Here is a 214,586-nt window from a genome sequence, read left to right on the forward strand (position 1 = left end):
CACAACATATATATGGCAAACATTCAATACTGGGACATAAAACCATAAATATAGACAAACATTAAAATCACTTATATCGACATTAAAAGTTGCTTAAAAACCATCTCAGGACACAATTTTGCCTCATTGCACTGTCCCAAAGGCTTGGTCTTCGCCGTCCTTCTGAAAGACAGGAGGGAGGGGACTGATATTGCCAGGAAGAGAGTTCCATAAGCAGGGGGCCATCACTGAGAAGGTCCTGACTCTCATCCTCGCCAAACGTGCCTGTGATGGTGGTGGGACCAAGAGCTGGGCCTCCCCAGAAGATCTTAGTTTCTGCAGTGGTTCATAAAGGGAGATGCGTTCGGACAGGTAAACTTGGCCGGGGCCGTTTAGGACTTTATAAGCCAAAGCCAGCACTTTGTATTGTGCCTAGTTGCAAACAGGCTGCCAGTGCAGCTGACATAACGTGGGATTGTGTGCTCCCTGTCTGCTGTCCCCATTAGTAACCCGGCTGCCTCTTGTTGGACTATTTGAAGCTTCCGGACCATCTTCAAAGGCAACTCCACATAAGTGAACAACTCCTATAAATCTCTCCAAAGACGCCTAGTATTTCTTGTTGGTCATGGGGATCCTGTGTGCCAAATTAGTTGGGTCCAGATCTATCGGTGTTTGGGTTCACAATGCCCTCTGGATATAGGTGAACTACAACTCCCCTAAATCAAGGTGAATTTTCTCCAAAGACCTCCAGTATTTTTTGCTGGTCATGGGAGCTCTATGTGCCAAGTTAGTTCCAGGTCCATTGTTGGTGGAGTTCAGAGTGCTCTTTGATTGCAGGTGAACTATACATCCCAGTACCTACAACTTCTATAAATCATGAATTCTCCCCAAACCTAGTATGTTCAGTTGCTGATCAATTCCTGTTTGCTGTGTGTCATAGAAAAGAATAGGAAAGGGTTAAGGGAGAGGCAGTGGACAGGGTCATGCAAATTCCATGCAAATTGAGAGAGTAAGGAACACTGAGATGTCTGTGGTGGAGGAAACACAAAATCTAGGATGAAATTGTCCCCTTATGAAAGCCTTCACTTGGGTGGTGGGCAGGATGGCGTTGGTAGAGGACATTGGCAAGGCTCTTGTACATATTTAGGGCACTCAGGATAATCTCCAATGTCGTTGGAGGGCCATTGGTGTTTCCCGAGTGATGGGAGGTATAGCTATTTGTGGAAGGGGGAGCCTGTCTGTGTAAGTGGACACCCCAGACACGCATGTTTTCACTTATATTATGTGTGTATAGATTTTGAGAGCTCTTTAGGAGCCTGACATAATGTGGTTTCCATAGTTCAGACAGTGGTCACCTATTAGTATTCATTCTCCTATTGAAATGTAGGCCTTAACTGAAAGAGACAGACAGCATTCTGACATTCTTTTATAGATAGGTGATTCTCAACCTTTGATCATCCAGGTTGGAGCCCCAGGAGACGCAATGGGTTAAACCTTTGTGCCAGCAGGACTAAAGACTGGTAGGCTGGAAGTTCGAATACAGGGAGAACACAGATGAGCTCCCTCTGTCAGCTCCAGCTCCCCATGCAGGGACATGAGAGAAGCCTCCCACAAGGATGGTAAAACATCAAAACATCTGGGCAACCCCTGGGCAACATCCTTGCAGATGGCTAATTCTCTCACACTAGAAGCGACTTGCAGTTTCTCAAGTTGGTCCTTACCTGGAAAAAAATAATCCAGGTGTTTTGGAGATCATGGAGTAACTTTGAGTCAATGGGTAACTTGAGCACATGCATACACAATACCAAAGACAGCCCCATAGTCACAAAAAGTCTGTACTAAAAGCAAAACAATGCTTAAGAGCATACTATGCAGTCAAACCTTTGACAGTGTGTATGTGGAGGCAGGTAATTTGGGATTTGAGCAGTATTCCCCAAAGATCTTGATAATCTAAAAAGAAAAGACGCAAGGCACTGACAAAAACCTGGAGAGGATGTGTGTAGTTACTTTGTTTACTTGTAGTTTGGCATTCTTATATCAAGGCTTTGGTTGTTCCGCATGGTTTGTCTTTAAATAAGAACATAAACCCCCCTTTCAGTTCATAACACTTGATTTAAAGCCTCATTGAACATAATAGTTCTTCCATTAGGGTCCCAGTGGGATGTGCTTGCATCCAGTAAAATGACAGCTTTAAACATCAACATCAAATTAATTGGAATCTGCTTTTAAATTAAAAGTAGGAAAAGTACAACTTTGTGGAGGAAAACTAATAATGGAGGCCTCTGCTTATATGTGGCACAAATGGAAGCTTGGTCAGCAAAATGGATAGGTTCTGATTAGACTGGAGTGAGAGTAGGGATGTGCCTCCAACTTGTGGGTCAGACTCCAACCTATGGAAGCTACATCGCCAAATCTTGAGCCCAAAGGACCGCTCTCTTCTTACAGAGAGCGGTCAACCCTCCTGTTCAAGGAGCTCCATTGGCTGCCGTTCCTTTTCCGGTCCCAATTCAAGGTGCAGGTTCTTACCTACAAAGTCCTCAACAGTTTGGGACCTGCCTACCTGTGTGACCGCATTTCTGTGTACAAACCCACACGATCTCTTTGATCATCTGGAGGGGCCCTGCTTGTGCTCCCACATCCTTTGCAGGCGCGATTGGTGGAGACGAGGGAGAGGGCCTTTTCGGTGGTGGCCCCCCGACTCTGGAACTCACTTCCCAAGGACATCAGACATGCCCCAACGCTGGCAGTCATTAGGAGGAGCCTGAAAACGTGGTTGTTCCAGTGTGCCTTCCCAGAATAAGGAAAACTCTTAGCAATATGTCCTCAAATGCACTTTAACATTGATTTAGGATTGCCTGCGCACCCTCATCTTTCTTTGAAAACCCTATCCTAGTTATACCCTACCTTGTTCATGCCCAGCATTATTTTTTAAATTTTTTAAATTATTGCATTTGGCCCAGCCGTAGGTTTTTAAATGCTTGTATGTTATTGTTTATTGTTTATTTTTGTTTTGAGATTTATTTTACTGTTTTGTAAGCCGCACCGAGTCCCTTGGGGAGATGGTAGCGGGGTACAAATAAAGTATTATTATTATTATTATTATTATTATTATTATTAAAGGATCAGAAATTTGCAGACAGAAGATGAATTGTGAAGAGCTATGGCCCTAAAATTATCCAGTATGTCACTCCCAGACTAGAGAATATTACTCAATGTTCCCTAAACAATTATCACTTCTTGTTGCACAGAATTCAGTAATCATACAGTCTTAGAGGGCTAGTCTTCAATGTGAATGTCTGATTGTCAGGAAATGAATTCACTCTCAATTTAAATCCAAATTGTAGATCTCGCTAATGCTCTGAATTTTGGAAATAAGAGTCCAGTACCTTGGATAGCGTCTTTCCAGACTGGACTGAAACCCATAGCTGATTTATTATGTTGTCATGAAAATCAGCAGCTACCATAGGACTGATGTTGTCATTATGGAGGCAAATGGCACTCATTATGAAGGCCCTCTAAGACCACCAGCCAACTAATCAAGGGAATAGCTGCTCTGAATCTAAGAATGGAAACTCCCAATTGTGGATTCTAAGTGAATGCATGAAGAAAAGCAATGACTGCAATCACTGTTATTATCACTCTTTGTGCATAAAATATTATCAAGAACATCACATATCTCTTCGTTTACCATAAGTGCCAACTTCAACATGGTATCTGTTTGAGTCAGTTGACCACCAGAGGTGGCCTCAGATTTTAAGTTCAGGACTAGATTGCTAAAACAGGACATTTAGCTGCCATGAAAGTCAGCAACTACCACTAGGACTGATGTTGTCATTATGGAGGCAAATGGCACTCATTATGGAGGCCCTCTAGGACCACCAGCCAACTAATCAAGGGAATAGCTGCTCCGATCCTAAGAATGGAAACACCTACTTGTGGAATCTATGTGAATGTATGTAGAAAAGCAGTGACTGCGATTACTGTTATTATCATTCTATGTACATAAAATATGATCATGAACATGTCTCTTTGTTTACTATGGGTGCGTGCTTCAACATGGTATCTGTTTGATTCAGTTGACCACCAGAGGTGGCCCTCTCAGTTTTTAAAATCAGGACTAGACTATGTATTGTCGAAGGCTTTCATGGCTGGAATCACTAGGTTCTTGTGGGTTTTTTCGGGCTATAGAGCCATGTTCTAGAGGCATTTCTCCTGACGTTTCCCTGCATCTATGGCAAGCATGACATAGATGCAGGCGAAACGTCAGGAGAAATGCCTCTAGAACATGGCTCTATAGCCCGAAAAAACCCACAAAAACCAGGACCAGACTGCTAAAACAGGACAATTAGCAACTATCCCAGTGAAGTATCAGGGGCCTTCCACACAGCCCTATATCCCAGAATATCACAATATCTGCTTTGAACTGGGTTATCTGAGTCCACACTGCTATATATTCCAATTCAAAGCAGATACTGTGGGATTGTATTCAGCTGTGTGGAAGAGGCCTAAGTCATTACGAGCTCCTTATCAGACATTTGCCTGTTCATTTCCTTGTACAAATGAGCTCATACAACATTATAGCATCCAAATTCTTACAGTTAAAGAGCAGAAAAATTTTATTTTTAACAGATTACACACAAATTACACACACCTATCAAAATGTACATTGTGTTGTGTAGGGGTTTGTTGGTGTTTGTTTTCTTGTCAGACATATGTTTCCTGTTAAGCGTTTACACTGCCATCTGGTCTAATTAATGCCTTGTGAAAGTTGTCGTTTCTAAATATAGACACTACACTACCCAGAAAGGAACATTGGAGATGTGCTTTTAGTGAGACACAGCAACATGTTGTTGGATGATTTAAGGTTCCAAGTTGGATGTTCTAGCCCTAAAATATAGGAAATCTCCCAGGGTGATCCCATAAGGACAGGAGAAGGATAGTTTGGTTGAACGCTTAATATGTTCTTCAATTCTTCTTAGTTAGTCACCTAGGATTTGAGCCCCAAAACAGAACATTTTACAAGAGAAGAATGCAAGATACGGAGACAGAGTTCCTTGCTCTGAGAGTAGGCTTGGATTCCAATTTTTACTAGAATGAACCCAAATTATATTGTTGTTTGGATCCTTACCAGCGAATAAGCATAAAACACTAAAACAGCTCAATTATTTTGGCACCTCAGGACAACTAATTTCAAATCCCTTTCCCCATCTTTGACTGTAAAAGAACCATAATAACATGCAAAATAATTAAGAATTTGCTTCCCTTTTATAACGTTCCAAAGCTAGAGTCCGTGGTGATTCCCTAATGGTAAGGCTGGCCAGGACTTTTATTGGGGGAAGATGATAACTGCTTTTGAGAACCTTTAGGTGTGGAACTGGGTTTTGAGGCTAACTGCTGTCCAAAAGAAAGAGCATTTTCAACAATGATCATCCTGAACAGAGAGCCATACGCAAGGTCTGCTAGTAGTACAAGATGGCTAAATCACAAGGTGAAATACGCATATTTTCCCTTCCGAATTTATTCTATAGCTACAGCAACTTTGGGGGCTGGCTGCATGAGATCATATCTGTTGGGTTGAGCAATTTTAGCATTGCTTCATCAAATTTAACTGGTGAAAGTTCTGATCTAAATTGATACAAAAATACCACTCTTCCAAGGGCCCCTTGAGGTCATTCTTTCCCCCCAACTGCCAAGTAGTTTAATCATATTTCACATCAACAAGAAAAAAATGTAGAAGTTTGAACGTTGCCTTTGAGGAAGGGAGAAGGCCGTTGTGTCAGTAATTTTTTAAAGGAGGATAAGTTTAGCTGTTAGTTTTAGTTGGAAAGGATGAAGGAAGAAATGGGATGGGAATATGTTGTTGTTGTTTATTCGTTCAGTCACTTCCAACTCTTCATGACCTCATGGACCAGCCCACGCCAGAGCTCCCTGTCGGCCATCCCCACCCCCAGCACCTTCAAGGTCAAGCCAATCACTTCAAGGATACCATTCATCCATCTTCTCTAAGCTTTCCTGTCTTTTCACTATGTGGCCAAAGTAAAGGACCGTTGCCTTGTCGTGATGCTGGAGCTTGAGCACCTCGATGATGCCACAAGCCAAACCATGAAGAGACACCCAAGATGGGAAAGTCATGGCAGAGAGGTCAGACTAAATACAATCCTTGGGGAAGGTAATGGCAACCCCTCCCAGTATTCTTGCCATGAAAATGAATGGATTAGTACAACCAGAGCTATGTTGATATACCATCGGAAGATAACACTCCCAAGTGGGAAGATGGTCAAAATGCTACTGGGGAGAAATGGAAGATAAGTTCAACTAGCCCCAGATATGATAATGCAGCTAGCTCAAAGCCAAAAGGAAGGCTAGTGGCCAATGGTGCTGGAGGTGAATGACTAAAGATATACGCCGTAGGAAACTGGAATGTAAGATTTATGAGCCAGGGCAAATTGAACGTGGTTATTGGTGAAATGTCAAGATTAAAGATAGACATTCTGGGTGTCAGTGAACAGAAATGGACTGGAATGGACCACTTCACAACAGACCACCAGATCTACTACTGTGGACAAGAGGAACACCAAAGAAATGGAGTAGCCTTCATAATTAATAATAAAGTTGCTAAAGTGGTGCTTGGATACAATCCAAAAATGACAGAATGATCTCAGTTTGAGTTCAAGGCAAGCCATTTAACATCACAGTGATTCAAATATATGCCCCAGCCACAGCTGCTGAAGAAGCAGATCAGTTATATGAGGATCTGCAGCATCTACTGGATAATACACCAAAAAGAGACATTATTTTCATCATAGGAGACTGGAATGCTAAGGTGGGAAGTCAAATGACAGATGGCATTACAGGCAAGCATGGGCTAGGACAACAAAACAAAGCGGGATGGGAATATAATGGGGTTCTTTTTGTATTAGATTCTTTTGTTTTGTTTGTTTATTTTATCCTTTGTGTTTGTTTGTTTTTAATTTATTGTACATCTAATCAAAATTAATGTGTGTGTTTTAATCTACTCTAATGTTGACCTTTCCCTTGTCTGCAAGATCTAGTGGGGTTTATGCAGTGAAGAATGGAAAGACTACAAGAATGCTTCATCCAGAACAGACTTTGCACATGCGGTGTAGCCACTGCACACATCCTAGGGGATTTGGAGAATTATAGACCAAAACAGCAACCTCCTCAAGATGAGATGTAAATTACTATGATCTGGGCAACGTCTGTGTACTCATAAATGAGCATTTTTCCTGTTGCAGCACTGCCAGTCTCCTTCATTCTCTTGTGGCCAATCTGAAGCAATTGCAGCCAATCACAAGCTTTAGTTCTGGTCTGCCATGTTTGAGAAGAAATTAGTGGTAATAGCATCCTGAGGGCAGAGAAGAAAGCAACGGGTGGCATTCTTTAATCCCAGCAAGTCTCCTTCCAGAAGAAAAGAAAAATAAATATCAAAGGATATATCAGAGACTGCCAGCAGCTTCCAAAGACAGCTTGGGGTCCATAATTTGTCAGTGTTCAGTTTGTATCATGATATATTCATGAATTACTAGATAAATTGGATAAAGTGTTTCTCCTCACCATTCCGCTATTGGTTGCTTAGGTTTGATGTTCCACTCCTGTCCTGATTGTGACTTTTCTACAGGCCTTTGATTGATGAATTTGGAAAGAGAATAATTGATGAGGTTGGCTATTACTCTGATCCTTTTTGTAAAAATACTGATTTCCTTATATTCTTAGGTCTGACACCGTATAGTCTGATATTTCTTATATTCTTCGGTCACAGAATGTGAACTGCTCTGAATGAAAAGAGCCAGAAAGAAAATGGCAACAACATACAATGATTATAGACCAGTGGTTCCCAACCTTTAAGAGATCATGAACCACTGAAGCAAATATTGGATACATCATAGACCAGGTATGGGCAAACCCAGGACCGGGCCCAGAAGCAGCCCCTTGGGGTCTTTTCCAAGGCCCTACCCTCTCTCACCATCCTATCCTATCCTTCCTTCCTTCCTTCCTTCCTTCCTTCCTTCCTTCCTTCCTTCCTTCCTTCTTTCTCTCTTTCCATCCTCTTTCTCTTCCTCCCTTCCTTACCTCCATCTTTCTCCTTCTCTCTGTCAGTTCTTCCTTTTGGGACCCACTCTTTTGGCTTTCTAAATAGTGGGGAGCCTCCTTCCAGGTCTCCTTCCATCTCATCTAGAACAGAAGCCATCCTTCCTTCTCTTCCACCATTTCATCCTTCCCTTTTTCCTACCTCCTTCCCTCTCTCCCTTTCTCTTTCCTTCCTTTCATTTTGTCTTCCCTTCCTTCTCCCATCCCTTCCCTTCCACTCTTCTTTCCTTCTTTTTTGCCCTTCCTCCAGGGGGATGTTTAGCTAGGAGAAAAGAAGGTAGAGAGGGAACATGAGATTTTAAAGGGTGTCCCATTGAGGGGTGTGTGTGTGTGGTGACTTTCTGTTGCTCTAGAGACCAGGGCACAGGGAGCAATGGCAGGGAAAGAGATTCAATTGAAGAACTTCCTGGAGACTGGTATAGACTTCCTGGGACTGTTGGAATCTCCTTCTCTGGAGGCTTTTCTGCAGAAGCTGTCTATCAGGAGTGCTTTGATTGTGCCTTCTTGCATGACAGGGGGTTAGACTGGATGGCCCTTGGGGGTCTCTTCCAGCTCTAGGATTTTATATCAGGAGTAGGCAATATGGAGTCTAATGGATACACTTTTTCTCTACTGTCCACATCGTCCTGATCGAGGCCAACCCTTTTGGGACCCAAACGTTTCCTGTCTTTCCTTCACTTTCTGTCTCCGAAAAAGAAGAGGAAGGGGAGGAAAGGGCAGGCCACAGAGGGGACTTGGGGAGAACTCCCTTCCTTCCACCCCACCCACCCTGCTCCTGCCCGCCATGTGGCCCCCAGTGTTTGCCCATGCCTGTCGTAGACCATCGGGATCAATCAATCCCTCTTCCCACCAAGCATCCACGTGCTCCCTTCCCTTCCTTCCTCATGATGAGCCAGGAACTAAGCTTTTCTTGCCCCACTCCTTCACTGACATGTTCTCTTTGGCTACCTCCTCCTCCTTGCAATCCAGCCTGCAAATGGGACTTCGTCCTTAGCCCAGGTGGCAGAGGGCTGGATTGACACAAGGAGACTGCAAATGGGGCTCTAGCAGCACCAGAAGCCTCCTCAAAAGCAGGTAAGGATGGAAGAATCCAACTTTGGGCAAAGGGATGGGCTGAGAAGGGACACATTAGATCCTTCATGCCTTGCCTGGAATTGAGGAGGCTGCTTCTGGAAGAGCCCCATTTGCAGGCCCAGTTGCTGGCTGGGTTGAAAGGATGATTGTGATCGGCATTTTTATGATGTCGTAAAATACCTGCCGATGATCAAAGAGCAAGGAAGAAATAGCTCAGTATCATAGTGGATGAAGCAACAGCACCTCCCTGTGGCTGGATTTGAGCATAACCTCCAGGCGTTGAAGTTGGAAAATGCCAAAATACCTCTATCTGTCTGTCTGTCTTGTATAGCATTGAATATTTGCTGTGTATGCGTGCATTGTGATCTGCCCCAAGTCCCCTTCCGGGTGAGAAGGGCAGAATATAAATACTGCAAATAAAATAAATAAATAAATAAATACATAGGTCTACCACACTTATGGATTTCCCATAACATATTGAATGTGTAAAGAGCCTTTGTGTAGAATATACCCTGTGACTATGTATTAAGATATCCCATTTTGCCTTGCCTTCCCTCCATGTTTCAACGGCAATTTTTCTGGTCTCTGAGGGAGAGAAGAGCATCCAGCATCTGCTAGGCTTAATCCCTCCTCTCTCACCGTTCTCCTCTGCTTGTATGTCATTTTTTACATAGACTGCAAGCTTGAGGCAGGGAACTGTCAAGTTAATGCTCTGTAAGCTGCCTTGGGAACCTTTTTGGCTGAAAAGGAGGATATAAACACACTAAATAAAATACACAGAGTCTACCCACACGCAGCTATGAAAAACACAACACATCTACTTGGGCACAGGGAGCAATCTGACAGTTCTGACGTCAAGAGCATCTAGCCATTGAAATGTAGTACCTTTCAGGATATCTTTATCAGTCATATGATCCATCAACTGACCAATGCTAATGTATTCAGGTAATCAATATCTGCTGGGAAATCTACCACAGATTTCACATCTTGAATATTATGTGGCGAAGAAGGGGAGGATAGATGGGCAGTTTCATAGCAAGTGGATTTCAAAGCTTAGATTTTCCTTGGAGTGGAAGAGGTTAACTCTAAGGATCCAAGATTTATTTTATTTTAATCTCACTGTTCTCCTAACATGAGACCCAAAATGGCTTATGATACATTGAAACAGTAGTTCTCATCCTGTGGGTCCCCAAATGTTTTGGCCCACAGCTCTCAGAAATCCCAGCCAGTCAGCAGTCTGGCTTTAGGATTTTGGACCTGCTGCAGTTTCCAAACAGTTTCCAAAGACAGGCCTATCTAGAGCGTATTAAAGCAATCCAAACAGGATATAAACAAAGCGAGTGGCTTGATCCAGTATCTCCAAAGATGGGTTCATTTTCAAAGCCAAAATGGGAAAAACCAAAGCAGCTAGTTGTTATGAACAGCCATGAAGTCGTTTTAACTTGCACCAACAAGAAAAATAAGTTTACTTAAAAAAATAACTTTCCAAGCTTTGAACCAAAAAAGGAGCAAGAGAAGGGTCAATACAGTGGGAGACTACAAACCTCGTGTGAATTGCTTCTGAGACTGCATTGACCTGTTGCAAATAAATGCAAAATTAATTGGATCCTGTGAAAAATTAACTCATGAACTTTTCTCTCGCCGTCTCTGACTTTCCACCGTCACTATTGCTGCTTTTCCCTTCAAAGCACAATGAGGAGTTCAAAGTGGCTCTTGTGGATCAAAGGCATTAAACAGGAAAATGGGAGAGATGGATTGGAATACTCCACAAATTCTAACCTATCGAAAGAAGTTTGAAAAGTGATGATGTTCTTTTGCCATACTACATATGTACTAGGCCTGCTTATTACATGAACTCATTGACCACGCTTTCATTTAGGTGTGAAGAGCTTTGAATATCATAGAGGACCTAGAGCAGTGGTTCTCAACCTGTGGGTCCCCAGGTATTTTGGCCTACAACTCCCAGAAATCCCATCCAGTTTACCAGCTGTTAGGATTTCTGGGAGTTGAAGGCCAAAAGATCTGGGGACCAACATGTTGAGACTCATTGACCTAGAGGAACTGTTCTGTCTAGGTATCACCCAGAGAAAATTGTCATAATCCAGTTTCCTTTATCTAGCTATTCATGGGTGCTTTCAATATATCACTTCATTCACTAGGACTGTAGAAACATTCATTGTGCATTCTCCAAGAGAAGAAGAAGCAAGTCCAGTAGAGGTTCCTAATGTTGATATTTGTAGGTGAAGTGGCACAACCACCATATAACTTTATGAATGTAGATTTCCACCCTGTAAGCACGATGTAGGAACTTATGCTGATTTTCGGGGACCATAAGATGAATCTATCATGGGAGTTTCTTGACATTGCCTTCTCTAAGGCTAAGAGATTCTTCACCAAGGATAAATGGGTTTCTATAGTCAAGTGGGAATTTGAACCCTGATCACCAGAGTCCTAATCTTTACTTACTTAGGTGATCCTTTGTTGTTCAAGTATGATGGCCTTCCAAGGGCAGTGTCATGGTGCTGGATACATAGATGACTGTGGAGCACTATTCTTGACCCACATGTTCTTCCACAGTGAGGACATCAATCTCCAGGTGGTAGGTAGTGCTGATCAGGGTTGGCTTGATGCACCTTCCTCTTGACATATTTCTTCCTTTCGTCCTCCATTTGTGCCTCTTCAAATTATGCAGCACTTCTGGTCACAGCTGACCTTCAGTTAGAGTGCTCAAAGGCAAGGCTTCCCAGTTTTTCAGTGTCTATGCCACAGTTTTAAAATTAACTTTGAGCCCATCTTTAAATCTCTTTTCCTGTCCACCAACATTCTGTTGGGAGTATAGTAACTGCTTTGGGAGACGGTGATCGGGCGTTCGGACAATATGACCAGTCCAGCAGAGTTGATGGCAGAGGAGCATTGCTTCAATGCTGGTGGTCTTTGCTTCTTCCAGCACACTGACTGTCCGCCTGTCTTCCCAAGAGTTTTGCAGAATTTTTCAGAGACAACACTGATGGAATTGTTCCAGTAGTTAAGTGTGACGTCTGTAGACAGTCCACGTTTTGCAGACATATAGCTTTATAAACAAATACCTTGGTATCCCTATGGTTGTCCCAATCCTCAAACACTCTCTGCTTCATTCGGAAAAATGCTGCACTCGCAGAGCTCAGGCGGTGTTGTATTTCAGTGTCAATGTTGAATTTTGTGGAGAGTTGGCTGCCAAGGGAGAGGAAATGGTCAACATTTTGTAATGTTAAAGCATTGAGCTGTATTTCTGAGACTGCCCGGAAGTTTCAATTAGTCCAACGTGCGGCAGCCAGGTTACTAACGGGAGCGGGGTACAGGGATTATGCGCCAGCTCCACTGGCTGCCAGTCAGCTTCCAAGCACAATTCAAAGTGCTGGTCTTAACCTATAAAGCCCTAAATGACTCCAGCCCAATTTACCTGTCCGAACGTATCATCCCCTAGATTACTAGATTACATCAAGATTACTAAGATCGTCTGGAGGGACCCTGCTCTTGATCCCACCGGCCTCACAGGCACGGCTGGTGGGGATGAGAGACAGGGCCTTCTCGGTGGTGGCCCCTCAACTCTGGAACTCCCTTCCACTGGAGATCAGAACTGCCCCTTCAATCTTAACATTCAGGAAACAGGTGAAAACCTGGCTTTGGGGATTGGCATTCAACGAATGAGCCATGATCCTGTGATATGGATGGATGACGATGAATAATGACTTTGATGGCGACTGACCACTGTAATCATATGATTGTATTTTTGCTATTTTAATTGTTTCAATGTTTTTGCATGATTTAGAAATATGATGTTTTAATGACGGTCTGTAATATTGATGTTGGAAACCGGCCCGAGTCCCTCGAGTGGAGGTGAGAAGACCGGTATACAAAACTACCAAATAAATAAATAAATAAATAAATAAATAATTGACTGGTGACTGATGGAAGAATACTTTGGTTTTCTCGATGTTCAATGAGAGGTCAAGCTTCTTGTATGCTTTTGTAAAGATGTTTAAAGTAGCTTTTAGGTCTTCTTCTGAATGTTCACAGACTACATTATCATCAACATATTGGAGTTCTATAACAGATGTTGTTCTGACCTTGGTTTTGGCTTTCAGTCTGATGAGGTTAAATAGCTTTCCATCTATCTGATAGATGATTTCCACTCAGGTGGGAAGCTTCCCATCAACAAGATGAAGTATCATACCAAGGAAGATGGAAAATAAGGTTGTGCCAATAGTCCTAATCCAACATCCAGACTGCTACAGCATCCTGGCTATCTTGAAAATGTTGTTGTTCATTCATTCAGTCGCCTCCGACTCTTCGTGACCTCATGGACCAGCCCACGCCAGAGCTCCCTGTCGGCCTTCACCACCCCCAGCTCCTTCAAGGTCAGTCCAGTCACTTCAAGGATGCCATCCATCCATCTTGTCCTTGGTCGGCCCCTCTTCCTTTTGCCTTCCACTTTCCCCAGCATAATTGTCTTCTCTAGGCTTTGCTGTCTCCTCATGATGTGGCCAAAGTACTTCAACTTTGTCTCTAGTATCCTTCCCTCCAATGAGCAGCCGGGCTTTATTTCCTGGAGGATGGACTGGTTGGATCTTCTCACAGTCCAAGGCACTCTCAGAAAATATAACTGTATGTGAATATTGCACTCTTTCACTCAATCATGGGAAGTGGATTGTAATCTTTGAAAGCTCGTAGTAAAATAAACCAGGTAAAGATGCCCCTGGCTCTTTTTTCCCTTCCCTTCTTTTTTATGATGAGACAGAACCCGTAGAAATATGGCTTTCTATAGAAAGACAACCACATTCTTCATGCAAAAATTGGTCACCAGGGTGTGCCCAAGAGCAAGGCAAGCATGGCAGAGACACCACTCTCTTTTGTTATTACCTGTATCCAGGCATTTGTTTGAAACTGGGAAAAGCTCTCAGTGTCGCAGCCTAGCACAATGCCTGTGTTTTTGCTTAATCAATATCAACCAGTTGCCTTAAAAACGCCACTAAATAGTTGATAAATAGGCAAATGCCGAGTGGCTTCTATTTATTTTAGGTGATGTTGGAAATGTTTTGTTTGTCCTATCCCACCTTTGGAAAAATCCTTTGGATCTCCTGACTCTTATTATTATTTTGTACTATTTCAGGATTCCAACCACTCTAAAAAAAATGATGGAGCACAATATACAATCGATACACATAATAAAAGTGAAAATGTGTGTGTGTGGCTGGGTTGTCCACTTTCATACACAAGCTCCCACTTCCACAAATAGCTATAGCTCCCACTACTCAGGAGACTCCAATGACATTGCAGGTTATAATAAGTGCCATGAACATGTACAAGAGCCCTGCTAATGTGCTTCACAAACACCATACTACCCACCACCCCAGGTTTTTTTTTTTTTTTTTTTTTGTCATGTCAGTAGCGACCTGAGAAACTGCAAGTTGCTTCTGGTGTGAGAGAATTGGCTGTCGCAAGGACGTTGTACAGAGGACACCCAGATGATTTGATGTTTTATCATCCTTGTGGGAGGCTTCTCTCATGTCCCGCATGAGGAGCTGGAGCTGATAGAGGGAGCTCATCCGCCTCTCCCCAGATTCGAACCTGCGACCTGTTGGTCTTCAGTCCTGCCGGCACAGGGGTTTAACCCACTGCACTACCGGGGGCTCCTACCACCCCAGTGAAGGTTGTCATATGGGGCCAATTTCATCCTGGATTTTCTGTTTTTCCTCCACCAAAGACATCCCAGTGTTTCCAACTCTCTCCACTGGTGTGGAATTTGCATGATCCCCACCCACTGCCTCTCCCATAACTCTTCCCTATTATTTTCTATGGCGCACAGCAACCAGAGGAATTGATCAGCAACCAAACATACTAGAGAGATTTGGAGAGAATTCAACATGATTCATAGAAGTTGTAGGAACTGGGATGTATAGTTCATTTGCAATCTAAGAGCACTCTTAATACCACCAACGTTGGACCTGGAACTAGCTTGCCTTACAGAGCCCCCATGACCAGCAAAAAATACTGGATGTCTTTGGGGGGAATTCACCTTGATTTGGGGGAGTTGTAGTTCACCTACATCCAGAGAGCACTGTGAACCCAAATACTGATGGATCTGGACCCAACATGGCACACATACCTGATATGCCAAAATTTGATTACTGGAAGAAGTTTTGAGGGAAATGACCTTCCTTTCTGGGAGTTGTAGTTCACCCACAATCAGAGAAACTGTGACCTCCACTGAAGATGGACCTGGACCAAACTTGGCACGTAGAACCCCCATGACTAACTCAATCTACTGAAGGGATTTGAGGGGACTGATTCACCATAGTGGGAGTTATAGTTTAGATTACAGCCAGAGAGTACACTGAACCCCACCAATGATGCAGCCAGAGAAGACTTGCAATGCTCATCATAACAAACTTTAAGTACTGATGGAGTTTCTCAGGGTCAACCTGACATTATGCTAGTTGTAGTCAATTCACAACCTTATGCGTTTTGTACAATTAAAAAAAATACTTTTTTTAAAAAAAAATCTGCGCAACACTGGATACCCAAGCTAGTTAGATATAAAAATGCTCAACAACTTACCACACTGCAAATACCATGGACAGCTAAAAGGCCTGACCCAAGATGACTAAAGTTTGTATTTTGGGCATATCATGAGAAGATGTGACTCACTAAAGGGACATGATGCTTTCTTCTCTTTGGACACAACCCTACTGAATTCATGCCCACCCCTCATCTGGCTGTTGCAAACAGAAAAAAAATCTCACCAAAGCTGACATCTGCACATGTCCATTCATTCATTCGTGAGTCACCCAAGCACCAGGAGGGAAAACAGCTGCAGTTTGCCCTTCTTCTTGTCAATGAAGCCCTGTTGAGATGAGCTGGAGCAGAAAAACAATCTTGCCAAATGAAGGACCTTCCTCTGTGCGTGGATCAAGTGGGCAATCTGGTTTTGCAAGATTATGGCAGAAAGCCAGCAGTCGGGATGAAGACAGAGATTTCTGTGCGTAGGAATATTCCATAGTGATGATAATAGGCTACTAACTGGCTGGCTGATATGATCAGATTGTCAAGGCTTTGAAATACACACTGGCTTCCACTCTGTTTCTGAACTTGTTTCCACATGTTTTAACCTTTAAAGGTCTAAATCAGCTTTCCAAACCTGGGGGTCAGGAAGATCTGTGATATATATAGAAGATAGAAGACAGTGGGTTGCAATGAGTTTTCTGGGCTGTATGACCATGATCCAGAAGCAATCTCTCCTGATGTTTTGCCCACATCTATGGCAGGCATCTTCAGAGGTATATTGTGAGGTATACTGGAAACTAGGTAAGAGAGGTTTATATATCTGTGGAAGGTCCAGAGTGGGAGAAATAACTCATCTGTTGGAGGCAGGTGTGAATGTTGCAATTAATCACCTTGATTATCACTGAAAAGCCTTGCATCTTCAAGGCCTGGCTGATTCCTGCCAGAATGAATCCTTTGTTGGGAGGTGTAAGCAGGGGCGGCTCAACCCATTACGCAAAGTAAGCATTTGTAGCATAGTTGATTTTTCCAAGGGGAGCTCTTGAGGCACTCTTGGGGTAAACAGACCTTGACATATGCGAGTTGTAGTTACTGGGATGTATAGTTCACCTACAATCAAAGAGCATTCTGAACTCCACCAATGATGGAATTGAACCAAATATGGCACACTGAACTCTCACGACGAACAGAAAATATATACCAGTGATTGGCTGGGGTGGGGGGTGCCAAAATACCCTGGGTGTAAGCTGGCTCTGAGTGTTTCCTGTCTGAAATTCCCTGGTTTTCAGAGTGTTGTTCTTTATCTACTGCTCTGATTTTAGAGTTTTTAAATACTGGTAGCCAGACAAGGGAGGTTTCTATATCTGTGGAAGGTCCAGGGTGGAAGAAAGTACAGACAAGTTCTTTCTCCCACCCTGGACCTCCCTTGTCTAGTTTCCAATATACCTCACAACCTCTGAGGTATAGCTGTGGGTGAAACGCTAGGAGAGAATGCTTCTGGAACATGGTCCTACAATCAGTGGCGGCTCAACCCATTACGCAAAGTAAGCATTTGCAGTATAGTTGATTTTGCCCAGGGGCACTCTTGAAGCACTCTTGGGGGAAAATAGACCTCGACATATGTGAGTTGTAGTTACTGGGATGTATAGTTCACCGACAATCAAAGAGCATTCTGAACTCCACCAATGATGGAATTGAACCAAATATGGCACACAGAACTCCCACGATGAACAGAAAAAATATATCAGTGATTGGTTGGGGGGAGGGAGGGGGGGTACCAAAATACTGTTTGCTTACCGTTGAAAATTACCTAGGGCCGCCTCTGCATACAACCCGGAAAATCCACCGCAACCCACTGAAACTGGCCATGAAAGCTTTCAACAATAGATAGAAGACAAGTTGTGCAAACATATTACTTGATTACTTGACAGGTTGGAGGTTCGAATCTTGGGAGAGCATGGATGAGCTCCCTCTGTCAGCTCCAGCTCACCATGCAAGGACATGAGAGAAGCCTCCGACAAGGATGGTAAAACATCATTACATCAGGGTGTCTCCTGGGAACGTCCTTGCAGACAGCCAATGCTCTCACACCAGAAGCAGCTTGGGAAGGCTGGAGGTCATGGTTGGGACAAGACGTCAGGGCTGTAGCTAGAAAAAAATTTCGGGAGGGGTTGAAAATTTGGGGGGGGGGTTGAAAATTTCGCAGGGGGGGTGTTGAACCCTACCTCCTAGCTCACACTGAAGCAAAGAGCACAGCAGGGGGCAGAGCAGCCTTCAATAGCTTGCAGCTCCGTCCCTGTCAACCACCTCCACCAAGTCTGGCCTCCTTAATGAGAGCATTCAACACCCCCCCCCCCCCCCCGCCCAACTTGGTTGCTTCACTACATCGGCTATTGCTGCAAGTAATGACAGTGTGGATAAATTGTCAATATTTGAGATAGTGCTTGCAGTTCTGGAGGGACTCTTAATTTTTTGCATCTCATAGAATTACCTTGGGGATTTGGTTAACCATGAGCAAATCAGTTTTTTTTTACCTGAAAAATTTCGGGGGGGGGGGGGTTGAACCTCTAACCCCCCCCCCCCCCCCTGGCTACAGGCCTGCAAGACTTCCCAAAGAATAGAAGGGGAGGAAGGCCTGCATCAATAGGAGCATAGTGTCTAGATCTAGGGAAGTAATCCTACTGCTCTATCCTGCTTTGGTTAGACCACACCTGGAATATTGTGTCCAATTCTGGGCACTGCAATTCAAGAGAGATATTGACAAGCTGGAATGTGTCCAGAGGAGGGCGACTAAAATGATAAAGCGTCTGGAGAACAAGCCCTATGAGGAGCGGCTTAAGGAGCTGTGGTTGGGAATTGGGGACAAAACACATATAACTCCAGTGATATAGCATGATGAGTTTCTGGAGAACAAGCCCTATGAGGAGAGGTTTAAGGAGCTGTGCCTGAAGAAGAGAAGGCTGAGAGGAGATATGATAGCTATGCATAAATATGAGAGAGGAAGCCACAGGGAGGAGGGAACAAGCTTGTTTTCTGCTTCCTTGGAGACTAGGATGTGGAATAATGGCTTCAAACTACAAGAAAGAAGATTCAATCTGAACATAAGGAAGAACTTCCTGACTGTGAGAGCCGTTCAGCAGTGGAACTCTCTGCCCCGGAGTGTGGTGGAGGCTCCTTCTTTGGAAGCTTTTAAACAGAGGCTGGATGGCCATCTGTCAGGGGTGATTTGAATGCAATATTCCTGCTTCTTGGCAGGGGGTTGGACTGGATGGCCCATGAGGTCTCTTCCAACTCTTTGATTCTATGATTCTATGATTCTAAGGGGGGAATGAGGGGAAGAGGGGAAGCGGGGGGGGGGGGGGGAGGAGGGGGAAGGGTAGGGGATTACAAGGGACAAGGGTTCACAATGAATCAAGCCACAAAAAAGTTTTTTAATGGAAATGATGTCCAATAAATTAAGAATATCAACACTGAACATGAGAGGTTTAGGAACAGAAGCGGCTTGCAGTTTCTCGAGTCGCTCCTGACACACACAAAAAACCCAAAATAAACATAATTCTAATAATAATGCTGGAAGCCTCAATCATTGCCTCTACATGCATTTAATACTGTACATCTCCAATATTTTTTACAGTCAATCAAATCTTTTAGAAAAGGTTGGGACGGAGAAAGATTTCTCTAATCTCCCTGAGTGGCAATCAGTCACCGGCAATGAGATGAAGTTGCTAATTGCATCTTTGAAATCTAAGAAAGCGCTTGGAGAAGCGAGGCTACTTCCAGAACTCTTGAAAGAGCATGTTGAATAGTAGAGCCCCATTATTGCTGGCCTATTTACCACGATAAACAGTACTGGACAAATGCCTTGCGGGTGAAAAACGAGTGTCGTGTTTCCTATTTACAAGGGAGAGAGGAAAGATCCACCAAGTTATCGGTCAGTCATCTTGCTCGACATCAAACTTGAAATGCTCAACACCTGTTTCATAAGGTAACAACAAGAAAAGCAATTCTTACATGAAGATAAGGCAGAAGTAGATATAGAAAGATAGATCCATGCTTGACATAAAGCCATCGCAAAGGAAACATATTAAGGAAAATAAGAAACACGTCTATGCTGTTTTCATCGGCCTTCATGCTGCTTTTGATTCTATTAATAGAAATACATTATGGGGGAAATTACAGAATTCTGATAGACTTTTAAGACTAATGCAAGAAGTATAGAAATGAGGATTAGAGTTGGATTAAGTGGTTCTGTGACAGAAGCTTTCCTATCAACTTTGGGAGTGAATCAGGGGTTCAAAAGAGATAGGAAAGAGAGACCTACATAAAATGTCCCCAAAGGCTCAGAGTATTAACTTGATTTTTGTGTTGGCAAAATTAGAAAATTATCTATAATTCGAAATATTCGAAATACCCTTATGGCTTGGTAATAAGTTTGGTCACAGATTTGTTTTGTACTTTTGATCTTGAACCTGTTAAGTGATTTCAGCTCCACTAAATCGTGGGTTCAATAACAACCCTTCTGTATATTTTAAACCATATCCTTTGCCTAAAAAAGAAATTAATATAAGTGGACAGTAAGAACTGTTGGGGCATGCAAGGAATTAGTAATTGTGTATGTGTCAACTGTAAAATAAGATGCATGAAACTGGGTGGTTGTAGGTTTTTTCGGGCTATATGGCCATGGTCGAGAGGCATTCTCTCCTGACGTTTCGCCTGCACAGAAATGCTGGACCACTCTCATAACCACCATGTCAGACTACACAGAGAAGCCATTGAAATCCACAAGCATGTGGACAATTTCAACAGAAAAGAGAAAACCATGAAAATGAACAAAATCTGGCTACCAGTATTAAAAAAATTGCAACAGCACAACAACAGAGAGGAAACAAACAAGGACATCTAATCACCTCTCAACAAAAGTTTGCTCCAGGCACAGTCAGGCCATTGTATGCTAATCAAGGTGGTTAGTTGAAATATTCACACCTAGCTCCAGCAAACAAGAGTCCTTGGTCTCACCCAGGTCATTCCACAGATATATAAACCCTTTTTCCCAGTTCCAACAGACCTCACTACCTCTGCGGATGCTTGCCATAGATGCAGGCGAAACGTCAGGAGAGAATGCCTCTAGACCATGGCCATATAGCCCGAAAAAACCTACAACAACCCAGTGATTCCGGCTATGAAAGCCTTCAACAATACATGCATGAAATTGATTGGTTGGGCTATGCCCAGGGAGCAGGCTGAGGCTGGGATTTTGGTTACTGCTACGTTTTTGTTCAGGCTTGAGCTATGCAGGTGCTCAGAGAGATGAAGAAAGAAGCAGAGAGTTGGGAGTGTGCTTTTGCTTCATGAGCTGCTGAAGGAGTTTATCCAATTGGACAAAGAAAGACTATTTAAAACCACTCATAAAAGGGCAGGAGCTCCTGGTAGCGCAGTGGGTTAAACCCCTGTGCCGGCAGGACAGGTCGCAGGTTCAAATCCGGGGAGAGCGTGGATGAGCTCCCTCTATCAGCTCCAGCTCTTCATGCGGGGACATGAGAGAAGCCTCCCACAAGGATGATAAAACATCAAAACATCCGGGTGTCCTCTGGGCAACGTCCTTGCAGACGGCTAATTCTCTCACACCAGAAGCGACTTGCGGTTTCTCAAGTCGCTCTTGACATGACAAAAAATAATAATAATTTAAAAAATAAAAGGGTATTTTGTGAGTTGAGGCAACTGATTACATTGTAATATGTTTTTCTGAATTGAGTAAACTACTTTTCTTTGGGCTGTATGGCCATCTTCCAGAAGCATTCTCTCCTGATGTTTGGCATGCATCTATGGCAGGCATCCTCAAAGGTTGTGAGGTCTTTTCTTTATTGTTCAACTGAATGGCATATTTTCTTTCTCTGGCAAGGCAGTGTGTGTACTGCACAACATGAACAACACGTGGTTTATTTTACATTATGCCACAAGAACCATTTTCCAGTCCCTATAACTGTGCCTGCATTTTTGAAAACGCACAGAGCACACGTTATTGATCCAACTGTATCCAAAGGGTGTACGGAAAAGTAGTAGAATCGTAAAATCATAGAATCATAGAATCAAAGAGTTGGAAGAGACCTCATGGGCCATCCAGTCCAACCCCCTGCTGAGAAGCAGGAATATTGCATTCAAATCATCCCTGACAGATGGCCATCCAGCCTCTGTTTAAAAGCTTCCAAAGAAGGAGCCTCCACCACACTCCGGGGCAGAGAGTTCCACTGCTGAACGGCTCTCACAGTCAGGAAGTTCTTCCTCATGTTCAGATGGAATCTCCTCTCTTGTAGTTTGAAGCCATTGTTCCGCATCCTAGTCTCCAAGGAAGCAGAAAACAAGCTTGCTCCCTCCTCCCTGTGGCTTCTTCTCACATATTTATACATGGCTATCATATCTCCTCTCAGCCTTCTCTTCTTCAGGCTAAACATGCCCAGCTCCTTAAGCCGCTCCTCATAGGGCTTGTTCTCCAGAAGCTCATCATGCTATATCACTGGAGTTGTATGTGTTTTGTCCCCAATTCCCAACCACAAAAATGAATCTACACTATAGAATTAGTGCAGTTTTATTCCATATTAACTGCCATGGCTCAATGCTATGGAATCCTGGGAGCTGTAGTTTTACAAAGTCTTTAGCATGGTTCATCAGCAAACTACAGTTCCCAGGATTCCATAGCACTGAGCCATGGCAGTTCTAGTGATGTCAAACTGCATTATTTCTACAGTGTAGGTTCACTCCAAGAATTTATGAACTCTATGAAAAAAAGCTCCTCAGTAGATTTTGGAATGGGGTCTGAATAGAGTGAATAATATGCATATGGGATGAATGTATTGAGGGTAATATAAACTGCCCGGTGCTGTGCCTGATGGTAATTTTCTGTTCTCCCAGCAGAGGAAAAAAAAGTGGTGTCTCAGCAAAGTGTAATTACGGGTTGTACTAAGTGCTATCTGATAGCAAAGCTGGAAAGCAGGAAAATGAAAAGACAGGCATGTTTAGTAAGCACAAATTTATAAAAAGGGCCGGAGTCCATTTGGGGAAAAGCTCGTACCCAAGTTCAATGAGACTAGATTAAAAACAATGAGCATATTGGTAGTTTCCCTATCAGCCCAGATAAACCCGTTTGTCTAGCTATATGGTTCACGAGAGATTAATGCCAAAAGTAACAGAGGGTTAGTTTATGTGTATTTGATAAACTTTTGTATTGACAGCCACACCTTTAATTGGCCAAGATTTGTTCCAAGAGCCCTGCAGCTTTGTTTTCTGAAGCTCCTATCTTTGTTTGGCACAGAACTGGACATTTCAGCTCATAAGAGACTCATCAACATATCTTTACCATTTGTTTTCCCTGTACTGTGCCCTCCCAAGGAACATCTCTGCAGCTGACTGGTCCTTCACACTAACTAATTCGTAGCTGCCACCTCCCCCCCCCCCCCCACCAACAAATCCCGGCATGGATCCTAGCCAGATTCTTTTCTGGCCAATCAGGGGAGTTAGTGGGAAGTCTGAATAGCTGTCAAAACTGTATAAGATGTCTTGTATTTCTCTGCATGTTTATGCTTGTGCATTTTAAGGCAAAATTGGTGTGCTTGCATCTTTTTTGCCAAACTATAATAAACCTCTGTGAGATGCCTTCAACCTAGTGATTTAGTTTCTCTGACTGGCCTATCTGGTTTAGGATACAATTGCCAGGCATGGGTCCTCTTATCTGTGGTCCTAGTCATCCACTACAGAATGAATGCAGTTTGATACCACTTTAACAGCCATGGCTCCTTGCTATGGAATCCTTCAGCTTGTCGTTTCATGAGCATTTTGGCAGAGAAGGCTAAAGACCTTGTTACACTACAGCTCCCAGGATTCTATAGCATTGTACCATGAGAGTTAAAGTGGTGATGAAATTTGTTCATTCTACAGTGGTAGATGAACCCCAGGATCTCTTTTAAGAAACTTCTCAACTCGGGGGGTAAACCTCTGAATTGTACAAGACTTACATGAAATCTCAACGTAGCTCACAAAGACTCTCAACCTCAGACTGAAGATGGATAAATGAGAGAAAAAGAGCTTCCAGAGTAACGAAGATACACAGAGAGAAGTGACTAACGATCCATAATAGCATTGAGATAGAGATGGAAGACCACGATACAGGGAAGATGATGGTGGAAGTCAACACATTTTTCTTGTATATAATAATTTTATTTTCCCCTTTCTTTTATTGTATTTCTCTTTTCTCTTCTTCCTCTTCTTCTTTCCTTTTCAGCTTCTGCTCCCCATCCTACTTTCCCTTGACCATCCCCCCTCATTTTACCCACCCTCCTATTTTTTCTTTCCTTTTTCCTCTCTCCTCCTCTTTTCTTTCTTTTCTTTTTTGCTTTTCCTCTATCTTCTTCTTTTGCCCCCTCTTTCCTCCTTTTAATGTATGTAAAATTTCAATAAAGATATTAAAAAAAAGAAACTTCCTAACTCTGAATTAGACATTGTTTTGAAGGCTGACACATAAGTGCAAGATGGATACATCTCACCAGGCATGTAGCCAGGGGGGGGGGGGGCTCGGGGGGCTTCAGCCCCCCCCCCCCGAAATTTTCATGGTGGTTCGCGAAAAGGCCTTATTGGTGCATTATTTAAACTTATGTTTATTCATATCATGATCTGATCACCATACTCAATATATCCCATATGCATGGGGGTATTGGGGTAATGATACAAAAGGTTTGCTAGGCTAGACCCTCTTTCACTCAGACTCAGCCCCCCCCCCCGAAACTCAGGCCCCCCCGAAACCCCCCCTGAAAAAAAATTTAGCCCCCCCTGAAACAAAATCCTGGCTACGGGCCTGCATCTCACCATTCTAAAATTATAGATACTAGGTATCTATTTATTATTTACTCTTTTTGTATCCCACCTACCTGTATCCCAAAGGGGACTTGAGGCAGCTTTACTTATGGCGACTATTCAGTGCCTTTGGACAACAAATAGTTAGAAGACACTTAAGTTAAAATTAAAATTAAATGCACACTAAAACATATAAAACATTGAAATCACTATTAAAATGTATACCAAATCATGTCAATTATGTGAGAATGCATATCTCGAAAACAAATAAATACACAACACAGCTTGTCTGGTCAATGGGAAAATGGGATGAAAGATGAGGCATGCCATGCATAAGAGCTGATGAAGCCATTCTTATAGAATGAAACACTGGTGGGGTGAGGATAATGGATCTGCAATGGGATTAAAGCACATCACAGTTGATAGTGTTGTTCAGAAATTTGCACCCCTCTTCTAAGAATAACTATTTTATAACATATCATCTGCAGCCCAACCCCAAACATTCCTGGGAGGATTAATCTGATCAACTCTCTTGTTGTGATTCCGAGGAAACCGCTGGAATCCATATTAAGCTATGACTCCCAACACCTCAAGACTGACCTTTCCCTCACCTCCTGAGCTGCACCTTCTCAGCTTTGAGACAAATAAAAATAGAGAGATAAAATTGACCCTGTTGCCCCAAGGGGAAAAAACCACACACACAAAGTCATAAATTTATTTAATTAACAAAACAGACTCAACTCTTTTCAACTGGGTCTCCCTTTCATTTTTTCCTAACTTCTTCACTATTGCAAAATTTTAGATAATCAAACTGCTTGCTCCAATACATTGCCATTCTGCCATACAGTGGGCCAGCAACCCAAGAATATCAAATATCACAACTTATATTATATAGTGCTTGTATGATTTTGGACAATGGGCTGTCTTGAAAAACAACACAGATTCTTCCACTTGATTGACTTTCTGGTTTCCCAAATCTCACTCCTTTTGCTTATTAGCGATCTTAGTCTCTGGCTCTCCCTTTGTCTAAGGCTGGATCTACACTGAATCTGCGTTATATGGTTAGTGTAGATCCACCCATGTTTTGTTTCTAAGGAGAGTGGGCTATACAGGAAGTTGAACAGGATTTAAAGGACAGCTCCAAAGGAAACTCAGACAGAAGAAATTAATCAGCTGGCTGGCGTAAAAAGTTCAATGTTAGAATTTGTGTGTGGAACCCCTCCCCACACACACTTTTTCTTGCACGAAAGATTCCACTTAAGTATTTAAGTAGTATTATTATATCTCTGTAGTGTAACTACACTGCAGACATATACAGGGAACCATCACCTCAGATTATTTTGTTGCAGGTGTGAGAAAGGAGGGATGACAAAATTATTAATCATAACAACAACAGCAACAACAACATTTTTTGCCCTTCATTGGCCAATTTTACATAATCACCATCAATTAAGTGTGGATACACTGCAAAGATATACAGGGAACCATGGCTTCAGCAGTATATAAAGAAAGATTGTTTTGTTGCAGGTGTGAGAAAGGATGGATGGCAACATTATTATTGAGTTGCTGTGAGTTTTCCTGGCTCTATGGACATGTCCCAGAAGCATTCTCTCCTGACATTTCCCCCACACAGATGGCAGGCATCCTCAGAGGTTGTGGGTGAAATGTCAGGAGAGAACGCTTCAGGAACATGGCCATACAGCCTGGAAAACTCACAGCAAGCCAGTGATTCCAGCCATGAAAGCCTTCAACAACACATTGAACATTATTATTATTGGTACTTTTTATTGTTTATTCCTGGAGTCCATACTTCAGGAAATAAAGCTCAACTGCTCATTGGAGGGAAGGATATTAGAAGCAAAGATGAAATAATTTGGCCACATAATGAGAAGACAGGAAAGCTCAGAGAAGACAATGATGCTGGGGAAAAAGGAAGGAAAAAGGAAGAGGGGCCGAGCAAGGGCAAGGTGGATGGATGGTATCCTAGAAGTGGATACCATCCATCCACCTTAGGATACACATCCAACCTTAGGATACATAGTTTCAAGAGTAAAAATCCAAAAGGCTTCATGTTGTAGTAGTCTAGTAGATAAATCTAAATGTATGGAGGATGTAACCACCTCTAGAACTAGGGCCCTAAGTGATTCAGGACTATGTTTCATGTCATAGAAATGTTTATATAGGCTTGAATCAACAGCCTGTTTTCTAATTTTGCTCTTGTGTTCAATTATACAGAGTTTAATTTGTCTGCTGGTTTGCCCAACACACATCAAGAAGCAGGGATAAAGGATGACATTAATGACACCCGTAGTTGTACATGTGACAAAATGACACAATTGAAAAATATGTTTAGTTTGAACATTTTGAAAAACTTTGGTTTGAATACCCAATTTAGTAGGAAATTTTCCTTGTCATCATTGTGCCATATGTCCACAATTTATTCAAAACAGCTGTACAAACTGCTGTAAGAATTGTTGTGTAATATATATTATACTAGATGCCAATACATTGAATGTTGTAATACTCAAGCAAAGATATAATATATAGAATCATAGAATCAAAAAGTTGAAGAGACCTCATGGGCCATCCAGTCCAACCCCATTCTTCCAAGAAGCAGGAATGTTGCATTCAAATCACCCCTGACAGATGGCCATCCAGCCTCTGTTTCAAAGCTTCCAAAGAAGGAGCCTCCACCACACTCCGGGGCAGAGAGTTCCACTGCTGAACGGCTCTCACAGTCAGGAAGTTCTTCCTCGTGTTCAGATGGAATCTCCTCTCTTGTAGTTTGAAGCCATTGTTCCGCGTCCTAGTCTCCAGGGAAGCAGAAAACAAGCTTGCTCCCTCCTCCCTGTGGCTTCCTCTCACATATTTATACATGGCTATCATATCTCCTTTCAGCCTTCGCTTCTTCAGGCTAAACATGCCCAGCTCCTTAAGTCGCTCCTCATGTATATAATATAATATAATATAATATATATTATTGCAATTATATAACTGGTTTATTTTTGTTCTTAGGGACCTTTTGCCTTTTGGATTGCAGGGAACCCTTCTTCTCTATTTGTTGTTGTAACCCGGTCCTGTTCAACATCTTTATTAATGACTTTGATGAAGGGTTAGCAGGCATGATCATCAAGTTTGCAGACAGGACCAAATTGGGAGGGAGAGCCAATACTCCAGAAGACAGGAGCAGAATTCAAAACGATCTTAACAGATTAGAGAGACGATTCGCCAAAACTAACAAAATGAAGTTCAACAGAGACGAATGCAAGATACTCCACTTAGACAGAAAAAAAATGAAATGCAAAGATACAGAATGGGGGATGCTTGGCTCGAGAGCAGTACGTGTGAAGGAGATCTTGGGGTTCTCGTGGGGAACAAGTTAAACATGTGCCAACATGATGCAGTGGCAAAAAAAGCCAATGGGATTTTGACCTGCATCAATAGGAGTACAGTGTCTAGATCCAGGGAAGTCATGCTACCCCTCTATTCTGCCTTGGTTAGACCACATCTGGAATATTGTGTCCAATTCTGGGCACCACAATTCAAGAGAGATATTGACAAGCTGGAATGTGTCCAGAAGAGGGTGACTAAAATAATCAAGGGTCTGGAGAACAAGCCCTATGAAGAGTGGCTTAAAGAGCTGGGCATGTTTAGGTTGAAGAAGAGATGGCTGAGTGGAGACACAATGAGGGCCATGTATAAATATGTGAGAAGTCATGAGTTGGAGGGAGCAAGCTTGTTTTCTGCTGCCCTGGAGTCTAGGATGCGGAACAATGGCTACAGGAAAGGAGACTCCATATGAACATGAGGAAGAACTTCCTGACTGTGAGAGCCGTTCAGCAGTGGAACTCTCTGCCCCGGAGTGTGGTGGAGGCTCATTCTTTGGAAGCTTTTAAACAGAGGCTGGATGGCCATCTGTCAGGGGTGATTTGAATGCAATATTCCTGCTTCTTGGCAGAATGGGGTTGGACTGGATGTTCCATAAGGTCTCTTCCAACTCTTTGATTCTATGAGGAAGAACTTCCTGAATGTGAGAGCTGTTCAGCAGTGGAACTCTCTGCCCTGGAGTGTGGTGGAGGCTCCTTCTTTGGAAGCTTTTAAACAGAGGCTGGATGGCCATCTTTCAGGGGCAATTTAATGCAATTTTCGTTCTTCTTGGCAGAATGGGGTTGGACTGGATGGCCCATGAGGTCTCTTCCAACTCTTTGAATCTATGATTCTAACACTGTATACAACGTCCTACTAAAATGGTGTCTTGCTTTGGGGGGCGACTTTTGGAGGACTCTATTTCCAAGCCGTGGATGTTGGGATCCGTGGGGGCAGAAACTGTGGATGGAGGGAAGGAAGCCCTCCTTCTTTCCCTCCTCCCTTCCCTCCCCCCCTCTTTCCCTCCTCCTGCCTGGCTTTGGAAGGAAGGAAGGAAGGAAGGAAGGAAGGAAGGAAGGAAGGAAGGGAGGGAGGGAGGGAGGGAGGGAGGGAGGGAGGGAGGAAGGAGAGACCCAGGGCGAATCGTGGGGATCCCCCGACCCAGCGGCTCCTCCTCCTGCTGCTCTTCCCTCTCTTCTCCTCCTTCCTCCCCCTCCTCTTCCTCGCCGGCGCCGTTTTCAAGGAAGGAAGGAAGGAAGGCAGAGAGAGAGAGAGAGTGCAGAGGAGAGGAAGAAGGCGCTTGCATGGGGTGCCCGGGCCAGTGCTGGAGGAGGAGAAGGAAAGGGAGATGAGGCTGCCGGCCTCCTCCTCATCCTCCTCTTCTCCTCCCTCTCCTTCCTCCTCCTCCTCCTCGGTGGGGAGCCGAAGGCGTCGGATGGCGGCGGCGGCGGCCTCGGCGGGCTGCGGCTTCTTGCTCTGCTGCAGAGGGCCCCGCACTCGCTTGCCGGCGGGCGCCGGCGCCTTGGGCTTCTTCTTTGTCCTCTGCTGGCTCTACGTCTTCCCCGTCTACCGCCTGCCCGGAGAGAAGGAGATCGTGCGCGGAGTCAAGCTCCAGCAGAAGGGCCGAGCCTGGCGGAGGGACCCCCACGCCGCCATCGCCTTCAGGTCAGGCCCCCAGGCCCCCCCAAGGCTCTCCCCACCTTCAGGTCTCCCCTCTTCTCCTTTAACCTCTCCTATCCTCCCCCATTTCTTTCTTTCTTTCCTTCACCTCAGGTCTTTTCCTCTCCCCTTTCTCCCGCTTCTCCTTTTACCTCTGCTTTCCTCCCTCCCTCCTTCCTTCCTTCCTTCCTTCCTTCCTTCCTTCCTTCCTTTCTTTCCTCTCCCATTTCTCCAGCTTCTCGTTTAACCTCTGTTTTCCTTCCTTCTTCCTTCCTTCCTTTCCCTCCTTTCTTCTTCTTTTCCTCTCCCATTTCTCCAGCTTCTCCTTTAACCTCTGCTTTCCTCCCTCCCTCCTTCCTTCTTTCCTTCCTTTCTTCCTTTCCTCTCCTATTTCTCCAGCAGTTTAACCTCTGTTTTCTTTCTTTCTTTCTTTCTTTCTTTCTTCTCCCCCCTTTCTTCTTCTTTTACCCCTCAGATTTTTTCCTCTTCCATTTCTCCGGCTTCTCCATTAACCTCTGTTTTCCTTCCTTCCTTCTTTCTTTCTCCTCCTCCATTCTTCTTCTTTCACCCCTCATGTCTTTTCCTCTCCCAATTCTCTGGCTTCTCTTTTAACCTCTGCTTTCCTTCTTTCTTTCTTTCTTTCTTTCTTTCTTTCTTCTCTCCATTTCTTCTTTCATCCCATTTCTCTTTCTTGCCTAACCCCATTTCTCTCCTTTAACCTCTGCTTTCCTCCCTCCCTCCTTCCTTCCTTCCTTCCTTCCTTCCTTCCTTCCTTCCTTCCTTCCTTCCTTCCTTTCCTCTCCCATTTCTCCAGCTTCTCCTTTAATCTCTGCTTCCTTCCTTCCTTCTTTCTTTGCTTCTCCTTTAACCTCTGCTTGCTTGCTTCCTTCCTTCTTTCTTCTCCCCCTTTCTTCTTCTTTTACCCCTCAGGTCTTTTCCTCTTCCATTTCTCCAGCTTCTCCTTTAACCTCTGTTTTCTTTCTTTCTTTCTTTCTTTCTTTCTTTCTTTCTTCTCCCTTCTTCTTTTACCTCTCAGATTTTTTCCTCTCCTATTTCTTCAGCTTCTCCTTTAACCTCTGTTTTCCTTCCTTCCTTCCTTCCTTCCTTCCTTCTTTCCCTCCTTTCTTCTTCTTTTCCTCTCCCATTTCTCCAGCTTCTCCTTTTACCTCTGCTCCCTTCTTTCCTTCCTTCCTTCCTTGCTTCTCCTTTAACCTCTGCTTCCTTCCTTCTTTCCTTCCTTTCTTCTTCCTTCCTTTCTTCTCCCCTCTTTCTTCTTCTTTTACCCCTCAGATTTTTTCCTCTCCCATTTCTCCAGCTTCTCCTTTAACCTCCGTTTTCCTTCCTTCCTTCCTTCCTTCCTTCCTTCCTTTCTTCTTCTTTTCCTCTCCCATTTCTCCAGCTTTTCCTTTAACGTCTGTTTTCCTTCCTTCTTCCTTCTTTCCTTCCTTTCTTTCCCTCCTTTCTTCTTCTTTTCATCTCCCATTTCTCCAGCTTCTCCTTTAACCTCTGCTTTCTTCTTTCTTTCTTTCTTTCTTTCTTTCTTTCTTCCTTCTCCCCCTTTCTTCTTCTTTTACCCCTCAGGTCTTTTCCTCTTCCATTTCTCTGGCTTCTCCTTTAACCTCTGTTTTCTTTCTTTCTTTCTTCTCCCCCCTTTCTTCTTCTTTTACCCCTCAGATTTTTTCCTCTTCCATTTCTCCGGCTTCTCCATTAACCTCTGTTTTCCTTCCTTCCTTCTTTCTTTCTCCTCCTCCATTCTTCTTCTTTCACCCCTCATGTCTTTTCCTCTCCCAATTCTCTGGCTTCTCTTTTAACCTCTGCTTTCTTTCTTTCTTTCTTTCTTTCTTTCTTCTCTCCATTTCTTCTTTCATCCCATTTCTCTTTCTTGCCTAACCCCATTTCTTTCCTCTTTGCCTCCTCCTCTGTTTCTTCCTCTTTCCTCCTATCTCTCATGCCCATTACTTTTTAAATTTTCTCTCCTTTTCTCCCCTTCTAATTTTCCTGCATCTCTTCATTCCTCCTGTTTTTCCCCTTTTTCCTCTGCCCCATTTCTCCTCCTCCTCCCCATTTCTCTTATTCCTTTCCACCAATTTCTCCTTCCCTTCTCCCAGCCTCTCTCTACTTCTCACCTTTCTTCTTCCAACCTATTTATCTTTCTTTTCTTCCCTCCTTCTCTCCATCCTCCACTTCTTCTTTCCTCCTCATGTCTTTTCCTCTCCCACTTCTCCCTTTTCTTCTTCTAACTGATTTATCTTTCTTTCTTTTCTTCCCCCTTTTCCTCTTCCCCTTTCTCTTCCAACCTTCCCTTTCTCCTTTCCCTCTTCCCCCTTTTCTCCTTCCCCCACTTTTCCTTTCCCCCTCATGTCTTTTCCTCTCCCATTTCTTTCTTCTCCCCCTCTCCCTTTCTACTTCTTTCAACCCAGTTTTTTCTTCTCCTCTTCCATTTCTTTCTTTTTCTTCTCATTTCTCTTTCTTTCTGTCTCCCATTCCTCCTTCTCCCCATTTATCCTCTTCCCAGTTTTCTTTTTTCTCTTTCTTTTTTCTTCCTGCTCCCTATCCTTTTCCCCATTTCTTCTCCTCCCCAATTTCTCTTATTCCATTTAACCATTTCTCTTTCCCCTCTCCCACATCTCTCTCTACATCTCCCTTTCTTCTTCTTCCCACCTCTTTCTCTTTCTCCCCTTTTACCCTTTCTCCCTTTCCCCATATCTCCCACTTCTCCCTTTCTTCTTCTTCCCACCTCTTTCTCCTCTTTCCCCCTCTCTTCCAACCCTTCTTTCTCCTTTGTGTTCTCTCCTTTGTGTATCCCTCTTTCTCTCCTTAGTCTGCCTCCTTTTCTGCTCTTTCCCCGTTCTCTTCCAACCACCCTCCTTCTCTTTCTCTTTCCCTCCTTCTCTCCTTATTCTGACTCCCTTTCTCCTCTTTCCCCCTTTCTCTTCCAACCCTTCTTTCTCCTTCCTGTTCTCTTTCCCTTCCTCTCTCCTAATTCTGTCTCCCTTTCTCCTCTTTCCCCCTTTCTCTTCCAACTACCCCCTTTCTCCTTCTCTTTCTCTTTCCTTCCTTCTCTCCTTATTCTGTATCCCTTTCTCCTCTTTCCTCCTTTCTCTTCCAAGCATCCCCTTTCTAACCCTTCCTTCTCTCCTTATTCTGTCTCCCTTTCTCTTTTCCCCCTTTCTCTTCCAACCTCTTTTTTCCTTCTTGTTCTCTTTCCCTTCTTCTCTCCTAATTCTCTCCCCCTTTCTCCCCCCCCCCCCCCACCTTTCTCTGACTTCTTCCCCCTTCTTCTCCTGCACTTCTGGATTCATTTCTGGATCCTCCACATGCTCAGGCTGCGCTATTGGGGCGGGGGGGGGGGGGAGCAGCCAAGGACACGCTAGGATTCACACTCCCACATAACACAAAGAGTCGCACACAGCAGCAGCCGTTCTGGACACCACTGCAGTGCAAAGTCAAACAAAACATCAAGGATAAGCAGCTTCTAGGAAGCCGGACTTTACACATGAGTGCCAAAGAGAAAGCCGGGGAGCCTAGAGTTATTGTCCGCAGTCGAGGACCTGGACATTATACAGCAAATCACAGAAGAAGGGAGGAGGGGGGATATATAAAGAGAAGCACTGGATCTGACAAAGAAATGGAGTCACAGGTGCACAAGGCAGGGATTGGAATGGTCCTCACAAGAAAGAAAGCTAGGCCGTCACAAACGCGAAGCAGCCAAATGGGCCGACATGGTACTCCACACACACCTTAGTCATCCACCCCTCTGTATGCTTTTTCTTGCAACCAGATCATGCTTCTGCTCCCCTGCATGCGGCCTCTGTGTGTTTATGTCTATCTTCTTTGTCTTTTCAAACCTGGTTTTGCATAGGATGCTTTCCCTCCCCAGGCCTTTCTTTCTCTGCTTATCTTTTGGTTTTGGGTAACATATTGAGAGACCTGCATTCCCTAAAGATCTTGTAAGCGAAACAGGGTCATCCTTGGTTAGGATTTGAATTGCAGACAGCCAATGAAGGTGCCGTAGGCTATGTTTCAGAGGAATCGTATTCCTTGTCTTCCTTTCTTATGAAATTCATGGAGTTGCCATAAGTTGACAGGTGAATTAAAGGCACATACACACACAACATTTTGGGGCGGAGAGAAAGAGATTTGCTGAAAGTCTCCAAGGCTTTCCACCCATTGCCTTTTTGTTTGCGGGCCCTTGTGAACCTTGTGAACGTTTTCCTGAACAAGTAACACAGCATTGACTTTGGGAGGGGTTTAATTGTTTCTCTCTTTTGCATCCACTTTGGCTCTTTTCCCACCTGCAAAGTTCTTTCTCAAGCCTTCAAGGGATTCCCAAATGAAGCGGGTCCCATCAAAGTGTTGAGCTACAGCTTTTACCTCTTTTAACTATCCCTGCGGATACATCTCTTCTTAGTATTAAGAATACAAATATCTCCAAGGCTTTGCACCCAAGGTATCCAAGGCTTTCCATCCATGGCTTTTTTGTTTGTTGGCCCTTGTGAAAGGTTGCCTGAACCAGCAACACAGCATTGACTTTGGGAGGGGTTTATTTGTTTCTCTCTTTTGCATCCACTTTGGCTCTTTTCCCATCTGCAAAGTTCTTTCTCAAGCCTTCTAGGGATTCCCAAATGAAGCAGGTCCCATCAAAGTGTTGAGCTACTGCTTTTACTTCTTTTAATCATCCCTGTGGATACATCTCCTCTTCCTATTAAGAATACAAATATAAATATATTACACTAGCTACCCCCTGCCAGGTGTTGCTGTGGCCCAGTCTGGTGATCTGGAAAATAAAGTAATAAGAAAGTGTTGGTTTCTAATATATGTAATTGCTTTATGCTTGTGAGTAAAAGGTATTTCTTTTTGCATCTTAGTCAGTGTTGATGTAGAGATTATCTAGTTTGCCTACTCTGGAGCATGCAACATATAATTGTCCTCGTTTAGGGGTCCCTTTCAAATCTATGATACTATATCTGTCATATGCACTTATATATGAGTATGTGTATGAATCATATCTATCCATCCATCTATCTATCTATCTATCTATCTATCTATCTATCTATCTATAGCTGTGGCTGGATGGCTCTTTGTCAGGAGGACTTTGATTATGTTTCCTTGCCCTGGTGAAAGGAGTTGGACTGGATGGCCTTAAGGCAGCATTTCTCAACCTGGGGAGGGGGGGGGTGTCAGGACCCCTGTGGAGTCATGAGAGGGTGTCAGAAGGGTCACCAAAGACCTCCAGAATACAACAGAATTTTCTGTTGGCCGTGGGGGTTCTGTGTGGGAAGTTTGGCCCAATTCTATCGTTGGTAGGGTTCAGAATGCTCTTTGATTGTAAACAAACTATAAATCCTAGTAACTACAATTCCCAAATGTCAAGGTCTATTTTCCCCAAACTCCATCTGTGTTCATATTTGGGCATATGGAGTATTTGTGCCAAGTTTGGTCCAGATCCATCATTGTTTGAGTCTACAGTGCTCTCTGGATGTAGGTGAACTACAAAACTCAAGGTCAATACCCACCAAACTCTTCTAGTGTTTTTTGTTGGTCATGGGAGTCCTGTGTGCCAAGTTTGGTTCAATTCCATCGTTGGCGGAGTTCGGATTTGATTGTAGGTTAACTATAAATCCCCGCAACTGCAACTCCCAAATGACAAAATCATTTTTTTGTGTGATGGTCACTCTTTGGGTTAGTAGGTGTCTTATGGCCAAATTTGGTGGCAATTCATCCAGCGGATTTTGAGTTATGATGTTACTCAAAATGAACAGAGCATACACACACACACACACACACACTAGCTGTACCTGACACACACACACTGACTGTTCCCCCATGCATTGCTGTGGCCAACCTTCCCTCCCTCTTTCTCTCCTCCTTTCTTTCTCTCCTTCCTTCCCTCCCTCTTTCCTTCTTTCCTTCCTTTTATTCTTTCATTCTCCCCTTGCTTACTTTTCTTTCTTTTCCCTTCCTTCCCCCCTTTTCTTTCTACTCTTTCTTCCTTCTCTACCTGTTCTTGGATTGCAACTCCTAGCAGTCCTCCTGATCGATCTATCCAACTACCTATCTATATCTAATCTATCTATCTGGACAATTGCTGGGAGTTGCAGTCCAGGAATAGGAATCTGGAAATATGCAGATGCTCTTAAAGAGATCCAAGGAAAAGAAAGCTTGCATCTTGGAAGCAGTGCATTTGGATCACCCTCCTCTCCTTAAGGGCCTGGTCTAGAGGAGGCTGGGAGCTGTAGTCCAGAAGAGAGTGTGGATATGCTATTGTGTGTTTTGTTTGCTGGGGGAGTCGTTTTTGCAAATGTGCTGTAGTCTTTTTGCTTTTTAAGTCCATTCTGCTGTGTTTTTCAGTGTTTTTATGAGTGATGGTCACTTGTTGGTCTGTTAGGAGTGTAGTGTCCAAATTTGGTGTCCGTTCGTCCAGTGGTTTTTGAGTTAGGTTAATCCCACAAATGAACATTACACACACACATACACACACATACATACATACTAGCTGTCCCCTGCCACGTGTTGCTGTGGTCCACTCTGTGTATATATATTTTGTGTGTGTATTTATGTGTATATGTGGTTTTGAACATGCATTGTAATTTTTTTGGCTTTTAAAGTCTCTTCTGCTGTGTTTTTCATTGTTTTTATGAGTGACTAGCCGTCCCCTGCCACGCGTTGTTGTGGCCCACATGGGGGTTCTGTGTGGGAGGTTTGGCCCAATTCTATCGTTGGTGGGTTTCAGAATGCTCTTTGATTGTAGGTGAACTATAAATCCCAGCAACTACAACTCCCAAATGTCAAGATTCTATTTTCCCCAAACCCCACCAGTGTTCACATTTGGGCATGTTGCGTATTCGTGTAGAGTTTGGTCCAGATTCATCACTGTTTGAGTCCACAGTGATCTCTGGATGTAGGTAAACAACAACTCCAAAACCAAAGGACACTCCCCTCCAAACCCATCCAGTATTTTCTGTTGGTCATGGGAGAACTGTGTGCCAAGTTTGGTTCAATTCTATCGTTGGTGGGGTTCAGAATGCTCTTTGATTGTAGGCGAACTATAAATCCCAGCAACTACAACTCCCAAATGACAAAATCATTTTTTTAGTGAAGGATATACATTGGGTTGTTACGTGTCTTGTGTCCAAATTTGATGTCAATTCGTCCAGTGGTTTTTGAGTTGTGTTAATCCCACAAACAAACATCACGCACACACGCACACACATAGAGAGAGAGAGAGAGAGAGAAAGAAGGAAGATTGGCCTATTAAAATTAGATACTCTTAAGTTGTGTATGTCAGTGCACCTGATAGGAGGGACTAGCAATTCCCTATCCCTCATGCATTATATTTTTGTCCACTGACTAACATTTCTCTTTCTTGGAAAATTTCCAGAAATCAATGGCTGATGGTATGTGGACATTGCATAGCACACAGTATGTCACTCTTCCTGGGTTTATGACTTGATGTGTTTATATTCCTGATGTCCAGTCACGTTTAATCTCTTAGGACTGCAGTCTGAGCAGATGGACCGCACTTTAATTGCTATTACCTCATTCTCTAGGATTTGTAGTCTCAGGAGGTACTTATACTTCTCTCAGTCTACACAAAAACAGCCTAAGCACTTTAACAAACTCCTAGTCTTTATAGAATGATGCCACGAGAATTAAAGTGGTAGCAAACTGTTATAAATGTGTATGTTGAAATACAACGTGGGGGTATGTGCAAAGTGTCAGATCAGATAGAAAGCCCTGAATCCTGTTGCTTTACCCCAATATATCAATTGAATCACCATTGGCGCAATGGGTTAAACCTTTGTGCTGGCAGGACTGAAGACTGACAGGTCAGAGGTTCGAATCCAGAGTGAGCGTGGATGAGCTCCCTCTGTCAGCTCCAGCTCCCACAAGGATGGTAAAACATCAGAACATCCTGGCGTCCCCGGGCAACATCCTTGTAGACGGCCAATTCTCTCACACCAGAAGTGACTTGCAGTTTCTCAAGTTGCTCCTGACACGAAAAAAAAAATCAATTAAATCAATGATTGAAAGGTGAGTTGATACACTCAGAGATATCCCGTTGATACAATCTGTAAGGTTGAGTAAAGGTTTGAGACTAATCAACATAATCCAATATTTATAACCTCACTTATATTGTCTATCATCCAGTAGACCAGTGATTCCCAACTTTTTTTTGGACCAGGGACCACTTTGACCAGGGACCACTCTCTAACATTAGTACCAAAAGGGTTATAGACTCAAAGAATCATAGAATCAAAGAGTTGGAAGAGACCTCATGGGCCATCTAGTCCAACCCCCTGCCAAGAAGCAGGAATATTGCATTCAAATCACCCCTGACAGATGACTATCCAGCCTCTGTTTAAAAGCTTCCAAAGAAGGAGCCTCCACCACACTCCGGGGCAGAGAGTTCCACTGCTGAATGGCTCTCACAGTCAGGAAGTTCTTCCTCATGTTCAGATGGAATCTCCTTTCTTGTAGTTTGAAGTCATTGTTCCGTGTCCTAGTCTCCAAGGAAGATTTTGGACTGGATGGCCCACAAGGTCCCTTCCAACTTGCAGTTTCTCAAGTCACTCCTGACATGGAAGCAAACAAACAAATAAACAAATCTTGCCAAGAAAACCCTGTGACATAAGCATAAGTTGGAAGAGACTTGAGGGCACACTGAAACAACTACCGTACATATCAAAACAGACAACCACAATTGTAGAATATACAATTGCATTTAGAACTTAAGTTGCCTTATAGTTGGTCAGATCTAGCTTGATATTCGGTAAATACAGCAGCAGTTTGAAGTTTCAGGCAAGACCTAGTTAGAGATCCCTATTCATTCATTCATTCATTCATTCATTCCCTCATTTATTATATTTATGTATGGCTTCTCAGCCCAGCAGGCCCCTCAGGGCAAAACACAGCAGATAAAATGTTTAAAAATTGAAATGGTTGCGTATTTGCCTTCAAGCTGCCTATCAATTTATGGCAACCTTATGCATTTCATAGGGTTTTCTGAGGCAAGGGATCCTCAGAGGTGGCTTTGCCAATTTTACTCTGAAATATAGCTTTTTTTGTGTCAGGAGCGACTTGAGAAACTGCAAGTTGCTTCTGGTGTGAGAGAGTTGGCCACCTGTAAGGATGTTGCCCAGGGGACGCCCAGATGTTTTAACATCCTTGTGGGAGGTTTCTCTCATGTCCCCGCATGAGGAGCTGGAGCTGATAGAGGGAGCTCATCCGCCTCTCCCCAGATTCGAACCTGTGACCTGTCAGTCTTCAGTCCTGCTGGCACAAGGGTTTAACCCACTGCACCACAGGATTGTTGTTGTTGTGTGCTTTCAAGTCATTTCAGACTTAGGTTGACCCTGAGCAGTGTTCCTTCAACTAGGGCTCACCCTGCTTAGCATCCGAGGTCAGGTGAGACTTGGCGCCTTTAGGGTGAAAACAAAACCCTTTAAATAAATCAAAATGCTCTTTCAAATAATGTAAAGTTTACATGTAATGATCAGTGAGCATGCACACAGCAAAATCAATGTTCATTGTTTATTATTCAATAGCCTTAAGTGAGATGATACTGCACTTTATGTGGAAAAGTGTAGTATAAGTTGATATATGGAAACCAGGTTTCCATACAAGTGTTTTTTGTATTTATAATATTAATAATAACTAATAATAACTTTATTTTTAACCCGCCCTCTCTCCTGAAGGCACTCAGGGCGGCTTCCAAGGACAAAAATGGCAAACAATCAATGCCATATGGTATGACAAAAAATTAAATAAATTGGAACCCAACAAACAGTTAACAACTAATGGGTTGTTGGTAGTTTTCTGGGCTGTAGGCTATGCTCTAGAAGCATTCTCTCCTGATGTTTTGCCTGTATCTATGGCAGGCATCCACAGAAATTGTGAGGTCTGTTGGAAACTAGTCAAGTGAGGTTTATTTATCTGTGGAATGTCCAGGTTGGGAGAAATTTCCCCAGGGCAATAAGAAGCCAGACCTTGAAACTGCAAGGCCATTAAATGCTAATCAAGGTGGCCAATTGTAACATTCACACTTACTTCAAACCGACAAGAGTTCTTTATCCCACCCTGGACATCCCACAGATATTTAAACCCCACTTTCTTTGTTTCCAACAGATCTCACAACCTCTGAGGATGCCTGCCATAGATGCAGGCAAAACGTCAGGAGATAATGCTTATGGAACATGACCATACAGCTTGGAAAACTCACAACAACCTAATGAACTGTATGTTTCCCACTCGTGTTTAAAGACCATCAAGATAAACTGAAAGTTAACAATAAAAATAATCTCTATATGTACATAGTACATAGATGTACTATGTTATGTAAACCTATTTTTCTAAACTTACATAAGAGCGCAGAGTCTACAAGTGGTTATAATCACTATTAGCTTAGTTGTACACAATAAAACAATAAAAAGCTAACTTTCTTCCTCTGCAAAGGCCAGAGTGCAAAGTTATGTTTTTAATTGCTTTTTAAAGGGAAGGAGTGAAGAGGCTGTCCAAAATTCCATAGGGAGGGAGTTCCCCTCACTATTTATCCTGAGCAAGGGAGGTTAATTTTTCTGAAACTGCATTATATGGTCAGTGTAGACCAGGCATAATAATAATAATAATAATAATAATAATAATAATAATAATAATAATTTAATAATAATTAATTAGTAATTATTAATTAATTTTATTTATTTAAATAATTAAATAATTAATAATATGCCATTAAGGCCAGGATTGAAAAATCAGCTGATGACCCAAAATGCAGACGGTGCAAGGAAGTTGATGTAACCATGGATCATATTCTCAGATGTTGCAAGAAAATCACACAGACGGACTACAAACAAAGGCACAACTCTGTGGCCCAAATTATTCATTGGAACTTGTGTCACAAATACCACCTACCAGCAGTAAACAATTGGTGGGATCATAAACCTGCAAAGGTAGTGGAAAATGAACACGCAAAAATACTGTGGGACTTTCAAATCCAGACTGACAACGTTTTGGAACACAAAACACCAGACATCACGATGGTGGAAAAGAAAAAAGTTTGGATTATTGATGTCGCCATACCGGGTGACAATCGCATTGAGGAGAAACAACAGGAAAAACTCAGCCGTTACCAGGACCTCAAAATCGAATTGCAAAGGCTCTGGCATAAACCAGTACAGGTGGTCCTGGTGGTGATCAGCACACTGGGTGCCATGCCAAAAGATCTCAGCCGGCATTTGGAAACAATAAACATTGACAAAAATCACAATCTGTCAATTGCAAAAGGCCACCTGACTTGGATCTGCACACATCATTCGAAAATACATCACATAGCCCTAGATGCTTGGGAAGTGTTTGACTTGTGATTTTGTGATACGAAATTCAGCATATAGATCTCGTTTGCTGTGACGTGCTATGTTTTTGTGTCAGTAAAATAATAATCATCATCATCATAATCATCAGACGAAACGATAGATGCTTATGCGGCTGAGCGGGAAAAGGAAAGGGCCTGAGGCTGTTAGGAATTGTGGGAGTTGAAGTCCAAAACACCTGGAGGGACAAAGTTTTCCCATGCCTGGACTATACCAACCTAACCTTACCATGTGCTGGAACATGCAACAGACCTTCTTTGTGGACCTCCCAACTTCAGGCAGGCTCATATAGGAGGATATGTCCTTTCTAATACCCAGTTCCCAAGCCATTTGTGGCTTTGTAGGTCAAACCCAGCACTTTGAATTGATCATGGATACAGCTTGGAAGCCAACAAAAATATTTTAATTGTGTATAATGTGGTGTCTAATATGTGTCTCTTTCAATAGTCTGGCTGCTTCCAATGTTGGAGCTTCCAAAGTACAGTTGTCCCTGCATATCTATGGTTTGGGCTTTTGTGGATTCAGTTTACAATGTTATCTCTAGGTTTCAATGTTATCTCAAGTCTTGGGCTAAAGCTCCTATAATCTCCAACCACTGTTACCATTTCTGGATGGAGATTGTGGGACTTGAAGTCCTGTCCATTTGGATTGTCCACATATGAAAGCCTTCACTTGGGTGAAGGTGGGCAGTATGACATTTGTGGAGGACATTGGCAGTGCTCTTGTATATGTTCATGGTGCTCACTATAACTTGCAATGTCATTAGAGAGAAGGTGATTTGTGTCTCCTGAGTAGTGGGAGCTATAGAATCATATAATAGAATCATAGAGTTGGAAGAAACCTCATGGGTCATCCAGTCCAACCCCCTGCCAAGAAGCAGGAATATTGCATTCAAAGCACCCCTGACAGATGGCCATCTAGCCTCTGTTTAAAAGCTTCCAAAGAAGGAGCCTCCATCACACTCTGGGGCAGAAAGTTCCACTGCTGAACAGCTCTCACAGTCAGGAAGTTCTTCCTAATGTTCAGATGGAATCTCCTTTCTTGTAGTTTGAAGCCATTGCTCTGCGTCCTAGTCTCAAAGGCAGCAGAAAACAAGTTTGCTCCATCCTCCCTATGACTTCCTCTCACATATTTATACATGGCTATCATATCTCCTCTCAGTCTTCTCTTCTTCAGACTAAACATACCCAGCTCTTTAAGCCGCTCCTCATAGGGTTTGTTCTCCAGACCCTTGATCATTTTAGTCACCCTCCCCTGAACACATTCCAGCTTGTCAATATCTCTCTTCAATTGTGTTGCCCAGAATTAGAAACAATTTTCCAGCTGTGGTCTGACCAAGGCAGAATACAGGGGGAGCATGACTTCCCTGGATCTAGACACTAGACTCCTATTGATGCAGGCCAAAATCCCATTTTTTTTTGTTGCTGTCGCATCACATTGTTGGCTCATGTTTAACTGTTTGTGGAGGCAAGCATGTCTGTGTAAGTTGACACTCCAGCAACACATCCACATATATATTTTCACTTTTATTATGTGTATAGATAATTAACCAAAAGAGCTTGGAATAGTTACATTTTTGGAGTATAGCCTTTTTGAGTATAGCTTCTCGCATCCTTCCCCAAATCAGTCCACAGTAGCTGCAAGGTTCTGGCAGTTGCAATAAGAGAAATTAAGTATTTTAAAAATTTTAGTTTTAGTAGAAAGAAAACTATGGATAATAGCAGATCCTATTCTTTGACTATACTTGGTCCAGAAACATGGTACAGACTCTCACCAAACAACTTAGTGTGTGCCTACTACACTGTTGGGCGCCACTTTAACTGCCATGGTTCAGTGCTATGGGATTCTAGGAGTTGTAGTTTATAAGGCATCTAGACTTCTCTGCCAAATAGTGCTGGTGCCTGCAACTCCTAGGATTCCATAGCATTGAACCATGGCAGTTAAAACAATGCCAAACTGCATTAATTCTCCAGTGTAGATGTTCCTCTAGAGGGCTCACAAACATTTCCAGGGAGGGGGATATTTTTTGGATACTTAGTAAGTGAAACTGTGGATACTGAATTTGTGGATGAGTGGGGTGCACTGTCTTAACTGCAGCAATCTTTGCGTTACTCTTTAAGAGGAATATTTCCAGCTCTGGAAAAATTCAGCTGAGGTCTAACTATTCACCTTCCCCTCTTTTTCCCCTCATTATTCCTCAACCTTTCTCCCAATCTCTTCAACTTGAGTGGCATCTTAATTTGGTTTGGTTTGGTGCCTGAATGATAAAAAGCTGCAATGCAGTGTGAGATTGGAGATGTTGGTACTACATCCTTCCCATTTCTGGCTCATTCCTCGCTTTGCCCCCATTCTCCAACTGGCTGAATCTGAATCAGAGGGTGGATGCTGCAAATGGCCTATACCTTTCAATTAGATGGCACTATGAAGACAGGATGTCCTCAGATGACCCAATGCAGGCAAAACTTTAAAATATACGCTCTCAGAGCAGGATCACTGCACTCTCTGAACACAAGATAAATGCCTGGCTCTTGGGATCTATATTTATCATAAATCAGGAAAAGTGGGATACAGCTTCCCAAATTCCTGAGCCAGCGTATCATGTGGCTTGCTGGCTAGAGGATTCAAATCCAAAACGGCAACAGTCTCTATCAAAAGGGTGCTGGTTATCCTTCAGGTTTTACTATAGTGTTTGGAAAACATCCAGAGCAAAAATTGTTTAGTCACAAACTTCCTTGTGACCTTGGTCCAGTAGTCGTAGGCCCCATGTGCAGTTTTATACTAAGCATAGTCATATAATGTATTGTGGATGCAGTCTAAGGCTCTTTCTACACTGCCATATAAAATCCAGATTGCTTTGAACTGGATTATATGTCAGTGTAGACTCATAGAGTGTGTCCCTGGTCTGCTGGACCTCTCAGCAGCCTTTGATATCGTAGACTACAATGTCCTTATGGGTTGCCTCATGAGGATGGGTCTTGGAGTTACTGTTCTGCAGAGGCTCCAGTCCTTCCGGGAGGACCATATCCAGAAGGTGTTGTTGGGGGACACATGCTTGGCCCTGCAGCCATTTTACTGTGGTGTTCCACAAGCTCAGTACTGTCCCCCATGTTGTTTAACATCAACATGAAGCCGTTGGGTGACATCATCCAGAGGTTTGGAGTTTGATGCCATCTGTACGCAGATGACATCCAACTCAATTGCTCCTTTCCACCAGATGTTAAGGAGGCTGTCCAGTTTGTGAGTCAGTGCTTGGCCGCTCTGACGATCCGGATGAGTTGAATCCAGACAAGACAGAGGTCCTCCGGGTCAGTCTCAAGGCGAAACAGGGTACAGATTACAGCCTGTGCTGGATGGGGTTACACTCCCCTTGAAGGTGCAGGTTCACAGCTTGGGAGTCCTCTTGGACTCATCGCTGAGCCTAGAACCTCAGGTTGCGGGGGTGGCTAGGTGGGCTTTCGCACAATTAAAAGTTGTGCGTCAGTTGCGCCCATTCCTTGGGAAGTCACACTTGGCCATGGTAGTCCATGCTCTCGTTACATTCAGGATAGATTACTGCAATATGGTCTGTGTGGGGTTGCCTTTGAAGACTATTCGTAAGCTTCAAATAGTCCAACGAGAGGCAGCCAGATTAATAACTGGGACGGCATAAAGGAGCACACAACTCCCATATTACGTTAGCTCCACTGGCTGCCTGTTTGCTAGTAGGCACAATTCAAAGCACAGGCGTTGGCCTATAAAGCCCTAAACCAGTGGTTCTCAACCTGTGGGTCCCCAGATGTTTTGACCTTCAACTCCCAGAAAGCCTAACAGCTGGTAAACTGGCTGGGATTTCTGGGAGTTGTAGGCCAAAACATCTGGGGACCCAGAGGTTGAGAACCACTGCCCTAAACGGTCCCACCCCAGTTTACCTGTCTGAACGCATCTCCCTTTACCACGAAGACTAAGATCTTCTGGGGAGGCCCTGCTCTCAATCTCACCACTGTCACAGGAGTGTCTGGTGGGGACGAGAGAGAGAGGTCCTTCTCAGCAATTGCTCCTTGGGTATGGAACTTCCTTCCTGGCGAGATTAGATTAGTCCCGTCCCTGGCTGTGGGACTAAGCTGTTGGGACAGTGCAATAAGACAACAACAACAACAGCAACTCCTGTTATTTATTTAACAGATGTGGGTCCATGGACAGTAATAAAGTTTTGTTGTTGCAATAAGACAATAATAGGAAACTCACTCCACTGACTTGGGCCAGCATGGTGTTTTGAGATGGTTTTAAACAAGTGATTTTAAAGTAGATATAACTGATTTTAGTGTTTGTATATATTTATAGTTATTTTATGTCCTGGCATGGAATGCTTGCTGTATATATGCTATGCTCTGCCCTGAGTCCCCTGTGGGGTGAGAAGGGCAGAATATAAATGTTTCAAATAAAACAAACAAACAAACAAACAAATACAATCCCATTCAGAGTGGATACTGTGGACTATATGCTTTGATAATCTGGATTATATGGCTGTGGATTCAGCTTTAGCCAGAACTAAGGCAGTTTTTTTGTAACTAATTCCAAAGTTTGGACAACTAAGTTGCCTTTTTTTGGAGTGTCTATTTTAGTTGAAAGATTTGGGGAGTCGTAGCCCTAAGATAAGTTTACTCAGCTTTCTTCTTAGCTTCAGTCCTCTCCCTTCCCTCTGCTAGTTTCTTAAGAAACTATGCAAGAAAACACATGGTTCAAACCAAAGCCAAAGGAAATCATATGCTGGCCCTTTCTCATTTGGTTTAATTTTAGTGGGAGGGTGGCATGTGAAAGAAGGGCTAGATGCATAATGTCTGTATTATGAGAGAAGAAGCCAGAAATAAAGAGGCCATTGTCCAGACAAAGAAGAACTGAGCAAATTAATTGCTGTTTTGGGAGAAGTAGACCAGAAAGTATCCATAATCCCAGAGAGGAGAGCCTTTGTGTGTATCCTTCCCTTCTTTTTCACGGTTCAGGGTGGACTTTAAAGCGGCTGTTTAAGGAACATCTTACAACAGAATTATTTTTGTGTGTATAGAATGCTTTTCTATTGCCGTGTTTCCAGGATATTCACATAGCCCTCATAGGGCAAAATGTCATCTTGATTCCATCCCTTGTCAGGAGAAGATCCTTTTGAAATCATTTTCAATTCTTGCCAAGAAAACCTTGCTTAGGGTCACCATAGAACGGAAATGGCTTGAAGACTCATAAACAACAACAGCAAAACTACATTAGACTATTGTAGCAAAATAACAAGATGTGTGTGACATCTTTAAGAGATATATAACAGCAGGAACCTTTATGGATTTTGGAGCATCATCATAAAAGTCTTATGTATTTATTTATGTGCAGAGTCAAAGTGGACAGGGATGAAGAATGCGGTGTTAGTAACAATTATATCATCAACATTGATCATTGGAAAAAAACTGGAGATTTTTTTTCTAAGTCAGGAGCGACTTGAGAAACTGCAAGTCGCTTCTGTTGTGAGATAATTGGCCATCTGCAAGGACATTGCCCAGGGGACATCTGGATGTTTTGATGTTTTACCATCTTTGTGGGAGGCTTCTCTCATGTCCCCGCATGGAGAGCTGGAGCTGACAAAGGGAGCTCATCCACTCTCTCCCTGTATTCGAACCTGCAACCTGTCGGTCTTCAGTTCTGCTAGCACAAGTCAGGAGCAACTTGAGAAACTGCAAGTCGCTTCTGTTGTGAGATAACCCATTGTGCCACTGGGATTTGATAAGAGGAACACGCTGATAATTAGAGTTGTGCGGGGAATTCATTTTTCCCATTTCATCCATTCTTTCGTTCCTTTCATTCCCTTTGGGAGCACGTAATGGGAAGCCCCCTCCCCGCACAAAAAGTGAATAGCGATTCTACATAAATGCACAAACCTGCAGGTAACCAGTTGAAAAAGGATTTTGACTAACTCAAACAAGTCGTTCGGTGGGGATGTAGATACAAGATATTTAAAGACCTGTGAGATAAAAGAGGAAGCTGGATATGGTTCACCAAAGGAAGTGAAGATTGAAGGGAAACTTGATAGCCAACTTCAGATATCTGAATGCATGCTGTATAGAAGATGAAGCAAGCTTGAATACAGCTGCTCAAGAATTTAGGGGACTGTCTGCGTCATGTATTGAAAATATTGTACTCGCCTCGTAAACACCATGATTGCGGCACATGACATCTGCAACAATTTAACTTGCAATTCCTTTTTTTGGACTGTAAGCATCTTGCCTTTTACCCTGAGGTTTTACAGAAAATCTGAACTTTTAGACACGTGGCTGTCCCTGCAGATTTTATCCCTTTGCTGTGTTGTTGGTGGGAAGAGTTTGTGATGGGCGGAACTGGCTGGAAGATGAAAATTCCTGCCAGGAAGTGATTATTTTTGGGGTTGAATTTATTTGTTCGTTTTTTTAAAGATTACAGTTGCTCCTCCACATATGTAGTTTTGATTTTGGTGGATGTGATTCTTCATGAATTTAATGACAATGTTTTCTCTAGGAATGTCTCGGCCCTCCAGTGTGATGCTAGGGCCAGTTTCCTCCAGGTATGCTCCAGGACCTAGAGATTTCTCAACCCTCCTCATGTCACGACCCCTTAATACAGTTCCTCATGTTGTGATGACCCCCAAACATAACATTATTTTCGTTGCTACTTCATAACTCTAAATTTGTAAATATCCAATATGCAGGATGTATTTTCATTCACTGGACCACATTTGGCACAAATACTGTATACTGGTGAGGTTGGGGGAGGAGGTTGATTTTCTCATTTGGGAGTTGTAGTTGCTGGGATTTATAGTTCACCTACAATCAAAGAGCATTCTGAACTCCACCAATGATGGAATTGAACCAAACTTGGCACACCAAAAAAACCCATGACCAATAGAAAATACTGGAAGGGTTTGATGAGCATTGACCTTGAGTTTTGGAGTTGTAGTTCACCTACCTCCAGAGAGCACGGTGGACTCAAACAATGATGGATCTGGACCAAACTTGGCACAGATACTCAATATGCCCAAATGTGAACACGGGTGGAGTTTGGGGAAAATAGACCTTGACATTTGGGAGTTGTAGTTGCTAGGATTTATAGTTTACCTACAATCAAATCTGAACCCCACCAATGATAGAATTAAGCCAAACTTCCCCCATAGAACCCCCATGACCAACAGAAAATACTGTGTTTTCTGATCATCTTTGGAGACCCCTCTGACACTCCCTCACGACCCCCCCCCAGGGGTCCTGACCCCCAGGTTGAGAAATACTGTTCTAGAGAGGACACAGTTGTCTAGGTCCTCCAATGTTTAATGTGCAGTGGAAGTTGACTATAGTCTTCTGGAAGAGATATACATTCCTAGAGATTAAAAAAAACCCACAGAATTCCTTTATTTCTGCATTATTTCACTTTCAGGAAAGGTTTTGTGTTCCTAACGCTAATGAATTTGGAGGACTGACTGTATTGCATGAATATACTCATATATCAGTATTAACACATGTTTATTATATACTACCTTGGGTACCCGGGATTGCCTGGGTTATTTGAAAGTCATTTTTTTATTTTACAAAATGCATAAGGTTGTGGGTGAACTGCAACTCACATCATGTCCAGAAACTGCATCAGTAATTAAAGTTTGTCATGTTGGGAAAGTTTGCTCTAGATGCATCATTGGTGGTGTTCAGTGTGATCTCAGACTGCAGGATAAACTACAGCTCCCAACATGGTGGGTCTGTCCCCTCAAATCAGTTGGTCATAAGGGTTCTGTGTGCCAAATTTGGTCCAGATCCATCATTTGTGGTGGTCACTGTGTCACTGGATTAGAGAAGAGGCAGTGGGCGGGATCATGCAAATTTCACACCAGTGAAGAGAGTAAGAAACACTGGGATGTCTGTGGTGGAGGAAATACATAAAAATCTTGGAATGAAAGCATTCCTTGGGTGGTAGGCGGTATGGTGTTTGGGGAGGACATTGACAGGGGTTGGGCTACATGTTCATGGCACTCGCTATAACCTGAAATGTCATTGGAGGGAGAGCCATTGGAGGCTCCTCAGCACTGTGGGTTAAAGCTGTTGTTGTGCTGTTGTAATTTTAGAGTTTTTTTAATACAGGTAGCCAGATTTTGTTCATTTTCATGGTCTCCTCCTTTCTGCTGAAATTGTCGACATGCTTGTGTATTTCAATGGCTTCTCTGTGTGGTCTGACATGGTGGTTGTGAGAGTGGTTCAGCATTTCTGTGTTCTCAAATAAAATGCTGTGTCCAGGTTGGCTCATCAGGTGCTCTGCTATGGCTGATTTCAACAACAGAGAGGAAACAAACAAGGACATCTAATCACCTCTCAACAAAAGTTTGCTCCAGGTACTGTCAGGCCATTATATGCTAATCAAGGTGGTTCGTTGAAACATTCACACCTAACTCCAGCAGACAAGAGTCATTTGTCCCACCCTGGTCATTACACAGATATATAAACCCCTTTTCCTAGTTCCAACAGACTTCACTACCTCTGAGGATGCTTGCCATAGATGTAGGCGAAACGTCAGGAGGGAATGCCTCTAGACCATGGCCATATAGCCCGAAAAAACCTACAACAACCCAGCATCAACATGGTCTGCACAGACACATTTTAATGCGGGAGAAGACTTCATTAAGGCGAATGAGCCCCCTGCATCATGTAGACATCACAGAGTCTGTTCATCCCCAAACCAATCCATTTGGCCTGTATAGATGGATTTGAGTTAGTGGCACAGAAGAGCAACCTGCTTGTCCCTTTCTTTCTTCCTTCCTTTCGTTGGCATGAAGGAGTCCTTTCTTTTACCTGCCTGACAGTTTGGCAGACAAACCTGGGTTTCCTTGCACGATGAAAGAAGGATGAAAGCTTCTCTCTTTTATTTTGCCCATGCTTGCATAACTTTATATAGCTGGCAACACAGTTGTTTTCAGGTCATGAGAATTTGATGAAAGCTGTAAGTTTCCCTCATTAGACAAGTTAAAACACATTTTTCAAAGTTATAGAAGGCAAATTAAAGATAATTATAAAAAAATTCATCTAATTGAGAGGCTTCCTGGAAGCCATCCATGGACCACATCTCTCCAGGAGTTACTTGCATTTTTTAACAAAGCTAAACAACCTCCAATGTTGTAACCTCTCCTAATAGGATACTTGCTTTAGCTCAGTGTTTCTCAGCCTTCCTAATGCCGCAACCCCTTAACAGAGTTCCTCATGTTGTGGTGACCCCCAACCATAAAATTGTTTTCATTGCTACTTCATAACCGTAATTTTGCTACTGTTATGATTGTAATGTAAATATCTGATATGCAGGATGTTTTTTCATTCACTGGACCAAATTTGGCACAAGTACCCAATACGCCCACATTTGATTACTGGTGGGGTTGGGGGGGGGGGGTGTTATTGATTTTCCCATTTGGAAGTTGTAGTTGCTGGTATTTATAGTTCATCTATGATCAAAGAGCACTCTGAACTTCACCAACAATGGAACTGAACCAAGCTTGGCACACAGAACTCCCATGACCAGCAGAAAGTACTGGAAGGGCTTGGTGGGCATTGACCTTAAGTTTTGGAGTTGTAGTTCGCCTACATCCAGAGAGCACTGTGGACTCAAACAATGATGGATCTGGAACAAACCTGGCATGAATACTCAGTATGCCCAAATGTGAACACTGGTGGAGTTTGGGGGAAATAGACCTTACCATTTGGGAGTCACAGTTGCTTGGATTTATAGTTCACCTACAATCGAGCATTCTGAACCCCACCAATGATAGAATTGGGTCAAACTTCCCACACAGAACCCCCATGCCTTGAAGAGACTTGCTGGCATGAGCCTCCCTCCAGCCTCATATGCTCTTCCTCACCCGCACATGTGCTCCATGCTCCATGTCTGTTTCCAAAAAGGAAGAGAAGGACAGGCAGAGAGATCTTCAGCCTTCTCTGCCAAAGGGGTTCCTAATACCATCAGAAATATATGCTTTCTGATGGTCTTTGGCGACCCCTCTGAAACCCCCTTATGACCCCCTAGAGGTCCCAACCCCCAGGTTGAGAAACACTGCTCTAGCTTATAGGTGGTCATCATTTTTTTCCTTGAACCACATGAGCACTCCCAATCTGTTGTTGTTGTTGTTGTCGTTGTTGTTGTTATTCTGACACAAAAACACAGTATGACACAGCATACAAGATATATATGCTGGATTTCGTATCACAAAAATCACAAGTTGAACACCTCCCAAGTGTCTAGGATTGTGTGATGTATTTTCGAATGATGCGTGCAGATCCAAGTAAGGTGGCCTTTTGCAGTTGACAGATCGTGATTTTGTCAATATGTATTGTTTCCAAATGCTGGCTAAGATCTTTTGGCACAGGACCCAGTGTGCCAATGGCCACTGGGACCACCAGTACTGGTTTATGCCAGAGCCTTGTTGTTGTTGTTGTTGTTGTTGTTGTTGTTGTTGTTGTTGTTATATCTGATTCCTGGAACTGGAAGTGATCTGGTAAGTCTATATAAGAGAGGAAAAGCAGCATATAGATACTTGCAAATATAACATTTTTGTGCTTTGGTACATAACAGGGAGTGAGAGTAGCTAAAATGCCACATTTTTATTGTTATTTTAGTATTTTAAAAAAGTTGTTTTTAGCTGAATTATACTGGAGGCATTGTACACACAGTCTCTCAGTACTTCATAGGGTTGTTATGAGGAGAGCCATAAGCACTGCCATGAATGCAAGATGCAAGTGTAACCAATTAATAATTAATAAAGTAATGTATGCAAAATATGCGCTCTGCCTTTCAGCTACAACCCTTCCACCAAATCTTCGCTCTCTTGTAAAATGGAAAGCATTTGTGTTAGTTCTGCAAACCAAACATATCATACAGATTTTGGAAACACTTTTGTTTGCACCTGCACCTTCAAAGACACCTTTTCTGGGGACAGGCGAGAACAACCCAAAGCCAGAGATCTGCCTGAGGTCTGCCTCACTCCAATAATCCACAGCATGACCCCAGATTTCCCTTGAAACGCATCGCCAGAGCGGTCCTTCATTATGTAACTGTCAGTGACAGCATCAGACCAAAGAGAAACTGACAGATGGAGGCTGGAGAAATCTTTCTGGCTCAGACTTGCTGCTGACAGTAGTACTGCAATATCTACAGAGAGGACGGCTGCTTGCTATTTTATTCTTATTGTCACGGGCCTTCAAGTTGTTTCCAACTTACGGCAACCCTAAATCAAATCTGTCACAGACTTTTCTGGGGCTGAGAGACTGTGATTCATCTAAGGCAACGTTTCTCAACCTGGAGGTCAGGACCTCTGGGGGGGGGGGGTCATGAGGGGTTTCAGAGGGGTTGCCAAAGACCATCTGAAAACATATTTCTGATGGTCTTAGGAACTGCTTTGGCAGAGAAGGTGAAGATCTCTCCACCTGTCCTTCTCTTCCTTTTTGGAAACAGACGATGAATCCTCCTACCAAAAGCCCTCCTCTGCTGTGATTGGCTAGCCTCTAAGCCAAAAGGAGGGCTGTTTCTGAGACTCTAAGCAGGAAGGGGAGAGCAAATGTGGTCAGTGCATGGCAGCGTGGTGCGCATATCCGGCAAGGAAGAGTGCAGGAGCCTGAAGGGAGGCTTATGCCAGTGAGTCCCTTCAAGGCAGGGGTTTCTCTGTGGGGTGTTCTTTCATTGCTGGGGTTCTGGATGTAAACATGGGCACAGACAACAAAACAAACACCACAGGACTGTTAACTCATCCCTATGCTATCTCTCACATATATTTATTTATTTATCGTGTCATCAGCAACCAGACATTTGTATTACATTTTTACCAAAAACAAACAAACAAACAGACAGACAAAACACAGAATTTGCAAGCTTGGTAGTTGATTAAATGTTCGTTGACCAGTATCTGGCCACTTGGAGTGCCTCTGGTGTTGCCACAAGAAGGTCCTCCATTGTGCATGTGGCAGGGCTCAGGGTGCATTGCAGCAGGTGGTCAGTGGTTTGCTCTTCTCCACACTCGCATGTCATGGATTCTACTTTGTAGCCCCATTTCTGAAGGTTGGCTCTGCATCTCGTGGTGCCAGAGCGCAGTCTGTTCAGCGCCTTCCAAGTCGCCTAGTTTTCTGTGTGCCCAGGGGGGAGTCTCTCATGGTATCTGCCATTGATTGAGATTCTGGGTTTGAGCCTGCCACTTTTGGACTCTTGCTTGCTGGGGTGTTCCAGCGAGTGTCTCTGTAGATCTTAGAAAACTATTTCTTGATTTAAGTCGTTGACGTGCTGGCTGATACCCAAAGAAGGGATGATCTGGAGATGTCACTGCCTTGGTCCTTTCACTATTGGCTGCTACTTCCCGGCGGATGTCAGGTGGTGCGATACTGGCTAGACAGTGTAATTTCTCCAGTGGGGTAGGGCGCAGACACCCCGTGATAATGCGGCATGTCTCATTAAGAACCACATCCACTGTTTTAGCATGGTGAGATGTGTTCCACACCGGGCATGCATAGTCAGCAGCAGAGTAGCATAGTGCAAGGGCAGATATGTGACATGTGAAGTGAAAACATCTCACATATATATCTATATAAATAAAAATGTAATGTTTGTTTGTGGGATTAACATAACTCAAAAACCACTGGATGAATTTACACCAAATTTGGACACGATATATCTATCATGCCAATGAGTGGCCATCACTCATAAAAACACTGAAAAACATAGCCGGAGAGACTTAAAAAGCTAAAAAAACAAAAACTACATTACAACGCATGCACAAAACTATCTATCTATCTATATATACACACGCAAACACATATATACACAAATATATACACACACAAAGCACATATACACAGACTGGGCCACAGCAACGCATGGCAGGGGACGGCTAGTGTGTGTGTGTATGTATATGTATATGTATATATATATAGAATCATAGAATCATAGAGTTGGAAGAGACCTCATGGGCCAACCCCCTGCCAAGAAGCAGGAATATTGCATTCCAAACACCCCTGACAGATGGCCATCCAGCCTCTGTTTAAAAGCCTCCAAAGAAGGAGCCTCCACCACACTCCGGGGCAGAGAGTTCCACTGCTGAACAGCTCTCACAGTCAGGAAGTTCTTCCTCATGTTCAGATGGAATCTCCTATCTTGTAGCTTGACTATATATATATATATATATATATATATATATATATATATATAATCAAGCAAGAGATTCCACATGAATATTTGAAAGAACCTCCAGATGGTAAGAGCTGTTTGATGGTAGAATACCCTGCCTCAGTGTAGCAGGGCTTCCTTCTCTGGAGGTTTTTATAAACCGATGCTGGATGGCCATCTGTCAAGAATGCTTTCATTTCTGTACTCCTGTATTGCATGAAGTTGGACTGGATGGGACCTTGTGGTCTCCTGATTCTATGATCCTCAGTATACGCTGTTCTCTTTATGCAACTCATCATCGTCATAGGCTATCTCAGGACAGATTTTGATTGCCTTCCAAGTGTAGGGACTTGGCGGTTGGTCCGTAGGTGACCGTAGAGATATATTCTGGATCTGCACGTTCTTTTGCAGAGGGGACATCAGGTACCAGATGGAAGGCGGTGCCAACAAGGCTTGCCGTGCCTTCCTGTGGGCACGTTTCTCTCTTTCACCCTCAATTCATGCTCTTTGAATGCCACAGCACTATTGGGAACAGCTGACCTCCAGTTGGAATGCTCAAGGACTTCCCAGTTCTTGGTGTCTATGCCACAATTTTTATGGTTAGCTTTAAGCCCATCTTTAAATCTCTTTTGCTGTCCACTAACATTTTTTTCTGCTCTTGAGTTGAGAGTATATTAACTGCTACAGATAACCCAGAATAATGATTTCCATGTAAAGTTTTGAGTGTGTTTGAACAACATTTAAGTGCTGTGGATTTAGCCTTGAATACATTGTAATCAGTCTTTACGGATTGTAACTGTTTGCTGTTCAATACCATTAATATTTAATTATATTGTAATGTTTGCATATTTTTAGATTTTAAATTGTATTTCATTTGGTTTTACTGTAAGCTGCTTTGAGTCTCTTTTGTAGAGAAAGAAAGCGGGGCATAAATCAGTGCTTCCCAACCTTTTTTTGTCCAGGGATCACTTTGACCAGGGACCACTCTCCAACATTAGTACCCAATTAGATTGGGTTTGGTTATTTGGGGTGCTGAGTCAGAAAATTGAATTGGATAAACCACATCAGCTCTATTTTCTGATACAGAACATATGCCATCCAGTAATCGCCATCTGTTCTCTCACAGAAAAGCATATTTAATAAGCTTCGGCACAACAAGAGGGTTTTGTGAGACCAGTCGCTCTTGTTGCAACGGTGTAGTAACGGTGAGGCCGTAGACCATATTTTAGTTCTTGTGAACCACTGGTGGTTCACGGACCACAGGTTGGGAGCCACTGGTATATAATAATAATAATAATAATAATAATAATAATAATAATAATACTTTATTTGTACCCCGCACCAAGGGACTCGGTGTGGCTTACATGAGGCCAAGCCCACAGTACATCAATAAACAAAAACAATAACCAAACAATAAATACAATACAATTAATATAAATCATATAACAAAAATAAACAATCAACAATCAACAGTAACACACAAGCATAATAATAATAAATATAATACTACTACTAATAGAATCATAGAATCAAAGAGTTGGAAGAGACCTCATGGGCCATCCAGTCCAACCCCCTGCCAAGAAGCAGGAATATTGCATTCAGATCACCCCTGACAAATGGCCATCCAGCCTCTGTTTAAAAGCTTCCAAAGAAGGAGCCTCCACCACACTCTGGGGCAGAGAGTTCCACTGCTGAACGGCTCTCACAGTCAGGAAGTTCTTCCTCCTGTTCAGATGGAATCTCCTCTCTTGTAGTTTGAAGCCATTGTTCCACGTCCTAGTCTCCATGGAAGCAGAAAACAAGCTTGCTCCCTCCTCCCTGTGGCTTCCTCTCACATATTTATACATGGCTATCATATCCCCTCTCAGCCTTCTCTTCTTCAGGCTAAACATGCCCAGCTCCTTTAGCCGCTCCTCATAGGGCTTGTTCTCCAGACCCTTGATCATTTTAGTCGCCCTCCTCTGGACACATTCCATATCTCTCTTGAATTGTGGTGCCCAGAATTGGACACAATATTCCAGGTGTGGCCTAACCAAAGCAGAATAGAGGGGTAGCATGTCTTCCCTAGATCTAGACACTATGCTCCTATTGATGCAGGCCAAAATCCCATTGGCTACTACTAGTAGTAATAATAATGCCACACATGCTAAACCAAATAACATTATTTAGACACACTATGTCTGCACAATCCACATTACTAAAAATTTGGTGGACTTGTTGCATTTGAAAAAGGCACGCTTCCAAGGATAATGAGGAATATGAGTAGGAAGAGATGTGACTGGCAGAAGGGCAATATAGCTTTAGGAATGATTCTTTCCTGGTTCAACCAGAGATCCCTGATCTTCTATGTCCTGACCAGTCATGACCTTGATTAAATTTCAAAATTAAATGAGTTCAGGAGTGTTCACCGTGTTAAGGTGATATCTCTGTGGCATTCACAGCTGAACTCCAATAAGTGTTGGTTATGTAATGGCATATATTAGCAATACACTTTGGTGGAGTAAGGAACAGCATGTACCTCATCCTGAAAATAGAGAAAATACTGCATCCTAACAAAATTTAATTAATGGAATTGGCTTGGTTTGCATACTTTGGAATTTTCACAAAGCTGAGATTTCTTTTTCTGTTGGCATCTTCACTCAGGCGATTGTTTGGGATGACCTTATTAGTTCCCTGCAGAGAAAGCATGGGTAGCATTATTTAACATTTCATCACATAATGTCTTTTAGAGCCCTGGCAAATTTCTACTGGGAAATTTTGCAATTCTGCTATTTTTTTAAAAAACCCACACCCCTACAAAGGAAAAAATGGTGGTGGACTTTCTGTATTATTGTTGTTGTCGTTTCTGACTCTTCAAGACCTCATGGACCAGCTTTCTGCATATGACAATGATATACTTCTGTGGATAATGAGTAAAGTGTCCAGAAACAAAGGAAGTTGTCTTAAACAAAGTCAGACCACTAGTATTCTTCTTGCTCAGTATAATAAACTTTGGCCCTTCTTGGATAGGGGCTTGGCAGTATCACATGTGATAGAGATGTTTAGGAGGGGAAAGTGCATCTTAGAATTGAAGAAATACCATAGTATTCCACCTATATGGTGCACCTGTCAGATCTCGTCTTGTGTAGAGATAGATGAAAACATACAAAAGGTAGGGGAAATTAGAGATTGCCAGATTCACCTGCCAAGCCTAGCAGCTAGCCAATTTATGTTGTGTTCTGACATGAAGAGTGGAGCAAACAAGATCCAGGGGTTCCCTGGTGGCACAGTGGTTGAACCGCTGAGCTGCTGAACTTGCTGACCAAAAGGTTGGTGGTTCAAATCTGGGGAGTGGACTGAGTTCCAACTTCTGCCAACCTAGCAGTTCGAAAACATGCAAATGTGATTAAATCAATAGGTACCGCTTCTGTGAGAAGGTAATGGCGCTTCAGTCATTCTGGCCACATGACTTTGGAAGTGTCCATGGACAATGCTGGCTCTTTGGCTTAGAAATGGAGATGTGCACCATTCCTCAAAATTGGATGCAACTGAACTTAACGTCAGGGGAAACCTTTATTTTTACCTTATAGAAGATCCCGTGAAATTTGCTTCAAATTCATAAGATTGTCATTAGGGAAAGTGAGTCTGTGTAGGACCATTTGTCTTAGAATTGTCCAGTCAACAGCAGATAAAATGCAGAATAATCAATAAGTGACCAATTACGCAATTGATCAATTTGAGTGAGATGGCTAAAAGCAGTGACAAAGTCTGAAGATTAAGAGAGATTGACTGAGTAATTATGTGAACAGATACATTAATCGGTAAAAAATCAGATTGATACTCTGATCGTTTATTTAACACTGACAATTGGAGTCAGATTCCTGGCACTGCAAGTGTATGTGTACCGATGAAGAGAAATTGCACCAGCAGAGAGATGTGGTCAATAAATGGAAAGTAGGTTCAGAGAGAGCCAGAGTGGTCTGGTGGGTCAAATGTTGAACTAAGACACTGGTGACCAGGGGTTGAATCACCGCTCGGCTATTGAAACCCATTGGGTGACCTTGGACAAGTCTTACTCTCTCTCAGTTTCAGACGAAGGCAAAACCAAGACCGCCTCTCAATATATCCTCCCAAGAAAATTCCATAAGTTGGAAATGACTTGAAGGCACACAAGAAAAACACAACAGTTCTGGCTTTTGACAATTGCTACTTCTACATAAACCCTGTTTGTTTATCTTAAGCAGTACAGCCCTATTTTGGTATATTTAGGTTTACCTATCTTAGGGATCCAGTGGCCTTCCAAGATATGGTTCAGGTCTAGTTCCCATCTAGCATTATGATAGTTTGTAATAGTTCAACATCTGTAAGTCTGAAGGTTCACCACTTCTGCATAAAGCTTGGGAAAATTCATTTTATGGACTCCAGGTCCTTTCTTGAGCTGGAGGGTGGTGTATTATATTTTGGGGGCTTTAAGAGCAAGAATAACTACCTGTAGATTCAAGATGAAGTAAACTGATTGATATTATCACACTAGAGTTGAAAGTGTAGGCCAAGAGTATGCATCCTATCTGAAATCCTGGGGCTGCCTAGGGGGCGAGCGTAGGCCCCTTCTACACTGCCATACAATTCAGATTATCAAAGCAAATAATCCACATTATCTGCTTTGAATTATTTTGGTCCCTTCTACACTGCCATATAAAACCCATATTATCTGCTTTGAACTGGGTCATATGGCAGCACAAACTCATATAATCCAGTTCAAAGCAGATAATGTGGATTATCTGTTTAGATAATTTGGATTATATGGTAATGTAGTTGGAGCCTAAACCCTATATCTTAGAATTTCAACACGGAAAATCCCACGATATCTACTTTGAGGTGGAATATATGGCAGTGTGGACTCAGGGCCCTTCCACACAGCCCTATATCCCAGAATATTAAGGCAGAAAATCCCACATTATCTGAGTGTGGACTCAGATAACCCAGTTCAAAGCAGATATTGTGGGATATTCTGCCGTGATATTCTGAGATATAGGGCTGTGTGGAAGGGTTCTCAGATAACCCAGTTCAAAGCAGATATTGTGGGATTTTCTGCCTGTATATTCTGGGATATAGGGCTGTGTGGAAGAGTCCTCAGATAACCCAGTTCAAAGCAGATATTGTTGGATTTTCTGCCTTGATATTCTGGATTTTATGGAAGGGGCCTTTGTCTACACTGCCAGATAATCCAGTTCAAAGCAGATAATCTGGATTTTATATGGCAGTGTAGAAGGGCCCCATGATGAATACAGATCAGGGCAAGGTAATTCATGGTAAGGGATTTCACTGTTGTAGTCTAGCAGATCCATGTGAATTACAGTCAGGACCTTGGATAGTTCCCAGTGTTTTTTAGCTGAGCCATGCAACTATTTATTCATTCAAGCATGTCAGTAAGGCCTCTGTTTCAAGGGCTCAGTCCCATCCTATCTCAGAAGAACTGCCCTTAAAGAGGCCCTGGAGATCTTCATGCAACTATGTGACTTTAGAGTTGAAGAGGCCACAGTGTTGGTGGTGATCCTCTGAGAGAGAGACAAGAACACAATTACGGAACATCAGCTAGCTTTCCTTACCTCCAAATCTTGGACTTCCTATGTATGAGCAGTCCCAATGCAAGGGCTGATTTTATATATCAATAAGAAACATCGAAGACACTTTTTTCTGCTTAACCAAAAGACTGATAGACCCCACCAAAATTTGGAGGGATAGGAAGATAGTTCACAGAATGTGAATAGATTGTATGGGCTAGGATTTGGTGTGCCAAAGATGATTTGTGTATGGCTGTAATAGGGGAGTTCAACAGATTTGGGGAGTTCTGGGGAAAGACTAGAGGGAGGAATTCATGCAAGGCCCCCACTTGTAATAGAGACAAAAGACAAAGGAGAACTCTCTGATGGGAAAGACTACAAAGCATGTAGTCTGTCACTCAGCTGGCAGACTACATGCTTTATATGCAAAAGGTTTCATGTGCAATTCCTAAAATCTCCAGTTGCAAGGATGAGGTGGCAAGTGTTCAGTGAAAGCCAGCCACCAATCTTTGACTGTGGCTTTTTTGCATTTTCTAGAAATGAGAAGTGATGAAAAAAACATATTTTCTGGAAAAAAAAACTTCCCTCTTGATACACTAAAGCAGAACCCTGCAGTTTGCTTGAGGGCAAAATGGCAACTCCTGAGGATTTCCAGGAGCAGCAAATCTCCATATTTGGCTGGAATTGTTTGTTTGTTTTACTAGAAATGATCCGAGGACTTTGTGACCACTGTCTGTGTCAGAAACTGATTAGAATTGTTACAGAATTTGTCGGTAGTTTGTAAAACTATCTGTGCACAGCATTTGTTGGAGATTTTAATCCATAGGGTCTTCGTAAACTTGGAGATCTCAAGTTTACAAGATCTCCATATGGTCTCCATGAATTGAAGTCAACTTGATGGCAAAAATGGTTCATGTAAACCATTTCCAGCTACTATGATGTGTGTAGATAAGCTAAGAGTCAAAGGGAAAATCTTAAGGAGTTTATTTTATTTATTTATTGTGTCAGAATCGAACTGAAGGTGCAGTTATAATGTATAGAAAAACCACAAAGTTAAAAAAACTGGGCATTATGCTAAATTTCCTTTGACTAGAAGCTGGCACCTTGGAGTGCCTCCGGTGTCGCTGTAAGAAGGTCCTCCATTGTCCATGTGAGAAGGTCCTCCATTGTCCATGCTCAGACTGCATTGTAGTAGGTGGTCTGTAGTTTGTACTTCCCCACACTCACCTGTTGTGGACTCCACTTTGTAGCCCCATTTCTTAGGGTTGACTCTGCATCTCGTGGTGTCAGAGCACATTCTGTTCAGCACCTTCCAAGTCGCCCAGTCTTCTGTGTGTCCAGGGGGAAGTCTCTCATCCAGTCTCAGCCACTGATTGAGGTTCCGGGTTTTAGCCTGCCACTTTTGGACTCTCACTTGCTGATGTGTTCCTGTTAGTATCTCTGTAGATCTTAGGAAGCTATTTCTTGATTTAAGCCATTGGTTTGCTGGCTGATATCCAAACAGAGGATGGGCTGGAGATGTCAATGCCTTGGTCCTTTCATTGCTGGCTGTTACTTCCCAACAGATGTCAGGTGGTGCAATACTATCTAAACAGTATAATTTCTCCAATGGTGTAGGGCAGGGGTCCTCAAACTAAGGCCTGAGGGCCAGATGCAGCCCTCCAAGGTCATTTACCCAGCCCTCGCTCAGGGTCAATCTAAGTCTGAAATGACTTAAAACCACATGACAACAACAACAATCCTATCTCATCAGCCAAAAGCAGGCCCACACTTCCCATTGAAATACTATTATGTTTATATTTGTTAAAATTGTTCTTCATTTTAATTATTGTATTGTTTTTAAAGTGCTATTTGCACTACAAATAAGATATGTGCAGTGTGCATAGGAATCCATTCTTTTTTTTTTTCAAATTATAATCCTGTCCTCCAACAGTTTGAGGGACTGTGACCTGGCCCTCTGTATAAAAAGTTTGAGGACCCCTGGTGTAGGGTTTAGATATCCTATGATAATGCGGTATATCTAATTAAGAGCCACATCTACTGCTTTAACATGGTGAGATGTGTCCCACACTGGGCATGCGTACTCAGCAGCAGAGTAGCAAAGTGCAAGAGGAGATGTCTTCACTGTGTCTGGTTGTGATCCCCAGGTTGTGCCAGTCAGCTTTCATACTATGTTATTTCTACCCACTTTTTGCTTGATATTCAAGCAGTGCTTCTTGTAAGAGGGTTAGGAGGTGATAGCATTGTCCCTGTGAATGAAAGAGCCTGAGGGTGCATCTACACTGTAAAATTAATGCAGTTTGGCATCAATTTAACCACCAAGGCTCAGTGTTGTGAAATCATGAGATCTATCATTTTAAGACACGACTCACCTTCACCGCCAAAAAGCACTAGCGCTTTACCAAATTACAAATCCCAGAATTCCATAGCAATCAGCCATGGCATTAAAGTGGTGTCAAACTGCATTAATCCTCAGTGTCGATGCAGCCTTGATGAAGCTGGTATCAATGTGCTACAATTACAGTTTGATACTTGGTTGGAGAAACAATATGTTTCAACATTCCTGTTCCCACTTACCTAGAGTAAACTGCATTAACTTTCTAAACTGATCCTTATAGAACTGAGCAATATAAAACCTTATTGTATAAAGCTCAGCAACACTATGAAGTGCAATTTTGCACTGATCTCATTCTTTCCTGGAATCGAATAAGTGAAAATCACATTTTTTGTACTGCTATGTTACCTACTACAGTGTTTTTCCCTTCTCCAAATGCTTTAAATCAAATCAGATTTCATCAAATATTGAAGCTGACCACCACCAGAGCAGGAGGAAGCCTAGAAGCATGAACAGAAAGGAAAGGAAGACGATCCCTCCTGGACAAATTTCCGGCGTGATGAAATAAACCCAGTAGCTCCAGGAGGGTGAGGAATGATGACAAAAAAAAGGCATGGAGGGAGCTTCAGGGCAGAAGGATGAAGGAAAGAGATGATATAGCAAGACTAGCAGCAGATGGCAGGAAATGGAAAAGTTCAGTGGGCACTGAGCTTCTCAGCAAGGCGGCTTAGAATCACTACCTTCTTTCTATTATAGTCCCATTTTAGACCAGAACACTTTAAACCATTTCAAATGAATGCAAATAACCCCTTGTAACAAGGCATTTTTAAAAAGCATCTGTTGTGTATCCAAATGGACACTTTGTCTTGGCTTTCAGACATCCAGCAGAGCCACACGGACACATTAAATTCAATTAAGCAATGAACTGTATGTATTGTCAAATGCGTTCATGGCTGGAATCACTGGTTTGTTGTGAGTTTTTCGGGCTGTATGGCCATGTTCTAGAAGCATTCTCTCCTGACGTTTCACCTGCATCTATGGCAGGCATCCTCAGAGATTGTGAGGTCTGTTGGAAGTAGGAAAATGGGTTTATATATCTGTGGAAAGACCAGGGTGGGACAAAGAACTCTTGTCTGCTGGAGCTAGGTGTGAATGAAGCTAGGTATGTATTGTCGAAGGTTTCCATGGCTGGTATCACTGGGTTGTTGTGAGTTTTTCGGGTTGTATGGCCATGTTCCGGAACCATTCTCTCCTGACGTTTCACCTGCATCTATGGCAGGCATCCTCAGAGATTGTCGGGTCTGTTGGAAACTGGGGTTTCTATATCTGTGGAATTGTCCAGGGTGGGAGAAAGAACTATTGTCTGTTTGAGATAGGTGTGATTGTTACAATTGGCCACCTTGATATAATGGCAGAGGGCTGGACTGGATGGCCCACGAGGTCTCTTCCAACTCAATGATTCTATGATTCATGAAGAAGAATATGAGGAAGAACTTCCTGACTGTGAGAGCTGTTCAGCAGTGGACCTCTCTGCTCCAGAGTGTGGTGGAGGCTCTTTCTTTGGAAGCTTTTAAACAGAGGCTGGATGGTCATCTGTCAGGGGTGATTTGAATGCAATGTTCCTGTTTCTTGGCAGTGGGTTGGACTGGATGGCCCATGAGGTCTCTTCCAATGCTTTGATTCTATGATTCTATGATTCCATATCACAAATAATATGCTGTGTCCAGGTTGGTTCATCAGGTGCTCCTTTCTGTTGAAATTGTCCACTTGCTTGTGGATTTCAATGGCTTCTCTGTGTAGTCTGACATGGTGATTGTGAGAGTGGTCCAGCATTTCTGTGTTCTCAAATAATAGGCTGTGTCCAGGTTGGTTCATCGGGTGCTCTGCTATGGCTGACCTCTCTGGCTGAATTAGTCTGCAGTGCCTTTCATGTTCTGTGATTCATGTTTGGGCAACTCTGCATTTGGTGGCCCCTATGTTAGCCATAGCAGAGCACCTATTCTGCCCTTCTCACCCCGCAGGGGACTCAGGGCGGATTACAATGTACACATATATGGCAAACATTCAACGCCAATTTGGCATACAACGTATACAGACATACACAGAGGCTATTTAACTTTTTTCTGGATGCCAGGGGAGCTGTCGCTTTCATTGTCCATCTGCGACACTGATGAAGTACTTCCGCATTCCCCGCTGGAATGCTTTGCTGGAGTCTTTTTTATGGCCTCATAAATTAGTTGATTTAGCCTCCCCACACAAGGTGGTACCTAATTTTCCTACTTGACAGATGCAACTGTCTTTTGGGTTGCAAAGGTCGACAACAGGCTACACAATTGGTTGGAAGCCCACTCCAACCCGGGCTGGCTTCGAACTCATGACCTTTTGGTCAGAGTGATCTTAATGCAGTTGACACTCAGCCAGCTGTGCCACAATCCCCTAATCAAAGTGGCCAGTTGAAACATTCACACATACCTTGACCAGACAAGAGTTCTTTCTCCCACCCAAGACATCCCACAGATATATAAACCCCATTTCCTAGTTTCCAGCAAACCACACAACCTCTGAGAATGCCTGCCATAGATGCGGGTGAAATGTCAGGAGAGAACGCTTCTGGAACATGGCCATACAGCACCGAAAAATCACAACAATCTAATGAACTGTATGTTTCCCACTCCTGTTTAAAGACCATCAAGATGAACCAAAAGCTAACAATAAAAATAATGCCTATATGTACATAGTACATAAATGTACTATGTTAGGTAAACCTATTTTTCTAAGCTTTGATAAGAGCTCAGAGTCTACAAGCGGTTACTAGGATCCAATGCATTTAGATATATTGACACAACTCTATACAAGACAATGGGCATCAAGCAACCATTTGTTTAAAAATGACCTGCCCTTGAATGCGGGAGATGATTGATGAGGTTCTACCAATACATAGCTTTAGACGTTTTGTACAGTTGGCGTACACAATTCTTGTTACTATTGATAAATAAGAAGAACAGTATTTACTCAACTGTTCAGCCGCAAACGCTCTCAGAGTGGCTAATATAAGATTAAAAAAAATCATAAACCCTTGCTTAAAAGAAAACCAGCAAAAGTATGGACAGACCTCTACATATGTGAATTTAACTTTTGAGGGTTATATTATTCATGGATTTAATTAATATAGTACCCCTAAGAAACTCAAATAAATAAATGAATATTTTTTATTTATTTGGTAACGATATTTCTACCCCACCTTTCTTGAACCCGAAGGTGACTCAAGGCCGCTTTACAACATAGGCAACTATTCGATGTTGTTAAAACAATGTAAAAAATACAGTAAACATTTAAAACGGAATTATAAAATATGTACATTAAAACCTTTAAAAACATATATTGTGTCCAATTCTGGGCACCACAATTCAAGAGAGATATTGAAAAGCTGGAATGTGCCCAGAGGAGGGCGACTAAAATGATCAAGAGTCTGGAGAACAAGCCCTATGAGGAGCGGCTTAAGGAGCTGGGCATGTTTAGCCTGAAGAAGAGAAGGCTGAGAGGAGATATGATAGCCATGTATAAATATGTGAGAGGAAGTCATAGGGAGGAGGGAGGAAGCTTGTTTTCTGCTTCCTTGGAGACTAGGATGCGAAACAATGGATTCAAACTACAAGAAAGGAGATTCCATCTGAACATGAGGAAGAACTTCCTGACTGTGAGAGCCGTTCAGCAGTGGAACTCTCTGCCCCGGAGTGTGGTGGAGGCTCCTTCTTTGGAAGCTTTTAAACAGAGGCTGGATGGCCATCTGTCAGGTGTGATTTAAATGCAATATTCCTGCTTCTTGTCAGGGAGTTGGACTGGATGGCTCATGAGGTCTCTTCCAACTCTTTGATTCTATGATATAAAACCACTACCTTCACTATTAGCCTCATCTTCCAAAAACCTCATCTAAGCCATTTCAGTATTCGATATCACATAGTTCCATGTTTATCTATTGCACTAGGTTCCCAAAGGCTTGGTCATGTCAGGAAGGAAGGAGCAGATCTACTATCCCTAGTGAGGGAGTTCCACAGCCAAGGGGCCACCACTGAGAAGGCCCTGTCTCTCGTTCCCACCAGTCGCGCCCCATTTGAATTGACGATGCCAGTTCTTGGCTCCATCATATGTTGGGGAACCATCACCATAAACCTCTTTCATCTCATCGAACGTCTCTTTTGGTGTGCGACCTTTCAACTTGAGGACTGCTCTGTACTCCACTGGATCCATTCTCAAACCTCACACCACTTCAGCACCTCTAAAATCAAGACCGTTATCAGTTCTGAGTTGTAAATTGGCACGTAACCTATAGATACTTATATCATTACGCGTGTGCAGTTTCAGCATCCTGTGATAAATAGAAGTGGGTCAGGAGAAACCTTTAATGAATCTCCCTTGTAGCTATTCTGATGTCCAGTTAAAATCTTAAAGATGGAGTTCAACCCTTAGCTGAACTGATGGGGTGAACTTTTAACCTTCCTTTCCCTCTTCCATGTTCTGGTGGATTTTTTTTTATTTAGTCACAGATAGGAAACAGATGGTGATGATGATCATATTTATTTATACTCTGGTTTCCTCTCTTCAACAAGACTCAAAGGTGGCCTCTTAGCAGAACCAACAAGGTCCCTCTTCTTCTTCCCTCCTGATAGAATAGCCATTGCGGGGTGACAGCTGCAGAGAGGAAAAAACAAATCAAGCAAACTTCCCTAAAGAATGACTGAGTAGCATTGCTTCCTTTTTCTCCCTCTGCTACTTTTGCCTGATGGAGCCACATCGGTCACTGATTTAATTTATTTAATGTCAGCCTGTTACAAATCTAGCTGGTGTTATGTGCAAAGAGAATTGCTTGGCTCTGCACCCAAAACTTTGGATGATATGGTTCTGGAGAACAAGCCCTATGAAGAGTGGCTTAAAGAGCTGGGCATGTTTAGCCTGAAGATAAGAAGGCTGAGAGGAGACATGATAGCCATGTATAAATATGTGAGAGGAAGCCACAGGGAGGAGGGAGCAAGCGTGTTTTCTATTTCCCTGGAGACTAGGACATGAAACAATGGCTTCAAACTACAAGAAAGGAGATTCCATCTGAACATGAGGAAGAACTTCCTGACCGTGAGAGCCGTTCAGCAGTGGAACTCTCTGCCCCAGAGTGTGGTGGAGGCTCCTTCTTTGGAGGCTTTTAAACAGAGGCCGGATGGTCATCTGTCAGGAGTGCTTTGAATGCAATATTCCTGCTTCTTGACAGGGGGTTGGACTGGATGGCCCATGAGGTCTCTTCCAACTCTATGATTCTATGATTCTAAGTAGACTAGATTGCCATCTCCTCCACTTTCAGGAAAAGGAAAATATCAATCCACAAAGTGCTTTGTCAGACAGTACAGTCGCCAGATTATATTTCCTTAGAGTCATAACCCTTGGGTTCAGTTTAATCATAGAAAACAAAACCAAGAAGGCATTACAGAAAAAAAAATCTTAAGGTATAAAAACCCAAACTGGAATAAAGCCATAATCTTATTGCTATACATAGGAATGGTCCTACTTCTAAGTCCCTTGGGTCAGGGGTGGCCTTGCGTCAGCTGAGAAAGGTTCCTTCAGGAGTTTCATCTCCATCAAGAGAAGCAATAACGTTAGAACCATTTTAATAGTCCCCCTGGACTTCTGATTGGTCAGTCTCAGTAACAAGAAGCACTGCCTGAATATCAAGCAAAAAGTGGGTGCTATAAACAATTTCATACAAAAGCTGACTGGCACAACCTGGGGATCACAACCAGACTCAGTGAAGACATCTGCCCTTGTGCTATGCTACTCTGCTGCTGAGTATGCATGCCCAGTGTGGAACACATCTCACCACACTAAAACAGTAGATGTGGCTCTTAATGAGACATGCCGCATTATCATGGGGTGTCTGCACCCTCCACCACTGGAGAAATTACACTGTTTAGCCAGTATTGCACCACCTGACATCTGCCGGGAAGTAGCAGCCAATAGTGAAAGGACCAAGGCAGTGACATCTCCAGCTCATACCTTGTTTGGGTATCAGCCAGCACATCAACGACTTAAATCAAGAAATAGTTTTCTAAGATCTACAGAGACACTCGCTGGAACACCTCAGCAAGCGAGAGTCCAAAAGTGGCAGACTCAAATCCAGAACTTCAATCAATGGCTGATACCAAATGAGAGACTCCCCCCTGGGCACATAGAAGATTGGGCGACTTGGAAGGCGCTGAACAGACTGTGCTCTGGCACCACAAGATGCTGAACAGACTGCGCTCTGGTACCACGAGATGCAGAGCCAACCTCAAGAAATGGGGCTACAAAGTGGAATCCACGACATGCGAGTGTGGAGAAGAGCAAACTACAGACCACCTGCTGCAATGTAACCTGAGCCCTGCCACATGCACAATGGAGGACCTCCTTGCGGCAACACGAGAGGCACTCCAAGTGGCCAGATACTGGTCAAAGGACATTTAATCAACAACCAAGCTTGCAAATTTTGTGTTTTGTCTGTTTGTCTGTTTTGTTCTGTTAGAAATGTAATACAGTTGTCTGGTTGCCTCTGACATGTTAAATAAATAAATATCTCCAACTCTCCCACAACTTCCACAGTAGCCCACAATTATTCAGAAGTCTTTTAATAATTATACCATAATTAGGCAATTGTGTTGCTCTCCCATTATTACTTCATCCCTCAAAAGATACAGTTTTCTTTCATCATTTTTGGTATCCAGAGATAGGCTTTAAAACAGAGGCTGGATGGCCATCTGTTAGGAGTGCTCTGGTTTTGTGTTCCTGCATGGATGTGTGGTGTAATTAAAATCATTCATAGTTCACATTTTATCAATCCACACACTGTCTTGCCAGAGAAAGAAAATAGGCCACACAGAAGATCAATAAAGAACAAGAAGTTTACTCTTTTTAATGCAGAGCAACATATATAAAATATTGTGATCAGCTGCATTGACTCATACGATGTCCTTTTTGAGAGATTCAGAATGGTTTTTAGGTGTCCATGTGGAAAATCTTCTTCCAGCAGCTCATGAAGCATGAACTCTCTCTCTCTCTCTGCAATCTCCTGCACAGCACAAGACTAAAAATGTAACTGTTGCCCAAACTCCCAGGCTCAGCTAGCTCCCCAGGTGTGGCTTCATGCTTTGCATTTTCAGTTACCACACTCACCAACTTACATGCTCCAAAAGGATAGACCTTTGACTCGCTTCCAATTCTGTGATTCTTTTGACACCATGAAGCCCAAGGGCTGAAAGATTCCCATCCCATTTCCCATATTTCTTGTGCAAAGCTGAAAAATACTTCTCATCGATGTATCCATCTCATATGCCTGTCTTTTCTGTTTTCTTCTCCTAGGAAACTGCTAAAAGAGTGCTGTGACCCTGGTCAGCTCTTTGCAATGACAAAGGAGAACTCTCCGGTGGGAAAGAACCTCTGGTATGACGGTGAATTTCTGTACTCCTTCACCATTGACAACGAAACTTTCTCACTTTTCCCAAAGGTTAGTAACAATCTTGTTTTATTTGGTTGGGTAAACATTCCTGTATTGTAGCTAATTAATATGGTAGCTGTAGCAATTTTTCTGGTTATGTTCTAAGGCACTGTGAAACTGTGCAAGATCTTGGATGATTATGGTGATGATGATGATGATGATGATGATGATGATGATAATAATAATAATAATAGTAAAGTAGTCCCTGTGGTGATCGGCACACTGGGTACAGTCTCTAAAGAACTTGGCCTGCACTTAAAAACAATCAGTGCTGAGAAAATTACCATCTGTCAGCTGCAAAATGCCACCCTCCTTGGATCTGCATGTGTTATTCTCCGATACATCACACAGTCCTAAACACTTGGGAAGTGTCCGTTGTGTGATCAAATACAAAAACCAGCTTTGTGATCTTCTTTGCTGTGTACTAATCTTGCTGTGTATCAAATAATAATAATAATAATAATAATAATAATAATAATAATAATAATAGAATGGCATGAACAAAATCATGTCAAAATGCTTCGAAAAAATGCCTTAAATTCCCTTTTGAAAGTAACATCTAGAAGCAACAATAAGGTATTATTCATTTAAAAACATCACATTTCATAATACATTAACACATTAAAATACCAAAAATACAATCATATAATTACAATGGCCAAGTCGTCACAATAAAATAGTTGTTTATCACCATCCATCCATATAGCCACGAGTTATTGACTCACTTGTCAAATGCCAGTTTCCAGAGCCAGGTTTTCACCTGTTTTCTAAAAGTCAGAAGAGAAGGGGCAGTTCTAATCTCCAGTGGGAGGGAGTTCCAGAGCCGAGGGGCCACCACCGAGAAGGCCCTGTCCCTCGTCCCCACCAGGCATGCTTGCGAGGCTGGTGGGACCGAGAGCAGGGCCCCTCCAGACAATCTTAACAATCTTGATGGTTCATAGGACAAGTAAGCTGGGTTGGAGTCGTTTAGGGATTTATAGTTTAACACCAGCACTTTGAATTGTGCTCGGAAGCTAATTGGCAGCCTCGCAAGTTGCCAATTAGCTTCCGAGCACAAATATTTAGAATATTTATACCCGTCCTTCTCGACCTCCAAGGAAGGACTCAGAATGGCTTCCAATAGGCAAACATTCAGTGCCATTATAATGTAAACACATAATAAAAACAACCATATACATAATAAAATATACATTAAAAAACCAGTTCACCAAGTTAAAAATGTCATCCAGCTCAGTCCAAACTGTGGTCAGATAAAATCTTGTCTTCCTCAGTGCAATCAGTCTATTCTGCGAATGCCTGATCCCAAAGCCGGGATTTCGGTTTCTTCTGGAAGGTCAGGAAGGAGGGGGCAGATCTAACCTCACTAGGGAGAGAGTTGAATAGATGAGGGGCCACCATGGAGAAGGCCCTGTCTCGTTCCCACCAAGTGCGACTGCGATGGTGGTGGGACTTGAGAGCAGGGCCTCCCCGGAAGATCTTAAGGTCTTTGATGCTTCGCAAAGGGAGATACATTCGGATAGATAAAGTATTAGTTATAGGATGTTGTTTAAAAAGTTAGTTTAGGATGTTTTTAAATGAAGACAAACCTGCTGATAAGATAGGTCTAATCGACAACAGAGTTTAGGACAAGACTTCCAATAAATATGTCCTTTTGTTTGCTTGTTTTTTTTTCTGAAACTCAAGGAGGAGTTGTCAATTTCCTGAGATTGCAATCGCTTCATTTTTCAGATTTTCCGAATATGAATTGTTCATCTTTCCCAACTATTACCCCTTTTAGAGAAACATCTGCACCTCCCAATCAGGCCAATGCTTCTCCTATGAAAATGCTTATTTACTATTTGTACTGAATTCTCATGTGAGTCTCATTCTTGCAGATTAATATCGTGCCTGGGAGAGCATGAGAAAATCTAATCCTTGCAAAAAATAAATAAATGATTTCAGACTTTGGGATTGTGGGTTTTGACACGTTTCCTCAGTTAATCATCACCAACAGTGTTCGTTCAAACAAAGCAAGCTAGAACAACAACAATAGTGGCTCCCTGTGAAATTGCACGTAAGAAACAAGTGGCACAAGGTTCAGTAACGGAGGCTTTGTTGATTTAAAGACAGAGCACATATTATTGTGCGGGAATCTTAAGAATGCCCTTGCTGTTGTGTGTATCGTCCTCGAATTTCAGGAGATAGTTGCCATATCTAAGGCCACCAAGGATGAGATGCCTCTATTATCTTAGAGCCCTTCGACACAGCCCTATATCCCTGAATATCAAGGCAGAAAATTCCAAATTATGGAAAGTGTGGATATCAATATTTCTCTTGAATTGTGGTGCCCAGAATTGGACACAATATTCCAGGTGTGGTCTAACCAAAGCAGAATAACCCAGTTCAAAGCAGATATCACGGAATTTCTCCCTTGATATTCTGGGATATCGAAGGGCCCTAAAGCTTTCAGGGCTCATGTTGGACCAGTTGAGTTAGAATTAAAATTGGTTTACGTTAGTAGGTTGGTACCAATTGAAGGACTCTCATTTACTAAAAGCCATAAGGGAACCTGTGCAAAAGCCTATACAGAAATTTCAGATTTATGGCAACCATACAGTGAATCCATCACAAGGTCTTCTTACTCATTGTTCAGATGAGATTTGCCAATGTCTTTCTCTGAGACCGAGCAAAGCCCCATCACACTGCCATATAATTCGGTTTCAGAGTGCAGTTTAACTGGATTGTATGGCAGTTCAATCCAGTTCAGTGTGGTTCAATCTACATATATATGTCTACACTGACCATTAGAATGTAGTTGAGTCTGAATTATGTAGTAGTGTAGATGAGGCCTAGTGTGACTTTTTTGTGTGTGTCAGAAATGGCTTGAGAAACTGCAAGTCTCTTCTGGTGTGAGAGAATTGACCGTCTGCAAATACATTGCCATGTGACACCCGGATGTTTTACTGTCCTGTGGGAGGCTTCTCTCATGTCCTCACATGGGAAGTTGGAGCTGACAGATGGGGGCTCACCCGTCTTGCGGATTCGAACCGCCGACCTTCAGATCAGCAGTTCAGCTGGCAAAAGGGTTTATTTAAACTATTAGGTTTCCATGGGTGAGCATGGATTCAAACTCTGAACTCTCATAGAGTCATACCCAATGCTCAAACCATGATACCATAATGAAATACAAGAATCTGAACTGTAGTGAATACTGAATTGTAGTTCCTTTTGTTAACTTTTGTTGTGATAGATAGAGCACAAGTGCCAGATAACAAAATTGGGGATAAAGTGCAACTATATCTCTGTGTAGGTGACAGTAGTAAAGTACAGGGGCTGAATTTTGGGTCATAGCCGGAGGCGAAAATTTTCTGGGGAACCATCTCATTAAAAACACAGTGGAACATCCACACTTTTACATCTTTGCAAAAAATGGAGAAGGTGGGACAAGAACAAGGTGTCAGCCTGATCTCCCTTTGGAGAGAATTCCATAGCTGGGGGGCCACCACCAAGAAGGCCCTCTCTCTCATCCCCACCTTTTGACGGAGATGGGAGCAAGAATAGGACCTCCCCAGAAGATCTTAGAGATTGTGCAGGTTCATAGAGGAAGATGTAATCGTGAAGATAGGCAGGTCCCAAAACGTTTAGGGCAATGTAGGAAAGGCTTTGAAGCAAGAGTAAACAAGAGTTCAGTCCCCTTGGTATTGTTTTACGCACTATAGAAGAAGCATTGTATTTCTACATTGCAGTTGCTCCTAACTTTGCATTTTTTTGTTATAAGCCAGCATGTGGAGATGTTATGCAAATAACTATCCTCTTTTGCCCTTTTTCTCTTTTGAATGCATTTCCTTTGGATGCATAAATAGCCACCCTAGACTTACTTCTGGGTAGACATGCCCCGAAGTGCAGTGCCAGCCCTAATAAGATTTATCTGAGAAAATTCCCAGAAAACAGTCTTGCATAATTTATGGCTGAAGAAGGAACAGGCCTCCAGCCTTTCTTCAGCCACTGTCCTGGCAAATTCTGTCGCTTATGTCAGAGCTAAATGCTACAAAATCAATCACGTTTTCTCTGCTGCTCAGACTATGAATAATGCTCAGCAGAAGTCCAGCCCATTATGTAAGAAGAAAAATCTTTAAAAGCATTAGTCTCTTTGCAACTTAATTTAAACTATTACTGGGGTGAAATTTGATTCTATTTGCAAAAAATGTCTTCACAACATAACTTGAAACAGCACCAGAGTAAGATTTGATTCCATTTTGATATAAAATGTAGTTAAAAACAGGCTTAAGTCACATTACTCATATTTTGTCGAAATTGGCTAAACACACTTAGTTTGAACTCTTCCTCCTAATATATATTAAGTTGTGCTGTGTGCTAAATTCTTGTTTGATCCAAAAAAAAAAATGGTTCAAAACCCGTTTCGGATGTCGGGGGCACTGGTGGTTCAATTCCGATTTTCGCAGAAAAAAAGCTTCAAAACTTTTTGAAACTTCAGAGACTTCCGAATCCTTCCTTAATAGTTTGAAAGTGTTATTTTCTGTTTCATTGAGTGGTCTTTACTTTGAAAGTGGTTGTTTTACTCTAGAAAGTGGGAGGGAAGCAAAGGGAGGAAATTCATCCAGTCTGGTTTAAAATGCTTCCCAGCTCCAGACCAGAAGCGAGGGGAGGGGAAAGGCAGGAAATTCATCCAGTCTGGTTTAAAATGCTTCCCAGGCTCTAGACCAAAAGCGAGAGGAGAGGAAAGGCAGGAAATTCATCCAGTCTGGTTTAAAATGCTTCCCAGGCTCTAGACCAAAAGCGAGAGGAGAGGAAAGGCAGGAAATTCATCCAGTCTGCTTTAAAACGCTTCGCAGGCTTTAGACCAGAAGCGAGGGGAGAGGAAAGGCAGGAAATTCATCCAGTCTGATTTCAAATGCTTCCTAGGCTCTAGACCAAAAGCGAAGGGAGAGGAAAGGCAGGAAATTCATCCAGTCTGATTTAAATCGCTTTCCAGGCTTGAGTCCAGAAGTGGGGAAAAGCTGAATCATTTCCAACTCACTTATTGCTTCGTAATAGAAATGGCGGAAAAAGCTTTGGAAGGGCAAAGGGACTTCCGATTTCCTTAAAAATTTCAAAATCGCTTCAAAAAGCAATTCTTTCCAAATTTATTCTGAATTACGAAGATTGCGACCTAACCTAACCGTGCCTACTAGATACATATGACTACCCAATACAAGGCTAATGGAGGAGTAGGTCTCTCCATGCATTAATTTTTCATCGGATACTACCTTTACCTTACCTTAGATCCAGCCCTAAAGAGAGGTGAGATGACCCCAAAACCAGAAAGCTATTACATGGTTTTGATTTTTAATTTACCCTTGTGTATTTTGCCACTGGGAAATGTCATTGCTTTTTTGTTAGATTAAAACCTTGGAAGTATTATTGATTGCGAAGCCATAGTTGATATATATGTTTGTTGGATTGCTTCATATTTAAAACCCTTTTTAAAAGCAGATTTAAGTACATCATTACTTGAAGTGAAAGAATGACACCTCTTAACGCCTCATTTTCTGAGAAATGGTGGATTCCCTTTCAGAATCTGTCAAAAGCTTTCAGTAACTTCTAAAAATAAGTTATACTTTGCAATACTCATGAGATCTATGGCCAAACTGTAAAAAGAGATTATGGCTCCCTTGATATAATCAGAGCAATATGTCTTTCTGGATAAATAATTTTCTATCACTATCTCGCTGAGAAATGCTTGCATTCTGAGCATGAAAATTCGTATTTTTTCCCAGCTCCGTCATCTGATCATTTTACGTTTTTAGTGTGCATTTAGTTGTTTACTATGTTTATCCATCAGCTAATCAGTCAGTTATTTTATTTTACTTACTTACTTAGGTGATCCCTTGTTGTCCAAGTATGATGGCATTCCAAGTGTAGTGTCTTTGTGATGGGTATGTAGGTGATTGTGAAGCCCTATTCTTGATCCGCATGTTCTTCCGCAATGAAGGCATCGCTTTTCAGGTGGAAGGCAGTCCCGGTCAGGGTTAGCTTGATGTGCCTTCCTCTTGGCACATTTATTTCACCCTCTATTTGTGCCTCTTCAAATTCTGCAACACTGCTGGTCACAGCTGACCTCCAGTTAGAATGCTCAAGGGCCAGAGCTTCCCAGTTCTTGGTGTCTATGCCACAGTTTTTAAGGTTAGCTTTAAGCCCATCTTTCAATCTCTTTTTCTGTCCACCAACATTCAATTTCCCATTTTTGAGTTAGGAGTATAGTAGCTGCTTTAGGAGACGGTGATTGGGCATTCAGACAATGTGGCCAGTCCAGCGGAGTTGATGGCTTAGGATAATCACTTCAGTGCTAGTAGTCTTTGCTTCTTCCAGCACGCTGACGTTTGTCTGCCTATCTTCCCAAGAGATTTGCAGGATTTTTCAGAGGCAATGCTGATGGAATCATTTCAGGAGTTGAGTTTGATGTCTTTAGACAGTCCACATTTCACAGGCATATAGCAGGGTTTGGAGGACAATAGTTTTATAAACAATCACGTTGGTCTCCCTATGGATGTCCCGATCCTCAAATGGTATGTGCTTCATTCAGAAAAATGCTGCACTCACAGAGCTCAGACATTGTTGTATTTCAGTGTCAATGTTGACTTTTGTGGAGAGGTGGCTTCCTTCCTTCCTTGGTGATCCCTCATAGCCTGAGGATGATGGTCCTCCTATTGTAGTGTCTTGGCGGTGGGTCCGTATGTGGCTGTGGATTCCTATTCTTGATCCGCATGTTCTCCTGAAGTGAGAACATTGGTTTCCAGGTGAAAGATGGTCCTGGTCAGGGTTGGCTTGATGTGGCTTCCTCTTGGCACATTTCTTCCTTTTGCCCTCCATTCATAGAATCATAGAATCAAATCAAAGAGTTGGAAGAGACCTCATGGGCCATCCAGTCCAACCCCATTCTGCCAAGAAGCAGGAATATTGTATTCAAATCACCCCTGACAGATGGCCATCCAGCCTCTGTTTTAAAGTTTCCAAAGAAGGAGCCTCCACCACACTCCAGGGCAGAGAGTTCCACTGCTGAACGGCTCTCACAGTCAGGAAGTTCTTCTTCATGTTTAGATGGAATCTCCTTTCTTGTAGTTTGAAGCCATTGTTCCTTGACCTAATCTCCATGGAAGCAGTAAACAAGCTTGCTCCCTACTCCCTGTGGCTTCATCTCACATATTTATACATGGCTATCATATCTCCTCTCCAGGCTAACTATGCCCAGCTCCTTAAGCCGCTCCTCATAGGGCTTGTTCTCCAGACCTTTGATCATTTTAGTTGCCCTCCTCTGGACACATTCCAGCTTGTCAATTCGTGTCTCCTCGAATTCCGCAGCACTGCTGGTCACAGCTCACCTCCAGTTAGAGCGCTCAAGGGCCAGGGCAGGATTTGCATGATTTTTCATAGGCAATGCTGATAGAATCATTCCAGGAGTTGAGTTTGATGTCTGTAGACAGTCCACATTTCACAGGTGCATAACATAGTTGGGAAAACAATAGCTTTATAAACAAGCACCTTGGTCTCCCAACGGATGTCCTGATCCTCTCTGCTTCATTCAGAAAGATGCTGCACTCGCAGAGCTCAGGCAGTGTTGTATTTCAGTGTCAATGTTGACTTTTGTGGAGAGGTGGCTGCCAAGGGAGCGGAAATGGTCAACATTTTCTAACGTTACACCATTAAGCTGTATTTCTGCCATTGCAGAGGGATTGGCTGGTGCTTGCTGGAAGAGCACTTTGGTTTTCTTGATGTTCACTTTTATTTATCTATCTCTTTTCTCCAGTGTGAGATTCAAGAAGGCTGCATTTAACGCAAAAGAAACTGAGGACATTTCCTTTCTATCCTCAGCTTCCAGACAGTCACTCAAGGCAGGCTTATATAGAGTATTGACAGTAATCTAGCTTTAAGATGGCAAAGGCTTGAATGACACTTTCTACCTCCAAATATGACATAAATGTGTCAACATAAACCTGTTCAATTATCGTGCATTTTGGGTGATGTTTCTGCGAATTTCTTTCAACCACAATGCGTTTGTTGAGTGACATTTTCCTTTTCTGTTACGTAAATCCTTAAATTGACACTTGGCCTTTTGAAATGTGACTGGGGCAGGGTGACATTAACCGAAAAGTATAAGGGAGGAGAGAAATATGTCTGTTAAGAGACAGCTTTGCTTAAGGGGACAGGAAGATCAACTGGCAGCCTTCATGTGTGCAGATTAGACACCACATCCTGTTTTTGGTTCAGTGACACATTTCTTGCATGTGCCTTTTTGTTTCCATTCAGCAAATTTTTTTGCATACATTCCTAGTTAAGAGAATAAATAAAAGGTAATAAGAAGTTGCAGAACAAGATTGCTCCGTTTCAAAAAATAACATATTCAGTGGGTGCATCTACACTGTAGAATTAATTTAGTTGGACACCACTTTAACTGCCATGGTTCAGTGCTATGGGGTCAGGGGAGTTGTAGTTTAATGAGGTACCAGCACTTTTTAGTAGAGAAGGATTCCATAGCATTCAATATAGCAGTTAAACTGATGTCAAACTGCATTAATTCAACAGTGTAGATCAGGCACGGGCAAACTTTAGCCCTCTAGGTGTTTTGGACTTCAACTCCCACAATTCCCAGAAGCTTAAGCAGCTGAGGGGGGAAAGGAAAGGGCCAGAGGCTGTTAGGGATTGTGGAAGTTCAAAACACCTGGGGGGCCCAAGTTTGCCCATGCCCTGGTGTAGATGCACACTATGTCAGAAGTCTCATGTGACATTCTTTGCAAATCATGTATCCAATCATCACCAGCCCCCAGATTGGCACACGAGGCTGTTTACAATTTAAAAAGAAAACACAAAACAGCTAAAATGGATGGTCCAGATTCTTTTGGGGTGTTTTGCACTATTTTCTTGTTGGCTGCTTGTTTAACTCTCCGGTTCAGAATGGAATCAAAGGTGACAGAACAGTTCCTGTTCTAGAAAATAACCTCCAAACTCAATCATGGTCCATTTGTTGATTAGAGTTTGACCAAGAATGGGGGACAATGCCTGGCTCGAGAGCAGTACGTGTAAAAAGATCTTGGAGTCCTCATGGACAACAAGTTAAACATGAGCCAACAATGTAATGTGGTGGCAAAAAAGGCCAATGGGATTTTGGCCTGCATCAATAGGAGCATAGTGTCTAGGTCCAGGGAAGTAATGCTACCTCTCTATTCCGCTTTGGTTAGACCACACCTGGAATATTGTGTCCAATTCTGGGCACCACCATTCAAGAGAGACATTGACAAGCTGGAATGTGTCCAGAGGAGGGCGACTAAAATGATCAAGGGTCTGGAGAACAAGCCCTATGAGGAGCGGCTTAAGGAGCTGGGCATGGTTAGCCTGAAGAAGAGAAGGCTGAGAGGAGATATGATAGCCATGTATAAATATGTGAGAGGAAGCCACAGGGAGGAGGGAGCAAGCTTGTTTACTGCTTCCATGGAGATTAGGACAAGAAACAATGGCTTCAAACTACAAGAGAGGAGATTCCATCTGAACATGAGGAAGAACTTCCTGACTGTGAGAGCCGTTCAGCAGTAGAACTCTCTGCCCCGGGGTGTGGTGGAGGCTACCTTCTTTGGAAGCTTTTAAACAGAGGCTGGATGGCCATCTGTCAGGGGTGATTTGAATGCAATATTCCTGCTTCTTGGCAGGGGGTTGGACTGGATGGCCCCTGAGGTCTCTTCCAACTCTTTGAATCTATGATTCTATGATTCAAGGGAAGCGTTTTGAGACAAAACTATGGCAATACCATATATGCATTAAAAATCAGACAGATACCATGCAAATTGGAATTAAGCTGTTGTTGCTGTTCAGGATAAGGCATTGTTTATTTTATTTTTATGTTTGCTCAGATAGAAATTTTGCCCAGAGCTGTACTGGTCCTCCTGCAACAAATCTATAGCATGCAACTGAAGTGGCCTTGAATCTGTAAATAAATATTATTGATAATAATATTATAATGTAATACAACATAATAGTACTGTTAATACAATATAAGAATTATATTTTTATATTACATGTAATATTACTAATATAACAGTATAGTGGTATTGTACTATATAGTAATACATAATTCAAATATTATGCTGTAATAATATAATATACTACCCGTCCCCTGCCACACGTTGCTGTGAGCCAGTCTGTGTATATGTGCTTTGTGTGTGTATATATGTGTGTATATATTTGTGTATATGTGTGTTTGCATATATATGTGTGTGTGGTTTTGTGCATGTGTTGTCATTTATTTTTATTTGTTTGCTTTTTAAGTCCTTTCCATTGTGTTTTTTAGTGTTTTTATGAGTGATGGTCACTTGTTGGCCTGAGAGGTGTCTTGTGTCCAAATTTGGTGTCAATTCGTCCAGTGGTTTTGGGTTATGTTAATCCCACAAACGAACATTACAATTTTATTTTTATAGACTAGATGTCCCCTGCCACACGTTGCTGTGGGCCAGTCTGGTGGTCATGGGGGTTCTGTGTGGGAGGTTTGGCCCAATTCTATCGTTGTAGGTGAACTATAAATCCCAGCAACTACAACTCCCAAATGTCAAGATTCTATTTTCCCCAAACTCCACCAGTGTTCACATTTGGGCATATTGATTATTCGTGTAGAGTTTGGCCCAGATCCATCATTGTTTGAGTCCACAGTGATCTCTGGATGTAGGTGAACTACAACTCCAAAACCAAAGGACACTGCCCACCAAACCCTTCCAGTATTTCCTGTTGGTCATGGGAGAACTGTGTGCCAAGTTTGGTTCAATTCCATTGTGGGTGGGGTTCAGAATGCTCTTTAATTGTAGGTGAACTATAAATCCCAGCAACTACAACTCCCAAATGACAAAATCGATCCCCCTAACCCCACCAGTATTCAAATTTGGGCATATCGGGTATTTGTGCCAAATTTGGTCCAGTGAATGAAAATACATCTTGCATATCTGATATTTACTTGACAATTCATAGCAGTAGCAAAATTACTGTTATGAAGTAGCAACGAAAATAATTTTATGGTTAGGGGTCACCCCAACATGAGGAACTGTATTAAGGGGTCGCAGCATTAACATAGTTGAGAACCACTGATGTATAGGATCAGGCTATAAGGATGAATACATAGTACTGCTGTTTTTAGAGCACCTTTCTTTCCCTGAATAGTACTTTAAGTGGTCTTTGTAAAACCCTGATACACTGTCATTTTTTTTTTGTTACCTTCAAAGGAGTGAGTACTAGAAGCAACTTGCTGGGAGATACTTTGGTGTGTAAATATGCTAAAACTGTAAATGAGGAAGAGGGAGTATCCCTGCAAATATTTGATCTGTGCTTCTACTGTTACTCTTTTCAATTGTCAGCATATCAGGAAAGGTTGTTGGGTGGTAGGAAGTGAAGGAGGCTATTGTAACATGAATTTAAGGATTAGATTTCATGGTACAAAGGACGACGATTAGAAAACTATTGTTGGATAATCTTTAAGCTTTGTGCCTTTAATCATTGTGCTGTGATCCATGCCTTAGAAAACATGTATATATTGCAAGATTTTGGTTTGATGATGTAATTGTCTGATGACCACCACATGAGCTTTAGTTATATTGTTTACTTGATGACTTTGGTTATTTTAGTTAACAATTCTATTGTTTTGTGTATTATTATGTTGGGTTGCTGTGAGTTTTCTGAGCTGTATGGCCATGTTCCAGAAGCATTCCCTCCTGACATTTCACCCACATCTATGGTAGGCATCCTCAGAGTTTGTGACGTCTGTTGGAAACTAGGCAAGTGATGTTTATATATCTGTGGAATGTCCAGAGTGGGAGAAAGAACTCTTGTCTGTTTCGGGCAAGTGTGAATGTTGCAACTGATCACTTTGATAAGCATTGAATAGCCTTGCAGCTTCAAAGTTTGGCTGCTTCCTGCTGGGGGAATCCTTTGTTGGGAGGTGTTAGCTGGTCCAGATAGTTTCCTGTCTGGAATTCCCCTGTTTTGAATGTTATTGCTTATATACTGTCCTGATTTTAGAATATTTTAAATGCTGGTAGCCAAATTTTCCTAATTTTCATGGTTTCCTTATTTCTGTTGAAATTGTCCACATGCTTGTAGATTTCAGTGGCATCTCTGTGTAGTCTGATATGGTGGTTGTGAGAGTGGTCCAGCATTTCTGTGTTCTCAAATAATACGCTGTGTCCAGGTGCTCCACTATGGCTGACTTCTCTGGTTGAATTAGTCTGCAACGCCTTTCATGTTCCTGGACATTAGACACACACACACACACACACATATATATGCCTACTTTCCAACAAACCTCACAACCTCTGAGGATGCCTACTATAAATGTGGGTGAAACATCAGGAGAGAATGCTTCTGGAACATGGCCAGAAAACACACAGCAACCCAGTGATTCTGGCCATGAAAGCCTTTGACAACACATATAATTATGTTCATTATATTATTGTATTTCCAGTCATTTGTTCATTCTGTATTATTATCCTACCAGTGTTTCATTGATTATGTAGCATCATAAAAACATCCTTATACTGGACTGGGACCTTGGCCTGTCAAACCCAGTCCTGTCAACTCTAATTGATAGCACTTCTTCAGGATTTAAGACAGAAGTTTATCCTAATCCACTTGAAGATGATTTTGTACAGGGTGAGCCTCTCTTATCTGAAATCCTCCAAAGTTTGAAACTTTTTGCTGTCAGCTACCCAGGTCCATTTTCAAGGCTATTCCTCCACCCTGTGTATTCACAAGGCAGAAGCAAGCATTTGTTGTCATTCCAGAGAGATCCTATACAGCAGTGTTTCTCAACCTGGGGGTTGGGACCCTTGGGGGGGTCGCGAGGGGGTGTCAGAGGGGTCGCCAAACTCCATCAGGATACACAGTATTTTCTGCTGGTCATGGGAGTTCTGTGTGGGAAGTCGGAGTATTTGCGCCAAGTTTAGTCCAGATCTATCATTGTTTGAGTCCACAGTGCTTTCTGGAGATAGGTGAACTACAACTCCCAAACTCAAGGCCAATGCTCACCTAACCCTTTCATTATTTTGTGCTGGTCATGGGCATTCTGTGTGCCAAGTTTGGGTCAATTCCATCTCTGGTGGAGATCAGAATGCTCTTTGATTGTAGGTGAACTATAAATCCCAGCAACTACAACTCCCAATGTCTAGCAACGAAAATAATTTTAGGGTTGGGGGTCACCACAACATGAGGAACTGTATTAAGGGGTCGTGGCGTTAGGAAGGTTGAGAACCACTGCTATACAGTATAAGTACAATTTTGTCCCAGTTTCTCAGTCTCTTTCCAGCCTCACCTGTCATAAATAACACAAGGGATGAACAAATGAGACCTGAGGCTGCAGAGAGATGTGACACTGAAGAGAGATGCGATGATCTGTGAGTTGACAGAAGAAGGCATGGATTTACATTGAGACTTTATTTGGATTCTCAACATCTCACAAATCCTCAGTCTCTTTCCATCCTTATGTCTCACACGCAACACAAGTAGGGAACAGATGAGACTAGAGGCTACAAAGAAATGTGAAGTTGGAGAGAGACATGATGACCTGTAAATTGGCAGAAGGCATGGTTTTACTCTGAAGACTGTGTTTGGTCTCTTCTCATTTCACCGTTCCTTAGTTCTTTTCCACCCTCATGTCTCATGCACAACACAAATGCAACCTGATGCTGCAGAGAGATGTGAGACTGGAGAGAGATGTGATGATCTGTGAATTGGAAGGAGTTTTGGATTTATGTCAACACTGCATTTGAAGTCTTACCATTTCACACATCCCCAGCCTCTTTCCACCATCACATTTTGTTCCTTCAGTGCTTGGTGTGAGGATGGAGAAAGACCAAGGATTGGTGACTTGTTGAGAATCCAAGTCCAGTGCTTGGCATGAATCCATGCTGCATCATGCTTCTCTCTCTCTCTCTCTCTCTCTCTCTCTCTCTCTCCAGCTTTGCAAATACAGTATGTACTATGTGACCTGTATTCTAAAATCTGGGGAAATAATTCCAAGGCAGTCCCGGTCAGGGTTGGCTTGACAGGCCTTCCTCTTGGCACATTTCTCTCTTTTGCCCTCCATTCATGCCTCTTCAAATTCTTCAGCACTGCTGGTCACAGCTGACCTCCAGTGAGAGTGCTCAAGGGCCAGGGCATCCCAGTTCTCGGTGTCTATGCCACAGCTTTTAAGGTTAGCTTTAAGCCCATTTTTCAATCTCTTTTCCTGTCCACCAACATTCAATTTCCTGTATTTGAGCTAGGAGTATAGTACAGTGGTTCTCAACCTGGGGTCCCCAGATGTTTTTGGCCTACAACTCCCAGAAATACCAGCCAGTTTATCAGCTGTTAGGATTTCTGGGAGTTGAAGGCCAAAAACATCTGGGGACCCCAGGTTGAGAACCACTGGTATAGTAGCTGCTTTGGGAGATGGTGATTGGGCATTCGGACAACGTACAAAAAACTTTTGGTCCCAAACATTTTGAATAAGGGAAGGTTAACATTTATTAATCAGTTCTGACTCTATTTTGATTGAGAAATCAGATGAGACCGGATGTATATTCACTTAGTCAGGCAGCATTACACCCACTGTTGATATGTGGGAGTTGAAACTGCAGAGAACTGTGTCTAAAATATCAACACACTCCTTTGTGGGAGCCTGGTTTGGAAAACCATTGGCAACCCCGCAGTGCATTATCGTTCTCTGTCTAGCACCATTTCCAAAGTGTGAGTTGGATTTTGTGTTGCCTCACAGAGCTAGGGAGAATGTTTCTCGCAGCTGCGTTTGATCATTGATTTTTGGCCGGCACTCACTTTGACCTAAGTGGTAACAAGTAGCAAAGTGATTATCGGAAGTTTTCTTAAGCACAGACTCTCTGGCTTCAAGTGTACAGCGATGACTGGTGAGTGATAGCTCAGGGGTCAAATTGAGCTGGGAAGTGTTTGCCGTATGAGTCAAGATCCAGCAATAATGCCATGCCAGACAGTTATGTCATGGAGAAAATATCATATTTGAATGTTCTCCTCATTACAAATTAAAACAGCAGTGCTATAGCAGGTAATCTGAATCAGTAGCAGGGAACAGATACCACATTATAGGTAGAACTGAATGTTATCTACAGCTTTAGTTTCTTCTTGGTTTCTCTGACAACCATGTTGGTTTTAGGAAAGGAGTGGAAAAAAAAGAGTTATTTGTCCCACTCTGGTCATTCCACAGATATATCAACCCATTTTCCTAGTTCCAACAGGCCTCACTACATCTGAGGATGCTTGCCATAGATGCAGGTAAAACGTCAGGAGAGAATGCCTCTAGAACATGGCCATATAGCCCGAAAAAACCTGCAACAACCCAGTGGAAAAAAGCTGCCATGAACATTATTTTGCGTGATAGCTTTTCACTAACCAAAAATTGCAGATAAGAGATTGAATACAAGTGGAATCCATAAGACAGTGTGGATTGTTTTTTGACAACCAGCCAATCAGAAATACTCCTGACCCCCTCCAACAGGTTCCCAATAAGCTTTTCCCAGTTGCAAAATAAGTTTTGTTAAGGGATCCAGACACTACAGTCACAATTATTTGGTAGAGAAGAATAGTATAGGATATAAAGAGTTACTGGTTGCTTCAAACAAAATACAGGTGGCCCTTCACACTTATGGGTTGGACTTTTGCAGATTTGACTGGTGGAAATCCACAACAGTAATTGGTAACTTCAGAACCCAAAATCGCAATGTGCAGTTCATGTCACTTTGAAGTTTAACAATTTGTGACTACTTAAGACTGTGATTCTCAACCTGTGGGTCCCCAGGTGTTTTGGCCCACAATCCCAGAAATCCCAGCCAGTTTAGCAGCTGTTAGGATTTCTGAGAGTTGAAGGCCAAAACATCAGGGGCCTCACAGGTTGAGAACCACTGGCTTAAGAGGTCAGGGGAGCAAGTAAGAAGAACACCTGTAGTCAAGTGGCTGGTATATTTGGGCATTATAGAAATAATAACTATTGGTATTGTTCTTTGTGTGAAAGTGGCCTAAATCAATTCCAATAGTTATTATAGAAATAATAACTATTGGTATTGTTCATTGAATGAAAGTGGCCTAAATCAGTTCCAATGACGTAACCTTTATTCTCAAGGCAACTGAATCCATTTGGGGATAGGGTTCAGCACCTTGGATAGCTCCTTTCGTTCTATCTAAACTCCAATACAGATTCACCACCCAATACAATACGACCCCTATTCCCATAGGACTGGTTCTTACGGTTTCACCTATCTATATCTTTTTTTATCTTTTCAAGGATTTTTGTAGGTCATCTAGGGGATCCTATGGTATGCTTCCGCCAGAAGTTACTATACAGTCGTATTGGGGGACCTAGCAAATTTCTGGAGAGAATAACTTTTTAGCTTCTGGCAAAAGTTGTTTATTTCATAGTTTTTGCTAGTATCCACATTTTTCTGTTTCCACAGTAAGTTCAGAAATATCTTCCCTCACATATATTGGAGTTGTTCAGTACCTGAACATGAGGAAGAACTTCCTGACTGTGAGAGCTGTTCAGCAGTGGAATTCTCTGCCCTGGAGTGTGGTGGAGGCTCCTTCTTTGGAGGCTTTTGAACAGAGGCTGGAAGGCTCTTTCGTGCTTCTTGGAAGGGGGTTGGACTGGATGGCCCACAAGGTCTCTTCCAACTCCGTAATTTTATGATTCTATTATCCCAAGGCACCTAAGTCCAGTGTTGTACTACTGCCAGATCATTAGTTTACTAGGACTTTTACAGGCAGTGAAGGTGTTACCATTCTTCTGAAACAGGGCCAAAGAGACAAAGAAAAATATACAAACCACTTAAACTCATAAACAACTTCCCCTTTAACTTTCCTCTTAATTGTGTAAGACAGTTTTGTCATGGTTAGCATTTTAAGATGCCAGACAATCCATGGAAGTATCACATGTTTTCTGCATGATCAAAAAGGTCTTGTTGCAAGACAACTACTCCTTATGATCTAAATTGGCATGTCACATTTTCAAAAATGGGCGGTCTTCTTGAGGCTGTTTCCTCTCCTCTCTTATTTTTTGTGCTTTTGCAAAACATGGAGTTAGCTTGACCCTTCTTATACCTTAGACTTGTGAATGAATTATGCTATTTTGCTTACTTGAGGAAAATGCATTCACAGTAATAATATAGCAGAACTTGGAAAAGACTTTGGGAGCCATGCTGATTTAAGGATGCTGGACACTGTAATCCAAAAAAGTAAATTTCCCAAAATATACTATGGGTGAACAAGGTTAGCAACTAAACACAGTTAAACATATTTGTACACCTTCACCTTTGCCTGTGCTTGTCTCTGTTACGTGATGATGGAATTGGACTAATTTCAGACATATTGGTTAAATGGATGAACCCAGAGGGTGCTCACCAATGTTTCCTCTTCATCCTGGAAAGAAGTTCCGTCCTGGGCCCGGTCCTGTTCGACATCTTTATTAATGACTTAGATGAAGGGCTAGAAGGCAGGATCATCAAGTTTGCAGACAACACCAAATTGGGAGGGATAGCCAATACTCCAGAGGACAGGAGCAGGATTCAAAACGATCTTGACAAATTAGAGAGGTGGGCCAAAACTAATAAAATGAAGTTCAACAGGGACAAATGCAAGATGCTCCACTTAGGCAGAAAAAACGAAATGCAAAGATACAGAATGGACGCCTGGCTTGAGAGCAGTACGTGTGAAAAAGATCTTGGAGTCCTCGTGGACAACAAGTTAAACATGAGCCAACAATGTGATGTGGCGGCAAAAAAAGCCAATGGGATTTTGGCCTGCATCAATAGGAGCATAGTGTCTAGATCTAAGGAAGTAATGCTACCCCTCTATTCTGCTTTGGTTAGACCAGACCTGGAATATTGTGTCCAATTCTGGGCACCACAATTCAAGAGAGATATTGACAAGCTGGAATGTGTCCAGAGGAGGGCGACTAAAATGATCAAGGGTCTGGAGAACAAGCCCTATGAGGAGTGGCTTAAGAAGCTGGGCATGTTTAGCCTGAAGAAGAGAAGGCTGAGAGGAGATATGATAGCCATGTATAAATATGTGAGAGGAAGCCACAGGGAGGAGGGAGCAAGCTTGTTTTCTGCTTCCATGGAGATTAGGACAAGGAACAATAGCTTCAAACTACAAGAAAGGAGATTCCATCTGAACACGAGGAAGAACTTCCTGACTGTGAGAGCCGTTCAGCAGAGGAACTCTCTGCCCTGGAGTGTGGTGGTGGCTCCTTCTTTGGAAGCTTTTAAACAGAGGCTGTATGGCCATCTGTCAGGTGTGATTTGAATGCAATATTCCTGCTTCTTGGCAGGGGGTTGGACTGGATGGCCCAATGAGGTCTCTTCCAACTCTTTGATTCTATGAATCTATGATTCTACGTGGACACCTCCAAGTTGGCATTATCATGGGAAATCTACATGCAGTGAGATAATCCATGATGTGATTTTTTCTCCGAAAGATTTGAAGGATCTCTTTGAACCCAAGGCCCATTTATTTCCAACAGGGACTACTTCATAAACTCAATGTTACCAATGAAGTCAGAAACCTGGATTTTAATTCATTTTATTTTATCCTGCATTTTCTCCACATCTGGGACACTAGGTAGTTACACAACAAGACTAAAAAGTCCAGCTTCTTTCAACTCATGGCCATTGAGAATAATTCAGGGATAGGAAATGCATTCAGCATCACTAAGTCTGCGGCTTTTTCCAGCAGCTTTCCTTTGGTTATCATCATGTGTAAATAAGCTCTCACTTTAGCTGCGACTTTCACAAATCTTTTGTCAGGGCAAAAATAATTTATTTGAGTAGTTTTAGGCTAGAGATAAAACAAGAGAATCTGTATATGCCACATGATGCATTTTGGGGCATTTAGATAGGACATATTTGGGGTATATAAATCATTTTTATGGATTGGAGAACGAAGAAACACAGAATGGCATCGGCCTCCTCTTTTATTATGATAGAATATCACTCCAACATCATTTCAATTAGTCATAGACTATAGAGTTTGATGGCCAACATCACACACTTGTTTAAAACAGAATCTAAAACATATCCCTACCGTTCAGTCCTACATTTCCATGAATCATATGGTAATAATGTTAAAATATATCTGGAACCCAGGGAATTCATAAATGGATCGGTGTGTGAAGATACAAATCTTTCTTTGACGCTTTTGTGGTATCCAATTCCCAGGATGCTAGCATCTCATAAAGGGTTTATCTTTGCCATAAAAATATAGCATAAGTGATAAGGAAAACTACATATTTATTTATTTAGTTAGTTATTAAGTTGTTTAAACATTTGTATCACATCCTATATCTCAAGATCTGAGGGAAGTATACAACATCTTGATAAATTTAAAACAATAAAAATAATGTTTGGAAGTCTTATTATCATTATTATTTACTTTTTTTATCCCTCCTTTCTCGAAATATAGGGACTTAAGGCTAGTCCTGTTGCCTTTCATTGGCTTAGCAGTGGTTTCCAGTCTTTTTTTTGACCAGGGACCATTTAACCAGGGACCACTTTGACCAGGAACCAATCTCTAACATTAGTACCAAAAGGGTTATGAATCTATTTTTGGTCAGCTTTAGATTCAGTTTGGTTATTTGGGGTGCTGATTTAGAAAATTGCACTGGATAGACCACATCAACTCTATTTTCTGATACAAAACATATGCCATCTAGTGTTTGCCATCTACTCACCCACAGAAAACCATATTTAGTAATCTAGAGTTGATGTGGTCTATCCAATGCAATTTTCTTAATCAGTACCTCAAATAACCCCAAGAACAGGCCTAAAATGAAGACACCAAGGTGCCCCACTTTCAGGCACCACATGGAACGGTTCCATTCAGGAGGAAGAAGGAGGAGGAGAAGCAGCAGTCAGGAGGCTTGTTGTCACGTCTTTTATAGGTAGCCTTCCTCTCCCCTCCCATCATCCCTGTTGCCTCAGCACGATATGAATCCCACCAATGGGAAAAAGTGGGATAGAAATGAATGAAATAATAAATCCAGACTGACAAAGTTTTGGAACACAATACACCAGACACCAGGTTTGTGGAAGAGAAAAAAGCTTGGATTATTGATGTCACCATTCCAGGTGACAGTTGCATTGAGGAAAAACAACAGGATAAACTCAGCTACTATCAGGACCTCAAAATCGAACTGCAAAGGCTCTGGCATAAAGAAGCACAGGTGGTCTCAGTGGTCATCGGCACACTGGGTGCTGTGCCAAAAGATCTCAACCGGAAACAATACACATTGACAAAAATCACAATCTGCCAACTGCAAAAGGCCACCTTCCTTGGATCTGCGTGCATCATTCGAAGATATGTCACAGAGTCCTAGACACTTAGGAAGTGTTCAACCTGTGATTTTGTGATACAAAATCCAGCCTATAGATCTCATTTGCTGTGACATACTGTGTTTTTGTGTCAGTAAAACAACAATAATAAGGTTGCTCTCGTTGCAACAGTGTAGTAACAATGAGGCCATAGACCATATTTTAGTTCTTGGAGACCACTGGTGATCCATGGACCACAGGTTAGGAACTACTGGTTTATCGTCTCAATTTGAAGGTTCAGTGCTGATTTTTTATTAAGCTGATAGGAAAATTGTGCCAATTGTGTATCCTGTCTGATATGGGCGGGATAGAAATAATGTAAATAAATAAATAAATAAATGTTGGCCTACAATTCCCATCAGTTCCATTTAGGGTGGCCAGTAGGAAATAATTATGGGAGCTGTAGTCCAAAATATGTGGGCTTCAACTTTGTTGGACCTATTTTGATTGTTTTTAGATAGAACCCCAAAATTTTTAACCAGAACCCTAGTTGGAGCCAAATGCAAAAGAGTAACTTCAAGCAAAGGGTGGAATGGAGAAGTGGCATCTTAGAATTAAGCATGTGTTTAAACCAGAAATATCTTTCAACCCATTCCTGAGCTCACAGTCTGGCTAACCACACAGAAAATGGCTAGTTTTCTTCCGTCTCACAAGCCTAATTTAGAAAGAGGAAGGAGAACTCTTTTTTTGCTTCACTGCGTCCTATTCTTCCTTAGTAATTGTGAGTAGGGAACTGCAAATAGCACCAGTAGATCCTGTCTCCTTTCCATCCATTCATGGCTGAATGAATGAAAAGTTACAAGACTTTGATTGGCCTTAATGACAACACATGGCCTCAGTAAATTAATAAACACAATGGCTACACTCCAGGGTAGCTTGGTTGAATTATTGGGACTGGCATGGAATCTCTGCGCTTTGCCTAATAAATGGGTACATTGTATGGAAGTGTGCCCAAACTAAGTTTTAGCCCTAATCGTGTTTTCCTTATTACTTCACAAATTGAAGTGTAACTGTACTGTATCCAAAGATGGTAAAGAGAGTGGTTTGAGGCTAATAATTTTCAAAGGCCTGCTGGAACCACCAGGTTTTCAGGTCCCTGTGGAAGGAGGTTAGTGTAGGGGCTTGCCTAATCTCTCTGGGGAGGGCGTTCCAAAGTCAGGGGGCCACCACCGAGAATGCCCTCTCCCTTGTTGCCACCAACTATGCTTGTGACAGAGGTGGGAGTGAGAGGAGGGCCTCCCGGGCAGATCTTAGAGCCTATCTTCTCATAGGAGAAAATTTGATCACAAAGATAGGCATTTAGGGCTTTGTAGATCATAACTTGCACATTGAATTGGGACTGGCAACTTATCGGCAGCCAGTGGTGTTGCTTTAGAAGGGGTGTTGTAGTTAGCTCCAGTTAGAAGCCTCACCCTGTTAGAATATTTGGCTATGATTTACTAGTGCAAAGAGGAGGTATGGCCTTGAAAGCAGTGGTGGGAAAAGTGTGTCCCATGGATCCTCACAGTCCCCCAATTTTTGCACTAAAACCACTCTGAGGTTGCAAAAGAATGTATGCCAACAACGCGACACCTCAAACCCCCAGAGGTCCTCTGAAATACTTTCTCTTTTGGACGAGAAATGATGTAACATAACTTCTAGTTACTGTTTGGAATTGGACTTCTGCAGCCATAAAGATGCCCATCCCTGCATTAAAACGAACTCAATAAAGTGTCAGGTTATGAGTTGTTAGCACTATAAAGGTGATGCACTACAGTGACTCCAGATTGTTATGGAAATAATACAAAGTCCTGTTTGCCTGTTCTGCAGCTACCTTCTTACACACAATAAAAGGTTGCTGCATGAATCTCTTTTGTGCTTGCCTTCCAATATAAGGAACACGGGCGGCCGGGGGGGGGGGGGGGTCAAAGCTGAATTATATGATTAGGTTTTTATCAAAACTGTTGAGCTCTCCTGAGACTATCTGTAGGTGAGCAAAAGGGAAGAGCAGCCAATGAGTTAAGAAGAATGTCTTAGAAGATTTCGTTTCTTCTAAGGATTTCATTTCACATGTACATACTCACAGTTTTAAATAAACAGTTTACTGTACACGTTGGATTACACTATGTAACACAACGTTACGTTCCACCCGCAAAAAGTGAAAATCCATGAAGTAGGGTGTGTTTGTGTGTGTGTGTGTGTGTGTGTGTATCTATATATATAAAAATGCTCTGTGCATAATGAGTACCTTAAAAACAACAGAACCAATGAACGAAATCACACTAAATTTGGCAACGAAACATCTCACAACACAAGGAGTGACCATCACTCAAAAAATTATGATTTTGTCATTTGGGAGTTGTAGTTGCTGGGATTTATAATTCACCTACAATCAGAGAGCATTCTGAACTCGGTCAATGATGGAATTGAACCAAACGTGGCACACAGAACTTCCATGACCAACAGAAAATACTGGAAGGGTTTGGTGGGCATCAACCTTGAGTTTTGGAGTTGCAGTTCACCTCCATCCAGAGAGCACTGTGGACTCAAACAATGATGGATCTGGACCAAACTTGGCACAAGCACTCAATATGCCCAAATATGAACACAGATGGAGTTTGGTGGGAAATACACCTTGACATTTGGGAGTTGTAGTCACTGGGATTCACAGTTCACCTATAATCAAAGAGCATTCTGAACCCCACGAACAACAGAATCGGGGCAAACTTCCCACACAGACCCCCATGACCAACAGAAAATACTTAAGGCCATCCAATCCAACTCCCTTCATCAGGGCAAGAAAACGTAATCAAAGTCCTCCTGACAAAGAGCCATCCAGCCATCGATATAGATATAAATAGATATGATTCACACACAGAGAGATATAATATCATAGATTTGAAAGGGACCCTTAAAGAAGAACAATGATATGTTGCATGTTCCAGGGTTGGCAAACCAGACACTCTCCACATCAACACTGACAAAGAAACAGCAAGAAATACTGTTTACCCACAAGCATAAAGAAATTACGTATATTCGAAACCAACACTTTCTCATTACTTTATTTTTCAGATCAACAGACTGGGCCACAGCAATGCGTGGCAGGGGACAGCTAGTATGTGTGTATGTGTGTGTGTGTGTGTGTGTGTGTGTGTGTGTGTGTGTGTATATATATATATATATATATATATATATATATATAGCATTCCGAGAGTGAGGTAAAAGTGAGGATAGATTTAAAGGCACCACACTTTTTTTGCTAGATATAAGGAAAGGGCTATAAGGCTATGATTTACATACTGCTTTGTATCCCCCCTCTCTTTTATGATTGGCTGCCTCTCTCTTGAGGGGGAGGGTGAAACCCCCTTCCACACAAAAACCCGCAAAACAGCGAGTCCGCGAAAAGTGAACCACGAAGTAGCGAGGGAACACTGCACTGACATAATAAACATATTGATTGACTGAAGAAGAGAGTTCCAGGGTCTTGGAGCTGTCATGGAGAAGACTTTCTATTATGATTCTTCTAAGCCAGTAGTTCTCAACCTGTGGGTCCCCAGATGTTTTGACCTTCAACTCCCAGAAATCCTAACACCTGGTGAACTGGCTGGGATTTCTGGGAGTTGTAGGCCAAAACACCTGGGGACCACAAGTTGATAATCACTGTTTTAAATAGACACATGAGAGTGATAATGCAATAAAAGCCTTGACATCAAGGTATGGCCAGGCAAGGCTGTGAGGGACAAGGGACACACGCACAGGCACACACAAGGCAGGACAATGGGATTGTGCTGTCGCACGCTGGGCCTGTACAAAAGACATAAATTCTGCGTGCCAAATGGGACGCCGGGGCTGCTTCAGATTAAAGGCCTTTGGATTTCCTTAAACAGCGTCTTTAGATTGCTCAAAGGTTTAACAAAGTTTATTATTGAAAACAAACAGGTACTTCAAGGCTTTCTTCATAGTCTATTGGCTCTCTCAATCTTGTCCACTGGGAACAGGCACTATCTTCATAACTGTATTTTAACTAATGGGGAAATCCTAAACTTCTAATCTGGGCAGTCTGTCTTTGCCTCTGTTGGCGTGGAGCCCCTACACCAACTGCTTCTGGCTTCCGCGAGTGACCCTTACCAAGTAGAGCTTTGTAGACTTCCACGGGAAAAAGAAGGAGTTCAGTTTTCAGTGATGGCTGACTGAAGTGCTGTGAGAATGGATTCCCTCAGCAAAGGAGCTGTAAGGCTGTATATCTCCCGGCCAAGCCATGGGGCCTTTTCTCCCCGGCCAAGCTATGGGCTGTATCTCCCCGGCCAAGCTGTAGAAGATGAAGCTTTCTACAGAAGCTCTTGGTTTTATGTCCTAAATGAAAGGCTTCTCTGTGTGGACTGGCCCAAAATGGCTCCTATTCCCTCCAAAACCCAAAAAGGGGGCGGGACCAGGGGACCTAATGATAATTGACAGATGGCTTGCCCTATGATTGCAGCCAAAAGAAGCCACCTATCTGCAGAGTCCCTGAAACTTAGGACTACAACAAACATTCAATGCAAAGCAAACAAAACTGGAGCTCCTGGTACAGCTGTACCTGCACACGGATGCCACCTCTGTATATTAAGTATTTCTTTGCTGCCACTAAATACTTATTATTAAGGTTTCTTTTACTGCCACCTTCTATTGCTTCATAGGCCACCTCCTTGCCAGAATGTTTAAGAAGACACACAAACCCTTCAGGTGAAATGAAACAAGAATATGTTGTTTATTTTGTTCTTGAACAGTAAAGTGTTGTGGTTTCAATAAACCGACAGGCTATACTTTTACAGAGAATGGTCTTATAACTTGAGTTTCTCAAAACAATGTTCCACACACAGGAAGACAAACAGGTAATTTTGAACCTTATGAATCCTCTTTCCACACCAACACTCTAACACTATAGAGGCCTACTAAATTTCTTACGCCTTCTCCCTGAAGTCTCTATTTTCCTCAAAGGGGTATCTTCCTAACAAACAGTTCCCAATACTCTTCCTTCCTTCCTTCCCCTTCAAATTTCCTAACTAACTCTTCAAACACCAAACTCCCAACTGACAATTATGCCTGCCTTAGCTCCTTCCTTTCCCTTTGGCTCTGCCCATCTCCAGTTGCTAAACAACTCCAATGTCATCAGTCAATCAGACCGCACTTCTAGCCATGAAGCTGCCTGAATGGTCCACGCCCGTACTACCCTTAGCTTTTCCAAGCCATGCCTGTCTATTGCCTTCACACCAACCCTGTAAGGTAGACCAGTCCATTACAAATGATATCCAAAGGAACACCTCTCTCAAAGATCTTTTATGGAAAGACTAGCCATCCCCTGCCACGCGTTGCTGTGGCCCAGTCTGGTGATCTGGAAAACAAAGGAATTAAGAAGTGTTGGTTTCTAATATAGATAATGTCTTTATGCTTGTGGGAAAACAGTGTTTCTTGCTGTTTCTTTGTCAGTGTTGATGTGGCAATTGTCTGATTTGCCTGCTCTGGAACATGCAACACATAATTGTCCTTCTTTAGGGGTCCCTTTCAAATCTAGGATACTATATCTCTCCCTGTGTGCGTGAATCATATATATCTATCTATATCTATGGCTGGATGACTCTTTGTCAGGAGGGCTTTGATTACGTTTTCTTGCCCTGGTGAATGGAGTTGGACTGGATGGCTTTAAGTATGTGAGAAGTTTGCCCCAGTTCTGTCATTGGTGGGATTCAGCATGCTCTTTGATTGTAGGTGAACTATAAATCCCAGTAACTACAACTCCCAAATGTCAAGGTCTATTTCCGCCAACTCCATCTGTGTTCATATTTAGGCATATGGAATATTTGGAGCCCCTGGTGGCGCAGTGGGTTAAACCCTTGTGTCGGCAGGACTGAAGACCGACAGGTTGCAGGTTCAAATCCGGGGAGAGGCGGATGAGCTCCCTCTGTCAGCTCCAGCTCCTCATGCGGGGACATGAGAGAAGCCTCCCACAAGGATGATAAAAACATCAAATCATCCAGGCGTCCCCTGGGCAACATCCTTGCAGACGGCCAATTCTCTCACACCAGGAGTCACTCCTGACACGACCAAAAAAAAATGGAATATTTGTGTAAAGTTTGGTCCAGATCCATCATTGTTTGAGTCCACAATGCTCTCTGGACGTAGGTGAACTATAACTCCCAAACTCAAAGTCAATGCCCACCAAACCCTTCTAGTGTTTCCTGCTGGTCACGGGAGTCCTGTGTGCCACGTTTGGTTCAATTCCATCATTGGTGGAGTTCAGAATGCTCTTTGATTGTAAGTAAAATATAAATCTCAGCAACTACAACTCGCAAATGACAAAATCAATTTTTTGAGTAATGGTCAGTCCTTGGGTTAGTAGGTGTCTTGTGGCCAAATTTGGCAGCAATTCGTCTAGTGGTTTTTGAGTTATGTTAATCCCACAAATGAACATTACATTTTTTATTTATATAGATATGGTCCATCAGGTAGCCTGGACCCAAGCTTATCAATTTTTTCTCGGTCCCATGGCATGTATGCAATTGATGCTACCATGTAACTGAATCTACCATTCCACAATGAAAGCACTCAACCAATGGAGGGTTTTCCTCTTAGGAAATATTGCCAGTGCTCATTATCCTGGTAGCTGTTAAAGTGTAATTATATTGTGATGATAGTTTAGCCAGCTATAAACAATACTTGAGATTCTTAGTCACCAAAGTAACCTTTTCCGAGGGAAGCAGGTTGCTAAAGAACCCAGAAGATGTTTATATTCTTGGGTGCCAGAATTAATTTTTAACTGCCTGAAGCAACGAGGCACCTCAAACGTTGCGCTTCCTGGATTAGGAAACTATAAATATTATTTACATTTTCCATACAATATTGCTAGTCTCCATAGGAAATGGGCATAATTAAAAGGCTTGTTACAATTGTAAAATGGTGTAGCCTAATAGATCTAGGTGTGGATTAGGAGATTTTTAAATTCCACAAATTCAAAAGACAATTTCAGGACAATCTCTTTTTCACCTAGCCAAAGCACTTCCCCACTGGTCTATGAGATAGAAATTAAAGTGGCATCATAGTGCTATGCACATGCACTGGGGTTAGGGGCATAGAGCCCCCTTGAAAATGCTATTTTTTTTAACCTGAGAGAACACTGTTCTTGGGATATGTAGATTCTCCAGCATGACTTTACGGTCAACTTTCACCAGACATTGACCATATGGAGCACTAGCAAATGCATAGAGAATTATTTTCCCCTGGCATCTCTGAGTCCTCCATAGAATCATAGAATCAAAGAGTTGGAAGAGACCTCATGGGCCATCCAGTCCAACCCCATTCTGCCAAGAAGCAAGAATATTGCATTCAAATCACCCCTGACAGATGGCCATCCAGCCTCTGTTTAAAAGCTTCCAAAGAAGGAGCCTCCACCACACCCCGGGGCAGAGAGTTCCACTGCTGAACGGCTCTCCCAGTCAGGAAGTTCTTCCTCATGTTCAGATGGAATCTCCTTTCTTGTAGTTTGAAGCCATTGTTCCACGTCCTAGTCTCCAAGGAAGCAGAAAACAAGCTTGCTCCCTCCTCCCTGTGGCTTCCTCTCACATATTTATACATGACTATCATATCTCCTCTCAGCCTTCTTCAGGCTAAACATGCCCAGCTCCTTAAGTTGCTCCTCATTGGGCTTGTTCTCCAGACTCTTGATCATTTTAGTCGCCCTCCTCTGGACACATTCCAGCTTGTCAATATCTCTCTTGAATTGTGGTGCCCAGAATTGGACACAATATTCCAGATGTGGTCTAACCAAAGCGGAATAGAGGAGTAGCATTACTTCCTTAGATCTAGACACTATGCTCCTATTGATGCAGGCCAAAATCCCATTGGCTTTTTTTGCCGCCACATCACATTGTTGGCTCATGTTTAACTTGTTGTCCACGAGGACTCCAAGATCTTTTTCTTCTGTAATTCTATTCCTGTGAAGTTTCCATGGCATGCTTTTAGTGCTACCAACCATTCTCTGTTACGAGTATTTGCTCATGTCTTTAGTTTTATTACTGGTCTGCTGCATTGCTTCCACTTTTTGTTATCATTCTGCCAGTTCTTGGTTTTATGAATGTGTGATTTCACCATATTTGGTTTAGTAAGTTCCGTCTGAAGAAAAAAGAGGAAATATTCTCAATGAAGAAAACTCACATAGGCTGTTAGTATGGCTTCTGAGGAAAATAATGATCTGAACTTGAGCAAGGGACAAGCGATGTCTCCAGTGCCAGCTGAGCTATGAAGCCAATGCAGGTTTTAATATAAACTCTTAATGACCTATCCAAGGTGCAGAATATATTTGAGGAGGAAAAGTTCAGCACATTGGATAACTCCTTTGACATTAAGAATAAGACCTGGAGTGAATTCACCGTGCCGCAGCATGGGGTGCATCTACACCAGTGGTTCTCAACCTGGGGTCCCCAGATGTTTTTGGCCTCCAACTCCCAAAAATCCTAACAGCTGGTAAACTGGGAGTTGTAGGCCAAAAACATCTGGGGACCCCAGGTTGAGAACCACTGATCTACACTGTTGAATTAATGCAGTGTGATACCACTTTAACTGCCTCGGTCTATTAAATCCTAGGAGCTGTATTTTGCCTTCTGTATGAAACAGTGGTGGCCCCTTGGCAAACTACATATCCCAGGAGTTTTTTATTTGTGGCTCTACTTTCATGGAAATCCTGCACTTCTAACCTCCACAAAAGCGGAAGGCCTTGTAATATAACCAATACATACTGAACATAGGAGACAAAAATCCTTACAAAGACTAATACCACTAGTAATAACTAAAGCAATCTTACTTCTAAAATATGGTGCTGGGACAAAAACAGATACAAACAGTATAACCTGAGATCTATTTCAAAGGGATTTCACATTCGGAGTTCATTTTTGAAGTGTGTGTGTATAATTTAAAACTCAAGATTTGACTGTAGCCTTTATGTGAACGTCAGCTGCTTAAGAATTTTCTGTTTGTAATGGGACTATAGAAACAAGATGTTCAAGAAAGACATTGACATGATAACTGACGTATGCCTTGAGTGAGATGGTAAGAAAGGGAGCAATTAATCCTTCTAAGAAAGAACAACACATTATGATGTAGGCAAGAAATTGGATGCTTAATGTTAGGTTCATGTCTTTTAACATATGTGTTTTAATGGTCTTATGTCTTAAAGGTAAAGTTTTTCTATTGACATTAAGTCTAGTCGAGTCTGACTCTGGGTGGTGGTGCTCATCTCTACTTCTAAGCTGAAGAGCTGGCGTTGTCCGTGGATGTCCCCTAGGTCATGTGGCCGGCATCACTGCATGAGCACTGTTACTTTCCCGCTGATGTGATACCTATTGATCTACTCACATTTGAATGTTTTTGAACTGCTATGTTGGCAGAAGCTGGGGCTTACAATTGGAGCTCACCCCATCCTGTGGATTTGAACCACCTACATTCCGGTTAGGAAACTCTGCAGCTTAGCGGTTTAACCTGATGCACCACCACAGCCCCTTTCTTATGTCTTACATATGTATTTTAACTATGTGGTACCCCACCTCAAGCCTTAAGGAGTAGCAATTAACAAATAATAACAACAATAATAAAATAATAATAATAATTACTTGGATCTGCGCGCATCATTCGAAAATACATCACACAGGCCTAGATACTTGGGAAGTGTTCGACTTGTGATTTTGTTATACAAAATCCAGCATATAGATCTCATTTGCTGTGACATACTGTGCTTTTGTATCAATAATCATAATAATAATAATAATAATTATTATTATTATTATTATTTAAAGATTGAACTGCAAAGCCTCTGGCACAAGCCAGTAAAGTGGTCCCAGTGGTGATCCGCACACTGGGTACAGTGCCTAAAGACCTTGGCCTGCACTTAAACACAATCGGTGCTGACAAAATTACCATCTGCCAGCTGCAGAAGGCCACCTTACTGGGATCTGCACGCATTATTTGTCGATACATCACACAGTCCTAGACACTTGGGAAGTGTCCGCCATGTGATCCAATACAACAGCCAGCAGATTGATCTTGTCTGCTGTGGACACATCTTGTTGTGTTTCAAATAATAATAATAATAATAATAATTATTATTATTATTATTATTATTATTATTATTATTATATTTGTCACCTCCCTCTCCTTAAGGCTCAAAGTGTTGTACCCCACCTCGAGCCTTAAGGAGTAGAAATTAACAAATAATAGTAATAGTAATAGTAATAATAATAATAATAATAATAATAATAATTTTATTTGTTACTTGCCACTCCTTAAGGCTCAAGGTGGGGTACAACACATTATTATTATTATTATTATTATTATTATTATTATTATTATTATGCTTCCCCACACCCCACCCCATAATTGAGCTCTCCTCCGCCAATCACCTGCTTCTCTTCTTTACCTCACCCATGTTTTTAATTAGTTTTAATCAGTTTGTCTTTTAATCATTACATGTAACCCGCCCATTATTATTGTGCCTATGCTTATTGTAATTTTTACATTGTTATGTATGCATATGTTTTATGTTAATATGATGCTATTGTTTATTGTTTACGTTTTCGGTTTGTGCTTTGGTTTTTTCTTTATTGTAATTGCTGTTTGGGCTTGGCCTCATGTAAGTCGTTCCGAGTCCCCATGGGGGAGATGGTGGCAGGGTATAAATACATATTATTATTATTATTATTATTTTCCATTTCCATACTAATAAGCCCTTGGGGCCATGGGGGCACTGTGGGTTAAACATCTGATCTACTGAACTTGCTGATTGGAAGGTGGTGGTTTGAATCCGTGGAATTAAGTGAGCTCCCATTGATAGCCCCAGCTTCTGCCAACCTAGCAGTTCAAAAACATGCAAAGGTAGATCAATAAGTACCGCTCCAGTGGGAAGGTAACGGTGCTCCATGCAGTCATGCCGACCACATGACCTAGGAGGTGTGTCTACGGACAACGGCGGCTCTTCAGCTTCAAAATTGAGATGAGCACCAACGCTCAGAGTTGGACTACAAGAGAGGAGATTCCATCTGAACATGAGGAAGAACTTCCTGACTGTGAGAACTGTTCAGCAGTGGAACTCTCTGCCCCGGAGTGTGGTGGAGGGTCCTTCTTTGGAAGCTTTTAAACAGGCTGGATGGCCATCTGTCAGGGGTGATTTGAATGCAATATTCCTGCTTCTTGGCAGGGGGTTGGACTGGATGGCCCATGAGGTCTCTTCCAACTCTTTGATTCTATGATTCTAGACTTAATGTCAAGGAGAAACCTTTACCTTTACTAATAAACTCAGTTCTCTGTTATCAGCCTTCAAGGATTGCCAAAGGGATTGCCAAAGGGAACACCTTCACATGAGTGCAGGAGAAGGCTATCTTGAATTTTGAGTTTGTTCAGTACTACTGTTAAAGAAAACGTGAACCACGTTAGTTCTGCAAAGAAAAAGCCCTACTGTGTTTATATACTTAGTTTCACACCTGTTTTTCCTTTTTTTTGCAAAATTTGTGAAGTGTTGCTGGCTTCCAAAGGAAGTGCCTATGTGATCTTCTCCATTGCAAATGTTTCTATTTCTAGGCAACTCCTTTCCAGCTGCCCCTGAAAAAATGCTCTGTGGTTGGGAACGGTGGGATTTTGAAGAAGAGTAACTGTGGCAGACAAATAGATCAAGCGGACTTTGTCATGCGGTAAGTCTTTGTTTCCCCCCTCCCTTCTTCCACAGCCTTTGAATGCAACCCTGCCTTGTTTGTGGCTATTCAACTGTAACTGTTCCTCCTTTCTGTTCCTCCTGGGGTGATTTATAGGAGTGTGTACAAATCTTGGCAGGCATCCCTCCACTTTTCTTGCAAGGCCTTTTAGAAGGAACAGAGCAAAAGTGCCTTCGTCAAAGCGAAAGAACAAGAAGAGGTCTACTTTGTCTGGTTTCATTATGAAGAACTTGTGACCCAATTTTTCCCAAGAGAGGATAACAGAACTTGTGAACTGTGGTTTAATATTGCACAGTATACATCTATTCCACAGATTTAAAAAAAACTAGAGCGCATATGGATTGTATGGATTTTAACTGTGATTTTTTAAATACTATTGATAGTTAATTCCATTTTAATGTTTGTATATGTATAGATTTTCAATTATATTGAAATGCTTTTAATGCAAGCCAATTTGGGGCTCCTTTGTAGAGAAGAAAAGCAGGGTATAAATAAACATAAACATAAAGACAATAATAAGGCTAGGCTATGTCTAAATATAGTAAACATAGAGAATATCACTAAAGATCTTGTTCTGTTGCGCGCTGGGCCTGTAACAGCTGTACTTTTTTATAGGATGTATACTTTAAGCCCAGCGGGAAGCCAGGGGTGCCTCAAAGAGGTTCTCAGGGATTTTTCTGAAGTGATGGTCTTTAGAGTTTTTGATGATGCAACAAAGTCTTTATTATGGAACAAACAACAAATCTTCAACAAATAGGAATATACACCCACATGTGGTGGGAATGATGCACTCCACTTAGTGGAGTGCCGCAGGGTTCCATCCTGGGCTTGGTCCTGTTCAACATCTTTATTAATGACTTAGATGAAGGGCTAGAAGGCAGGATCATCAAGTTTGCAGACGACACCAAATTGGGAGGGATAGCCAATACTCCAGAGGACAGGAGCAGGATTCAAAACGATCTTGACAGATTAGAGAGATGGGCCAAAACTAACAAAATGAAGTTCAACAGTGACAAATGCAAGATACTCCACTTTGGCAGGAAAAACGAAATGCAAAGATACAAAATGAGGGACGCCTGGCTTGAGAGCAGTACGTGTGAAAAAGATCTTGGAGTCCTCGTGGACAACAAGTTAAACATGAGCCAACAATGTGATGTGGCGGCAAAAAAAGCCAATGGGATTTTGGCCTGCATCAATAGGAGCCTAGTGTCTAGATCTAGGGAAGTCATGCTACCCCTCTATTCCGCTTTGGTTAGACCACACCTGGAATATTGTGTCCAATTCTGGGCACCACAATTGAAGAGAGATATTGACAAGCTGGAATGTGGGCGACTAAAATGATCAAGGGTCTGGAGAACAAGCCCTATGAGGAGCGGCTTAGGGAACTGGGCATGTTTAGCCTGAAGAAGAGAAGGCTGAGAGGAGATATGATAGCCATGTATAAATATGTGAGAGGAAGCCACAGGGAGGAGGGAGCAAGCTTGTTTTCTGCTTCCCTGGAGACTAGGACGCAGTGGAACAATGGCTTCAAACTACAAGAGAGGAGATTCCATCTGAACATGAGGAAGAACTTCCTGACTGTGAGAGCCATTCAGCAGTGGAACTCTCTGCCCTGGAATGTGGTGGAGGCTCCTTCTTTGGAAACTTTTAAACAGAGGCTGGATGGCTATCTGTCAGGGGTGATTTGAATGCAATATTCCTGCTTCTTGGCAGGGGGTTGGACTGGATGGCCCATGAGGTCTCTTCCAACTCTTTGATTCTATGATTCTATGAATGTGAAAAAATCCAAAAGTTCCATGAAATAATCAGGAAGGAAATGGAGGAGCTATTAGGAATAAATATAGAATGGAACAAGACTCAATTTTTCACCCAGAAATTGGAAAGTAAAGGGGAATATAAAGAAAGTGAGGAAATAATAAAACACACGATAGAGGCAATCAAAGCAATCAAATGGAAGGACCACAAGAAATGGGATATAAAAACTTGGTATAAATATCTAGCTAAATGCCTTCTCCAAGATTATATTAGCGAAAGGAAAAGTTACTATACGACGGGTCAAAGCAGAAGGACATAGGAAGCAAAATGGAAGGGTCTCATTTACAGAATAAAGGGGAAAGATAAATATAGAGTGTTAAATAAGACTATTCTCATGATTGAACAATTGTACTTAACAGTATTGTTACTACTAAAAAAAAGAAAAGAAAAGGGGGGGAAAGTAATTGGGTTTGGGTTATCAGAACTCGCAGAGCCAGCCAGCATGCTATCCTTGTTTCATTGTCTGGAAGCCAAGGATTTTGGCTGAACAGCCGGTTTCTTACTGAGTCACCATCTGGAAGCCCAGCCAATTTCTTCTCGCTCTTCAGTGTTGTGTGAAGAAACATCCTGCAGAGAGAAAAAACAAAACATAGCTCCTTTATGACTGCAGGAGTTCCTTAACAAACAGTGCAAGACCAGTCATGAGCTGTAATGTTATTAACTGGGGGGAAGACATTCATTTGAACAATAGATCCGAGCAGGAGTGGGACATATGTTCTCCTGACGTTGCTAGACTACAGCTAGACTCCCATCAGCCATAGGCAATAGTGAGGAATTGTGAGGTTTCCAGTACATCTAAAGAAGCAAACTCCCCCTATCTTGGCACAATTAATAGTTATAGGATACATCTACACTCTAGAATTAATTCAGTTTGAACAAATCTTGCCAAGGAAACACCATGATAAGGTCATCTTAGGGTTCAACTACACAGAATGAATGTAGTTTGATGCCACCTTTAACTGCCCTAGTTCAATGCTATGCAATCATGGAAGCTGTAGTTTTGCAAGGTCTACCAAAGATTGCTGGCCCCTCATCAAACTACAGCACCCAGGACTCCATAGCATTAAGTCATGACAGTTAAAGCGGTGCCAAACTGCATCCATTCTGCAGTGTAGATGCACTCTTGGAGTCATCATAAGTTGACTGAGCCTAATCCTATATCTAGTCTATCTACTCATTGAGCCTGGAGTCTTGATTACACAAGAGACTTGTGCAGTCCAGGGATGAAACCCAACAGAAATACACCCTGCCACTGAACTCATGATGGGTTCCTAACAATTTATTTGGCCATGCCAGTCTTTTGTGCTGGCTGAGTACAATGGAGAGGGAATTTCATTATTTTTTAAAATGGTGCAAAAGAAATATATATAGATACACACATGCATTGTATATCTATATAAATAAAAATGTAATGTTCTGGGTTGTTGTAGGTTTTTTCAGGCTAAATGGCCATGTTCTAAAGTCATTTTCTCCTGACGTTTATGGCAAGCATCCTCAGAGGTAGTGAGATCTGTTGGAACTAAGAAAAAAAGGTTTATATATCTGTGGTGAGACAAAGGAGTCTTGTCTGCTGGAGCCAGATGTGAATGTTTCAACTGATCACCTTGATTGGCATTTGATTGCCTGGCAATGTAATGTTTGTTTGTGAGATTAACATAACTCAAAAACTACTGGACAAATTGACACCAAATTTGGACACAATACACCTATCAGGCCAACAAGTGACCACCACTCATAAAAACACAGCAGAAGGGACTTAAAAAGCCAAAAAGGCAAAAAGATGCTACAGTGCATGTGCAAAATGCCTCCTGCTGGCAAACAAAACACACAATAGCATATCCACACTCTCTTCCAGACTACAGCTCCCATCATCCCCTAGAACAGGCCCTTTAGGAGAGGAGGATGATCCAAATGCATTGCTTCCAAACTGCAAGCTTTCTTCTCCTTGGATTTGTTTGAGAGCATCCCAGTCCCTGCATATTTCCAAGTTCCTATTCCTAGATTCCAACTCCCAGGAATCCTACAGATACATAAGATAGAGATAGATAGGTAGGTAGGTAGATCTAGCAGGAGGACTCCTGGAAGTTGTAGTCCAGGAGTAGGTAGAGAAGGAAGAAAAGGGAAAAAGAGGAAGGGAAAGAAAAGGGGTGGGAGAGGAAGCGAAAAGGAAGAGAAAGGAGGAGAGAATGAAAGAAAAAAGGGAAGGAAGGAAGGAAGGAAGGAAGGAAGGAAGGAAGGAAGGAAGGAGGGAGGGAGGGAGGGAGGGAGGGAGGGAGGGAGGGAGGGAGGGAGAGAAAGAAAGGAGGAGAGAAAGATGGAGGGAAGGTTGGCCACAGCAAAGTGTGACGGGTACAGCTAGTATAAAATAAGAAGAGAAGCTGAAATCCATATTTTTTCTGTTCTTTCCAGATGCAACCTTCCTCCCCTCACCAGTGAGTACAGCAAAGATGTTGGGTCCAAAACTCAGCTGGTAACCGCAAATCCTAGCATCATTAAGAAAAGGTAAGCAGCAGGTTGCTTGTTTCTTCTGGAAGGGACTGGCGTTCTGAGCAAGGGAACAAAGCAGGAGTGTTCATGGCTGAAGTGTCAGAACGGAAATAAATATATTCCTAGCAGGTTTTCATTTGATGGGTTGGTAAATCTTTACACTGCTTTGACGCACTTCAGCTGGCTAACCAAGGTGCATTTGCGGTGCCAAGATATGATGGCCAGGTTTGCACAGTTGGGAATCAAACTTGAAATATTGTTCTGCATACAGTATCCTGCTTTCTTAATCTGGATTTTTCAACATGATTCTAATCCACATGGCTGTGGAGATAGGCCTGACATTTCAGAAATCGTGGGTGGTTAAATAAGATACAGGAATAACAACCTATCTGGCAATTATCCTCTATTTAATTAGAATGCATTTACACCAGGCATGGGCAAACTTTGACCCTCCAGGTGTTTTGGACTTCAACTCCCACAATTCCTAACAGCCTACCGGCTGTTAGGAATTGTGGGAGTTGAAATCCAAAACACATGGAGGGCAAAAGTTTGCCCATGCCTGATCTACACTGAAGAATCAATACAGTTTGAAATCACTTGAACTGCCATGGCCCAATGCTATAGAATCATGGGAGTTGTAGTTTCCCAAGGACTTTAACCTTCTCTGCCAGAGTGGTGATGCATCACCAAATGACAACTCCCAGGATTACATAGCATTGATCCATGGCAGTTCAAGTGGTGATAAACTGCATTAATTCTACAGTGCAGATGCACACCAGGTTTATATAGTCACATGGAGCTGGAAAAAATCCCTTCTTCCCATAGGCATCATTACTCCAGAAAAGCAACATAATTGTACAAATTGGTGACAGTTTGATAATATAAGCAAGAATGCTAATTGCTCAGTACTGGCAAAAATGTTGTTGCTCCATTACTTCAATAATAGGAATTGAGTGGGAGCCCTGAATTAACTATTTGAAGCTTCTGTAATTTTCCCTGAAATAATGAATGTAAATGTATGTGTGTCTTTTAGCAATATGGCTGTAATTGATAAGGTTTTTTCCAACCTTGAATACAAAACATTGAAGTAAAACTCAGTAATTGGATTGCTTTTATGATGGGCATATCATTATGATGTTAAGGGAGGGACGGACATATATATATTTCTATAACTTACTGTTTGTATTGAATTAGTGCTCTTATAGCTTTTACCAATGGATTTCCTTCCCTTTGTTGGATGAGTGGGCTTATTGACAAAAGACTCTCTTCATAAATGTATAGCAGAGTAACGTTACCAGCAACGGCGCCTGTGCGTGAGTTTTTTTTTAATGTGTGGAGGTTGGTACACAGCCAATCAACACACAGTCTTCACAGAGTGAGGTCACAACCAGTGGCATGGTTAACACAATGACGGTGGCTTCTCAATATGTTGCAGTCTTCTTCCACTTTCACAATTGTTGTAACATGTTATTCTCTGCCTGATCCGCCATTGAAGCCTTCAGGTCTTCATCTTGTGCTTGGTATGAAACCTCCCCTGCGGCCACTCCTGGGAGTGTATGACTCCGGTGGTTACGCCTGCAGGTTCATTGGAAGACACAAGCCCCCTTACCACAACAAGGTGACAATCTTGTGTGACCCAGCACCAGTAGCCAAAAGTGATTTAAAAAACACATAGACCAATGTTATATCTTCCTTAGGAGGTTTTTCTTTGTAGTAAAATAATATGGTTGCACTATTTACAAGAACAGGGTTTCCATAACACAAATAAAGTTCTTTATACTTCCTCCTTTGCTTCCACACTGGGCTTCTTTCTCACGCAGATAAACTGCTTCACTCTCACAGAGCCTCCCCTCACAGCTTCACACAGTAGTTTACACACGAGATCTTCAACCTGGGGCTTCACTCACCTAAACTTCGCTCACTAAGCCTTCTCACACTGAGGGCCTGCTAACACTGAGGCCTTCTCATACTCAGACCTACTCATAGTGAGGCCTTCTAACTCTGAGGCCTACCACTGCTGAGGCTTATCTCACACTGAGGCCTCTCTCACAGTGAAGTCTCTCTCAGACTGGGGCCTCCCTCCGACGACGGAAGCCTACTAAGCTACAGGTTCACCTGCTTATATTGAACGGCAGCTTTTGCTGAGTCATTGCATCCATTTAACCCTTTCAATGCTTGACTCACATTTTTGTAATTAAAATACCTAGATAATTTTTTATATTTCAGGCACCCTTACCCCTATAAAAAGTCTCTGGAATAGGCAAATGTTCTCTTGAACTACAGGGAAATAATGGAAATGTTGTGTATGGCTTCACCTACACTGCCATATAATACATATAGTTTGAAACTGGTCAGTTTAGACCAGTGGTTCACAACCTGGGGTCCCCAGATGTTTTTGGCCTTCAACTCCCAGAAATCCTAACAGCTGGTAAACTGGCTGGGATTTCTGGGAGTTGTAGGCCAAAACACCTAGGGTCCCACAGGTTGAGAACCACTGGTTTAGACTCATACGTATAATGCAGTTTAATTGCATTGGACAGCACTATAGGAGTCTATACCAGGCATTGGCGAACTTCAGCCCTCCAGATGTTTTGGACTTCAATTCCCACAATTCTTGCGTCAGAGGGGGAAAAGGAAAGAGCCTGAGGCTGTTAGGAATTATGGGAGTTGAAGTCCTAAACCCCTGGATCGCTGAAGTTTGCCCATGCCTGGTATACACTGACCATATAATGTAATGTGGATTACATTTTACTAACCTCTTAAGAGGAAAGGATCATTTACATAGAATACAGTGTGGTTTTGCTTTTGTTTTCTTAGACTTATTTTAGGGCTCAGCTAAAGATTCTGAAATAGGATATTTCCATTTGAAACTTGGGAGTGAGGCCAAATGGGTGAGTGTTGGGTGCCAACTGGCATGTCTTTGAAAGAAGTACACAAAATGCTCTGGAGAGGGGGAAATGGACAGAGGAATGATGTTCCCGCATAGAAGCATGCTATGGTGCCAGCAGCGCAAACCAAACTTTTTATAGGAAAATTGTACTTCTTTGCAACCTTCACGAAGATGTACTCTACCCTTTTGCCCTGGAAAAAAGTCCAAACGTGATTGCCAGGTTTGCAAAACAGTAGCAAAAAAGAGGAAGGCTCTGGCAGTGCTTTTCTCTGTAGCTCTACATTTTGTATGATAGCAGGCTCTCCCCTCCCCAGCTATTTAATGAAATATTTTGTCATGTGCAAAGGGACAGGTACAGAATAGTTTAGACATAAATGCAAATATTTAGGTGGATACCAAAGGCAAATTGGCAGATAACAGAGTGTGCAGAATTTTAGTGTAATGTTCTGCTTTTCTGTACGTTCCGAAAGCAAATGGATCTTGTTTTGCTTGAACCAAATTTGAGTGAAGATGGCCTTTAAGTTGTGCCTTTTGTCATCATGCATTTGTCTTTTTGTTTCTGCTAAATCTGATCTGGGAACACACACGCGCGCGCACGCAAGCAATAATTTAATTTCTCTAAAAGATAGCATGGTTTCATTTAATCTTGAAAGCAATATGAGAGTTTGTGCTCGGGCTTGCTGCCAAATGGCAAACCGCTTAGATAGGTTGTTTTTCAATTAAATACTGAGAGTTCTTCATGAATAAACAAATACCCTGTTTCTTGGTCTTTTGTCTTTCATGCTTGTCCTTGAACAAAGTATTTTAGGGGCGCCAAACATTAAATGAAGAGTCTCTGGAGTTCTCTTTATGTTGCCCTCTTAATGGCTGAATGTCACATTCATGTGTTAACTGCCCCATGGGAGAAAGAGACTGGTGTTATTGACCACTTCCAAATTATGCACAATTCAAAGTGCTGGCTTTAGCCTATAAAGCCCTTAACGGTTCCAGCCCAGTTTACCTGTCGGAATGTATTTCCCTTTATGAGCCAGCTAGGAGGTTAAGATCATCTGGGGAGGCCCTGCTCTCGGTCCCACCTCCTTCACAGGTGTGGTTGGTGGGGAGGAGAGACAGGGCCTTCTCAGTGGTGATCCTTTGGCAATGGAACTCCCTCCCTAGTGAAATTAGATCAGCCACCTCCCTCCTGACCTTTAGGAAAAGACTAAAGATGTGGATTTGGGATCAAGCATTTGGTTAGTAACCCACCAGAGAATATGGAATAGTGCAATGACAAATTGGAATGGTTATAAGCAATGATTTTGGATAATGTGATTTTCACAAGTGGTTTTGAGGCTTGATATGTTTGTCATGATTGTTTTAATGAATTTGTTTATTTTAATATGTATGTTTGCATGGCATCAAATCACTGCTTATATATATAAGCCACCTAGAGTCCTTCAAGGGGTTGAAAAAGGCGGGGTTTAAATATGGTAAATAATGAAAATAAATAAATGCCAAATTTAAGGGAAGGATGAGTAATTTCTAATTCTAAGGGTTATTTTTTCACCCTTCAAAATCCTCTGATTCATACATCAACGTCTGACAATGGAATATGTTGCCTGAGAATATGATGGAGTCTTATTAATTGGTGGTTTTTAACCATATTCTGGATGGCCATCTATTGTGGGTGATTTAATATTGTGTTCCTGCATAGATGAAGGGAGGTTGGATGCTTTTATGATCCCCTCCCATTACATGCAAGCAAGAATTTAGGTCTATTTCCCTGTGGTCCTGCTAGATCAGATTATGCCTTCTGAAGATGTCCTTTCATAGAATCATAGAATCATAGAATCAAAGAGTTGGAAGAGACCTCATGGGCCATCCAGTCCAACCCCCTGCCAAGAAGCAGGAATATTCCTTTGGTCTACAGGAATAGGAAGGAAGGAGGAGGAAGGAAGTCCTTTCCATTGTGTTCCATCCATAGTAGGAAAGCTATTACAGAGTTGTTGTTGTGCATGTTCAAGTCATTTCTGACTTATGATGATCTTGAAATGGCTGTATCATGATGGGGTGGGGTTTTGTTGGGAAGATTTATTGGGCAGATTTGTTGTGAACAGTTTGCTTTTTACTCTCTCTGAGGATAGGAGAGTGTGTGACTTGTCCAAGGTTACCTAACTGGCATTGGAGAAAGGCACAGGGAAGGAGTAACCATACATCTTGGAATAAGTTGAGTATTAGACAAAAGTAACTAAATGTATTAATAGCCAGGGGCTTTTATGCATGTTAATCTGGAAGTAAGACCCATTGATTACAGTGGTGCTTTTGTTGTTGTCATGTGTCTTCAAATCAACTCCAGCTTGTGGTGAATCTATCATTGAGTTTTCTTGGCAAGATTTATTCAGAGGAGGTTTGCCATGTTGTTGTTTATTTCTTCAGTCGCTTCCGACTCTTTGTGACCTCATGCACCAGCCCATGCCGGAGCTCTCTGTCAACTGTGGCCACCCCCAGCTCTTTAAAGGTCAAGCCAGTCACTTCAAGGATAACATCCATCCATCTTGCCCTTGATCAGCCCCTCCTACTTTTTCTTTCCATTTCCCCCAGCAGCACGATTATCTCCAAGCTTTCCTGTCTTCTCATGACGTGACCGAAGTACTTCATGTCCTTCTCTCCAGTGAGCTGTTGGGCATTATTTCCTGGAGTATGGACTGGTTTGATCTTACAGTCCAAGGAACTCTCCAAATTTTCCTCCAGCACCACATCTTACTTCACTCAGCCTCCCTTATGGTCCAGCTCTTGCATCCATAGGTTACTTCATAGCCTTCTTCAAAGGCTATAAAAAGGATGATTTGCCCACAGTGACCTGGTGGGTTTTCATGGCAAAGTGGACATTAGAACCATGGTTTCCTGTTATCAAGGTGTAACACTCAAACCATTACACTATAAAACCAACTACTTCCCAAGTAAATTTGTGCAGGATAAGCTCGGTTACAGGTGTCTCCAGATCATTGACTCGAAGTTAGAAGCCACTTCATGTCAAACTAGATCTATTGAATCAGTGGAACTTAGAACTAGCAGTTGGATGTAGTTCCACTGTTTTGGAGTGTTAATGTTAATACTCAGAAATATATTTGGCCCCATTACTGGTTAACATGTCATGGAGATATTAGCTCCATGACATGTTATCTAGTGATCTATAAAAGTATAGTGCATATTCATGACCAATAAACTATATTGTCATGAAGACTCACTATACTTTTACAGATCACTTTATTTTCAATACAGACTGGTATATCCAATGTCAATGGGGTGATGAATCCACTCCAGGTTTGATGTTAACTTCAAAGGAGCTATCCAGAGTGCTGAGCCTAATTGGAGAGTGCAGATCAGCACTTTGGACAACTTCTTTCAAATATGTATGAAAACCCAGAACAGATTCACTGTCCCATTGACATTTCACATTTGTAGTTCTTAAAATGTTTCACAACTGTGACAGCGCGAGTGGTGCCACCTATATGTAGAACTGTAAGTTGCAGGATTTGAACTGTTGCATCATGCCTGATTTTGTCTTTTTACCCTGTAAATGTATAGTTGGATTGATTGGTTTTTATAGCTGTCAATCAATGTTGTTTGCATCAGTTGAATTGCTCCTCCTGCTCAATTCTTTGACCCCACCTCTTCCTAGAGAGCAGGAAAGTGTTTCCTTTTCCATTCCACCATCAAACTTTCTATCAGATGGACATGACAGAGAGACTTGGCTCTGAAGCCCTTGATTAAGTTACCTCTCAGCACCAATTCTGAGGTTCCTACCCTTGAGACTTAAGCTTCATGTTCAGATCAACCTGGACGACGTTGAGAAGTCTCAAGCGCCTTCAAACCAGTTCTTTGGCACCAGAGGAAGGCTTTGTGCCTTCAAAATATAGGTCACTGTAATTGGGGTTGTGATTATTCCGATATTCACAGCCATTGAGAAAGAGGGACCTGGAAAAGCTTCTGAGCGGCAAAGCTCCTTGGATCCAAGGCAACCAGAGACTGTAAATGTATATTTTCCTTTACCCTTTTGAAACTTCCAGCTTATTGCTTTAAAGGGATAACTCTTTGTGAACAATTAAACCTATTTGAGTTATCTACAGTGTTTTGGTTCTTGGAAGTTCCAGTTTTTCTAAAGGAGGGCAAGAAGCAATCCCCTGGAGGAAAGATGTCACGTCCATGCCTCTTTCACTAAGAGTTATAGCCTCCAGGTGCGATGGCACAACAACCCATCTTCCAAATCTATTATGCAGAAAGCCACAATGTAAAATTTGGAATATGCATGCATAAATGGAGATGTTGCTGGTAGTCTGTTTTGGCTGCTACTTTGCAGTGAATCGCACAGTGTCGGTTCCAGACTTCCCGCTCCTGAGAGAGGAAGCTAATCTTGGAAAAATTAGTTTTGGGAATAAAACTGCCAGAATCTCTTATCTAGTATTGCAAATAAAATGTCCAAGTTCTGAAATTTAGTGTTTTGTTTTTTTAAAATAACTGTTTAGCATCCAATAACTCTAACATCAGACATATAGCAGATCTTGCAAAGAAACTCCTTCTCTATGCTTCCTTTGATTACCTCATTCTCCATTTTCTATACCACTCTGATAGCACTCACAGCATCTCTCGGTATTTAATTTGGAGGCCCAAGGCACAGGCCAGATGCCCAGTTGAGTTAAGAGAACAAAGTGTAAGCCTGACATAATTTAATTTATTTCTACCCAATTTATTTAATTAGCAGAGGATAATTTTAGGCTGGATGTGGTTGCCTCTTTTGATTTATCACTGTTGGTCAGCTTCTGCACAAAGTCATGGATTTGCCCCTGTCTCTTTGTTAGACTTGTCACTGCAGGGGCGTCGGAGATGAATTCATTCAGCTAATGCTTATAAAGCAGAGGTCCAAATCCCCATGAAATCTACTCAGTCAGCAGTCCCCTTTTTGCATCAAAGATAGATGCAAATATGGACCATGTACCTAAATATGGAGCGGGCCAAAATTATGGTGAAATCAGCACTGGGCAAGCAACTACCTATCCTTTCCCTTTCTTCCAAGAGATCTGTACTAGGTAATTATAGCATTGTGAAATTACTTTAATGGCTATAGTTTTTCATTTCTGAAATTGAAGCAAATAAATACAATTTCTAAACTAGAGCCCTAATACTGTAGTTCAGGAGAATGGACTATTGCTCCCCAGCAAATAATTGTATGCATCTCTTGGAACTGCACATCCCAGGATTCCATAAGCTGAAGGCATAGTAGTTAGCGTGGCATTAAAATGCTGTAATTTTGCAGTGCAGAAACAGGCTAAATGTTACTTCAGCCATGTGCAGATTCTTGACTTTTCCTTCTTTGTTGCATTAATAAGGTAATCCAGTCGAAGAACCATTGTGATGAAGTATAGTCTTTTTTCTGCCTTGGTTAGACCACACCTGGAATATTGTGTCCAATTCTGGGCACCACAATTGAAGAGAAATATTGACAAACTGGAATGTGTCCAGAGGAGGGCAACTAAAATTATCAAGGGTCTGGAGAACAAGTCTTATGAAGAGTGGCTTAAAGAGCTGGGCATGTTTAGCCTGAGAAGAGAAGGCTGAGAGGAGACATGATAGCCATGTATAAATATGTGGGAGGAAGTCACAGGGATGAGGGAGCAAGCTTGTTTTCTGCTTCCCTGGAGACACGGAACAATGGCTTCAAACTACAAGAGAGGAGATTCCATCTGAACATGAGGAAGAACTTCCTGACTGTGAGAGCTGTTAAGCAGTGGAACTCTTTGCCCCGGAGTGTGATGGATGCTCCTTCTTTGGAGGCTTTTAAACAGAGGCTGGATGGCCATCTGTGAAGGGTACTTTGAATGCAATATTCCTGCTTTTTGGCAGGAGGTTGGACTGGATGGCCCATGAGGTCTCTTCCAACTCTATGATTCTATGATTCTAATGCGTAGGACCAAACCATATGCATGCTTATTTGTTAGAAATCAAGGAGCCCCCAGTGGCATAGTAGGTTAAAGTGCTGAGCTGCTGAGCCTGCTAACCGAAAGGTCACAGGTTCGAATCTAAGGAGCGGCATGAGCTCCCACTGTTAGCCCCAGCTTCTGCCAACCTAGCAGTTTAAAAACAAGCAAATGTGAGTAGATCAATAGGTACCGCTCCAGTGGGAAGGTAACAGCGCTCCAAGAAGTCATGCTGGTCACATGACCTTGGAGGTGTCTATGGACAACGCTGTCTCTTTGGCTTAGAAATGGAGATGAGCACCAACCCCCAGAGTCGGACACAACTGGACTTAATGTCGGAGGAAAACCTTTACCTTTACCTTGTTAGAAATCTTTTTCCCCCCTGGAAATTCATTGTGGACTGACAGATGGCTTGTGATTTAGTACTGATACATCATTTTGAGTAGCACTGATAAGAGTTGTTGAAATGCAGACCTGGAAGAGCCAATTTCAGTGAGAGCTTATGGGCCATCATTCATTCATTCATTCATTCACTCTCTCTTTCTGCCCTATGTGAGAAGGTTGTTGTGAATATAACATGAGGATGAAGAATGCTCTTGTGAGCTGCCTTGACCTCATTGAAAGAAGGATGTGATATAAATGCAACTACAATGGGCCCTTGGCGTCTGCTAAGGTTTGGTTCCAGAACCTCCTATTGATGCCAAATCTATGGATGCTCAAGTCCCATTATATACAATGGCATAGTAAAAGAGTGCCTCTTATATAAAACTAGCGGTCCCCTGCCTCACATTGCTGTGGCCCAGTTTGGTGATTTGGAAAATAAAGTAATGAGAAAGTGTTGGTTTCTAATATATGCAATGTCTTTCTGCTTGTGGGTAAACAGTATTTCTTGCTGTTTCTTTGCCAGTGTTGATGTGGAAAGTGTCTGGTTTGCCTACTCTGGAACATGCCATATATCATTGCCCTTCTTTAGGGGTCCCTTTCAAATATTTGATACTGCATCTGTCATATACATATGTGTGTGTGTGTGTGTGTGTGAATGGTTGGATGGCCCTTTGTCAGGAGAGCTTTGATTATGTTTTCTTGCCCTAGTGAAGGGAGTTGGACTGGATGGCCTTAAGGCAACATTTCTCAACCTGGGAAGTCAAGACCTGAGGGCAGGAGTCACTGGAGGGGGGGGGGGGTCAGAAGGCCACCAAAGGCCACCTCATCTGAACATGAGGAAGAACTTCCTGACTGTGAGAGCCGTTCAACAGTGGAACTCTCTGCCCTGGAGTGTGGTGGAGGCTCCTTCTTTGGAAGATTTTAAACAGGGGCTGGATGGCCATCTGTCAGGGGTGATTTGAATGCAATATTCCTGCTTCTTGGCAGGGGGTTGGACTGGATGGCCCATGAGGTCTCTTCCAACTCTTTGATTCTATGATTCTATGAAAGACCACCAGAAAACACTGTATTTTCTGTTGGTCATGAGGGTTCTGTGTGGGAAGTTTGCCCCAATTCTGTCATTGACGGGGTTCAGAATGCTCCTTGATTGTAGGGGAACTATAAATCCCAGTAACTACAACTCCCAATGTCAAGGTCTATTTCCCATCTGTGTTCACATTTGGGCATATTGAGTATTCCTATCAAGTTTCATCCAGATCCATCATTGTTTGAGCCCACAGTGCTCTCTGGATGTAGGTGAACTACAACTCCCAAACTCAAGGTCAACACCCACCAAACCCTTCCAATATTTTCTGTTGGTCCTGGGAGTTCTGTGTGCCAAGTTTGGTTTGATTCAGATTAGAGAGATGGGCCAAAACTAACAAAATGAAGTTCAACAGTGACAAATGCAAGATACTCCACTTTGGCAGGAAAAACGAAATGCAAAGATACAGAATGGGGGACAATGCCTGGCACGAGAGCAGTACGTGTGAAAAAGATCTTGGAGTCCTTGTGGACAACAAGTTAAACATGAGCCAACAATGTGATGTGGCGGCAAAAAAAGCCAATGGGATTTTGGCCTGCATCAATAGGAGCATTGCGTCTAGATCTAAGGAAGTAATGCTACCCCTCTATTCCGCTTTGGTTAGACCACACCTGGAATATTGTGTCCAATTCTGGGCACCACAATTCAAGAGAGATATTGACAAGCTGGAATGTGTCCAGAGGAGAGCGACTAAAATGATAAAAGGTCTGGAGAACAAGCCCTATGAGGAACGGCTTAGGGAGCTAGGCATGTTTAGCCTGAAGAAGAGAAGGCTGAGAGGGGATATGATAGCCATGTATAAATATGTGAGAGGAAGCCACAGGGAGGAGGGAGCAAGCTTGTTTTTCTGCTTCCCTGGAGACTAGGACGCGGAACAATGGCTTCAAAGTACAAGAGAGGAGATTCCATCTGAACATGAGGAAGAACTTCCTGACTGTGAGAGCCGTTCAGCAGTGGAACTCTCTGCCCCAGAGTGTGGTGGAGGCTCCTTCTTTGGAAGCTTTTAAACAGAGGCTGGATGGCCATCTGTTGGGGGTTATTTGAATGCGATGTTCCTGCTTCTTGGCAGAATGGGGTTGGACTGGATGGCCCATGAGGTCTCTTCCAACTCTTAGATTCTATGATTCTATGATTCCATCGTTGATGGAGTTCAGAATGCTCTTGGGTTGTAGGTGAACTATAAATCTCAGCAACTACAACTCCCAAATGACAAAATCATAATTTTTTGAGTGATGGTCACTCCTTGTGTTGTGAGACATTTTGTTGTCAAATTTGGTGTGATTTCGTTCATTGGTTCTTTTGTTTTTAAGGTACTCATTACGCACAGAGCATTTATATATATATAGATAACGAAAGCAAGGCATAGGAAGAGTCTGAAAAGCTGTGAAATGGCGCGAGGCTCCAGCAGGATTGGGAAAGGGAGGTGACTTCAGTATGCCCTTAACGCTGGAATTGCCAGCTCTGGATGCCGACACTGTCACCTGGTTCAATCACTGTCATCTCTAACTACAAAGGTCAGATGATGATAAAGACCTCTTTCTGCCTGAGACTCCAGAGAGCTTTCATGGAGAAGCCAAGCTGACTTCATATAACACTGACTGATACAATTTCGGTTTTGGTTTAGGTTGACATAATTCCTCTTTTCTCATGCCCATAGTGTGTAAATTAATTCGCGGTGTTAAGAGATCGGAGTGCTCCAAAATCCAGAGCCATCAGTCTGCGAGATTATCTGACTCATTCAAGGCCCCCATGAGAGTGATCCATTGAGCAGCTGCAGACAGACATGAAATATTAGTCTATGTCAGACCTTTCAGGCACTACCTCATTGTTATTCCCACAGATACTGCCAGGAATTAGTCATTTGGAAAAACAGGGTTTTATTCCTCACCCCCAGTCACCCAAGGCTATAGAAATAAGGCATCCACTGCAGGGAGATAAACCACATTTATTTATTTATTTGGCATATCTCTACCCCGCCCTTCCCACCCCTAAGGAGACTCAGAGTGGCTTTACACATAGGCAACAATTCAGTGCCATAAAAACAACATACAATTAAAATAAGCACTTACATTAAAACCAAACAATGTGCCATTATGTGCCATTGCGCCTGGGGCTATATGTCTTAGTGAAAGATACATGGACGTGATATCTCTCCCCAGGGGATTGCTTCTTGCCCTCCTTTAGGAAACTGGAACTCCCAAGGACCAAGACACAACAGATAACTCAAAATGATCTTTATTGTTCACAATGAGTTATCTTTCTTAGGCATAAACTTGATGATTCAACAGGAACCAACAATTAAGCAGGGAAGGCAATTCAACAGATGCAAACAACATTGATAGAAAGCAGTAGATAGCCAAACAATTCAACTGTACATTCACATACAAGTGGGGCCTGATGCGCCGTCACTAATTAAAACATTTAAAACATTACACCAGTTATTAAAGTCCATGATTGCAATCCGGAGCCATTCCAGTTGTCATTGCACATATTCCATATCCATTTATTGCACTACAATTACTACCTGAAGCCTTGGTCCCATAGCCACATCTTTCTTTCTGAAGTCAAGGAGGGAGACAGCTGGTCTAATCCCACTGGGGAGGGAGTCCCACAGCTGAGGGGCCACCACTTGGAAGGCCCTGCCTCTCATCTCCACCAACCATGCCTGCGAAGGAGGTGGGACCAAGAGCAGGGACTCCCCAGAAGATCTTAATCTCCGAGATGGTTCATATAGGAAGAACCTTTCAGACAGGTAAGCTGGGCTGGAACCATCTAGGGCTTTATAGGCTAAAGCCAGCACTTTGAATTGTGCTCGGTAGCAGACTGGCAGCCAGTGGAGTTGACAGAACAGGGGGGTGGTATGTCCCTGTATGTTGCTTCAGTGAGGAAGTTGGCTGCTGCTTGTTGGACCACTTGGAGCTTCCAAACAGCCTTCAAAGGCAACCCCACGTAAAGTGTGTTGCAGTAGTCTATTCGGGATATAAACACGGCGTGGACTACCATGGCCAAGTTTAACTTCCCAAGGTACGGGTGCAACTGGCACACAAGTTTTAATTGTGCAAATGCTCCCCTGGGGTTTCACGCTCAGCAATTAATCCAGAAGAACTCCCAAGCTGTGAACCTGTGTCATCAGGGGGAGTGTAACCCCATCCAACACAGGCTGTAACCCTATACTCTGTTCTGCCTTCTGACTGACCAGGAGGACCTCTGTCTTGTCTGGATTCAATTTCAAATTTTTCACCCTCATCCAGATCATCCCAGCTGCCAAGCACCTGTTCAGGACCTCAACGCTTGCCTCCGGTATCCTCATCTACCGAAGTGTTCATTTCCATCCATGTGGTCCTCCACCCTCCTATGCTTACTGTCTCTGTTACTATTATCTGGTGGAAGGGGCAGGGGAGGTAGTGGGCTGGAGCCTGTGGGAAACAATGAGGGGAGGAGGGGGGATGAAGAAGGCCAGCAAAATTGGCCAACATCCCAAACAGCTGGTGAAAATGTGATTAAGACCCTAGCCAGGAATAGCGGCATAGAGGAGGGGAGGTGTTCCACTAGCCGAGGGGCCCCCATAGAGGTCGTGGTGGGAAGGAGGAGATGAGGGAAAAGGAGACCTCAAATTCGGCCAAATTCGGACCATTTATCTATAATCAAAATTCCAAATCGGTCTCCTAAGGTAAATTGGTGTAACCAGGTGAGCGGACCCTCCGGTCTGAAGGTGGTGCTGTTGAACGCCAGATCTGTCAACGGAAAAACGACCTGGATCCAGGACTTAATCCTGGACGAACGGGCAGATCTGGCGTGCATCACGGAGACCTGGTTGGATGAAGCTGGAGGAGTAAATCTGACCCAGCTTTGTCCTCCGGGTTTCTCCGTGCAGCACCAACCTAGATCCGGAGGGCGGGGAGGCGGGGTCGCAGTGGTCTATAGGGATTCCATCCATCTGACCAGGTGCCCCATCCCGCAGACCGCAAATTTCGAAAGCGTCTACCTGAGGGTGGGTGACCGGGACAGTATAGGGATTCTAGTAGTGTACCGTCCACCTCGCTGCACTACAGTCTCCCTACCTGAGCTAGCGGGGGTGGTCTCGAGCCTGGCATTGAAGTCTCAACGGCTTCTTGTGCTGGGAGACTTCAACGTCCATGCCGAGACGACCCTCACAGGCGCGGCTCAGGACTTCATGTCTGCCATGGCAACCATGGGGCTGTCCCAACAAATATCTGGCCCCACCCACTGTGCTGGACACACATTGGATTTGGTTTTCTGCCAGGGATGGGAACAGGGTGGCGGTGTGGAGGAGTTGTCCATCTCTCCGTTGCCATGGACCGACCACTTCCTGATCAGATTTAGGCTCACTGCGCCCCCTAACCTCTGCAAAGGTGGAGGACCCATTAAGATGGTCCGCCCCAGGAGACTGATGGATCCGAATGGCTTCCTGACGGCTCTTGGGGATTTTCCCGCCACCTCGGTAGGTGACCATGTCGAAGCCTTGGTGGCTCTCTGGAATGGGGAGATGACCAGGGCTATTGACATGATTGCTCCGGAACGTCCCCTCTCAAGTAGCCGAGCTAAACCAGCCCCTTGGTTTACTGAGGAGCTGGCAGCTATGAAGCGAAGGAAGAGGGAACTAGAGAGTGTGTGGCGTTCGGAACCGAGCGAGTCAAACCGAGCACGGTTTGTGTCCTTTCTTAGGGCATATGCCGCGGCAATAAAGACCGCAAAGAAAACTTTCTTTGCGGCCACTATTGCGTCTGCAAAGAACAGTCCGGCGGAGCTGTTTCGGATTGTCAGAGGTCTTTTAACTCCCGCCTCTGCAGGTGGGAGCCCTGACAATTCGGTCGCGCGCTGTGAAGCATTTGCTCGGTTCTTCGCAGACAAAGTCGCCTTGATCCGTTCTGGGCTGGACGCCGCGTTAGATGCAGACTCTGTGGATGTAACGAGAGCACCTGCTTGTCCTATTTTGTTGGATTCTTTTCAGTTTGTGAAACCCGAGGATGTGGACAAGATACTTGGAGGAATGAGGCCCACCACGTCCATCCTAGACCCCTGCCCATCCTGGCTTCTGAGAGAGGCCAGAGGGGGATTGGCCGAGTGGGTAACAGTGGTGGTGAATGCCTCCCTTCGGGAAGGCAAGATTCCAGCGAGCCTAAAACAGGCTATTATAAAGCCGCTGTTGAAGAAGGACTGTCCCCCTCGATGGACTGTCACCTTGTCGTGGTGAGGGGGCTTGCGTGTTCCGATGAACCTGTAGGCACAACAACTGGAGTCGTGCACTCCCAGGAGTGGCTGCGGGGGAGGTCCCAGACCAAGCACAGTCCGAAGACCCAAAGACCTCAACGGCGGAGCAGGCGGAGGATAACATGGCACATGTTACAACGGCTGCGAAGGCGGAAGAAGGCTGCAACAGACTGAGAAGCCACGGTCATTGTGTTAAACTACATCACCAGTGGAACCTCACTCTGTGAAGTCTGTGTGCTGATCAGTTGTGCACTGACCTCCACACATTAAAAAAATCCACGCACAGGCGTCTTCCAAAGAAAATAAAAACCAACCAACCAAAGCCCCATGGCGATCAGCGAGTGGCGACGGGGGCAGGACTGTGAAATCTGGAAGCCCCTAGTCACAGACTGGCACATGGGCGGTGGGTACGGACTCAGTCGTTCTACCTCAAGGTCCGAGGCAGTTGAGTAGTTCGGCAGCTGTATCCGCGACTGAGCAGCCCTATTGAGGACCCACTCTGCTCACCCCACATGGGGAGGGGGCTAGAAAAGGTGCCCTAAACATAGTCTGCCTCACTTATCCCTGACTGGACTGCCGCGTCCAGTGGGGTCACCACCCTGCGGCCAAAAAAGGAAAATGAACTTCGGTACGTGGAACGTACGGACTCTGATGGACAACAGTGGCAGTGAACGCCCCGAACGCAGAACTGCCATCATTGCAAGGGAGCTGGGACGCTTCAACATCGACATAGCAGCCCTTCAGGAGACCCGGAGAGCAGGAGAGGGACAGCTGAAGGAAGAAAAAGGAGGCTACACCTTCTTCTGGAAGGGACTGCCCGAAAAAGACCAAAGAATGCACGGAGTTGGCTTCGCCATCAGAAACGATCTGGTGAAACATCTGTCCGAAGCACCCACTGGCATCAACGAACGACTCTCAACCCTCCGAATCGATCTTGCCAAAAACCAACGGGCAACCATCATAAGTGCCTATGCACCAACACTAGATGCTGACGAAGACATCAAGGAGAAATTCTACTGTCAGCTGGACAGCGTCCTATCGGGGATACCTAAGGAGGACAAAATCATCCTCCTGGGGGACTTCAATGCAAGAGTCGGGCGAGACTTCGACCTGTGGCCAGGGACCATCGGAAAAGACGGGGTTGGAAACAGCAACTCAAATGGCATCCTGCTTCTCACCAAATGTGCGGAACACAACCTTGTCATCACCAACACGCTCTTCCGCCAGAAAAACAAGTTCAAGACATCATGGAAGCACCCCCGGTCAAAGCATTGGCACCTCTTAGACTATGTAATCACACGCGCCAGAGACCGCCGTGACGTGCTCCTCACAAGAGCCATGATTGGTGCTGACGACTGCTGGACTGACCACAGGCTAATTCGATCCTCGATGGCTATCAAGATCGCCCCCAAGCGCAGACTCCAAGGAAGGAAGACAAGGCGCAAAATGAACACCCAAGCCCTTCAGGAGCCCTCCAGACGAGCCCATCTCCAAACAGCACTCAAGGACCATCTACCCACAGAACACCCCGAAAATGTTGAGGAACATTGGAACAAACTGAAGACCTCCATCATCCAAGCCTGCGAAGAAACTATTGGATACCAAGCCAAGAAACATCAAGACTGGTTTGATGAAAATGACATCGAGATCCAACAGCTAATTGACAAGAAAAGGAAAGCCTTCCAAGCATGGCAGAGAGACATCAACTGTGCTGCTAAGAAAAAGATCTATGCCAGTGCAAAAGCTGAGGTCCAAAGAAGGACAAGAGAACTCAAGAACATCTGGTGGACAAAGAAGGCCGAAGAAATCCAACACCTGGCAGATACCCATAATGCTCAGGGATTCTTCAAAGCCACAAAGGTCATCTATGGACCAAGAAACCATGGCATACAGCCTCTACGCTCATCAGATGGAACCAAACTCCTGAAGGACCAAAAGTCAATTGCACTACGTTGGAAAGAACACTACCAAAGCCTCCTGAACCGCAGCTCCAATGTGGCCGACGAGGTCCTCTCACAAATCCCACAACAACAAACCAGGGATGAGCTTGCAGCACTGCCTAGTTTGGAAGAAGTCAGCAATGCCATCAGCCAACAGAAGAATAACAAAGCCAGTGGACCAGATGGGATCCCTGCTGAAATCTTTAAAGAGGGAGGACCTGAGCTAACACACCAACTCCACCAGCTCATAGAAAAAGTGTGGGTGACCGAGAAAATCCCAGCAGATTTCAAGGACGCCACCATCATCACCCTCTTCAAAAAAGGGGAAAGAACAGACTGCGGAAACTATCGAGGTATCTCCCTTCTAACCTCCGCTGGGAAAATCCTCGCAAGAATCCTTGCAAACCGCCTTCTGCCCCTCTCAGAAGACACCCTCCCAGAATCCCAGAACGGCTTCCGCCCCTCCAGAGGAACCGTGGACATGATCTTCACTGCACGACAACTCCAAGAAAAATGCAGGGAACAAAACCAACCCCTGTACATGGCATTCATCGACCTTGCAAAGGCATTTGACACAGTGAATCGCAGCGCTCTCTGGACCATCCTCCACAAAATCGGGTGCCCTAACAAATTTGTGAACATCCTGCGGCTCCTCCATGATGACATGATGGCAACAGTTTTGGACAGCAGTGGCTCCCAAAGTGACCCATTTAAGGTGGAATCCGGTGTCAAACAGGGATGTGTTATCGCCCCAACTCTATTCTCCATCTTCATCGCTATGATACTTCACCTTGTTGATGGGAAGCTTCCCACCGGAGTGGAAATAATGTATCGGACAGATGGCAAGCTATTCAACCTCAGCAGACTGAAAGCCAAAACCAAGGTTACAACAACATCTGTTATAGAACTCCAGTATGCTGATGACAATGTCGTCTGTGCGCATTCAGAAGAAGATCTACAAGCCACTCTAAACACCTTCGCAGAAGCATACGAGAAGCTCGGCCTGTCACTGAACATTGAGAAAACCAAGGTGCTGTTCCAGCAGTCACAAGCCAATCCCTCTCCAATGCCAGTAATACAGCTTAATGGTGTAACATTAGAAAATGTGGACCATTTCCGCTACCTTGGCAGCCACCTCTCCACCAAAGTCAACATCGACGCCGAAATACAACACCGCCTGAGCTCTGCAAGTGCAGCATTTTCCAGAATGAAGCAAAGAGTGTTTGAGGACCGGGACATCCGTAGGGAGACCAAGGTGCTTGTCTATAAAGCCATTGTCCTCCCAACCCTGCTATATGCCTGTGAGACGTGGACAGTCTACAGACGTCATATGCAACTCCTGGAACGATTCCATCAGCGCTGCCTCCGGAAAATCCTGCAAATCTCCTGGGAAGACAAGCGGACAAACGTCAGTGTGCTGGAAGAAGCAAAGACCACCAGCATTGAAGCGATGGTCCTCCAACATCAACTCCGCTGGGCCGGCCACGTTGTCCGGATGCCTGACCACCGTCTCCCAAAGCAGTTGCTCTACTCCGAACTTAAGAACGGAAAACGGAACGTTGGTGGACAGGAAAAGAGATTTAAAGATGGGCTGAAAGCCAACCTTAAAAACTCTGGCATAGACACCGAGAACTGGGAAGCCCTGGCCCTTGAGCGCTCCAGCTGGAGGACAGCTGTGACCAGCAGTGCTGCAGAATTCGAGGAGGCACGAGTGGAGGGTGAAAGAGAGAAACGTGCCGGGAGGAAGGCGCGTCAAGCCAACCCCGACCGGGAACGCCTTCCACCTGGAAACCAATGCCCTCACTGCGGAAGAAGATGCAGAGCAAGAATAGGGCTCCACAGCCACCTACGGACCCACAAGGAAATCCATAATGGAAGACCATCTTACTCGTCCAACGAGGGATCGCCTAAGTAAGTAAGTAAGTAAGTAAGTAAGTTGAAGAAGCCATCACTGGACCCCACTAAATTGGACAACTTTCGGCCTGTTTCCAATCTCCCCTTTTTGGGCAAAGTCATGGAAAGCGTGGTGGCCTCACAACTCCAGGTATTCTTGAGAGACACGGATTATCTGGATTCGGCACAATCTGGTTTCAGACCGGGGCATGGTACCGAGACGGTCTTGGTCACCTTAGTGGATGATCTGCGCCGGGAGCTAGACAGGGGGAGTGTGTCCCTGTTGGTGCTCCTGGACCTCTCAGCGGCCTTCGATACCGTCGACCACGGTATCCTTCTGGGGCGCCTTGCGGAAATGGGTCTTGGGGGCATTGCTTTGCAGTGGCTCCGGTCATTTCTGGAGGGTCGCACCCAGAAGGTGTCATTGGGGGACTCCTGTTCCGCACCACAACCGTTGACTTGTGGGGTGCCACAGGGTTCCATACTGTCCCCCATGCTGTTTAACATCTACATGAAGCCGCTGGGTGAGATCATCCGGAGTTTCGGGGTGCGGTGTCATCTGTACGCAGATGATGTCCAACTCTGTCACTCCTTCCCACCTGCTACTAAGGAGGCTGTCGAGGTCCTGAACCGGTGCCTGGCCGCTGTAACGGTCTGGATGAGGGCGAACAAACTGAAACTAAATCCAGACAAGACAGAGGTACTCCTGGTCAGTCGCAAGGCCGAACGGGATATAGGGTTACAGCCTGTGCTGGACGGGGTCGCACTCCCCTTGAAGGCGCAGGTTCGCAGCTTGGGTGTGACCCTGGACTCATCGTTGAGCCTGGACCCCCAGGTTTCAGCGGTGACCAGGGGAGCATTTGCACAGCTTAGGCTCGTGCGCCAGCTGCGCCCGTATCTCGGGAAGTCTGACTTGGCCACGGTAGTACACGCTCTTGTCACATCCCGCCTGGATTACTGCAACGCTCTCTACGTGGGGCTGCCCTTGAAGACGGCCCGGAAGCTTCAGCTGGTCCAGCGTGCGGCAGCCATGTTACTAACTGGAGCGGGTAGCAGGGAGCACACAACGCCCTTGTTGTCCCAGCTCCACTGGCTGCCGATTTGCTACCGGACCCAATTCAAGGTGCTGGTCTTGGCCTACAAAGCCCTAAACGGTTCCGGCCCAAAATACCTTTCGGACCGCATCTTGGCCTACGAGCCCACGAGGACCTTGAGATCGTCTGGGGAGGCCCTTCTCTCGATCCCGCCTGCGTCACAGGCACGGCTGGCGGGGACGAGGGAGAGGGCCTTCTCGGTGGTGGCCCCCCGGCTGTGGAACACTCTCCCGGCACACATCAGACAGGCGCCCTCCCTCATGTCCTTTCGAAAAAGCCTTAAGACCTGGCTGTTCGAGAGGGCATTTAATTAAGTGCTAAGCAACAACATTACGGTAATGAGAACTGGAATGGTATAAGGAAGATGAGACTGGCTATGATTCTACTAAGAGACGAAGCGGATTTTTATGTAGTTTGTATTTGTCGTATAGTTATATGTTGTTGATACTGGTCTTTGTAACTGTCTTTTTATGTGTACTGTACACCGCCATGAGTCGCCCGTAAGGGCTGAGAATGGCGGTTAATAAGTGCATCAAATAAATAAATAAATAAATAAACAAACATCCTCCTTAGTAGCAGGTAGAAAGGGATGATAGAGTTGAACATCATCTGCGTACAGAGGGCATTGAACTCCAAAACTATGGATAATCTCTCCCAGCAACATCACCCTTAATCCAGGGGGACCATCATCCTGGGTTCTAAGTTGTGTCATGTCAGGATACCGTTTTGGAACTATAAGTGTGCTCTCTCGTTCCCTAGGCCGAGTTGGTTGTTTAGGTCTCTCTTTCTCATAACTATTCTATTCTGCCTTGGTTAGACCATACCTGAAATATTGTGTCCAATTCTGAGCACCACAACTGAAGAGAGATATTGACAAGCTGGAAAGTGTCCAGAGGAGGGCGACTGAAATGATCAAGGGTCTGCAGAACAAGCCCTACGAGGAGCAGCTTAAAGAGCTGGGCATGTTTAGCCTGCAGAAGAAAAGACTAAGAGGAGACAGTTATAGATATACATTAAAATATGTGAGAGGAAGTCAATGGGAGGAGGGAGCAAGCTTGTTTTCTGCTCTCCTGGAGAATAGGACATGAAACAATGGCTTCAAACTACAGGAAAGGAGATTCCACCTGAACATTAGGAAGAACTTCCTAAGTGTGAGAGCTGTTCAGCAGGGGAATTCTCTACCCCAAAGTGTGGTGGAGGGTCCTTCTATGGAGGCTTTTAAACAGAGGCTGGATGGCCATCTGTTTGGGGTGCTTTGAATGCAATTGTCCTGCTTCTCGGCTGGGGGTTGGACTGGATGGCCCACGAGGTCTCTTCCAACTCTATGATTCTATGATTCCCCCTCTCCAGTATCTATATATATAAATTTGTTAGGGGCATCCAACGAGGAAACAAAACTCAACCCCCCCCCCCAACGAAACTTAACCAAAATTCCCATGCCCATAACACAACCCACAAGGTACAAACATATCTACTCAAAATGAAAAACAACACAACAACACTCACAAAACGGCAAAACAACAAAACTAAAAAAAAACCCAACAAAACTTAACCAAAATCCCTGTACCGATAACACAACCCACAAGGTACAAACATATCTACTCAAAATGAAAAACAACACAACAACACACTCACAAAACGGCAAAACAACTGAGCATGCGCATTGGCGCCCAGCCGCAAGTTCCCTGGCGCGCGCACATGGCCTTCCGGCCAACGTTCCCTCTGCGGAAACCATGCCCACTCCAAGCCCCGCCGCGCCGCTTCCCGCACACACACACCCCCTGCCACACACACACACACGGAACCCCAGGCTCCATCACTCCCCCCGCCGCATACACACACGCAACCCCACTCCCCCCGCCGCCACACACACACACGCAACCCCACGCTCCATCACTCCCCCCACCGCCGCACACACACGCAACCCCACTCCCCCCGCCGCCGCACACACACACGCAACCCCACTCCCCCCACCACCACACACACACACGCAACCCCACGCTCCATCACTCCCCCCGCTGCACACACACACGCAACCCCACACTCCATCACTCCCCTGCCCCAATCTTACCTCCTTTTACTTCACTCCACCTCCAAACCCCACCCTGCCCCTTCCCACCCTGTCAAAATCTAGGAAAGACAGGAAGGAAGGAAAGAAGGAAGAAAGAGAAAGGGAGGTAAAGAAAAAGGGGGAAGGAAGGAAAGTTAGAGGAAGAAGAAAAGGAAAGAAAAGGAAAGATGGAAGGAAAGAAAAGAGAGACAGCAGAAGAGAAAGAAAAAGGAGGGAACGAAGGAAAGAGATAGAGAAAGAAGAGGAGAAGGAAAGATGGGAAGGAAGGAAGGAAGGAAGGAAGGAAGGAAGGAAGGAAGGAAGGAAGGAGGGGGGGAGGGAGGGAGGGAAAGAAGGAGAGAAAGAGGGAAGATTGGCCACAGCAACACGTGGCGGGTAAAGGTTGTTATTTCTATTATTATTATTATTATGCTATTGTTCCTCTGAGACCCTTTTAGGGGGAATGGGAGAGGTGTCAGGTCCCGGAGGCAATGCATTGCATTATTGTTATTGTTATGATGGTGGTGAAATAAAAGGAAATAAAAAGTGAAAGAAGGAAGCAAACAGGGAGGGAAGAAAGGCAAAGGAAGAAAGGGGGAGGGAATGAAGGAAAGAGAGAAGGATGAAACCAAGTAGTGAAAGAAGGAAAGAAAGAAAGAGGGAGAGAAGGAAGAAAGGAGAGAAAGGGGGAGGAAAAGGGGGAAGGAATAGGTAGGGACCTCTCTTTCATAATAGTCCAGATATCTACCTCAACTTTGATAAGTTTTACTATAGGCCACAGCAACGCGTGGCAGGGCACAGCTAGTTACTTCTATGGGAGCCCCTCACACATTGGAACTCCCCCCTCCCCCAATATGTCCCCCCCCCCAATCCCGTGCACTGATGGCAGTTGCTTGGTTTGGTAGCTACCCATCAATAACTGGCCCTCTTCCCCACACTTTTCCTTCCCCTGCCCTGCAGTCTCCAGTCTCCTCTAGCCTTCCATACCCCCTCCAATTTCACAAAGTGCAAACACAAGAGGGTTAAGGAGCAACATGGGTAAATAAGTCTTAAAAGAGTCTATAAAGTACTAGGCAGGTTGTACAATAGATGAGGTAACTGGCCAGTTAAAGTGCCAGCAGGTAGACCAAATCAAACCATTTTGTAAAGTGTTCCAGTTTTTGTCTTCTATGCACTTTGAACTTTGCCTGTAGCAATAGAAGCCAAAGGGAAGAGGAAAAGGGGGATAGAGATTCGATGAATCTGGTTATATTTTGCCAATTATTTCTGAACTGTTTGAAATATTCTATGCATCTGTCATCATGCATAGTAAAGAACCTTGATTGGTATCCAGATAATTAAGAATTTGAATCAGATTCTATCCACTTTGTTTTGCCCTTGCCCATATTCTCCATATCCTTGATTTAGCATGGATGACCCAAGATGATGATGATGATGATGATGACGATGACTTTACTGCTTATCTGCCTCTCCTAATGGCTCGAGTTAATCCTTTGTTGTCCCACTTTTTCAGCTGCTTTTAAAATGTCCCAGGTTTTCTCTTCTTCACTATTGACTTCAACCAACTTCACTTCTTGCAAATGGAGTTCTAAGCACAAAAATAGTTTGCTTTCAATTAATTCAGGTTTTGGAAGAGTCTTGTTATTAGGTAAAAGCAAACTGTTGCAGCCTCTCTGAACTTGTTTGTTTTTCATCATTAATATCTTGACCAGAATCTGATGTTGTTTGGCTGCACGTATACATTATGGTCTGAAAATTTGGAGTTTCTTCTCTCCATAATTGGTCCTTGACCCACATTCAGATTTGGAATTCTCTCTCTGATTACATCTCTAAAGCCTTTGCATTGTGGATTTCCAGAAAAAAACATTTTTTTTTAAATAATCTGTTTACTCAACTGTGGTGATACTGGACTGTTTTGTGCTCCCTGCCCTTGTCCTTTTCTCCTAAGAGTTGTTTTTCTCTGGAGGTTCTCTTCTTGTCCTTGTGCCTTGAAGGGAGGATTGGATATGTCTTTTGTTCCTTCCTTTGTTGCAAGAAAGTCATATTGTTGTTGCTCACAGCTTTGAGGCTTTTATTGGTATAGAAAAGTGAACTATAAATATACATATTTACAACAAAAAAACATTTCATGTCCTGTGTGTTTGTTCTCACCAGGGCCACATTATCAGTTATTCAACGTGTACAATAACTCCAGGACCTGACCTCTTTCTACCTAGTAACGTCCTGAACTCCAATTCTCCAGATTTGTCAAAAACAGACATGATTCATCTCTTATCATCACATTTTCAGCTGCTTTGAAATTGCCCATTTCTCTTTCCTCTTTCAACTTCTTCTTTTTGTTCCAGCTTATTTCAGCTTCTTCAAACTGAGTTTACATAGAAAAGCATCCTTGGACAAAAGCAAACTGCTGTAGACTCTTTTCATAGAATCATAGAATCTTAGAGTTGGAAGAGACCTCATGGGTGATCCAGTCCAACCTCCTGCCAAGAAGCAGGAAAATCACCTTCAAAGCACCCCCAACAGATGGCCATCCAGCCTCTGTTTAAAAGCCTCCAAAGAAGGAGCCTCCACCACACTTTGAGGCAGAGAGTTCCACTGCTGGACGGCTCTCAGAGTTAGGAAGTACTTCCTCATGTTAAGGTGGAATTTCCTTTCCTGTAGTTTGAAACCATTGCTCCGCATCCTAATCTCCAGAAGAAAACAAGCCTGCTCCCTCCTCCCTTTGACTTTCACTCACATCTTGATACATGGCGCTCATCATGTCTCTCTCAGCCTTCTCTTTTGCAGGCTAAACATGCCCAGCTCTTTAAGCCTCTCCTCATTGGGATTGTTCTCCAGACCCTTGATCATTTTAGTCGCCCTCTTCTGGACACATTCCAGCTTGTCAACATCTCTCTTCAATTGTTGTGCCCAGAATTGGACACAGTGTGATTCCAGATGTGGTCTAAGCAAAGCAGAATGGAAGAGTAGCATGACTTCCCTAGTTCTAGACACCAGACTCCTATTGATGCAGGCCAAAATCCCATAGGCTTTTTTGCAGCCACATCACATTGTTGGCTCATGTTTAATTTGTTATCCACATAGACTCCAAGATCTTTTTCACACGTACTGCTCTTGAGCCTGGCATTTCTCATTGTGTGACCAGATGAGCCCCTGTGAGTAAAAATGGATGGGATCATGGTGGGACAGATCCAAGCATGAAGAGAGTTTTCTTTTCTCTGTTTCTCACATTTACATAAAAACAGCTCCAAGTTGGGGCATGGCTTCAGGGCCCAAATTCTTAGGCTACATCTACACTGTTGAATTAAAGTGGCTTGGCACCATTTTTAACTGCTCTGGCCCAATGCTATGGATCCTGGGAGCTGAAGTATGGTGAGGCACCAGCACTCTTTGGCAGAAAAGGCTGAAGACCTTGTAAAACTATGGTGCCCACACTTCCACAGCATTGATTTATTACTGCCAGCATTGAGCCCTGGCAGTTTAAGTGGTATCAAACTGCATTTATTCTGCAGTGGAGGCACACCCTAAATCTGCCCTTGTCCCTTGTTGAGAAACTTTATTTTTGGTTTGCTAACCTTACCTGTTACTGGCAAGAGACTTTGCCCTGTCAGTTGCAAAGTAAACAGTCAAGTTAAAGCATCATAAATCTATTTAAACCCGTGTTTCATGCACGGCACTCCATGCACTCATGCCGGCCACGTGATTTGGCTTAGAAATGGTGTTTGGCTTAGAAATGGAGATGAGCACCAACCCCAAGAGTAAGACACGACTGAACTTAATGTCAGCGGAAAACCTTTACCTTTACTTTCATATCTAGCAGACCAACTCTCAAGTACATAGAGTAGCTGGGCCAACCCAACACATTTTGCTCCTTGGAGTAAAGATGAAGGCTGCTAAATGCCTAATAGAAGTCAATTAGGCTGGCACTGAATTTTGTTTGAATGTATGTCTTGGTTTAATATCTCCTTTCCTTAACACTTAGGGCAATGGATCACCTTAGAGGCACTTGCAACTCTTTCCTTCAACCCTTCATGACCACCGCTTGGCTCCTCTAAAAGCAATCTCACATTTCCTTAGGATAGAACTGGCTGTGCTTGGAGGAGTAAGGAGATTTGGTTCTCTTTCTCTCAAAAATAAGCTGCTTATTCGATATTTCTGGAGGGCATCCTGCCTCCAGTAATAAATTGCCAGCAATGGCGAGAGAAAATTAGTACGCAATTGTAAGAAGGAGCAAGGCCATATGGACTGATTTTGCTCCGTAGCAACCATTTTGCAGAAGCTTAGAATTGATTAGACTCTCCGTGGTTATGTCAGAAGCTAAAGAAAGCTGTTAAAAGAAGGAGTGTTCGCTTTGGCTTAATTGCAAATGGACCTTGAGGAGAATAAATTGATGGATTCCTATTAGAAGCACAAAAGGGAAGGTGCAGCACTGCTTTTGGGCTAATGGTTGCTCTTGACAGTTGGAGCAAGCTTAAAAATATGTTGAGTTGTTAAGTATCCAACTCTCCCAGTCAGTGTTAGCTCAAGTGCAAAACAGACAACTCATGACCCCACTGATGCATTTTGCAGTCACTTTCCTGCCGTTTTCTGTTATTGAAATTGGTGATGCTGTCACTGCCCAAAAAAATCACAGTCAGACCCCCCATTTCCAAGTTTGACTTTTGTGAATTTGATTAATCCTGGATTTGATTAAAATGCTCTTTCTAGTCCTCCAGTGCAACTCCATGGTCAACTATTGAATCCCTTGCCGAACAGCTGCTTTGAGTCTGCTTTGTGGAGAGAAAAAGCAGGGTATAAATAAACATCACAACTTCTCAATGGTAAAAATTCCTCAACAGCACCCCAGTACCCTATGCCAGGGGTTCTCAAACTGTGCTCCGTGGAGCCCTTGGGGCTCTGCAGGTGATAGTGATAGTGCAGTTTCCCGCTTCCTCCTTTTTCCTCCTCCTGAGAAATGCTGGGAAATTGAAAGTTTTGAACTGCTGGAAATAACAGCAGCAGCATTCTCCCAGGGCACAGACTATTTCTCTCCCGTCTCCCTCACTGCCCAGATTCTTTTTCTTGCCACCCAGACCATTCCTCTCCTTTCTTTGCTTTCAAAACACTATCCCATGCCCCACTGCTCAGGAGGTGCTTTGACTGTGTTTTTCCTGCATGGCAGAAAGGGGTTGGACTGGATGGCCTCTGGGGTTTCTTTGATTATGTTACTATTATTATTTGAAACACAACAAGATGAGTCCACAGCAGACAAAATCACTCTGCTGGCTGTTGTATTGGATCACACGTCGGACACTTCCTAAGTGTCTAGGACTGTGTGATATATTGGCGAATAATGCATGCAGATCCCAGTAAGGTGGCCTTCTGCAGCTGGCAGATGGTAATTTTGTCAGTGCCGATTGTGTTTAAGTGCAGGCCAAGGTCTTTAGGCACTGCACCCAGTGTGCCAATCACTACTGGGACCACCTTTATTGGCTTGTTCCAGAGTCTTTGCAGTTCGATCTTTAAATTCTCATATCGTGTCAGCTTTTCCAGTTGTTTCTCTTCGATCCTGCTGTCATCTGGGATTGCAACATCAACAATCCATACTTTGTTTTTTAACATGAGGTCAGGAGTATTGTGCTCCAAAACTCTGTCAATCTGAATTCAGAAGTCCCAGAGTAGTTTGACGTGTTCATATTCTGTTACTTTTTCAGGCTTGTGATCCCATCAGTCCTTTGTTGCAGGCAGATGGTATTTGTAGCACAAGTTCCAGTGAATCATCTGAGCAACGGCGTTATGCCTCTACGTGTAGTCTGCCTGCAGACTATTATTATTATTACAAAGGCTGGATGGCCATCTGTTGGAGGTGCTTTGATTGGACTGGATTGCTTCTGGGGTTTCTGCTATTGTTGTTGTTGTTGTTGTTGTTGTTGTTGTTGTTGTTGTTATTATTATTATTATAGCACAATGAATCATCTGACAATGGTGTTATGCCTCTGCTTGTAGTCTGTCTGCAGGCTATTATTATTATTATTATTATTATTATTATTATTATTATTACAAAGGCTGGATGGCCATCTGTTGGAGGTGCTTTGATTGTGTTTTTCCTACATGGCAGTAGGGAGTTGGACTGGATTGCCTCTGGGGTTTCTGTTGTTGTTGTTGTTACAATGGATTGTTTAGGATGACGATTTGAACCGGTGAACCGTTTTAATGTATATCTATAACTGTTTTAGTTAGTGCTAATTGTGTTTTGTGCTATTTTTTTTTTTGTGTTGGCATTGAACAGTGCCTGTTGGTAGCCATCCTGAGTTCCACTTTGGGATAAAAATGTTCCAAATAAATAAATAAATAATCATTATTGTCAAGTTTAGCCAAGTTTCACCTGTTTTTTCCCACCTTTCATGTCTTATGGTGAGTGGATTAGGAGACTCTTGAAATCTGTACAGAGTTTCAGAGATGTTTCATGTGTTGGAAAGAAACCACTGCTTGTGTTCGAACTTCATTGAGATGACATTACTTCTCACATCCCCAATGCCAAGTGTTTGATTGTAATAAAAGAATGCATTCCTAGCAACTATTTACAAAATGTGAGGCTGTGTTCCAAAACTCCTCTTAGTCCAATTTTTGGAGTGTCCTTCTTATCGGAACAACCAGGTCTTGAGATGCTGGTGATGACCTTCCCATGTTTCCTAGTAGATACAAAATGTGATGTTCTCCTGCCATATAATCAGTGTTAATTAGCTTATCCTCATCCTTGTGAGTTGCCCTTTGAATGGTGATGGAGGCCGTATGATGCATCCTTACATTTGTAGATTAAAATGAGCTTGGCGAGGAATGCTGAGCAGGGAAGATCTTGGCATTTGGTGGTTTTTGCATTTTCGGAAAATCATAGGAGTCATTTGAACATTAACATCTCAAAGTCACAGGTTCAAAACTTGGCATCCCTGATTTAAAATGATCGGTCAGCTCATTGTGGGAAAGCCTGGGAATCCTCTTTCCAAATAGTAATCAGTTATGGCTCCTTCCACCACCAGAGTTGTTGGGCACAGTTATACTTGAAGGTTTTAAAAAGTAGTTTACTATTTTGAAAGGTGTAAAGGTAGTTAAAATGCTTATTTAAAATAGGTAAATTTTAGTTATTTTACAACAAATCTGGGTATTTCAATTAGCTAAGGCGTGGTACAGCGGAAACCCACACTTGAGGCATGTGATATTTCTCTTTTGCCATTTCAGTAAGCTCATTTGTCATAACTATAAAAATAATTTAAACTGTTATAATTACACTACAAAAACAGTGTTCCCCATTGAGTTAAGAACAAAAGTGGAATGTTTGTTGCATAAAAAATTATAACCATTTGCCAGGCTCCCACATCAAGAAGGCAGAATATAGCTGCACCCACAGAGTTACTTGGCAACTGTGCAACACAACCTTGTTGTGAATTGTGACTTTGCTCTGACTCATGTACATATCAGTCTACATCCCTGTGCAACAACATGCACCTAAATTTTGATTTCCTCTATCATGAAATGGTGCAGAAGTTGAATTTCAGTATATGCTGCTGCTCCATATAGGCTGAAACCAAAACTTGGATTTCTTCCCTTTTTTGGACTACAATTTCCACTGACAAAAAGCATTCCATACAAATTATTAACATTTCCAAGCTTTGGATCAGATTATTTGACTGACCAGTGCAAGGATGGGCAAAACATGTGGCCCCTGTGGTTCCCTAGGGTTAAAACTTTTCCCCAAAAAATCCATTATACTATATTTCATCAGTTCTAAGATGCTATCAATGGCAAAACAGACACATACACTGATTTCCGTACCAGAAGCAGTAAAGAAATACCTGTATTTATATTTGTATTAAAGTACCGAGGACATTTTCACTAGGTTTGATCTCTCCTGGACTTACGGAGTCAAAATAAAAGTTTGCAAAACTTTTTAAAAATTACTTTTCTCCCAAATGCAGTTTTGTACTTTGGAAGGGCAGAAACATGGCTCTCCCCTGTCTCCAAGAGGGAGTTGGGAGACATTTAGAAGCAAAAAAGAATGGTTTTTTTGTTTAGAGAAGGTGCAGTAGGAGGGACAGTCCTCCAGGATCTCCTGGAGAACTAATCTGCCCTATAATCTTCCAACAGTTGCTTACCTCTGACATAGTGCTGCATCTAGCTATTGTTTGCTCTGGCTAACGGTTCTGCTTTCAGACCCAGGAAGCCGTCTTCCCAATGTTTTGTTGAGATAGTCCCTGTCCGTTGTGATACAACATGCTGCATTATGCTATGATATGCAACAGACTGAAACCGAGATGTTAGGTAAACCAAAGCCACCTGCTACACTACAGAACTATTCCCCTCCATTTTTTCCAAAAAAAGAACATAATTTATCTCTCTTTAAACTTATCCAGGAAAATATGCACATTTCAGAATTCCAAATTCAACGTCTCTATTGTAGCACTGTGATAGATTGTTATTTTCTGTGCGCGATAATTACTGTTTCTACTCGCACTGACAAGCCTTCCTTATGAATAAAATTATGTGTCTCAGTAGGAGCTGTATTTCATATCAACCGCGGTGGTAAAATATGTTCCGTTGATTCCACCTGCAAACATGCCAAGTCTCTTTTGTAAATTCAGCATATGTAACCTACCAGATTTAAGTGGGCAGAGGAATGCCAAAGGCGTATCCTTCAACAGATCACAAATAAAAAAAACCAGGCATATCTCATTTAACAAAGTATTTTACAGTGAAGTTCTTTTTATAAAGTCTTTTATACCTGCTTAGACTATTCTGTTCTCCTTGTGCAGCTGGGTGTTTTTAACAGTCTTGGAACTGGAAAAATGTAGAGGAGGGTTAGGTCAATACAGCCTTTTAGTGTTGGGCTGCTGCAAAATTTCTGTAGTCAATAAGGCAATAATGCTTGAGCTGAAGGAGAATGGCTTTCTACTGTAGGAAATAATACAGTAGGTGTTTGTGCCTGCCTACAATAGGCATAATAAGTCTTGAGAACATCTTAACCAACAGGTGTGAACAGCAAAAATAGAGAGAAAAGAGATCACATATGTCCCTCTCACCAGCTAACTAGAGGTTATTTAAAAACACAGATTTACAGGCACTCCCCAAGATAGGTTCTGCAGGATTGTTCCTAAGTTGAATTTGTTTGTATGACAAAATAGGTACACTTTATGCCAGGGGTCCTCAAACTAAGGCCCGGGGGCCGGATGCAGCCCTCCAAGGTCATTTACCCGGCCCTTGCTCAGGGTCAACCTAAGTCTGAAACGACTTGAAAGCACACAACAACAACAATCCTATCTCATCAGCCAAAAGCAGGCCCACACTTCCCATTGAAATACTAATAAGTTTATATTGGTTAAAATTGTTCTTCATTTATTGTATTGTTTTTAAGGGGGATTTTTTTGCACTACTAATAAGATATGTGCAGTGTGCATAGAAATTCATTCATGTTTTGTTTTTCAAATTATAATCCGGCCCTCCAACAGTTAGAGGGACTGTGACTTGGCCCTCTGTTTAAAAAGATTGAGGACCTCTGCTTTATGCAGTGATTCCCAACCTGTGGCCCATAGACCACTAGTGGTCCACAAGAACGAAAATATGGTTCGCAACCTCACCAATACTACACTGCTGCCTTGAAACCACGCTGCAACGAGAGTGACTGGTCTCCGAGCCCCAGGGGAGTAGCGGTATATAAGTTTGAATAATAAATAAATAAAGGTGATGGCCATTTGCTCCTTGATTGGCCGGAGAGCTTGGAAACCTTACTGTTTTGGACGATTACTCTCAAAATCCAAACCAAGCATGTCACCTTGAGCCGATTCCATTTGGCCATTATGATTTGTATCTAGGCACAGTTATACATTGAGTAGAAACAGTGAAATGAATGAAATTTAAGTCAGCCATGGACAACTTAAGTCCCATTGATCCTCTTTAAACATGCCAAGTATTGGAAGTCCAAACTTATGTCTTGCAATAGCACCTACATTTCTCTTATTTCTTTCCTTCCTCCATTGGCCTTTTTTATTATTGCATCTGTGAAATGGTTTAAGTGTTGGACTAGGACTGGAGTGGTACAGCGACACAATAGAATTAATGCAGTTTGACACCACTTTAACTGCCATGGTTCAATGCTATCCTGGCAACTGCAAGACTAAGAATGATTCCATAGCATTGAGCCATGGCAGTGGTGTCGAACTGCATTAATTCTACTATGTCGATGTACTCTGAGAGTTCAGAATTCAGGCATGGAAATCTCAGAGGAAGATAATACCAAATTCCTCTCAACAAATCTTTCCAGGAGAACCCCATGATGGGTTCTTCTTCCACACAGCCATATAACCCAGAATATCAAGGCATATAACAACAATAATTACAAATATTAAAGATCTGTTTTTAAACTGTGAACTGCCTTAATTTCAACATCAGAAAAGTGGTAGAGGAACACAGTATGATCATTGTATTTCCAGGGAATACATTCGAAAACCTTTCATAGAGGTGGATAATAGAAATCCCTATATTTTGACTATACTTGGGCCAGAAAATACTACAGAACCACACTAGAGGACTTAGCCCCCTTATACACTGCCAGATTATATATAATCCAGGTTATCAAAGCAGAAAATCCACATCATCCGATTTGAACTGGATTATATGGTAGTGTAGACTCAGATAATCCAGTTCAAATGGTTGGAATTCAACCCCACACTGCCCAGACACTGTAGATTTTTTTTTTCATGTCAAGAGCAACTTGAGAAACTGCAAGTCGCTCCTGGTGTGAGAGAATTGGCCATCTGCAAGGACATTGCCCAGAGGACACCCAGATGTTTTATCATCCTTGTGGGAGGCTTCTCTCATGTCCTGTGTGGGGAGCTGGAGCTGACAGAGGGAGCTCATCCGCACTGTCCCCAAATTCGAACCTCTGACCTGTCGGTCTTCAGTCCTGCCTGCACAATGGTTTAACCTACTGTGCCACTGGGGGCTCCTACTGTGGATTGGTAATCTGTATTATATGGCAGCATAGAAGGGACCTAGATCTACACTGCCATATAATTCAGTTCAAAGCAGATAGTTTGGATTTTATATTATACATTATATTATATATAATATAATATAATATAATATAATATAATATAATATAATATACATTATAGATTATATTTATACATTATCTGCTTTGAACTGAATTATATGGCAGTGTAAAAGGGGAGACTAGAATGGGTTTGTTTTAGGTGGGGGAGGATATTTTTTGGCATGTCGATCAATATATCTGTAATACTGCGTTTTTTGAAGGAAGGAAAGATAATATAAACACCTCTCAAAAAAAGTTTGCTCAAGGCACTATCAGGCCATTATATGCCAATCAAGGAGGTCAGTTGAAACATTCACATCTAGCTCTAACAAACAAGAGTCCTTTGTCACACCCTGGTCATTCCACAGATATATAAATCCTTTTGCCTAGTTCCAACAGACCTCACTACCTCTGAGGATGCTTGCCATAGATGTAGGTGAAACGTCAGGAGAGAATGCCTCTAGACCATGGCCATATAGCCCGAAAAAACCTACAACAACCCAGTGATTCCGGCCATGAAAGCCTTCAACAATACATTGGATATCCACTCTTTCCTTTGTACTTAGGTACAATACCACACTTTTGCAGGCTTGCTTTTTTAATCTACCGGAAAGCACTGCATACATCTATAATTTAGTAATCTGAGACTGTTATTGCAGTTATCTATGCGTCTGCTCCTCTTAGGGTCCATTTTCTATTATGTGAAATCTCCTTTTTGTTCGGGTAAATTCCAGGGAGAATACATTGCTTCACATTGTCGCTGGAGCTTGTTCGGTGACAGAGGGCTCTTAGCCAGAGAATTAGAGCGCTACTCAATTTTTCAGGGTTCTGAAAGTTGCAAATTGCCTTTTGTCATGTTAGCAGATGTTAAAAATGCAGCATCTATCGCAAAACGTGTAATTAAAGACCTCGGGCAAGGCATAAAGAGCTCAGCTCCCCAGAAGGAAAAGTACCTTCTGGGGAAAGGAACTTATATGATGATCCAGCTTTGCTTATGCATGAACCCAGATTGACTGATTTCACTTGCCTACAACTTCCAGCCTTGTAAAAGTGCTGCTGTTTTTATGGTGCATGTTTTTAACTGGTTTGAAATGCTTTGTGTTGTTTAATGATACTTGTAACCTTTGTAATAGGGAATTTTTAATTACTCTATATACTGGGTTGCTGTAAGTTTTCAGGGATGTCTGGCCATGTTCCAGAAGCATTCTCTCCTGATGTTTTCCCCACATCTATGGCAGGCATCCTCAGAGCTTGTGAGGTATGTTGGAAACTAGAAAAGTGGGGTTTATATATCTTGGGTGGGAGGAAGAACTCTTGTCTATTTGAGGCAAGTGTGAATGTTGCAATTGGCTACTTTTGAAGCCTTGCAGCTTCAAAGCCTGGCTGCTTCCTGCCTAGGGGAGCCTTCGTTGGGAGGTGTTAGCTGGCCCTGATTGTTCATGTAATCAAAGTAATGATAAGGAGATTAGCAGATCTTATTTTGTTTATAAATACTTTTAAATTGCTGAATTCACTAGGTTGCTGTGAGTTTTCTGGACTGTATGGCCACGTTCCAGAAACATTCTCTCTTGACGTTTCACGCATATCTATGGCAGGCATCATCAGAAGTTGAGGGGTCTGTTGGAAACTAAGTAAATAAGGTTGATATATCTGTGGAATGTCCAGAGTGGGAAAAAGAACTTTTGTCTGCTTGAGGGAAGTGCGAATGTTGCAATTGGCCACCTTGATTAGCATTGAATGGCCTTGCAGCTTCAAAGCCTGGCTGCTTCCTGCCTGGGAGAATCCTTTATTGCAGGGCTCCTCAAACTTTTTAAACAGAGGGCCCAGTCACAGTCCCTCAAACTGTTGGATTATAATTTGAAAAAAGCATGAATGAATTCCTATGCACACTGCACATATCTTATTTGTAGTGCAAAAACACTTTAAAAAATGCAATAATTAAAATGAAGGACAATTTTAATTTATTATTTACTTACTTACTTACTTATTTGCTTTATTTATTATTTATTTATTTACTATTTATTTATTTATTTATTTACTTTATTTATTATTTATTTATTTACTTTATTTATATACCGCTTTTCTCAGCCCTCAGGCGACTCAAAGCGGTGAACAATATCAAAACAAAACATCACGAGCAAGTATAGGGCAATTAAAAACAATTGTAACATAAATCATTAAACAGTATAACAATCATTAGCGCCTCAACAGTAAAGTCAGAATCCAGTCTCATCATCCATTATTCCATATTCCTATGTTCAATTACACTGTTTAATCCAATACTTTAACAAATATAAACTCATTAGTATTTCAATGGGAAGTGTGGGCCTGCTTTTGGCTGATGAGATAGGATTGTTGTTGTTGTGGTTGTGTATTTTCAAGTCATTTCAGACTTAGGTTGACTCTCAGTGAGGGCCGGGTAAATGACCTTGGAGGGCCTTATCCAGCCCTTGGGCCTCAGTTTGAGGACCCCTGCTTTATTGGAAGGTGTCAGCTGGCCCTGATTGTTTTCTTTAGGAAGGGAGTTCCAGAGGCGGGGAAGGCCCCCTCTCTCATTCCCACCAGCCACATTTGAGACAGGGGTGGGACTGAGAGCAGGGCCTCCTCCGCAGATCGTGGTGATTGTACTGGTTTGTAAGTGGAAATGCCATTTCCTCCACATTAAACCATAGAATCATAGAATCAAAGAGTTGGAAGAGACCTCATGGGCCATCCAGTCCAACCCCCTGCCAAGAAGCAGGAATATTGCATTCAAATCATCCCTGACAGATGGCCATCCAGCCTCTGTTTAAAAGCTTCCAAAGAAGGAGCCTCTACCATACTCCGGGGCAGAGAGTTCCACTGCTGAATGGCTCTCACAGTCAGGAAGTTCTTCCTCGTGTTCAGATGGAATCTCCTCTCTTGTAGTTTGAAGCCATTGTTCCGCGTCCTAGTCTCCAAGGAAGCAGAAAACAAGCTTGCTCCCTCCTCCCTGTGGCTTCCTCTCACATATTTATACATGGCTATCATACCTCCTCTCAGCCTTCTCTTCTTCAGGCTAAACATGCCCAGCTCCTTAAGCCGCTCCTCATAGGGCTTGTTCTCCAGACCCTTGATCATTTTAGTCGCCCTCTTCTGGACACATTTCAGCTTGTCAATATCTCTCTTGAATTGTGTTGCCCAGAATTGGACACAATATTCCAGATGTGATCTAACCAGAGCAGAATAGAGGGGTAGCATTTCTTCCCGAGAGCTAGAGTCTATGCTCCTATTAATGCAGGCCAACTTCTAGATTGACAGTGGAAGTACTTGGTTAGAGATACCAGTAGAAGTCTGTGTGTACCACAGGAAGACCAAACTTGCTGGTTACTCATTTCAGATTTGCTGAACTATAAGTATGTAATCCGAGAATCACAAGAGGCAGCCATCCCATTCGGTAGACATATTGTACCGTGAATTTGATTAATAGTTCAAGTTGATCATAAAGGCATCCAGGAATCTGTGTTGACTCAAATGTGAATGTAAAACATTATTAGGGTTACAAAGCAGCTTTAACATAATTCATTTTTGTTCCTTTGGAAATTTCTTACTCTTTCGTTGTAGCCAGATCTCTCAGTAACTCATGATTTATAATAGTACAGTTGTGTTTCTCGTTGGTAATTTATTTTGCCAGACATTTCCAAACTTACATAATGATGTCATTCATGTAATTGCCCCCCCCCCTCCCAAAACCCAAAGAGATCTGCATGAAGACTGGAATGCTTCAGCCCTAAATCCTCTTGGCTTTAATTTTGTGAAAGTATGAATGGCACTCTGTATTCTGTCAGTGGTTCTTTCACAAACCCTCTTGCTAAGTTTAGAGAGCATCAATATGGGGATTTAATAGTGCCACTTTTGGTAGCTATCATCTTTTAAGCATGACCAAAAATGTTCTTTTTCCTCTTTGGTTTCCATTGTGGTTCAGTGCAGAGCAGATGAGATCTTGGCTCCTTGCAAACTATACTTACCACGTCAGGAAGCAGCTCTAATCATATGCTCTCCTCCTGCTTCCATCTATCTTCCCTCTCTCCCCTTGTTTATCTTCATTATGGATGAGCATGACGTCTATACCAATGTTTATCCTGCTTAAGGCCAGCAGCTTGGGAAAGACCCTCCCTTCATCCCTAATGCCTTGACTTCTAGGAGGAACAGCCAGCATTTGCTGGATTAACCTATATCCTCATGTATAAATCTAGAAGTTGTAGTCAGAAAAACCAACCCAAAAAAACTAGGTTGACTTATCCATGGGTCGATGTTAATGCTGTATCTTAACTGATTAAAAAAAAGAACTACAGTTTTCCCTCACTTCTTCGCGGTTCCCCCTCAATGGACGATTCCATCAGCGCTGCCTCCGGAAAATCCTGCAAATCTCTTGGGAAGACAAGCAGACAAACGTCAGCATGCTGGAAGAAGCAAAGACCACCAGCATTGAAGCAATGGTCCTCCACCATCAACTCCACTGGACTGGCCACGTTGTCCGGATGCCCGGCCACCGTCTCCCAAAGCAGTTGCTCTACTCCGAACTCAAGAACAGAAAACGGAATGTTGGTAGGCAGGAAAAGAGATTTAAAGATGGGCTCAAAGCCAACCTTAAAAACTCTGGCATAGACACTGAGAACTGGGAAGCCCTGACCCTTGATCGCTCCAGCTGGAGGTCAGCTGTGACCAGCAGTGCTGCAGAATTTGAAGAGGTACAAATGAAGGGTGAAAGAGAGAAACGTGCCAAGAGGAAGCCAACCCCTACCAAGACCGCCTTCCACCTGGAAACCAATGCCCTCACTGCGGAAGAAGATGCAGAGCAAGAATAGGGTTCCACAGCCACCTACAGACTCACAAAAATTCTGATTCTGGAAGACTATTCTACTCGGCCAACGAGGGATCGCCTAAGTAAGTAAGTAAAGTAAAGCGAGTTCACTTTTGTGGACTCCCTGTTTCGTGGTTTTTCAATATATATATATATGAATTTAAGCTATAAAAGTTGTGAGGGAACACTGTATACCCATTATCAAAGTACATTGTTTCTACAGTGTAGATGCTGCCACAGACTTGAGTTTCACAGAGCAGAAGAACGGTTCTCACACTGCCCCGGGGGAGGGGGGGCAAGCCGGGAACCCCTTGGCGATGATGTAGGCATACGGAAAGTGATGTTTACACGCTTCCTGGAAGCCAGAAGCATCGCCCTGGCTGGCGGAGGTGGCAAGCTGCGAGAGAGACATGTGTGTGGTTGGCGAAGAGCCCCGTCCTTCCCAGTGCCTAGCTGAAGTGGCACTGGAGAGGGGCGCGGAGAGGGCTGCCAAGGTAGCTTCTGCCAGGGCTTCTTCCTTAGGTGACTGGGTGAGAGCCCCAGGCCAATTGGGAAGCAAGGAGGGAGGGAAGGATGGAGAAGAGTGGCTCCAGCAAGGGGAGGGGGAGGAAGGGAGGGATGGAGAAAGAGGAGAGGAAAGAGAAGGCAAAGGGACTGAGTGAGTGAGAAAGAGAGAGGGGGGAGAGAGGGGAGAGGAGTGGGTGAAGCCAGTCCTAGGACGGGGTGGTCCTACGCCTCATGTGCATTGATGCAGTACATGTATAGCATCCCTACTTTGAAGATTTTCACTTATTGCGGGTGATCCTGGAACATAACACCCGCGAAAAGTGAGGGAACACTGTATTCCCTTCTCTGAACAGAGATACAAAAGTTAAGAGCTTAGTCTGTTCAAGAGATCCTAAAAGAAGCACCAACTCCGTCTACTGTCTCTGCCGTGATGCCACCTCTGGCCAGAGTAAGACTGATCCATGAGACAACATTGATGCTTTCCTCTCTCTACAAAATCACCCTCAACGTATACATGGGTCATATCGAAATCTGTAATCTTGGCCTCAAAGCCCACCCTCAACTTATATTATTATTATTAAACTTTATTTATACCCCGCTAGCATCTCCCGAAGGACTCGATGCGGCTTACAAAGGCCAAGGCCTCAACACAACAACAAACAATAACAATACAATGTAAAGCAAATTAAAAACATAAGCAATAACGAAAACAAAACATTACATTATTACACAATAAAACCAGGGCCGGGCCAATGATGGGTACAGGTTAAAAAGTGCTGGGTGTGAGAGGCGATATGTTGGGATTCTGGGCAAGTGCAATGTGCAGAGAGTCTTAAACTCTAATAAAGTGCTTCTGAGACATAGTGCTGGAGGTCATCCTATTCTGGGAAGGTACGTCGGAATAGCCAGGTCTTCAAGTTCTTCCTAAAGACTGCCAACGTGGGTGCTAGTCTAATGTCTTTGGGGAGGGTGTTTCAAAGTCGGGGGGCAACCACAGAGAAGGCCCTGTCTCTCATCCCCACCAAACGAGCCTGTGACGCAGGTGGAATCGTGAGCAGGGCTTCTCTGGATGAACGGAGGGAGAGGGTGGGTTCATATACGGAGATGAGGTCAAGCAGGTAGGCAGGTCCCAAACCGTTTAGGGCTTTGTAGGTAAGCGCCTGCACCTTGAATTGGGCTCGGTAGGTAAACGGCAGCCAATGGAGCTCCTTAAACAGGAGGGTTGGCCTCTCTCTGTAAGGAGCGCCAGTTAACATCCTGGCTGCCGCTCGTTGAACCAGTTGGAATTTCCGAGCCGTTTTCAAGAGCAGCCCCACGTAGAGCGCATTGCAGTAATGCAATCTAGAGGTGACTAAGGCATGGACCACTTATACATGAGGTTAGCTTAGTTGTGACGTCAGCTTACACATGAGTATACTGTATGTGGTAGTCTTCTTGCCCACTGCCATCCCTTTTTCCTTGTGTGTCATGACTTTTTAATTTGTAAGCCTGAGGACATGAAACTGTCAAATTAACATCTGTAAACAGCCTATGTTTTAGTACCACCTTATATAGTGGTGGCACTATAATTAATTAATTAATTAAGATTAGGGGGATGATTAATGTAATCAAATCCTTGTTGTTCCCAGAGGATCCCAGGATCAAACATTATGCACGGTATGGAGTCTTTCTTTCTCTTAGGTGATCCCTTGTAGCTCAAGGATGATGGCTCTCCAGATGTGGTGCCTTGATGGTGGCTTCGTAGGTGGCTGTGGAGCCCTATTCTTGATCCACATGTTCTTTCGCAGTGAGGACATAGGTTTCCTGATGGAAGGCAGTTCTGATCAGGATTGGCTTGATGCACCTTTCTCTTGGCACATTTTTTCCTTTTTTGTCCCCCATTCATGCCTCTTCGAGTTCTGCAGCATTGCTGGTCACAGCTAACCACAGTATGGAGTAAGAAAACAAGAATGAAATGTTCTCTCTCCCAATTCATACAGCTTGAGCATGGCTCTTAATGAGACATGCCGCATTATCACGGGGTGTCTCTGCCCCACACCACTGGAGAAATTACACTGTTTAGCTGGTATTGCACCACCTGACATCCGCCGGGAAGTAGCAGCCAATAGTGAAAGGACCAAGGCAGAGACATCCCCAGCTCATCCCCTGTTTGGGTATCAGCCATCACGTCAATGACTTAAATCTAGAAATAGTTTTCTAAGATCTACAGAGATACTCGCTGGAACACCTCAGCAAGCGAGAGTCCAAAAGTGGCAGGCTCAAACCCAGAACCTCAACCAATGGCTGATACCAAATGAGAGACTCCCCCCTGGGCACACAGAAGACTGGGCAACTTGGAAGGCGCTGAACAGACTGCGCTCTAGCACCACAAGATGCAGAGCCAACCTTAAGAAATGGGGCTACAAAGTGGAATCCACAACATGCGAGTGTGGAGAAGAGCAAACCACTGACCACCTGCTGCAATGCAACCTGAGCCCTGCCACATGCACAATGGAGGACCTTCTTGCGGCAACACCAGAAGCACTCCAAGTGGCCAGATCCTGGTCAAAGGATATTTAATCAACTACCAAACTCACAAAATTTTGTATTTTGTCTGTTTGTTTGCTTTGTTCTGTTAGAAATGTAATATAATTGACTGGTTGTCCTGACATGACAAATAAATAAAGCATCTCTTATCTCTGAAATCCAAAATAATCCAAATTTGCTCGTGTAGGTGCCAGAGATCTTGGCATCTGGGCTTTCTGAAGATTCACTGTACACAAACTTTGCTTTGAGTTTCATGGTAAAGAAAGACAGTGTACAAGTCTTGGAACTGTCATTCAAACATGGTTTTCTCAAGCTCTGACTCGGCAGCACCCACCTTGAAGGATTCATATTGGAGAAGGCTGTTGCATGAGAAATCTTAACACTTTGGTGAAAGGGAGCACCTTGTATTAGATCCGTTTGCTGAAAAGGGTGGTGAACAATCTCCCGTTAAAATGACAATACTACAAATGGGAACTGCTGTATGTAAAGTGGGTAGTAGGTGGGTGCATATTAGCTTTGATCCCTGAAAATGCTTAGCTACAGATGAACTCATCTCAGTTGAGGTCATAATTGAATCAGCAATTACGAACCTTGTCAGAGAACACAGAGAAACAAAAGCTTGTTGTCGCTGCCACGGCTGCAAAGAGCAGTGAAATGGGATTAACTGCTTGTGTTGCTCAATACAGTTGAACAACACAAGCAGCAAATTCATATCCTGAACCAGATAATAACATTCAAAGAAACAAAACAGATGGTACATTTTAAACTAATCTACTACGAGCAGCTACATCTGCTTTACTTTACTTTGCAAGTGCAATCTGGATTGGGGATCTGACATGGAACAGGAGGATATTTCCCCTTTTTGACATGTACACATTTGAAAGGTTGTGCTGGAAACAAGTGTTACAAATACCACAGGTTGCTTGTAAGATCAACAAGTGTGTCCTAGGGCTCTTCCACACAGCTATATAACCCAGAATAACAAGGCAGAAAATCCCACAATATCTGTTTTGAACTGGGGGCCCATCCAGACAGTACCTTTATCCCAGGAGCTTCCACAGCAAACAGGAGGATGGCCAGACACCGTTCCCTGTAAACACATAGAATCATAGAATCATAGAATCAAAGAGTTGGAAGAGACCTCATGGGCGATCCAGTCCAACCCCCTGCCAAGAAGCAGGAATATTGCATTCAAATCACCCCTGACAGATGGCCATCCAGCCTCTGTTTAAAAGCTTCCAAAGAGGGAGCCTCCATGTTCAGATGGAATCTCCTTTCTTGTAGTTTGAAGTCATTGTTCCGAGTCCTAGTCTCCAGGGAAGCAGAAAACAAACTTGCTCCCTCCTCCCTGTGGCTTCCTCTCACATATTTATACATGACTATCATATCCCCTCTCAGCCTCAGGGAGTTTCTCATTTGGTATCAGCCATTGGTTGAGGTTCTGGGTTTGAGCCTGCCACTTTTGGACTCTCGCTTGCTGAGGTGTTCCAGCGAGTGTCTCTGTAGATCTTAGAAAACTATGTCTGGATTTAAGTCGTTGACGTGCTGGCTGATACCCAAACAGGGGATGAGCTGGGGATGTCTCTGCCTTGGTCCTTTCACTATTGGCTGCCACTTCCCGGCGGATGTCAGGTGGTGCGATACCGGCTAGACAGTGTAATTTCTCCATTGGTGTAGGGCACAGACACCCCGTGATAATGCGGCATGTCTCATTAAGAGCCACATCTACTGTTTTAGTGTGGTGAGAAGTGGTGGCACACAAAGTGGTGTGGCACTTTGATAGAGTCCCCATAAGTCAAGCTGAACTTCATGGCAAATAGCAAGAACACATTTGTATGCCATCCTAGTCTGGATGAAGCCCTGTGATTTATATCGTAAAATAATGGATCACTCAACTGTAGACTAAATAATACCCCAAAAGGCACCAAATCCTGACTGATCTTGGAAGCTAAAGAGAGTCACCTCTGGTTATTAGTTACAAGCTATATTTCAGAGTAAGAACCTAGCAAAACCATCTCTGATTATCCCTTGCCTAAGACAATTTTCTGAGATTCATGGGGTTGCCAAAAGTTGACAGGCAACTTGATGGCACGTATATGCACACACATGTTGCAAGATAAATGGCAGGTTCAATGATTCCAGTTTGAATTAGGATCATAGACATTTGAAGTCCCATACTTTTCTATTGTAAAATTCTGATCCACAGCAAAGAGCCTGTTCCCATTCTAAAGTAGAAGTATATGAAGGGATCTTGTAGCACCTTAGAGACTAGTGGAAAGAAAGAAGTAGATCTTTCAGTTAGTTTCTAAGGTGCTCTAAGATCATCCCACTTACTTTAGACTAATACAACTAGGTCTTTGAAATCTAGAGAAAAGGCTGGAGTTAGCAACTATATAGGGCCCTTCCACACAGCCCTATGTCCCAGAATATCAAGGCAGAAAATCCCATAATATCTGCTTTGAACTAGGTTATCTGTGTCCACACTGCCATATATTCTAGTTCAGCTGTGTGGAAGGGACCTTAGGGAGCCTAAGAGAACCATAGGAACACCATCCCACAGTAGACTGCCTTCTTTCAGGTGACATTCTGAAAAACATGTGTGATGCAAAGGGTAAAAAAGTGAAGTGGCAACAACCCACACAGAATACGAACTTTTGTATCTCAGTCCCACACACATAATAATAACAGTAATCAAACACATTCATCTTTTTCTCAGTGATGAGGCTTGGTTCCCATCATGACTCGATCATCACCTGACTGCTTCTAAGATACTGTTTAATGAGTCAGGCAATCATTAAGGGATTACATCTAAAAAGGGGGGATTTTATGGGTTCCAATTTGGAGAATGGAGGAAACAATAAAAGTCAGTGCCTGAGAAATCTCCCAGAAGTACAAAAGGGTAAGGGTTTGATTGATGAACCTATAAACAGTTGGACATGCAAGGCCTTTTATAAGGACGATTCTGGAGAGATACTCTGTTCCAACAAAGAATGTCATGAATAGGCTGACCCTGCTGTAGTAGTATTTGAAAGATTATAAGACTTTTATTTGAAACAATCAGACAGCTGGAACAACTGAAATGCTCTAAGATGGCAGCAAACACTTCCCTTTTGGGTTGTTGTAGGTTTTTTCGGGCTATATGGCCATGTTCTAGAGGCATTCTCTTCTGACGTTTCGCCTGCATCTATGGCAAGCATCCTCAGAGGTAGTGAGGTCTGTTGGAACTAGGAAAATGGGTTTATATAACTGTGGAAAGACAGGGTGGGAAAAAGGACTCTTGTCTGCTGGAGCTAGGTGTGAATGTTTCAACTGACCACCTTGATTAGCATTTGATAGCCTGGAAGTGCCTGGAGCAATCTTTTGTTCAGAGGTGATTAGATGTCCCTGATTGTTTTCTCTCTGCTGTTTTCACCTCTCAACAAAAGATTGCTCCAGGCACTTCCAGGCTATCAAATGCTAATCAAGGTGGTCAGTTGAAACATTCACACCTAGCTCCAGCAGACAAGAGTCCTTTGTCCCACAATGGTCTTTCCACAGATATATAAGCCCATTTTCCTAGTTCCAACAGACCTCACTACCTCTGAGGATGCTTGCCATAGATACAGGCGAAATGTCAGGAGAGAATGCCTCTAGAACATGGCCATATAGCCCAAAAAAACCTACAACAACCCAGTGATTCCGGCCATGAAAGCCTTCAACAATACTTCCCTTTTGTCTCTGCCTCAGATGTCTCCATGATGTTTAATTGCTTGCCAGTAGAAAAGAAGCAGAAAAGAGGCCAATTCCATGTCCAGGGAGTATCCATTAAGAAGGCTTTCTCTTGTGTCCTCACCAAACATGTCTCTGATTCTGGTAGGGCCAAAGCAAAGCCCTGCACTGAGGATCTTAAATCTAAGGCAAGCTCATACCGAGAGACTTTCATATAGTGTTGTTTCCCAGCCTCCATAGATCAATTATTTCATGGGGTATGATTAAAGGGAAACGTTGGAATTTTCCCAGAAAATCATCAATGACTTCAAGAAAAACAAGGAAGAGACAGCTGTCAGTGGAGCGGTGAGCAAGAGGAAGTAACATTGAGCATCAACCAAAATAACAAGGTACCCAAATGTTATTTGGAAAGCATCACATGCAGGCCATATGGAATGGAAATCCATCAAGCTGTGTATCTGATGAAGTGGGCTGCAATCCATGAAAAGGCTCATTCCAATAAAATGTGTTAGTCTTTCAGATGTCACAAAACCGTTTGTCATCTTTGCTCCAGGAGACTAACCAGTGTTCCTCTTGTTGTGTGCCTTCAAGTTGTTTCTGACTTGATTTGATAGGGAACAAGTCACAGGGCTTTCTTGACAAAATTCGTTTAAAAGATGCTTGCTGTTGTCTTCCCCTGAGATTGCGAGAGTGTGATTTGCCCATAGCTGACCAGGGAATTGAACCCTCATATCCAGAGCTGTAGTTCAGTGCTTAAACCACTACACCAGGTATGGGCAAACCCAGGCCTGGGGGCGAATGCGGCCCCTTGACCTCTTTTCTCAGGCCCTCCTCTCTCACCACGCTATCCTTCCTCCCTTCTCTCTTTCCTTTCTCCTAACCTCCCTCTTTCTCCTTCCCTTCCACCTTTTTGTCCTTTCTTCCTTCTCTCTCTCCCTCTTTCTCATTCCTTCCTTTCTTCCCTTTTGTCTTTCCTTCCTTCCCTTTCCTCCCTCCTCTTCCTCTTTCTTCCTCCCACCATTCCCTTCCACCCTTTCATCTTTCCTACCTTCCTTCTCTCCTCTCTCTTTCTCCTTCCTTCCCTTTTGTCTTTCCTTCCTTCTCTCTTTCCTTTATCCTTCCCTTTCTTCTTTCCATCCTTCTCTTCCTCCTTGCCCCCCCCCTTCTTTTTTCTCCCTCCTTCCCTCCCTTTCTTCCATCCTTCCTTTCCACCCTTTCATCCTTCCCCTTTCCTTCCTTCTCTTTCCTTTATCCTTCCCTTCCTTCTTTCCTTTCATCTCTTCCTCCCTTCCTTCCTTCATTCTTTTTCCTTCTTCCTTCCCTCCCTTTCTTCCATCCTTCCCTTCCACCCTGTCATCCTTCCTTCCCCTTTGTCTTTCCTTCCTTCCCTCTGTTCTCCCTCCTTTTCCCTCTCTCCCTCTTTCTCTTTCAACCCTTTCATCTTTCCTTCCTTCCCTCTCTCTTCCCTCTTTCTCCTTCCTTCCCTTTTGACTTTCCTTCCTTCTCACTTTCCTTTATCCTTCCCTTCCTTCCATCCTTCTCTTCTTTCCTTTCTTCCTTCTTTTTCCTTCCTCCTTCCCTCTCTTTCTTCCATCCTTCCCTTCACCCTTTCATCCTTGCTTCGTCTTTCCTCCCTCCTTCCCTCTCTCCCTCTTTCTCCTTCCATCCTTCTCGTCTTCCCTTCCATCCTTCCTTCTCTCTTTCCTTCCTCCTTCCCTTCCTTCGTTCCATCACTGGGCAGGCAGTCCTCCTATCAGGGACTGCTAGCATGCGGCCCCCAAATAACATTTCTATCCCTCTGGAAATCAAGATTGCAGTAACAGACTCTATACGTAGAGATTGCAACAAAAGAACAAAGAAAGGAGGATGCAGATTTAGGGGAAGGAGAAATGTGGCAGGGCCAAACAATAGAAAAGACTTAGAAGAGAGATGCATTCTATTAAGTAACCGCAAAACTGGTTTTCTTGATTGTGAAGAAGAGTGAGTGGGAAGAAGCAATCCTCCCGAGTGCCTAATGATGCCAAGGCAGAGAAGCAAATTAGAGTCGTGAAGAGGTGGTTCTGGTGGAAAGGTTCCTCCTGTTAGACAAAACAAGTAGAAATCAAACCCACGTTAACACAGGCGTATCAGTTTCTGTAGTAAATATATGTTCTGTGATCATACCCTGAGGCAGAGCAGCTGGGTGTGCCATAAGGGAAGCTGTGGGTGGGAAAGAGATTAAATACTGTTTATGTTTACTTGAATGCATTGGTTTACAACAAAGACAAATAAGCAAGGAAGACTTCGCAGTTTATTCTTATGTAAGAAGCATCCTTTCACCATGTGGTCCACGCGCTTGTTATATCCCAAATAGATTACTGCAACACGCTCTACGTGGGGTTGCCTTTGAAGACTGTTCGGAAACTTCAACTAGTCCAACGGGCGACAGCTAGACTTCTCACTGGAGCATCATACAGGGAGCATACCACCCCTCTGTTATGTCAGCTTCGCTGGCCGCCGATTCAGTTCCGAGCACAATTCAAAGTGCTGGTCTTGACCTATAAAACCCTTCACAGTACTGCCCCAGCGTACCTGTCCGAACGTATCTCCTTCTACATCCTGCCTAGGAATTTAAGATCTTCTGGAGGGGCTCTGCTCTCGGCCCTGCCCTTGTCACAGATGAGATTGGCGGGTACAAGGGACAGGGCCTTCTTGGTGGTGCCCCCCCCCACCTGTGGAATTCACTCCCCGGGGAAATTAGATCATCGTCATCCCTCCTCTCTTTCAGAAGGAAATTAAAAACATGGATATGGGACCAGGCCTTTGGGTAATCTGACAGACTGATAAGGACAATGACAACTAAAGCTTTGGAAACGGACTATGATAAGCAGAATGAATTTATTAATTACGGACTTGGCGAAACGATGGCCACCAGGCTGGCATTTTATTGTATTAATGTAATGTTTTAACTTGTTATAATTATTGTTACTATGTATTTTATTGTGTTGAATTGTAGGTATCAAACATTTGCCAGTTGGAAGCCACCCTGAGTCCCCCTTAAAGGGTTGAGAAGGGTTGAGAAGGGCGGGGTAGAAGTACCCGAAATAAATAATAAAATAAACAAATGACGTAAGGAGCTGGATACATTCAGTGTGGACAAGAGTGGACTAGGAGGAGCTATGATGTTGTTATGTAGCCTTCAAGTAATTCCTGGTTTATGGATAAGGTGAACTTGTGTAAATGCTATTTTAGACTGTAAGTCGCTCAGAGCACCTTGGTGGAGAGCGACTAATTAAGAAATAAAGTGAAGTGATGTGAACTTATCACAGAGTGTTCATGGCAAGATTTGTTCAGAAAGAGTTGGTCTTTACCTTCCTCTGTGGTAGAGGTAGAGTGACTTGCCCAAGGTCATTGAGTTTCCATGGATGAGTGGTAATTTGAGTCGCCTTCCGGAGAGATAAAGCAGAGTATAAATAATAAAGCCAGAATTGAAAAGTCAATGATAGACTCCAAGTGTAGACTCTGCAAGGAAGCAGACAAAACGATGGATCACATACTCAGCTGCTGCAAGAAGATCACACAGACAGACTATAAGCAGAAGCATAATACTGTTGCTCAGATGATCCATTGGAACTGATGCCACAAATACTATCTGCCTGTGAGAAAGATCACAAGCCTGAAAAGGTTACAGAAAATGAACACATCAAACTACTCTAGGACTTCTGAATTCAGACTGACAGAGTTTTGGAGCACAATGCTCCTGACCTCACAATCATGGGAAAAAACAAAGTATGGATCGTGGATGTTGCAATCCCAGGCTGCAGCAGGATTGACAAGAAATAATTGGAAAAGCTGACATGTTACAAGGATTTAAAGATCGAGCTGCAAAGGCTCTGGCACAAGCCAGTAAAGGTGGTCCCAGTGATGATTGGCACACTGGGTGCAGTGCCTAAAGACCTTGGTCTGCACTTAAAAACAATCAGTGCTGACAAAATTACCCTCTGTCAGCTGCAAAAGGCCAACCTACTCGGATCTGCATGCATTATTCACTGATACATCACATAATTTTAGTCACTTGGGAAGTATCCAATGTGTGATCCAATACAACAGCCAACAGAGTGATCTTGTTTGCTGTGGACTCATCTTGTCTTTCTAATAGTAGTAGTAGTAGTAGTAATAATAATTTGACTCATGTTCTCCAGTCACAGTCCAATGTTCAAACCAATTCACAATGCTAGCCTTCATGATGACTGTCTTTAAAAATCTGAAGGAATGCTACATAGAAGATGGAGCTAGCTTGTTTTTGCTGCTCCAGAGAGTAGAACACAAACCAATGGGTTGAAATGATAAGAAAAAAATCCTCCTAAACATTAGGAAGACCTTTTTTATTCTAAGAACCATTCAATAGTGGAATAGATTGCCTCAGAGTATGGTGGACTCTCCATCTTTGCATCTGGATAAACAGAAGTTGGATGGTCATCTTTCAGGAGTGCTTTAGTTTGGCATATTTGCATGACATGGGTTGGACTAGATAGCTGTTGGGGTCACTTCCAACTCTATGAATCTATGATTCATTGACATTTGTCACAATCTAGTCCAGTATTGGTAGCAATTAATCAAATGTGCTCTAATTGTGGAACATCCTCTGTAGAGGATGAAGTGTAAATTCACTAATATAGAAGCCACTGAGGTTTTAATGCATGATAGCAGTGTAGTACAGGAAAAGGCAATTTAGAAATGTTGTTGTTCCCTTCATTCAGTCATTTCTGACTCTTTGTGACCTCATGGACCAGCCCATGCCAGAGCTCCCTGTCAGCCGTCACCACCCCCAGCTCCTTAGACATGTTATTGCAAGGAATCTGGAGCCCTTTAATAGAGATGCAAGAAATGCAAGGAAATGCAACATCATCTAAACGAAGTTTGTCCTTCTGTAATCTGTTTTAAACAAGCTGGCAACAGTTAGTGTGCTGCACTATGTGGCAAGCAGAATGTGCAACCAGCTCTGGCAAGGGTTATCTGATCTGGCCTGGCCTGAACTAATGGCTTGGCATGAGTCACAACAACAAACCTTGGCTGACACCCAATGGTGCAGTAGAGCCAAGGCTCACAGATCAAAGTGCTAGGACCTTTTGATGTGATGATATCATCTGCCACTGGCCCCAGGCTTCGTTATTTCCTCCCAGCATTGCCACAATCTTCATAGGAACTGAGAGGGAAATAGGGTTTTTTTCCCCCTATTACAATATATTGTTGTCAGCTACACTGTGGTATTGCAAAGCATTTGGAGAGTAGCTTGATCTTGAATAGGCAATATGACCAGTTAGATTGTAGAATGGATTTTGCAGCTGTGGATTTAAAATGGCATTTCTTTGTCCATGTAGAGAAACTCCTTGCAGCAGCTCATGAAGCAAGAGCATACTCCAAACTGTCTCTCTCTGCTTCTGTGTAAGCACCAACACAGCTCAAGTCTGAAAAAAGTAACAGTAACCAGAACTCCCAGGCTCAGCTAGCTCTCCAGGCATAGCCAAACCAATCAGCTTCATGCATCTTATTTTACAGTTTACACACACACTAACTGATTTCTTACATGCCCTAACACAGTTTGCTGTGTACTGATTGAGTAAATGACACTTCAGGTTTTGTGGCTTTTTTTAAAGCCCTGAACTGGCAGTTCTTATGTTCTAATCCTGGGTATGATGAGAATATCTACATCCACATGTATGTAAGAACTTTCAAGTATGGTCCTATGTTGTAGCAAAGCATGCATCACTTTAGTGTGACCATGTCATCTGATTATTCCCCTCTGAACATGTCCTGGTCATTCCCTCCAACTGTTTCTAAATTTGATTCATTTGGAGGTAATTGCAGCAAAGTTGTTTTGCTAATCTTTACCGGATATCATTTTCCCTTTGCTTCTAATGCTCTCTGGATCTGCATGACTTGCAATGTCACCAGTTGAGCGTTTCAGTTGATTAGCAATAAGTTAATAGAGGAGGTTGAAGGGTGACTAATAAACACCTGGAAGCAAACCACAGGCCTCATTTTATTCAACCCTGAAGGAGCATTTGGAGAACATCCAATCTTTTATTCATATTCCAAAGTATCCAGAGTTTTACTGATATACTGAGAGAAACACATTCTTACCTGTTATCACCAAGATACAGTTGTATTCAGTGGACCTATGTTGTTTTGGGGGGAAAACACCCACCAAATGCAGTCTTCTTCAGTTGTTTCACTGGTTGAATGAGATTATCATACTCCATCAAATTCCATGCAGAGTTGCTTAAGGTAGAACTAGAAATTATGAGAAATATGTGGCCATTTGTCAAAACAACCTTCTGGTGCCTATCTAATCCATCATTATGTCCACACTATTAATTAAGCCTACTAATATCAGGGGTAATTTATTGCCCTCCTAGTGGCCATAGATCAGCCATCCTATATTGTTCCGTCTTCCAGGAGCATAGTTTGCATTACCTTTTAGTTGCATGGGATAGTGTTCCTTTGCATTTCCCCAGGGTTGCTACAATCTCAGCTGCACTCTGAAAGTTAACAGCATTAGAGGCTAGAAAGCCAGGCTGTAGTCTCCTTCTGCAGCTATTGGTTCAGAAAGTATCTCTTTGGGTTTAGCGACCGCCCTTTTTCCTGGGTTGAGATCTCCATTTTGGAATTTTCCCTGCCTCCTTCAGTAGGAAAGAAAGTTTCAGATGTGCTGTTGGTCAGGCAGGTAACTCTGAAAAAACCATTATAAGAACGGTTGAGAACTAGGTAGGAAGATTGAGATTGAGATACTATAGATTGAGTTATTTAGATAGAGAAGCTATTGAGTTATATAGATTAAGAAGCTAATTCAGATAGATAGAATAGCAATTGAGCAATTGAGTTATAGATAGATATTGAGTCATTGAGTATTATTGAGCATTACTTCATCTCCAAAGCTAACTTTGAGCTATAGATAGGGAAAAAAACCTGTTTTTTCTAAACCATAGCAGCTCAGGGTTAGGGTGAAAAGATCCCAGGATTTTCTTCTGCCTTTTGGGGAAAAGTCACCACAGTTACTGAAGAAAAAGAAAGAAAGATCATTTCTATTGTTTCACCAATTGACTGTTTTAGGTTCTTGTGGGTTTTTTCGGGCTATAGGGCCATGTTCTAGAGGCATTTCTCCTGACATTTCGCCTGCATCTATGGCAAGCATTGTAACTTTAATAAGCTGTGACAAGTCTGCAAGGACTTTGAAAAAATAAATATTCTGTTTTGATGTTCAAAGCCTGTAGTAGCCTCAGTTGCTGGAAATCTCAAGCTTCTAAAGAAAGACCCCCACGGTCCGCCCAGAGAAGCACATCTTAGTTTTATCTTTATAGGGTCTGGGTGTGACGGCACATCTATGAATTTATCTAATCAGTGAGAGATGAAATTACATCTTGAGAAAGTGAATTCTACAATTCATGTGTAAATAAATTCTTTTTGTCTGTTGGTAATCTCCTACTGTTCAACTTTTATGGATCACAGGTTACTTCTTTCTTCCGATGGGCCTTTGTCAGAAATGTATGGAAAGTGTTTGTGTATATGTGCCCTTCAAGTCTCCCATAAACATATGGGACCTCATGGATTTCATAGTTTTTTCTTAGGCAAAGAATACTTAAAGGTATGCTTTCCAGTTGTTTCATCTGAAATAGATCCCACATTGTCCAAAATTCCTTAGCAGTCTCCTGCCCAAGTATCTAGCAAAGCCAGCCATGCTGAGCTTCCAAGAACAGACAGGATCTGGTGTCTTCGGGATTTGTAGACCCCCATACTTCTGGTTATCTAGCAGAACAATACAATGAGCATAGTTTTCATATCTTCCCTGCTAAATTGTTTTTGGTTAAAGCTATCTACAGTTGAGGCAGTTGGAATTAAAATGTGCCATGGCAGATCTGCTCTGTGTCATGTCGCCATCATATTTATCAATGCAACTGAATCTGTGTGTGCATGTGCTATTTGTAAAATATCTGCTACATGCGCAGGGCAGGTCCAACTCCATTCCCACATTGTTGGTTGCAGAAGTCAAATTGTTATTTATTGAGTCAAATTGTTACAGTAGAGTCTTGCTTAGCCAACATTTGCTCATCCAACATTCTGTATTGACCAACGCAGTCTTCCTCCCGCCCGGATCCACAACTGTTTCAATACATTGCAATGTTTTGGTGCTAAATTCGTAAATACAGTAATTACTACATAACGTTACCGTGTATTGAACTGCTTTTTCTGTCGATTTGTTGTAAAACATGATGTTCTGGTGCTTACTTTGTAAAATCATAACATAATTTGACATTTAATAGGCTTTTCCTTAATCCCTCCTTATTATCCAACATCTTATGGATAATATGACAATATGGAGCCCCCGGTGGTGCAGTGGATTAAACCCCTGTACTGGCAGGGCTGTAAAATCGTAAATGCAACACCTGACATAGGCCATGCTTGCATGGCCAAAATGAAGTGGGTTCACTTTTCGGCTGCTTTGGGGAGTCCAGCTGATGCAGAATTAGTGTTGCATCCAATCATTAATTTAGGTCAAGGAAGTTCCAGAAGGAGCCTGATGTTACCAAGATGTGGTCAGGTGGATTGGGCTCCCTCCCAGAAGCTTGCTGGTAATGCCATTTCTAGTGATGTTGGGGACCAGAAATGTGACATTGCCATGGGAGGGAGCTGCTTGTTGTTGGTGACATAACCTTGAGTTCAGCCTGATCCAGCTGTCCACACTCCAGAGTTTCCTTGACCTGCATTAAAAATAGGATGAAGCACATTTGTTGTGAATCCAGCTATATGTAATGATGATGATGATGATGATGATGATGATGATGATGATGATAATAATAATAATAATAATAGTTTTATTTCTTGCCTGCCTCCCCTTATGGTTTGAAGACAGATTATGTAATCTCGGGGATGCTCTTGAGTTTAATTGGAGAAGACCTGGGGTGCTGTAACCCAGATTAATTGGTGATTGTAGACTTGTAGGTAAAGGTTTTCTCTTGACATGAAGTCTAGTTGTGTCCGAATCTGGTGGTGCTCATCTCCATTTCTAAGACTGGTATTGTCCATAGACACCTCCAAGGTCATGTGGCCAGCATGACTGTCTGTAGCATTGTTACCTTCCCACAGAAGTGGTACTTATTGATCTATTCACATTTGTGTGTTTTTGAACTGCTAGGTTGGCAGAAACTGGGGCTAACAGCGGGAGCTCACCCCACTCCCTGGATTCGAACCACTGACCTTTCAGTCAGCAAGTTCAACGGTTTAACCCACTGCACAACTGGGGGGGGGGGGGGGAGTTGGTTATATAGGTCTGTTATATAGATGTATATAGGTCTGTTCTTATCAACGTCACTCTCTCAGTAGGTTTCAAAGTTATTACAAAACCTTTTTGCATAATAAAATAACGAAGTACTTCTTTCGCCTTATTATATTCATGGTTTTTTGAGTAAAGGAGAGAGGCTATTTAACTCACTCCTACTTTCCTGTTTATAACCATGGGGGGACTGGATTAGGTTTAGCTTTTTATGGCCCATTGTCTTGTAGTTTCTTAACTATGTTATTATGGCCATCTGCTGAAATGGGGTTGGTTCCATCTAAAAGTTGGCTTCCTTGCATTTTGTCTAAGATAAGTGTAAATGCCATTCCTTCTGCAGGGAGCCTCTTCTGTCTGGTTTTGTTGACAGGTTGATACTTCAGTCTGTTTCATCCTGAGTTGCATCTGTTGAAGTTAATCTGCCAATGGCAAAAACCCATGGCAATCTATGATACAGTCATTAGTGCCAAAGCCATCTCGCCACAAGGCGATATAATGCCCAGTGCCAGGGAAGACAAGCGCACCGAGGGACCAGCTGTCCCCACTGCTGCAAAGACTGCAGAGAGCAGGAAACAATTTGAATGTGATTGAAATGATTACTTTTGTTCAAAGAAGTGATTAACTAAGTCAAACTTCCGACCTTGTGTTTGCATAGTCCAAGTCTACAATTGTTTAGTTACATGTTATCATGCTACACCACTCTTTTCTTGAATACGAGCATTGTGCAACCCCGTGTTCGTGCTTATTGTCCCATTGTAATATGAGGAAGGCACTAGGGCTACTTTAGCACTCCCATTGAATCAAGAGGTATTTTGAAGACATTGGCAAATAGTTATACATCATTCATGAATGTACAACTCCTTGGCTGCAATTAGTTAGTCTCAACTGGAAAACACCATGATCAATTATATGGTGAATCAACATGTAGATAAACCCAGCTGATTTACTGTGCTTACTCCTGTTACCCTGGTGGCACCGTGGGTTAAATCACTGAGCTGCTGAACTTGCTAACTAAAAGGTCGCAGGTTCAAATCCAGGGAGCTGCGTGAGCACCCGCTGTAAGCCTCAGCTTCTGCCAACCTAGCAGTTCGAAAACATGCAAATGTGAGTAGATCAAAAGGTTCCGCTCTGGCGGGAAAGTAACGGCACTCCATGCAGTCATGCCAGCCACATGATCTTGGAGATGTCTACGGAGGGTCGTACCCAGAAGGTGTTGCTGGGGGACTCCTGCTTGGCCCCACAGCCATTGTCCTCTGGGGTCCCGCAGGGCTCAGTATTGCCCCCCATGTTGTTTAACATCTACATGAAGCTGCTGGGTGAGATCATCAGGAGTTTTGGAGTTCAATGCCATCTGTACACAGACGATGTCCAACTCTATTACTCATTTCCACCAGATGCTAAGGAGGTGTCCAAGTCTTGAACAGGTGCCTGGCCACTGTGACAGTCTGGATGAGGGTGAGCAAATTGGAGTTGAATCCAGACAAGACAGAGGTCCTCCTGGTCAGTCACAAGTCCGAACAGGGTATAGGGTTACAGCCTGTGCTGGATGGGGTTACACTCCCCTTGAAGGCACAGGTTCTCAGCTTGGGAGTCCTCCTGGACTCATTGCTGAGCCTGGAATCCCAGGTTGCAGCAGTGGCTAGGGGGGGTTTTGCACAATTAAAACTTGTGTGCCAGTTGCACCCGTACCTTGGGAAGTCAGACTTGGCCACGGTAGTCCATGCTCTCATCACATCTAGGTTAGATTACTGCAACTCCCTCTATGTGGGGTTGCCTTTGAAGACTGCTCGGAAGCTTCAAATAGTCCAGTGAGAGGTAGCCAGGTTAATAACTGGAGCAGCGTACAGGGAGCACACAACTCCCATGTTACGCCAGCTCCGTTGGCTGCCAGTTTGCTACCGGGCACAATTCAAAGTGCTGGCTTTGGCCTATAAAGCCCTAAAAGGCCCCGCCCAAATTACCTATCCAAATGTATCTCCCTCCGGGGAGGCCCTGCTTTCCGTCCTGCCATTGTCACAGGCGCGATTGGTGGGGACGAGAGACAGGGCCTTCTCGGTGATTGCTCCCCGGCTATGGAACTCCCTTCCTTGTGAGATCAGGTCGGCTCCTTCCCTCCTGTCCTTTAGAAGGATGGTAAAAACTTGGCTGTGGGACCAAGCTTTCGGGACAGGGCAATGAAGCGACAATGGGAAAGATGACAGGGCCAATTGGATTTGATGCGGATGGCTAGGACGGTTTTAAATTGTGTTATTTTAAATGGTGTATTTTAATATTTAGATAAATGTTTTTTTAATGTTTATGTATTGTACCCAGGCATTGAATGTTTGCTATGTATGTGTTGTGCTCTGCTCTGAGTCCCCTTCGGGGTGAGAAGGGCAGAATATAAGTGTTCAAATCCAGGGAGATGCATGAGCTCCCGCTGTAAGCCCCAACTTCTGCCAACCTAGCAGTTCGAAAACATGCAAATGTGAGTAGATCAAAAGGTACCGCTCTGGCGGGAAGGTAATAGCACTCCATGCAGTCATGCCAGCCACATGATCTTGGAGATGTCTATGGACAACGGCGGCTCTTTGGCTTAGAAATGGAGATGAGCACCACTCCCCAGAGTCAGACATGACTGGACTTAATGTCAGCAGAAAACCTTTACCTTTTTATTCACGTTAAGAGTAACAATAGATTCAAGCTTATATCAAATCCTTACAGTTGTGGAACTCCCCGGATGCAACCATGAGCTGAATTGTGCAGCAATCAAAAAAATAAACTCCCATGCGTAAAGGAACTTATAAATCATTATGACACTAACAACATTTCAACATCAAATGTATTTATTTACTGTATTTTTGTTTGTCTTCCAAATCTGTCACTCAAAGCTGCTCCCAATAGAATTAACTTAAAAATACAGACAAAAACTGGAAAAATTGAAATGTTTAGTATTTAAAAACTAATATAATTAACAGCAATTTAGAACCTTGTAAATAAAAGAGCATGTCATGAGGTTTCATGGCAACTCATTAGTCAGTCATTAATAGCTCCTTCAGCAAGAGCTGTAAAAAACTGTCAACTTAAGGCAGTTGTGGAAATTTGACGTAGCTTCCTTCTTTTCATAAGCAAAGAGGTCACACAAAACTAGACAAGTAGGAAAATAAACCAATGTAGTCTCAGAAATAAAAACATAGTCTTCCAAAGGATTCAGAAGAGACTAAAATAAATGCAACTAGTTTGTTAGAAAGGCAATTATAGTTACCAGTATGTGGAACTCGGTTCACACTAGATTTTGTGTCAACCATTTGTTGTTTGTATTGGCTGGAATCACTGAGTTGTAGGTTTTTTTTGGGCTATATGGCCATGTTCTAGATTTGCTCCTGACGTTTTGCCTGTATCTATGGCAAGCATCCTCAGAAGTAGTGAGGTCTGTTGGAACTAGGAAAATGGGTTTATATATCTGTGGAAGGACCAGAGTGGGACAAAGGACTCTTGTCCTTAAATTAAAACAGCAGAACAGCAGGGGGGAAACAATCTGGGACATCCAATCACCTCTCAACAAAAGATTGCTCCAGTCACTTCCAGGCTATCAAATGCTAATCAAGGTGGTCAGTTGAAACATTCACACCTAGCTCCAGCAGACAAGAGTCCTTTGCCCCACCCTGGTCTTTCCACAGATATATAAACCCATTTTCCTAGTTCCAACAGACCTCACTACCTCGGAGGATGCTTGCCATAGATACAGGCAAAACGTCAGGAGAGAATGCCTCTAGAACATGGCCGTATAGTCCAAAAAAACCTACAACAACCCATTTGTTGTTTGTTTTTAAATCTAGATTTCAGGAAATCCCAGAAATATCATTTTTAAAAGACCTTCATTGTCAGTAATTGCAAAAAGTTTGCAAGATGCTTTAAATTGATGGAACAGCACTAACTTTTCATTTTCCCATCCTCTTTTTGGAACAGGTTCCAGAATCTTCTTTGGTCCCGGAAAGCATTTGTAGACAGTGTGAAAGTCTACAACCAGAGCTACATATATATGCCAGCCTTTTCCATGAAAGCAGGGACAGAGCCCTCTCTCCGGGTCTATTATACTCTAGCGGACGTTGGTGCCAAGCAAACGGTGATCTTTGCCAACCCAAACTTCCTGCGTGACATTGGAAAGTTTTGGAAGAGCAAAGGCATTCATGGGAAGCGGTTGTCAACGGGCCTCTTCCTGGTCAGCGCAGCCTTGGGTATGTGCGAAGAGGTAACCATTTATGGTTTTTGGCCTTTCTCGATGGACCTGCATGGAAACTTCATCAGTCATCATTATTACGATAACGTCTTGCCCGATTCAGGCTTCCATGCCATGCCGGAGGAATTTCTACAGCTGTGGTTCCTCCACAAAAGCGGGGTATTGCGAATGCAGCTGGAACGCTGTGAAGACTCTCTATTCCATCCTGCATCTTGAGAACTTCAGAGAAGGTCTGAAGGAGCTTGTTTCTTTCATGTGATACGGGGGGCAGAAAAACCCAATCTGGAAGAGGAGATGGAGAAAGAAATAGCCAAACCCAGAGTTGCATGTCCAGTAAGAAAATTGTGCCATTGACAACTTGAAGGTTCATTGAAGAATTAAGAGTCCTTACATGCCATGTTCCGTGAGTTCCTTGGTGGATATTATTCCATGAAATGACAGAATACAACTGAGTGATGTCAGGGTTGTAATGCAAGGGCATTTTAAGGTATTGGGATAGGGTTACAAAGGGCTTTCTGTGACAGTACTGAATATTCCATGTTCCTAAGATTCGAAGACTGATACCAATATGATTGGGAATATGTTTCTTTAGCGTGATTTCTTCCTTGGTTTCCAAAGCTGGATTTTGAAAGGTGCCTGCAACCACCCATTCCTATTTATTTCAGGACGCATCGAGCAAATAGCAGAACTGTGCCAATTTCTTCTCTCTCTTTTTTTTTAAGCAGAAACAAAAATAACGACGAGTTTCGGTTGCAAGGTCCTCTAGTCCTTGTAGCACGAACTGGAAAATGAGGTTTTTTAAAACAAAAATGTGAATGTTTTTTAGCGAAGTATTTATTTTTTATGAAACGGTTGCCCGGATTTTTTCCACATCGGCTTATTGCGGCAAAGTACAGTTTTTTGTTTGGTAGTCAGGGTTGCTTCTGGTCAAAAACTACCATGCATCCTTTCATGTGACATTGAACTAAGCCACAATTCTGAGCTGGCCTCAATATATCACAATATCATGATAAAAACAAAACAAAACAAAACAACCCTAGGTCATATGCTAGGGTTTTGTAGAAGCCGACTTGAGCCAATTTTGTGATGTTTGAAAGTTACATGCTGTTTATTTTAAGTGTGTTTCAACCTACATTCCTTTGTATTTGCAGAACGCTCCAAGAAGGTCAAACATTGCACTTTTCAAGCTCATGCATTCCACTGAATTTGGAAAAGTTTGTATCAAAAAGTAATTACTTACATCTACAGTTTCAAGCTGTCTTCGTTGGATTTATACCTCTATTTTTGAAGTTGCTCTTACCTTCTGCATTGTTCAGTGCATTCACTTTCCCAGCAGCTTGCATTACCGTAAAGGAAACTAAACCCATTGTATTGTCAAAGGCTTCCATGGTTGGAATCCCTGGGTTGTTATAAGTTTTTGGGGCTGTATGGCTATGTTCCAGAAGCATTCTCTCCTGACATTTCGCCTGCATCTATGGCAGGCATCCTCAGAGGATGCCTGCCATAGATGCAGGCAAAACATCAGGAGAAAATGCTTCTGGAACATGGCCATACAGCCCCAAAAACTTACAACAACCTAATAAACCCATTGTAGTTATACTCAAGAAAATGTGGCATTATCCCTTTCCCAAATTACTGTTGTACTGCAGCTTAGCTATGCCCTAATTGTTTTAAATAGAAACTAATTGTAGTTAACTTATTTGTAGCTGGTTATTGTTAATCCATCATCAAAAAGGATTTTGGGGAAAGAGCTATAGGTCAGGGAAATATCTTTTTTTTTGTTGTTGCAAGGAAATGGTTTCATATTAATTCGTGGTTGAATCCAAGGTTGAATTACTGAAGAGCTTCTATCAGACGATATGAGAATATGTATTGTCGAAGGCTGAAATCACTAGGTTGTTGTGAGTTTTTCGGGCTATATGGCCATGTTCCAGAAGCATTCTCTCCTGATGTTCTCTCCTTTCTATTCAACAAAGGATTCCCCCTGGCAGTAAGAAGGCAGACCTTGAAACCGCTAGGCCATTAAATGCTAATCAAGGTGGTCAATTGAAACATTCACATCTACCTCAAACAGACAAGAGTTCTTTCTCCCACCCTGGACATTCCACAGATACATAAACCCCATTTTCCTAGCTTCCAACAGACCTCACAACCTCTGAGGATGCCTGCCATAGATGCAGGCAAAACATCAGGAGAGAATGCTTCTGGAACTTGGCCATACAGCCCAGAAAACTCACAACAACCCAGTATGAGAATAGATGATTGGATTAACATAATTTTCCCTCCAAAAATGTTGGTTTTTCATGTGTTAACTGACTGATCTAAGTCAATGTTTTTGAACTATTTTCAGCTTAACCCCTATATGATTGCTCTCAATCCCCGTAAAACCTCTGAATTTTTCAGGTTAGTAAACTATAGCTTTGAATTGAATAAATGTGATGATAAGCTGTACACAAATATTGAATACCCATTAAATGCATTGATCAGCTGTGTAGACAACCACATCAAGAGTTCAACAAACTTTGCTTTATATGTGACATGAATTGAGAATAAGACAGTGCCAATAGCTTATTTCCAAGCTTGGGGAAGTTCATTCTTTGGACTACAAGTTCCAGGATCCCCTGGGCAGTGTGGTCAAGCTACATATGGGTCCAGTGTCAAATCTGGAGAGAAGAAACTCCAAATCCTTCTCCATCTTCTCCTCGGAAGTTTTTGATATCGACACATATCCCACCTTTTCATCAGATGCTGACATATTAATTGAATTTTCATTGAATATGTGTGTCTCACTGTAATGAAAACAAAGTATGCCTTTTTCCAATAGCGAAATTGCTGTTTTATTAATATGCAAATTCATGCAGTTAATTGACTCAGATTTGTGTAATTTTAATTTAAATTCCATAAATCTCTTTATAAATTACTGTTTTGCCAAATGGCACACATGCATGTTGCAGTAAGTGCCATTTTCATAGTTGGAGACGGTGCCATATTGAATGTTGCCACCAATGTCAAAGGGAAGGGGAATATATCTTCACAAATGACACCTATGATCTGTTTTTACAGATATTCAAGATGATGAAGAATAACTCATTAACATTTCTGTGTGTATTTTGAAAAAAATGTTGATCAAGGTTGCCTTTATGGCCAATTAAAATTGGTTTGGTCCAATCAATGAATTAAATGTTGGAGTGGAGATATTTATCTGTACTTGACACCCAATGATATTTGATTGTATCGTTTGTTAATTTGCAATATTGGATTACTGGTATCTTCAGAAAGTGATTTTTGTGGTTTCTGGTATTTTACGCTGAGGATGTAAACTATTTTGCCAAAATAAGACTTCTTCAGATCTTTATTTAGAATTCAAAATGCAAACTGTTCAAAGATATTTGCTTTCTTTTTAATCCAAGTCTTGGGAATGTCACCGTTTACAGCAGGCATGGGCAAACTTTGTCTCTCCAGATGTTTTGGATTTCAACTCCCACAATTCCTAACAACCTCAGGCCTTTTCCTTTCCCCACTCAGCCACTTAAGTCCAAAACACCTGGAGGGCCCAAGTTGCCCATGCGTGGTTGACAGTGACCAACAATGATGGACTTCTCTCAAGTTTGCCCACCAGAATGTTTCCTCATCTGTTGATGAATGCATTCAAACTATACTGTGATAACTCAAACTATCAGCATGATAACATAGTAAAGTTAGTTATGTTTTATTTTGCTGAATATCCTGTGAACAATGCCATTCTATAAAATATACTAGTTATTATCTGGAGAACTGGAAACAGGAGAGAAACTGTTTGCAACATGGCTCCTGTTAAGAGTGAGAGCAATGCTTTCTGCCTTAACTCTAAACTGATTCTTTTTTCCCATCATTAACACCCAAATCTAATTGGATATCTGGCTCCATCACAAAGCCATTTCAGAGTAATGTTCATGAACTATTGCTCGCACTCTGGACTGGGACTGGTGGCATGGTCCCATGCTATCACAACATACAAAGTCAGATCCCAGGTATACTGGAGTTATGCTTCCAAGGAGGCACAGTAAAATGGATATGAATAATGCTGGAGAAACAGCCGATAAAAATTGTCGGTACCAGTGAACTGAAGCAGAAAAGTCAGTGGTGGGAGACATTTCCCTTTCAAAATCTCAATTTTGTGTGTGTGTGTCAAAATTATCCCTGAAGAAGTTCAGAGCAGTATTATTACAGCTTGTATGGACAGTGTAACATGTTCCTTGGGAAATGTGGGTATAGACCAGCATTTCTCAACCTGGGATTCACAAGGTATCAGAAAGGTCACCAAAGACCATCAGAAAACAAAGTATTTTCTGTTGGTCATGGGAGTCCTATGTGGGAAGTTTGGCCCAATTCAATCATTGGTAGGGTTTAGACTGCTCTTTGATTGTAGGTGAACTATAAATCCCAGCAACTACAGTTCCCAAATGTCAAGATCTATTTTCCCCAAACTCCACCAATGTCCACATTTCGGCATATTGAGTATTTGTGCCAATTTTGGTCCAGATCCATCATTGTTTGAGTCCACCGTGCTTTCTGGATGTAGGTGAACTACAACTCCAGAACCCACGGTCAATGCCCACCAAACCCTTCTAGTGTTTTCTATTGGTCATGGGAGTTCTGTGTGCCAAGTTTGGTTCAATCATGGACTCCATCATTGGTGGAGTTCAAAATGCTGTTTGACTGTAGGTGAACTGTCAATCCCAGCAACTACAACTCTCAAATTTCAATATCAATCCCTCCCAACTTCTCCAGTATTCAAATTTAGGCGTATCGGGTATTTGTGCCAAATTTGGTCCAGTGAATGAAAATACATCCTGCATATCAGATATTTACATTAAGATTCATAACGGTAGCAACATTACACTTGTGAAGTAGCGACAAAAATATTTTTTTGGTTGGGGGTCACCACAACATGAGGAACTGTATTAAGGGGTTGCGGCATTAGGAAGGCTGAAAAACACTGGTATAGATAGAAAAACAAAGAGGCCATTTCACTCAAGCGGTATGGAGAATATTGCTAAGGAAAAGTATAACTCCATGTCTAAAGATATAAAATGTCAGTATTTGCAAATATTTATATCCTGTTGGTATATTTCCTAAGGATCATACGTTCCTTAGAACTTAGTCGGAGGTGATCCATGTGCTGGAACAGGCACATTGGTTCAATCCTTCTGATATTCTACTCCTTTGGAAAATGTGGATGTATGTTTCACATACTTTGATGCTTCTTCCACAGGCATAAACAGTCACGGTCAGTCAGAAATGTAGGTTTCAACCATGTCTCTTGGTGTGCTAGTTCCCAGGAATGGGGAGTCTTTGGTAGGGATGAGCACCCAGTCATATGATGAACTGTGTATTTGTATAAACCCGAGAGCATGCATTTAGGTGGTGATTGATAGAAAGAAGGATAGCTAGATAGATAACTAACTAAATAAATAAATGGATAGATAGTTGGGTATATATATATATTATGCATGCAGAAAATGCAGGCAACAGTCTTGAGGGTGTATTCGTATAGGATTAGATTTATCAGTTTTGCTCAAGGGTTCTGGTTGGAGAAGATGTGATAAATGAATGCCTGCAATGAATAAATAATATGAATAGATGTATATTGTTAAGGGAATGGTCCAAACATTTGGCATTCCTCTTTTTCCAGACTTGTTCTAAATGAAATAAGGTACCTATATTGCAATATACATATGTGGTCTTCACATTTGATGTGGTGCCGGTGTCTCTTACCTGAGTAGGAAAGATGCCCATGAAGTATTTAAGATAACTCTGAGTTATAGAACTAACTCAATATACCTGACAGCCAAACATTGAATAATGGGACTTCAACATGAAGTTCCATTTGGTTATTATTTTATGTGAGCTTTTCTGCCTGCAAGTGGTGGCTTTCAGGTGGTTTTCATGGGCACATTTGGCTTATAGATGAACTCAATACTGTTGACTTCAGCAAATGGTGGTTAGGTCATCTGAATAGGTTAGATCAGTGGTTTTCAACCTGTGGGTCCTTAGATGTTTTGGCCTTCATCTCTCAGAAATGCTAACAGCTGGTAAACTGGCTGGGATTTCTGGGAGTCGTAGGCCAAAACACTTGGTTGAGAACCACTGGGTTAGACTGAAATGTGAATTTCTTCCAGAATGAGGATTGCTCCCATTGGTGAAAGGGGATCATTTCTTTAGAAGAAGACTCCCTTTGCTGCAGGAAATTTCTTCTGGTGTAGGAAGGGAACATGTGGATATAAAGATCTCCACTAATTGCACAGAAAACTCCAACTTTTTCAATTTGAGTTGGGACCTCCTATCCTGCAACACAGGCAGATGTCCAAAACGAATTACCATATATACCCGAGCATAAGCCAACCCGATTGTAAGCCAAGGCACATAATTTTATCACAAAAAACTGGGAAAACTTATTGACTCGAGTATAAGCCTAGGGTGGGAAACACAGCAACTGCTGGTACATTTCAAAATGAAAATAGATACCAATAAAATTAAATTAATTGAATCATACAGTAGGAGACTCCGTATTATCCAACATTTTCATTTATCCAACGTTCTGCCAGCATGTTTATGTCTGATAAGCAAGACTCTACTGTATATATAGTAAGCAGGACATTGTCTTTTATGAAGCAGCCATGTGCTTTCAATTGTCACCCTTCAAGCTAATTGTGCATCTTAACTTGGAAGAGATTGCTGACTCCAGATTGAGATTGAGAAATGGTAGAATGGAAGAGGAAGAATGTGTTAGGTGGTGTCCTCTGGTGTCACCTAATAAAGATAAAACCATTCTGTCAAAAAGAAAAGAAAAGGTAAAAGCGGTTTGGAGTGATGGCCATGATTCTGTATTCCAGTTTGTGTAGTATAACTTTACTCATGTTTAATTACCTAGCCAAGGGCATACGCAGTGAGTTGTGGAGATGTATATTAGGACAGTGGCAGGAGTGTCCCAAAGATGTACTAAACTCACTTCATTGGCCCCTCTACATAAGGTCACGACAATACATTGTTGTGAGACTATGCAGTCCTCCTTTCTGTAGACACAAGTCCACGTATGTAGACATAAGTCTCATACTAAATTCCAGCCTACACATTATAGTGAACAAGGGAGGAAAAGGTCAGGTTTTTGACAGCTGTATGAAGCAGAAAAGTTATGTGGCTGAATACAGATAATGTTACAACACAGCAGGCAGGAAAGAGATGTGGCTTTGTGTGTTAAAAAAATTACCAGGTATTTTTGAAAAGTGTTAAGCCTAGTAGAACTCCCCTCTCTCCTCTCCCACCTGAAAAGCTTCAGTATTTCTTTTTCTCAGAGTTTTCAATGCTGTCTCCTTTTCAATAGACGCCCATGGCCTCTTCCCTTTTGATCATTCTGAGTCCAAGATGTTGTTAGAAAACTAAAACAGCCCTTGAGGGCTGCTCTTTAAAATTTACAAGGCCGGTGAAATGTGAAAAGAAAGAAAGAAATGTTGCAAGCTTATATAACGTTGTCCCTCTCACCGCTATCAACGGATTATGTAAGAATCATCATTTCAAGACAGTACTTAAAAGACCTACATTTCAATATTAGTCAGAAATGATGGTATTCTAGTAAACATAAAAGTTACCCATCTTCTTTTCTGTTACCCCCTTTTTCAATGTATTTGCTATGGCGACCTATTCTACGTGACACCTTTCAGACTACAACTCCCGTTGTCCACTCTAGATAGTTGGAGGATACCAGCTTTATGGAACAGGAAAGAAGACCAATTCATCAACATCAGCTTTGGCCATGATAGTGGACATCAATGTTAGATCCAGAGAAGAGTGGCCAAAATGCCATAGGTTTGGAAACTAAGTCCTGGGAGGAACAGTAGGGAGTATCTTCACTGGGAGAAGAAAAGACTGAGAGATTATTTGATAGCAATTTTTAAACATAGAATCATAGAATCAAAGAGTTGGAAGAGACCTCATGGGCCATCAAGTCCAACCACCTGCCAAGAAGCAGGAATATTGCATTCAAATCACCCCTGACAGATGGCCATCCAGGCTCTGTTTAAAAGCTTCCAAAGAAGGAGCCTCCACCACACTCCAGGGCAGAGAGTTCCACTGCTGAACAGCTCTCACAGTCAGGAAGTTCTTCCTCATGTTCAGATGGAATCTCCTCTCTTGTAGTTTGAAGCCATTGTTTCGCGTCCTAGTCTCCAGGGCAGCAGAAAACAAGCTTGCTCCCTCCTCCCTGTGGCTTCCTCTCACATATTTATACATGGCTATCATATCTCCTCTCATCCTTCTCTTCTTCAGGCTAAACATGCCCAGCTCCTTAAGCCACTCCTCATAGGGCTTGTTCTCCAGACCCTTGATCATTTTAGCCACCCTCGTCTGGACACATTCCAGCTTGTCAATATCTCTCTTGAATTGTGGTGCCCAGAATTGTCAGGCAGAAGATAAACCAAGTCTTGTTTTCTGCTCTCATACAAATTAATGGGATGGTCATTGCAAATAGAACAACAGGGCATACACATTGATGGGAATCAGATCACAATTGTTCACACATAATAATATACTTTAATAATATATTTTATTTATATTCCACCCTATCTTCCCAAGGGGGCTCAGGGCGGATTACAGTACACATTTATGGCAAATATTCAATGCCATTATACAATTAAAGACAGACACTACATAAACAGAGGTAAAGGCTTCCCATCATTTTCCATCTCCGGCATCTGGAGGCTGTGCTCGACTCCGGCCATGGTGGAGTGCAGTCGCTCCATCTTCCATGCTGAAGAGCTCTGTTGTTTTTTAGACGCTCTCCTGAATTGCCAGCATGTCTGCATGGGCACCTTTTATTACCTCGCCACCAAAGCGGTTCCTATTTATCTACTCACATTACTGTTTTTGAACTGCTAGTTGAGCAGGAGATGGACTGATGGTTGGGAGCTCACCCCAACCCAGGTTTGAACTGTCAACCTTTTGATTGCCAAGATTTTCTGCAGCTGGCAGTTTAACCTATTGTGTAAAGCCTGGTTTAAATAGTTTAAACATGTATTCAGTTCTTGTGGGTTTTTTTCGGGCTATATGGCCATGTTCTAGAGGCATTTCTCCTGACGTTTCGCCTGCATCTATGGCAGGCATCCTCAGAGGGTGAGGTCTGGAGCTGGGAAAAAGGGGGTTTAAACATGTATTGTCGAAGGCTTTCATGGCTGGGATCACTGGGTTGGTGTAGTTTTTTCGGGCTATATGGCCATGTTCTAGAAGCATTCTTTCCTGACGTTTCGCCTACATCTATGGTCTCACAACCTCAGAGGATGCTTGCCATAGATGCAGGCAAAACGTCAGGAGAGAATGCTTCTAGAACATGGCCGTATAGCCCGAAAAACCTACAACAACCCAGTTAAAACATGGTTTAAATATAAGATCCAAAACAGTATCTTTTACTTGGCTGATTTACTATTTCTGCAAGAACTATTCTGAAATGATTTCATAATGTTTGGATTTGCTTGGGCTTTGGCTAAGTTAAAGCAATCTCTCAGCAAATTGTGTTAAAAAACATCAAGCTTGCAAAAAGTAAACTCTCATCCAAGAACTGTTAATATCATAACATGTATTTTATATTGCATTTATTGAGCCAGGCTTGACTTCTTTGTCTTGATAACAACTTTATAAGGCAATTTATTTTTTTATTAATAGGGAAATAGTAAGGCAGGAGTGGCTCTATCTTAATCTAGTTAGAGTATTCCTTAACTCTTGTGTGGAAGCAGTTAGATCAGAGTCAACCATGATATAAACCAGGCCTAGGCAAACTTTGGTCCTCCAGGTGTTTTGGACTTCAACTCCCACAATTCCTAACAGCCGGTAGGCTGTTAGGAATTGTGGGAGTTGAAGTCCAAAACACCTGGAGGACCAAAGTTTGCCTATGCCTGATATAAACAAATGGAAAAATATTATAAAAGGTCATATTCTTCAGAAGGAGAGTGTGTCAGTCTGTCATAAGAGTACAATTTGCATGTGTATGTCAAATGTATGCGATTGCATGCGGTTATAAAATCATTGCATTCAGATCTGAGAGTTGTTCCTCAGATCTTTGTTTTGTGGATATAACAAAGGAAAAGGCAACTTGGAAAACATGATCTTCATTTTTTCTTACTTTACTTTCATTTTTCTGAAATTATTCTCCATACTAAATAATAATAATAATAATGGTAATTATAATACAATAATAAATTACAGGAAGGGGAGAGAGAGAACCAGGGTGTGCTGGTAATTATATCTATGAGGACATGCCCTTTTGGTTGGACATCGTCAGAATTTCTCAGAAGGTTGGTCATAGAATCATAGAATCATAGAATCAAAGAGTTGGAAGAGACCTCATGGGCCATCCAGTCCAACCCCCTGCCAAGAAGCAGGAATATTGCATTCAAATCACTCCTGACAGATGGCCATCCAGCCTCTGCTTAAAAGCTTCCAAAGAAGGAGCCTCCACCACACTCCGGGGCAGAGAGTTCCACTGCTGAACGGCTCTCACAGTCAGGAAGGTCTTCCTAATGTTCAGATGGAATCTCCTCTCAGTGGAAATTCCTACATTGGTTTCAAAAACCAAAAGGGAACTTCTGGCTTTTCAGATATTGAAGTAAACAACCCATCAAACTTCATTATTATCCAGGCTGGCTATGGCAGATCGGAATTTGACTTCCCTTATATCTTGAGAGACAGGTGATCCTGTCTGGATTTAAGACACAGAGTTATTGTAGGTTGTTTTTGAGACACACACACACATACATAAATACTTACGCATGTGCACACGCACACCATTTTGTCCCCAAAACTCAGATTACAAATAATGACAAATGCAATACAGATGAAACCTAGAAAATATAAACTTACTTACTTAGGCAATCCCTCGTTGGATGAGTAAGATGGTCTTCCATGATGGGTTTCCTTGTGGATTCGTAGGTGGCTGTGGAGCCTTATTCTTGACCTGCATCTTCTCCCACAGTAAAGGCATTGGTTTCCAGGTGGAAGGCGGTCCCGGTCAGGGTTGGCTTGACACGCCTTCCTCCTGGCATGTTTCTCTCTTTCACCCTCCACTCGTGCCTCCTCGAATTCTGCAGCACTGCTGGTCAAAGCTGACCTCCAGCTGGAGCGCTCAAGGGCCAGGGCTTCCCAGTTCTCAGTGTCTATGCCAGAGATTTTGAGGTTGGCTTTGAGGCCATCTTTAAATCTCTTTTCCTGTCCACCAACGTTCCGTTTTCCGTTCTTAAGTTCAGAGTAGAGCAGCTGCTTTGGGAGACGGTGGTCAGGCATCCGGACAACGTGGCCGGCCCAGCAAAGTTGATGGCAGAGGACCATTGCTTCAATGCTGGTGGTCTTTTCTTCTTCCACCACGCTGACATTTGTCCGCTTGTCTTCCCAAGAGATTTGCAGGATTTTCCGGAGGCAGCACTGATGGAATAATTCCAGGAGTTGCATGTGACGTCTGTAAACAGTCCACGTTTCTCATATAAACTTTCACATGGAATTAAAGCTATCATTAATTAGGGCCACGGTGACACAGTAAGTTAAACCACTAAGCTGTAGAACTTCTTGCCTTGAAGGTTGGTGGTTCGAATCCGTAGGATGGGATGAGGTCCTGCTGTTAGCCCCAGCTTCTGCCAACCTCGCAAAAGGCACCTCACTTTACAAGTGTTTGCCAGTCCCATGAGTTTTGTCTACACTGGCATGGGCAAACTTGGGCCCTCCAGGTGTTTTGGATTTCTATACCCACAATTGCAAATGTGAGTAGATCAATAGGTACCGCTTCGGCACCTATTGCAAATGTGAGTAGATAATAGGTACCGTTTTGGCGGGAAAGTAATGGCACTCCATGCAGTCATGCTGGCTTCATGACCGTGGAGGTGTCTATGGACAACGTTGGCTCTTTGGTTTAGAAATGGAGATGAGCACCAACCCCGGAGTCAGACTTGACTTGACTTAATGTCAAGGGGAAACCTTTAGAGCCACTCCTTTACCTTTACCTTTAAAACTATCATGACCATATATAAAACATGCAACAAAACAATAAAAATCACGACTCAACCATTGAATCCACCAGTTGGTCTTGGGCAAGTGGTGCTTTTTCAGCCTAAGAAGAAAACAAGACAATATGAATATATCTTACCAAGTAAACATTGAGATAAGGTTGATGTGAGTCAGAGCTGACTTGAAAGCATATAACGAAAAACAACAACATCACAACATAAAGAAATGACCACAAATTACTTAGGCAACAAGGTCCTCAAAACACAATGAAATCCTGAGATTCCAGGTCTCTCCTTAACATGCAAGCTTTACCAACTGGGTGATATGCCAAAGTGATGTGAATTCTTAATGGGAGATCTCTGATCCACCTTCCCTTTTGGTACGCCATAAGAGCTCTGCAGCCTGATTTGCAAACAACAGAAAATGTATTATCAGAGGATCACTTTACAAGGGTTTGCCAGTCCCATGAGTTTTGTCTACACCATCATGAGCAAACTTGGGCCCTCCAGGTGTTTGGATTTCAGTTCCCACTATTCCTAACAACCTACTGGCTGTTAGGAATTGTGGGAGTTGTAGTCCAAAACATCTGGAGGGCCAAAGTTTGCCCATGCCTGGACTACTCATTTCCCCACCAGATTTATATTAGACCACAGGGAGACGGGGCTAGCTTATCCCCTCTTGTGTTGTTTAGCCCACTGCTGTCCCATTATAGCTATTTTCTCCCGAGATATTATTTGTTTGTACTCACAGTCTTAGGGTACAAACAGCCAATTTGCGGGACTCTGCATGAATTCACCTTATATCATTTGGAATGGAACTGAAAGTTGCCTTTAAAGTACCATATCATTTAAGTTTGAGTTCAACCTCAATTGATTCCTTTCTAACATAGGCATCACTGTCATAGTCGTGTCTGTGTATCACAATTCTGCAGAAATGGCATAAATGTGTGTCACACTTCTGTTGTTAATTTAAGACAAGACAAATGATTCTAAATGCCCATCTGGCTGCAAAAATGTATTTCCAAGTCTGTGGGTCATGTTTGTTGGATACGACTTTTGGGGATGTGTGTGTACCCCTCGCTAGTCAGCATACATAAGACTTCAGCCTTAATTTTTTTTCCCCATTGCATTCAACAGACTATAAAAGTGCTCAACGTTCAGGCAGTTGTGCCCATCCTTTGTTGGTTTACACTCTTACAGATATTTGCATTTACCTTGCTTTCTTTGGCAATAAAACCAGTGTTTATGCTTTCTGTTCATTCTTGTGCCATTCTCCTTTAATGAATGCTTTCTGGTGAGCTGTCTTTTGTTGCTCTGCCCAAACAACATGTAAGGTGTCTGAAGCTAACCAAGATTGTGTTATTGTTCAGTGTACTTGTGATCTTCTCTGAGCGTATGGTCATAAAAACAAAGATGAGGAGCATGTGATCTTCAGGACGTTGTGAGTTCGCCATTCCCATAATCCCTTTCCACTTGTTTTGTGGGCAGGATGTAATGGGAGTTGAGGTCCAACACCATTTGGAGAGTCCCATGCCCCTCAAGAGACCATAAAGGTTTTGTATGAAATCTTTCAGACACAGTTTGTTCATGCACATGGAGAACAATGGACTGATGTTTTATACTTTCTACTTGTGGGTCCTTACACCTTGTTTCTTAATGCATTCAACTGAGAGAGACATACTTGTTGCTTTGTTCAAATGTCTGAAATGAAATGTTCTTGTTATTCATTATTATTTGGTGTTCATCGTCCAAACCAATAAAGAATTCTGTTTTCAAAAATGGAGGTCTTATTTTGGAATTGAATGTTTGGGGCATATGCATATTTATTTCTTTACAGCATTAATATTACACCCTTCTCACTCCAAAGGGGACTCAGCGCGGATCACAGAACACATACATGACAAACATTCAATGCCGTTAAACAGACAGGATAGAGGTAGATGTTGGCCTTTTTCCCAACTTCGGCGTTCTGGAGGTAGTGCTCGATTCTGTATACAGAGGGTGCTATCACTCCATCCTCTGTTTTTCTTACAGAGCTTGTTTGGGAGCCTTTTGCTGAGCCCACAGTATGAAGATTTCAATCTTGACCCTGATCTCAGATTCAACCATCTTGGATTTACCCCTAATCTCCACACATGCAGAGGAATGTCTAGAGTGGGCAAGTAGTGAACAATGCACCGCTAAACAATTGATTCAATGGGTCTATAATAGATGGGAGTGACTAAGAAGTATTAAGTCCAGGTCTACCATTTCTTATATTCCAACAATTGAAAATTAGCCAGGCCAGAACATTTTGATCTCCTGAGTTGATTGGATCAAGCCTTTGAGAAAGAACATTTGAGATCTTGTTGCTCTGAAACTTCCAAGTCTTTCCCAACTTGAGCCTTGTTTTATTGGCAAGATTTGTTCTTGCCTTTGCCCTGCTTTGAGGATGAGAGGGGGCGACCAGTGGGTCTGAGGCAGTGGTTCCCAAACCTTTTTTGACCAGGGACCACTTTGACCAGGGACCACTCTCCAACATTAGTACCAAAAGAGTTACAAATTAGTTTTTGGTGAACTTTAGATTTCGCTTGATTATTTGGGATGCCGATTCAGAAAATTGCATTGAATAGACCACATCAGCTCTAGTTTCTGATACAGAACATGCCATCCAGTAGTCGGCATCTGCTTGCCCACAGAAAACCATATTTAATAATCTAGAGCTGATGTGGTCTATCCAGTGCAATTTTCTGAATCATCACCCCAAATAACCTCAGAAACAGGCCTAAAAATTAAGACACCAAGGAAAAAAATTGGTTGGTCTGTGTTATTATCCATAGTAGTAACAGTGAGGCCACAGACCATATTATAGTTCTTGTGGACCACTGGTGGTCCACAGGCCACAGGTTGGGAACTAATGGTCTAAAGTCACCCAGTGGGTTTCCATAGCTGAGCAAAGATTCAAAGCCAGGTCTCCAGAGTCATAGGCCCCTTCTACAATGTCCTTATATCCCAGGATCTGATCCCAGGCTATTTGCTTTGAACTGGATTATATGTGTCTCCACTGCCAGATAATCTGGGATAAGAAGATAATCTGGGATTAGATCCTGGGATATAGGGCAGTGTGGAAGGGGCCATAGTCCGACACTCAAACCGTTACACCACACTGGATCTCAGCCTTGCTTCTTTCCATGTAGTTAAAATTGCTGTTGGTCGTTGTGTACATCTGGACTTCTTTCCATACACAGCTGAAACCCTTAATTCTTTCTCCCATTCTCTTCTGCACCAACCCCTAACCGATCCAGTAGTTTCAATACATTCTATAGGCTTCCTCTAGTATATTTTTTCTCTGAAAAAAAGAGAAAAATAGGACACACTAGAATACTGGATAACAATACTATATTGGACTGCACTGCATTACTAAATCTCCCCATCCTCCATACCACAGGTTCACAACAGCGAATAAGTAATTGTATAAGTAATTAGTATGAGCATTTATTATAATATGACTCATTTTAATAAATATGGTTTATAAGCTGGCTCTGCATATTGGTCTTAAGAATGTGCTGAGTCTCTCTCCAGAAAACGCAAAGTTTGATCTCAAATCTACAAATGTAAATTGGCCAAGTGTTATCTACATGCATTAGTAAACACTCTCTTTTCCACAGTGAATGGAAATCTCATTATGAAATCTTAATGGGCCTTATGCGGTAATATAACAAGGCACTTGAGGGAGGAAGTCAAACATTGTGGCATGGATTTTCTTCCATGAAGGTTCGCAGCGTACGCTGAGCCGGAGCCGTAAAGGGTTTTGTAGGTCAAAACCAGCACTTTGAATTGTTCTCGGAACTGGATCGGCAGCCAGTGGAGCTGACATAACAGAGGGGTGGTATGCTCCCTGTATGACGCTCCGGTGAGTAATCTGGCTGCCGCCCGTTGGACTAATTGAGGTTTCCAAACAGTCTTCAAAGGCAACCCCACGTAGAGCACGTTGCAGTAATCTATTCGGGATGTAACAAGAGCGTGGACCACCGTGGCCAGATCCAACTTCCCAAGGTACGGGCGCAGCTGGCGCACAAGTTTTAATTGTGGAAAAGCTCTCCTGGCCACCACTGAGACCTGGGGTTCCAGGCTCACTCCCAAGCTGCGAACCTTCATGGTGCTACCAAGCTGCCTTAATTCTACATTGTAGATTCACCTGCTGAGGCTGACTGACACACAGCCTCTGTTGTTTTCAGAGTTCAGCCTGATATTTCTGTCAAAAGAGCTTTGTTTAAGTTCTCATGTTCTTATTATGACCTTTGAAACAAAGAACTAATTTTGAATAACATTTCAAATAACCTTCTCTTCAAAAGCAAATTCACCCAATCCAAACCACAGCTTTAGTTTATCAGCTTGAGAGAACAAAAAGCCAAGCTGAAGGAGCTTCATGGTCCATGTTTAAAAATAGACCTCCATATATAAATACTATGGTTGGAATCCTGTTGAGGTGTTTGAGCTACATAGGTGTTGTCTACATCAGAGAGAAAGAAATCAGTATCCAACCCTGTTTCGGTGCTGTAGGAACACACTATTTACTCAAATCTAATGGTTTGCCTAAATTAAGAGTCCAAAATTAGGGTGTGCGTAATTTGGTAAGCTTAGTGCTGAACCAAAGCAATAGGGGAAGCTGCTTCAGGAGCTCCTATTTGAGGAATGTCATCTCTCATTTAATTGTCATGGCTCAATGATATGCAATTCTGGGATTTGTAGTTTGGTGAGTCATCAGCATTCTGCAGAGATTCATTCTGCAGCATAGATGCATCATTCTTTGGCAGAGAAGGCTCAAGGCCTTGTAAAACTACAGGTCCCAAGACTCCATAGCATCGAACCAAGCAATTCGGCAGCATAGATGCATCCAAAGGTTTTCTTTTCTATCACTGGAAGTTTTGGTGTCCTAAATTACAAAGAGTGCAGTTTTTGCCACTGTGCATTGAATGCAATATTCCTGCTTCTTGGCAGGGGGTTGGACTGGATGGCCCATGAGGTCTCTTCCAACTCTATGATTCTATGATTCATTACATTCAACAGCAAATACTTTTGTTTAATTTCAGTGTTTTGAAAATGGAGGTGCACATTAGATTCCATGGCTCATTAAACTCAATAAATACAGTAATATCAACAAGAACCTTCAGCTAAAACAGGCTTTGTCCCCTGCTTACCGCCATCATCTCTGAAGTTGGATTCATCTCTCAGAATGAAAGCTGTTCTCCAATTCCCCACCAAACTACAAACCCCAAAGTTGCATAGCATGGAAACATGACAGTTATTAGAATCAAAGTGTTATATCCACATAGCAAGGATGTTAAACTCATTTTCATCGAGGACCACACCAGCCTTATGGCTGCCTTCAAAGGGTCATTGGACCCATGAATGGAGGATCCATACACACAGAGGGCTAACTATGGCTTTTTTACATTGTAGTTAGCACTCTTTAGTTTTTACCCAATTTGGATCCTCGGATGTTTATTTATTTATTTATGTATTTACGATATTTATAACCCGCCTTTCTCAGCCATATGGCGACTCAAGGCGGGTTACAGATTGGCACAATACAATGCCAGGCATTCATAAAAGTGCCATTAAAAACAATCAACATTACAATATAAAATATATATAAAAAACCCATTAAAACATATAATCATCTGTGTCATCCTGTTAAAAATGTTATCCAGTAACATCGTCTGGCCATTCCATGTTCATCATTCATAATCAGAAGTATTTTGATTTTTTCTCTCAGCATTCCTTGTTATTTCTTTCGGAATAGAAATTATTTAACAACAGTGAAATCCTGTACATATTTGTAAATATAAGAAAAGTTAAAGGTTTCCCCTCTAGTCAAGTCCATCTCTGGAGGGTGGTGGATGAGCTCCCTCTATCAGCTCCAGCTCCTCACACGGGGACATGAGAGAAGCTTCCCACAAGGATGATAAAACATCAAATCATCTGGGCCTCCCCTGGGCAACGTCCTTGCAGACGGCCAATTCTCTCACACCAGGAGCAACTTGCAGTTTCTTAGGTCGCTCCTGACATGACAATAATAATAATAATAATAATAATAATAATAATACTTACATATTATCTATTCTGCTGCATTCTCAAAGCTTGCTCAAAGAGCCAAGTCTTTACTTTTTTTTTTTGGAAAGTCAGGAGAGGGGGCCGATCTAATACCCCTGGAGAGGGAGTTCATTAGCTGGGGGGGCCTCCACTGAGAAGGCCCTGTCCTTCATCTCTGCCAATCGCATTTGGTATAATGGGAATTGCATCCCAATAGCACTCGTGGCTCTGAGGCTGGGGAGAGATTAATGGACATTTGTACATCGGACACCATATGAGGAAGCCTTGGATCTGAATTCAAACCCCACTCTCCTGACTGAACAGAACAAACTGCAACCTTCCAGATGTTACTGTGTCACATCTCCCATCAGCTCTAGTCATTAGTTTTAATGCTGAGGAATGCAGGGGTTGTAGTCAAGCATCTGGAAGGCCACAAGAATAACATGGTGGTCTGTGGGCCTTGGGTTTGACAAATATGCCATATAGCAGGCATGGGCAAACTTTGGCCCTCCAGGTGTTTTGGACTTCAAAGGCTGTTAGGAATTGTGGGAGATTAAGTCCAAAACACCTGGAGGGCCAAAATTTGCCTGTGCCTGCCATATAGAATCATAGAATCATAGAATCAAAGAGTTGGAAGAGACCTCATGGGCCATCCAGTCCAACCCCCTGCCAAGAAGCAGGAATATTGCATTCAAATCACCCCTGACAAATGGCCATCTAGCCTCTGTTTAAAAGCTTCCAAAGAAGGAGCCTCCACCACACTCCGGGGCAGAGAGTTCCACTGCTGAACGGCTCTCACAGTCAGGAAGTTCTTCCTAATGTTCAGATGGAATCTCCTCTCTTGTAGTTTGAAGCCATTGTTCCGCGTCCTAGTCTCCAAGGAAGCAGAAAACAAGCTTGCTCCCTCCTCCCTGTGGCTTCCTCTCACATATTTATACATGGCTATCATATCTCCTCTCAGCCTTCTCTTCTTCAGGCTAAACATGCCCAGTTCCCTAAGCCACTCCTCATAGGGCTTGTTCTCCAGACCCTTGATCATTTTAGTCGCCCTCCTCTGGACACATTCCAGCCTGTCAATATCTCTCTTGAATTGTGGCGCCCAGAATTGGACACAATATTCCAGGTGTGGTCTAACCAGAGCAGAATAGAGGGGTAGCATTACTTCCTTAGATCTAGACACTATGCCCCTCTTGATGCAGGCCAAAATCCCATTGGCTTTTTTTGCCGCCACGTCACATTGTTGGCTCATGTTTAACTTGTTGTCCACGAGGACTCCAAGATCTTTTTCACACGTACTGCTCTCGAGCCAGGCGTCACCCATTCTGTATCTTTGCATTTCGTTTTTTCTGCCAAAGTGGAGTATCTTGCATTTGTCACTGTTGAACTTCATTTTGTTAGTTTTGGCCCATCTCTCTAATCTGTCAAGATCGTTTTGAATTCTGCTCCTGTCCTCTGGACTATTGGCTATCCCTCCCAATTTGGTGTCGTCTGCAAACTTGATGATCATGCCTTCTAGCCCTTCATCTAAGTCATTAATAAAGATGTTGAACAGGACCGGGCCCAGGACGGAACCCTGCGGCACTCCACTTGTCACTTCTTTCCAAGATGAAGAGGAAGCATTAGTGAGCACTCTCTGTGTTCGTCCACTTAACCAATTACAGATCCACCTCACCGTAGTTTTGCCTAGCCCACATTGGACTAGTTTCCTTGCCAGAAGGTCATGGGGGACCTTGTCGAAGGCCTTACTGAAGTCCAGGTACGCTACATCCACGGCATTCCCTGCATCTACCCAGCTTGTAGCTCTATCGAAGAAAGAGATCAGATTAGTCTGACATGACTTGTTTTTGATAAATCCATGTTGACTATTAGCGATGACTGCATTTGTTTCTAAGTGTTTGCAGACCACTTCCTTAACAATCTTTTCCAGAATCTTGCCCGGTATCGACGTGAGGCTGACCGGACGGTAGTTGTTTGGGTCATCCTTTTTTCCCTTCTTGAAGATTGGGACCACATTGGCCCTCCTCCAATCTGCTGGAACTTCTCCCGTTCTCCAAGAACTCTCAAAGATGGTTGCCAATGGTTCCGAAATGACTTCCGCTAGTTCCTTCAGTACTCTGGGGTGTAGTTGATCTGGCCCTGGGGACTTGAACTCATTAAGAGCGGCCAGGTATTCCTGGACGACTTCTTTCCCAATTTGGGGTTGGATGTCCTCCAAACCCTCATCCACTCCATCTTGCTGAGGTTGAAGACTCTCTTTTTGTGAGAAGACCGAGGCAAAGAAGGCATTAAGTAGTTCTGCCTTTTCCCTATCCCCTGTCAGCATTGCCCCATCTTCTCCTCGAAGAGGTCCTATCGCCTCCTTGTTTTTCCTTTTTCTACTGACATAAGAATAGAAGCCCTTTTTATTGTTTTTAATGTCCCTGGCAAGTCTGAGCTCGTTTTTTGCTTTAGCCTTGCGGACCTTTTCCCTACAGGTGTTGGCTATTTGTTTGAGTTCTTCTTTGGTGATTTCTCCCTTTTTCCACTTCTTGTGCATGTCTCTTTTGTGTCTTAGCACAGTTAGAAGTTCTTTGGACATCCATTCTGGCTTCTTTGCACTTGTCCTATTTTTTCTCTTTGTTGGCACAGTTTGTAATTGCGCCTTGAGTATTTCACTCTTGAGAAATTCCCATCCATCCGTAACTCCCTTGTCTTTTAGTATCTGTGTCCACGGAATGCTGCTCAGCGTTTCCTTCATTTTTTGGAAATCAGCTCTCCTAAAGTCCAAAATGCGGGTTTGACTTGTCTTAGTTTCGGCCTTCCTTTGTACCTCAAATTGCAGGAGCACATGGTCACTTGCCCCTAAGGATCCTACCACTTCGACCGCATCGATCAGGTCCTCCGCATTTGTTAAGATGAGATCAAGAGTAGTCAATCCCCTTGTTGCTTCTTCTACCTTCTGGACCATGAAATTGTCTGCAAGGCAAGCGAGGAATTTGTTGGACCTTGTACTCTTGGCCGAGTTTGTTTTCCAGCAAATATCGGGATAGTTGAAGTCGCCCATGACTACTACATCTCTTCTCTGTGCATGTTTGGTCAACTGTTGGCAGAAGACTTCATCAAGTTCTTCCTCCTGGCTTGGGGGTCTGTAGTAGACGCCTACAACGACATCTTTTTGAGTCCCAGTTCCCTTGATTCTTATCCAGATGATTTCAAGCTGGTTTCCCAGATTGCTGTCTTGAATCTCTTCTGTAGCATAAGAGTTTTTGACATATAAGGCTACTCCGCCTCCTCTCCCCTTTGTTCGGTCTCTGTGAAAGAGGTTATACCCCTCGATATCTACATTCCAGCGATAGGAGTCATCCCACCAGGTTTCAGTGATCCCTATGATATCATATTTGTGGTGTTGTGCTAAAAGTTGGAGTTCGTCTTGTTTATTTCCCATGCTCTGTGCATTAGTGTAAAGACATGTGAGCCCCTGAGATCTTCCCCTGAGCTGTTTAATTGGGATTATTGTGCTTTGGGTACTTGGTCCTTGTTGTGTTTGTGCAGCCCTCCGTTTAGCCTTCTGGCGATTCCCAGATATTGTGGGTAAAGTAGTGTTCGCAAGGCTGTTGTTCCCCTCCCCCGGTGGACCTAGTTTAAAGTGCGTCTAATGAGGTTTGCGAGTCTGTGAGCAAAAAGGTGTTTTCCTACTTGTGTGAGATGCACCCCATCCCTTGCCAGTAGGCCATCCTCCTGGAAAAGCAGGCCATGGTCGAGGAAGCCAAAGCGTTCCTCCTGACACCATTTTCTAAGCCAGTCATTGACCTGTACTATTTTTCTGGCTCTTGTGGGTCCGTGTCTTACAACAGGGAGGAGGGATGAAAAGACCACCTGTACATTACATTCTTTTAGCTTTGCTCCTAGAGCTCGAAAATCATTTGTGATCTTTTGAAACGTATGCCTTGCAGTGTCATTGGTTCCTACATGAATCAACATGAGGGGAGGACGGTGATAGGGCTTGAGGAGCCTGGTGAGCCTCTGAGTGATATGGTGTATTTTTGCCCCCGGTAGGCAGCATATTTCTCGAGCCATCCCATCTGGTCTGGAAATGACAGCTTCCGTTCCTCTAAGGAGGGAGTCGCCTACTACCAAGACCTGTTTACTTTCGGGAATGACAGGGCCCCTTTTGGGCATTGTAGTGTGTAGGTCTCCAGAAAAGTGATCCTGTTGGTGTGAATTGTGTAGGTGAAAAGTGTTGTATATATAGTGTGGCTCTATCCTCTATCAAAACAGCATATTTCATTAACTTCCAGAAACCTCTGGCAAGGGAGAGAGGGGGGGAAGAGGGAAATATGCTCTCCATATTATTGTGCTGGGAGATAATGCTGGAACCATGAGTGAAAGTCTTTTGAGAAAGCTCATAAAATACAAATACTAATTCTGAGCTGAGCAGAGGGGGATTTGGCAAGGCTCAGTTTGCGGCAAATACCCGCAAGAACAAAAATGACAGAAACGAGGCAATCTTCCCTTAGGCAAAGAGTTCCACATAAAGAGCTCAATGACGGACAAAGAACTTGCATCTTGTTGCCATATGGTGTGGAGCAGAACTAGTGTTGAGCTGTTAAATCTTCCATCAGGAGTGTACAACTGCAGAATTCGGAGAAAGACGTGCGTAATCGACTGCTTCTCCAAATGAAAGAAAAATCATTTGCATTTGCAAAACTTATGTAGATGGAGATGAGGTCCTGCCATTCTGGCTTTCTAAAGGAAAGGGTATTATTGTTATTCCTCCACTTTCCTTCTTGGAAAGGGGGACATCCAACCTTGGATGAGATGCAACTTGATACAACAGATCACAGAATCATAGAGCTGTAAGAGACCTTGTGGGCCATCCAGTCCAACCCCGTGCCAAGAAGCAGGAAAATTGCATTCAAAGCACTCCCAATAGATGGCCATCCAGCCTCTGGTTAAAAGCCTCCAAAGAAGGAGCCTCAACCACACTCCGAGGCAGAGAGTTCCACTGCTGAACAGCTCTCACAGTCAGGAAGTTCTTCCTAATGTTCAGGTGGATTCTCCTTTCCTGTCGTTTGAAGCCATTGTTCCTCATCCTAGTCTCCAGAGCAGCTGAAAACAAGCTTGCTCCCTCCTCCCTATGACTTCCTCTTACATATTTATACATGACTATCATGTCTCTTCTCAGCCTTCTCTTCTGCAGGCTAAACATGCCCAGCTCTTTAAGTCGCTCTTCATAGGGCTTGTTCTCCAAACCCTTGATCATTTTAGTCACCCTTTAGATCCCAGTTGACAAGTAAACCTCAGATATTAGAGGGACTCCAAAGCAGGAGATCATTCAGCAATCCAACAAGAACATCAGTTAAAAAGGCATTTTCCAATCAATTTTTGATGAGATCAAATAGTAAACCTAAAATCAAAAAGATGGAATATGGTACCACTTCCAGAGGTTAAGAAATGCTCCTTTTTGAATGGCAAGGGTTGAATGAAAAGTAATGCCTCCACCTTTGTAACTCCTCAACAGATGGCAGTACTTGTATATGGCAAGTACTCTCCTCCACAGTTCCATTTGGGTGGGAAGCCTTAGCATTGTACAGTTGTGATGTTAAAGTGCGAAGTATGGAACCCTGCACAGACGGTCGGTCAATGCGACTTAATCAACGTGCAGTCATTCAATTCTTGGCAGCAGAAGGTGTCACCACCCCAAAGGAGATTCATCACAGAATGCAAGCTGTTTATGGTGATTGTGTTGATGTGAGTACTGTGCGTCATTGGGTGAGTAAGTTTAAAGATGTTGAGGTGACACCTTCTGCTGTCACGAATTCAATGACTGCAAGTTGCTTAAGTTGCATTGACCGACTGTCTGCGCAAGGTTCCATACTTTGCACTTTAACAACACAACTGTTCAATGCTAAGGCTTCCTGCCACTGTTGAACAGCCCTATGAGTTGAAGTCCAAAGCACCAGGAGGAGGGCCAAAGTTTGCCCATGCCTGATGAAGATGCACTCCTAGAGTTGTCTCTAATGCTTTAAGTGCCTAGCTGATACAGAATTCCAGCCACTGAGTGAACAGCCAGGAAGCTTTTGACTCTCACAAGTTGACAAAACCCAAAGATTTCACAGGACACATTCATGAAGGTTGAAAGTGCAATTAAACTGCTGTAACTGTGTAGTGTGAATTGATTCTGCAACCCTCATCTGGTAGCTCTGCTGACACCTAGTGGTGATGGCAAACATTTTGTGATTTATTTATTTTTTTCCGTGTCAAGAGTGATTTGAGAAACTTTAAGTCGCTTCTGGTGTGAGAGAATTGGCCGTCTGCAAGAACATTGCCCAGGGGACACCAGATGTTTTACCATCCTTTGGGAGGCTTCTCTCATGTCCCAGCATGAGAAGCTGGAGCTGACAGATGGGAGCTCACACCACTCCCCCGATTGGAACTGCCGACCTCTTGGTCAGCAGTCCTGTCAGCACAAGGGTTTAACCCATACTCCTTTTCTGATTTAGCAAGGAGTGCTACGCTTGACTTTGACAATTCTGAATAGGGAGTAATGGGGGTGAAAGGGTGAAAATATGAGCTTTTCCAAGGTCTGGGGGAAGAGGACTGACACAATTTTTTCTGTTGGTCATGGGGGTTCTGTGTGGGACGCTTGATCCAATTCTATTGTTGGTGGAGTTCAGAATGCTCTTTGATTGTGGGTGAACTATAAATCCCAGCAACTACAACTCCCAGATGTCAAGTCTATTTCCCCTAAACTCTACCAGTGTTCACATTTGGGCATATTAAGTATTCGTGCCAAGTTTGGTCCAGATCTATCATTGTTTGAGTCCGCAATACTCTCTGGATGTAGGCGAACTACAACTCCAAAACTCAAGGTCAATGCCCACCAAACCCTCCAAGTATTTTCTGTTGGTCATTGGAGTTCTGTGTGCCAAGTTTGGTCCAATTCCATCATTGGTGGAGTACCAAAGCCTCTGATTGTTAGTGAACTATAAATCCCAGCAACTACAACCCCCAAATGACAAAATCAGTCCCTCCCCCCAAGCCCACCATTATTTAAATTTAGGCGCATTGGGTATTTGTGCCAAATTTAGCCAAATTTAGTCCAGTAAATGAAAATACATCCTGCATATCAGATATTTACTGTACATTACAATTCATAACAGTAGCAAAACTACAGTTATGAAGTAGCAACAAAAATAATTTTATGGTTGGGGGTCACCACAACATGGGGAACTGTATTAAGGGGTTGCGAAGGTGGAGAACTTGCAAAGGCCCAATACCCAAGCATCCCTAATTAGAGTCGAAGCTTGGGAGAAATGACCTTCTGGGACTACATGTCCCAGAACCCCCCACCCAACATGCGTATGGTGTCGTTCTGGTTATCATAGTCCAAAGATGGAACCTTGTCGTAATTTGAATTCATTCTGGCTCTAATTCTTGCCTCTTTGCTCATGGAAATGGCTAGAATGCAAAGATATTATTAACAGAAAAAGTAACACAATAAATTCCCATTTCCATGACTAAAGAAAGTCATTATTCTTTGTAAAACATTGCTGTTGTGCTCAAAAGTGTGTGTTTTTCCCAAACTGGTCATCAGCCCAGTGGAAATCATGTTTTCCTTTTCCCTGAATTTATTTCAGTGTTAATTGCACCTTTTCTGTGGCTAACGAAATAGTGTTTCAGCAGGGAGAAGTGACATTTCTCAAGAAAGTAATTACTCTTTGTTCTTTATGAAACCTTGCTTTCAATTCTTTCTTTCCCTCACTACTCCTCATCTCCGTGGAAAGTATGTTTTGTTGCTCCCACCAAGGACTCTAATGGTCTCGATTTATATTTGATTTACTAATTATTTTCCAACCCTTTGTGCTTTCCTTTTCTCAAATACATCCTTAGAATGCAACACAGCCCTTCACGTCGCACGTTGTTTGGGTTCAGTTCAAAGGAACGCTGCTAATTGTTTGCCTTGTTTTATTCACGATTCCCCAGTTAAAAACAGAATAAATAAATCATTTGTCATCCTTTGAGTAGAAGTCAGCACCCCACCTGGCATTTGTTTTCCATCCCTTTTCTTCCCATTGCTTCTCAGGACGCGCCATCTTCTGACAGAACGTGTCTGATCACGAAATGAGTTATTCGTCACCATGAAGAATAATGGGGAGGATTAAGAGCTAAGAATCAGTTCTGTGTGACTTCTCTGATTTGGAAAACCTGGGTGTTGGAGAACAAAGATCACAACAGGAATGTACACAACTCTAGATGGAGTTCTATATGAGAGTTAACATTTATTTAGTTGCAGTATTTATTTTCTGCCATTCTCATCACAGAACATATATACAGCAAACATTCAATGCTGGTTATACAATGACAAGACAAACAACATAGATAGAGATATGAGGGGCATTCATATTACAATGACAAGACAGACAACATAGATAGAGATATGAGGGGCATTCATTAAAGATTTCCCTGACCCACTTCTATTTATCACATGTTCTAGAGGCATTTCTCCTGACGTTTCGCCTGCATCTATGGCAAGCATCCTCAGAGGTAGTGAGGTCTGTTGGAAATAGGAAAATGGGTTTATATATCTGTGGAATGACTGGGGTGGGGCAAAGAGCTCTCTGCTGAAGCTAGGTGTGAATGTTTCAGATGACCACCTTCATTAGCATTTGAAGGCTTGGCTGAGCCTGGGAAAATGTTCTGTTGAGAGGTGTTAAGATGTGCCTGGTTGTTTCCTCTCTGCTGTTTTGCTGTAGTAATTTTAGAGTTTTTTTAATACTGGTAGCCAGATTTTGTTCATTTTCATGGTCTCCTCCTTTCTGTTGAAATTGTCCACATGCTTGTGGATTTCAATGGCTTCTCTGTGTAGTCTGACATGGTGGTTGTTGGAGTGGTCCAGCATTTCTGTGTTCTCAAATAATATGCTGTGTCCAGGCTGGTTCATCAGGTGGTTCATCACCTCTCAACAGAACATTTTCCCAGGCTCAGCCAAGCTTTCAAATGCTAATGAAGGTGGTCAACTGAAACATTCACACCTAGCTTCAGCAGAGAGCTCTTTGCCCCACCCCAGTCATTCCACAGATATATAAACCCATTGTCCTATTTCCAACAGACCTCACTACCTCTGAGGATGCTTGCCATAGATGCAGGCGAAACGTCAGGAGAAATGCCTCTAGAACATGGCCCTATAGCCCGAAAAAACCTACAAGAACCTAGTGATTCCAGCCATGAAAGCCTTTGACAATACATTAAACCCCCCATTCTTCAGCAAGAAGCTAATTCCCTATGCAGAAAAGATGTGAGTTTTGCACACACCGAAACATTCCAGGTGTGTTTTTCATCGGGATAATTCCCCCATAACACATCAATTAAACAATCTATTACTTTAAAAGATGGAAAGGGAATAAGAAGGGAACTAGCTTCTGCCCCACTTTGCCATTGCCCTCTTTCCCATCAAATGTGCCTGTGATGGCGCTGGGATTAAGAGAAAAACTATCCAAAGATCTTAGAGCTTTGACAGGTGCATAATACTGATCGGGATAAAAGGAAAGTGTGCCTCATTATAAACAAGACAATGGCATCGCATTTCTCCCCCAGGTTTTAAAAATGGCACTCTTGTGATGTTTTAAATGCCACTCCGTTTAACCACAGGTGTAGCTATTTAATCATAAAATCTTCCTACTGCGTTTGGCTTTAACGGCAGTGTTTTGCTGTTGCTATATTTTCCCGAATTGCAATAATAAGATGCATTTGATAAAGAAGCTCTTTGTTTTTTAAAAAAATCCTCTTTTAAATCTGATACAAAATGATTCCCGATAGCAAACAGAACCTCTCTGAGGCCTCTGCTCTGCACTCTTCTTTTGATAGCTATTTAATTTCCAGTGATTGTCAGAAATCTGTTTTTCTGATCTGACTTTTCCAATTTGTTATTATTCTGCTAAGAGCCGCGATTTGTTGCTATAGTTCCTTTGACATAATTGGCTCTAATCCATTGATTTCTCTCTATCTTATCTCTTTGTGTTCATAATTCCCGTAACAAGCCCTCCTCCCCCTGCTAAGTATGGCATTATTCTGCATTTTACCTCTCATGAGCCACATGCATTATGACTGAATTGTGGTTTTTATTGAAATTGTTTTCATCCTACGCAGTTGGAAGCCAAAGCCTACAAGGGATGCATCTGATGATGGAGACTGAGTCTATGAAAGCATATGCTGAACATTTCTGTCTTTCAGTTAGACTCAAAAGTGCTTCAAGATTCCTTTGTATACCTATACAGAATGGTTGCAAGAGCTGGGCATGGAACATGGGTTATGGAGTGAGCATGTTTTGTGCCACTTCAGAGAGTAAGATCCAAAATAATGGTTCAGAAGTATAACAAAGTAGATCAGAGAATCCTAGAGTTGGAAAGGACCTTGTGGGCTATCCAGTCCAACCTTACCAAGAAGAAGGAAAATTGCATTGAAACACCCCCAACCAGGGCCGTAGCCAGAAAATTTTTTGGGAGGGATTGAAATTTTCAGAGGGGATGGTGAAAATTTTGTGGGGGGGGGGGGGTTGAAACCTGCCTTCTAGCTCACGCTGAAGCAAAGAGCACAGCAGGGAGCAGAGCAGCCTTCAATAGCCTGCAGCTCCGCCCCTGTCAACCACCTCCACCAAGTCTGGCCTCCTTAATGAGAGCATTCAACACACACACCCCCAACTTGGTTGCTTCACTACATCGGCTATTGCTGCAAGTAATGACAGTGTGAATAAATTGTCAATATTTAAAGCCTTGCATGGTCTGGGGCCGATGTACCTGAGGGACCGCCTCACCCCCTACCAACCCCAGATTTCCCTCCATTCTGAGGACCAAGATCTATTGGAAATTCCCAGTGTCAAGACCTTGCGTCTAACGGCAACCAGACGCAGAGCCTTTATAGCAGTGGCACCATCACTCTGGAATACTCTGCCACCTGAAGTCCGTGCCTTGCGGGACTTATCAGCTTTCCGCAGGGCATGTAAGACATATCTGTTTCGACGGGCTTTGTTCTCTGATATTGCTGTTTATAAATTGTTTTAAATTGTTTTTAAATTGTGTTCGATTTTAGCCTGTTCTTGTAAGCCACTCCGAGCTCCAGGGGAGTGGCGGCATATAAGTTCGAATAATAAATAAATAAATAAATAAATATTTGCTTGAGATAGTGCTTGTAGTTCTGGAGGGACTCTTAATTTTTTGCATCGCATAAACTTAGCATGGGGATTTGGTTAACCAGTTAAAATTCATGAGTAAACTGGGTTTTTTTAAAAAATCTGAAACATTTCGGGGGGGGGTGAACCCCTAACCCCCCCCCCTCGCTACAGGCCTGCCCCAACAGATGGCCATCCAGCTTCTATTTAAAAGCCTCCAAAGAAGGAGACTCCACCACACTCTGGAGCAGAGAGTTTCACTAATGAACAGCTCTCACAGTCAGGAAGGTCTTCCTAATGTTCGGGTGGAATCTCCTCTCCAGTAGTTTGAAGCCATTGTTCTGTATCCAAGTCTCCAGGGCAGCAGAAAATAAACCGCCTCCCTCCTCCCTATGACTTCCTCTCACTTATTTATCCATGGCCCTCATGATGTCTTCTCTCAACCTTCTCTTCTGCAGGCTAAACATGGCCAGCTCTTTAAGCTGCTCCTCATAGGACTTATTCTCCAGACTCTTGATCATTTTAGTTGCTCTTCTTGCAACACATTCTGGATTGTCAACATCTCCCTCACATTGCGGTGTCCAGATTCTGTCTAAATATTCGGACTAACATCTTGACAGTAGACCTGGTTCAACTCCTTCAGAATGTGATGGACTTATCTTCATTGGAAATAATTTTATACAGATTGGATGCCCACCTCTCAGAAGCAACTCCAGCAATGGTTTCCTATAGTTCTCCAAATGCTGGATTGCAGCTCTCATATCCTTAGCCACCACAGTCAATTATAGGGATGACATGGTTGAAGAACTTTCAGAAGATCAAATATACTCCACATGTGTTCCTCAAATTCCCCTCTTCTTTCATTTGTTAGATACAGTGAAAACATCTGCCCTTGCACTTTGGTACTCTGCTGCTGAGTACACATGCCCAGTGTGGAATACACATCCCCATGCTAAAACAGTAGATGTGGCTCTTAATGAGACATGCTGGATTAGCACAGGATGTCTACACCCCACACCGCTGGAGAAATTATACTGTTTAGCCGGTATTGCACCACCTGACATCCACTGGGAAGTAGCAGCCAATAATGAAAGGACCAAAGCAGTGACATCTCTGGCCCATCCTCTGTTCGGATATCAGCCAGCATGCCAACAACTTAAATCAAGAAATAGTTTTCTAAGATCTACAGAGATACTCACAGGAACTCATCAGCAAGTAAGAGTCCAAAAGTGGCAGGCTAAAACCCGGAACCTCAATCCATGGCTGATACCAAATGAGAGACCCCTTCCTGGGCACACAGAAGACTTGGCAATGGAAGGTGCTGAACATACTGCACTCTGGCACCACGAATGCAGAGCCAACCTTAAGAAATGGGGCCACAAAGTGGAGTCCACGACATGTGAGTGTGGAGAAGAGCAAACCATAGATGACCTATTGCAATGCAGCCTAAGCCCTGCCACATGTACAATGGAGGACCTTCTTATAGCAACACCAAGTGGCCAGCTTCTGTTCAGAGGACGTTTAGTATAATGACAAGTTTTTAAAATTTGTGTTTTCTAAATACATTACAACTGTACCCTCAGTTTGCTTCTGATACGATAATAAATCCATTAGTATTATCTGCTGATTATCTGCTGTGGATTTTCTATCATCTCTGCAGTATTCTCTTGTAGCCTGGCCTAATTTCACAGTAGCATGCATTGAGTAATTAAGTTATGTGCACCTTGCCTTCCTCCAACAGCAATTACAGATTTTCTCTAATGCAGCAATCTATTTCTGTTCCCACATGAGAAATGTTTGTGCCATATGGCAAATTCAATAAAAACTATGCGTTGTCATTAACAGAGGAAGAATAGAGATTATGCATTGCATTTCGTTGCTAATACTACTGAGTTTTTTGTTTTGTTTTTGCTGTTGCTGTTGTTTTGTTTCCATTGTATTTGTGGTGACAATGCCTCTGTCCAGTGGTTTGCTGGTTGTCTAAATCAGGATAGGATGCTCTGAACTCCACAGAGCAGTTTCATGAGGGCTGATAAGAGAACTTTCTCCTTTCCAGCTGCCTCCATTGTGGCCTTTGAGAGAGAGAAGATCAGCCAAGCACAGCTCTATTATTCCTGAGCCCCAGGAACTACTGTCCATCCCTAATTGCCACTTCTGGGATCCTTGAGGGAAGTTACTGTAGAGTTGCATTGGAGGATCTAACAAGGATACCTTTCTAGGTCCTCCAAGTCTGGCAAAAGTTATGCATCTCCTTAGGCTTAGGCATTATCTGTTTCTATGGTAAGTTCAGGAATGTATCCTTGTGGATAGATATGGGAGCTGTACTATATACTGGACTGCTCAAGTTTGTCTACATCGGGGTGTCACACACAATTATGGCCCAGTAGAGCCCCCGGTGGTGCAGTGGGTTAAAGCCCTGTGCTGGCAGGACTGAAGGGAATCCAGGGAGAGGCGGATGAGCTCCCTCTATCAGCTCCAGCTCCTCATGCGGGGACATGAGAGAAGCCTCCCACAAGGATGATAAAACATCAAAATCATCCAGGCGTCCCCTGGGCAACGTCCTTGCAGACGGCCAATTCTCTCACAACAGGACACTCCTGACACAACAAAAAAATGGCCCAGCTTACCTGTCTGAACGTATCTCCTCCTATGGACCATCTAGGAGCTTAAGATCGTCTGGGGAGGCCCTGCTCTCGATCCTGCCTGGCAAGTGTGATTGGCAGAGACGAAGGACAGGGTCTTCTTAGTGGTGGTCCCCTGGCTATGGAACTCCATTCCCAGGGATATTAGATCAGCCCCCTCCCTCCTGACTTTCCGAATAAAAGGAAATACCTGGCTCTTTGAGCAAGCTTTTGAGAATGCAGCAGAATAGATAACACAGAACTATAAATGATGAACATAGAATGGCCAGACGATGTTACTAGGTAACGTTTTTAACAAGATGACACCCATGATTATATGCTTTAACGGGGTTTTTTTATGTTTTATATTGTAATGTTGGTTGTTTTTAATGGCACTTTTATGAATGTCTGACATCGAATTGTGACAATCTGTAACCCACCTCGAGTTGCCGTATGGCTGAGAAAGGCGGGCTATAAATATCGTAAATAAATAAATAGATAAATATATTTTTATTGAGGGCTTCATGAGATTTATGGTTGTCTTCAAAGGCCATTGAGTCCTTGGACAGAGACCCCCATGGATACAGAGGGCCAACTACAGCTTTTCTAAATAGTGGTCATTGGCCTTCTTTAGATTTTACCCAATTTGGGTCTCCAGATGTCATTGAAGAACAACTCAACACTTTTGATTACCCATCATGAAGACTGGAGATAATGGGAATTGCAACCCAACAGTACTTGTGACTCTGAAGTTGAAGAAAACTCCACAAGTCTTGTATCTAAACTCAAAGCCCAGGATTTCAAACCCCTGACTAAAGAGAACAAATTGCAGCCTTCCAAATGTTACTGTATTACCAGCTCTAGTCATGATGCCTAACGGTGAGGAATACAGGAGTTGTAGTCCGGCATTTGGAAAGCCACATAAAAGGACCTGGAGGTCAAGGCTGAAGAGACCTTTTAACCCTGCCTTCCTACAGGCAATTATAGTATATATATATTTCTCTTTGTAAAGCTTACCAGATGGAGAGTTTATCATTGAAGACAGGGTCTCTCTGTACATGATGAGCCATGACAGTCTGAGCTTTGTTGGGTTCAGTCGGCTAATCTTGCACTCACAAAATGCTGACATGTACATTTCGAAGCACTTAAATGTGTGTCTGAACAGAAGAAAGTGATGATGAATATCTCTCAAGGAGATGTTACAATCTGTTGTGTCAGATCTCTTTGTTGTCAAGGAATTCACACTGAACGTTTGCTTGCATGTCTATTCCTCCAATGCAAGAATATTTCCTGGTGGCAAAATGCTTTCAAAGAAAGACACTTGGTGTCTCTGGCAATGAAATTCTCTCACTCCAGTGTTTTTAGGCTGCCAAATTACAGTGCTCACACAAAACAGCTCATTAACATGTATTGTAAAGAATCCAATAATTTCATTCTGCTTTAGTGATGTATCCGGTAATTGTAGAGTGTGTTAGCGTGCCCAGTAGCAGAAAAAGAGAGCCAAAAAATGGATGGTACACCAATAGCATCCCTGTTGTGTCTCACTGTGTAGTTCATGTCTTTACCAATCCACACACTGTCTTACTAGAGAAAGGATATGCCACACAGATGATCAGTAAAGATCAGTAAAGGTATTTGCTCTTTGTTATGCAGAGCAACATATATTCAGTCATGTGAACAATCGTATTAACTCACACAATGTCCTTTGTTCATGTGAAGGATCTTCATCCGGCAGCTCAGAAGCAGAAAATATACACACTTATCTTGGCAAGCTCCTACACAGAAAACCTAAACATGTAACTGTTGCCAAAAATCCCAGGCTCAGCTAGGCTCTTGTGCGTTGCCCAACCAATCAGCTTCATGCTTTGCATTTTTCAGTTAACACACTCACCAACTGATTTTTACATGCTCCAACACAGATGTATTCCTCAAATCTTGGACACTATCAGATGGAGTATCTCAGTAGAGGAATGGACTCATGATATGTCACTGCAATTATTTCTGAGTATAGGTTTCTGAGTATAGCAGCAAGCAAGATCTGATGGACAGGGGTCTATCATATCTTGCTTGCTGCTATTCTCAGAAACCTGGTGATGATTAGTGGGTTATTCCCACCTTTGGTTAACCAAGTTTCAGTTATACGTGCAAGTTCATCTTGCTGGTCCAGATAACATCCTGGATTCCACATCTTTCTAGTCACTGACGTGGTCTTACATAGCTGGACTTTGTGGTCTGATGGGTTCTGCTGAAGTTGCCAGGAATTTGTTGGTCAGATGGAGAACCAGAAGGACCCCTCCCCCCCCCCCCCCCACCAATAGGATCATAGTGTTAAAGGAGGCCACCCTTCTTCTTTGTTGGCTTGTTTCAACTTAACCCACATACTACTTCCTGCCCATTGTGGCCAGATCTACATTAACTCACTATATTGGAACCGATTCAGCATGAGAGACACTGCATCAGTTCTGGGATGAACACCCCCCCTCCCAAGTGGCCTGGGAGGCATGACCTTTGGAGACATGGTTATTTAGATACCTCAAAACTGGGGGATACTCTGAATTCAAAGCCAGGTTTTGGGGTATTCCCTGATTGTGATTAATGTGGGGCAGGGGCAGTGGTGTTTGGCCACACCAAGCTCATCCAGGCCCCTTTTGACTGAAATGGGAGCATCCCTTGTGTTTTAAGCATATCTTTGGCTCACAGGAAATTCAGAACAAGCAAACTATTGTAAACAAACCGAGGTCAGTTTAGCCTGACAAACTCCCAATCCTTAGCCAAAGCTGACCTCATGAGATTCTATTAGATAAAGAAAGAGGCAATTTTCCAAGGTAATAAAATTGCCAAGCGGGAAATGAGAAAACGCACACACTATAAGCATTCAACCATTCCATCTTGATCAGCAACTGAAGTCATCACCCACCTACAAAATTGCGAGCAAGCCAATATCCTTGTGAAAAGTTGGCTTTTAATAGCCTTCTGTCAGGGTTTCCCAGTTTTGTTCAATGCTTTCTAGAAATGAGTAAATATACAAATTACCAAGTGGAACAAAAGCTCATTATTGAGAGCTACCAATCAATAATATTCATGGGACTTCTGTTGAACATTACTGCTTTGCCTTTGAGAGTGACAAATGAATAATGCTCCATGAGAAAGGTGAGCAATAACTCCATAAATTGGCATAGTTTGGCTTCTCAAGGACAATTAAGACACTTTTCCTATTTTAATAATGAGAACCACATGACAAGAGAGGACTGTATGTCTCTGCAGAAGTGGGCTAAAATCTACTATCACGGTATATGTTACGTAAGTTTATGTATATACAGATGGACTCCTGTATCTTCAGGGGATATGTTACCACCAATTTGTAGTTACGTACTTGAAACTGTGAATAAACTGTTCTGGTTTGTCTTACCTATCTGAATGTATCTCTCCTTGTGAACCATCTAGAACCTTAAGATCTTCTGGGGAGGCCCTGGTCTCGATCCCGCCTTCCTCACAGATACTTTTGGTGGGGACGAGAGACAGGGCCTTCTCAGTGGTGGCCCCTCGGCTATGGAATACCCTTCCCAGGGATATAAGATCAGCTCCCTCCCTTTTAAATTCCACAAAAAGGTTAAGATCTGGCTCTTCAAGCAAGCTTTTACTACTGGAGCATAATTAGACGAAAAAGAATATATGGAACCACCGACAATGCAATTGGACAATGATTTTTGTAAGGAGACGCCGAGGATGTTGTTTTTACAGGCTGTATTGTTTTTTTTATCATATTTAAATGTTTTAATTGTTTTTATAATTGTTTTAACTGTATCTTTACCATTGCTATGGCATCAAATCGCTGCCAACTGTTGTTTTTTTTGTCATTTCAGGAGCGACCTGAGAAACTGCAAGTCGCTTCTGGTGTGAGAGAATTGGCCATCTGCAAGGATGTTGCCCAGGGGACGCCTGGATGATTTGATGTTTTTTTATCATCCTTGTGGAAGGCTTCTCTCATGTCCCCGCATGAGGAGCTGGAGCTGATAGAGGGAGCTCATCCGCCTCTCCCGGGATTTGAACCTGCAACCTGTCAGTCTTCAGTCCTGCTGGCACAGGGGTTTTACCCACTGCGCCACCTGGGGCTCCTGCTGCTGACTGTGAACCGCCTTGAGTCGCCTGTGGATGAGAAAGGCGGTATACAAATGTGGCAAATAAATAAATAAATAAATAAATAAATAAATAAATAAATAAAAAAAACCAAATGGCATTAAATCTTCTGATCCCAGCATACCATACATTTGCACTGGAGGACAATGATTCCTACAGAGCTATCTATGATAACTCCAAAGGAGTTGACATTTGGGAGTTGTAGGTACTGGGATTTACAGTTCACCTGTAATCAAAGAGCATTTTGAACCCCACCAATGATAGACCTGGACTTAATTTAGCACACAGAACCCCCATGACCAACAAAAAATATTGGATGGGGTTTGGTGCAAATTGAGCTTGATTTAGAGGAGTTGTAGTTCACTTACATGAAGAGAGCACTGTGAACCCAAACAACAATGGATCTGGACCTAACTTGGTACACATACCTGATATGCCCAAATTTGAATACTAGAGATGTTGCGCGGGGGGGGGGGGGGGGGGGGGAGGGGAGGGGGTTGACCTTGATTTTTTGGAGTTTTCATTCACCTACTTCCAGAGAAACTGTGAGACCTTCCCCCCCCCCCCCCCCCCACACACACACTGATGTTGACCCTGGATCAAACTTGGCTCACAGAATCACCATGACCAACTGAACATACTGGACGGGTTTGAAGGGAACTCACCTTCATTTTGGGGAGTTGTTCCTGACTTCATGAACCAGCCCACGCCAGAGCTCCCTGTCGGCCATCACCACCTCCAGCTCCTTCAGAGTCAAGCCAGTCACTTCAAGGATACCATCCATCCATCTTGCCCTTTGTCGGCCCCTCTTCCTTTTTCCTTCAATTTTCCCCAACATAATTGTCTTCTCCAAGCTTTCCTGTCTCCTCATGATGTGGCCTCTAATATCCTTCCCTCCAGTGAGCAGTCGGGCTTTATTTCCTGAAGTATGGACTGGTTGGATCTTCCGGTAGTCCAAGGCACTCTCAGCACTTTCCTCCTACACCACAGTTCAAAAGCATCTATCTTCCTTCGCTCAGCCTTCCCTATGATCCAGCTCTCACATCCACAGGTGACTATGGGGAATACCATTGTTTTAACTATGCTGATCTTCATTGCCAATGTGATGTCTCTACTCTTCACTATTTTATCGAGATTGGTCATTGCTCTCCTCCCAATTTGTGTTACAAATTACGTAACTGATATTACCTAACATCCAAAATGAAACAATATCTTTTTCCAATAATTTGGGCATTGCCAGGTACCCAGGCAAGTATAATGCATGATAGAATCATAGAATCATAGAATCAAAGAGTTGGAAGAGACCTCATGGGCCATCCAGTCCAACCCCCTGCCAAGAAGCAGGGAAATTGCATTCAAATCACCCCTGACAGATGGCCATCCAGCCTCTGTTTAAAAGCTTCCTAAGGAAGGAGCCTCCACCACACTCCGGGGCAGAGAGTTCCACTGCCAAATGGCTCTCACAGTCAGGAAGTTCTTCCTAATGTTCAGATGGAATCTCCTCTCTTGTAGTTTGAAGCCATTGTTCCACGTCCTAGTCTGCAAGGAAGCAGAAAACAAGCTTGCTCCCTCCTCTCTGTGGCTTCCTCTCACATATTTATACATGGCTATCATATCTCCTCTCAGCCTTCTCTTCTTCAGGCTAAACATGCCCAGTTCCCTAAGCCGCTCCTTGTAGGGCTTGTTCTCCAGACCCTTGATCATTTTAGTTGCCCTCCTCTGGACACATTCCAGCTTGTCAATATCTCTCTTCAATTGTGGTGCCCAGAATTGGACACAATATTCCAGGTGTGGTCTAACCAAAGCAGAATAGAGGGGTAGCATTACTTCCTTAGATCTAGACGCAATGCTCCTATTGATGCAGGCCAAAATCCCATTGGCTTTTTTTGCCGCCACATCACATTGTTGGCTCATGTTTAACTTGTTGTCCACGAGGACTCCAAGATCTTTTTCACACGTACTGCTCTCGAGCCAGGCATTGTCCCCCATTCTGTATCTTTGCATTTCGTTTTTCCTGCCAAAGTGGAGTATCTTGTAGAAGGAGTATGATGTAGAAGAAGAAATTTCAGCAGTTGTGTCTTTTTATGCACCAAGTCATAAGCAACATCTACTGACTGTCTCTCTTCAACATAACCAGTAAAATATATGAGCATTCTCCAGTTTTGCTTCCTATGGTTTTGAAGGAGGACTTTTTGAATAAGGTATGATATACCCTGATGACACCAGATCCCATCTAGTTTTGGAAATTAAGCAGAGCCAGAAAGAGGGTCAACCAAGAAATTCCATGAGCTGTTGGCTAATATATTTAGAAGAAGATAATGACAAGCCACCACTGGGTATTCTTTCATTAGAAAACCCTATGAAATTCATGAGCTTTCCATGGTCGATCCTCAAACTCTGGTCTCCCTGGCCCAAAACCCAGCATGGTAACCATTATACATGGTATATCCCAGTGTTACTTACACCACAGTATCAAGAATAAAAATAACTATATCAAAGAATTGCTCCTTTGTTATAATGACAAGCCAAGCTGATACTTCTCCATAAGGAGAACAAACCCATGGAGAGGCTTATTCCAGCACTTCTACTTCAAAGAATTTATCTTTCCAGAGTAATTAACTCAAAACCTTTTAGCAGTACTGCTTTTATTTTTATTTTATTTTTAAAAAATGACTTCTTTTTTGGCCCAGTGCTATCATTGCTTCGAGGCTGGAATTTGTTTCTTTTGTCTATAGTCTTTTGGGAGCATCCAGCTGCCTTATATGCATTAAGCATGTGGCTTTTGTGAGCTTTGCAGCAGGAATTCTCCTTTATAATTGATGGGAGTATGGTGTTGGAATTGCAAGTCAGAACCACAGTTAATTTTTTCTTGCTTAATTGTGATTGAAAACTCTTATAGTAACCAAAACACGTTCTCTCCTCTCTTCCACCCCAGTCCTTTCCTTGACTTTTCTATGCTTCTATGCTTTAAAACTTGCAACATTTTAAAATTGAAATAGATAGGGGAAATTACAATTTATGCATGTGTATGTTTGTGTATTTCTGGGTGCAAAGATTACTGCAGATGCAGACTGTGGCCAGGATATCAGAAGACGCTTACTTCTTGGGAGAAGAGCAATGTCCAGTCTCGATAAAATAGTAAAGAGTAGAGACATCACACTGGCAACAAAGATCCGCCTAGTCAAAGCCATGGGATTCCCTGTAGTCACCTACGGATGTGAGAGCTGGACCTTAGGGAAGGCTGAACGAAGGAAGATCGATGCTTTTGAGCTGTGGTGTTGGAGGAAAGTGCTGCGAGTGCCTTGGACTGCGAGAAGATCCAACCAGTCCATCCTCCAGGAAATAAAGCCCGACTGCTTATTGGAGGGAAGGAGACTAGAGACAAAGTTGAAGTACTTTGGCCATATCATGAGGACACAGCAAAGCTTAGAGAAGACAATTATGCTGGGGAAAGTGGAAGGTAAAAGGAAGAGGGGCCGACCAAGGGCTAGATGGATGGATGGCATCCTTAAAGTGACTGGACTGACCTTGAAGGAGCTGGGGGTGGTGACGGCCGACAGGGAACTCTGGCGTGGGCTAGTCCATGAGGTCACGAAGAGTCGGAGACGACTGATCGAATGAACAACAAATGTTTGTGTTATTAAAATTCAACCCAGTGTATCTTGCAACATTTCAAGGCTAAAAACAACTATGAAGATCTAGAATAGTGTTTCTCAACCTGGGGGTCGGGACCCCTGCGGGGTTCACAAGGGGGGTGTCAGAGGGATCGCCAAAGACGATCAGAAAACACGATATTTTGTGTTCATCATGAGCATTCTGTGTGGGAAGTTTGGTCCAATTCTATCATTTGTGGGGTTCAGAATGCTCTTTGTTTGCAGGTGAACTATTAATCCCAGCAACTACAACTCCCAAATGGCAAGGTCTATTTTTCCCAAACTTTACCAGTGTTCACATTTGAACCTTGCCCTTCCCTTTAAATTCAGGTAAAAGCAAACTGCTGCAGCCTCAACTAGATATTGAGTTCTTCCACATTAATAACTTTCTCTGTCTTCACCACACTCTGCAAGTCGGGGGGGGGGGGGTGTCAGAGGGGTGGCATCAGAGTGTGGTGAAAAAGCCTTTGACAATACATTGGTGGTCTTTTTAATTGCTATTTCTCTATTAAAAGAGAAAAATTAATATTTTCTCTTTTAATAGACTTTGGCTGAGAGCTTGCATTGGAAAATACTGTATGGTCCCCATATTTGCAGAGATACATTCCTAAACCGACTGTGGAAATAGGAAAACAAAGAAATTCTATGATAATTTGTCATTCATTTCAACAAACCCTGTTGAAATGAATGACAAATTATCACAGAGTTTCATTGGATGATCTAGAACAGTGTTTCTCAACCTGGGGGTCGAGACCCACATGGGGGTCACGAGGGGGTGCCAGAGGGGTCGCCAAAGACCATCAGCAAACATAGTATTTTCTGTTGGTCATGGGGGTTCTGTGTGGAAAGTTTGGTCCAATTCTATCAGTGGGGTTCAGAATGCCATTTTATTGTGGATGAACTATAAATCCCAACAATTACAACTCCCAAATGTCAAGGTCTATTTTCTCCAAACTCTACCAGTATTCACATTTGGGCATATTGAGTATTTGTGCCAGATCCATCATTGTTCTCTGGATGTAGGTGAACTACAACTCCAAAAAACTCAAGGTCATTGTCCACCAGACCTTCCCAGTATTTTCTTTTGGTCATGGGAATTATGTGTGCCCAGTTTGATTCAATTCCATCATTGGTGGAGTTCAGAAGGCTCTTTGATTTTAGGTGAACTATAAATCCCAGCAACTCCAGCATTACCAAATAACAAAATCAATCACCCCCAACCTCACCAGTATTCAAATTTGGAGTATTGGATATTTGTGCCAAATTTGGTCCAGTGACTGAAAATATATCCTGCATATCAGATATTTAGATTACCATTCATAACAGCAGCAAAATTACAGTTGTGAAGTAGCAATGAAAATAATATTATGGTTGGGGGTCACCACAACATGAGGACCTCTACTACGGGGTCGCGGCATTAGGAAGGTTGAGAACCACTGCTCTAGAAGCTTCCCAAAGAAGTATCCTATGAATTTGACAGGAGCAATCCCCGGTTTAAAGTTTCAACCCTGAAATTTTGGGGACTGGGATGCTCCAAAGCCTGCAAGCCTATCATTGGCCACTAAGTGGCGGGCGTTGCCTTCCTCCTTGCATTTTGATGAGGCCAGGAATGGGATTCCAATTATAAAACAAACCCATTATGTGAACTAGCAATTTGAGGCAAACACTTGGCTGTGGAGAGAAGAGGGAAGCGTTATTGCGGACCACCAGGGGATAATTATATTTCATCCATCTCAGAGCTAATTAGCTGGCAAATTACAGCAAGCGCTTGCAATTCAGCCAAGAAGATAGTCCATACTAAGCATTATCTGATTAACTCAGTCTTGGATGCACTGACTGACTGGCAACACTTCTTGAGGGTTGCAGGCTATGGTCTTCTCCAATCATGTTAGAAAAGTCAAGGAAAGAGTTAACCAGCTCTTTCATAGAATCATAGAATCATAGAATCATGGAATCATAGAATCAAAGAGTTGGAAGAGACCTCATGGGCCATCCAGTCCAACCCCCTGCCAAGAAGCAGGAAAATTGCATGCAAATCACCCCTGACAGATGGCCATCCAGCCTCTGTTTAAAAGCTTCCAAAGAAGGAGCCTCCACCACACTCTGGGGCAGAGAGTTCCACTGCTGAACGGCTCTCACAATCAGGAAGTTTTTCCTCATGTTCAGATGGAATCTCCTCTCTTGTAGTTTGAAAAAGAAGGAGACATCCCCCCAAAAATCTGTTGGATCTGACAATCTCAACCAAAGTAGAATCATAGAATCATGGACTGGAAGAGACATCGTGCGCCATCCAGTCCAAGAAGCAGGAAAATTGCATTCAAAGCACCCTCGACAGAGGGCCATCCAGACTCTGTTTAAAAGCAACCAAAGCAGGAGCCTTCACCACACTTCAGGGCAGAGAGTTCCACTGCTGAACAGCTCTCAGAGTCATAAAGTTCTTCCTATTGTTCAGGTGGAATATCGTTTCCTGTAGTTTGAAGTAGTATTTTCACACCTCTCTCACCTTGTTGTGAGAAAATGCTTCCTTTGCTTTCAGTGTTCACACATCTGCAAGCCTTTCACAAGGCATCTCCAAGAAATGAAGTGCACATTCAAGAACGCTCATTTTTAAAAATGCAAACAGCTCAAAACTTCACCCAAACATTATCTGATAAATAATATTGATCTTCCAAGGACCTGAGATTTCCAGACTGAAGCCTGAGACTTAGGGACAATCTCTGGTGATGGTGTGAAATGCTTTGCAATACAGTCAAACTGCAGTTGCTCACGGTTTAGAATCATAGAATTATAGAGTTGGAAGAGACCTCATGAGCCATCCAGTCCAACCCCCTGCCAAGAAGCAGGAAAATTGCATTCAAAGCACCCCCAACAGATGGCCATCCAGCCTCTGTTTAAAAGCCTCCAAAGAAGGAGCCTCCACCACACTCTGGGGCAGAGATTTCCATTGCTGAACAGCTCTCACAGGAAGTTCTTCCTAATGTTCAGATGGAATCTCCTTTATTGTAATTTGAAGGTTTATTATTCAAAGATCTACAACACAGGGAAAACCCATTTTTCCATGGGGAAGAATCATAGAATCATAGAATCATAGAGTTGGAAGGGACCTCATGGGACATCCAGTCCAACCCCCTGTCAAGAAGCAGGAATATTGCATTCAAATCACCCCTGACAGATGGCCATCCAGCCTCTGTTTAAAAGCTTCCAAAGGAGGAACCTCCACCACACTCTGAGGCAGAGAGTTCCACTGCTGAACGGCTCTCACAGCCAGAAAGTTCTTCCTCATGTTCAGATGGAATTTCCTCTCTTGTAGTTTGAAGCCATTGTAAAGATGGAAACTTTAACTAAAGGGACTCTTGGATGAGGCTGAAATGATGACATAATTTCTTCTCACCTACCTGAGGAGTGGGGATAAGGAAGTTTTACTGCAAGTGCATCAGATTCTGCCTGACCTTGGAAGCTAAGCAGGGTTAGCCTTGGTTATTACCAGAATGGTAGACCACCAATATATATATATCAGGTGCTGTACAGGCAGCCCCCAATTTACAAACAAGGTTCTGTAGGTTTGTTCTTATGATTAATTTGTTTGTAAGTCTGAACAGGTACATTTTTAAGTGTAATTCCAGCCAAAAATATATAGCATTTGGGGAAGCAGAGGGAAGGTATTTAGAGGAAAGAATTCTAGGCAGGAAGTTGGGTCCAAAACAGAGCAGAACATAAATTCAACCCTGATGATACAATGATTGAGAGCAATGGAGAAAAACTAAATAAATAAATGCATATATGTCCTCGTGACTTGTAAGTTGCAACAATAAATCAGCCGAGCCTTGCAAATTGTAGCAAGTGAGTGTTCTCCTAGCTGAGTTGTACACACAACCCTTTCCTCTTGCTTGGACCTGACTCCCACCTTTTTGGAACAGTGGGATTGACACCCTCTTCTCCTGCTGATGAGGCCCCATGAAAACTGGCCCTGAAATCTGGCAATGCTCTTGGTAAAGAATGTTTAGGCAGTGAATCTATAGAGACTTAGGTCATTAATATCAGTGGGATTGGCCACACATCTTGGCTTGTCATTCAACAATTGGTTCAATGGCTTTGTTCAAGCTGGGACTCACCAACATGATTCTATGCATGTAAATAGTGGATTAGTGCAAGAACACCAATGGTTTGTCTTGATTTAGATACATGCACATTTAATATAGGAGAAGGGGAAATTAACAAATTAAGTCCTCTATATAAAGGGAATTGAATGCTTAGTTTTTAAATCCCAATGTAATTAATCTCATTTGCAGGGTTGAACTGGGGCTATTACCTCTTTTTGTTGCTGTTTTTAAAAGGCTCACCAACTTTAACAATTACTTGTTAAAGTTGATGAGCCTTTGAACTTCTCATCAGCCAAGAAGTGATCCTCTTGCCTCATGTTTACTGTACCTGTGGAGAAGGACTCAAGGGAGGTCTACATGCTTCTATAAAAGGGACCTTTTTTGTGTATCAGGCTGCATTTCCATTGGAGAACCTATCAGGGGGTGCATCTTAGTATTCCACTTTGCCAAGCCAAAGGTGTTCCAGAACTGCTTTTTTTCCTCTTTCTGCCAATCTGTCCCCAAGATAGATTTATTTATTTCAAACAAATATGGCTAGATGGACAGACAGATCTGTCATTCCTCCAGCCTCATCACATGCTCAAAGGAGGATCACATCCATTGGAAATCTGAAATGATGATTTGCAGAGGATTTCTCCTTCTCCCCATGCCAGCTGATGGTCTCCATGTCAAGGGACATTAATCCACCCTCATATTTTAGATTGAAATGTAAAGGCTCTTTGAAGGCATCCCCAAATACTTTCAACATTTTGGGTTTTTCAATTGGAAAATTGACAATCACTACCGCACGTTGGACTAGTTGGAGCTTCCGGGCAGTCTTCATAGGCAACCCCACATAGAGAGTGTTGCAGTAATCTAAACTACTTTGCAGGCATGTTTTTTCCAAACAGTGGAAACAAAATTACAATCATAATGCAATAAGAAAATAATCTTCATATAGCAATCTTGAGGGAGCTCAAGTATACTTAAGAGTCTTGGGATGTGTCTACACTGTAGAATAAATGCAATTCAACACCACCTTAACGATAATGGCTCAGGGCTATGGGATCCTTGTGATTTGGTGAGGCAACAACAGTATTTGGCGGAAAAGCTTAGATACTACAACTCCATGATTCCATAGCATTGAGCCATGGCTACGAAAGTGGTATCGAAATGTATTATTCTAATTTTGAACTAATTTTGCCCCATCATTTCAGAAGAGCCCAGTCTATCCCAGCCTAGTTTGGGGGGTTATTTTGCGGGGGGGGGGGGGGGGGGGCTCTGCCCTCTTTGTTCTATGGTCCATGCCTGTCCTGAACTGTCAATTGACCATTCAGCATTTGTCAGGACATTTCAAGATCTCCTCTATGGTGCACCACCAAGCAATAAAGCCACAGGTTTTTTTTCCTTGACAACTTGTTCTACAGTCAAATAAGATAGAAACAGAGCTCACTGATCCTAAAAGAACAGTTCAATTAGTTTCCCACTGGCTAGGTTTCAAAGGCGTTCTTCAAAGGATAAGATTAATTGCACAAATGAAATGGACACTAATTGAACGGTCTGCATGGTATTAGAGAAGATGAAACGAGGGGATATTAAAAACCATGGCAATCCGTGTCGTTGAGTATAATGAGCATGCCGAGCTGAAGCAATCATCTCTTTCTGAAAGGAGGCAATACTGATGTTTTTTGCATATTCCCAATAAAAAGGTTTGGTTCTCCCCACGGCAAATGAGAAGGCTTATCACTTGGATCCATAACTGGAATTAGGCTTAGCTAATGCACACTATCCTTCTAAAGGGCAAAACTCATGGTTTTTTAAAAAAATTATTCCAGAACAATTCCATAACCCAGAAATTCAAATGTTTAAAAGCAATTGGATTGTCGAAGGCTTTCATGGCTGGAATCACTAGGTTGTTGTAGGTTTTTTAGTCTATATAGCCATGTTCTAGAAGCATTCTTTCCTGATGTTTCGCCTGCATCTATAGCAAGCATCCTCAGAGGTTGTGAGGTCTGACAACCTCTGAGGATGCTTGCCATAGATGCAGGTGAAATGTCAGGAGACAATGCTTCTAGAACATGGCCATATAGCCCGAAAAACCTACAACAACCCAATGCTTTTGGGTTTGGAAAGATTAACCATTTACAAGAAACGTTTCCCAGAGGACACCTGACTGTGTTTACTCCGTCTTCGAGGAGGCTCTTTCTGTGTCCCCCTCAGCCCTATCCTTGTCTTACTCAACTGCCGAGCGTGCCTGCCCTGTTTGGCATAGGTGTGCTCATGCAAAGCAGGTGAACATAGCATTGAATAAAACATGCAGAATAATCACAGGGTGTCTTAAACCTACACCTGTTGATAAACTCTACAACAGAGGTCCCCAAACTATGGCCCGTGGGCCACTTCCGGCCCGCCAAGGGCCCTGATCTGGCCCACGAAGGAGGAGCGCCTCCCACCCCCCAACACAGTGCCCCTCCGTTGGCTGGCTCACGCTATCCGTCAGGCCCGATGGACAGCGTGAGCCAGCCAAGGGAGGCTGCTCCGCATGGCCTACTGGCGAGTAAAGCCCCTCGCGAGGGGCTTTACTCGCAAGTAGGCCGCATGGGGCTGCTCCTCCCTTGGCAGGCTCACGCTATCCATCAGGCCTGATGGACAGCGTGAGTCAGCCAAAGGGAGGCTGCCCCGGCGCTCCATGCAGTCATGCCGGCCACATGACCTTGAAGGTATCTACGGACAACACCGGCCCTTCGACTTAGAAATGCAGATGAGCACCACACCCAGGGTCAGACATGACTGGACTTCATGTCAGAGGAAAACCTTTAACCAGGAAAATTGGGTGGGAGAAAGAACTCTTGTCTGTTGGAGGTAGGTATGAATGTTTCAATTGGCCACCTTGATTGCCATTTCATAGCCTGACAGTTTTTAGGGAGAATCCTTTGTTGAGAGGTGATTAGGTGGCCCTGATTGTTTCTTGTCTGGAGTTCCCCTGTGTTTGAGTGTTGTTCTTTATTTACAGTTATAATTTTAGAGTTTTTTAAATACTGGTAGCCAGATTTTGTTCAGACTAGAAACAGGAAGATTTCCCATTCTCTGCTCCTGGAATTACTGCCTAAAGAGGGCTAGAAAGAACCCCCTCTAAGGGCCCTTCCACACAGTAAAATAAGATATGTGCAATGTGCATTGGAATTTTTTATTGATTTTTTTTTTAAAAAACTATAGTCTGGCCCTCCATTGGTCTGAGGGACAGTAAACTGGCCCCCGGTTTAAAAAGTTTGAGGACCCCTGCTCTACAAGCTTCTTCTTGAAGTGACTGGCTTGGCCTTGATGGAGCTGGGGGTGGCCACGGCCACACACAGCTCCAGGCATGGGCTGGTCCATAAGGTCACAAAGATTCAGAAGGTACTGAATCAATAAACAACAATATAAGAATATAGTGCTTCCTTCTTGTTTGAAGGTCAGATTGCCCCCACCACCACCACCACCACTCACGCTTCGAATGTTTGTCTGAAATACTGAAAGCAGTTAAAAATAGATTCTGCTCAAGTTAAGAGATATAAATAAAATGTTTTTTAAAAATTACTTCCACAAAAACCCACAGTACAACCGTGCTTCTGATGGGCCCCTCATATGCAGCGTACATTATAAAACCACAAAGTGGCTTCCAGAAAAAGGATCAATAGATCTCCCTCTCCTAGACATCTTTAAACACTTGAACAACTTAAACACCAGAAATTCTGCCAAACTGGATCATTACTGAACAATTTTATGGTTTTATTTGTTTATGATTTTATGACCGTGAATAGCTTTGGCATGTTTACTGAGACAGGAAAAATAGGATGTCAACCAGGGCAGCTCTATCATTAAGTGGAGTGAGGCAATTGCAAGCATTACATACCTTGCAATCATTCAGGTTTGGCTTGGATGGACACACTTAATCCTTTGCCGTCCCACTTCTTCAGTTGATGTGCAAGTGCACCAAGTTCTCTCTTGTCCTTTTTTCCAGTTCAAAAAGATAAAAAGTGGTTTGCATTAAACCAACTCAGTAGGAGGAAGAAGATGAAGCAGAGTCTCTTGCCTTTTCAAAAGGTCAGACAAAAATTGCACCAGAACAATTTATGCACTGTGGCAGTGAATTGCTTCTTTATGGTAATGAAAAGCATAAATACAAGAGAAGTGCCTGCCAGTCATGAGGAGCTTTCTTTGTGGACATCTTTTTTGAGTTAAGGTACCTCTGGAAATGTGTATCACGAGCTGTTTCAAACCCTCTTTCTCACAGATCTCACCCACCTCCAATTTCCCTAAAATAGGATCAATATTCAGAGAAGATTTTGATTTTATAATAAAGTACTACCACATTTATTCGAATCTAATGCTTACCTTTTTGAACTAACTGCCCTTGCCAAAATTGGGGTGCACATTTGATGCATGTCATACAGTATTCTTAGTGCTGAGCCAAAGCAAAAAGGGAAGGTGCTTCAGGAGTTGCACCTGGAGCTCCTATTTGAGGGACGTCATCTCTAATTTAATTGTCATGGTTCAATGCTATGCAATCCTGGAATTTGTAATTTGGTGATATACCAGCATTCTTTGGCAAGCTCAAGAAAGCTCAAGGCCTTGTAAAACTACAGTCCCCAGGATTCCATAGCATTGAACCAAGGCAATCGAAGTGCATTCATTCAACAGCATAGATATACCTCAAGGTTTTCTTTTCCATCATTGGAAGCCTTGGTGTTCGACCACAATTATTGATAATGAAGGAATTCTAACCAGGCAGCAATGGCGATGCACACCTTTTTTGGGCCAAATTACAAAGAGTGCACTTTTTGCTGCTGTGCATTACATTCAGCAGCAAATGCTTTTTTGTGTTTCAGAGTTTTGAAAATTGAGGTGCACATTAGATTCAATGGCACATTAGTCTTGATCAAGTGTCAACAGCAAAAAAAAAGAAGAAGAAGAAGAGGAGGAGGAAGAAGAAGATAAAAACAGGTTAAGATAAGCCTGCCTCACTAACTCCCCCCTCCAGCTTAAGTCTGGCTCCCCAAATAGAAACTGTAAGAAGGTGGAGGCTGGTGAAACATTTTAAACTATCTGGTCCTCTTTGGCCCTCTTTCTTTGCAAATGCATATACACATTCCTGATCTGTTCAGTTTAACCAGTTCTCTGAGATGCTGGTAACTCTGAACCCTTTTAGGTATTGCTTCATGATTCTTTCTGGAATATCTTTAATTTCTTTATCAATGCATCATGCCCTGGAGACTAGGATGCGGAACAATGGCTTCAAACTACAGGAAAGGAGATTCCACCTGAACACGAGGAAGAACTTCCTCACTGTGAGAGCTGTTCCGCAGTGGAACCCTCTGCCCTGGAGTGTGGTGGAGCTCCTTGTTTGGAGGCTTTTAAACAAAGGCTAGATGGCCATCTGTCAGGAATGCTTTGAAAGTGACTTTCCTACTTCTTGGCAGGGGGTTGGACTGGATGGCCCATATGGATTCTATGAAAGGACAGTAGTTTCCACTATTGGCAGAAGTTTATTTCAGTTTTCTTCTGCTTTCTTCTGATTATCTTTATCATGATGACGGGTTACATCAAAACAATGTCCACTGTGACTTAGTAAGAAATTTTCAACCCAGCACAAGTTGTTCTGATGGTACTCTTTTTTATTTTATTTTTTGGTGTCTCCTGAAGACTTCTCTTGCATATTTCAATTGCACAAATGGTTTAGCAACCAATGCACTGAGCTTCTGAGGAGCACTTTTACCCCCAACTTCTCCTCCAAATACCACACAGTACTACTTCTTACAGAGTGCATCCTGTAGATGAAATGAGTAGCCTAACCGAGGAAATCTGCTGAACCATTTGAGTTGAAATCTTAGATGCCTCTTCTTATCCACAAGAAACACATATCTTGGCAATGGAATCTGGATTTTGCACTAATTGAGCTTTCATATGGTCATCAGAAACAGTCTTGTTCATATGAAGTCCAAGGTCTAACAATGACACAGCTTCTTCCCTTTGCTCCTGTTCCATTGTTTCTTTGACAAGGCTTGGATTTGATGAGCCAGTGGGAGAAACCTCAGTTTCCACAGTTTCCTCAGTTTTCATCTGCAATCCAGGTCAAATCCCTTGTCCCGTCCCCTCCTGTCCCCTCCCGTCCGGCACCTTAGATTTTACCTGTGGCAACTTCCACTATGTCAGGTATTGCTGCTATTGCAGCGCAGCAATAGAAAGGTAGGTAATGATAGCGTGAATAATCAAAATTTGGTTGAGATAGTGATTGCAGTTCTTGAGGGACTATAATTTTTGCTTCTC

The 214,586-nt window shown here is 42.9% G+C and overlaps 1 protein-coding gene across 1 annotated transcript; it reads left to right on the forward strand.

Moving 5' to 3' along the window:
- Positions 1 to 29,492: 29,492 nt before the first annotated feature.
- ST8SIA1 (ST8 alpha-N-acetyl-neuraminide alpha-2,8-sialyltransferase 1) lies at positions 29,493 to 178,348 on the forward strand. The gene is made up of 5 exons (XM_060776535.2): positions 29,493 to 29,574; positions 69,354 to 69,498; positions 101,442 to 101,551; positions 105,797 to 105,889; positions 164,279 to 178,348. Exons 2-5 carry the CDS (start codon positions 69,397 to 69,399, stop codon positions 164,763 to 164,765), a joined length of 792 nt encoding a protein of 263 aa, XP_060632518.2. The 5' UTR covers positions 29,493 to 29,574; positions 69,354 to 69,396; the 3' UTR covers positions 164,766 to 178,348.
- The last annotated feature ends 36,238 nt before the right edge of the window (positions 178,349 to 214,586 follow it).

The sequence above is a fragment of the Anolis sagrei genome, chromosome 5 (assembly GCF_037176765.1).
Source record: "Anolis sagrei isolate rAnoSag1 chromosome 5, rAnoSag1.mat, whole genome shotgun sequence".
In the NCBI taxonomy this organism is placed as follows: domain Eukaryota; kingdom Metazoa; phylum Chordata; class Lepidosauria; order Squamata; family Dactyloidae; genus Anolis; species Anolis sagrei.

Bases quoted from the DNA above. Each gene is read 5' to 3' on its own strand.
- ST8SIA1 (XM_060776535.2), top strand. From the start codon at position 69,397: ATGACAAAGGAGAACTCTCCGGTGGGAAAGAACCTCTGGTATGACGGT. The intron at 101,552-105,796 runs GTAAGTCTTTGT...TGTTCTTTCCAG, and splicing joins CAAGCGGACTTTGTCATGCG to ATGCAACCTTCCTCCCCTCA. The intron at 105,890-164,278 runs GTAAGCAGCAGG...TTTTTGGAACAG, and splicing joins CCTAGCATCATTAAGAAAAG to GTTCCAGAATCTTCTTTGGT.